At 43.1% G+C, this 286,578-nt stretch overlaps 7 protein-coding genes and 1 pseudogene across 24 annotated transcripts in view; 2 read left to right on the forward strand and 6 right to left on the reverse strand.

Annotated features, from left to right (window-relative positions):
- Positions 1-9,615: 9,615 nt before the first annotated feature.
- On the reverse strand, positions 9,616-41,342 carry Dcaf12 (DDB1 and CUL4 associated factor 12). 3 transcript variants are annotated; one of them, XM_090330127.1, is made up of 9 exons: positions 41,152-41,342; positions 38,472-38,726; positions 28,183-28,389; positions 26,748-26,808; positions 22,128-22,321; positions 21,178-21,243; positions 17,425-17,587; positions 13,246-13,424; positions 9,616-11,687 (listed from the first exon to the last, which is right to left on the reverse strand). In XM_090330127.1, exons 1-9 carry the CDS (start codon positions 41,254-41,256, stop codon positions 11,529-11,531), a joined length of 1,389 nt encoding a protein of 462 aa, XP_090186253.1. In that variant the 5' UTR covers positions 41,257-41,342; the 3' UTR covers positions 9,616-11,528. The 3 variants fall into 3 exon arrangements, with proteins under 3 accessions (XP_090186253.1, XP_090186254.1, XP_090186255.1); XM_090330128.1 differs by lacking the exon at positions 41,152-41,342 and adding an exon at positions 39,714-40,297; XM_090330129.1 differs by lacking the exon at positions 41,152-41,342 and adding an exon at positions 39,011-39,108.
- On the forward strand, positions 40,453-116,213 carry Ubap1 (ubiquitin associated protein 1). Of its 6 annotated transcripts, XM_090330123.1 has the most exons (10): positions 40,453-40,547; positions 44,340-44,402; positions 55,024-55,106; positions 66,391-66,553; positions 87,370-87,412; positions 95,959-96,083; positions 104,420-105,343; positions 113,623-113,805; positions 114,423-114,524; positions 115,101-116,213. In XM_090330123.1, the coding sequence occupies exons 5-10, from the start codon at positions 87,379-87,381 to the stop codon at positions 115,239-115,241; spliced, it is 1,509 nt and encodes a 502-aa protein (XP_090186249.1). In that variant the 5' UTR covers positions 40,453-40,547; positions 44,340-44,402; positions 55,024-55,106; positions 66,391-66,553; positions 87,370-87,378; the 3' UTR covers positions 115,242-116,213. The 6 variants fall into 6 exon arrangements, with proteins under 6 accessions (XP_090186249.1, XP_090186248.1, XP_090186247.1 ...); XM_090330122.1 differs by lacking the exons at positions 40,453-40,547; positions 44,340-44,402 and adding an exon at positions 52,613-52,790; XM_090330121.1 differs by lacking the exons at positions 40,453-40,547; positions 44,340-44,402; positions 55,024-55,106; positions 66,391-66,553 and adding an exon at positions 75,588-75,760 and having other exon boundaries at positions 87,372-87,412.
- On the reverse strand, positions 57,650-61,661 carry LOC150065552 (fas apoptotic inhibitory molecule 1 pseudogene; annotated as a pseudogene).
- Positions 116,214-116,628: 415 nt separating the features above from the next.
- On the reverse strand, positions 116,629-175,648 carry Kif24 (kinesin family member 24). The gene is made up of 13 exons (XM_090330120.1): positions 175,518-175,648; positions 157,037-157,665; positions 152,826-153,009; positions 146,643-146,740; positions 142,313-142,528; positions 138,130-138,217; positions 128,617-128,738; positions 127,685-127,790; positions 124,990-125,061; positions 123,997-124,106; positions 119,728-121,926; positions 119,078-119,171; positions 116,629-118,686 (listed from the first exon to the last, which is right to left on the reverse strand). The coding sequence occupies exons 2-13, from the start codon at positions 157,645-157,647 to the stop codon at positions 118,546-118,548; spliced, it is 4,041 nt and encodes a 1,346-aa protein (XP_090186246.1). The 5' UTR covers positions 157,648-157,665; positions 175,518-175,648; the 3' UTR covers positions 116,629-118,545.
- A 318-nt stretch (positions 175,649-175,966) lies between these two features.
- Positions 175,967-191,691, forward strand: Nudt2 (nudix hydrolase 2). 3 transcript variants are annotated; one of them, XM_090329122.1, is made up of 3 exons: positions 175,967-176,020; positions 188,346-188,479; positions 191,052-191,691. In XM_090329122.1, the coding sequence occupies exons 2-3, from the start codon at positions 188,353-188,355 to the stop codon at positions 191,366-191,368; spliced, it is 444 nt and encodes a 147-aa protein (XP_090185248.1). In that variant the 5' UTR covers positions 175,967-176,020; positions 188,346-188,352; the 3' UTR covers positions 191,369-191,691. The 3 variants fall into 3 exon arrangements, with proteins under 3 accessions (XP_090185248.1, XP_090185250.1, XP_090185249.1); XM_090329124.1 differs by lacking the exon at positions 175,967-176,020 and adding an exon at positions 181,706-181,725; XM_090329123.1 differs by lacking the exon at positions 175,967-176,020 and adding an exon at positions 187,840-187,918.
- Positions 191,692-203,918: 12,227 nt separating this feature from the next.
- On the reverse strand, positions 203,919-211,330 carry Myorg (myogenesis regulating glycosidase). 2 transcript variants are annotated; one of them, XM_090330132.1, is made up of 3 exons: positions 211,210-211,330; positions 207,222-207,281; positions 203,919-206,501 (listed from the first exon to the last, which is right to left on the reverse strand). In XM_090330132.1, the coding sequence occupies exon 3, from the start codon at positions 206,430-206,432 to the stop codon at positions 204,282-204,284; it is 2,151 nt and encodes a 716-aa protein (XP_090186258.1). In that variant the 5' UTR covers positions 206,433-206,501; positions 207,222-207,281; positions 211,210-211,330; the 3' UTR covers positions 203,919-204,281. The 2 variants fall into 2 exon arrangements, with proteins under 2 accessions (XP_090186258.1, XP_090186257.1); XM_090330131.1 differs by lacking the exon at positions 207,222-207,281.
- A 3,460-nt stretch (positions 211,331-214,790) lies between these two features.
- Spmip6 (sperm microtubule inner protein 6) lies at positions 214,791-233,386 on the reverse strand. Of its 3 annotated transcripts, none has more exons than XM_090330133.1 (7): positions 232,943-233,259; positions 221,984-222,128; positions 217,931-218,046; positions 216,705-216,780; positions 216,317-216,539; positions 215,317-215,403; positions 214,791-214,934 (listed from the first exon to the last, which is right to left on the reverse strand). In XM_090330133.1, the coding sequence occupies exons 1-7, from the start codon at positions 233,075-233,077 to the stop codon at positions 214,829-214,831; spliced, it is 888 nt and encodes a 295-aa protein (XP_090186259.1). In that variant the 5' UTR covers positions 233,078-233,259; the 3' UTR covers positions 214,791-214,828. The 3 variants fall into 3 exon arrangements, with proteins under 3 accessions (XP_090186259.1, XP_090186260.1, XP_090186261.1); XM_090330134.1 differs by lacking the exon at positions 232,943-233,259 and adding an exon at positions 223,073-223,115; XM_090330135.1 differs by lacking the exon at positions 214,791-214,934 and having other exon boundaries at positions 216,322-216,539; positions 232,943-233,386.
- Positions 233,387-234,735: 1,349 nt separating this feature from the next.
- Positions 234,736-286,578, reverse strand: part of Fam219a (family with sequence similarity 219 member A) — a 58,541-nt gene continuing 6,698 nt past the window's right edge. For 2 of the 6 annotated variants that reach the window (XM_090330141.1, XM_090330139.1), the window contains exons 2-6: positions 240,765-240,813; positions 237,643-237,745; positions 237,351-237,431; positions 236,701-236,755; positions 234,736-236,247 (exon numbers count right to left, since the gene is read on the reverse strand). In XM_090330141.1, coding sequence (XP_090186267.1) covers positions 236,089-236,247; positions 236,701-236,755; positions 237,351-237,431; positions 237,643-237,745; positions 240,765-240,813 — 447 coding nt within the window. In that variant the 3' untranslated portion in view covers positions 234,736-236,088. Of the gene's footprint in view, positions 236,248-236,700; positions 236,756-237,350; positions 237,432-237,642; positions 237,746-240,713; positions 240,814-286,578 lie in introns of all 6 variants that reach the window. The other 4 variants (XM_090330138.1, XM_090330136.1, XM_090330140.1 and 1 more) reach the window with 3 other exon arrangements.

Here is a 286,578-nt window from a genome sequence, read left to right on the forward strand (position 1 = left end):
ATGCCTGTTTCTGGGGGCCTTACTCTAATTGTCCCAGATAAGAATTCCAGCGTTTCCAGTGTTTTCTGAGAAGCTACCTGTGAGCAACTCAGCTTTCAACTTCTCCCTCAAGTTGCTCAGGTCTCCTGAGCCCAGTATGTCTCTGGGCCACCTGGCTAGCTGGTCAGCCACTTAGGTTCAGACAAGGTAGATTTCAACCAGAAGGAATAACGTGGTTGGGGTAAAGTCCTGGCTGGAGGCTTGAGCACTTATCTCTAAGTAGTCCTCTTGTTCCTGGCTGCTCCAAACACACTGTTGTTTGGGATGAATAAAGTACCTGGGACTGTGAAATCTCAATAGATGACTCGGGAACCTGAAGAGGTCTTGGGAGCCCAAGAATGCCTTGCAGTTTTGTTTTGTGTGTAAAGCACCTTCACAACTCTTACCAACAAAGTTCGGAGTGAGCTCAGAGAGATTACCGGATGCAGTCATACCAGTGGCTCAGGAGACTGACACTTGCAGAATTGATTGTGGTTCAAAGCCAGCCAGGGCAGAACAAGTTGCAAGATTCTGATTTCCAATTAACCATAAAAATGCTAGGCTGGAGGTGTGGCTGAAGTAGTAAAGCACCTGCTGTGAGTAATCAATCCAAGCAAGAATGAGGTACAGGGCCGGGAGTTTGGCCTAGTGGTTAAAGTGCTTGCCTAGCATGCATGAAGACCCGGGTTCAATTCCTCGGTACCACATACATAGAAAAAAGCCGGAAGTGGTGTTGAGGCTCAGTGGTAGAGCTCTAGTCTTGAGAAAGTCCAAGGACAGTGCTCAGGCCCTGAGCTCAAGCCCAGGACTGGCAAAAAAAAAAAAAAAAAAAATGAGGTACAGCTGGGCATAGTGGCTCACGCCTATTCTGGAGGCTGAGATCTGAGGATCACCGTTCAAAGCCAGTCCCGGGCACTAAAGAACCTGAGACTCATCTCCAATTAACCACTAGAAAAAGGGAAGTAGGGATGTGGCTCAAGGGGTAGGGCAGTAACCTTGAGCTGAAGAGCTCAGGGACAGCGCCCCGGCCCAAAGTTCAAGCCCCATGACAAAAAAGAAGAAGAAAAAGAAGGAGAGGAGGAGGAGGAGGAGGAAGAAGAGGATGGAGAAGAAGGGAGGAGGAGGAGGAGGGGGAGGAGGAGCAGGAGGATGAGGAGAACACTACAGTTTGGTCCAATTTCCCCCTTTAAAAAAAAATGTTTTTCAGGATTGGAAAACAGATCAATGGTAGTATGCTTGCTTAGCAAAGAAAGCCCCTGGGTTCAATTCTTCACAAAACAAACAAAAACATGTTTTGAGCCAGGCATTAGTGACTCATTCCTGTAAACCTAGCTACACAGAAGGCTGACTTCCAGAGGACTGAGCTTCTAAGCTAACTAAGCAGAAAAATTCACTTGTTCATCTCCAAAGCAGCCAGCAAAAAATGCGGGGCTGGAAGTGTGGCTCAAATGGTAGAGTATCAGCTGAGCAAGCCCTGAGTTCAAACTCTAGTACTTTAAAACAACAGTAAAACAGGCTTTGGTTTCCTCATACTCATTGGAAGTTTGTTGATACCTGGAGTTTGGAAACTAAACTCTGGCTCCCCCTAATGGGCATGCCTGGATGTTATTGGTCTCACTAGGAGTTGGTTCACTATCTGGGATTGATGAGACCATGGAAAAGTTGGAACTTCAACTACACCTCGAATTATTTTGACAGAAGTTGATTGACAGCAATTTGTTTTCTCAGTTGAGAGGATTGAGTGATGTGGCTATCTAAAGAATTGGCCTCTTAGCCTGGTGGGGTGAGGTGGCTCAGGCCTGTAATCCTAACTACTCAGGAGGCTGAGATCTGAGGATCAAGGTTCAAAGCCAGCCAGGGCTCAAAAGGACCTGAGACTTTTTTTTTATATATTTTTTTTATTGTAATTAATAGAAGGGTTACATGATATTTGCCAGATAGAAAGTGCATTAATTCACATACATTGATACCCTTTCACATGTCATGGTCCCTATTTTCCTCCCCCCACCCCCACTCCAGGACCTGAGACTCTTATCTCCAATTAACTTCTAGAAAATGGGAAGTGGGGCTCAAGGGTAGGGCAAGTAGCCTTGAACTGAAGAGCTTAGGGGAAATGCCCAGGCCCAGGGATAGAGCAATAGCCTTGAGCTAAAGAGCTCAGGGACAGTGCCTAGGCCCAGAGTTCAAGTCCTATGGCCAAACAGAAAAAAAAAAAAAAGAATTTGGCTTCTTGGGGCCAGGAGTTTGGCCGAGTGGTAGAGTGTCTGCCTAGCATGCACTAAGACCCAGGTTTGATTCCTCAGTAACACATACATAGGAAATGCTGGCAAGTGCTGTTGTGGCTCAAGTGGTAGAGCTTTAGCCTGGAAAAAGCCCAAAGACAGTGCTTAGGCCCTGAGTTCAAGCCCCTGCATTGGAAAAAGAAAAGTCCTGTGCGGTGGCTCAAGCCTGTCATCCTAGCTACTCAGGACGCTGAGATCTGAGGATGACCGTTTAAAGCCATCGCAGGCAATAAAGACACTGAGACTCTTATCTCCAATTAACCACTAGAAAACCGGAAGTGGGGCTGTGGTTCAAGGGGTAGGGTGGTAGCCTTGAGTTGAAAAGCTCGGGGACAGTGCCAATGTGCAGAGTCCATGCCCTATGACCAACAACAACAAAAAAGAATTGCTCTACTGGCCAAAAGAGCAGTTGATATTTACTACTACTACTACTATTATACTTGTAGTGCTAGGAATTGAACCCAGGCCACCGTGCATGCTTGGCAAATACATCTGAGCTACCACCTTATTATTTTGTACTGGTCCTGGGGCTTCAACTCAGGTCTTAGTCCTGGGTGCTATCCCAGATAATTTTTTTTTTCATTTCTTTTCTCCTTTCTCTCTCAAGTCTAGCAACCTGTCACTTGAGCTACAATTCTGCTTATGGATTTTTTTGGTAGTTAATGGACTTTACTGTCTGGGCTGCCTTCAAATCACCTCCTCAGCCTCCTAAGTAGCTAGAAATTACAAGCATGGAGACACTAGCACCCAGATATTATCAATTTCTTTCCCTCTTTCTTTTTTGTCGGTTGTGGGGCTTCAACTCTGGGCCTGGGCACTGTCCCTGAGCTCTTCGGCTCAAGGCTATCACCCTACCCCTTGAGCCACAGCAACACTTCCAGTTTTCTAGTGGTAGCCTTGAGCTGAAGAGCTCAGGGCAGATCCCAGGCCCAGAGTTAAAGCCTCATGACTGAAAAAAAAATAACTAGTTTTGTAAAATGATGGTTAATTGGAGCTGTCTCATGAATGTTCTTTCTCTGGGGATGCTTTGAACTGCAATCTTCAGATCCAAGCCTCCTGAGTAACTAGAATTACAGGCATCAGCCAACAATGCCTGGTCCACTTCCAATCTATTTAATCGTTTGTCCTTTTCCTCATCAAAGCAATTTTACTTTTGTATGGAATAGTGTATAACTATACAACCCAGAGTCTAACAGACCCCTAAAATCTTTCTTTCTTTTTTTTGCCAGTCCTGGGCTTGAGCTCAGGGCCTGAGCACTGTCCTTGGACTTTCTCAAGGCTAGAGCTCTACCACTTGAGCCTCAGCACCACTTCCGGCTTTTTTCTATATGTGGTACCGAGGAATCGAACCTGGGTCTTCATGCATGCTAGGCAAGCACTTTAACCACTAGGCCAAACTCCCGGCCCCAGACCCCTAAAATCTTATTGGAGAATAATTTTAATTTTATTTTTTTGCGCATCATCGGGCTTGCACTCTGCATGCACATTTGTGTATGCTAGGCAAGCACTCTGTCACTAGGCTAAACTCCCAGCTCCACAACTGGCAGTTTTTAAAAGTGGTTTTGCAGATTGAATCTAGGAGTGAAGATAAATGCTGAAGGGAATGAGGTTGATGGGGCACCTTGTATACATGTATGAAAAAGTCAAAAGGGGCGGGGGGATTGGGAGAAAAACATGGGAAGGGGTATCAATGGTGAGGAAGTAATGTACCCACTACTTGATGAATGCAACTGTAACCCCTTTATACATCACCCTGACAATAAAGTTAAAAAAAGAAACCTCCCTTGTGGGCTGGGAATATGGCTTAGTGGGAGAGTGCTTGCCTAGCATGCATGAAGCCCTAGGTTCCATTCCTCAGTATCACATAAACATAAAAAACCAGAAGTGGTGCTGTGGCTTAAATGGGAGAGTGCTAGCCTTGAACAAAAGAAGCTCAGAGTGTGCCCAGGCCCTGAGTTCAAGCTCCAAATTGGCAAAAAGAAAAAAAGAAACCTTCCTGTACAGCTAATGTATGCTAATAAAAATGTTAATTAAAATTTTGTGAATTTTAAGGATGTAAGAGTGTTTAGTCAAAATTCCTCGTTGTGTAAGATGAAGAAAAACATCAGTATCCAGAAAGGGGAAAATTGTTCAAAACCACATGGGCATGGTCAGCAGCAAAGCTGAAACTGCACTCAACAGTTGGCACATGGGGGTGGCATGTATTTTTTTCAAAGAACAGCTTCATCATGTATAAACACTACCCCATACTTCAAAAAAAAGTGAAACCTTTATACAGAGTGATTGTAGCAATAATTTTATTTTCTTTTTTTGCCAGTCCTGGGGACTGAACTCAGGGCCTGAGCACTGTCCTTAGGTTTTCTCAAGGCTAGAGCTCTACCTGAGCCACAACACTATTTATAGCTTTTTTCTATGTATGTGGTACTAAGGATCGAGCCCTGGTCTTCATGCATGCTAGGCAAGCACTTTAACCACTAGGCCAAACTCCTGGTCCTCCCCGCCTTGTATAACTAGAGGGGCAGAAAGGCTATAAAGATGAGGGCTGTTTCTCAGATAAATAACACACCACAGGACCAAAACCTCTACACTTCATTCTAGGATAGCTCAGGGATCTTCTCTGCCATTGAAATGCCTTCTCCGTGGTATATTAAATCAGCCATTCAGTACTGTACCAAGATGCCAGAGATAAGCAATGTATAGTTGAAGACTGGTATCTTTATCCTTATTTTGATTATGGTTTCAAAGGGTTCAGTCTATGAACCCCAGCTCTATTGCTTTGAGACCTGTGGCAAGGCAGTACATAGTGTCAAGCAGCCCATGGCAGCCGGAGGCAGTAGCTCATGCCTATAATCCAAGCTACTCAGGAGGCTGAGATCTGAGGATCAAGGTTCAAAGCTAGCCCAAGTACAAAAGGACTTGAGACTCGTATCTCCAATTAATCTCTAGAAAAGGGAAGTGGGGCTTGGCTCAAGGGTAGGGTGGTAGTCTTAAGCTGAAGTGCTCAGGGACTGCACTCAGGCAGAGTTCAAACCCCATGGCAAAGCCAAGTTGTTCACCTCATGGCAGCAAGAAAGAGGAAGTAGGGGCCAAGAGAGTAGCCTAGTGGTAGAGTACTCACCTAGCATGCACGAAGCCCCTGATTTGATTCCTTGGTACCACATACTCAGAAAAAGCCAGAAGTGGTGCTGTGGCTCAAGTGGCAGGATGTTAGCCTTGAGCAAAATATGTCCAAGGAGCTGGGGCACTGTGACTCATGCCTGTAATCATAGCTACTCAGGAGGTTGAGATCTGAAGATCACGGTTCAAAGCCAGCCCAAGCACTAAAGACCATGGGCCCCTTATCTCCAATTAACCACTAGAAAACCAGAAGTGGTGCTGTGGCTCAAGGGGTGGGTAACCTTGAGCTTAAGAGCTCAAGGACAATGCCCAGGCCCAGAGTTCAAGTCCCACAACTGACACACACACAAAAAAAGCCCATCATTATTTTTGGTCACCTGTCCAGGCTGCCATTTAGCTAAGAAAAAAAAGTTACAGGGGGACAAAAACATGAGAAGGGATATCAGTGTGTGAGAAGTAATGCATTTACTATCTAGCGAATGTAACTGTAACCCCTCTATACCTTAGCACGACAATAAAAATTAAAAAAAAATTTAAAAAAAGAGTTACAATTGAGAGAAGATAGTGGTTGATCATTTGCTTTCTTCCAGTCCATAGCACTAGAAATGTTAATTACAGCTCTGAGTAGATAGCAAGAAGTAGGGTAAACATGTGACTCTACATTCAGCTAATAAGTATTATTATCCTTTAAAAAATTCTTCCTTTGGCAATTACACAGTAACAAAGGGAGTGTTCTTATGTTGAACTTGCAAGGAAGGCTCACACCTTTGTCTTTGAAAACTGAATCATAAAAGAACTCAAAGCTATTTCTCCCCTTAGTGTGGGGCACGTCACATCAGGGAAATGGAAACCTATGCTGTAAAAGGAGGCCTAACTCGTGGCCCACTGCTCATTCTCTGGTCTTGGGACTGCACCTGGCTGAGATGATGCCTGCTGCCTGGTTGAAAGGTGTGGCTGTGGTTTGTGAAAGTAAGGCCACCTCTGGGATGGAACCCTTGCGCCCTCTTGGACAGCACATGCACCCTACTTCAATGAGAGTACTTCCCCGGCCCTGCCCACCTTTGTCCTGATAGGCTCCAGCATATTAGCTGAATGTACTTCCTCCAATAAACGAGTTCCTGCCTTGATGGCCTCCCTGACTCTTCTGATTGTCCTCCGGTGAAAGAGGGCTGGGTGCGGGTGGTCAGTCGGCCCTCTCCTTTCTCGGCTCCTCCTGGTCAGGGTGTGTTCTATCCCTCCTGTAGGTCGGGAGAGACCAAGGACTAAAAACCCCAACACGTAGCACCTTCCCCCTTACATGTGAGCCAGTCTTCAAGACCTCAGAGCCTAATCTTGAGTTCAGCTCATGCCTTCATTTCTGGTAGCAGAAATTTCTGGTTCCTCTTTTTTTGTTATTTTGTTCACTGTAGAGCTTGAACTCTGGGTCTCGGTGCGATTCCTCAGCTCTTCAGCTCACACTCTACCACTTTGAGCCATAGTACCAATTCGTGTTTTCTGGTACTTAACTGGAGATAAGAGTCTCAGAGACTTTCCTGCCCAGGCTAGTTTTGACCCATGATCCTCAGATCTCAGCATCCTGAGTAGCTAGGATTACAGGAGTGAGGACCAGCAACCAGCTGCAATGTTCCTATTTTTATTTCTCACATGTTTCTCTGCATGAACTTCTGGAGCATCTAAGAGGCAAAGAAGCAAGCTAAGAAATCCAAGCTTTTTTTTTCTTTTTGAGACAGCCTTGTTGTATGGCCTAGGCTAGCCTCCTGAGTAGCACTGGGATTGTTAGGTGTACACCATCACGACCATCAGAAATCTGAGATTTCTGGCATCTTTACCTGTGATTCCTCAATCAAAAGACTATGTATCTGCAATCTCAAAAACTTCCCAGGATCCTATTAGCATGCAGTGAAATATAAATTTGAAGCATATAACATTGGGTGATCCCTAGTTTCTACTTCTATCAGGGTTTTCTTCTCAACAGCCACCTGAAGAGGATAAATACCCTAGGTTATAGGCTGACGCCTTAACTGAGGGCCTTGATGTCTGACATCCTTGTTAAATTTTGGTTATTGTCCAGATGGTATGTGAATCAGAGATCTAGACTGCTCCATCTTTTCCCATTATGAGCAGCTGGGACTAGATCCATAACTTTAAACTGGTGGGGAGGGCTGGAATGGTAGATGCATACTTAGTGTAAGTAATATCCTGAGTACACTATCCAATATCAGGAGAAAAAAATAGTGACAGGGCACAATGACCAGTGTTTATAGCTCCAGATAGTCTGGTGGATAAAGAGGGAGGACTGCTTAATGAGCCCAGGAGTTTGAAGCCAGTCTAGGCAATATAACAAATCCCCATTTAAAAAAAAAAAAAAAAAAGGCTGGGAGGGGAAGAGGGAGTGTTAGGGGACTAGGAGCATAAATGAGGCTTGTAGAACTAGGAATTCACTTTAATTCCAAAGTGAATTGGTGCTTTTTGCAAAAGGACCCAAAGGACGATGGGAGGAGCTGGCAGGTCATTTGGAATGACATATGCAGCATATGGCCTGACTGTGAACAAGGAAATTCTTTCATAGCCCAAGGAAAAGGGACTACTTGCTGGCAAGAAGGGGATACCATAAACTCCACAAAGCCCTTCTGTGATACATACATTGCTGGAAAGTCTGACTGGAAAATAGAAGCAATGCCAAGATTCCACAGAGGCCAGAGGTCCAGGCCAAGTCTGCCTCACATCTCTTGTCACCATTCTTGGAGCATGTTTCAAAAAACAGGAGCCCTGTGGTTAACATATTCTATTATTATTATTTTTTGGTGGGTCATGGGGCTTGAACTCAGCCTGGGCACTGTCCCTGAGCTCTTCAGCTCAAGGCTACCGACCTACTCTTGAGCCAAGCCCCACTTCCCGTTTTCTAGAGGTTAATTAGAGAGAAGAGTCTCAGGTGCCCAGCTGGCTTTGAACCTGGATCCTCAGATCTCAGCCTTCTGAGGAGTTAGGATTACAGGCGGTAGCCAACAGGCCTGGCTCTATTCTTTAAATACCTCAAATACAGGAACGTTGTGCAAATACTGTTCAGGACTTACCATTCTAAACTCCTTTCAGAAAAGGTTAGCTGCAGTCCCAGTTCAAATTTAACTTTCTCTAGAAAGCCCTTTGAAATTGCTTCAAAGTAGGACTGGTTATGTAGCTTAGTGGTATAGTGCTTGCCTACTGTACACAAATCCCAGGGTTTGATTTCTCGGTACCACATAGACAAAAAAAAAAAAAAAGCCAGAAGTGGTGCTGTGGCTCAAGTAGTAGAGCATTAGCCTTGAGAAAGCCCAAGGACAGTACCCAGGTTCTGAGTTCAAGCCCCAGGACTGGCAAAAAAAAAAAAAAAAGTTTCAACTTTTCCCCTTCCCCTGTCTCATAACCTTTGAGCAAAGAGTTCATCATGAATCATGTTCTGAGCCAGTCTAAGGCAGGTTTGAAGGTTGTAACCAATTTGGTCTGGAAATGCAGTGGAGAAACAAGTACTTCCTTGCCAGGCTCAGTGTCTCAACATCTAAAGATGCTATGATTAGGAGTCTGCCCTTCTTTCAGCTATAGCTTCAATCCGACATCACTCTTTGTAGCCACCCTGCCCTCAAGTTTGGCCTATTGGCAGAGGGCTTGCCTAGCATGCATGAAGACCTGGGTCCAATTCCCCCGTACTACATACATAGAAAAAGCCAGAAGTGGTGCTGTGGCTCAAGTGGTAGAACTCTAGCCTTGAAAAAGCCCAAGGACAGTGCTCAGACTCTGAGGTCAAGCCCCAACACTGGCAAAAAAAAAAAAAAAAAAAAAAAAAAAAAAAAAAAATGGCAGCTGCTTCCTAGGGCAAAGCACAGCCATTTTGGGTCATTCTTGGAGGAGTAGCCACTGAAGTAGGCAGAGCTTACCATTAACCTTGATTTATGTCAGAGGAACTGGTTGTCTGGCAAAAATGCATAGTCAGAACAAAGAAAGGCACCTTCTCTCTTCATCTCCAGCCAATGGATTTTTTTTTTCTTCCAGGCACTACACTTCCCTGGGATGTAGTCATTTTCTACTGGATCATGAGCCATGGTTAGGGAGCAGGGGAGCAAGCAGGTCTTATTTGTATCTCTGCTTCTAACCTTGTGCAACCCATCATGGAGTGTCATTTCCCTGAAGCCTCATGACTGACTACACACATTCACTTAAGCCATTCTGCACTGGAATAATATTTATTTATTTTTTTTCCTTGGCAAAAAATCGCTACATTTTTAAAAACAGAAAATCTCAAACAATCAAACGCATTACCCATCATAGAAGAGGGTCTGGCAACAGTACAAAACATCCTACTTAAAGATTTTTTTGTTTGTTTGTTTTAAATATACAAGTCAGTTTAAAACGATAGAAGTTCTGTGAGAACTAAGAAATCTACAGGCTGTAGTTTAATAATAGAAAAAAATTAAGACAAAAAGATTTATAGCAATCAGCATTTTGCTTAATTCCCTGTTTATAGCACCTATTTTTCTAGGTTAGAAGATGAGAATTCCAGAACCTGTGGTATTTGCTGTGTGCCATTAAGTTAGGACAGGCTGCTTTCGCTCCCCAGCAGGTACCACCCCACCCACTCAGAAGAGGTATGTATAACTGAGAGAGCAACTAAGATCTGGGGTGCAGGAATGACTGCATTTCCCCAGGACAGGATACTGACAGAAGCATTGTATGTACCTAGAGGAAGACTGTGGAAAGAGCTGTTATCTTCAACATGATGCATAAAAAGCAGGGAACAACAGTCAGTGTCCCGCAAGTTTAAAAACCTCAGACTAAACAGACGGCTCAAGGGAGGAACAGGCAAATCACTAATCTGTTACATGCACAACAATGCTACAGGCCACCCCATCACCATCTCAGGCTGGGCCAACAAAGCAGGAGAGGTGGCTTCAACCCTAAGTCCCACTGCATTGAGAAAACAAATACTCCACACATGAAGCATTCACTATACACAGTTAAATCCCCTGCTCACCCCCACCCTCCTGGACTGAACCCAATTCAGCAAACAACAGCAAAACCCATGGGGAGATCAAGAGAATGGTAAAGGAAAAGTCTTTCCTCCAAGCTAAGGGACTGTGCTTGGGAACCTTAGCAGACTTGAGGCCCTCCCAGCCTCAGGATTTAACAATGTCAAACCAGGTCTTGCTTGAGGGGAGAGAAATATTAGGAAGAGGATTCTCCTTACCAAATCCTATAAAGTTTCTGCAGCCGACAGAGCTGCCTGCACCTATGTTATAGAGGAGTATGGCCAACTGGCTAGGCAGATGGGAGCTTGGGAAGTGGAAGGAACACACCCACTAAATTCTCACATGGGGAACACCCTGAAGGGATGACAGGAGGGCTGGACTGGAGTCCTGGCATAGAAGGCCCCAGGTAGGTAGCCGGTGAGCTAACTCCAAGGTTACCAGTGATTTGTTTCTCTTTCTGATTTTACTTTCTACAATCATGTTGTTTAAACTAAAAAACAAAACAAAACAAAAAAACCCCGAGATACAGGCCAAACCCAAAGCTGGACTCTGTGAATAAGTTGTTTCTTTTATAAATATTTTAATTACAAGTAATCCTCACTCCAAGTAATTTCAGTGACACACAGTACCAACAGGTACACAGGTTCACACGCAGACATGCGCATACTCACATGGCTCCCAAACTTTCACAGAAAGTCTGACAGATACCACATAATTATAAAGAAGTCCTACCTCTCAAGAATGAAGTAAGGATGAGAATGACTATGTTATTTCAGCCTCAAGAAGCCAAGGGAGTATGTGTCACTTAAAGAAAAAAATACAAATAGGGATTTGCAACAATGTTTGGTGAGAAGCCAGAAAGAAAAAAATAGAAAGAAAATTCCGATCACTTAAAGGAAGAAAAAAGCAATACAGCAACAACAACAACAACAAAAACACCCTTTGGATATCTTTACAGAGCTTCTTCCTATGAAGTGCCTAGACCACAGGTAAACTGGTGTTCCCACTAAAATAGGAGAGCTTCCACAATTGGAACAAAAATCGAAAGAACCAAAGAAACAGAGGGTGGAAGTTAGTGTAACTCTGCATTTTGGGAGAAAGTTAGCTGTCATTAACTCCACAGTCCAGCATAGTTCCCATGGAGCCCTGAAGGGAGGGGACCTCCTGCCACAAAGAGCTTCGTTCCAGACGAGTCGTAGCAGTGGGTGTAAACAGCATTGGGGAAGAAATCAATATCTGAGAAGTAATTCCTCCAGGTTTCATCATGATTCTATGGAAAGAAGAAGAGAATGTTAGTACCTCTAGGCCATGGGACAGAAAAGAAGGAAGAAGGGACAAGAAAGCTTTCTGGTCTTTGTAAGAACCCTATAAAAAGTTGGATGAAGGAAGACATGATAGTAAGAGGCACTGTACTCAACCTGACTTATGGAATTGTAACCTCTGTATTTAAATTAAAAAAAAAATAAAAAAAGATTGGGGGCTGGGAGTTTGGCCTAGTAGGAGATTGCTTGTTTAGCATGCACCCGGGTTCAATTTCTTGGTACCACATACATAGAAAAAAGCTGCAAGTGGTACTGTGGCTCAGTGGTAGAGATCTAGACTTGAGAAAGCCCAAGGATAGTGCTCAGGCCCTGAGTTCAAGCCCCAGGATTGGGGACAAAAAAAAAAATATTAGTCCTAATAGGAATTGGGCTCTCCCTCTTTCTCTTTGTGATGGCTCCGGGGCTTGAACTTAGGGTCTGGGTGCTGTCCCTGACCTTCATTTTTCTCAAAGCTAGTGCTCCACCACTTGAGCTACAGCATCACTTCCAGTTTTTGGCTGATAGTTGTCAATAGGGGTCTCATAGACTTTCCTGCCCTGGCTGGCTTCAAACCGTGATCCTTGGATCTCAGCTTATTGGCAGTACAGGAAGAGGCGCAGCCTCTTCTTATCTGAACATGAAGAGAAATGGAGCAGACTCAAGAATTATTACACAAAGCATAGGTCTTCCAAGACAATTGGGAACAAACTCCAAAATTACTCACTGGCAGCTATGGCATAAGGTTCCTTATCCTTCCTGCTCTATCATCACTTGGGGGATTTCTAAATCAACCAGTGTGCTTTACTAGGCTTGTAATATGGAACATTCATGGGAACAAGATTTCTCTGCTCCAGGGCCAGGAGTTGGGCCTAGTGGTTAAAGTGCTTGCCTAGCATGCATGAAGACCCGGGTTCAATTCCTCGGTACCACATACATAGATAAAAGCCAGAAGTGGTGCTGAGGCTCAAGTGGTAGAGCTCTAGCCTTGAGAAAGTCCAAGGACAGTGTTCAGGCCCTAAGCTCAAGCCCAGGACTGGGAAAAAAAAAAAAAAAAAAAAAAAAAAAAAAAAGATTTCTCTGCTCCAGACAGTGCCTCTTCCTACTGAAAAAGTGTGGGCAAGTAGGTGGTGTGTCAGCAAAAGTAAGGGAGACCGGGTAGAACAAAGACAATTTTTTTTTTTTTTTTTTTGGTGGGTCATGGGGCTTAAACTCAGCCTGGGCGCTATCCCTGAGCTCTTCTTCAGCTCAAGGCTACCACCCTACCCCTGGGCCTGGGCGTTGTCCCTGAGCTCTTCTACTCAAGGCTACCACCCTACCCTTGAGCCCAAGACCCACTTCCCATTTTCTAGAAGTTAATTGGAGATAAGATTTCTCAGATCTTTTTGTGCCGGGGCTGGCTTTGAACCTGGATCCTCAGATCTCAGCCTCCTGAGCAGGTAGGATTACAGGGTTGAGCCACCACGGCCCACTGAGGGAAGATAATTTTTGTTACTGTCCAGTAACCATCTCAGGGGGATGCTTACTCACCAGCCAACCTTTGCCAGTGGTTAGTTTCAGATTTTCCCCTGCTAGTCTGGGCTTGGATCCATAACACGTTGAGACCCTCTCTTCCAGAAATCTCTGAGCTCGGATATCATAGAAAAGCAGGGAGCCCTGCCCTGTGCCCACAGTGATGATGTGCTCATAGAAGCTCACTGACCGGATCCCTAAGAAACAAAGTAAGAGCAATGAAGACAAAGAATAAAGGCTTGGAAGTCTGTTAGCCTGAGTTTCTCCAACACTTAGCTTGCACTGGACCTCCAAAAATCACACCATGAACTGGGCACTAGTGGCTTACACCTGTAATTCTAGCTACTCAGGAGCTGAGATCTGAGGACTGTGATTGAAGCCAGCCCTCACAGGAAAGTCTGTGAGACTTTTATCTCCCATTAATTGCAGAAAAAGCTGATAGTGGCATTGTGGCTTCAAAGTGGCAAAGTGCTATACTTGAGCAAAAGGAGCCCAGGGACAGTACCCAGGCCCAGAGGTCAAGCCCCAGAACGGACAGAACAAACAAAGAAATCCATCATGTTATTCCATGGTTATGCACACAGAAACTCTGCTAGGCTAGATCTCATGACACCCAACATGATTGTGGTCAAAGAACCAAAGTGGGCCTGGAACTTGCTTGTCTCCCCAGTCACTCTGGAATCACTTTTCTTGGTTCCAACCTTTTCATGGTTTTGTCCCTTAAGATTATCTGCACTGATGAGCGAGGTGACTCAAGCCTGTAATCCTAGCTACTCAGGAGACTGAGATCTGAGGATCAAGGTTCAAAGCCAGCCCAGGCACTAAAGTCCTAAAGTCCATGAGACTCTACAATCACTAGAAAACCAGAAGCGGCACTGTAGGGCAGGGCAGTAGCCTTGAGCTGAAGCACTTAGAGGTAACACCCAAGCCCAGAGTTCAAGCCCTACAACTGACAGGGGAAAAAAAAAAAGGAAAGAAAGAAAGGAAAAGATTACCTGCATATTACTAGCTTGGCACTGCAAAAAGGTTTGGTTTTTTTTTGTGCCATTCCAGGTACTTGGGTACTGTCCCTTAGCATTTTTTTTTTTTGGTCAGTCCTGGGCTTTAGCACTGTCCTTAGACTTTCTCAAGGCTAGAGCTCTACCACTTGAACCTTAGCACCACTTCCAGCTTTTTTTTATGCATATGGTACCAAGGAATCGAACCCAGGTCTTCGTGCATGCTAGGCAAGCACTCTACCACTAGGCCAAACTCCCAGCCCCATCCCTTTGCATTTTTGTGTTTTAGCACTTGAAACATACTTCCAGCTTTTTGGTTCCTCCCACCCTGCTCTGAATTGCTATCATTAGATCTCAGCCTTTGGAGTAGCTAGGAATTCAGGTGTAAATGACTGGTACCTAGCCACAAATCTTCATCTGGTACTAAGTGGGTTATGAGAGTAGTAAAAAGCAGAGAACTAAAAGCACCTCAAATCATACTTTCTCCCAGTTATAGTATGAAATTTAAGGCTAGTCAACTACTGCCTATGGGCCACAGAAAAAACATATTCGCTGAAGATGTGGATCAAATAAATCCCTGCGATATTAAAATGTCTCTTGGCACATAAGAAGAGCCACAAAATATATATATATATATATATATATATATATATATATTTTTTTTTTTTTTTTTTTACCAGTCCTGGGCTTGAGCTCAGGGCCTGAGCACTGTCCTTGGACTTTCTCAAGGCTAGAGCTCTACCACTTGAGCCTCAGCACCACTTCCGGCTTTTTTCTATGTATGTGGTACCAGAGGAATCGAACCCGGGTCTTCATGCATGCTAGGCAAGCACTTTAACCGCTAGGCCAAACTCCCGGCCCCACAAAATATTTATAAAACCAGTATGTTATTAGGTATGAAAACCATCCCATTATTGGTACCCAAAATCTCTCAAAACGTTTTCTTGCACTCATTATTTCACCCAAGCCTATTTATTCCTTCTTCCACTTTCACTATACCCATACTTCTGAGTTCAAAACGTGAGCATCTTAACCATATCAAAAACAAATAGTCCAGGCCAAGAGTTTGGCCTAGTGATAGAGTGCTTGCCTAGCATGCACCAAGTCCTGGGTTCTATTCCTTGGTACTAACATATACAAAAAAAAAAAAAAGGCCGGAAGTGGTGCTGTGGCTCAAGTAGTAGAGCTCTACCCTTAAGAAAGCCCAAGAGTGTGTCAGGCCCTGAGTTCAAGTCCTAGAACTCGGGAAAAAAAAAAGTCCAAAACAAAAGCTATTTTTGCAATATCTACACAGGAGTAAACATTACTTAAAAGAAAAGACTAAACTATAACCCATACAGTGTCTCTTAACATTGTAAGGATAACTAAGCCTTCCCCCCATCCCCCAAGAAAACCAAAATGAGGGAAAGAAGAAAATATTGTGAAACTGGAAGCCTGAGTTCTGGTCCCTGTAAGTTTCCCCATCAAGCAGTGTGATTCTGGGCAAGTTACTTCACTCCTGTGTCTTAGCCCTGCTTAGACAAAAGGATCAATACTACCTCTTCTTCTCTGTATACCACAGGACTCTTGGTAGGACATAATGAGCTTTGTGAAAGGGGGATTCTGAAACCTAAGTAAATACAAGTCTCTTTTTCCCTTACAATAGAGCTCTCAGAGAATGCTGTAAGAGTAGAGGCTGGGGACTAGAGCACAGATTTATGGTCAAGCACTTCCTAAGTGCAATGTCTACTCCATAGCCCACAGCACAGCTAAAACAAAAACAAAACAAAACAAAACAAAAAAACACTGGAGAATAAACTTAAAAATCAGTATTTTCCTCAGCTTTAGTCAGTATAACTGTTACATAATACAAACATCTTCCCTTTATAAATTCTTCCTTACCCCATCATGCCAATTCCTTTTAGTTTAAACAGAATTTTAATTCAGAAAGAGACCCAGTAAAAAGTTGCCATAGAGGCTGGGAATGTGGCTTAGTGGTACAGTACTTGCCTAGCATACATCAAGCCCTGGGTTTGATTCCTCAGTACCATACAAACAGAAAAAGCCAGAAGTAGCACTGGGGCTCAAGTGGTAGAGGGTTAGCCACAGAGAGGCTCAGGGATAGAGCCTTGCCTTGAGTTTGAGCCCAAGGATTGGGGGGGACGGGGGGAAGTTACCAGTCAAGAGTTTGGCCTAGTGGTAGAGTGCTTGCCTAGCATGCACAAAGACCTGGGTTCAATTCCTTGGTACCACATACAAAGAAAAAGCCAGAAGTGGTGCTGAGGCTCAAGTGGTAGAGCGCTAGCCTTGAGAAAGCCCAAGGACAGTGCTCATGCCCTGAGTACAAGCCCCAGGACTATCAAATAAAAAAAAAAAAGTTACCACAGAATAGAACATATAGCTCTATGAAAGAACATGGAAGCTACTAATATCTTCACTGGTGGTTTCTAACAAGATTTCTATGGCCATAAATTAGTGTTTCCATATTTAGATATCTTCTAAACATACATACATACAATATATATATATGTATATATATATGTTTTATATGTTTTGGGGGTTTTTTTGGTTGTGGGGCTCCAACTCTGGGCCTGGGCACTGTCCCTGAGCTCTTCAGCTCAATGCTGAAGCCCTACCCTTGAGCCACAGTGACACTTTGGTTTTCTGGTGATTAATTGGAGGTAAGAGTCTCACAGACTAGCCAGGGGGCTAGCTTTCAACTATGATCCTCAGATCTCAGCCTCCTAAGTAGCTAGGATTACAGGTGTGAGCCACCTCGCCCAGCTAATGCTTCCACATTCTACAGATCACTGTACTTGTTTGGATAACAATATAGAAACTGAACATCAAAATTCTTTTACTTGCTGAGTGTGGTGGCTTATGCCTAGAAACTTAATTACTTAGGAGGCTGAGATCTGAGGGTATGTGGCTCACACCTATAATCGTAGCTATTCAGGAGGTTGAGATCTGAGGATCTCGGTTCAAAGCCAGTCCAGGCACTAAAGACTGTGAGACTCTTATCTCCAATTAACCACTAGAAAACTGGAAGTGGTGCTGTGGCTCAAAGGATAGGATGATAGCCTTGAGCTGAAGAGCACAGAGACAGGGCCCAGGCCCAGAGTCCAAGCCCTATAACCCACAAAAAGATAAATAAATAAATAAACCACTCTTACAATGTAACTGTGAACTGGAAGGGCACAGGGGGACTTTGGGGACTTACCACTGCCTCGCTCCCTGGAACAGACAGACTTGACACTGTATGACGGCTGCCGGGGATCCAAGAAGGAGACGTGAGCTTGAGAGCCCACTGCATACACTGACCATTCACTACCATAGGCCAGACACACATTCTCACGGCAATATGGAAGTTTGGTGGATAGGAGCTGAAAACAATGAGGGGAAACGTAGCTGTGACATCAAACCAGTAATCCTACACAAAGGAGGCGAAAGTGGGAAGATCCTAAACTTCAGGGCAGTCTGTCTACAAAGTAAGATCCTGTCCTGAGAACCCACACAAAAAAAGGGAGAGAGAGGACCAAGAGTTTGGTGTAGTGGTGGCAGCTTGCCTGGCATGCATGAAGACCCAGGCTTTATTCCTTCTTACAACATACATAGAAAAAGCTGGAAGTGGTGCTATAGCTCAGAGGTAGAGCTCTAGTCTTGAGAAAGCCCGAGGACAGTGCTCAGGCAAAAAAAAAAAAAAAAAGAAAGAAAGGAGAAAAGGAGAGGTGACTCCCCCTACCTTTGTAGGGTTTCCTTATACATAAGTACTTTAAAGTCAGAGACCAAGACTAACTCAGAAAAAAAATTTCCTTCTGGGTACTGGGGGCTCTTGCCTGTAATCCTATCTATTTGGGAGGTTGAGACCTGGAGGTAGTGTGTGAAGCCAGCCCAGGCAGGAAAGTCCTCAAGACTCATTCGTTGTCTACCAGCTAAAAGCCTAACTGAAGGCATGGCTCAAGTGGTAGCATCAGCCAAAGACAGAGTGAGAACAAAAAGTTGTAAGTTCAAGTCCTCAGTGTTGTCATTAAAAACAAAACCTCAAGCTGGGCATAGTGGCTCACACCTGTAATACTTGCTACTCTGGAGGCTGAGATCTGAGGATCAAGGTTCAAAGCCAGCCCGGGCACAGAAGGACTTGAGACTCTTATCTCCAATTAACCTCTAGAAAATGAGAAAATGGGAAGTATGGCTTGACTCAAGGGTAGCGTGGTAGCCTTGACTTGAAGAGTTCAGGGACAGTGCCCAGGCCAAGTTCAAGTCCAGTGACCCACCCCCCCCCCGCCAACCCCCCAAAATAAACAACCCCTGGCATTGAGGTCCTTGAGACTCTTATCTCCAGTTAACTACTACAGAATTGGAAATGTTGAAGTGGCTCAAGGGATAGGGGAATAGCTTTGAGCTGAAGAGCCCAGGGATAGCGCCCAGGTCCACAGTGCAAGCCCTATGATTGACCCCCTCCCCCGCAAAAAAGAAACACCTCCCTAATTAGGAAAAAAGATAAATTTGAAATCAAATACTCAGAATGGCAGGAAAGGCTTAGAATTATAACCTGTTTCCAGGTATAACTACAGCAAGAAAGCCTACCCCTTGAGCCACAGGGCCACTTCCGGTTTTCTGGTGATTAATTCGAGATAAGATTCTCCCGGAAATTTTTAGTGCCCTGGCTTTGAACTGTGATCCTCAGATCTCAGCTTCCTGAGTAGCAAGGATTACAGGTGTGAGCCACCTCACACAGCTTTTTTTTTTTTGGTCAGTCCATGACTTGAACTCAGGGCCTGAACACTGCCTTTGGACTTTCTCAAGGCTAGAGTTCTACCATTTGAGCCACAGCACCATTTTGGGCTTTTTCTATGTATGTGGTACTAAGGAATCGAACCTGAGTCTTCGTGCATGCTACACAAGCACTCTACCACTAGGCCAAACTTCCAGCCCTGTATGCTACCTTTATAATAATGATAAAAATATAAGATGGGCACAGTGGCTCACAAGGTAGCCATGAGTGAAGAAGTGGAATGAGCACAAGGCAGTAATCTGACTACTTCACAGGTGTTTTATCTTAATTTGACTATATGTTGCCAGTAGCTCCAAACCTTTAGATTTTTCTGCTCATACAATATTGTAAATAATCAATAATCATCCATGCACAATGCTGACCCACACTATAGACTGCAGGAAATGCAAAGGAGCCTCTCAGTAAGCTCCTGGAAGAAATGCACTCACCCCATCCTATCCTCAGATACTTTTTTTTGGCCAGTCCTGGGCCTTGAGCTCTAGGTCTGAGTACTGTCCCTAAGCTCTTTTTGCTCAGGTCTATCATTCTACTACTTCAGCTAGAGTCACTTTTGTCCTTTTGTGATTAATTGGAGAAAAAGAGTCCCATGAGGGGGGAAAAAAAGTGTCTCATGGACTTTCCTGCCAGTACTTAGAACTGCAATCCTCAATTTCAGCTCCCGAGGCGCTGAGCCCCTGGTGCCTGCCTCAAAACCTTTTTTTTTTCCCCTGCCAGTCTTAGAGCTTGAATTTAGGGCCTGGACACTATCCTTGGGCTTTCTCAAGGCTAATACTCTACACAACTTGAGCCACAGCACCACTTCTAGCCTTTTTGGTGTATGTGGTACCAAGGAATTGAATCCAGGGCTTTGTGCCTCTAGGTAAGCACTCTACCACACTCCTCCAGTCTTCAAATTTTTCTTTTCGCTATATATGTGGTACCGAGGAATCGAACCCCGGGTCTTCATGCATGCTAGGCAAGCACTCTACCACCAGGCCAAACTCCAGGCCCTTCAAATTTTTTTAAAAGACTCTCCCTTCAAGAAAAGTGGGCCAATAAAAGAAATGCAAATCAAAACAACCTTGAGATACCATCTTACCCTAGTTAGATTAGCCAACATTGTGAATTATAACAACTAATGCTGGCTGAAGAAAAGGAACCCCTATTGCACTGCTGGTGGGAATGTAATGTAGTACAACCACTATGGAAAGCTTCAAAAAACTAAACATAGACCTTCCCAGCAACTCTGCCATACCACTCCTTGGCATCTACCTTGAACATCACTAGCCAGGTTACAGTAAGGACACCTGCACATCCATGTTCACTGCTGCCCTATTCACAATAAACAAGTTATGGCAACAACCCAGATGTCCTACAATGGATGAGTGGATCCAAAAACTGTGGTACCTACATGCAATGGTATTTTACATAGCCATTAAAAAGAATAAAATAATGTCACTTGCAAGGAAATGGATAGAACTACAACAAATTCATGTTAAGTGAGATAAATCAAGATCAGAGAAACAAACAGCACACGTTCTACCTGACCTGATATGTGGAAATTAATTAGATCTAAAAGGCACAGGGATATAACAAAATACACAGAATTCTACATATCGCATAGAGTAGTACCAAAAGAGAACAGACTTAGGAGAGAATCACAGAGGTACAATATCCAATTACCTCCTCATATGCATATAAAAATACATATTAAAATGAACTCCAAAGATAGGGACATTTTTTTGTTTTGTTTTGTTTTTGCTTTTCTTGACTCTGTATCTTTACCTTATATGCAGTATATTCATTTCTACATATGAGGGAATGTTGGAGCACAGAATCAGAGAAAAAAAGGGTGAAAAAGAACAGTTATTAGAGCTTATTGGCGGCACCAGACATTGATGAAAGTGAATTACACAATTCATGGATGGAGATGGGGGAGGGAATGGAATGGGGAAACCAATGACACTATGCAAAAGGAAATGTACTTATTTCCAGATATATGTAAAGGTAATCCCTCTGCATATCACCTCTAAAACAATAAAATAAATTGGGGAAAAAAATAGCAAACCAGACTCAGAATTTCATGTATTGTACAATAGCATGTCCAAACCTTTGGAAAACAGGTGTTATAGCCAATAATAATCATATACAACTATATAGAGAATGATTGGGTAAAATATAAAATTATGTTCATCAAACCTTAGACAATGTATTTTCAGCTTTCCAGAGATGAAAGTAGCCATCCAGAGATACTGCTCCTAGTTCCTACAAGGGCAATGAAAAACAGGTTATAGTTCAATCTATACCATAATAAGGAGAAGACCCTGAAGTACAGGGTCCTCGTGGCTCCTCCCATCCCATGAAATTCCAATTGAAAGTGCCAGTAATCATCAGCCTATCACCTTACTCTATGGACTGAAGCTGGACAATCTATTACTCTAGCAATAATACAGGTATTTGTGGTTCAAAAAGTCCCTTGTCTGCCACCTTGTACTGTTGGAATAGAGCACAAAAGTGAAGCTCAGTTTTAAGTAAGTGGAAAGATATGTGGGATGGGAGCAAAGTGTCACCTCATTCAGACTTTGCAGAAGCTTTTCTCTTTTTCTAGCTCTGAGGTCTACATTCCACATTCTAAAGACTTTGGAACCAGAGTTGATATAATAATTAAGACCTGGTAGCAAAATGAAAGGGGAAGGAATTAGTAATGAACCAGAAGAAATGTAATAGGAGGAAAAAAAAAAGAAGGGAGCTGAATGATGGGTAGTTTATGCCTATAATCCTAGCTACACAGGAGCCTGAGACCTGAGGATCTGGTTTGAAGCCAGTCTGGGCAGGAAAAGTGTGTGAGACTTTCATCTCTAATAACTACAAAAAAAAAACAAAAACAAAAAAACCCAAACAAACAAACCACCTAGAAATAGAGTGATGTCTCAATGTCGTAGAGTGCTAGTTATGAGCAAAAAAAGAAATGCTCAGGGATAGTGACCAGGCCTTGAGGATTTTTTGATTTTTTGCAAAACAATAAGGTTCTCTGAAACAAGCAAAGCAGCAAGTACTCCATCCAAGGGCAAATGAGACGTGATTGCATTTCCCAAGCCATAAGTCAAAAAAACAAGTTTCTAGGGATCACCTGGTGAGTTCATACATACCTTGTTCTTGCTGTTAAAGGCCAGAGCTCGAACTTTGCAGTTGTCAGGATTTGTGTTCTCCTTAGGGATATCCTTTAAGACCTTGTGAGTAATATGGGCATATACAGGGACCCGTGACACATTGTGCCTTGCATCACTTTTAGTCAATACATCATCTGTCACTTCCCAGAGTCCCATAGAACCATCACGTGAACCTGTGTAGCAGACATCACAAATGTCAAACTTTCATAGGACAATCTCACAGAACCAGAGTATGCTTCTCTTACATCTAGCATCAATTTCATATGCACTGGAGCTTAGTCAGGTAACCTACCCCTAATGCAGAGCAGAAAATATTTTAATGGCTATGCTAAGATGACAATTTGATTAAGGTCTAAAACAGTGTTCAAGTTTACACGGTTAAAGAAAAATTTGAGACGGGCGTAGTGGCTCATGCCTGCAATCCTAGCTATTCAGAAGACTGAGATCTGAGGATCACGGTCCAAAGCCAGTCCAGGCACTAAAGTTCCTGAGATTCTTATCTCCAATTAACCAGTAGAAAATCAGAAGTGGTGCTGGGGCTCTAGGGTTAGGGCAGTAGCCTTGATATAAAGAGCTCAGGGACAGCACCCAGGCCCAGAGTTCAAGTCCCATGACCAACAAAAAAAAAGTGGGTCAGGAGTTTGGCCTAATGTTAGAGTATTTTGCCTAACATGCACGAAGGTCTGGATTTGATTCCTTGGTATCACAAACACAAAAAAAGTCAGAAGTGCTGTGGCTCAAGTGGTAGATTCCTAGACTTGAGAAAGCTCAAGAATAGTGCCCTAAGTTCAAGCCCCAGGACTGGCAAAAATAAATAAATAATAAAAATAAAAACTTTTCTTCACCAATGTCAGTGGTTCATGCCCGTAATTGTAACTAATCAGGAGGCTGAGATCTGAGAATCATGGTTCAAAGCCAGTCTGGAGAGGAAAGTCCATGAAACTCTAATCTCCAATTAACCACCACAAAACTGGAAATAATGTTGTGTATCAATTGGTAGAGCCCTAACCTTGAATACAAAGATCAAGGCAGTGTTCAGGTCCTGAGTTCAAGCCCCAGGACTGGTAGACTGGCAAACAAAAGTGATTTAAATTCCTCAGATCTAGACGAGTCTCCAAAACCCTACTATCCACTGGAAGTCAGGTATTAATATATGCTAAGTGACCTAAGCATTTAGCTTGGGGGCTGGGAATGTGGCTTAGTGGTAGAGTGCTTGTCTAGCATGCATAAATCTTGGGGTTCAATTCTTCAGTACCACATAAACAGAAAAAGCGGGAAGTGGCACTGTGGCTCAAGTGGCAGAGTGCTAGCCTTGAGCTGAAGAGCTTAGGGATAGTGCACAGGTCCTGAGTTCAAGGCCCAAGACTTACAAAAAACAAAACAAAAATCTTTTCTTCCTTTTTTTTGTTACCTTTTCCACTTTCCCTTGAGTAGCGTTTTGGAGACTAAGATGAATTATGGCTGGAAACAGTTACATTATGAAAAAATGGTAAATTGGGCATAGTGGCACAGGCCTGTAATCCCAGTTACTCAAGGAGGCTGAGGCAAAATGTCAGCCTAGCAACTTGGTGAGACCCTGTCTCAAAATAAAATGGAAAATGCACTAGAGGCTGAGCTCAATTGGCAGAAAAATTCATTGGATTCCAGCTCTAAAGTAATCAGCAAAAAAGCAGGGCTGGTGGGGCTTGGAGCCCACAAGGCCTAGTATCAGAATGCTTGCCTAGCACTCATGAAGCCCTGGGTTTGATTCCTTAATACCACATGCACAGAAAAAGCCAGAAGTGGTGCTGTGGCTCCAATGATAGCATACTAGCCTTGAGCACAGAAACTCAGGGACAGTGCCCAGGCACTAAGTTCAAGCCCCAAGACTGGCAAAAAAAAAAAAAAAAAAGGTGTGTGTGTGTGTGTGTGTGTATGTATATGTATGTATGTATGTATTGTACATATATACATATATATACATATACATATATATATACACATATACATACATATATATATATATATATATATGCATGCCCTGAATCAAGGATCCACTAGTAGAGTGCTAATTTAGTAAGCATTAGGCTCTAAGAGTTCATATTCTCATGTTGCCAAAATAAAAAGGGGGAAAAATTCCTACATCAAATACGTATTTCTTATACACCTGGGGAAATTATTTGAAGTACTAATTTGGCAGCCACATGAAGAATGGACTGGAAAAGGTAAGACTAGAAACAGAATACATTACAGGATATTAGGCAGATTACTTTGATAAGTGTTTGAGACGGCAGAAAAGCAAGTGATACATAATCCAAGATGACTTTTAGTTTCCTGACTATGTAGCTGAGTAGAAGATGGGAGTGTTAAACCATATGCTAGTGGCTCAGGTGATAGAGCACTATAATCCTAGCTACTCAGGAAGCTAAGATCTGAGGATTCTGGTTTGAAGTCAGCCCAAGCAGGAAGTCTATAAGATTTTTTTTTTGTGTGTATGTTGGTTGGAGGCTTGAATTCTGGGCCTGGGCGCTGTCCCTAAACTTTTCAGCTCAAAGCTACCACCCTACCCCTTGAGCCACAGCAGCATCACTTCTGGTTTTCTAGTGGTTAAAGAGTCTCACTGACTTTTAGTGCCTGGGCTGCCTTTGAACAGTGATCCTTAGATCTCAGCCTAGTGAGTAGTTAAGATTATAGGCATGAGCCACCATGCCCAGCTAAATTCTTTTCTTTTCTTTTTTGGCCAGCCCTGGGCTTAAGCTCAGGGCCTGAGCACTGTCCTTGCGCTTTCCTCAAGGCTAGAACATTAAGACTTTTTTTTGTTGTTGTTGTTGTTCAGTCATGGGTCTTGAACTCTGGGCCTGGGAGCTGTCCTTGAGCTCTTCAGCTCAAGGCTACTGCCCTATCCTTGGAGCCCCAGCGACACTTTCAGTTTTCTAGTGGTTAATTGGAGTTAAGAGTCTCAGAGACTTTAGTGCTTGGGCTGGCTTTGAGTGAGTAGCTAGGATTACAGGTGTGAGCTATAGCATAAGACTCATCTCTAATTAATCACCAAAAAGTTGGAAATGAGCTGTGGATCAAGTAGTAAAACACTAGGCCTGGGTGAAAAAGACAGTTGAGGGCAAGTATTTGCTAATACAGCTCAATGGCAAAGAGGGATAAATTTTGAAAGGGAGATGATGAATTTGAGTCTTCTGATTCTGAGGGAGAACACTCAAGGGTTGATGCCAACATCAGTACTGCCTAACAAGTACAACCATATAACCAGGAATCACTTTTTTTTTTTTTTGGCCAGTCCTGGGCTTGAGCTCAGGGCCTGAGCACTGTCCTTGGACTTTCTCAAGGCTAGAGCTCTACCACTTGAGCCTCAGCACCTCTTCCGGCTTTTTTGTATGTATGTGGTACCAAGGAATCGAAGGGTCTTTGTGCATGCTAGGCAAGCACTTTAACCACTAGGCCAAACTCCCAGCCCACTTTTTTTTTTTTTGGTGGCTCATGAGGCTTGAACTCTGAGCCTAGGTGCTACCCTTTTGTGTCTGGGCTGGCTGTGAACTGAGATCCTCAGATCTCAGCCTCCTGAGTGAGCCACCCCATCTAGCCCAGGCATCACTTTAACAATGGGAATACATTCTGAGAAATTTGTTGAGCTGGGTATAGCTCAATGGTAGAATATTTGCCTAGCACAAGGAAAGTGCTGGATCTGACCCCCAACATCATAAAACAAACACAAGAAAGAGGACTGGGTTGTTAGGCAACTTCATTTTGTAAAAATTTCACAGAATGTATTTGCACAAATTAAAATGACTAATTAACGACAGGCAATATTACCTATGGTCTGAACACCATATATGTGGTGCATCCTTGACAGATTTGTTACATACACAGAAAAAAGCTGGAAGTGGTGCTATGGCTCAAGTGGTAGTAATAACCTTGAGGAAAAAGCCAGTGCTCAGGCCCAGAGTCCATGCCCCAGGACTAGCAAAAAAAAAAAAAAGGAAGTTATCTAGTTAAGTCAGAGAAAGAAACAAGATCTTTTGGCCTCTAGCCAATGCTTCTTTTTTTTTCTTTTTTTCACCAGTCCTGGGCTTAAACTCAGGGCCTGAGCACTGTCCTTGGATTTTTCTCAAGGCTAGAGCTCTACCACTTGAGCCTCAGCACCCCTTCTGGCTTTTTCTAAGTATGTGGTACCAAGGAATTGACCCAGGTCTTCGTGCATGCTAGGCAAGCACACTACCAGTAGGCCAAACTCCCAGCCCCTACCCAATGTTTCTTGTTTACTGAACTAACTGCTTTTATACTACTATGGATTTTCAACTGCTAGCCCTCTTCTATTATTTTATTGTCAGGCGATATATAGAGGGGTTAGCCAAAACACCCTCAAAAAAAGGTAATTTTGCTGGGCACAGTGGCTCTCGCCTATAATCCTAGCTACTCAGGAGGCTGAGATCTAAGGATCAAGGCTCAAAGCTCAAAGCCAGCCCAGGCACTAAAGTCCTATGAGACTATTATCTCCAATTAACCAGTAAAAAACTGGAAGTGGGGCTGTGGTTCGAGAGATAGGGCAATAGAGTTCAGGCCCCATGACTCACCAAAAAAAAAAAAAAAAAAAAAAGGTAATTTTACCAGACACTGCCATAGTATCGTTGATCCATGCGATGGAAAAGATCCAATCCTTGTGTCCATCCTGAGAGCAGAGAAAAAATAGTAACAGGGAGAGGGAAAAAGAAAACAACAAAAAAAGATCAGTAAAATAAGAACCACATTCAATTCTTCTTAAAAAAAAAAAAAAAAACAAAAACACAAGTTTGATTAAAAAAAATACCATTGTGAAAATTACAACTGTGAGAGTGTGGAGGCTATACAGCTCAGGTGCTGGATTCATGGGCTCCACGTGCTGACCTGAGCTCCCAGTAAGACCTGCCAGTGCTCCAGCATCATGCTGATGTTTGTTTCGAACATCAACGTGTCCTGCTCGACTATACTGAAGGAGGTCCTCTATGAGCTTACTTAGCAGGGGACATAGGCCACAGGTAAGCGGGTCTCTATCTCATCATAGTGCAGATGGTCTCCAACATGCTCATGGCTTTCAGTATCTCAAGAGAACCCCTATACCCTCTGAAGCCTACCCAGCATGGGCCTGGTCAAGAAATATATAATTACTAAGACATGAACTGGGCCAGTGAGGCTGAGATGGCTCTGCATTCACCTGACAGCTGCAGTACCCTGACTCATCTATATAGTCTTCCTTGGAGCCAGGTCTCCTGAAGGGTTATATGCTCATCTAAACCCTACCTCCAGGTCAGGAGGAATGAGTGGTTTAGAAACAACACACAATTATTATTATTATTTTTAAACAACAGTGAGCAGGGCACAGTGGCAAATCCTCATCAATCAGGGGCAAAGGCAGGATGATTACAACTCCAAGGCAGGGCTGGTATATTTAGTGAGACCCTGTCTAAAAATCCAAGCCAGAGCTGGCGCCGTGGTTCACTCCTATAATCCTAGCTAATCAGGAGGCTAAGATCTGAGAATCAAGGTTCACAGCCAACCTGGGCACCAATTAACCTCTAGAAAACGGGAAGTGGATCAGACGGGGTCACTCTCTCTCTCTCACATCTTAGAGGCGGCCCTGACCGGTCAGTATGATTCTTGATGCTAGGTGTGGAATAAAACTCTGTTTAACTTAACTTCCAACTTCAAAAAAAAAAAAAAAAAACACAAGAAAACGGGAAGTGGTGCTGTGATTCAAGGGGTAGGACGGCAGCCTTGAGATGAAGAGCTCAGGGACAGTGCCCAGGCCCAGAGTTCAAGCCCCATGGCCCACAAAAAAAAAAAAAAAAAAAGAAAGACAAGAAAAAAGAAAAAGAATATTTATGTTCACACCCTAGTACTGCCAAAAACAAAAAATAAAAAACATGTTTATGGGGTTTATTCCCTACTCTGCTATCTATAACCTCTTTACCCCCATACTTACAGATAATAGAAATCTTTTTTTCCAGAAGGAAAAGAGGTTCGTGCCAGGCAATGTTTAAAAACTATAACCAATGGGAAAACTTACATCACCCACACACACAGGATCTAGTGTGGGCAGTCGATAGATGGCAAGACTGTTAGGGTTGTCTCCTCCAGTGGCTAGCAATGTCCTTGAGGGATTCAGCTCGATTGCATGGATACCACAGCCCTGCTGGGTCATACCTCCAGGTTCCCGGTCTTTCAGAATGGGGATCTTGGTGATCTGGCTTGTCTGAACATCTACTACAAACAGCTACAAGAGAAAGAGGATGCACAAAATAAATAGTTTCTATTTCATGTGGCTGACGGGACCCAAACATTCATTGTCAATTAGTTACCAAACATACATGCCAAATGAAACATGAAAAAAACTATAACATGTTAGACAGAATAACATACAATCATGATGTGAACAGATAGTAAGTAGTAAACTCTGCCCAGATTAGATGCGGTGGTATATGCTTATAAATTTCAGCACTCAGAAAGCTAAGGCAGAAAGAAAAAGAATTTAAAGTCACCCTGGGTTTACAAAGCGAGACCCTGTCTCACAAATCAAAAGAAAAACAAGCTGGGTGCAGTGGCTCACACCTGTAATTCTAGCTACTCAGGAGGCTAAGATCTGAGGATCATGGTTCAAAGCCAACCTGGACACTGAAGTCCCTGAGACGCATCTCCAATTAACACTAGAAAACCAAAAGTGGTGCTATAGCTTGAGGGGTAGGGCAAGTAGCCTTGAGCTGAAGAGTCAGGGACAGCACCTAGGCCCAGAGTCCAAGCTCCACAACCAACAAAAAAAAAAAAAAAAAAAAAAAAAGAAAGGAAAAAAGAAAAGAAAAACAAACCTACCCAGGACCACAGAAGGCTTCAAAGAGATCTTGCATTAGTCTATGAACTAAAGAGCCAGATTAAAACAAAGCTTTTTGTCAGCCCTGAGCATCTAATCCTCCTTATATAAAAGAAACCTTGTATATAAAACGTTAAGTCTCAACTGGGAGTTTAGCCTAGTAGAGGGCTTGCTTAGCACGCACAAAGACCCAAGTGTGATTCCTTGGTATCACATACATAGAAAAAAGCCAGAAATGGTGCTGTGGCTCAAATGGTAGAGCTCTAGCCTTGAGAAAGCCCAAGGACAGTGCCCAGGCCCTGAGTTCAAGACCCAAGACTGGCAAAAAACAAACAAAAAAACAAAACAAAAAAAAAGCCATAAGTCTTAGAACATCTCATAGTCCCTATTAAACATAAATCTTAATTATACTAGAACTTCTAGAATGACTCCAGACCTATCTATCACACACACTGTTCTGCCTTTGCTCATATTGCTGTCTTTGCTTGACATGCTTTCAATCTCTTCATCAATCTTTGTTTATTCTTCAAGATACAAGCCATGTTTTATGAGACCTTTTATGGAAAAGCTCAGTCGTAGAGAAGTAACATCATCCCTAATGGTCTACTACTAAACTCTGTATGATTTTTTGTTTTGTTTTGTTTTTTGGGTTGTTTTTTTTTTGCCAGTCCTGGGCCTTGGAACTCAGGGCCTGGGCACTGTCCTTGGGTTCCCTCAAGGCTAGACTGCCTGCAGTCTTGCTACTCAAGAGGCTGAGGCAGAATTGTTTACACCCAGGAGTTCAAACCCAGTCTTAGCAACATATAAATCCTCACTTCCAAGAAAATAAAAATGTTAGCAACCATCATAGTAAAGCAATGTATATAAGTACTTGCGCTGCTTTGCCCAGGATGTCTACAAAAGGAGAAACTTTAGAAACTTAAGTTTCTCCTTGAAGACTCAACTTTAAAATATAAAAAGGTGCACAGGTGGCATGCTTGCAATCCGATTCAGAAGGCTGAAATCAGAGGATCAAGGTTTGAGGCCAGACTGGGCAGAAAGTTCAATAGACTCCACCTCTAAAGTAACCAGCAAAAAGTGGGAGAGGTGGAAGCATGATTCATGTGTTAGAGACCCAATAAGTAAGCAAGCTAGAAGCTATAAGTTCAAACTTTGGAACTGTCAAATAATATTTATAATCAACATTATATATAAATTATATATACAGGAAAAGTTCAAACCCCAGAACCGACCAAAAAAAAAAAAAAATACACATACACACACACACACACACACACACACACACACACAGAAGTAACCAAAACAAGAGTGCTAGAGACTGAGGGGGAAAAGAAAGACGCAGGGGGAGAAAACACTCTCAAATCTGTAATGGCAACTCTGGCAACTACTTAAGGACAGCAGATTACTTGTCTAACTAGAACTACTGCAAATGCACCCCAAAGACATTTTACTTATGTACTAAAGCTTGAACTCAGGGCTTTGCTTCTCCCTTACCATTTTTGCACAAAGCTGGCATTCAACCACTAGGCTTTTTATTAACTAACTAGAAGTAAAGATTTCTTAAGTTAGTCTGCCTAGGCTGGCTTTGAATCATAATACTTAGATCTAAGCCTCCTCAGTAGCTAGGATTACATATAGTGGCACTTTGCCACTCAAGCATTTTAAATTGAATATGTCCATCTTATCTTCCTTCCTAAGTTGTCCATTCACTAAAGCTAGCACTATCTGCCTACTCACCTAAGCCTAGGTTTTATCCTACACAATGCTGTGATTTGAACTCAGAGCCCTATGCTTGTTAGGTAACAGCTAAGCCACACCTCTAGCTCTCCATTTTTCATCATCTAATCAATTGACTAGTCCTAATAAGTTACCTACATAATTACAGATAGAATCTTTGTTTCCACATTCTTAGTCTTATCATCCATCCCTTAGATAACTGCTATTGATCTTGGTATTTTCTGGCATATCCATCAACAAAACTATTCTATTACAACATAGTTGAAACTCCCTGTTAGCTCCAGTTAGAAAATACTCAGAGCTGGGCACTGGTAGTTCACGCCAGTATCCTAGCTACTCAGGAGGCTAAGATATAAAGATCATGGTTCAAAACCAGCCCTGGCACTAAAGTCAGCTGAGACTCTTATCTCCAATTAACCACCAGAAAACCAGAAGTGGAGCTGTGTCTCAAGTGGTAGAAAACTAGCTTTGAGCTGAAGAGCTCAGGAACAGCATCCAGCCCCAAAGTTCAAGCCCCACAACAGAGGGAAGGAGGGAGGGAGGGAGGGAAGGGAAGGAGGGAGGAAGAAAATACTCAGTAGAAGCTGGGCATCTGTGACTCATACTTATAACCCTAACTATTCAGGAAGCTGAGATCTAAAGATTGTGGTTCAAAACCAGCCTGGACAGAAATGTCCTTGTGAGATTCTTAACTCCAATTAACAACTCAAAAACTAGAAGTGGCACCTTGGCTCCAGGTGGCAAAGTAATAGTTTGAGCACAAACAGGCTCTGGGACAATACTCAGGCCATGAGTTCAAGCTCCACAATCAATAAAACAACAAACCCACAAAAAGGCACGTGGCTCACACCTATAACCCTAGCTACTCAGGAGGCTAAGATCTGAGAATCACAGTTAAAAAGCCAGCCCAGACACTAAAGTCCATGAGATTCTTCAATTAATCATTAGAAAAGGGGAAGTGGTGCTGTGGCTGAAGGGGTAAGGGTGGTAGCCTTGAGCTGAAGAGCTCAAGGCCAGCACCTAGGCCCAGAACTCAAGCACTATGACCCACAAAAAAACCACAAAAAACAATTGAAGGGCACAGGTGGCTCATGCCTGTAATCCTAGCTACTACTTAGGAGGCTGAGATCTGAGGATCAAGGTTTAAAGCCAGCCTGGGCACAAAAGGTCCTGAGACTCTTATCTCCAATTAACCTCTAGAAAATGGGAAGTGGGGTTTGGCTCAAGGATAGGGTGGTAGCCTTGAGCTGAAGAGCTCAGCAACAGTGCCCAGGCCCAGGGGTAGGGTGGTAGCTTTGAGCTGAAGAGCTCAGGGTCAGCACTCAGGCTGAGTACAAGCCCTATGACCCACAAAAAAAAAAAAAAAAAAGAAAAAGAAAAAGAAAAATTGATACTAGGAGATGGAAAAACTGGAGAATTTGATCTATAGAAAGTTCAAAAAAAAACAGGGGGCTGGGAATATAGCTTAGTGGTAGAGTGTCTGCCTAGCATGCATGAAGCCCTGGGTTCAATTCCATAGTACCACATAGCATAAACTGCTGTGGCTGAAAAAAGGAGCTCAGAGACAGTGCCCAGGCCCTGAGGTTCAAGCCCCAGAACTGGCAAAAAAAACAAAGAGAGAAAGAAGGGGTGGGGAGGAAGGAAGGAAAAAAAAGCTTAGAAAACCAAGGTCTCACCCGAAACCTCACATCTTTGCAGAGAAATGACAAAGATAGCCACGCACAGTGGCTCACACCTGTAATCATAGCTACTCAGGAGGCTGAGGTCAGAGGATCCCAGTTCAAAGCCAGTCCAGGCATAAAAGACCTTGAGGCTCTTATCTCCAATTAATCACCAGAAAACCTAAAGTGGAGCTGTGGGGTAGGTAGGAGGGGTAGGTAGGACGGTAGCCTTGAGCCAAAGAGCTCAGGGACAGCACCCAGGGCAGAGGCCCCATGATCTCCAGCCAAAAAAAAAAAGAAACGACAAGGATATACTTCTTCAAGGAAAGTGACAGAGATAAGGATGACCTGACAAGACAAAGAATTATTCTCCATGCTCTGGGACAATGGGCCAAGGCCTCATGCTATTCCACATTAACCTACTGGGATCCCTGCCAGGAACTGGCAATAAGGCAAGGTGAGCCTGAGACTCTTGACTTCCTGCATCTCACATTGCAGGGCAGAGGAGGAAAAGCAGGCAAAGGTTGGTACTCAAAAAGATGTAAGACTAGTGGGCACCTCTCTACATGAATATATAATTATGTAGATATATGTAAATGGTGCACTCAAAGATTGCTGGGTATCGTGGCTCACACCCCTGGTCCTACACTTAGCAAGCAGAGGCAGGATTTCAAGTTTAAAGCCAGCTTGGGCAACATAAAACTTGCCTTGAACAAACGTAACTTTGAAAAAGGACATGAAGCCAGGCACTGGTAGCTCACGCTTCTAATCCTAGCTACTCAGGAGGCAGAGATCTGAGGATCATAGTTCAAAGCCAGCTGGGAACAGAAATTCCATGAAACTCTTATCTCTAACGAACTATTCAAGCCAGAAGTGACACAAATGGTAGAGCACTGATTTTGTGCAAAAGCAGCCCAGGACCAGCAAAAAAAAAAAAAAAAGATAGGAATCTGGGCACTGGTGGCTCATGCCTATAATCCTTGCTACTTAGGAGGCTTGAGATCTGAGGCTCTTGCTTTGAGTCCAGTGGAAGCAGGAAGTCTACAGGACTTTTTTTTTTTTTTTGTCTGTTGGTAATTGGGCTTGAATTCTGGGCCTGGGCACTGTCCCTGAGTTCTTCAACTCATGGCTTTTTCTGTGTAAGTGGTACCAAGGAATAGAACCCAGGGCTTCCTGCATGTTAGGCAAGCACTCTACCACTAGGCCAAACTCCTAGCCTAGTCCAGGGGATTAACTCCACTTAACTATCAGAAAACTAGAACTAGAACTGTGGCTCAAAGCGCTAGCCTTAAACAACAGAGACAACCCAGGCTCTGAGTTCAAGCCCCATGACCAACAAATTTATTTATTTATTTAAAAAGAGGGCAGATAGGGAATAGAATCCAGAGCTTCATGCATACTAGATGAGAACTCTACCACTAGGCTAGGCTCCTGGGCCTTAATTAGTTTTTTTTTTTTTTTTTTCCAGTCCTGGGCTTGAGCTCAGGGCCTGAGCACTGTCCTTGGACTTTCTCAAGGCTAGAGGCTCTACCATTTGAACCTCAGCACCACTTCTGGCTTTTTTCTATGTATGTGGTACCGAGGAATCGAACCCGGGTCTTCATGCATGCTAGGCAAGCACTTTAACCACTAGGCCAAACTCCCGGCCCCTTAATTAGTTTTTTTTTTTTTTTTTTTTTTGCCAGTCCTGGGCTTGAGCTCAGGGCCTGAGCACTGTCCTTGGACTTTCTCAAGGCTAGAGCTCTACCACTTGAGCCTCAGCACCACTTCCAGCTTTTTCTATATATGTGGTACCAAGGAATCGAACCCTGGTCTTCATGCATGCTAGGCAAGCACTTTAACCACTAGGCCCTTTAATTAGTTTTTATTTGTTTGTTTTGTCAGTCATAAATCTTGAACTCTGGGCCTTGGCCTGACTCTGAACTCTTCTTCAGTTCAAGGCTACAGCCCTATGCCTAGGCCTGGGAGTTGTCCCTGGCTTTTTCAGCTCAACGCTACTGCCCTACCCTTTGAGCCATAGCCCCACTTCCAGGTTTCTAGTGATTATTGGAGATAAAGAGTCTAACGTTCTTAAGTACCCAGGCTGGCATTGGGCTGGCTCTGAATTTTGATCCTCAGTCTCCTGAGTAGACAGGATTACAGGCATGAGTCACTGTGCCCAGCTGTTTTTGTTTGTTTGTTTTGTTTTTATAAGGTAGGTTCCTATAGTCTTTGGCTGGTGTATACTCATGAGGGAAATTAATACACATATAGCTAAATGTCACAATGTAGGGCTCTGTGTGTATGTGCGTACAGACTCAAGTGACAGAAAACTTAAAAACACAGCACTCTCCTTGAAATCTACTGAAAATTAAGGACCACTGCCACAATCCTGCCCAGAAAATGTTTGTACAGCACAAATTCTACAATTTTAGAAAAGGTTCAAGGGATTCAAGCCAAGATTACCTTCTCCTAAATAGTAATATAACAATCTCAATAATCTCTAGTATATGAATGATTCCTAAAATCAGTCTTTACTATCTCCCAACTGATAGAAAATACAAAACGGAATTCATTTTTCTCTTTCAATCTGTTCCTTAATATTTACTTTATCAACTTTCCTGTCACCCAGATATCATTATCAATTTTGACAATACTACTCCAACAGACTAAATCTGAGCATGTCATCACCTACAGATTCTCTCTCCTCCTCATTCTCTCCCTGTCACTGCACTGGTGTAGTCTCTCATTCAGTGCCTCTTAGGATATTCTATGGCACCAGCCTCTTCTGACTGCTTGCCATGGATCATTACTCCAACCCTATCCCTCCCTACTGATCCTGAGTTATTGTTTTCCAACCATCCAGAGTATAGTAGCTACTATACATTCAAGAAGGGCTTTTACAACCTGATCCATTCCAAGTATCTTTTAGACACCCATAGCTTGATATAATCTCAGTAGCTCTAGAAATAGTCACACCCTTTCATTAGATCACTAGTGTTACTATTTTACAGAAACCAAAAACAAAGGCATAAATAGAAAATTATTTGCCAAATGTCACAAACCTCGGAGGAAAGCACTGTTCCTGGTTCCCTGCTTTGGTGGGAAGCAAGACAAAGAAAAAAAAATACTATCAAAAAATAAAAACAGGACTGGGAACGTGGCCTAGTGGTTCCATTCACCAGAGCCCTGGGTTCCATTCACCAGAGCCACCTACACAGAAAAAGCTGGAAATGGCACTGTAGCTCAAGTGGCAGAGTGCCAGCCTTGAGCAAAAAGTGTTCTAAGCACCCAGGCCCTGAGTTCAAGCCCCAGGACTAGTGAAAAAACAAAACTAACTAAATAAATAAAAACATGAACCAGGACTATAGCCTATTGGTAGAGTGCTTGCCTCGAATGCATGAAGTCCTGGGTTTGATTCCTTGGTACCACGGAAGTGGTGCTGTGGTGCAAGTGATAGAGCACTAGTCTTGAGAACACTGAAGGACAGTGCCCAGGCCCTGAGTTCAAGCCCCAGAACTGGAAGAGAAAGAGAGAGACAGAGACAGAGATGGAGAGGGAGAGGGAATGCGCGCGCGAGCGCGCGACAGAAACGTACACACACAGACAGACCACCTCTGCCTCTAAACACTTCAAATCAAAAAAATATTGAAAGAGGAAGAGAGTAAATTATCAATGAATTCACCTTCAAAACAGTGATAACTGCAGGGCCTGATGGCTCATGTCTGTAATCCTAGCTACTTAGGAGTCTGAGATCTGAGTACCCTCATTCAAAGCCAGCCCAGCCATGAAGTCCCTCTCACCTCTAATTAAACACTAGAAAAACAGAAGTGGCACTTGGCTCAAGGGACAGGGTGATAGTCTTGTGCTGAAAAGCTCAAGGACAGCTCCCAGGCCCAGAGTTCAAGCTCCACGACCAACAACAACCACCACCACCACCACAAAAAATGCTAAAGTTATTTATTTATATTTTTTGCCAGTCCTGGGTTTGAACTCAGGTCCTGAGCACTGTCCTTGGACTTTCTCAAGGCTAGAGCTCTACCACTTGAGCCTCAACACCAGCTTTTTTCTATGTATGTGGTATCAAGGAATTGAACCCAGGTCTTCATGAATGCTAGGCAAGCACTCAACCACTAGGCCAAACTCCCAGCCCCTATTTAATTATTGTCAGTCATGGGGCTTCAACTCTGGGCCAGGGTGCTGTCCCTGAGCTCTTCAGCTTAAGGATAGCACTCTACCACCTGATCTGGTTTTCTGGTAGTTAATTAGAGATAATCTCAAGGACTTTCTGTATCCAGGCTGGCTTTGAACCATGAGTAGCCTCCTGAGTAGCTTAGTATTACAAGTGTGAGCCACTAGTGCCTGGTGATAAATTTTTTTTAATGAGTAAATTCAGGTTACAATTCAGCAATATTTGCTGGGCAAAAACTATTGTGCATGTATGGAGAGTGAAATAAATGAAAACTTCCAGTTTTTTTCTACTCTCTTAAATCATGAATGTTCATGATGAGAGTAAGAAAAAGAGTTTTATGAAGTCATGCTCTTAGTTTTTTTTGAAAGGCTCTTATATTAAGACAAGCAACCTCAGCAAAAGAAGAAGTGAAAATTTGGTCAAGCCTACCATTTTATTTCCTACCTTGAAACTGTTTAAATTTATATACTCAAATTTATTTTTTGTTCTGAGACAACAAGATCTAGATAGCCATGCTGGCCTCAGTTTTATGATTCTCTTGTCTCTTGAGTGCTAGAATGACAGATAAGTATCAGCACTCCTGGCTCTGATTTTACTGATGTAATATTTCTTTCAATTGATTTCAGATGTGTTTTACTTCGGGGTCAAATTACTCAGCCTTATATGACATTAGCTTTTCACTTGCCACTTCTGTGACCGACTACTGGTGTCTGTCTGCTCCAATCACATCCATTATTTCACATATTTTATCTTTGCATATACTGTGAGAGCTTATGGACAAATCATTCCCTTCATTACATATGTAACTTGTTCTCTTGAAAACTACTTCTAACTTGCATGTCATACATACTTTTCGCTTCTGAACCCTTTTCACAAGGCTACTTTACGAAGAGCAAATGTAAACACCTGAAATATGCCACTATTTCCTGCCTTCCCTATGAGAAACAAAAGTTCATGTCCTATAGATCTTTAGAATCCATTAACGAGAAAAAGAATATTTTTAGCCAAGTGCTAAATACTTTTTCTTTGAGGTCTCTTTAAAAGCAGCATTAAAGAAAAAATAATAACTGAGGCCAGAGCTTGAGTATGGTTCAAGTAATAGAACACCTGCCTACCAAGTGCAAGGCCCAGAGTTCAAACCCCTAGTAGCATGTGCACACACATACACACACCCCAAGAGAAAAATCCCTCAAGTAGCAACAGCATAAACAAAGAATTAGGGGCCTAAAGAAATATACTCCTAGGGGCCGGGAGTTTGGCCTAGTGGTTAAAGTGCTTGCCTAGCATGCATGGAGACCCGGGTTCGATTCCTCGGAACCACATACATAGAAAAAAGCCGGAAGTGGTGCTGAGGCTCAAGTGGTAGAGCTCTAGCCTTGAGAAAGAGTCCAAGGACAGTGCTCAGGCCCTGAGCTCAAGCCCAGGACTGGCAAAAAAAAAAAAAAAAAAAAAAAAGAAATATACTCCTAGGCCAGGCATGGTGGCTCACACCTGTAATCCTAGCTACTCTGGAGGCTGAGATCTGGATTGTGGTTTAAAGCTAGCCTGGGCACTAAAGTCCATGACACTCTTTATGTCCAATTAACCACCAGAAAACTGGAGTGGCACTGTGGCTCAAGGGGTAGAGTGGTAGGTAGCCTTGAGCTGAAGAGCTCAGGGACAAAGCCCAGGCTTCAAGTCCCACAACTGACGAGAGAGAGAGAGAGAGAGAGAGAGAGAGAGAGAGAGAGAGAGAGAGAGAGAGAGAGAGAGAGAGATTGAGAGAGAGAGAGAGATTGAGAGAGAGAGAGAGATTGAGAGAGAGAAATATACTTTTTATCAGAAGGAATGGAAAGGATGATAAGGCAATCAATGAAAGGTTTTAGAGCATGTAGAGCCATTACATCCAAGACCAAAGAGCTCTCTACATTCCAAACACTTACCGTATTGCATTTTGTGCCACACACCACTTGCCTGTGATTCAACCATTGAGAAGCAAATACTTTATTAAGGGTCCCAAGATGAAACTCTCTCTCCTTCAGTAGGCTGGGAAGCTGCTGTGCCGCATAACCATGCAACACTCGAGAATAGTTGGTTTCATTCTGTAGCCTGACTTCCCGGTTCTTCAAGTAGTAGACTAAGGATCTCTTCACTGGGGGGAGTCTTTTCCTCTTGTGAAGAGAGTGATCCCAGCCAAACTGTGGAAACAAACATTAGAAATCAGGGCTTTGGCTATCTTTCTTCGGAACAAGAGATTCTACTGTACTACACAGAAGTAACCAAGAACTCATCTGGTAGGATTTACATGCAGCAGAAATAGAATGTAATCCAGAAAGTCCAATTTAACTTTTTCTACATTGAAATAATTTTGCTCATAGTTAAACCTACATACGGAAAGATTTATTAGAGTGAAGGACACAGACACCCTATACCTATCATTGACAGGGAAGGGAATGAGAGGCCCAGTGATTCCCATACGCACCTGGGCTACATCTCTACCCAGCCTCCTTCTGTTCAGCCTGTCCGTCCGGAAGAGCATAGAGGGTATAGGCCAAGCCAGACTGAGGTCCTAGGTCTCTTACAAGGATACCATCAATAGCTGCCCCTCAAGTCATCATGCAGTTGTAGAATTAGAAAAACACCCATGGGGATAGAGTAGCGATGGTACTCCAGTGCTATTCCAAGAAGACCTTCCTCTCCAAAGGATATAAAGAATAACATCCTGTTATCGTTTTAATGGTCCAGGTCCACCTCTGCCTTGTCCAAGGAATATGAATGTCAGCCTCCAATCTCCTCTGGCTCATGGCTTGGGTACCCAGAGGTAGGTAGATCTGTTCCCTGCTGAGCGCAGCTCCTTTTTTTTTTTTTTTCCTCCTAGGAGTCACTTCTGAGAGGTTGTTTTCACTCCAGATTCTCCTCGACTTTAATTCCCCTTCCTCCACAGTAAAGACTGGTTTGTCCTCTACTCCACCGGCCTCTCGAGGGAGAGCCCCATGTCTGAGTTCCTCTTTGGCTCCTCCGGCCTATCTGAACTCCAGTGAACTCAAGAAGGATCGGCCCGGGCTCTGCAAGCCCTGGTTTTGTCGCACCACTTAAACACAGCCCTAGCACCCACGTCGCGGGGGGCCTTAACCCCAGGCAGGTTCCCCGCCTCATCTCCCGGACCTCGGCCTCCAACCCCTCACCTGCGGACCCTGAGCGTCGCTCCCAGCTCCTGGCGAGGCAGGCGCTTTCCGTTTCCTGCTAACTGCTTTCCGGGCCATAGTGGGCAGCGCCGCCGCGACCCCGCAGCCACATGGGGCGGGAGATGTAAGGGGGAGCCGGACGGCGGGTCATGCACCGGGCCCCGGGGCCGCGCGCTTTAGGGCGCCCGGCCCGGAAAAGAATCCGGATCCGGAGGTTTCGGTAAAAAGAACCAAAGGCAGATGGAAGGGAAGGAAGGAGGGAGGGAGGATCGGGGTCGGGGAAGGGAAGGGGAGAGGGAAAGGGGAAGGTAGGAAGCTGGAGGTTTCCGACCGAGATGTCGGTCTGGGAAGACGGCGAGCGGCAAGAACCAAAACACCCCCTCCCCCTCGCCCGCGCTCCGACGCCTCTGCGCAGCCGCATTTCGCAGCGCGTCGCCACGGGAGACCCCGCCTAGGCGAGAGGGGCGGGATTTACGGCGGGGAGGTGAAATGGAGTCTGTTTGCCTCGCGGCCGACCGTCTGCTTCAAACCGCCCGTTGGCGGCCGGCCGCTGAGGGCTGCCGGCGGACGCCGAGCTTCCATCCAAGGAATCTGGCTGGCGACCGTTGACCTTCGACCCCTGACCCCAGCTTGTCCATCCGCCGATACCCGGAAGTGAAAACCAGCTGCGCCGCTGGGCGAAGGCGTCCCCGCCAGCGCCCTTCTTCCTCCCCCCCCCCCCCACTTAACACGGGTTTCTCCTCCTCTAGCTCTCCCTGGTGCCACCGCCGTGGATTGGCCTGGCTCCGGGACCCGGACACTCTGGGAAGGCAGGACCGCCGTCCCCGCCTCAAGGTGAAATCTAGCTCCGAAGCCCGGCGGCCCGGCCAGACCTCCCCTTCGCATCCCGGGCCCTGAGCCGCCCTCTCCCCATCCCCAGTGGTCTCCTAGATCCCACCTCCTCCTCACTCGACCCCCGCACTCTCCTTTGAACTACCAGACACCTTCCCTTTCCCACCTCACTTAGGTCGCTCTCTTTTACATTCCCATGTCGTGCTGTTCTTCCTGGGTAGTTGTTGTTGTGTGTGTGTGTGTGTGTGTGGCTTTGTAAGTTAAGCTTCAGGCTGTAAATTGTCACTGCCCGCCTTTTTTGTTTGTTTGTTCTAATTCTGGGTCCTGTCTCTCACTGAGGAAGAATGGCATTCTAAACCATAGGAAAGGGACTGGCCATCTTTGGCTCGTCAGTCCTTCTTGGACTGGCATTGGTCACTAAACAACGGAGGTTTTCAGGATGGCCCCCCGCCTCCGTTTTGTGAAGGTCCAGAAAGAATATGAGTGCCAGCCTCCAATTTCCTGCGGCAGAGAATTCATGGAAGAAGCAGGATGCGCTTGCTTGAGACCAAGGCCTCAGCTGAGTTACCAGTTACCTGCTGGTCCCTTCAAGCTTCAGGCCTCATACCTCCATGGAGCTGTGTTGGCCCATCGGAAGTTCTGCCCACAAGAAGATTTGGTTTTTTTTTCCAAGCTGAACCAAACACCAGATTGAAACAAGGTCCGCCACCATCCCAAGTCATCACTGCCACTAACCCCTAATACTATCTTGGGAAAGGCATCCCTTCCTTTCTTGTTCAGGCCTATCCTTTCAGAGACATACATACGGTGAGGAGTGGGTCGGTTTCCTTCTTCAATTCTGTTCTGGTTCTGTCTTGCCTCACAATGCTCTGAATATCCCAGCAGTCCATTGGACAAGAGTCTGGAATTCTTTGAGAATCTCAAGGTTCCTCTAAGCCCCTGCCAGAGGATCACACTGGATATGTGATTCTTAAAGTTTTTACACTTCATCTTGACATGCCAGGAGCCATCCCCAAATCTACCTGCACCATAGCTCACTGTCTCTGTGGAAATAAAAGAGTGAAATTTGTCAGTTTCAAAATTCACAATTACCGTTAGCGTGGGGTAGTGATAGAGTGCTTGCCTACAATGCAGGAAGACCTGAGTATGATTCCTCTTTACTACATACACAGAGCCGGAATTGGTAGAGTGCTAGCCTTGAGAAAGCCCTAAGACAGTGTCCAGGCCCTGAATTCAAGCCCTAGGACTGGCAAAAAAAAAAAAGGTTCAGGGGCCGGGAGTTTGGCCTAGTGGTTAAAGTGCTTGCCTAGCATGCACGAAGACCCGGGTTCGAGTCCTCGGTACCACATACATAGAAAAAAGCCAGAAGTGGTGCTGAGGCTCAAGTGGTAGAGCGCTAGCCTTGAGAAAGTCCAAAGGACAGTGCTCAGGCCCTGAGCTCAAGGCCAGGACTGACAAAAAAAAAAAAAGGTTCGTAGTTACTCAAAATTGACTGTACACACAAATTGACATAATTATAATCGGTGGCTCACACCTGTAATCCTAGCTACTCAGGAGGCAGAGATCTGAGGACCAAGGTTTGAAGCCAGCTCCAGCAGAAAGGCTGTGAGATTCATCCCCAGTAAACCACTTAGAAAAAGCTGGAAGTAGTTGATGCTGGAATGATAGAACACTAGCCTTGAGCACAAAGGCTCGGGGACAGTGCCCAGTACCTGAAGAAAAAAGCCCCCCCCCCTCCTTAGGTGAGGTATCAAATTCGGGGCCTTATCTTTCTTTCTCTTCCTGATCTGATTATATGGCCTAGGGTAGCCTTGAACTTTCAATCCTCCTGCCTCAGCATCTTAAGTAACTGGGACTATAGCCACCAGGCCCAGTTTACCATGTACATGTCTGTGTGTGTGCGTGTGTGTGCTCACGTACGCATGCACATGCTCCTCTGCACCTTACACTCAGTTTTCTTGGCTTTCTTGCTAACAGCTGGCTCTCTACCACTTGAAACTCTAGTCTGTAGACTTTTCTGACTGTGGTTGGCTTTGAACCACTATCCTCCAAGTCTCAACCTCCTGAGTAGCTAGAATTATAGGCATGAGCCACTTTGGTGCTGCTATTAGGGCTTGAAGTCAAAGCCTTGTGCTCTTACTTGGCTTTTTCACTCAAGGATGGTACTGTACCACTTGACTCAGAGCTTGACTTTTCCACAATTTTTTTTGTCGGTCCTGAGACTTGAACTCAGGGCCTGGACACTGTCCTTAGACACTTTGCTCAAGGTTAGCACTCTGCCACTTGAGCCACAACATCACTTCCGACTTTTTCCTGTGTACATGGTACTGAGGAATCAGACCCAGGGCTTTGTGCGTGTGAGGCAAGCACTCTACCACTAGGCAACACTCCTGGCGCAATTGTTTATAAGAGACTGATAATATTAAGCATAAAACACTTGATTATATAGACAGTATGTTTGGGGTTTTCTTGTTTGTTTGCTTGCTTTTTTAAATTATTTTTATTTTTTGTAGGTCATAGGGCTTAAACTTGGCCTGGGCACTGTCCCTGAGCTCTTCAGCTCAAGGTTACTGCCCTAGCCTGGACCTGGCCGTTATACCTGAGCTCTTCAGCTCAAGGCTACCGACCTACCCTGGAGCCTAGCTCTACATCCCATTTTCTAGAGGTTAATTGGAGATAAGAGTCTCTGGGTCTTTAGTGCCTGGCTGGCTTTGAACCTTGATCCTCAGATCTCAGCCTCCTGAGTAGCTAGGATTACAGATATGAGCCACCGTGCCCACCTTAGTTTATTTGTTTTTTTTTTAAAGACCAGTAATAAGTTCTTTTTGAGAATAGAAGTCTCAACTTTGTGAGTGGGTATACAACTGGTATAACTAATTGGAAAAATCTGTGGTAGTAATATTTTCAATGTTTGGGATTGAATCTAGGGCCTCACACATGCTAGGCAAGTACTCTACCACTGAACTAAATCCTTATCCCTAAATGTTTACCCTTTGATATATCAGTTATACTTCTGGGTTTCAAACTCAACAAATGCATTGAGTCTACCAAAAAGCATGAGAAGAAAGGTCACAGCAGCTCTATTCATAATGAAATACAGATGCTGGGTCTAAGTAACACCATTTTGTCATCTTAATAGAAGATAGGGGACTTTCTGAGCACTCTAAAGGTGACAGGACATTCTTTGGATTGCAGATTAGCCCTGACTTGTAGCTCCAGGAAAGTCTTTCCCCTAGATAATTGGGGTCCTGATGAAATAAGGAGACTGGATCTAACTGGCACCATTGTGGCTATGTGGTGGATGATGGGAATTGGGCCTAACTGGCACTGTCTTGTCTTCATAGTAGAGGCAGGGAAGTTCCATCTCCAGGTGATAGGCCAGTCTGATTCCTAGAGGTAGGGATAGAGACTTGGATGTTAAGTTACTGGGTCTGTCAGTCCTATGCCTCAAACCCAAGAATCAAGTGTCCTGTGGCCCTGACCCCTGACCCCTGACCCTAATGCTATTTAGACCCAGACCAGCTCAAATGCCTTTACACCAAGCCTCCTGTCCCGTGTCCTCTGTCTCCTGGCTCTTCTCAGGTCACCACGGTACCCATTTCTGCTTTCCTTTGGAGTTGATCTGGCTTGTTGGTATTTTCCTGCTCTTTATTTGCTTTATTCCTGTCATGGCTTAGTTTTTTATCTGTATTTAAGGGGCAACTGGCCTTTGAAATAAGAGTCTACCTGAAGCCACCAGCTCTCCAATAAAGATCTCAAATTTAACCTCTCAAAATGTGGTTTCTGTTTTCTCAGGACCAAATTCCACTGAACACTGATTGCCCCTGACTTCCCCTGGGTAGTTTGTTTTGCCTGTATGTAAGTAACACTTTTATTAGATTTAAGTATCCTCATCTAGTTTGCCCTGCCTATGTATAACATTTTTGTTAGGTTTAATTTTTCACACCAGTTATGTTATTTTTGCCTTTAAAGCTTTGTAAAAAAGACATTCTGGCGAGGCACAGTGGCTCACGCCTGCATCCTAGCTACTCAGGAGGCTGAGATCTGAGGATTGACTGTTCATAGCCACCCTGGACACTAAAAAGTCCGTAAGACTCATCTCCAATTAATCACCAAAGAACCAGAAGTGGCGCTGTGGCTTAAGGGTAGGGTGGTAGCCTTCAGTTGAAGAGCTCAGCTCAGGCACAGTACCCAGACCCAGAATTCAAGTTCCACACCTGACCAAAAAAAAAAAAAAGACATTCTGGGGCCAGAAGTTTGGCCTAGTGACAGAGTGCTTGCCTAGCATGCACAAAGACCGGGTTTAATTTCCTAGATACCACATACATAGAAAAAGCCATATGTGGAACATATGGTAGAGCTCTCACCTTGAGAAAGCCCAGGGACAGTGCTCAGGCCCTGAGTTCAAGCCCCAGGACTGGTAAAAAAAAAAAATCTGAGCTGGGTGCCAGTGGCTCACGCTTGCAATCCTAGCTACTCAGGAGGCTAGGATCTGAGAATCATGATTCAAAGCCTGCCTGGGCACAAAAGTTCCTGAGACTCATATCTCCAATTAACCACAGAAATCTGGAAGTGGCGCTGTGGCTCAAGGAGTAGAGTGCAAGCCTTGATTTGATGATTGAACTCAGGGACAACACCCAGGCCCAGAGCAACAAAATAAAAAGATATTCTAGGCTGTGGGGTTTTGAGAAAGGAATCCATCTACAGTTGCCAATTTTATATAATAAAGACTCCCAATTTGACCTCTCAAAATGTGGTATAAGGTTTAGATATAGTATATATCTATATATAGATATAGTATTTAAAAAAAAAATCTTAGACCCTCAAGCCCTCCTGATCAAGCTTAACAAATTCTAAGTTTGCAAGTGTGTTACCAATATGTCTAGTGTTGATTATCTTACCAATTTTATTTATGTGTGTAGGAGACACTGGTAGAATGTGTAAGTATGGACAACTTTTAATCATTTAGGAATTGATTGTAAAGTTTGTAGGGTTTTTTCTTTTGTAATTCCAGTGGTCTTTAGCAATGAGTAAGTATGTGGGTTTGAACCCAGGGCCTCTCAGATGGTAGGCAGGCACTCAAATTCTGGTCTATAACCTATATCCTATAGATAGATAGACAGACAGATAGATAGATAGATAGATAGATAGATAGATAGATAGATAGATAGATAGAAATTTTGTTACATGTACAGGCCAGCCTCGAAGTCACAAATTCTTCTATCTCAGCTTCCTAACTAGGATCATAGCTGTCACCCAACCAAGTGACACTCTTAACTTTCAATTCAAAGTATTTTTTTTTTGTGGGTCATGGGGCTTGGACTCAGCCTGGGCGCTGTCCCTGAGCTCTTCAGCTCAAGGCTACCACCGTACCCTTGAGCCAAGTCCCACTTCTCTGTTTTCTGGAGGTTAATTGGAGATAAGAGTCTCAGGTTGTTTTGAACCTTGATCATCAGATTTCAGCCTCTTGAGTAGCTAAGATTATAGGCATGACTCAACACGCTTGGCTCAATGTACTCTTTATTGTCTTCAATAAGAGCCCTAAGCTGTGTAGACAAGCAGAGCATAGAGACATTTTTTGCTACTGGATCACTAAAGGATCATTCTTGCTTCTACCTTTTGCTTACTGTACCCTTCTATTAAAGAAACCAGATCATATAACTTGATGTTGATTTAGAGCATACAAAGCTTCTTTGAGATGTTTTTGTGCATATTTCTGATATTATGAATCAACTTCCAGAAGAATTTTATAATAGGGACTCAGAAACTGCTTTAGCAACAGCATCGACTCTTGAGTCTACAGATGTCTGAATGGTAATGAAAACAGGTGAAAGCTTGGCATCACTGCCTTCATTTTGCATATTTTAACTTTTCTGACTTAAACTTTGGGTCAGACTCAGTTCAATTCTGTATCATTAAAGTGGTATTTGTCTAAAAATCATAATCCTTCAAAGTTAAAGACCCTGAGATAAGAGTAATATATTTCCTAGATTTGCAGGGCCATCCAAATCAATAGATTATCAAAATCAACTTTTACAACAGCCTATTCCAGACCACCAGAACATCACAGCACTCAGTCATTGTCCCAAACCAAAAAGTACATAATCATTGCACCAATTTTACTCCTCGCCCTATTCTTTTTTTTTTTTTTGCCAGTCCTGGACATGAGCTCAGGGCCTTAGCACTGTCCTTGGACTTTCTCAAGGCTAGCGCTCTACCACTTGAGCCTCAGCAGCATATCTGGCTTTTTTCTATGTATGTGGTATGGAGAAATCCAACCTTAGTCTTCATGCATGCTAGGCAAACACTCTACCACTAGGCCAAACTCCCAGCCCATCCTCATCCTATTCTTTAAGTTATTGTCTTCCCAACTTATCTCAAGTGCCAGGAATGGTGAACCTTGCAGACATTCATCTCTCCTGGTGCCAGCCAGATCCAATAGAATCAGATCTGAGATATTTCTCAACTACAGCATAGTCTAACCAAAACTGCGTGACGATGAATGCTTCCTATACACTTTTTTTTGTGTGGGTCAGTAAGCTTGAACTTGGCCTGGGCTCTGTCCCTAAGCTCTTCAGCCCAAGGCTATGGCCCTACCCTTGAGCCAAACCCCACTTCTTTACTAGAAGTTAATTGGAGATAAGTGTCTCAGGTGGGGGAGAAGGAGGGAAATGGGAACCATGGCATTAGAAAGGGTATCAATGTATGTGAAGTAATGCACCTTCTATCTGGTGACTATAACCCTTTCATTAATTACAATAAAAATATATGAAAAAAAAAGAGTCTCAAGTCCTTTTGTGCCTGGGCTGGCTTTGAACCTTGATCCACAGGTCGCAGTCTCCTGCGTAGCTAGGATTACAGCATGAGCCACTGTGCCTGACTTATTTTGATTTTGATACTGGTCCTTGGATTTAAATCTGGGGCCTGTGTGCTGTCCCTTAGAGTTCTCACTCAAGGTTGGTGCTTGATCATTTGAGCCATACTTCCAAGTCTGGCCCTTTTGGATGGCTAAGTCTCATGGGCTTTCCTGCCTGTTCTGTTCCTGCATCTGTCCTTACAGACGCAAGCCCTTGGCACCTGGCTTTGTGAGTTTTAGCAAAAATAAAAGGACTCATGGTTCTATTTCCTGCTTCTCAAGAGGCTGAGATCTGTGGATCGCGGTTCAAAGCCAGCTGAGACACTGAAGTCCATAGAGACTGATTTCAAATTAACCACCAGAAAACAAGAAGTGGTGCTGTAGCTCAAGTGGTAGGGTGGCATCTTTGAGCTGAAGAGCTCAGGGACAGCACCCAGACCCAGAGTTCAAGCCCCATGATTCACCAAAAAAAAAAAAAAAAGTAAAGGACACTCTGAAAGTGCATTGCTATAAGAGTTGGCTGTAGTTATCTGATATATTGAATTTATTTGTATTTGGATATTTGAAATTTGATAGGGAAGGGGGGAAAACCAAGACGGGTGGGGGGTGGGGGGGGAGGGAAATGGGTACCAAGACATGTGAAAGGGTATCAATGTATGTGAATTAATGCACCTTCTATCTGGCAAATATCATGTAACCATGTAATCCTTTTACTAATTACAATAAAAAAATTAAAAAAAAAAAGAGTTGGCTGTAAAATAAGCCTTGGTCAGTAACTAGCCTAGCCACTTACCCTAACTGACCAGAAAAAAATTTAAAAAATACATAAAAATAAAGCTATGTGATGGTAGTTCATGCTTGTAATTCTAGCTACTTAGGTGGCTGAGATCTGAGGACTGCAGTTCAAAGGCAGCCTGGACAGAAAAGTCCATGAGACTTTCCAATTAATCTCCAATTAATTATCAGAAAACCAGAAGTAGCAATGTGGACCAAAATGGTAGAACAAGGGCAGGGACCGAGGCCTAGTGGTGGAGTGCTTGGGTAGCATTCACGAAGACCCAGGTTCAATTCTTCAGTATCACATACACAGAAAAAGCCAGAAGGGGTGCTGTGGTTCAAGTGGTAGAGTGCTAGCCTTGAGAAATGCCCAAAGAAAAGAAAAGAAAAAATGTAGGACACTAGTGTTACCTTTGCCAAGAACCATGAAGATGTCCAGGTACAGGGAATAAAGGAAGAAGTTTATTACCCAGGAAAGAGACAGGCAGACCCCCTTCACACAGGTCCACATGAGAAGTGCCAGCTATTGTCTGGAGAGACCTATATAACTTGTAGGGCTTAGGGGGTGGAGAGGAGGTGGAGACTCTGGGGTGGATGTGAGAACTAGGGGCTTTATTGTGGCAGACTAGAATTTAGGGCTGCTGCCCAAATGGTAGATAAAGGGTGTCTGCAGCTGCCCAGGGCCTGAAGGTCAGCTGCCCCAGAGAAATGTTGTTTCAAGGTAAAAGGATGGGAGCTAGCTATTTACTGTCCTAATCAAAGGGCTTGGTGTTGCTTGTGTCAGGCACACTAAACTATAGGAGAGGAACCCCCTGAGCCATTACCATCAACTAGCCTTGAGCAAAAGAACTCAGGGAAGCCAAGTGTGGTGGCTCATGCCTGTAATCCTAGCTACTCAGGAGGTTGAGATCTGAGGATCAAAGTTCAAAGCCAGCCAGGGCACAAAAGGATCTGAGACTCATCTCCAATTAACCTCTAGAAAATGGGAAGTGAGGCTTGGCTCCAGGGCAGGGTAGTAGCCTGAAGCTGAAGAGCTCAGGGACAACTCCCAGGCCCAAGGGTAGGGCAGTAGCCTTGAGCCAAAGAGCTCAGGGACAGCACCCAGGCTGAGTTCAATCCCCATGACCCATAAAAAAAAAAAAAAAAAAAAAGAGTTCAGGGAGGCTGGGAGTTTGGCCTTGAGGTAAAGGAAGACATGGGTTCCATTCCTCCATACCACACACATAGAAAAAGCCAGAAGTGGTACTGTGGCTTAGGTAGTAGAGATCTAGCCTTGAGAAAATCAAAGGATAGTGCTTAGGTCCTGAGTTCAAGCCCCAGTGCTGCCAAAAAAAAAAAACTAAGGGACAGTGCCATGCCCTGAGTTCAAGCCCCATGCCTGGAAAAGAAAAAGAAAAATGAAAGAATCAAAACATATTTTATGACAAATCTGAGCATAACCAGAAGCATTCCTGTCTTCCATTTCAAACATGACCTGGAGTGAAGTATGCTAAAAAATATACCCACTGTATTCTTCCTTTAAACGGAGCACGATCAGGAACACTTCCATCCCTTTGGTACTTTCCTATAAGAATATGCACAGATTTACCTAATAAAATCCCCATGCTTCCTTTGTTTAAGAAGGTGTTCATGCCAGGCGAGGTGGCTCACGCCTATGGTCAAGTACTCAGGAGGCTGAGATTTGAGGATCAAGGTTCAAAGCCAGCCTGGGCACAAAAGGACCTGAGACTCCTATCTCCAATTAACCTCTAGAAAATGGGAACTAGGGCGTGGCTCTTGAGCTGAAGTGCTCAGGGACAATGCTCAGGCCCAGGGGTAGGGTGGTAGCCTTGAGCTAAAGAGCTCAAGGATAGCACTCAAGCCCAGTTCAAACCCCATGACCCCCCCACACACAAAAATAAAAAGGTGTTTATTGCGTTGGAAATAACTTCTGTCTTTTTATCTGCTCCAGGTAATAAATCTCCAATCTTTTATTTTTATTTTCTTAACCTCTGTTAGTTGTGTAAGGTAAATTTTTTCAGTTGTGGGGCTTGAACTCAGAGCCTTGGCATTGTCCCTGAGCTTTTTCTGCTCAAGGCTTGTGTTCTATCACTTTGTGTTCTATCACTATCTACAGTTCTGCTTCTTGTTTTTGGTTGGTTAATTGGGATGAGTCTCACAGACTTTCCTCCCTGGGCTGGCTTTGAACCAGGATCCTCAGATCTCAGCCTCCTGAGTAGCTAGGATTATAGTCATGAGCCATCAGCCATCAGCCTGAGGATGAATTTTTACATCTTCCAAATCAGCCATCAGAAAACTTGTACAAAGAGAAGAAAAGGAGGAGGGGGGGGAGAAAGAGGAGGAGAAAAAGAGAAGGAAGAGCAGTGACTGTTTTTCTTCTCCCTTGTCAGTAGCTGATTTATTACTCAACCCCATAGTTAGATAACACAAGAGGCCAGGGCCCTTTACAAACTATTACAGCAACAGAAAAGAATGCCACCCTTTTGCCTAATTTGCTGTGAATGAATACATGCTCTCAGTGAACCTCTGGTTCAGTAATCTGTATATCTTTAAATTTATTTCTGAGCCGGTTGCAGTGACTCATGTCTGCCTGTAATCCTAGCTACTCAGGAGGTTGAGATCTGAGGATAGCGATAGCAGTTCAAAGCCAGCTTGGGCAGTAAAGAACATGAGACTTAACTCCAGTTAATCACCAGAAAATTGGAAGTGGTGCTGTGGCTCAAAGGGTAGGGTGGTAGCCTTGAGCTGAAGAACTCAGAAACAACGTCCAGGCCAGAGTTCAAGTCCCACAACATATATATATATACCTGTCCAGGCTTCATTCTATGTCTCCCAAAATCATTGCATGATCCTGTCCAACTGACTTCTAAGAATCTACTGGGGCCGGGAGTTTGGCCTAGTGGTAGAGTACTTGCCTAGCATGCACGAAGACCCGGGTTCGATTCCTCTGTACCACATACATAGGAAAAAGCTGGAAGTGGTGCTGAGGCTCAAGTGGTAGAGCTCTAGCCTTGAGAAAGTCCAAGGTCAGTGCTCAGGCCCTGAGCTCAAGCCCAGAACTGACAAAAAAAAAAAAAAAAAAAAAGCTAGGGTCAAGGAATTATTCATGCATTTAAAATAGAAAAGAATGATTAAAAGAGAAAATTGATTAAAATAATATTCAGGACATCGTGTAATCTTTAATGTTTCTTAAAACACTGTCATAGCATTATAGTGCTCGAAAATGAAACTGTGAGTAAGGCAACTTGTAGAAGCTATAGGCAAGACTATAGCCAAATCATTATTCAGTTGAATCGTCTTTTTTTTTTTTTTTTTTTTTTTTTGCCAGTCCTGGGCTTGGGCTCAGGGCCTGAGCACTGTCCCTGGATTTTCTCAATGCTAGAGCTCTACCACTTGAGCCACAGCACCACTTCTGGCTTTTTGCTGTGTATGTGGTACTGAGGAATCAAACCCAGGTCTTCGTGCATGCTAGGCAAGCACTCTACCACTAGACCAAAGTCCCAGCCCCCCCCCCTTTTTTTTGACAGTTATGAGGCTTGAACTCTAAGTCTGGGCATTGTTCCTGAGCTTTTCAGCTCAAGGCTAGTGCTCTACCACTTGGGCCACAGCGCCATATCCAGTTTTCTGAGTTTAATTTGGCCCAGGTTCTTTTATGGCCAAGTATTTTACTAGTTTTTGTTTGTTTGTTTGTTTTAATAATTTATCCCTGTCCTTGGTCTGGGTGGAATCATACTTTGGACACCAGATCCCTAACACCTATCAATATGAGTGGCAAGTACAACTAATAATCAAAAGTATCCCTCATCCTTCACAATTACTTAATGGCTGGTTCAGAGTTAAGCAATAATTATTATCCCAGGAGTCCCAGTGAATTCTTTTTTTTTTTTTTTGCCAGTCCTGGGCTTTGAGCTCAGGGCCTGAGCACTGTCCTTGGACTTTCTCAAGGCTAGAGCTCTACCACTTGAGCCTCAGCACCACTTCCAGCTTTTTGTATGTATGTGGTACCAAGGAATTGAACCCGGGTCTTCGTGCATGCAAGGCAAGCACTTTAACCACTAGGCCAAACTCCCAGCCCCGTTTCTTTCTTTCTTTTTTTTTTTTTTTTTTGCCAGTCCTGGGCCTGAGCTCAGGGCCTGAGCACTGTCCTTGGACTTTCTCAAGGCTAGAGCTCTACCACTTGCGCCTCAGCACCACTTCCGGCTTTTTTTTTTTTTATGTATGTGGTACCAAGGAATCGAACCCGGGTCTTCGTGCATGCTAGGCAAGCACTTTAACCACTAGGCCAAACTCCCGGCCCCAGTGAATTCTTGACATCATTCACTGTGCTCTAGGATATTTCTCCAACTATTAAAGAGAATTTACCTGAAGTAATGGGAGAATTGCATCTTATGATAATTGTTTTTCTACAGAGTTGCTGCTTTGAAGCCGGTCTGGTGGTTCATTCCTGTAATCCTAGCTACTCAGAAGACTGAGATCTGAGGCTTGTGGTTCAAGGCCAGCCTGGGCACTAAAAATCTAGGAGACTCTGATCTCCATTTAACCACAAGAAAACTGGAAATGGTGCCGTGTCTCAAGGGGTAGGGCGGTAGCCTTGAACAGAAGAGCTCAGTCAGGTACAGTGTCCAGGACCAGAGTCCAAGCCTCAGCACCCCCCCCCCCAAAAAAAAAAAGATCCTGCTTTGGCCATTTGGCCAGGTGGCTTGTCTGTTTTTTAAGTTACATCCTTTTCTATTGCACTTTAAGACATTCTGTTAAAAGCTTGAGTTTTTGTTACATTTTGTTAAACCGCATTCTTTTGTAGATGGTGAAACAGAGCTCAGCCAAGGTGAGCAGGAGGTGGGGCCTGTTGGGTTAGGAATAAAAAGGGAGCAGCCTGTCTATTCTTTGGGCTTATTGCCAGGTTTTGGGGTGATAGCCAAAAATTCTTTATTATGAGTTGTCCCAAGCTATTTTTTTTTTTTTTTTTGCCAGTCTTAGGGACTGAGCTCAGGGACTGAGCACTGTCCTTGGGCTTTCCTCAAGGCTAGAGCTCTACCACTTAAGCCCCAGCACCACCTCCGGCTTTTCTATGTATGTGGTAGAGGAATCAAATCAGGGTCTTCATGCATGCTAGGCAAGCACTCTACCACAAGGCTAAAATTCCGGCCCCATCCCAAGTTATTTCTAACAGTAATCAGCAAGCATTTATAAGAGAAAATTTTCTAGCCTAACCAAGGCATCTTTATTCAAGTCTCTTTGATGTGTTAGCCAAGTGAAAGAAAATGAGGAGGGGAATCATGGGATGATGTCACAGGCAAAAGATGATTCTGGAAACTAAAAGAGGGAAATGGGTGATTCGAATACTTCTGGAAAGTCAGGCTGTAGCATGCTACCCAAGAAAGACAGGCTTAGAGAGAGAGAGAGTTGAAGAATCTTTCATACCATTGTGTATTTTTGTTTCCTTCCCTCTGTTTCTCATTTCCTCCCTCCTTCCTTCCTGACTCTGGCTGTATAAGGATGAAAATACACTGCAGATATAATTTTTCCAAAGACTTGGAAGACCATCGATTTTGATGTGCCCTGCTTTGTGTAGATAGCCCTGTGCTGATCTGCTTGGCATTTCTTTCTTGAGCATTCCCTGTTCCCCAACCTCTACCATTTGGCCTTAGGATCATTTTTGTCAAGAGAATCAGAATGGGAGGTGGAACTCTATAAACAGAAGTTCTCTCTACTAATTGTTTTCCTGATACCTTGGAGACTAACAATCATCAGGGGACAATTTGACATTGGCCACTAACCAATATGTATTTGTGGGTGGCAACTTACTAAGGTTGAAGGATGAAAGTGTTTTCCTCCCCCATGGAGATGTTTGTAGTTTATCTCCCCTTAGCAGACCTCACTTAAATTCAAGGCTGAGTCATTATGGTGAGCATGGGAATATTTTTCCTGTGCTTAAATATGTCATTATAGCAGAGTTCTGGCAAAGATGGCATGTTAATTTAGTTAAATGTACTTTCTAGGTTAGCAATGTGGCTTAGTGGTAGAGTGCTTGCCTAGCAAGCACTAAGCTCTGGATTCAATTCTTTAGTACTACATAAACAGAAAAAAGCAAAAAGCCAAAAATGATGCTGTGGTTCAAGTGGTAGAGTGCTAACCTTGAGAAAAAAAAATGCTCAGGGACAGTGGCCAAGCCCTGGATTCAAATTCCAGGACAGGCATTTTAAAATAAAAAAGTCGACAAAGGGCCGGGAGTTTGGCCTAGTGGTTAAAGTGCTTGCCTAGCATGCATGAAGACCCGGGTTCGATTCCTCGGTACCACATACATAGAAAAAAGCCAGAAGTGGTGCTGAGGCTCAAGTGGTAGAGCTCTAGCCTTGAGAAAGTCCAAGGACAGTGCTCAGGCCCTGAGCTCAAGCCCAGGACTGGAAAAAAAAAAAAAAAGTCGACAAAGAGACAGAGACAGAAAGACCAAACAGCTAAAGGCTATCAAGAAGAGAATGAAGGGGCCGGGAGTTTGGCCTAGTGGTTAAAGTGCTTGCCTAGCATGCATGAAGACCCGGGTTTGATTCCTCAGTACCACATACATAGAAAAAAGCCAGAAGTGGTGCTGAGGCTCAAGTGGTAGAGCTCTAGCCTTGAGAAAGTCCAAGGACAGTGCTCAGGCCCTGAGCTTAAGCCCAGGACTGGCAATAAATAAATAAATAAATAAAATAAAACATATATTAAAAAAAATAAACATCACTAACTTAAAAAAAAAAGAAGAGAATGAAGGTTATTTGAAAGGATACCCGGTTTTTCATGTAAATTGCTGTTTATTCCAACCAGCTATTTCTTTCGTTAATCCACATTTCCCCTCTCCATCTCCAGATACTCAGAGAGCTCTCCTTCCTTAAGTCACATGCAGTGTGGAAACCTGGCTGATTGTGGAAGCAGAAAATCTAATAGAAAAGGTATTATTCCTTTCTTTGGCCACCCCTCCTTGACAGTAGAAGGAGAAAGCAGTGGTAGAAGGGTTGGAGAAATTGACCCTTTTGATTCATTATATAGGTGAGGAAACTAATGAGGCTTCCTTCCTTCCCTTCTTCCTTCCTTTATTTATTTATTTTTTTTGCCAGTCCTGAGGCTTGAACTAGAGCCTGGGTACTGTCCCTGGGCTTCTTTTGCTCAAGGCTAGCACACTATTACTGTGACATGAGTCACAGCACCACTTCTGGCTTGTTCTGTTTGTGTGATACTGAGGAATTGAACCCAGGGCTTCATGCATGCTAGGCAAGCACTCTACCACTAAGCCACATTCCCAGCCAAGAGGCTGGCTACCTTTCACCCCAAAATGAGAAGGCAAGGTGATTGCCTTGTAGCCTTAGTGGCGAAAACCAAGTAAAGCTCCAGACAAGCATACTACAGGCAGAGTTAATAGGATACTTTTAGATTTAGATCAGCTCAAACTCAAAAGTCAGTGATACTGGGTGACACTTCACTGAAGAAACCTGTTTCCTTCACTGAAAATTGGGGACAATAATTTGCTTACTTTGTGGTACTATTAAGACAACCAAATGCAAAGATGAGTATAAAAGACAAAGCTCGGGGCTGGGAGTTTGGCCTAGTGGTAGAGTGCTTGCTTAGCATGCACGAAGACCCGGGTTCAATTCCTTGGTACCACATACATAGAAAAAAGCCAGAAGTGGTGCTGAGGCTCAGATGGTAGAGCTCTAGCCTTGAGAAAGTCCAAGGACAGTGCTCAGGCCCTGAGTTCAAGCCTAGGATTGGCACCAAAAAAAAAAAAAAAAAGACAAAGCTCACAGTGCACAGTGGCTCACGCCTATAATCCTAGCTAGCTATTCAGGAGGCTGAGATCTGAGGATCAAGGTTCAAAGCCAGCCTGGGCATAAAAGGACCTAAGACTCTTATCTCCAATTAACCTCTAGAAAATGGGAAGTGGGGCTTGGCTCAAGGCTAGGGCAGTAGCATTGAGCTGAAGAGGTCAAGGACAGCGCCCAGGCCGAGTTCAAGCCCCATGATCTACAAAAAAAACAAAAAAAAACAAAAAAAACCCAATGCTTGCCAGGCATGCTGGTGTGTGCCTGTAGTCCGAGCTACTCAGGCGGCTGAGGCAGGAGGATTCCCTGGGTGTAGTAATTCCAGATCACTCTGGGCCACATAGTGAGATTGCTTCAAGAAAAAAAAAAAGTTTGGAGCACAGTTAATTTTTAAAACTATTACCATTTTGGTGCTTGCTCTGCATGCTTTCTTAGCCAGCATACCACCATTTGAGCCACACCCCGAGCCCAGCTTTTTGCTAGTTATTTTTTTGTTGTTAGTTTTTTTTCCCCGGTACTGGGACTTGAATTCAGGGCCTGAGCAGTGTCCTTGGGCTTTCTCAAGGCTAGAGCTCTACCCTTGGGCAACAACACCACTTCTGGCTTTTTTTTCCTATGTATGTGGTGTCGAGGAATGGAACCCGGGTCTTTGTGCATGCTAGGCAAGCACTCTACCACTAGGCAAACTCCACCTTGGACATTTTTTGCCCAAGGCTAATGCTCTGCCACTTGAGCCACAGCACCACTCTGCCTTTTTCTGTGTATGTGGTACCAAGGAATTGAAAATAGAGCTTTGTGCATGCTAGGCAAGCACTGTATCACTATCTCCCAGGCCCTTTTGTTGGTTATTTTTAGAGACAGAATCTCAAGGACTTTTCTGCCCAAGCTGGCTTTGAACCTTGAATGTCTATAGCTCAACTTCCTGAGTAGCAAGGATTACAGGCCTGAGCCACCAGCCACAGTTCACTTTTGTTTTTGTTTTAGTAATAAGTTATTGAGGCCAGGAGTGTGGCCTGTGGTTGAATGCTTATCTTGAGAAAGCTCAAGGACAATGCTTTGGCCCTGAGTTCAAGCCCCAGGACTGGCAAAAAAAAAAAAAAGAAAAGAAAAAGAAAGAAAAAAGAAACACATTATTGATATGTGTAGCCCATGCTGGCATTGATTCTTCTGCTTCTCCACTTAAGAGTGCTGGGATGTAGGCACATTAATATATGCCACACCAATCTATTTCTCCCTCTCTTGCTCCTTCCCTCCCAACCTTCCCCTCACTCTTTTTGTCTGTGTTGTCCAAACTAGCCTCATACTCTTTTTTGAACTCTGGGCCTGGGCTAGAAAATGGGAAGTAGGGCTATAACTCTAGCAGTAGGGCAGTAACCTTGAGCTGAAGAGCTCAGGGACAGGGTGTGAGTGTGCGCGTGCTTCTTCAGAGTAAAAAATATATATATATATATGTATATATATATATATATATTTTTTTTTTTTTTGTCGGTCATGGGACTTGAACTCTGGGCCTGGGCATTGTCCCTGAGCTCTTCAGCTCTAGGCTACCACCCTACCCCTTCAGCCACAGTACCACTTCCAAGTGGTTAATTGGAGATAAGAGTCTCACAGACTTTTTAGTGCCCTGGCTGGCTTTGAACCGTGATCCTCAGATCCAGCCTTCAGAGTAGTTAGGATTACAGGCGTGAGCCACCACACCTGACCAGACTAAAATTTATGAAGAGAAACCATGCAGGAGTCTCTGTGATTTCTCTGTTGTCCACCACAAGGGTGTGGATAATGCCTACTCTCTCTTTCCGTCTGTTCACTGCCTTTATTTAACAGTCTTATTTCCCAAGGCTGAAGTGTATTTCTGTCCCATCATCCATAAACTCCTGCTCTTACCATTGCACCAAACATCCTTAGTGTCTTTCTCCAGAACAACTCTGAAGTCCTGACCATCCAAGCACATCACCCACATGTTGGTGGTCTTTGATCTACTATCTACTTCTTGAGGCTCTTCCCACTAATTTCTAGAGTATATGCATAAGCAAAGCCAAAGACAGTGTCAGTGTTTATGGTGGCTTTAGTCTTTGTAGTTTGGATGTTGAATGTTTCTTTGCCCACCAACTTAAACATCTTTTTTTTTTTGTCAGTCCCGGGGTTTTAACTCTGGGCCTAGGTGCTGTCCCTGAGCTCTTCAGCTTAAAGCTACCGCCCCACCACTGGAGCTACAACCTCATTGCCTGGTTTCTAGTGATTAATTGGAGATAAGAGTCTTAGGGTCCTTAGTGCCCGGGCTGGCTTTGAACTTCAATGCTCAGATCTCAGCTAGGATTACAGACATGAGCCACCATGCCTGGCGACATCCATTCTCCCTTTTTCCTTCCTGTCAACATACAATACTCATACAATACTCATTTTCACATGGTTTTGTGTTTGAATGCAGTCTTGTAGATTCCATCACGTAAAGCCACATCCTAGACAGCTACAAGATCTGTCATTTTTTTTCCATGCTATATAGAGAGCGTTTCCTGATCAGTTTTAGCTTATAACATCTGGAGTGTCATGTCAAGCAAAGCACCAAGTGCATGCTCACAAGTTTGGCCACAGCCAGGTCATTCTGACCTGGTCTTCGCTGAAAGTTCCCTCACCCCAGGTGGAGCATTCCATCCTGGGCCTGGTTCAGCGTGCCTGACCTTGGCCCTCCAAGGGACTATGGCCTGTTTGTATGTTAGTTTGTTCATTTTATTTCCTGCTTCCTCGTTAAGACCCATATAAGCCTGATCCCCAAATGCACCCCCTAACTCAACCTCCATTCCTAAGGGAAGATTGCTGTGCCTCAATAAATAGTTGTCTCCTGTTGAGATGGAGAATCTGGCCTGTTTCTTCCTAAGCTATCTTGCTAACAGTAGACATTTGGAAAAAGCTGGATGGGAGAATGGTTACCTGTTAGGGTCCAGTTCCCCAATATTAGGGTCCGTGATCAAAGGAACGAGTCTGACACAAAATCGGAAATTATAGAGTTTTATTCCGCGCCTAGCATCGAGAATCATACTGACCGGTCAGGGCCGTCTCTAAGATGTGAGTGAGAGAGCCTAATCTTACAGGCTACTTTTATAGACTGCCAGCTATGTGGTTGGGCTGGCCATACACAGGTGGCCAATGGAATTCAACATACCTGAGTGATGACTGGGCAACCACTGACACCTTTGCTGTTTGAATGGGTCTCGGTGGGCTTCTGGCGCACTGCTCTGATGACAAAGGAAAGGGAGGGATTTTCCTGGCAGGCTAAGGGGGGTAGGGTGGGGAGGAATTCTGGTAACCCCACCTGGTTTAACTGCTCTTGTAATCTGAGCTGTTATCAGGGATTTTCATGAAGATGGGAAATGCCTATAGGGGATGGATTTTGGAGGAAGTCAAGAAAGGGGTCCCTTCATTACCCACACATACATGCATGTATGTATTTACTGTTGCAGTCCTGGAGCTTGAACTGAGGGCCTGGGCACTGTTTTTGGACACGTTTTTGCTCGAGGCTACCACTATGCCACCTGTGTCACAGCGCCACTTCTGGCTTCTTTTTTGTGGATGTGGTGACTGAGGAATCAAACACAGGTCTTCGTACATGCTAGGCAAGCACTCTACCACTAGGCTGAACTCCCAGCCCCTCCCCCCCTTTTTTTTTTGGTCATGGGACTTGAATTCTGGGCTTGGGCATTGTCCCTGAGCTCTTCAGCTCAAGGCTATCGCCTTATCCCTTGAGCCATACCTCCACTTCTGGTTTTCGGGTGGTTAATTGGAGATAAGAGTCTGACAGACTTCTAGTGCCTGGTCTGACTTTGAACCACAGTCCTCAGATCTCAGCCTCCTGAGTAGCTAGGATTACAGGTGTGATCCACCACGCCCACCTTCTTTCTTCTTTATTAAGACAAGGTTGTAAATTGCTTTGAATTTATAATCATCCTGTCTCTGCCTCCCAAAGGCTGGCATTTTAGGCCTTTACTATCACACCCAGCTCAAAGTACAGTTTTTATTGAATGCATTGCTTCCATGCCATCATAAAGTTGAAAAATCATAAGCCAAACAATCCAAAGTCAGAGAACATCTATACTAGTCCTTGACCCTGCTTCTTGACAAAGGAATCTCAGCACTTAGGAGGAAGAGGTAAGAAAATCTCAAGTTCATATTAGAATACATATTAAGACCTTTCTCAAAAAAACAACAAAAAAGAAAAACCACCCTGAATTGGACCAATCATTTATTTATATATAATGTATTTTGATGTTGAGGACTAAACTCAAGACCTTGTGCAGCATGGTAAGCATGCGAGCATGTTTCTCAACCACTGAACTAAGTTCCCAGACCCCTCTTCTCTCCTTCCTTCCTTTTCTCCCTCTTTCTCTCCCTCCCTTCCTTCCTTTCTTCTCACTACTGAGTTTGAACTCCAGTCTAGACAAGTACTCTACTACTTAAGCCACAGCCACAGCCTCAGACCTCATTTCTTTTTTTGCGACTCCTGGGACTTGTACTCAGGACCTGAGCACTGTCCTTGGGCTTTACCACTTGAGCGACAGATCCTCTTCTGGCTTTTTCTGTGTATGTGATACTGAGGAATTGTACCCAGGTCCTTGTGCATGCTAGGCAAGCACTCTACCACTATGCCATGCACTCGGCCCATTTATCTTAAAAATTTGAAGGGTATAAGAAAAAAAAATATAGGCAGGTACAGTGGCTCATGCCTGTAATCCTACTCAGGAGGCTGAGATCTGAGGATTGCAGTTCAAAGCCAGTCTGGGCAGTCTTATTTGGAATTAACCACGAGAAAAAGGAAAATGGGGCTGTAGCCTTGAGCTGAAGAGCTCAGGGACAACGCCCAGGTCCAGAGTTCAAGTCCTACGACCTACAAAAGAAAAAGAAAAGAAAAACATTACCTATTAACTATAAAAGGAGATTTTTCTGCTTTCTTTTTCTTTTCCTGTCAGCTGTGAGGCTTGAATTCTGGCCTCTCACTGACCCTGAGCTTTTTTTACTCAAAATTAGTGCTCTACCACATTGAACCACAGAACCACTTCTGGTTTTCTGTGGAAAATTGGTGATGTCTCATTAACCACTGGAGGCTCTTTAGGCTCTTTGCTGCAACCTTTAAAGCTTAGACATCTGATCCTTGACCTTTGACTTCTGACCCACAACCTTTGTGCTTTGACCCTTGGCCTCTGACCTTTGACATCCAACCCACAACCTTTTGACCCTTGACCTCAGACCTCTAATCCTTGACCCATAACCTTTGAACTTTTACCTCTGACATTTGTCCATTGACCTTTCACATCTTGCCTTTGAACTTTGATCCTTGACTGTTGACATCGGATATTTGACTTATAACATCTGACCTTGGACCTTCAAATCTTGACCCTTGACCCTCATCTTCTGACCTTTTGTCCTTGATCTTTGACCCCCCTAATCTTTGACCTCTGACCCTTGAACTTTGACAGTTCATTGTCCAGTGTCCTTTGTCCTGATAGTTAACAACATGGTTTGTATGGTGGTTGAGGGTTGGGGCAAGTTTGAGCCCTGTGGCCGGTCTTGCCATATTTGAAGCAGGGGCCTGTAGTCTCTTTAGGCCCTTGCTGGGAGTCTAGTGGACCAGGCAGGTTTATGGATTGCCTGGGCTAGCATATGAAATACCTTAAATGCTACCTCTAAAACCACCATTTCGGGATGAAGTGTCCCTTATCCAAACTTTTAAGTTCTGCCTTAATATTTGGCAAACATGGGAGAAAAAGTAACTCATTAGTAACCATTGGCCATCCTGTGTCTCGGGATCCAGATTAGACAAGCCTGTGTTAGGCATTGAAGGAAGGCAGATGGACTTTCTGAATTACTTGAGTTAATTTGTCATAATTTTGTGAATGGCTTTTTAGAGACTGGAGACAATGTGTCTACTTTCCTTCCATAGGTGCCAGGCTCTTTCTCCCTGATTAAGCAGCCAAGGCCACCTAGTCAGTTGAGGACCCAGAGAAAACAAGTAAAGGAGGTGAAATCTTTTTTTTTTTGCCAATCCTGGGCTTCAGCTCAGGTTCTGAGCACTGTCCTTGGATTTTCTGAAGGCTAGAGCTCTACCACTTGAGCCACAGCACCACTTCCAGCTTTTTTTTTTTTTTTTTTCCTATGTATGTGGTACCAAGGAATCGAACCGGGTCTTCATGCATGCTAGGCAAGCACTCTACCACTAGGCCAAACTCCCGGCCTAGGAGGTGAAATCTTATAGCTCTGTTCTCTCTTTCCCAAGAGGTGGGAACATGCTCATCTTGTGTGGTGGATGTCAAAACTCCAGGCTTGTTGACTGTGTTAGTTTTTCATCATGGTGACCAATACCTTAGGGAAGTAGTTTGAAGTTTGGAAGGATTTATTTTGGTCCATGGTTTCTGAAGTTAGAGACCGAGAAACAATGGAACCATTTACCTACAGACTGTAAGTTTTGAAATCAGGAATTGAAACCCTAGTGGATGGTACTCTCCACATTAAGGACAGATTTTCTCACCTTAATTATCTTTGGAAACAGCCTAACAGATACATCCAGAGAAGTGCTACAAATCTTCTAGGCATCTCTTAATGTAATCACATTGACAATCAAGGTTGACCATCACACTCTTAGGAGGGCAACAGAAAGGCACAGTACCTATGTGCAGCTGATCATATACAATAATATTTATAGAAATGAACTCCAGGAGGGGCCTGGAGTTTGGCCTAGTGGTAGAGTACTTGCCTAGCATGCACCAAGACCTGGGTTCAATTCCTCAGTACCACATACATAGAAAAAAGCTGAAAGTGGTGCTGTGGCTCAAGTGGTAGTGCTCTAGCCTTGAGCAAGAAGTCCAAGGACAGTGCTCAGGCCCTGAATTTAAGCCCCACAACTGGCAAAAAAAGAGAAAGAAATGAAAACAAAAGTTCCTTTTTTGTTTTGTTTTCTTTCCGTTTTGTTCTGTATGTTCATTTTTATATCTTTGGGAGTGTTAGGAGAGGCAAAGAAATGGAGGGAGAAAGGATAAACAAATGCAGCAGCTCACTAGACACTATGTTGAAAATCAACTATACAGTTTGTGGAGGGAAAAACTGGAAGAGAGTGAGAGAAGGGGTGGCATTGTCCAAAAAGAAATATACTCATTCCCTGACTTATATTACTGTACCCATCTGTACATCATCTTTATAGTAACAATAAAAAATATAAAATGAGGGGCCGGGAGTTTGGCCTAGTGGTTGAGTGCTTGCCTAGCATGCACGAAGACCCGGATTAGATTCCTCGGTACCACATACATAGAAAAAAAAAAGCCAGAAGTGGTGCTGAGGCTCAAGTGGTAGAGCTCTAGCCTTGAGAAAGTCCAAGGACAGTGCTCAGGCCCTGAGCTTAAGCCCAGGACTGGCCAAAAAAAAAATATATATATATATATATATATATATATATATATTATGATTGCCTATCACCCTAGGCTTTGAACCTCAGGACCACCTTCTTTGGAGAGTTAGGCTTTCTGTCTCAGCTTCTAGGAATCCGAGGCCTTTGGACTTGGACTGAGCCACACTACTGACATCCCACGGTCTCTAGTCTATAAATGGCCTATGGTGGAACTTCTTAACTGCCGTAAATGTGTGAACTGATTTCCTTTTCTCTTTTTTTTTCTTTCTTTCTTTTTTTTTTTTTTGTGGATCTTGGGGCTTGATCATCAGCCTGGGCGCTGTCCCTGAGCTCTTCAGCTCAAGGCTAACACCCTACTCTTGAGCCAAGCCCCACTTCCGTTTTCTGGAGGTTAATTGAAGAATCTCAGGTCCTTTTGTGCCGGGGCTGGCTTTGAACCTTGATCCTCAGATCTCAGCCTCCTGAGTAGCTAGGATTGTAGGCATGAGTCAACACCTGGCTGAACTGATTTCTTTAGTAAATCCTTCCTTCTCTCTCTCTCTCTCTCTCTCTCTCTCTCTCTCTCTCTCTCTCTCCTCTAATCTATCTTTGTAATTCTGTCTCTCTAGAGAACAATAATAAGATTATAAGCTCTATGACTTAAAACAATTCTTACATATTCTCTTTTCGTTGGTTTCAAGAATTGATATATAGGCTGAGATCTGAGGATTGCATTCAAAGCTAGCCCAGGCACTAAAGAACCTGAGACTTTTATCTCCAATTAACCACCAGAAAACTGGAAGTGGTGCTGTGACTCAAGGGGTAGGGTGATAGACTTGAGTTGAAGAGCTCAGGGCTAGCACTCAGGCCCAGAGTCCAAGCCCCACAACCAACCAAAAAAAATTGATTTATGGCCTTGTACTTGTTAGTCAGACACTCTATTACTTGAGCTATGCTCCAGCCTTATAGTCTTTTAAGATTTTAGAGTTACTTTTTTGTGTTGATGCCTTCATTCTTTTTTTTTTTTTTTTTTGCCAGTCCTGGGCTTGAGCTCAGGGCCTGAGCACTGTCCTTGCACTTTCTCAAGGTCAGAGAGCTCTACCACTTGAGCCTCAGCACCACTTCTGGCTTTTTTCTATGTATGTGGTACTGAGGAATCGAACCCTCATCTTCCTGCATGCTAGGCAAGCGCTGTGCCACTAGGTCAAACTCCCAGCCCTGATGCCTTCATTCTTTTGGAATGTGAAATTGTGTTTACTTAGTATATTTGCATCTTTACATCGTCATATGGAACTTCAGCAGTTCTTAGAGATCTGAGTCCTTCAGTGAAACTGTGAGCTTCAGGGGAAGAATTCAAGGTTTCAACCTGACTTTCAAGATTTCGGTGATTCATCTAGATTTTTCTTTTCTTTTTTTTTCCCCAGAGGAAAAAAATGATGCTATGTCAAGGATGCCAGTTGCTTTATTTACTGTCTTTGAACTGTTAAAACTAAGCCAAATTCCGCTTTCATTTTTGTCCTGGTTTCTTCAAATATATCTCCCTCTGCTCTCCTATGGTTATCCTTTTATCCACTTATGGATTCTGAATCTTCCTGTTCTGTATTCATGCATTTGTTTAGACTACTTACTTGGTGACTTGTCATTCTGTCTGTCCTTTGTGATTTTTTTTTTTTTGTGAGGGGGCAGGGTGGCAGTCCTGAGGCTTGAACTCAAGGCTATCACTCTACCCCTTGAGACACAGCTCCATTTTTGGCATTTTGGTAGTTTATTGGATAATAAGCAGCTCACTTTCCTTCCCAAACTGACTTCATACCACGACCCTCAGATTTTAGCCTCTATAGTAGCTAGGATTACAAGCAAAGGCCACCTATATGCCTGGCTCTATTCTAGTCTTGGGGCTTGAACTTAGGGCCTGGGCCCTGTCCCTGAACTTCTTTTGCTCAAGGCTAGTACTCTACCTCTTGAGCTACAGCACCACTTCCAATTTTTCTGTGTATGTGGTAGAGGAATCGAACCCAGGGCTTCATGCATGCTAGGCAGGCACTCTGTTACTAAGCCATATTCCCAGCCCTCTTTTTTCTTTGTCTTTCTTTTTTTTGACAGTCCTGGGCCTTGAACTCAGGGCACTGTTCTTGAGCTTTCTCAAGGCTAGAGGGCTAGAGCTCTACCACTTGGGCCACAGCATCACTTCTGGCTTTTTTTTTTTTTTTTTTTTTTGCCATTCCTGGGCTTGAGCTCAGGGCCTGAGCACTGTCCTTGGACTTTCTCAATGCTAGAACTCTACCACTTGAGCCTCAGCACCACTTCCGGCTTTTTCTATATATGTGGTACCAAGGAATCGAACCCGGGTCTTCGTGCATGCTAGGCAAGCACTTTAACCACTAGGCCAAACTCCTGGCCCCACTTCTGGCTTTTTTCTGTGTATGTGGCACTGAGGAATTTAACCTGGGTCTTCGTGCATGCTAGGCAAGCACTCTACCACTAGGCCAAACTCCTCGCCCCTTTTTTTCTTTCTTTTTTCTTTTGTTTTTGGCCAATCCTGGGGCTTGAACACTTCCGGCTTTTTTTGTGTATGTGGTACTAAGGAATCGAACTCAGGGCTTTGTTCATGCTAGGCAAGCACTCTACCACTAGGATAATCAACCAGCCACCCATCCCTACTTTACATTCTTAAGGATAGCTAAACTATTTGGAGGATAGGAAACAGGGAAAGTTGGATTAGGGCTGAGAAATGTAAGCTACCAGATATGTGCAGACTGCCTGAAGCGAGCAGTGCAATTTACTTAATCCTGGCTATAAATCTTCCACTGTGGGTCCAATCCCTAGATCTAATGGCATTCTCATTAACTTCTGCCTCTCTGTTAGACCCCATTAAAACACAATTCCTAAACCCCCTCTTCTCACAGCATCCACACCATAGGAAGGTCCATGCTCTTTGATGGCAATAAACAGTCCTTACCTGCAGAAGATGGATTCTGGTCTGTTTCCTTCCTTTCTCCTTCATTTTCCTAACACTGGTGGCTCATTCTTATAATTCTAATTACTCAGGAAGCTGAGATCAGAGGATTGCAGTTTGAAGCAAGGCTGAGCAGCAACGTCTGTGAGATTCCAATAAGTCACTCAGGAAAAGCCAGAAGAAGTAGTGCTGTAGCTGAAGTGACAGAATATTAGCCTTGAACAAAAGCTCAGGAACCAGGACCAGGAAAAAAAAAAGGTATGTTTTTGATCATTCGTTGCTACCATTCTGGGTTATCATACAATCACATCTTGTTGAACTATAATAACTTCTAAGCATTCTTTCTTCCTTTACTTTTATTTCTCTCTCTCTCTTTTTTTTTTTTTTTTTGCCAGTCCTGGGCTTGAGCTCAGGGCCTGAGCACTGTCCTTGGACTTTCTCAAGGCTAGAGCTCTACCACTTGAGCCTCAGCACCACTTCTGGCTTTTTTCTATGTATGTGGTACTGAGGAATTGAACCCGGGTCTTCATGCATGCTAGGCAAACACTCTACCACTAGGCCAAACTCCCGGCCCCTATTTCTCTCTTTTGGTAATGCTAGTATTTGAACTCTTGCTTTGTCCCTCTTTAATTTATATTCAGTACACTGACTGTTGTCAGACTTACAAAGTTAGATCAGGAATAGGACAAGATGGCAAATAAGAAGTATCTACAATTTTCCCTTTTTGAATGAGAAGACTCTGGTGACACAAAAGAGACAATTTTGAAGGAGAGTAAGACAACCAGAAACTATGAAAGAGATGGTGAGGAGGCAGAACATGGCGCCATCTCCTCCATTTGGGGAAGGAGACGATGGAGACTCTAGTATAGGATAAAACAGAGTTTTGCCCAGACTACTGATTCTAGCTCTGGGTAAAGGCCACACAATTAACAAGACTTAATCCTAATACTGAGATTTGTGAGGCAGGGACTAATCTGGTGTGGGAAACTAGCCTTGGTGAATGGCTTTCTGCCATTCTCCTTACCTGAGAACATGATTGTGAGTCACCATTTTGAGTGAGAGCCTATTGTCTGAATTAAGTTACTCTAGAAGTCTAGGGATAAGAAGCAATCACAGCTCAATGACTCACTGGATAGTTTGGAATTTGGATGTATAAGTTAGTCATAAGAGATGAGTGAGGAGAGGGAAGTACCCAACAGGACCTCACAGGGAAGCTTATTTGGTGAGAAGCTACACTATTAGCTTTGGTACCAGACATAAGGGCTTAAGAAGCCTAGCAGACTCTTGAGTCACATGGTGAATATTGCATTCACCCATTCAACTGTGAAAGAGTGCTGCTGCAATTTTAAATTCCCAGAAATAGGGCCTGGAGCCTGGCCTACTTGTACAGTGCCTGCCTAGCATGAACGAAGCTCTAGGTTTGATTCCTCAGTACTACATACAGAGAAAAAGCCAGAAGTGGTACTGTGGCTCAAGTGGCAGAGTGCTAGCCTTGAAGAAAAAGCCTAAGGACAGTGTTCAGGCCCTGAGTTCAAGTCCCAGGACTGGCAAAGAAAAGTTGAAAAAATCCCATGCCATTTATTAAAATGTTTTAGGCTGAGAATGTGGCATGGTGGTAAAGCGCTTACCTAGTATGCATGAAGCCCTGGGTTAGATTCCTCAGTACCACATAAACAGAAAAAAAAAAAAAAACCACCATAGAAGTAGCACTATGGCTTAAGTATAGCATAAGCCTTGAGCACAGACAAGCTGAGACGGAACCCAGACCCTGAGTTCAAGTCCTAGGACTAGGGGGAAAAAAAAGCCAAGTGTGGTAGCTATGCCTGTAATGCTAGCTACTCAGGAGGCTGAGATCTGAGGATCAAGGTTCAAAGCCATCCTAGACACAAAAGGACCTAGACTTTCATCTCCAATTAACCTCTAGAAAGCAGGAAGTGGGGTTTGGCTCAAGGGTAGTGTGGTAATCTTGAGCTAAAGAGCTCAGCGACAGCGCCCAGGCTGTGACCCTCAAAAAAAAAAAAAATCTACAGCAATGGCATCTTTAAAGGAAGGTGAGGGGACCAGGAGTTTAGCCTAGGGGTAGAGTGCTTGCCTGGCATGGGAGAAGACTGGTATTCAAATTCTTGGTACCACATGCATAGAAAAGGATGGAAGTGGTGCTGTAGATCAAGTGGTAAAGTGCTCGCCTTGAGAAAGCCAAAGGACAGTGCTCAGGCCCTGAGTTTAAGCCCAGGACTGGCGAAAGAAAGAAAGGAAAGAAGGAAGAAAGAAAGAAGTAAACTAAGTTGCCAAAGGCATACCTTGTAATAAAGGAACCTTGAGACTTCCTGTTAAGTAATGCAGCAGAGGCACCCTTAGAGGTAACTGGGTCTCTGAAGGTGTGGTGTCAAAACACAGGGAAACCACCAGTGTTTAGACATGGGACAGGTATGGGGAGACACTCCCGAGCTGAGGAAGGTGTGGTCAGAATGTGGAATAACTGATTGATCTTTTTACTAGAAGTTGGGGCTAGACAGTTTGGGAGCAGACAATGGATACAGCTTAGCCATGGACAACTATGGCTCATGTCCAGTGCCAACCTTCATCCTGAGTCACTACTAACTGCATGTTATTATTATTATTATTATTATTACTATTATTTTGCCAGTCTTGGGGCTTGAACTCTGGGCCTGAGCACTGTCCTTGAACATATTTTGCTCAAGGCTAGCACTCTGCCACTTGAGCCACAGTGCCACTTCTGGCTTTTTCTGTCTATATGGTACCAAGGAATCAAACCCAGGGCTTCATGCACACTAGGTGAGCATTCTACAATTAGGCTACGCTCCCAGCTCCTGCATGGTATTATTTTAAAGCAAAATGCTGATCCTGGGGGAGGAAAATCAAGTTATCTGTTTAAGGCCAACAGACAAGAATACACCTAGCTACACTTGACTTAATGCACAGGCCTAGCTGGGCAAGTGTCCTATGCACTAAGGGCAGAGATGGGAGATCAAAGTGTTTGGGGTTAGTGACCACACTTGCACACTTATTCCAAATAACTCTGGTCTCTTGATATTAAGGGGGGTTGGAATGCAAGGAGAGAAAATGGAGAAGCAAAACTTTATTTTACCAAGGGGTTACCAGGATCCAATATACAGCATTTAACCTTCAGCATGGATTGACCTTATTTAAATCCCAGCCAACTTAATTACCATCTACTACATATTTGAGCTTTGTGAGGTTCGTACTTTTTGATCAGGCTTCTATGGGTCTTATCGAGGAAGCAGGAAATAAAATGAACAAACTAACATAAAAACAGGCCATAGTCCCTTGGAGGGCCAAGGTCAGGCACCCTGAACCAGGTCCAGGTTTAAACATGGTGGTTACAGAATTTACCAGGAGCTTGAATTTCCACATCCCCACTCTCTCTAGGAATTGAGGCATGCCTATTTCCTGAGGACTGAGTAGAGCTCCACCTCCAAGAGATTTTAGAAATTTTGCCATGCCCAGATGGTCCCCGTAATCCCAGTTTTACCATGATGCCAAGATGGTGCCTGCTCCCAGTTCTTCACTATCCGCCATGTGGCTAATGCTAGAGAGAACTGAAGATTGAGGCAACAAGAAGCAGAATTTCCATCACAAGAACAGAAAATTTTTCCTTTGCCCTTTATTAGGCAAAAAACTAGTACCTGTCCTACCATGGTGGGACTGGGGGTAGGTGCAGTTCTGGCTGGGAATGGAAAACTATGGCCAGCCTGGCCTGTGGAAGTCCCAGGATGAAGGCTGTCAAACTGAAATGGGCAAATATGCCTATACCAGGACCTAAGCCCAATGGCCTTATGGTCCTCTTAGAGCTCAGAACCTGGCGCCAAGATTTTATTTTGTGTGATACAGTGGCCTTCCTGGTTCTGTATCTGAGCCCTAGGCTTAGGGTTCAGTCATCTCTCTGGAGAAGCAAATCGGAGCTGCTGTTGTAGATGCTGAGTGGAGCACTTGGACATGGGAGATTTATCTTTGTGGTTTTGTACATGGGCTTAGGCTTGGCACAAGGTCTCAGTAGAGTTGGGTGATAGCCAGCTCACCAAGGAATCTTTGATCCAAGTTTGCCACCAGTGTAAGCAAACCATTGCAGAAGACCAGGGAGAGGCAGGCCAGGAGAGTAAAGGAGTTTATTAGGGGGGGGGACCATATTGCCCAAGAGAGGGAGAAAGGACAGACAGGATGGTAACAATGCTGCCGGGTAGATAGGAGATAGAGAGGTGGGAAGCCAGACAGAAGGGAAGCCCAGAAGGGTAGAAGAAGCAGGGGCATCCACCTGTGCCTTGGCAGGGTGGAGTTACAAGCATCCCTGGGGGAAATACAGTGAGAATGGCTGAGGACTAGATGTGGGTGAATAAAACTGTTACTTATCATAACTGTTGGTCCTTGTATTGTAAATTGCTTAAGCAATATGTTAAAGACAGAGTTCAGGCAGTGAAAATGTTATTATTACATCCACAAATGTCTGGATCATATGAACTACTAGCTCAGAGTGACTGATTTCCCCATCCTTATTGATCCAAGACTGGGCAATATACAAGAAGAGGAGTTGGAAATGTGGAATCTGGTCACCACCAGGTGGCTTTGCCTTAGAAAAAGAGTTAATTGGGGCCAGGAGTGTGGCCTAGTGATAGAGTGCTTGCTTAACATGCGCAAAGCCCTGGGTTTGATTCCTTGATACCACATACACAGAAAAAGCTGGAAATGGTGCTGTGGCTCAAGTGGTAGATCACTACCCTTGAGAAAGCTCAAGAACAGTGCCCAGGCCCTGAGTTCAAGCCCCAGGGCTGGCAAAGAAAGAAAGAAAGAAAGAAGGAAAGAAAGAAAGAAAGAAAGAAAGAAAGAGAGAAAGGAAGAAAGAAAAAGAGAAAGGAAGGAAAAAGAAAGAAAGAAAGCGAGCTAATTGAGAGACCCCCAGACACATACTCATGAGAAAAAAAGAACCTATAAGCCAGGGGTTAAAACTGCAAGACCCTGAAGAACTGAAGGCTGTCTGAGATGATTCAAGGAAAGAAAACATTCTATGGTATTTAGCCTTCTAGTTGTACTAAGATAACTAAGATCAGGACGCCCTGAGGAAAATATGTTTATGTTACACAAATAGCACAAGGCTAACCACCATTTTGCTTCTGTATCTGCTTGCTTGCTTGCCTTAGCAACACCACTCACCAGGTGACGCCATTGCCTTCCAATTAGAACTAGCCATGGTATGGTACCACTGTGGGCAAGCCCATCAAGGGTTATGATGTCTAATGTTTATGATGAAGAACAAATGGACTTAAAGGTCACTAAATAATCACCAGTTAAATTATGACACAATGGTCTTGTATGGTGGGCTTTTGTAATTCTTGCTTCTAAAACCCTACCCCACCCTAAGCACCAGTGTTTCTCCGTATCAAGATGGTGATTCACTCTCTTGGTAGTGGGAAGCGGATGCCATGTGGCTTAATGAAGTTCCTAGCTTTTCTTAACTGAGGGTCTTGGTCTCATTTGAACTTTGGATATAATAATCCTCACTTGAATTCAATAGAAACTTTTAAAAATAGGTTGCAGTTTTACCAAATATCTTACCCATTTTAATAACCCTAACCCTGTCATTTCCCATCTGAGCTGCAGATGGCACCATAGGACTTGGGGCATCATGGGAGAACCTCACTCTGACCTGTGTGGACAATTTGCCAAAGTTTCCTCCTGAAATTCCCTTGCCTGCCTTCTCATTGAAGCATTGAAGGACATTCTACATGGGTCATTTAGCACAAAGAGGAGCACAACGATGGCACATACCTACAAGTGGAATGATGCGGTTACAACATGTTGTTTTGATGAGTTCTCCTGTAATGGCTTCCCCATTTTGTACAACTGTAATGCACACAAACCACAAACACAACTGTCTGAATTGAGAATGTTCAAATGAAACGAACATAAACCTCATTAACAAAGTACCTAGGTAGCTTTTGTGAGGGTCCTGGTCCCATCCCCAACCCTAATTGCTAGTATAATTTATGTGTCCTGAGATCTGGATATGGCAAGCCATTGTACAGATTCAGTCTCCCTCGAACGCCATGCACCCAGCAATTCCACAGGAGAGCAGGACTCCACAATCAAGTTGCCCCATGCTCTGTTGTGGGTCCTACAGTGGATTGTTGCAGCCTGCTGGTATGCCCTGAAGATTATGAGTTCAAGGTCACACAATGGTCTCTTAAAAAAAAAAAGACATGTTCAACTTATTAGACATTAAAGAAATGCAATGCAAATCAAATCCACAAGATACCACTTCAGAAACAAAACAAACATGCAAAAACTATCAAGTCTTGGTGAGCAAGCAGAGATACATGGACATTGTCAATGGGAATGCAAAGTAAAATTGCAGAAAATAGTTTGGCCCTCATGCAAAAAAAAGCTTGGTGCCAGTGGCTCACACAATTGTAATCTTAGCTATTCTTGACTATATATGCTAATTTTCATGTTCCTTCTCTTGTGACAACTCTCTCATGGCTTTCAGCTTATTCAAAGTAAAAATCATTTTTTTGCGGGGGGGGGGGGGTCGGTTGTGGAGCTTGAACTCTGGGCCTGGGCGCTGTCCCTGATCTGTTTGGCTCAAGGCCACTCCCCTACCCCGTGAGCCACAGTGCTGCTTCCTAAAAATCCGTAAAACAAAATAGTTCTGAAAAAAAAAAAATCCAGAGAAGCTGGGCACAATGGCTCATGTCCATAATCCTAGCTACTCAGGAGGCTGAGATCTGAGGATTGAGGTTCAAAGCCAGCCTGGGCAATAAGACCAAGAGACTCTTACCTTTAATTAACCCCTAGAAAAGCGGAAGTGGCACTAGGTGGTAGCTTTGAGCTGAAGAGCTCAGGGACGGTGCCGAGGCCCAGAGTCCAAGCCCCAAGACCAACAATAACACCAAAAAAATCCAGAGAGAGCTGGGAGTTTGGCCTAGTGATAGAGTGCTTGCCTAGCATGCATGAAGACCCAGGTTCGATTCCTCGGTACCACATACATAGAAAAAAATCCAGAAGTGGTACTGTGGCTCAAGTGGTATTGCTCTAGCCTTGAGAAAGCCCAAGGACAGTGCTCAGGCTTTGAGCCCAAGCCCAGGACTGGCCAAAAAAAAAAAAAAAATCCAGAGAAAATATAGGGCTAGAGAAGTAGATATGGTAGCGTACATATCCTTTACCACCAGTTGTAATTTTTTTCCTAATTCCTCTAGTAAATTTAGGATTATTTATTTTGGGTAGTACTGGAGCTTGATCTTCAGATCTCAGCTGGTTGACTATGCAAGATTTCTGACCTAAGTCTCTAGAGCTTCATTTAGGAAGTTTACCAAACACTAGATGTGTGAGGAAGATGTGCAGTTCAGTGGTAGAGCTTGTCTAGCAAGCCTGAGTTTCTGAATTTGATCTCCAGTACCTGTTACATCATGACCACGTTCTAGCTTTTTGTACAGTTAAAGATTCATGTGTCCAGCTGGGTGAGGGTGGCTCATGTCTGTAATCCTAGCTACTCAGGAGGCTGAGATTTGAGGATGGAGGTTTAAAGCCAGCCCCAGCACTAAAGTTGGTGAGACTCTTACCTCCAATTAACCACTGGAAAACCAGAAGTAGTGCTGTGGCTCCAGGGATAGGGTGGTAGCCTTGAGCTTAAGAGCTCAGGGAGAGTGCCTAGAATCAGAGTTCAAACCCCATGACCCCCAAAACAACAAGAACAACAAAAACCAGCCAGGGCACTATTAAGTCTGTGAGACTCTTATCTCCAATTAACCACCAAAAAACAAAAATCAGGAAGTGGTGCTGTGGCTCAAGTGGTAGAGTGCTAGCCTTGAACAAAGCCCTACCATCCACTTTAAAAAAATGCATTCAATTTCCCCACTGCCAGTCTTAGGGCTTGAACTCAGGGCCTGGGCGCTATCCTTGAGCTTTCTCCAGGCTAGCCCTTTTCTGTGCTAGCACTTTTATTTATCTGTGTATATGGTACTGAGCAATTGAACCTGGGTCCTTGTGCATGCTAGGCAAGCACTCTATTACTAGGCTACACTCCCAGCCCCCTGAGTATAATTTTTTTTTGGGGTGGGGGTCATGGGGCTTGAATTCAGTCTGGGCACTATCCTTGAGCTCTTCAGCTCAAGGCTACCACCCTACCATTGAGCCAAATCCCACTTTATGTTTTTTTTGGGGTTAAAGAGTCTCAAGTCCTTTTGTGCCTGGGCTGGCTTTGAACCTTGATCCTCAGATCTCAGTCTGCTGAGTAGGAGGGATTATAGGGGTGAGCCACAAGGCCTGGCTTGAGTATGAATTTTTTAAGAACAAATGTTCATTTAATTTAGTTATGAATCTTCCATGTACTTAATTCCAGCAGACATTTCAATTAACAGATAGATCTTAGAAATGGATTACCTGGTTTCAACATATTAAATGTCAAAACTATAGAGACATTTAGAAGAGTTCTTCCAACCTCTGCATTTATATGGGAGAGACCTAGAAAGGATACCACTTTTATGAGTTTGCTGACCTGGGAACAGAAGTTAGACATCCTGATTTCCGAACATGATGGCACTGTCTCTGTTTCTTGTCCCTTCACAGTTAAAAGTGTTGAGTGTCTCTGCTTTGGCTGAATTCTTAATGTTGACCAACCATCCTCTTAGGGTTTTACAGGGTTCCACCCCCTCCTTTTTTTTTTTCTTTTTTGCCTGTCATTGGTGCGCTTGAACTCTGAGCTCTTCAGCTCAAGGCGAATGCTCTACCACTTGAACTACAGCCCCCAAAGTCTCATGGACTTTAGTGCCTGGGCTCGCTTTGAACCACGATCTTCAAGTGTGAGCCATGGGCGCCCGGCTAGAGTTCCCATTTTATTTACTTATTTTTATTTATTTTTTGTGTCAGTCGTAGGACTTGAACTGGATCAGGGCGTTGTCCCTGAGCTCTTCAGCTCAAGGCTACCGCCCTATCATTTGAGCCATAGCTCCACTTTTGGTTTTCTGGTGGTTAATTGGAGATAAGAGTCTCACAGACTTTAGTGCCTGGTCTGGCTTTGAACCACAACCCTCAGATCTCAGCCTCCAGAGTAGTTAGGATTACAGGTGGGAGCCAGGGCCCCCCGGCTGGGTTCCCGTTTTAATGGCAATGTTGTAGCTGCTCAGCTGTCGGAGAGGAATTAGTTACATCACCATCAGCTCCTCCCATTGGTTCCGACGGGTGGGGCGCAGCGTCTTGACGTCAGACGCCCAAGGGGGCGGGGCGGAGAAGAGAAGGAGGAGGGAAGTAGGACCTCAACATGGCGGCCGTAGTACTGGCGGTGGCTACGGTGACGGCCTGGCCCGGGGCTGGTGGAATTGGAAAAGTGGGCGTTCGCTCTCCCTAGGGGCTTCTGGAGCTCAGCGAGGACAGAGCCTCGGAGGCCGTCCGGCGCCAGTATCTTTCAGCTTTGGAGACGGCAGCGGCGCTTCGGTGAGGGGGCCTCTCTGGGGCGGGAGGGGGAAGAGGGGCGGAGTTGGGGAAGGGGCCGGTACCTGGTTGCCCACGGGAAGGCAGTAGGGGTGGGAGGAAAAGGGCTCGAGGCCCCCCGGGATGGAAGGAAGCCGGGAGGTGGGGGGGAGAAAGGGGCCTGAGCGACTTGGGGAGCATTGTGGGAAAAGGGTCAGCACGACGGGACGGAGTTCAAGGGGCGGAGGGCACTGGGGAGGAGGGATGGGGGGGAAAGATGAGTTCGACTTAAGAGAAGTACGAGCGCTGTCAGACGCCCGGCGCCGGGGGCACCTATCCCGTGGGAGTCCGGAGACGTCGGTGGAACTAGAGGGTGTCAGAGGAGGTCCGCCGCCCAGGGCTCTGTCATGAAGCTCAGCGCTGGGAATGAGGGTGAGCTTGAGTTCTCCAGGAGGCAGTGAGGTGAGGGAGAAAGGCTGGGGAATAGACCCGGGTCGGGTGAGTTCTGTTTGGGGCTCTCTTTGGGCTCTGTCAAAGACTTTCTCTCGGTCTGGATGTATTTCCTTTTTTTTTTTTTTTGGTTTGCTTCCTGGGTGGAGGCTTGTCTGGACTGCCCACCTGAGCCTCAGAAACAGCCCCAAATCTTTCTTGAGAAGTCACTTACTGATCATTTATTTTGTTTTGTCAGTGATCTCTGACCAGTGTGTTGTTGGCACATTATTTCCAGACTACATAAACACAGATTTTTATGTTAAACTAGAATATAAAAATTTGAGACATTTGAGACACTTTTGGTTCCCCCAGGAGGGGGTGTTGCAAAACCAGATTTGGTAATTTGCTGATTAAATATATTATGTTCTGATCTCACAGACTGGTAGTATTTTTATCTTTTTATTCATTTCTTAGTGTTTGAGAATTTGGATACATACGATGGGCGCTTCTTGTTGAATATTGTCAGATTTGGTGGTGGGAAAAATAAGGCATTTATTTTTTATTTATTTATTTTTTGCCAGTCCTGGGTTGAGCTCAGGGTCTGAGCACTGTCCTTGGACTTTCTCAAAGCTAGAGCTCTACCACTTGAGCCTCAGCACCACTTCCGGCTTTTTTCTATGTATGTGGTACCAAGGAATCGAACCTGGGTCTTCATGCATGCTAGGCAAGCACTTTAACCATTAGGCCAGACTCCCGGCCATGGCATTTAGTTTTTAGTGATAGTGCTTTCTAGTTAACAACCCAGTTTTTGATTAGTATGGTAGCATATAGTATTTATATACTGTTATAGCAAAGAATATGAAATATACAAAACTTAAGAGATGCACATTGTGCGTATTAACTGGGAGTTTTTTTGTTCATTGTCCATCCTGCTAATTTTAATTTCCTTTTGTTCATTTAGAAAATGCCTACTGTGTGTTCCATTGAGTTATTATAATTATGGAAATAGGGAAATTAATGTCTCTCTATCGTCACACAGCAGATAACTTTTAACTTTTCAATGTAAAAAGTGTTAAGTTTGAAATGAAGGCAGAGGAAGAAAAAGTATGTGAATATACAAAACTTAAGTGGTGGTGTGGCTCAAAGTAGTATAGAGCTAGCCTTGAGCAAAAAAAGTTTAGGGACAGTGCCCAGGCTCTGAGTTCAAGCCCGAGGATTCGCATGCACGCTACACACATACACACACACACACCCACCCCACAATCCCAGAAACACCCCCTCCCTTTTCCCTTTCATCTTTTTTTTTTTTCTTTTGCCAGTCCTGGGCTTGAGCTCAGGGCCTGAGCACTGTCCTTGGACTTTCTCAAGGCTAGAGCTCTACCACTTGAGCCTCAGCACCACTCCGGCTTTTTTTTTTGTATGTATGTGATACCGAGGAATCAAACCCGGGCCTTTATGCATGCTAGGCAAGCACTCTACCACTAGGCCAAACTCCCGGCCCCTCTTTTTTTCTTTTTTTTGGTAGGTCATGGGGCTTGAACTCAGGACCAGGGTTTTTTTTTTTACTCAAGGCTAGGGCTCTATGAGCCACAGTTTCACTTTTGGTTTTCTAGTGGTTAATTGTAAGTCTCACAGATTTTCCTGCCTGGACTGGTTTTGAACAATGATCCTCAGATTTCAGCCTTCTGAGTAGTTAGGATTACAGGCATGAGAGACCACTGCCCTGAACCTTTATTCTTTTAGTATTTAAGATTTCCTACCTTATCATGGCATATTTTATGTATGTATCTGATTTTTCAATTTTATTTTGAAGAAGACTGACAATCTTAGAGTAGATTTGTACACAGATGTCATCATTGGTTGCTATTGCACAGATCTTTGGTTGGCGAATGTCTCTTTATCATGTGTGTCTTTTATCCTCTCCTCCCCCCACTCCCCATTGTGTAATTTTGTGCTTGAACTCTGGGCCTGGGCTCTATTCTTGAGCTCTCTTGCTCAAGACTATTGCTCTGCCACTTTGAGCCACAGAGCTACTTCTGGTTTTCTGGTCGTTAATTGGAGATGTGTCTTTCAGACTTTCCTGCCTGGGGTTGGCTTTGAGCTGGGATCCTCAGATCTCAGCTTCCTGAGTAGCTAGGATTACAGGCATGAGCCACCAACACATGGCTCCAATCCTATTGCATATGCTGTTTAAAACGAGGAACACTGGGGTTTAATTTTGTGACTGAATTTTAAAAATACTTTCATAGCATTATAATCAAAACTCCTGTTTTGACTTCTGTTATATTGTTAAATACGTTGCGATTATTCAATTGTAGGTCATTTAATCATAATCTTCCCCACCGAAAGGCAGAAACATAAACATTACTGTTCATTCATCATTAAAGTCAAATGGTTATAGCTTTTTTTTAGTTCTTTTCAACAAATAATTGTATATAACATTGAATAAGCTTTTTGTCACACCCTAGCCTCTAACTTATAATCTTCGTGCCTTATTTTCCTGAGTGCTGTGTTAAACTATCTTTGTCTTAGAATAAAAAATACCATTAGGGAGTTGGTGGTGTGGGTCAGTTGGTTGAGTACCATCCAATGAGCAAAAGCATCAAGTATCAAGTTCAGTATCCAACCTGAAAAAGAAAAGATACCTTCAGGTGAAAAGAAGCTTAGAACACTTCTGGGTTTTATTTCTTATACAGTATATAAATTTCTGCTCTATACTGCAAAAATAAGTAAAAATACTTGATTTTTGTCAATTGTGGGGCTTGAACTCTGGGCCTGAGTGCTGTCCCAGAGCTCTTAAGCTCAAGGCTACTACTGCTCTGCCACTTTGAGCCACAGCACCACTTCCAGTTTTCTGCTCCTAATTGGAGATAAGAGTCTCATAGACTTTAGGGCCCAAGCTGACTCTGAACCTCGATCCTTAGATCTCAACCTCCTGAGTAGCTAGAATTATGGGTGTGAGCCACCAGCACCTGGCCAGCCTTTAAAAAATTTTATGTTAGGGCTGGGGGTATAGCTCATAGTACAGCACTTGGTAGCATACAGTGGGCCCTGGGTTGAATTGCTAGCTCCTGAAAAAGGTGAATGGAACAGATTTATTAAAAGTATTAACACTGGTTGTACTAGAAAGTCAGGAATATTAACCACTACCTTTTGTGTGTGTGCGCGTGTGCGTGTGTCATGGGGCTTGAGTTCTGGGCTGGGGGATGTCTGAGCTCTTCAGCTCAAGGCTAGTCCTCTACCACGTGAGTCACAGCACCACTTCTGGTTTTCTGGTGGTTAATTGGAGATAAGAGACTCACAGGACTTTAATGTGGTGCCCCGTCTGGCTGCGAACCGTGATCCTCAGATCTCAGCCTCCTGAGTAGTAGGATTACAGGTGTGAGCCACACATGCCCGGCAATTGTTCCGATTTCTATGAAGTATAAGTTACTGCTTTCTAAATAATGACATTTGAGCTGGGCGAGGTGGCTCATATGTGTAACCCTGGCTACTCAGGAGGCTGAGATCTGAGGATCTAGGTTTAAAGCTAACCCGACCAATTAACTTCTAGAAAACGGGAAGTGGGGCTTGGCTCAAGGGTAGAGTGGTAGTCTTGAGCTGAAAACCTCAGGGACAGCGCCCAGGCCGAGTTCAAGCCCGATGACCCACCAAAAAAAAAAAAAAAAAAAGACATTTGAAACAGCTTGTTTTCAACAAAGTAAGAATGAAACTAGGATGAAAATTACTTATTGAAAAAAAATTGGAGTGGGGGGTGTTGGTCTTGGGGCTTGAACTCTGGGCTTGGGTGCTGTCCCTGAGCTCTTCAGCTCCAGGCTACTGCCATACCCCTTCATTTACAGCACCACTTCTGGTTTTCTGATGGTTAATTGGAGATGAGTCTCATGGACTTTAGTGTCCAGGCTGGTTTTGAACCATGATCCTCAGATCTCAGCCTCCTGAGTAACTAGGATTATAGGCATGAGACACCGTGCTCAGCTTGTCAGTTCTTATTCTTACCAAGCATTTCCAGTGTTTGAGTCATTGGATCCTGGTAAATGTAAATCATGTGGTTACTGAGTCAAGAGCCAGCAATGTCTATTTGCTTGCTCTACTTCCTCCCCAACACTTGATATTATGAGCCTTCCCTCCCACCAAATTTGGCAAATTTAAAATGGTATTTGGTATTTTCTTTAGTATTTCCTGAAGCTGAGCATATTTTCCTCTGTTTATTGACAGTGTGTACTTTGGTGAAAATGTGTGTTCATTTTTTGTTTAGCTTTATTTGAATTGTCTAAATTAGAATACATTTATAGCATGAGGAGGGTTTCATGGTGATATTTTCATATTTCCCTTTGAAAAAATTCACCTAAGAATTGTTTGTAGAATTTTGACATCAGTTTGTATTTTATAGATTGAAACTAGCTTCTTTCAGCTTATGATTTTTGTTTTAATCTCTTTATGTGCTTTGGTTTGATAAGCTCCTATTTATAATCTTTCGTTTTTAGTTTTTAATAACTTGAGATTTTTATATATTATGTTTTAGAAGTTTTTTGCTTCTAGGCATAATTTTTCATGTTCCACCTTCCTCCCTTTTCCTCTTCCTCTCCTCCCTCCTTTCTTTTAAACACCCCTCCATCCAGGGGATAGGTGATGGGTAGTGGCTATGGTCGTGTGTGTGTGTGTGTGTGTGTGTGTGTATGTGTGTGTGTGTGTGTGTGTGTGTGCGCGCGCGTGCGCGCGCGTGTATGTGTGTATGTGTTAGGGATTGAACCCAGGGCTTTTAGCATACTTAGTAAACACTCTGCCATTGATCTATATCATCCATCTGTATGCTCTTCTAACATTGAGCAGTATTTTTATTTATAATGTGGTATTCCCAAATCTGCTATTTTTTTAGTTATAAAATGGGAGTGTTTTTGTGTAGTACTAGGGCTTGGATTCAGGGCCTCCTGCTCTTTCTTGGCAGTTTTTGCTCAAAGTTGGCATTCTGTCACTTGAGCCATACCACTTCTGGCTTTTTGCTGGATAATTAAGATAAGCATCTCACTTATTTATCTACTTTCTTTGGCTGTGAACATTGGGCCTCAAATCACAGCCTCCTAAGCATCTAGGTTTACAGGCATGAGCCACTAGCACCTGGTTTAACATCCTAAATTGTTGTTATTATTATGTTATTATTGTTGTTGTTGTTGTTGGTTGTGAGGCAGGAACTCTGGGCCTGGGCTCTGTCCCTGAGCTCATCAGCTCAAGACTAGTGCTCTACTACTTGAAGCCACAGCACCACTTAGTTTTCTGGTGGTTAATTGGAGATAAGAGTCTCATGTCTTTGGGTGCTGTCCCTGAGCTCTTCAGCTTTAGGCTACTACCCTACCCTTGAGCCAAGCCCCACTTCCCATTTTCTAGAGGTTAATTCGAGATAAGAGTCTCAGGTTCTTTTGTGCCAGGGCTGGTTTTGAACCTTGATCCTCAGATCTCAGTCTCTAGAGTATCTAGGATTATAGGAGTGAGCCACCAGTGCCCCTCTTTAGTTATAATTTTTAACTGTTGACAATTCCTCCCAACTTCTTTCCTGTGCTGGGATTTGAACTCAAGGCCTCATGCTTGCTAGGCAAGTATTCTACCATTTGAGCTGCTCCCCTCAAGGTCATGTATCATTTCTTTATGGTGTAAACATTCAAAATCCCTTCTATTATTTTTTTTTCTGACCAGTCCTGGGATTTGAGCTCAGTACTTGGGCTCTGTCTCTGAACTTCTTTTACTCAAGGCTAGTAGTACTCTACAACTTGAGCCCCAGTGCCAAATCCAGCTTTTTCAGTTTTTGTGGTACTAAGGAATCAAACCCAGGGTTTCATGCATACTAGGCAAGTGCTCTATCACTAAGCCACATTTCCAGCCTTCCTTTTAGTTTATTGAATATAATATACTTGTGTTTCTTTTTTCTTTTGATGATGATAATGATGACGATGATGACGATTACGATTACTGATACTGGGGCTTGAATTCATGGCCTGGGTACTGACTTAGCTTTTTACTCTGGTTAGCATTCTACCATTTGAGCCATAATTCCATTTTTCTTATGTGTAAAGACTTGGAGCTTTACCTTTGATGGTGCATGCCTCCCCCCGCTTTATGATCATTTCTCCTTGTATTGGTTTCTGTGCATTTGTGGAAACGAAATGAATACTTCCAGTTGTCTTTTTTTTGGTAGGTGCTAGAGTTTAAATTTAGGGGTTTGTTAGACAGGCACGCTATCTACTATTAAGCCATGCTTTTAGGTGTACCTCTTTAGTCTTTAGAGATTCATTTTGCTAGGTTAGTAACTTTCACAGTTATCTGAGCTTGGGTTCTAGATTGCTTAGTTATTAGTATCTGTGGGTAGGTAGTGTTAGCTGTTGGAATCTGGTTGAGCCCAATGTCATCTGTACTTTGAGGTTGGGTGGAGTGTCTGGCAGGATTCTAAGTGAGGTAGGTCTACTTGATTGGGCTTCATACTCAGGCAGGACGACTGACTGACTGCTTTCTGTGATTAGGAGAATGAAGGCTGGCTCTACAATCTTGTGGGCTACATATTGTGTCTTGTGTGTGAGTGGAGTCAGTGGCTGCAGTTTCTGCCTGGGTGGGCTGCTGGCAATCTTCACATTGGGTGATTTTTTTTTTTTTTTTGCTAGCTACCTGTTCTGGTGGGTTTGAACTGTGTGAATGGGTGGGGTTATTGATTATATTCTGTGATCTGATATGATGACATGTCATCAAGTTGTAAATTTTGGAGGATTTTTTATTTTCCAATTAGTGATGCTCAAATGGTAAAGTCTATCTAAATACCCAAATCCAAAGAAGTCAGAAATCTGAAACACAGATGATCCTGAGAATTTCCAGGACTATCCAACCTATACTGTAATCCCTCTCGCTTTTTGTTTTTTGCCAGTCCTGGGCTTGAGCTGAGGGCCTTGGCACTGTCCTTTGACTTTCTCAAGGCTAGACCTCTACCATTTGAGTCTCAGCACTATTTCCGTTTGTTTTTTTTTTTCTATGTATGTGGTACCGAGGAATAGAACCCGGTCTTCATTCATGCTAGGCAGGCCGAACTCCTGGCCTCTGTGATCCATTTGTTGAAACTAAGCAATATTGCTATCTTAGTACTAAAACTCTAGACTTGGATTTTCTCCCCCCCCTCCTCTTTCTTTTGTGGGTCATGGGGCTTGAACTCTTTGCCTGAGTGCTGTCCCTGAGCTCTTCAACTCAAGGTTACCACCCTACCCTTCAGCCAAGCCCCACTTCCTATTTTTTGTTTTTGTTTTTCTTTTTTTTTTTTCTAGAGGTTAATTGGAGATAAGAGTCTCGGGTCCTTTGGTGCTCAGACTGGCTTTGAACCTTGATCCTTATATCTCAGCCTCCTGAGTAGCTAGGATAACAGGCATGAGCCACTGTACCTGGTATCCTTCTTTTTTTTTTTTTTGCCAGTCCTGGGCTTGAGCTCAGGGCCTGAGCACTGTCCTTGGACTTTCTCAAGGCTAGAGCTCTACCACTTGAGCTTCAGCACCACTTCCGGCTTTTTTCTATAATGTGGTACCAAGGAATGGAACCCGGGTCTTCGTGCATGCTAGGCAAGCACTTTAACCACTAGGCCAAATTCCCGGCCCTTCCTTCTTTTTTTTAATTAAAAGATTTTATTAACACTCATTTTTTAATATCATATTTCAGATGTCAGGTTTAACAAACAAATATTCAAACATGGAATCTCTATATGCAATTACTGGCACATAAATTTAAAACCAAGCCGGGCGTGTTGGCTCATGCCTGTAATCCTCTCAAGAGGCTGAGCTCTGAGGATCAAGGTTCAAAGCCAGCCCAAGCACAAAAGGACTTGAGACTCTTATCTCCAATTAACCTCTAGAAAACAGGAAGTGGGACTTGGCTCAAGGGTAGGGTGGTAGCCTTGAGCTGAAGAGCTTGGGGACATCACCCAGGCCGAGTTCAAGCCACATGACTCCCCCCTACCAACACAAAATAAGAATAAAATTAAAATTAAGCTGAGAGTTTGTATGTCATAGATACATATCGATCTATATAATATATATTATGTCTATAGAGTATATATCCCATCATAGATTTTTTTTGTCTGTGTAGTTATATTTATATCAACAAGTTCATGTCAATGACCTTGAGTATCTGAGTATTGAGTCATCTCTCTTGTACTGTTTGGATCTACATATATTTTATCTTTTCTGGTGGCTATATAAAATTCGATTGTATATATGTACCACATTTTTTGTACCCATTCATCTGTAGTAGGGCATTAGGGTTGTTTCAATTGCTTGGCTATTGTGAATAGTGCAGCGATGGACATGGCTGTGTAGGTGTCCTTATTATGTCCTGGTTATGAGGTACAGGGTAGATGCCCTGGAGTGGTATGGCTGGATTGTAGGGAAGGTCTACTTTTAATTTTTTGAGGAACCTCCAAACTGCCTTCCAAAGTGGTTGTACTTGTTTATATTCCTACCAGTAGAGCAATAAGGTTCCTCTTTTTCCACATCCCTGCTAGCATTTGTCTTTGTCTGAGATCAGAATATTGGCTATTCTGATTGGGGTAAGGTGGTATATTAGGGTTGTTTTTATTTACATTTCTTTTATGAACATGGATGATGAGCATTTTCTCATGTTTCTTTGTCATTTTAACCTTTTCTTTTGATAGGTCCCTCTGTAGTTCCCTTTCCCATTTAGTTGGGGTTGGCGGGGTCGTTTCTTGAGTTCCCTGTAGATATTGGATGTTAAGCATTTGTCTGATGTATTATTAGTAAATATCTTTTCCCAGTTGGCTGGCTGTCTTTCTATTTTAGTAACTGTGTCTTTGTGTAGAAACTTCATTTTTCGGTAGTCCCATTTCTTGAGTCTCTGTCTATGAGTTCCAGTGTTTGTCCGACTCTCCTGTAGCAGTTTCAGAGTTTCAGGTCCTAAGACCATTCTTAAAACTATTTCAGGAGGTTTCATTACTCTGTTTTCTTACATGCAAATAAACTGCTTTACCCTTATTCATCTTCCTTCACTTCTTGGTTTAGCACCTCTCCCCGCCCCCTCCCCCCCCATTGGTGCCTGTCTCCTGCCAGTCTGTTTTATTTTCCTGTCATTTAAAATCAATTTTAGTGTACATTAATTGCACCAAAGGTTTCACTATGGTATTTCAGGCTTGCATATATTACATTTTTCTCAGAATAACCCTCTGTTGTTTTCTCTGCAACAACTTTTTTTTTTTTTTTGCCAGTCCTGGGCTTGAGCTCAGGGCCTGAGCACTGTCCTTGGATTTTCTCAAGGCTAGAGCTCTGTCACTTGAGCCTGAGCACCACTTCCAGCTTTTTTCTATGTATGTGGTACCGAGGAGTTGAAGCCGGGTCTTCGTGCATGCTAGGCAAGCACTCTACCACTAGGCCAAACTCCTGGCCCTGCAACAACTTTTGTTGAGGTTCGTTAAGCAATTTTGTGTATGTGTGTGTATGTATGCGCAGCCAGTCCTAGGGCTTAGACTCAGGGCCTGAGCACTGTCCTTGGGCTTTTCTCAAGGCTAGCACTCTACCACTTGAGCCACAGTACTTCTGGCTTTTTCTTTTTTTTGTGGGTCATAGGCGCTATCCCTGAGCTCTTCAGCTCAAGGCTGCAGTCCTACCCTAGAGCCAAGCCCCACTTCCCTTTTCTAGAGGTTAATTGGAAGTAAGAATCTCAGGTCCTTTTTGTGCCTGTGGTGGCTTTGAACCTGGATCCTCAGATCTCAGCCTGCTGAGTAGCTAGGATTACAGGTGTGAGCCACTGTGCCTGGCCACTTCTGGCTTTTTCTGTGTATCTGATACCTGGGTCTTTGTGCATGTTAGGCAAGCACTCTACCAGTAGGCCATGCTCTCAGCCCCCCATTATGCTATTTTTGTGCATCATTGCATTGTATTTCAAAATTATTTACCCTCTTTCTTTTTCCCTCTTGCTTTCCCCTCCTCCTCCTGTATACTCACATAGTAAGAGTCATGTTCTTTGTATGTATACAAATGTATATATATAAAATGTGTTTATAGGTAAATACGTTTATATTAATATTAATGTCTATGAATATGCGTGTTATTTAGGTATAAGTTCTACATATGGGCAAAAACATATTTAGCTTTTTTGGGGGGGGAGGTCGTGGGGCTTGAACTCTGAGCCTGGGCTCTGTCTCAAGGTGTGGCCACTGCCCTTGAGCTCTTTTGCTCTAGGCTAGATCTCTACCATTTGAGCCAGAGCCCCATTTCTCATTTAAGACCTTTTTTTTTTCCCCCCCAATTCTGGTGTTTGAGCTCAGGGCCTGGGCACTGTCCTTGGGCTTTCTCAAAGCTAGGATTCTACTGCTTGAACCACAGTGCCACTTCTAGCTTTTTCTGTGTATATGGTACTGAGGAACTGAACCCAGGTTTTCATGCATGCTAGCCAGCACTCTGCCACTAGGCTACACTCCTGGTCCATGATTTAATACATTTGTAAAAAATAAATTAAAAACCAAAACAACCAACCTTATTTTCAACCAGGCACTGGTGGCTCATACCTACAATTCTGCCTTCTTAGAGGGCTAAGATAAAAGGATTGTGCTTTAAAGCCATCTGGGGTTCAAAGCCAGCCTGAGCAGAAAAGTCCATGTGACTTTTTTTTTTTTTTTTCTGGTTGTAGGACTTGAACTTTGGGCCTCAGTGTTGTCCCTGAGGATTTCTACTTTAGGCTACCACCCTACCCCTTAAGCCACAGTACCACTTACAGCTTTCTGTTCGTTAGTTGGAGTCTCCTGGTCTTTAGTGCCTGGGCTAGTTTTGAACTGCAATCCTTAGATCTCAGCCTCCTGAGTAGCTAGGATTACAGATGTGAACCATGGTGCACAGCCCATGTGACTTTTTATGTAATTAACCCTCTTTTGTCTCTCCAAAAAGTGAAACAAAAGAAACATCAACTCAGAAGTAGAGGTTTGGCTCACATGGAGAACCAGCCTTGAGCCTGAGAGAAAGCACTGGTCCTGAGTCCAAGCCACAGTACCAGCAACCAGAAAAAGCCATCTCATTTCTTTCTCCCTCTGTTTTCTTTTTAAAGACTTTGGAAACAGAAAGGAAGGACAGTATTGAAACTTTAGTCTTCAGTTTTATTTTGTGTCATCTCTATTTTCTTATTTGTTTTTAGTCCTTCATGGTATGTGCTTAAGAAATATTTCCTTGTTTTTCAGGTTCTAAATGGCTTCTAAGAAGTTGGGTGCAGATTTTCATGGTAAGTGGACTACTGAATATCATAGCTTATAAGTTATGATTTTATCAGAGTTTGAAATCACTTACCATAGTTTTAAGTGTCCTGCTTTGTCCTTTTTATATGAATAGCTTCAAGTAAAACTGTACAACATGTAGCATATACATTGAGAACATTTGATATGTTTAAAGTTTTTTTGTTTTTTTGTTTTTGAATAGGTCATGGGGCTTCAACTTTGGGCCTGGGCGCTGTGAGCTCTTCAGCTCAAGGCTATCGCCCTACCCTCTTGTGCCATACCCCACTTCTCCTTTTCTAGTGATTAATTGGAGATAAGAGTCTCATAGACTTCAGTGCTCAAGCTGGCTTTGAACCTTGGTTCTCAGATCTCAGCCTCCTGAGTACCTCCTGAGTAGCTAGGATTACAGGCGTCAGCCATCACGCTCAGTTTTTTGTTTTTTGTTTTTTTGGTGGTGGGACTTAAACTCTGTGCCTGGGCATAGCCCCTGAGTTCTTCAGCTCAATACTACCACCCTGCCCCTTGAGCCACAGCACCACTTCCAGTTTTTTAGTGATTAATTGGAGAAGAGTCTCAGGGACTTTAGTGCCCAGGCTTGCTTTGAACTTCAGTCCTCAGATCTCAGCCTCCTGAGTAGCTAGGATTATAAGTGTGAGCCACCACACCTGGCTGATTTTTTTTTTTTTAAAGAGCCTGAGATCTTAAAAAGAAAAAAAAATTGAGCCAGGTGTGGTAGCTCACACCTGCAATCCTAACTACTCAGGAGGCTTAGATTTGAGGATCAAGGTTCAAAGCCAGCCCTGGCACAAAGGACCTGAGGCTCTTCTCTCCAATTAATCACTAAAAAACTGGAAGTGGTGCTGTGGCTCAAGGGTAGGATGGTAACCTTGAGCTGAAGAGCTCAGGGACAATACCCAGATCCAGGGGTTGGGAAGTAGCCTTGAGCTGAAGAGCTCAGGGACAGCGCCCAGACCAAGTTCAAGCCCCATGAATGGCCACGGGGAAAAAAAATAGAAAAAAAAATGAATCATGTCACTGAAAGAATGATTTACTGGACTGTCCAGCTTGTGTGAGTGTTTTTCTGAACTACAAAGGATACTTTATGGTATCATCCAGCTGAGTTAGAGTGGTACAATACTCATTATGGCTTTTTCATATATATATATATATATATATTTTAATAACTTTTGAAGTTTTGAATTGCCATTACATGTATACACCTACATGTGTATAACTTACATACACTTTGTTAAATCTTTTTGGAGTTAAGTCTTTCTGACTAGAATTGGTATTCTACAGGTCAGGCAGTATATGTTTCAGGTAAGCTATCTCCTGTTTGAGGATCATAGAGTTGTTTCACAGAATCAAGTGATGGTTGAAATGAGAACATCTTAAGTTGTCTCTAGGGCTGTTTTGTCCTTTTTTTCTTTCCTTTCTCTCTCTCTCTCTTTCTCTTTTCTTGTAGTGCTGGGAGTTAAACTCAGGCCTCATGTATGGTGAGAAAATATTTTACCATTGATCTTCATCTCTGAGCCTGCTCTGAGCCCATTCATTTTTCAAGGGAAAAAGAGAACTCTACCAAGATAGAGGAAAGGCCTAGGGAGAAAACAGCAGAACTAAAAGTCATACGTATCCTATTTCAAAAGATACACTTTCTAATTTTGGAAACTTTCTTTTCTTTCCCTTTCAATTCCCACTGCCCTTTTCCCTGGAAACTTTTTTTTTTTTTTGCCACTGTTAGAGCTTGAACTCAGGGTCTGGACACTTTTTGTTTTTTACAGTGATCCCTAACCCATTGCAGTAACGGGAGTTATGTTCTAGGGGTCCCAAAAAGATGAAAATCCTCAAAGGAGCAGCATTAAATAGTGGATTCACTTATTGCTACTTGCTGGATTTTCACCTATCACCTTCTCTGGAATATAGCTCCTGTGATAGGTGAGGGATCACTATTTATGGTTTTCTTTTCTTTTCTTTTTGTTTTTTTTTTGGGCCAGTCCTGGAGTTTGACTCAGGGCCTGGGCATTGTCCCTGGCCACTGTGCCTGTGGCTAGTGCTCTGCCACTTGAGCTACATCGCCACTTCCAGCTTTTTCTGTGTATGTGGTACGGAGGAATCGAACCTTAGTCTTTGTGCATGTTAGGCAGGCACTCTACCACTAAGCCCTGGTTTTTTTTTTTTTTTTTTTTTGTGGGTTATGAACTTGGCCTGGGAGCTGTCCCTGAGCTCTTCAGCTTAAGGCCACTGCCCTACCCTTGAGCTGTGCCCTACCCTTGAGCTAAATTGGAGATGAGTCTCAGGTCCTTTCGTGCCCAGGCTGGCTTTTGAATCTTGATCCTCAGATCTCAGCCTGCTGAATAGCTAGGATTACAGGGATGAGTCACCTCACGAACCTTGTTTTCTTTTCTTTCTTTCTTTCTGTCTGTCTGTCTGTCTGTCTGTCTGTCTGTCTGTCTTCCTCCTCCTCCTCCTCCTCCTCCTCCTCCTCCTCCTTCTTCTCTTCTTCTTTTTAATGTGCAATACAGTGAAAGCCTGATATAGTGAAGGCTGCTATAAGTGAGGGACAATTGTAATTGGAGATAAGGGCTTTTCTGTCCTGAGTCTTTGTTTTGTTTTGTTTTATTAATATTAGAAGCTGATAATGATCAATGATCAGTCATTCATGTATTTATTTTGCCAGTCCTGAATTGAGCTCAGGGATATTGTACTTGAGCTTTCTCAAGGCTAGCATTCTACCACTTGAGCTACAGCACACTTCCTGCTTTTTTTGTGTATGTGGTACCAGGGAATCAAACCTTTTATGTATGCTAGGCAAGCACTCTACCTCCAGACCACACTCCTGACTGCATTAAGTGTTTTTGAGCCAAGACCAAGATCCTCAGATCTCAGCCTTTTTAGTAGCTAGGATTACAGGCATGAGTCACTGGTGCCCCGGTTTAGTTTCTTCTCTTTTTTTAAAAACAATTCAAGGGAGGTTTGTTTTTTTTTTTTTGTCACCGGGCTTTAACTCTGAGTGCTGTTCCTGAGCTCTTTAGCTCAAGCCTGGTGCTCTACCACTTGAGCCACAGTGCCACTTTGTTTTTCTGGTGGTTTAATATGAGATAAGAGTCTCATGGACTTGTGTCTGGGCTGGCTTTAAACTGCAGTGCTCAGATCTCATCCACCTGAGCAGCTAGGATTGCAGGCATGAGACACTAGTCCCATTGGGAGTTTAATTTTAATATGTCCATTTATGCATGCAATCAATTTATCATCAGTTCCCCACTCACTTTGTCCCTCCTCCTTTTCTTCCTCCTCTCCATTTCTCAGACTAATCTTGGCAAGTTTTATTGTTTTATTTTCTCACACATACGTAATGTACTTTGGCTATATTTACCTTCCTTAATTCACTGTCTTCCTCCCAATAGTACTTGTACTCCAGACAGTATGTTTCAGTGTCCTGACCATTTTTATTAAAGTACACGTTAATTATTCAGGTGCCACTGACCCCCCCCTCGCTCTCTCTCTGTCGCTCTCTCTCTCTCTCTCTCTCACACACACACACACACACACACACACACACTAATCTTGTATATGTTTATGTAAATATTTATCTTTTAAACCTAGCATCCACATTTGAGAGAAAACATCTGATCTTTGTCCTAAACCCAGCTTATTTCATTTGATATTATTGTCTCCAGATCCATACATTACCCTGAAACAACATAGTTTTATTTTTCTTCATGGCTGAATTGTGTATATATACATATAACAATTGTCTTTTTTTATGAAAAAAAAGAATTAAATGACAAGTTTAACAAACAAGTGTTCAAGGAGGGACTCTCTATTTGCAATCACTGGGACTTAGTATTTAGAACTTAATCAAAATTAGGCTAAGGGTTTGTATGTCATAGAAACATATTAATTTAAGAAATAAAACATGTCTATAGAGTCATAGGTTTTTATGTCTATATAGTTATGTTTATATTTCCCTTACCATGTCCATAGCTTTGGGCATGCAGTTATTGAGTCCTCGCTCTTGTACTCTTTGGATTTAATAGCCACATATTAGGGATACCATGTGCCTTTTGTTCCTTAGGTCTTGACTTGTCTCACTCAACATGATTCGCTCTAGGTTCATCCATTTCCCTGCGAATGCCATTATTTTATCTTGTTTGTTGGCTATGTAGAATTCCATTGTGTATATATACCACATTTTCTGTATCCATTCATCTGCAGTAGGGCATCTGCATTGTTTCCATCGCCTGGCTACTGTGAATAGTGCAGAGATGAACATAGCTGAGCAGGTGTCCTTGTAATATCTTGGGTTATGATGTTCAGGATAGATGCCTAGGAGTGGTATGGCGGGATCGTAGGGAAGGTCTATTTTCAGTTCTTTAAGAAACCTCCACACTGCTTTCCAGAGTGGCAGAACTAACAATTGTCTTTTTAAAAAGTTTTAGCAGGGCTGGGAGTTTGGCCTAGTGGTAGAGTGCTTGCCTCCCATGCACAAAGACGCAGGTTTGATTCCTCAGTACCACATACATAGAAAAAATAAAAATAAAAAGCCAGAAGTGGTGCAGAGGGTCAAGTGGTAGAGCTTTAGCCTTGAGAAAACCCAAGGACAGAGCTCAGGCCCTGAGCCCAAGCCTAGGACTGGCAGAAAAAAAAAAAAAAAGCTTTAGCAAGGTTTTGTTTTAGTATAAAACAAGCTAAAATAGGGAGAAATACAAGAAAAAAAGAGGGCCGGGAGTTTGGCCTAATGGTAGAGTGCTTGCCTACCATGCACGAAGACCGGGTTCAATTCCTCGGTACCCCACATACATAGCAAAAAGCTGGAAGTGGTGCTGAGGCTCAAGTGGTAGAGCTCTAGCCTTGAGAAAGTCCAAGGACAGGGTTCATGCCCTGAGCTCAAGCCCAGGACTGGCAAAAAGAAAAAAAGAAACATACTGTTTTCCTCATTCAGGAAATGAGAGTTATGACTCAAAATAACAGTTCTTACCTCTAGTTTTTATACTTTATTTGTGTGTGTTTGTATGTGTGAATATGCTCACATTTGCATGTGTATGCTGGTACTGAGCTCAGAGCCTTGGGCTTTCTCTTGGCTTTTTTTGGTGAAGGCAGTACTCTGCCATATGAGCCACACCTCCACTTTCAGATTTCTGGTGATCAGTTGGAGATTAACCACCGTGGCTGGCTTTTAAACTACAATTCTCAGATTTCAGTTTTGTGAGTAGCTAGGATCACATGTGTGAGCCACAAGTGCCCAGTTAGTTGTGTTTTTTTTTTTGTTTTTTTTTTTTGTTTTTTTTTTGTGGGTCACGGAGCTTGAACTTGGCCTGTGTGCTGTCCCTGAGCTTTTCACCTCAAGGGTACCACCCTACCCTTGAGCCAAGCCCCACTACCCATTTTCTAGAGGTTAATTGGAGATGAGTCTCAAGTCCTTTTGTGTCCGGGCTGGCTTTGAATCTAGGTCCTCAGATCTCATCCTCTTGAGTAGCTAGGATTACAGGTGTGAGCCACCGTTCCCAGTTAGTTTTTATGCTTTCTGAGATGGTCATATGATCTAGCAACTCTTAATCATTAGACACTTATATAACACGTTTCCCTATCCATTCATTACTTTCCATAGCTCAGCTGTTGGGCATGGTGCTCCAGTGAACATGGGCGTACAAGTTCCTCTATTATATGTGCTAATTTATGTGTGTTGAACCTGGAATGAAACCAACTTAATCATGGTCATGGTTTTGGATCTTTTTTTTTTTTTTTTTCCTGGCCTTGAGCTCAGGGCACTATCATTGGTCTTTCTCAAGGCTAGCGCTCTACCACTTGAGTCACAGTACCACTTCTGGCATTTTCTATGTCTGGAATCAAACCCAGGGCTTTGTGCATGTTAGGCCAGCACTCTACCACTAGGCCAAACTCCTGGCCTAAGTGTTCAAAATAATTGGTTTATGAACTTCTTGGCTTCACTTGTATTTGTTGTGGTATCCCCCCCTTTTATTTATTTGGACCATTTCCCTTCCCTTTTTTTCTCTTTTTTTGGTCATTCATGGGACTTGAACTTTGAGCCTGGGCATTGTCTCTGATCTTTCCAGCTCAAGGCTACTGGCCCTACCTCTTGAGCTACAGTGCTACTTCTGGCTTTTTCTGTGTGTGTGGTACAGATGAATCAAATCTAGGGTTTCATCTATGCTAGGCAAGCAGTCTACCACCAGGCTACATTCCCAGCCTTTTTTTTTTTTTTTTTTTGGCAGTTGTGGGGGCTTGAATTCAGGACCTGGGCACTGTCCCTGAGATTTTTTTGAATAATGCTCTACCACTTTGAGCCACCGGTCCACTTCCAGTGTTCAGGTGGCTAATTGGACTCCCCTCCCCTCTTTCTTCCATTGTGGGTCTTGAACTCTGGGCCTGGATGCTGACCCTGAACTCTTTAGCTCAAGGACTGAGCCACAGTGCCACTTCCAGTTTTCTAGTGGTTAATTGGAGATAAGAGTTTCACGTTCTTTAGTTCCTGGGCTGGCGATCCTCAGATCTTAGCCTCCTGAGTAGCTAGGATTACTGGCCTGAGCCGCTGTGCCCAGCTTTCCTTCCTTATTTCTTAAAAGACCATTTAAATAAGTTATTTATTTATTTATTTATTTATGTATTTATTTATTTATTTTTGCCAGTCCTGGGCTTGAGTCCAGGGCCTGAGCACTGTTCTTGTTTTTTTTTTCTCAAGACTAGAGCTCTACCACTTGAATCACAGCACCACTTCTGGCTTTTTTCTATGTTAGGCAAGCACTCTACCACTAGGCCAAACTCCTGGCCCCTTAATAAGTTATTTTTATACATATATACAATACTTACTTTCATATGTATTCACCCTCTCCATTCACCCTGCACTATTCTACTGTTATCTATCCCCCAACAGAATCTATTTTACTCTTATTAGTATATACAAATTGTATCAAGCGATTTCATCACTATTTTTTGCACACAAATACTTTTTTTTTTTTGGCCAGTCCTGGGCCTTGAACTCAGGGCCTGAGCACTGTCCTTGGGCTTTCTGAAGGCTAGAGCACTATCACTTGAGCCACAGCCACCACTTCCAGTTCTTTCTATGTAGGTGTTACCGAGGAATTGAACCTGGGTCCTCATGCATGCAAAGCAAGCACTCTACCACTAGGCCAAACTCCACAAATACATATTTTAATTAGACTAATTACTGCTTTTGCTCTCTTCCCATTTCCCCAACTTTGTTGTTCTATAGCTTTGTTGTACAGTCTTACACTTAGATATGGTGTGTTTGGTATTATTCATCTTCAGTCATTCTCTTTCCTTTGTCCCCTGCCTCTCATCTCCCCAAACAGTTCCAAGTTACAGTCTAGTTCTATATTTGTGTATGCATGTATGCATGTGTATGTATGTGCCATATATACATAGATATATGTATGTAGGTTTAACGTCTAAATTTAACAAGTGAGTAAAGTATGCAGGATTTGGCCTTTTGAGCTTGCCTTATCTTCTTCAACATGATCTCCAGTTCTCTATACTTTCTTGCAAATAATAAACTTTCATTTTTTTTTACATCTGAGTAATTAGTATTCAGTGGTACACATGTACCACATCTTTACCAATTCATCTGTGTTGGGTACCTTAGCCAATTCCACCCTTTGGCAATTGTGAACTAAGTTGCAGAAAATGGGTATGCAGATGTCTTTCTTGTATATGATTTGGACTTCTTCAGATATATGCTGTGTGAGATCATAAAGTAGATGCATTTTTAGATTATTGGGGAACCTCCATATTGATTTCTATTGTGGTTACACTAATTTATATTCTTACCAGCAGTATAAGAGGGTTCCTATTCTCCTGAATTCTCAGCAGAGTTTGTTGTATGTAGGACAGCATTTGGAAAATTGCCAAATATATTAATAATTAGGAATAATACCCAAGAAAAGTGATTAGATTGACCATAGTTGTAGGACTTTATTTGCTAGCTGTGTAGAAATTAGATTTACTTTTTTTTTTTTTTTTTTTTTTTGTGGGGAGGACCAGTTCTCAGGCTTGAAGTCAGGACCTGGGCACTGTTCCTGAGCTTTCTCAAGTTTAGTGCTCTACTACTTGAGCCACAGCACCAGTTCCAGTTTCTGTTTATGTGGTACAAGGAATGGAACCTGGAGCTTCATGCATGCTAAGCAAACACTCTACCTCTAGGCCACACTCCTGTCCTAGAAGTTAGATTCTTTTTTTCCCTAGTGCTGGGGTTTGACCTATTTATCTCTCCTTTCTGAACAGAGTCTTCCATGATTTGCTGCAGTAAGCCAGACGATGGCTACTAGGAGATGAGGGCAGAGGGGTCATGGGGGAAAAGCCTGCTGTAAGAATGTTGGCTTTTACACATAAGTATAATAGAAAACCAACTTTAATAAGGTTAAGTAGATTGAAGTAGGATTTTATTCTTTATGTTTAGGAAAAGGTAAGCACTGAAGTCTTAGAATATAGCTTAACTAATATGTATCCATTAAACATAATATTATAAAAAGATAATAAAGTTCTTTGCTGATATTTTCTACTTTATCTTTGATTATAGGAACTTTCAGTTACCTTGATGATGTCCCATTTAAGATAGGAGACAAATTCAAAACACCAGCTAAAGTTGGTCTACCTATTGGCTTCTCCTTGCCTGATTGTTTGCAGGTTATCAGAGAAGTGCAGGTAAGTGGCGATTTTTAGTTAAAGTTTAGTGCATTTAGAAATTAAAAAAATAAGAATTTGATGTACAATGCAATCAAAAAAGCTCTTTTTATGTCTTTGATTTGTATTTTTCTTCTTTTTGCCAGTTCTGGAGCTTGAACTCAGGACCTGGGCACTGCCCTTGAACTTTCTCAAAGCTAGCACTGTACCACTCTACTTGAACCACAGGACTATCCAGCCTTTTCTGTGTATGAGGTGGAAGTTCTGAGAAATCGAACCCAGGGTTTCATGCATGCTAGGCAAGCATTCTACTACTAGACCACATTCCCAGCCCGAGATTTTTTTTCTTTTTTCTTTCTTTTTTTTTTTTTGACTTAAGGTTAATACTCTATTACTTGAACCACTATTAGCTTTTTGGAGATAAGGGTCTCACAGACTTTTCCTGCCCAGGCTGGCTTTGAACCTTGGTTCTCGGATCTCAGCCTTCTGAGTAGCTAGGATTACAGGTGTGAGCCACCTAACATATTTTAATAAAAAAAAATAATTTTATTGAGGTATAATTCACATACCATGAAACTTACCTCTTAAAGCTATACAATGGTTATATTCAGAGAGTTGTGTAAACATTATTGCTGTATAATCTAAGAACATTTTTCCCCCCAGTCCTAGGGCTCGAACTCAGGGCCTGAGCACTTTCCTTGGGCTTTCTTTCAAGCGTAGCACTCTACCACTTGAGCCACAGCACCAGTTCTGGCTTTTTCTGTGTATCTAGTACGGAGGAATTGAACCTAGGTGTTCATGTATGCTAGGTAAGCACTCTACCACTAGGCCAAACTCCCAGTCCTCATGGTTTGTTTGTTTGTTTGTTTTTTTTGTGGGTCATGGGGCATTGTCCCTGAGCTCTTCAGCTCAAGGCTACCTACTGCCCCACCTTTGGGCCTGGACATTGTCCCCAAGTTCTTCAGCTCAAGGCTGCCACCTGACCCCTTGAGTCATAGTGCCACTTCCTGTTTTTTAGTGGTTAATTGGAGATAAAGAGTCTTAAGGTCTTTAGTGACTGGACTGGCTTTGAATCTCGAATTTCAGATCTTAGCCTCCTGAGTATCTAGGATTATAGGGGTGAGCCACCGTCCGAAGCTCTCATGTATTTTTTTTTTTTTAATACTGAATTGGTATTCTTGTATTTGGAAACTTAATTGGATTAGAAAAAACTGATCACCTTATAAACTTTTTCCTTGTTTTGTTTGCCTGATTTTTTTTTTCTTTGTTTTTTTTTCCAGTCTTGGGCTTGGGCTCAGGGCCTGAGCACTGTCCTTGGGTTTTCTCAAAGCTAGAGCTCTACCACTTGAGTCACAGCACTGAGTCAAGCACAGTATGCTTGAGCCAAAGCATATAGGCTTTTTCCTATGTATGTGGCACCAAGGAATTGAACCCGGGTCTTCGTATATGCTAGGCAAGCACTCTACCACTAGGCAAAATTCCTGGCACCTGATTTTTTTTTTAATTGGTAAATACATGTCCATTAAAATGCCTATCTATGTATATAGTACTATTAGCTATGTGATTGAAAGTATCCCTAGGGCTGGAGAATGTAGCTTCATGGTAGAACACGTGTTTTGCATGCATAAGGTTCTCAGTTTAATATCTAGTACTACACACACACACCCTTTAAAATAGTAAGAATACACATAAGCACATACAGAAATTTAAAACATTTGAAAACAATTAGAAAATAAAGTGCTGACTTTTGTTGGATGTTATAGTGCAGGCAGGAACATAGACACAACTACTTGGCAGGCTAAGGTTAGGAGCTGAGACCAACTCAGCAAACAAGCGATCCCCCAAAACAAAGCTGTCTCTTTTATCATATTGCTTCATGGATATATTCAGAAAACTTATTTTGAATTCCAAATGGTTGTCACTCCAGGTTTTATGGTTGTTTTTTACTTGATTAATATGTGTAGCACTGGTATTATAGATGCCTAAAGCACCCACTCATGACAAAATGACCAAAGTTCTAACCTCCATTCTTGTCTAGGTCAGGTGGAAGTAATTACACAAATCAACATTAAACTTTGTTTGCCTGGAAAATTTGGCTGTGGAATTGAGGTTGATCCCTTCTAGTCAGAAAATAGACCTAGTGTCCTACACAGTTTGATTTGTCTATAACTTGTTCACATTTGTCTTTGCATAATAATACAGGCTCAGTTTTTTTTTTAAATTAAAATTCCATCATGGTTCACTAGTAAGATAAATGTAGCTAGCCCTTGTGTCTAGAGTCCAGAAAGCTTCTGTTGGATATAGTGATGATGGTAATAATAGTGTTTATAATAGATTCTGCTATTACTTATATAGATTAGTAGTTATATAATAGCTTTGTAATCTTACAAAGCTACTTTTTCTTGCAAGTCCTAGGCCTTGGACTCAACCCAGGTACTGTCCTTGAGCTTTAGTCAAGGCTTTGTCACTTTATCACTTGAGCTACAGCAGCATTTCTGGCTTTTTCTGTATATGGTACCTAGGAATCAAACCCAGGACTTCATACATGCTATTTGGCAAGTGCTTTTACCATTAGGCCAAATTCCTGGAAAGATTTCTTAACTCTTCAAGGTATCATTTTCTCTTCTGTGAAATGGAAATAATTAGATTTAAGACGTAATAGGGGGGCCTGAAGTTTGGCCTAGTGGTAGAGTGCTTGCTTAGCATTCACGAAGACCTGGGTTCGATTCCTTGGTACCACATACATAGAAAAAGCCAAAAGTGGTGCTGTGGCTCAAGTGGTAGAGATCTATTCTTGAGAAAACCCAAGGACAGTGCTCAGGTCCTGAGCCCAAGCCCAGGACTAGCAAAAAAAAAAAAAAAAAAGACATAATCAGGGTTAAATAAAGTATTTAGCCCTCTGTTTTAATGTTTTGTGCTTCTTTAATAAAGGAGGCTTGGTGCTTTGTATAGAAAAGGTTTACTTGCTTATAATTTTGAAGGCTGAAAGTTCAAGATTGGGTGGCTCCATCTCTTTAGCCACTGTTGGCCTCTGGCTTATATCATAGCATACTGGAAAAGTGGAAAAGGAATGGGTACATACAGAAGGAGCATCTGTGCAAGAAAGGAGAGATCATAGGATTCACCAGGAAATGAGTGATTCTGAGTAGGTGCCAGAGGCTTTTTTGTTTTTTTTTTTTAATTTTTGCTTGAACTCAGAGCCTGAACACTGTTCTTGAGCTTTCTTAAGGGTAGCATTCTACCACTTGAGCCACAGCACCACTTCCAGCTTTTTCCGTGTATGTGGTACTAAGGAATCAAACCCAGGGCTTCAGGCATGCTAGGCAAGCACTCTACCACTAGGCGAAATTAGAAACTCTTTTTTTTTTTTTTTTTTTTTTTTTTTTTTTGCCAGTCCTGGGCTTGAGCTCAGGGCCTGAGCACTGTCCTTGGACTCTTTCTCAAGGCTAGAGCTCTACCACTTGAGCCTCAGCACCACTTCCGGCTTTTTTCTATGTATGTGGTACTGAGGAATCGAACCCGGGTCTTCATGCATGCTAGGCAAGCACTTTAACCACTAGGCCAAACTCCCGGCCCCTAAATTAGAAACTCTTAAGAAAGGCATTAATCCCTCTTTAAAGTCTAATTACTTCCCATTAGGTCATCTTTCCCTCTCTTTCTCTCCCCCCCTCCCCTCTCTCTCTCTCTCCTCCCCCCCCATCTCCTCTTCCCTCCCTCCCTCTCTCCATCTTCTCCCTCTTCCTCTCCCCCCCACCCCCTTTTCAATTGTGGGCACTGTCCCTGAGCTTTTTCCACTAAAGGCCACTCTTGCCACTTTGAGCCACAGTGCCACCTCCCTTTTTTTGGTGGTTACTTGGAGATCAGAGTCTCACAGACTTTTCCTGCCTGGGCAGGCTTTGAACTGTGATCCTCAGATCTCAGCCTCCTGAGTTACTAGGGTTACAGGCCTGAGCCAGGCCTGGCTTTTCCCTCTCTTTTAGTTTAACATTTTATTTGAATATAAATGATCATAATCAAGCATTACATATAACTAAAATATTATTGGAAAGTCTAGTGCTGCTAATTAACCCTGGTCCTTAAGTTGGGCGATAGGCTTCATGTAAGACGAGAGTAGAAAATTAGTAGGAAAGTTTATTAGGGAAGAAATACACTTTCAATAGACTGAAAGTGGGTCATTGTCTCTGGGTGAGAGTGGTCAGGCCTTATCTCTTCATGATTCCACTGTCTTGACAGGGCAGCACTGGGGATGAAGCCCCCAGCACATGGGTCTCTAGAGCCTAACTACATCAAGATCATAGCAATCCTCCTATCCTTCATGTTCCCGACCTCGTGTGTCACACTATAAATACAAACATTGTAATACCACAACAGTAGAACTGATTACCTTAACTGATGCATGTCATATATACAGATATGATGAATTATGGGATGATTCATGTTTCTGGCAGAACTGAGCTAGAGAGGCATAACATTAACCAAAAAGGTATACAATTTAAAACTTAGGTTTTCCCGTTATTTCCATTTATTTATTTATCTATTTATGTGTCTGAACTTAGGGCTTGGGTTCTATCCTTGAACATTTTTGCCCAAGGTATATTCTGCTTGAGCCATTTCCAGCTTTTTGGAAGTTAGTTGGAGTAAGAGTCTCAGGCATTTTCCTTCCTGAGCTGCCCTTCAACCTTGATCCTCAGATCGCAGTCTCACAGATGTAAGCCCCTGGCCCATTTATTACTTACTATTTTACTCTTTGTTATTGTTGTGGGGCTTGAACTCTGGGCCTTGGCGCTGTCCCTGAGCTCTTCAGCGAGTGCTAGTGCTCTACCACTTTGAGCCACAGTCCACATCCAGTTTTCTAGTGGTTAATTGGAGATAAGAGTCTTACAGTCTTTTGTGCTCAGGCTGACTTTGAATCATGATGCTCAGATCTCTACCTCCAGAGTAGCTAGGATTCAGGTATGAGCTACTGGTGTCCAGCAGCTTCAGTTTATTTATTTATTTTTTAGGAAACTGGTTGTAAAGTTGGGTGGCCTCCAGTTAGAAGCTCTAGAATTGTACCGAGTTCTCCCTCTCCTTTCTCCTTTTTTTGTGTTTTTCCTGGAGCTTGAACTCAAGGCTTGAGTGCTGTTCCTTGCATTTTATGCTCAAGGTTAGCTACAGATCCAATTCTGGATTTTTGCTGGTAAATTTGGAGATAAGACTTTGCTACTACCTAGGTTGTCTTCAAATCATGATCCTCAGATCTCAGCCTCCTGAGTAGCTGGGATTACACTGGCTTGAACCACTTGAGCCACCGGCTCAACAGAACTTAATGTTCTATTAAGAATAGAGAGGGAAGGGGCTAGCAGTTTGGCCTAGTGGTAGAGTGCTTGCTTAGCATTCACTAAGATTTGGGTTCGATTCCTCGGTACCACATACATAGAAAAAAGCTGGAAGTGGTGCTATGGCTCAAATGCTAGAACTCTAGCTTTGAGAAAGCCTAAGGACAGTGGTTAGTCCCTGAGCTCAAGCCCTTGGACTGGTTTTTTGTTTGTTTTTTTTTTAAAAAAGTAGGGCCAGGAGTTTTGGCCAGTGGTAGAGTGCTTGCTTAGCATGCGAGCAGACCTGGGTTTGAGTCCTTTGTGCCATATACATAGAAAAAGCCAGCCAGGGTCAGGCGTGGTAGCTCACAACTGTAATCCTAACTACTTAAGAGGCTGAGATCTGAGGATCACGGTTCAAAGCCAGCCTGAGTTGAAAAGCTCAGGGACAGTGCCAGGCCCAGAGTTCAAGCCCCATGACCCACAACCCCCCCAAAAAAAAATTCAAGAGAGGAAGCACAGTGATCTTTCTGGGCATGTGTAGCAACTGACTTAGGACTTCACATTGCTTATAAGCAGTGAATTGTTTGAAACTGAAAGGCTTGTCTGTGTTCAGAGTTTTTACTAGGTATCTTCCACTCTGAAATGCTTTAGCATATTTGACTTATTTCCTCATTTCCTCTGTTATTCCTCTTCTCTGACTTTAAAGTGTCCCCAACTTTCAGCATGCACGCAGGCCCTCCCTCCTCCCCTCACACACTCCCTCTCTTCTCTGATCTTGGTACTGCAGCTTGAGCTCAGGATTTCATATTCTCACTTGGCTTTTTGGCTCATGGGTAGCACTGTACCACTTGAGCTACACTTACCAAGTTTCTGTTGGTTTGTTGACAATAAGTCTTACAGTCTTGTCTGCTCAGGCTGTCTTCAAACCATACTTCTCAGATCGCAGCCTTCTGAGGCATAAAACATTCGTGCCTAGCCCATCAGAGCTTTTGTTTTTCTGGTGCTTAGAGTGAACAAAAACAAAGATACTCTTTTTGGTCCTACATGAATTTTGCTTTATATGAAAGGGGTAGGGTGTGTGTGTGTGTGTGTGTGTGTGTGTGTGTGTGTGTGTGTGTGTGTTTATAAGTTCAACTGTACTTACTACTTGTCCTTTAGTTCCTAATTGTTTTTTTCTTCTGCCAGTCATGGGGTTTGAACTCAGGACCTGGGCACTATCCTTGAGCACTTCTGCACAAGGCTAGTGCTCTGCCACTTGAGCCACAGCACCACTTCTTTTTTTGTGTATGGTACTGAGGAATAGAACCCGAGTTTTTGTGCATGCTAGTCAAGCACTCCACCAGTAGGCCACATCCCCAGCCCCTACTTGTCCTTTAATATATGTTTGCTCTGTAAAGTCTTAATCTATGTTTAGATTTTTTTTTAGTGGCAGTATTGGCAGTGGAACCCATGGCTTTGTATATGCTCTGTCATTGAGCTACATTCCTAGTCCCATTTCTCTTCTATTGTTTTCCTCTCCCCTTCTCTTTACCCTTTATATCCTTCTCCCTGTCTTAAACTTCCCCTCACCCTCTTCTCTCCTAGTCTGGATTTGAACCTAGGCAGACTGGCTTTTAACTTGCTATATATATTTTTTTTTTTTTTTGCCAGTCCTGGGCTTGAGCTCAGGGCCTGAGCACTGTCCTTGGACTTTCTCAAGGCTAGAGCTCTGCCACTTGAGCCTCAGCACCACTTCTGGCTTTTTTCTATGTATGTGGTACCAAGGAATCGAACCCGGGTCTTTGTGCATGCTAGGCAAGCCCTTTAACCACTTGTCCAAACTCCCGGCCCTTAACTTGCTATATTCTTGCCTCAGCTTCCTAGACTGCATAATCATGCTTGGCTTCTAGATTTCTTTTTTTTCCTTCTTTTTTTCTTTTGTTCTTTCCTCTCTCTTTCTGTCCTTCCTTCCTCCCCTCCCTGAATTCTTCAGCTCAAAGCTATCACTCTACCACTTGAGCTACAACACCACTTCTGGTTTTGTGTTGGTTAATTGGAGGTAAGAATCTCACAGACTTTCTTGTCAGGGCTGGCTTTAAACCACGATCCTCAGATCTCAGCCTCTTGAGCAGCTAGGATTACAGGTGTGAGCCACTGGCTCCTGGCTTTCTAGATTTCTTAATAAGAAACTTCCCTGAATTTTGAGTATAACCTACTCATTATAATCTCCTAATTATGTGTATAGAATCTAGTGAGACTGCCTATGTTCAAATCCAGGCTCTAGCATTATGACTTTCTGGATAGCCTTTGTAGTAGGGGTAATAATAGTTACTATACAGGATTGAGAAAATCTAGAGTTAATTCATAGAAAGTCATCTTGGGCTGGGGTATAGCTATGTGAGAGCTTGCTTACCATATCTGAAGTCCTGGGTTTCACCCCAATACTGTACACACACACACACACACACACACACACACACACACACACACACCACAAACAAACCATGCTAACAGTCATGCATGGTACCTGCATGGTATTTCTTTTAAGTGTTCGAGGCTGTTATCCTTGAGCATCGGAACTAATTAGGACATGGTATTAGATAATAGAGGCCTAAGGAGGGTTTAGCTGGATTGTTGTCTTAGTGGTTTGTAATGTTGTGGAGAATGCTAGAGATTACAGATTAAAGCTACATGTGATTACATGTGTTGTCCATCAGATGACTGGTAGAGACGAATGGTATAAGATTTTGGAAAGGCTTTATGAAATATGTAGATAAAGCTCCCTGTCTGAACCATGAATAATTCTAGGGAGGAAAATGGCCAAGGGAAGAGAAACAGAGGAAGTGGCAGGGTTCCCATGGCCTTCTCGGGAGGACGAGTAAGTTTCTACAAGTCATCGAGGAGCATAGTTTGGTTCAGCTGTAGAGGCCACTGGAAGCCTCGTTCTTCTTGAGGATCATCCCACATGCCTTAAATGCTGCTGGCCTGCCACTCTTGTGTAGGGGTGAGGAAGGAGTGAATTGGGTGGGCAAAGGGCAGCCACCTCAGTTCACACCTTTCTCTGCTGTATCTTTGCAGTATGACTTCTCCTTGGAAAAGAAAACCATTGAGTGGGCTGAAGATATTAAGAAAATCCAAGAAGCCCAGCATGAAGCAGAGCGTAAGGCGGAGGAAGCAGAAGCTAAAGTGAATTCTAAGAGTGGCCCAGAGGGCGATAGCAAAATGAGCTTCCCCAAGACTCACAGTGCAGCCACAAAGCCACCTCCTATTAACCCCATCCTTGCCAGCTTGCAGCACAACAGCATCCTCACTCCAACTCGAGTCAGCAGTAGTGCCACAAAACAGAAAGTTCTCAGCCCACCCCACACAAAGGCAGATTTCAATCCTGCTGACTTCGAGTGTGAAGAGGACCCATTTGAAAATCTGGAGTTAAAAACTATTGATGAGAAGGAAGAGCTGAGAAACATTCTGGTAGGAACCACTGGACCTATTATGGCCCAGTTATTGGACAATAACTTGCCTAGAGGAGGCTCTGGGTCTGTGTTACAGGATGAGGAGGTGTTGGCATCCTTGGAGCGGGCAACCTTAGATTTCAAGCCTCTTCATAAACCCAATGGCTTTATAACCTTACCACAGTTGGGCAACTGTGAAAAGATATCGCTGTCTTCCAAAGTGTCCCTGCCCCCTATCCCTGCAGTAAGCAATATCAAATCTCTGTCCTTCCCCAAACTTGACTCTGATGACAGCAGTCAGACGACAGTCAAACTGGCCAGCACTTTCCATAGCACATCCTGCCTCCGCAGTGGCACATCCCGGAATGCCCTAAAGCCTTCTACCCAAAGCAGTGCCAGTGAGCTCAATGGGGACCATACTCTTGGGCTTTCAGCTTTGAACTTGGACAGTGGCACGGAAGTGCCAACCCTGCCATCCTCCCAGATGCCTTCCCTGTCTGTCTTGTCCATGTACACAGAAGAATCATCACCTCCAAATACTGGTTCCACAGTAAGTCTTTGAAATTACTCCCCTAAGTTACAGTACCAAAGATTTCTTTTTCCTGGGGACCAGGATTAATAGTTTTAAACAGTGCCTAGTTAGACTGATGATTGTACTTACTTACTGTGTGCTAGGTATTGAACCCAACACCTTGCATATGCTAGGCAAGCCCTCTACCACCAAACTACACATACCTTCAACCTCGGTTACGTCATCCCTGAATCTTTTTTGTTGTTGGTGTTGATCATGGGGTTTGAACTCTGGCCCTTGGTACTGTCCCTTAGCTCTTCAGCTCAAGGCTAGTACTCTACTACTTTGAGCCACAGCACCACTTCCTGTTTTCTGGTGGTTACTTGGAGAAAAGAGTCTCATGGACTTTCCTACCCGAGTTTGCTTTGAACTGCAATCCTCAGGTCTCAGTCTTCTGAGCTAGGGTTACAAGCATGGAGCCCTGTTTGGCTTTTTGATCATTGGAGATAAGAGTATCATGGACCTGCTCAGGCTAGTGTTGAAATGCAATTCTCAGATCTCAACCTCCTGAGTAGCTAGGATTATAGGTATGAGCCACTATGGCCTGGCCCTGTTTTTTTTTTTTTTTTAGTCAGTCGTGGGGCTTGAATTCTAGGCCTAGGTCCCTGAGTTCTTCAGCTCAGGGCTAACACTATCACTTAAGCTACAGCGCCACTTCTGGTTTCTGGTGATTAACTGGAGATAAGAGTCTTCATGGACTTTTGTGCCCACGTTGGCTTTGAACCGTGATCTTCAGGTCTCAGCTTCCTGAGTAATTTAAGGTTATAGGGGTGAGCCACAGGTGTCCTGCTGGCCTGGCTTTTTAAATTTTTTGTTTGGTAACAAAGTCTATGTAGAAAACCTGGTGTCCTGACTACCTTCCAAGTTTGAGCCACCTTGCTGGCTATATTTAATTTTCCTTCTTTCTTTCCTTCCCTTCCTTCCCTCCCTCCCTCCCTCCGTCCGTCTGTCTGTCTTTTTTATGGGTCATGGAGCTTGAACTCGGCCTGGACGCTGTCCCTGAGCTCTTCAGCTCAAGGCTACCACCCTACCCTTAAGGCAAGCTCCACTTCCCATTTTCTAGAGGTTAACTGTAGATAAGAGTTTCAGGTGCCCAGACTGGCTTTGAATCTTGATCCTCAGATCTCAGCGTCCTGAGTAGTTAGGATTACAAGCGTGAGCCACCGCGCCAGGCTTGTCCTTTCCTTTCTTTTTAACCTACATAGTGTTCCTCGTAACTTCTTCCTTACCTTCATGTTGCTGTGCATTGAGTATAGTTTCTTTCTTTCTTTTTTTTATTTGGGGGGTGATTTTGGGGGGTTGGTCTTGGATCTTAAACACTGGGCCTGGGTGCTGTCCTTGAGCTTTTCAGCTCAAGGCAGCACTCTACCACTTGAGCCACAGAGCTACTTCTAGTTTTCTGGTAGTTAACTGGAAATAAGAATGTCTCATGGACTTTGTGTCTGGGAAGGCTTTGAACCCTGATCCTCAAATCTCAGCCTCCTGAGTAGGTAGGATTACAGACGTGAGCCATCTCACCTGGCTTCTTCCTCTATAGTTTTGCTAACATTTCTTCAGACTGGGTGGTTCCTTTGTGACTGGTAGATAATTTGTATTTGAAGTTGAAGGATGAAGTAGAAACCTGTCATTTAAAGATCTGCACATTTCAGCCAGGTGAATTGTCTCAAGTTTGTAATCCTAGATACTTGGGAGGTAGAGATTGGGGGACTCATAATTCAAGGCAACCCAGGTACAACTATTTATAAGACTCCATCTCAACCAATCGCTGAGTGCAGTGGTCACATATGTTATGTCAGCTAGGGGGAAGCACAGTGTGTTATACCTGTCATCCCCAGTGACACTGAGGTGTGTGTGTGTGTGTGGTCACAGCCCAGACCAATCCAGGCAAAAATTGAGACTCTGAAACAACTAAGCAAAAAGGGCCTGGACGTGTGGTAGTAGAGTGCCTGCTTAGCACTGTGTTCAATCCCTAGTAACACAAAAAGTTAATTTTTTTTTTTTTGCCAGTCCTGGGCGTGGGGTCAGGGCTTGAGCACTGTCCTTGGACTTTCTCAAGGCTAGCACCCTACCACTTGAGCCTCAGCACCACTTCCGGCTTTTTGCTATGTATGTGGTATTGAGGAATCAAACCTGGGTCTTCATACATGCTAGGCAAGCACTCTACCACTAGGCCAAACTCCCAGCCCCAAGTTAGTATTTTTTACACTCTAGTCATACAATTACTTTTTAGTCCTGTCACCACACACATTTGTACAGTCTTGTTTCAAGGAAGGGATGAAGGACGGTTGTCTGTGAGGACTCAAATTTCATGTAGAAAGATAGGTTGATAGAAAACTTTCTTGAAGAAAATCTAATTTTGGCACACAGAAACCTTGCGGATACATTGAGGTTCCTGTATTTGTCATAGATTAGGTATTGATGTGGTTATTTCAGCAGCACAGAACAAACATTAATGCCTTCTAGAATGTAAACATAAAAGCCCAAGAAACCTTAATAACATCACCTCATAGATTTGGGTTTTTTATGACGACACATATCAAGGGACTGTTTAGAGCCAGATAGGAGCTTAATTGAATTGGTACTATGTTGTTCAGAGACTATAACAAGGCTGCTATTAGCCAGTTGACAGATGAAACTTTGGTGTCCTTTATAAGTACAGGGTCCCTACAGTAGTATCCTTGGTAAATGACTGTGAGTGCTTCCATTGTTGGAGAGCTCCCTGCTTCTTGTAAACTTCTTGGACCTCTTTCCAGATAAAGTTGATAGAGTGCAGAGTATCACTGCTATCTCAGAGTTGGTTTCATCCTACTTTCAGTTGGTCAGTTGTTAAGGTCAGTACTATACTCCTGATTTAGATAAAAACATCCTGGAAAGATCAGGATCTTCAATGAATACTTCTCACCCCCATTTGAAGTTAGATTAACCAGTTAGACACCAAAACCAATGAACAACTCTTTCTAAATGAAATACTTGTGATTAAAAAAAAAATTATTGGCAAATGAGCCCGAGGTCTTATACATGCTAGGCTAATGCTATGCTACACCAGCATTGCTTCTACCTCTTTTGTTTGCATTTTGAGACAAATCTTCACCTCTTAACTGCCCTAGACTGGCCTTGAATTCATGATTCTCCTACCTCCTAAGTAGCTGGGATTACACTGTCATGAAATTGTTTTTAGAAGAATCCCCCCTCTCCCCCTTTCTTTCTTAACTTGGTCAGTACTGGGTTGGAACCCAGGGCCTGAACCTCACTTAGCTTGCTTGCTTGCCACCAGCTTAGCCCTTTTTGGTTATTTTAGAGATAGGACTCTTGGACTTTCCTGTCTGGGCTGGCCTCAAACTTCAGTCTTTTGGATCTCAGCCTCCTGAATAGCTAGGATTACAAGCATGAGCCACTGACACCTGGCTTTCATTGAGCTCTTTGCAATGAGGTGGTGGACATAAAAGGAAAAAGTGAGTATGGTCTATGTTGCTCAGGCTGGCTTTGAACTAACTGCTGGGCTTAACTGATCAACCTGCTCAAACTCCCAAGAAGCTGGCACTGTAGGTGTCTAAACTCTTATTTATTTATTTTTTACTTATTGCTTTTGACAGTTAACATTCCTCTATACACTTTCCACATTTTAAGATTTCAAATTTTACTGTTTCTGCCTTTCCTTTTTCTTCATAGACACTAAAGGTAAATACAAGTTTTAGTTCTTATTTTAATGGCTTTCGGAGACACTAAACATGTCTTAATTTGCTGTACCAAATGAAATTCTCCTTTTGAAAACATTATTAAGGCTTTCACTTATTTGATTGCCCTGTTGATAAGGTCAAGTGCTAAGCCCAAAGCCAAGCTCTAAGGAATAAAAAATGTACAGGGCATGGTAACTGTCCTTTATGCATTTACATAAATACTATGTTCAAAATGTGACTAGAATGCTTCAGTAAGGTAATAATGCAGGTGGGACATGTAATCAGTGTTCAAATGTACACATAGATTAGTGGGGTAGAGTTAAAGTGTCTGGGAAGACTTGCAGAGGACTGTCTTGATAGAATGAGGTAGTGCCTGAAGGCTACAAAGGTGTACAAAGACTGTAACCTCTTAGTAGTGCTCAAGCTCTTTAGAAACTTTGAAACTCCAGTATATCCTCCTAAAAACTCTGCTTTCCCTCAAGCACTAATATTGGGAAAGACGCCTTCATAGTTCTTTTCTACTCTGTTTTGTTCATTATAAGTCTACACTTTAACTACTGGATATAAAAAAATCCATTTTATGCTGAAGTCAGTTCTTGCCCTTGAACTCAGGGCACTGTCCTTGAGCTTTTTTAAGGCTAATGCTCTACCACTTCAGCCATAGCACTACCTTACTCTTTCTGTGTATGTGATACCAAGGAATCAAACCCAGGGCCTTCTGCAGACTAGCACTGTACTTCTAGGCCACACCCCCAGTCCATTTTTCTGTTACAAAAATAAATCATGACAAAGACCACTCTGAGTTCAGTAATGTGTTAAAAAACAGTTGTGTCTGGGACCTGGCATCTTCCTGCCTCAATCACCAGAGTGCTGGAGATTTACCCCTAAATGCATCTATAAATGAATATTTAGATTATCTCTGATATTTACTGAAGGTGATGCTGGGATCTATATAATCTATGAATACTCACATATACATATATTTGTAAAGATTCATACTAAGATGTACATGTATGTGTCAGAAGTCTCTGGTGGTACTGATGTTTGAGCACAGGGCCTCAAGTAAGTATACTACCACTTAAGTAATATCCCTAGATATTTTCGTCATTTTGCTTTCGTCATTCTGGGGCTAGGGCCTCATTTACATGTCCATATAGCTAGGTACAGGTCAGCACTGCATGCCTCACTATTGATTAAGGTGAGGTTTGCACTATTGTCTAGCCTTACCTTGAACCACAGGCTTTCTGATCTCTATTTTCTATGTAGTTGGGATCACAAGAATTTAGCGCTCAGTGTCTGAGGTGTTGTGTGTGTATCTGTGTGCACGCATGCGTGCGTCCATGTATAGCTGGTATTAACTGCGGCACTTTGGCCAGTTTTTCTTTTTTTGGTGGGTCATGGGGCTTGAACTCTGGGCTGGGTACGCTCCCTGCGCTCTTCAGCTCAAGGCTACTGCCCTACCTCTGGGCCTAGGTGTTGTTCCAGAGCTCTTCAGCTCAAGACTACCGCTCTACCCTTGTACCAAGCCCCACTTCCCATTTTCTAGAGGTTAATTGGAGATAAGATTCTGTGGTTCTTTTATGCCCAGGCTGGCTTTGAACCTTGATCCTCAGATCTCAGCCTTCTGAGTAGCTAGGATTACAGGCGTGAGCCACCGCCTGGCCTGCCAGTTATTTTTGAGATGGACTCTTTTGGACTTTTTTGTCTAGGCTGATCTCAAACCATTAGTCTCCTGAGCAGCTACAATTAGGGGCATGAGCCTCTGACACCCAGCCTGAGGTGAATGCTTACTATTACTAGCATACATTAGTTATAAAAGTAGGTTGAATGTGCCTTTTCTGTATATATAAACAATTTATCTACCACTTTCTTCCCCTGTATCACCTCTTCCTTAGCCTACTCCGCCTTCTTAATAGGTTTATTTCCATATATGTAAATAAACTTACTTACCTTGTTCATCTCCTTTCACTTTGACTTTGCCACTTCCCCACCAGAGCCTGTTGTACTTGACTTTCATTCCTGGGTTGGTTTTTTTGGGGGGGGGCAGTCTTGGGGCTTGAACTGAGCACTTGGGCACTGTCTCTGTGCTTCTTTGCTCAAGGCTCTACTACTTGAGCCATGGCGCCACTTCTAGCCTTTTCTGTGTTTGTGGTATGAAGGAATCAAGCTCAGGGCTTCATGCGTTGCTAGGCAAGCACTCTGCCACCACATTCCCAGTCCCCAATCCTCTTTTGATCAACAGTTTTGTTTTTTTTTTTCCTAGTCCTGGGGCTTGAACTCAGGGCCTGAGCACTATTCTTGGGTTTTCTCAAGGCTAGAGCTCTACTACTTGAGCCACAGCATCACATCCGGCTGTGTGTGTGATTTTTTTTTTTATATTAAAGCATTTATTTTTTATTTATTTATTTATTTTTGCCAGTCCCGGGCTTGAGCTCAGGGCCTGAGCACTGCCCTTGGACTTTCTCAAGGCTAGAGCTCTACCACTTGAGCCTCAGCACCACTTCCGGCTTTTTTCTATATATGTGGTACCAAGGAATCGAACCCGGGTCTTCATGCATGCTAGGCAAGCACTTTAACCACTAGGCCAAACTCCCGGCCCCTATTAAAGCATTTATTAACATTGATTTTTACATCATATTTCAAAAACTGCCCCAATCAGCAGTTTTTATTGAGGTTCCCTATGTAACTTTGTACACAGTTGTGTCATAGTTTGAAATTACTTAACCTTTTATCTTCCTTTTTCCCCTCTCTCCTTCTTCTCGTCCTCCTACATTGTCTCATAGTTAGAATCATGTTCTGGATGTGTGTATAAATTTAAAGATGAATATTTGTATACATACTAGTTTTCATTTTATCAATAGGATTCTAGAAGTACACACACACACACACACACACACACACACCCCCAAGAACATTTTCAGGTTCTAGAAGTATAAATACACACACACACACCCCAAGAACATTTTCAGTTCTATACATGGTCAGGTTTTTCTAGACAGCACCAGATAACATTTCTAACCAGAGTGCCCAGCTTCATATGAAATTTTTTACAAGTACTCACATTCCAGTCACATTCCACCTGACATTCATATATTCAAACAGCTTATGAGAAAAGCAGTTTCATTCTATCTGGCTGGCTAGGCTCATCATATGAGAGCTGGCACTTGAGGGCTTGAGCTCAGGCTGAGCCAGTCTCTAGAGAGGGAGCTAAGAATTTTAGAGCTTGAAGAGTGGCTAGATTGGTTTAAATAGTGGCTATGCTCTGTCATAACTTCTGTAACCAGCTAGCAGCCCCATATCTTGTAAGTAGGATGATTAAACAGAAGCTTAATGGGTCTGAAATCCTGCACTCTTCCTGGCTTTCCCAGCATAGTTTGAGGAGAGCAACAGGTTCTAGAAATTGAATTTTGAAGCTGGGTGCCAGTGGCTCATGCCTGTAATCATAGCTACTCAGGAGGCTGACATCTGAGGATCACAATTGGAAGCCAGCCAGGGCAGGAAAGTACAAGAGACACATCTCCAATAAACAACTTAGAAAAAGCTAGAAGTGGCGCTGTGACACAGGTGGTAGAGTACTAGACTTAAGCCAAGAAAGGCTCATGGACAGAGCCAGGGTGAGTTCAAGTCCCATGACTGGCAAAATAATAATAATAATAGTAGTCGTAGTAGTAGTAATAGTAATAGTAGTATTGATTCTGAATGTGCTTTACGACAGAGGGCTTCCTGGTGCCTCCCTCCCTTACTGTCCCAATAAAGAAAAATTTGAAACATTTTGTTTCTTGACAGTTGAGCCCAATTGTAGAATACCTTGTGACCTTGTTCACATAGTGAATGGGACCTTTAGTCCCAAACTGAGCTGCCTTTGTGTCTTGGGTTTGATTCATTATGCATGGTGGTAGAAGGAGCGAAACATAGGTCTCTGTATATCAGTCAGATGAGGGTAAGGTCCAGTGGCATGGAGCAGATTGCTTGTAGCCAGTGCAGTAGACTGTGACAGGGTCCTGGAGTTCAGCAGAGTGTGGGGGCTCGAGGGGTGGGGGTTATTCAAAACCCCTGAGGCCCTGAGCTGGCCATGTAGGAAATAGCACTCACAGCCTCTGCCTGGACCTGTGAGATATAGGAGACACTTCGGGGACAAAGTTAGCTCCAGAGGGAGTGTTAAGTGAATGATCTCTGTACTCTGATACAGCGATCTAGGAAAGGGATAATGGGATCTGGAGAGAAACTGACACAGCCAGTTAAGGTTCTAGTCCTGTGGGGTGGGATGGGGGTGGGGTAGTAAGGGTTTATGTGGCTGATGTGTGCGTCCTTCTGCAAGCAGGTGGGGGGCGGGGGGAGTTGAGGTAGTTCCAGCTGCAGGTATCTCCCCAGTTTTCCGCTCCTCTGATTGGTACCCCATCTCCCTTCATGCCTGTTTAGAATGTTTGACCAGCAACCCAGCCTTTTCTTATTGCAATTGTAGACTGCTTGCATGTGTACTCACTAAGTGTCAGAAATGGGAAGCTCCAGGATTCATCTCCCTCCATGATGTGTTTCTGGGGCCTAGGTCTTGTGTTGATTCTTTCCTTTCTCTACTACTAGGTCAACCCTCCAAATTTCTCAGTGTCACAAGTGCCCAACATGCCCAGCTGTCCCCAGGCCTATTCTGAGTTGCAGAGGCTGTCCCCCAGTGAGCGGCAGTGTGTGGAGACAGTGGTCAGCATGGGCTACTCATACGACGGTGTGCTGAGAGCCATGAGGAAGAAAGGGCAGAACATTGAGCAGGTGAGCAGCTGGTCTACAGGGGAAGATTAGTGCACCAGACAAGAGTGCTGACCTCTGAGGCTGGGATAGTAATCTGCCCTCAACATAAAGCCCTTTGTTGATGGTTGCTATGGGAGTGAGATCTCATTCATTCATTCAACTTATTTCTTTATGGTTGCTGAGGGAAAGCCTTGGGACTATAGAGTTGTTGGAATGTCTTCCAGGTACCCCTTGTCTGCCACTCCAGAGAGGGCAAAATTTTAAGCACTGATACTTTTATCTTGTTATGGTTGCCCAGCAAATTCTGAATAGGGTACTGTAGTGTCTCATACTTTCTGACTCAGGCTGTTTAGAGGACTGCTCTGCCCCATCTGTGGAGCTGACATTCTGATAAATGTGAGTCTGCTGGAGCAGAACCTTCTTTGGGAAGTGGCTATTCATGTTTAGAAGGGTGTGTCTGTATGTTCACAAGTAGTTACTGAGCTCATGCTGTGCTGGACACAGTTCAAGGCACAAAGTCAAGGCCTGTCCAGGATCTGATGACTTGGGTGGGGTGGAGAGCAAAACACTAGCTACTTTGATACTTTCAGGAAGCATACAGGGAGTAGGTACTTAAACCTCTTGTTTTCTTTTTTAAGATTCTCGACTATCTCTTTGCACACGGACAGCTTTGTGAGAAGGGCTTTGACCCGCTTTTAGTGGAAGAGGCTCTGGAAATGCACCAGTGTTCAGAAGAAAAGGTAGGAACCTTCACGCTTCCACAGGCAGTCACCTTGTTTACACAGAATATGTTGAGGCCTCTTAGCTGGGATGAGAAACAATTGAATTAAAGGCTGCTAATAAAATCCCAGTGAAAGAAAGGGGAAATTATTGGATTCCCATCGCTAGGTCTTTGTTCACTCCATTCCTTGGAGAGCAGCAGTTTTTGGTTTAGTATTTTTTTGCCTTGGTAGGATTGTGGATGAGAATAATGGGACTAGGTGAGTGAACTAGGCCTGGGCAGGGCTCCTGGCTTCCTCCACCCGCTAGTACCCATTTATACCTTTTTCATGTGGCTGGACTATTTATGTGTGTATATTTATTTTTGGTTGCTAGTTCTGGGGCACTCAGGGCTTGGGTGTTATCCTGAGCTTTTACTGCTAACAGTCTTCCACCTAAACCACAGCTCACATTTCCAGCTTATCCCCTCCCCCTAAGCTGGCTTCAACCGCAATCCTCAGATCTCAACCTCCTGTCTAAGCTAGGAATGCAAGTATGAGCCATTGGTGTCTGGCTTGAACCCTTTTCTTTAATTTATATTTTTTTCTGTCTCTTAGATGATGGAGTTTCTTCAATTAATGAGCAAATTTAAGGAAATGGGCTTTGAACTTAAAGACATTAAGGAAGTGTTGCTATTACATAACAATGACCAGGACAATGCTTTGGAAGACCTCATGGCCCGTGCCGGAGCCAGCTGAGACCAAGCCCTGCCTCGGCCCTGCCACGGAACCACCATCCCTCAGGAGGCCCTGCAGAGCCCATCTGTGGGAAGGAAAGGGGGCTCACTTCCAGATTTTCTTTTGGGAGTCAGGGCAGATATAGAGATGGTGCTTGCCAGTCTCTAAGCCTAGACCTTGATCTGGGGAGTAATTGGGAGAGATCTGGGCATGTAAGCCCCAGACCTGTTCTGGCTCCTTCCATATTAAATGCGTTTGTATTTTGAAAAGTGTCCTTCCCACCTTGGCCTTGCAGAAAGAATACTTGGGTCTTTCTGGGGTCTCTGTGTCCTCAGCCAAAACCTGGCCTGGTTGCCAGGAGGAGTGGGGAGAAGGAGGGAGGACCAGATTTAGTGCTGCTCTGGGACTAGATGCTTCCCGCTCTTACCTGCACGGGTAGGCTGAACTCTTAATTCAAGTTGAATGCAAGTGAAAGGTTCTTCCAGGGTTTCATCTTTTCCCCTTCTAAGTTACTTAGTGTTACACTGGTTCTGCAATGTCTCTGAGATGCAAAGAATGCACTTGGGGCCAATCTGCCTCTTCTGTTAGGCAGTCCCCATGCTTCCTAAGCCAACGTGTTTCTTTCACCTTCATTTGGACGACAGTTCTTTGCTGCCCAGGGCTCTAGAGCCCCAGTTCTAGGAAACTTGTCTAAATCATCACTGGCCCCTTCCCAGGATATTGAACAGGTGAGAAAATAGGCCTCAACATAGTAGCCCAGCACTAACCCCCTGTTCTCTTTGAACAGCCTCCTTCAGCCCTGCTTTAGGATGACACAACGAGTAACACCTAGGTATAGAAATTTGTCTCTTTGGTTTGTTTTGTATTATGTTGTACATCATTAAAGATCTAAAAGATCTAAATACAAAGGATATAAAATCTTGATGAATCTAAAATAATTTGCTAACTATTTTGATTCTTCAGAGAGAACTACTAATAAAAGAATAAAAGGTATGTCCTGTGTGATAACTTCTTTATTGCAAAGAACTCTTAGGGTGGGCAGATGGTGAAGTGATTTTTTCTTTTTCTTTTTTGGTTGGTCTCGGGTCTTGAACTCTGGGCCTGGGTGCTATCCCTGAAGTCTTCAACTCAAAGCGATTTTGTAGGTTAGAATCTTTTTTGTATGTCAATACTTTTCTTCCTCCTCCTGAATGTCTGAATGACCTAAGAACTGGCCCTCCAGTCTTTTTTTGGCCAGTTCTGGGGCTTGAACTCAGAGCTTGGGCACTGTCCTTGGACACTTATTGCTCAAGGCTAGCGCCCTGCCACTGAGCCACTTCCAGATTTTTGTGTATTTTCTGTGCATATGGTACTAGGAATTGAACTCAGGACTTCATACATGTCAGGTAAGCACTCTACCACAAGGCCATGCTCCCGCTCCCACCCAACCCCCCTCCCCATTTTTTTGTTTGTTTGCAAAGTAGGCACAAACAAGGATCTATTTAAAGCTGACCTAGTTCAGTTTCTGAGCCGAGACCTAAGGCTTCCTGCCGGATTGTACAGGTGGGAGCAAGCTAGGTCTTTCTTCAGGTGTTCAAACTTTAGGAGGTGAGCAAGTTCCCTTTCCTGTGAGGTTAAAACTAAAGTGCTTTCCTATACAAGCGGTGCCACTGTGACAGAATTCCTCCCTAAGGTTTTTTGTCTTTACCCTTAATACTGTCCTACCATCCCTTTTTGGCATTTGGCTGGGAGTGGATCTTTTTTTTTCCAGTGACTCTGGAGGAAGGCTTGAGAGAGCCTTAAACTGGATGCAGGATGCCCTCTGGTGGTTATAATTCATATTACCTGAGAATGCTACAGTAGACCTTACCTTGGCTTGCTTTATTATCCTATATCCTGTCTATGTATCATCTAATCTATGTATGGTTGTTTTGCAGCTTGAACTAGATGAGACCTTACATTCTCATTTGACTTTGTTGTTGGAACTTAAGCCACAATTGCAGTTCTGGCCTTTTGCTGGTTAATTACAGATATGAGTCTCTCAGATTTGTCTATCTGGGCTTACTTTGAACCTTAATCTTAATCCTCAGATGTCAGGATTAAAAGCCTGAGCCACTGGCTCCAGGTTTTTGTTTTTGGACAAGGTCTTACTGTGTTGCACAATCAGGCTTCAAACTCATAGTCCTCCTATTGGCCTCCTCAGTGCTGGAATCACAGGCAAGTGCCACCACACCTAGCTTCTGTTGGCCTTTTAATTAGGCACTTTTAAAACTTTAACATTTTTTTCTCCAACAAAAATTAGTTTACATTACAATGGGTTTTCTGGGTCAAGGCTATGACCCATGAATCTCAGTTTGACTTAAGGTAACTTCCAAAAATGAGCTTAATTCTGCCAAAAACATAATGAAGCAAGCAAAGCTCAGATGAAGACACACATGTATGGATGTGGATATTGTATCCATGTCCTCAGACTATTGACTATAACATTTGATACCAAGATCCTGAATATGACGCCTAGAGAGTGGCTGTGCAGGGTTTCCCAGAGGACACAAGCCCACATGATGTACTTGCCTGTGATTCTTCAGTTGTTGAGTCATTCAGTTAGGGGTGGGGAGGGTGAGGAATCAGGAGCCAGGAACTCTCCCAGAAGCACAAGGTGCTGGGCGGCAGCATTGTTCCTAGGCCTATCACCTCAGCAAATGTAGATATGGGAAAAGAAAAGCAGTGATGTGGGCACCCTCTATTGTCCCAAAACTGGATTGCAGGAAGGGCCAGTACTGGAAGCATAAAATTTGCTTCAGTCTTGTTAAAGACATGTTAAAGTTTATTCATTTAAATTTTCCAAAGTGTAATCTTATCTCCACAGGCTTGGTAGTGGTGTACCTGCTTATCCTACCGCTGTACTTCTGGCAACTATTTTTTAGTTTGGGGCCAAAGTTTTAGTCTTTGAAGACAGAAAGGCATAGAGTTGAGCTGATAAAGCCCCTGGGCTCAGCATATTGTCTTCCCTGGTTTGTGACCTCTGACCTCCACATTACTAACTCACTCTCTTTGATCCTCAAACTTGGGATTAGAGATGTGTTCCCACAGATTTATGACGAATGAATGCAAATGTTTTTTTGAACCCCAAAGTAAAGAAACGGGCATCAAAGGACTTTAACCTGGCCCTTCCTTTCTTACAGATATTCTGAGCTTGGAACTGAGGGAGGAGCTAGTCCCATATCTGGATAAGGCTAGTCCAGGTAGGATTACAGAGTGGGTATGTGCAGAGAGAACCTGGCAGGGTCCTCCCGCCGCTGAACAGTCACTCCTATACTGCTTCTGCCATCTGCTATAAGGTCTTGTTCTAAGACACCGCTGTTCTCTCAGGGGCTGCAGCTGGCTTGTGGCAGGTGAGGTACAGCTGCAGCTGGCTTCTCAAACTCTGAATACACTTGGATTTCAAAGCCATGATTTCATCCAGCTGGGTTACAAAATCTTCAAAATCCTGAGAAAGGAAACAGGACAAAGGGAGTGTTTGCTTTTGTTGGCCTCGGCCATATCTAGTCCTACCTCTTGTAGGAAAATTTTAGAAACCAGGCTCTTTCAGGCAGAAGTCATTTGAAAAAGTTCCTACAGCAGTAGAGGGACCCACGTCCCTGCACTTTCTAGGTAGAGGAGCATATTAAGATAGAAATGCCCCCTGGTCTGCATGTTGTAGCCAGCGGGCTAGCCACTGCTAGACAGTGCAGAAGGGCTAAGGAAAAGACTGTAACTCTTTCCCAGAATGGGCTCAGGCTGTCTCAGATGTTAGTGTGACAGCAGAAGGAACAGATACCACAGTAAACATGGACAGACCAATTCTCAACATCCTTGATTGTCTAGCCAACAGTACTTACATTAGAAACTAGCTGGTTCATTAGGGTCTCCTCCTTGAATCCCAACTCAGCCATTTCATTCATTTGCTCTTGGTGTGCACGGATGACCACCTGCCTGGGGACACAGAGAAGAGACTGTGAACTTACCCCCTGCTGCTCACCCTCTCAGGCAGCTTTCTGAAATGGAGCTTCATGTACAGGCTAGGAACTGACCAACCAAGGCTTTGACCAGGGCCGTTTCACTGTCTCCCTCCCTGCTTCTTTTCTCAGGATCAGTCAAGGGTTTAGATAGCACCAAGAAGATACAGCAAAACAGATGGGGCATTTCAAGCTTTCCTTTCCAGATACTGGGGGATAGGGTGGGTGCTGCTTCTCTGTTCGCTGTGGCTTTCCTCAGAAAGACTCAAGGCTGTGATCACTGGAGCTGACATACTTAGTACAATGTCTGCTCTCATTTCTACTTTCTATAAAGGGCCAGGACAAAAGCAGGCAGACTGAGCTAGAAGGGGAAATTTATCTCCTGTCAGACTGTAGTGATATACAATGGAGCCACAGGACTGCCCACTCAAAGGCAAGATATTTTCTGTGCATCTCTGTGTGTGGGGGGGGAGGGAGAGAGAGGGAGTGGGAGTAGGGGGACAAAGGGGTCTTAGGGAGAACGTCCTACTTACTGTGCTTGCTTCAGGGTGTGCTGACCAAGTAACACTGCAGTCTTGGCAGAGGAGTAGGGTACCAGAGGAGAGTCTAGAGATGCTAAGCACCTTGAGTCTGGCCTGCGTTTGAGCCATGTGCTGTCTTCATTGTAGCAAGGCAACCTGATGGGGTTTGTGGTTAAGCCAAGCTCCTGCCAACTGAGCTCTGAAGGAAGCTTTATCTTCTGTACCCATGGCTGGCCAGTGATACCACTACTTCCTGTATGTGGGCTGAGTTTTGGTCCAGAATGGGATACCCCAGTATGGATGTTGGAGAAGGGCTTTCCTGGGAGACCCCAGGAACCCAACTCTGTCTCCTCAGCATCAGCATCATACTGCTCACTACCCACATGTTCTTGGGAGCAGAGTGCAGGCTCTTTGCTCTGGCAGACCTCATCCAGCTCAGCATCCCTGTTGGGCAACTTGTCCTGTGGGTGCTGATGGATGGGTGATGGGGACAGAGCTGGAAGATCACCACCAGGCTTGTTGTCGGGTGGAGATGAGGACAGCCACAAGCACTCTGTTGCTGAAGACACTGATGAGGCTGCCTCTTGATCACTGGAGGATATCACGTGGCCCACAGCTGCTCCTCCTATGAGTTCTGCCCCATCCTGGGTCAGCTGCTCCAAGGGAGAAGGGCTCTTATCAGCTGGGGTCTCCAGGAGGGACACTGTGAGAGGAGCCATTAATCCAGAAGCATATTCAGAGGAGGTGCCTAACAGTTCTCTAGAGTCTTCTCCTTGGAAAGGCTGAGGTGGGCTGTCTTCCCCGACTTTTCTCTGTGGTGTGGGGATTGTGTCTGTTTGGTCTGGGGATCCAGGAACTGCAATATGAGATAGCGAAGAAAAATCGTCTTCTAGAGATGGTGAACTATCCTCAGCTTGCCCAGGAACCTCACTTCTGAAAGTGTCCTGTCCAAAGTCAAAGACAGGGGCCCCACCTTGTTTCTGGCTATAGATAAAGTCTACTTGTGAGCAGGAAGGCTTTTCTGCCAGGTTATCTCTGGGAGAAGGCCCTGAAGAGGACGAGTCCTCCTCTCTCCTCCAGTCTAAGTACATCTCACTTGGGCTGTGGCTGTGATTGAATGCTGCTCTTTTGTGACTTCTTATGAGGTCCCTGGAACACACCCAGCTCTCAGTTAGACCCTTTTCATCACCCTCCACCCTGGAGCTAAAAAGCAGACACTGCTGCCTTTCTGCCGCCTGTTCCTCAGGATCCTGCTCTTTATTCTGATGCAGGAAGAATGAGCTTTCACTTTTGGATGTGTTCTTTTGCTTTGTGGTCCTCTGACTCGAAACATGTGAAAAAGAATCTTCACTGAAGTCACTGTCATCAAGGTCCTCAGCTTGGGCTCCACTGTGGCTGTCAGAGTGGGAAACAGGAGGCGTCTCACTCAGGAGCTGACCATCTGAGGGCCTATGTTGGCATAAAAACCTTTCCAGTGGCTGGTATTTTAACTTTTCCTGGAGAAGAGGTGGTTGCTGAAACTGTTGGTGATAAAAACGCAAATGTTCCTCCCTTTCCTTTTGATGTGGAGGGATATTTGTCCAAGCTTCAGAGTTAAGGCTGGCAGGCATGCCTGCCTTGCCATCTTGACTCTCCTCTGCTAAATGGTGGTTGCTGTTAGAGCAGAAGTCAACTCGTGACATGAGCTGCTTCTGTACTGGCTGCACAGTCTGTACCTTCTTATACTTGGCAGGTAGCTTGGCTGGTAGCTTGCCATGCACCAGACCTTCTCCTGGGCCCCTGCCTGCCCACCCAAGGGCAGTCTTATGGCCAGATACAGATACAGTTTTCTCAGAGAACAATGGTGCTGTCTCTTCCACTCCTTTTTTGACAAAATGTCCAGACAGTGTTGTTCCTTTGGCAGGGCTCTTCACGACCCACTCTTGGGGAGGGCTCCCTCTAGAACTACCCCTTTTACCAACACCTTTAGGTACAGAGGTGAAAGGGATGTTGGGAGGGTGGCTGACCAGTGGGTGTGCTTTTCCTCTAGCAGAGCCTGGTGCCACTGTTAGTGCCTGCTGAAGCCCCAGCTTAACCTTTTTTGGAGAACATTTGTCCCCTGGCAGGACCACAGGGGAGCTCTGAATTCGTTTTGGAGACGAGTTTTCAGATGACCGATTTCTACTGGTACCTGACACACAACACTTAATGCCTTTCTTTAGTTCTTTGACCCTGGAAATGACCATGCAATGTTAAACATGCATTCTGTATGTCTATAATTTGTTTCTATAGCCTTCAAGAAAAACAAAAACTAAGAAAAATGACAAGTGTTGGCACTTATTAATTTAAATAAATCTAGAAAAGAGTAAGAGGGAGAAGGGCCATTCTATTGCTCTACAGTTTTTCTTCTGAGAATGTGAGTGGGCCTCCAGGTGTGCATGATCAGAAGAGTTTGGGGAATCGCCCTCGCTCCATGTGACGGACACGCCAGAACTATCCTATGCTCTTGCAGGGTTCATGCCATAGTTCCTGAAGGTGGTCTAGCCCAGGAGTTCACGTCTCTCACGTACCCACCATGCTACAAAGAATCCTCTTTTCTGGGAAGATGAGTTACCCCAAACATACTGGGCATTTCAAGAAACAAAATCTCCATAAATATATAGGATTGTGCTACTTTCATTAAGAGAAACATGACTTATCTAACATCTATTCCCAAGGCTTCTCAACCTGTGTGTGTGTGTGTGTGATGGGGCTTGAACTCAGCCTGGTTGCTGTCCCTGAGCTCTTCAGCTCAAGACTAATGCCCTACTTCCTGTTTTCTAGAGGTTAATTGGAGATAAGAGTCTCAGGTCCTTTTTGTGCCTAGGCTGGCTTTGAATCTTGATCCTCAGATAGTGTGTGTGTGTGTGTGTGTGTGTGTGTGTGTGTGTGTGTGTGTGTGTGTGTGTGTGTGTGTGTGTGTGTGTGTGTGTGTGTGTGTGTGTGTGTGTGTGTGTGTGTGTGTGTGTGTGTGTGTGTGTGTGTGTGTGTGTGTGTGTGTGTGTGTGTGTGTGTGTGTGTGTGTGATGGGACTTGAACTCAGCCTGGTTGCTGTCCCTGAGCTCTTCAGCTCAAGGCTAATGCCCTACTTCCTGTTTTCTAGAGGTTAATTGGAGATAAGAGTCTCAGGTCCTTTTTGTGCCTAGGCTGGCTTTGAATCTTGATCCTCAGATCTCAGTTTCCTGAGTAGGATTACAGGTGTGAGACACCTGCCCCTTGCCAGCTACCATTAACATTTTGTATGTATGTTATAGTGGCCTCTGCCCTCAGATGTCAGTACTGTTTTTTTCCAAGTTATGACAATCAAAAATATCTTTGGGCTAAAGGTGTGGTTCAAGTGGTAGAGTGCTTAGTTCAAAGCCTAGTATCGAAAAAAATATATATTCCCCACTGTAAGAGACACATGTGGCCTTAAGGGTAGAGATGGCAAGGATGTCATCCTTCTAACATGTCCACATTGATACCTTCTGCACCTATATAACTCCAAGTATAATATATATTCTGGGGCCAGGAGTTTGGCCTAGTGGTAGAGTGCTTGTCTAGCATGCATGAATACCCAGGTTCGATTTCTCGGTACCACATACATAGAAAAAAGTCGGAAGTGGTGCTGTGGCTCAAGTGGTACAGCTCTAGCCTTGAGAAAGTCCAAGGACAGTGCTCAGGCCATGAGATCAAAAAAAAAAATATATATATATATATATATATACACACACACAGACACTCACGCGCGCGTCCACTACTCTTGGGACTTGAACTTAGGGCCTAGGCACTGCGCTTGAGCTTTTTTGCTTGTGACTGGCACTCTACCAATTAAGCCACAACTCCACTTCAAGCTTCTTGGTAGTTAATTGAAGATAAGAATCTCGCAGAATTACCTGCCTGGGCTGACTTCAAACTATAATCCTCAGATCTCAATCTCCTGAGCAACTAAGTGTGACTACCAGCACTTGGCTAATATATATTCTATTCTGTCCTTACAATTAAGGAAGAAAAGCTCATTGAGCCTACCATACTAGATTAATATCTCATGGTCACTGAAATGACACTGATAAGACTATTCTCTTGAACAAGAGGATGTGCCAACTTTCTCTTGTCACATTTACAAAAACAGAACCTAATAGGTTACATTCTTCTAACAGTTGCTCCAGGAAGAGAGTTGTGGAGCTCAATGTCATATCCTTATTTGTGTATGAGACACATGCATAAATACATGTGTCACACAAATACACAAACACACACTTGCCTTTTGGGGATCCAACTTACCGATCAGCATAACGCAAAGTATTCAGAGTGTGTTCAGTGGCCATATGGCTTGGTGAAATGTTGGCAATCATGCAAGTTTTGGCATTGCCAATGAAAGAGTCTTTTAGGACCTGTTGAAATCAAAAGGCGTGTCAATAAGGAACAAAGATATACTATTTATTACGTGTAGAATGTTAGGTCCATAGCACCCCTCTGTTCACACAAAGGCATCTCACAAAACAGGAACTATAAATGGCCAGTAAACATAGAAAAGGGTACTCACACCACCATTAATCAATGAAGTACAAACCACAAGAAAACTTTTTTTTTTTTAAATAATCATTTTATTTATTTATTTATTTTTGGCCAGTCCTGGGCTTGAGCTCAGGGCCTGAGCCCTGTCCTTGGACTTTCTCAAGGCTAGAGCTCTACCACTTGAGCCTAAGAACCACTTCCGGCTTTTTTCTATGTATGTGGTACCAAGGAATTGAACCCGGGTCTTCATGCATGCTAGGCAAGCACTTTAACCACTAGGCCAAACTCCAGGCCCCCCCCCCTTTTTTTTAATTCAGAGTTAAAGAGATTGATGACACTTTCCTATGCTTCTATATACACCATCCTTCCAGAGAGAATTCAGTGCCTCCTTTCTCTTCCCCCACTAACCCCATGCTTTCTGGTATGGATGCTCTCTAAATGAACAAAGGGATGTAGGAACAATGAAAGAACCAGAATAAACTCAAGGTTCACATTTAACTTTTTTTCTTTTTTGGTCTATTGTGGGGCTTGAACTCTGGGCCTGGGCACTGTTGCTGAGCTCTTCAGCTCAAGGCTCTACCACTTTGAGCCATAGCACCACTTCTGGTTTTCTGGTGGTTAAATAGAGATAAGAGTCTCACGGACTTTCATGCCCAGGCTGGTTTTGAACTGAGATCCTAAGATCTTAGCCTGCTGAGTAGCTAGGATTATAGGTGCGAGTTACTGGCACCTGGCTGGCTCATGTTTGTTTAACTTTACCTGGGTTAATTTGCTCTGCCTGAATGGAGTGTGGGTGTGCTCCTGGTCCAGTGCTCGGATACATTCCTTCAGCTGCAAGTAGGGGATAAGCAAGCACATCAAATACATGAAAAGTGTGTAACAGGTCAGATACTATACCCATAGGAATTTTGCTTTACGCCACACTCAGGCAATGGTCACAAAAAGAAGTCAAGATGCCCTGGTGTTTATGGTTCAGCAAGTAACACCATATAAGACTTGGGCTGCTTCCCTAAGGGCCTCCCTGTTTAGAGTGAAACTAATCCTGTGGTTGTGGCATTGGCCTTGGGTGGGGGACTACCTTGAGGCCCTGGAGTCCAAGCTCCTGTAGAGATGTCCTAACCTATTAGCTCCTCACAGTCTTCCTAACTACTGATATACACAAATGTGAGAATAACTATAGTCACTTCCTTTCTTCCTCACTTACATACATACCTATGCTGATTTGAACTTGCACTGTCTAAAGTTAGAAGAGGAACTGCACCGAGAAACCAGCTCACTTTCCATCCTCAGAGTTAAGGAGCAGACAACAACAAAGGAATTACATTTGCTCCTGAGCATGGCCCCTCAGTGAGAAGGGCTCAGTGGACATCATTAGAAACGTGGATGTATGGACTGTCCAGGGCAATATGCCCATAAAAAATAGGGACAGGGATGGGGAAGTCAGAGTGAAGGAGGAGAAACCCTCTACTTCAGAATCATGCATCTAGGCTAAAACATAGTAGCTGAGAAAGAAGGGGGAGAAGATGAAGAAAACCATCCCTTGGAAGCAGCAGGGCAGGGAGGTGGACCAGGAATGAGCCTTGACAGTCTGCTGGGCCACAGAGTCCTATCACTACTTCACCTCTACTCTAGCCAAAAAGCCGGAATACTTTCTTTTTCTTTTTCTAATTAAGTAGGAGAGGGCAAGGTCTTGCTATGTAGCCTAGGCTTCCCCTAAACTGGACTACATGTGGCAATAGCTTCAGTTAGTAAAATTCAATCTGATATCCCCCAAAGAGTAGAATAAGGAGACTCACCAGCCCTTGAAGTATACCTGCTCCTCACATAATCAAATCCAAGGATGGCCACCAGTCTCTTGGGTCCGTTTACCTCTGCTATATTAACATGAAACTTCACTAATGGATGGACTTGGTCAGTGTTTTTCTTTTACTAGGGATTGAATTTGGGGCCTTGAGCATGCTAGGAAATTGCTCTGGCAATTCAGTATCTCTTTTGTTGTATTTTGCTTTTGAGATAGTCTCATTAAATTTTTCTTGGACTGGCCCTGAATTTAAGATCCTTCTACCTCCACCTTCTGAGTAGCTGGGATCACAGGTGCATGGCATCTTGCCAGGCTAGCTTTTTCAACTTTTGATGAGCACTGGAGCTAGCTGACAGGTACATAAGAGATCACTAAGCAATCTGTTCTGCTTTTATATGCCTGAAAAATGAATACAATTTTTTTTTTTGCCAGTCCTGGCTTTGAACTCAAGGCCTAGGCACTGTCTTTGGGCTTTCTCAAGGCTAGAGTTCTATCACTTGAGCCACAGCACCACTTCCAGCTTAGTCTATGTATGTGGTACTCAGGAATTGAACCCGGGTCTTTGTGCATGCGAGGTAAAGTAGTCTACCAAACTCTCAGCCCATGATAACAATTTTTAAAAGATCTTTCTTTCTCAAGGCATTAGCATGTATTAGTTGTACAAAGGAGGTTTCATTGTGACATTTTCATATATGCACACAATATATGATGATCAAACTAAGCCAATTTCCCCCCCCATGTCCTCTTCCCTCCTTTTTTTTTTTCTTTTTCTTTTTTTGAACTCTGGGCTTGGGCACTGTCCCTGAGCTCTTCAGCTCAAGGCTACTGTCCTACCCCTTGAGACACAGCGTCATTTCCAGTTTTCTGGTGGTTAATTGGAGATAAGAGTCTCATGGACTTTAGTGCTGGGGCTGGCTCTGAACCACGATCCTCAGATCTCAACCTCCTGAGTAGCTAGGATTACAGGCATGAGTCACTGTGCCCTCCCTCCTTTCTTTCTTTTTCTTTTCCTCTTTCTTTCTTTCTTTCTTTCTTTCTTTCTTTCTTTCTTTCTTTCCTTCCTTCCTTCTTTCTTTCATCATGGGGCTTGAACTCTGGGCCTCGGTACCGTCCCTGAGCTCTTCAGCTCAAAGGTACTACCCTAACCCCTTGAGCTATAGCCCCACTTCTGTTTTTCTAATGGTTAACTGGAGATCAGTCTCACAGTCTTTAGTGCCTGGGCTGGCTTTGAACTAAGATCCTCAGATCTCAGCCTCCTGAGTAGTTAGGATTATAGGCATGAGCCACTGTGCCCAGCTCCTTTTTTCATTTATGTTTGAGATAGGGTCTTACTGCTGGCCCAGCCCAGTCTGGTCTTCTCAATCTTCTTTCCTTAATTAATACAATTAAAATATTTGAAATAAGGAAAAAGCTTACTAAATTAACCACTTGACAACTGCAGAAATTTCCGGTTATTATGCAGGAATGACCAGAAAAAGAGAAGGCAGAGAGAAAAAGGAAGAGCTGCTTAGCATTGCTGAGAATCTAACTGGGCAGCCTCTCTCCAGCCCCATAGTCAGTTGACTGCCTGCCAGCTGTTCTGCTGATTCCATTCTTATGGTTGGATGTAAAGGGCAAAAGTACTCAAGGTTTTTTAAATTTGGAGCAACTTACAGCCAGAAGACTCTGGTTTATTTCTGCACCTTCCATCTTGGTCTGTTTATCCGAGTCCCTGGCATCTGCTGCTCTTTCACTGCCCGCCAAATCAATAAAAGAGATCCTAGAGAAAAGACACAGCAAGAATGACTTCTATGGGTCTTTGGTTTATTTTTACATTTTGAGACCACCGGGGGGGGGGGGCGGGCGGGGGGGAATCAACATTGGCTCTATCTCAGGAAAAAAAAGCTATTGCTGTCAGCTTTCCAAAAAAACATCACAAAGTTTTGACCTGTCAGCTGTTGCTGGCAATGATCACTTCGAGACTTTAGCTGGTTCTAACCATTGTGAGGAATGATGACGGGTGGAAATTAGCAAGGCATTCTTCCCATAATGCCAAATGACCATAATGCAAATCACTTAGATGACCACTTAGATAATTAAGGAGAAAGTTTTGTGGGCTGCTTTCCAGAAAAAAAAAGGGGGGGGAGGGGAAAAAAGAAAAGAAAAACTCATTACTCAGAGGTGAGATAGGCTCATCCATCAGCATGGCAGCATTTGCTAAGATAGCACCACAGAAGCAATGAATGTATCCAATTGTCTTATGGCTTCTTTCAAGAAGAATGGATTAATCTCTCCTCCCCATTTATGGACTGCAAGCTCTCTGAGATGCATTCTCTGCTGTTTCTCTGCTGATACCGTGGTTTCACATTAGAAGCAATCAATGTCCCTTTTAATAACTTAGGGTTGACCAACAATGGGTCATTACTTCATGGTTAATCAACTGACGGCACTTTAGTACAATGATTTATTTCAGGCCTAACAACTCTACTCTTATATCCCTGAAAAGGTGGCTCCACGGTAGTAGGGTGTCCTGTTGTTGAGAACACATATTTCAATGTCACATTAAGGAAGCAGACAATGCAATTCTTTGCCTATCTCCAGCTCACCTGCCAAAGGTCCTCTTGGCTGAATCTTTGATCTGAATTTGGATGATAGCATGGGAGCGGGAGGAGTCGGCATTAACTCCAGTGGCCCCAGTGCTGCGCTCCTTGCTGCCTTTTAAGATCACCTAAAAATAAAATCCATAGGATGACTTCCCCTAGGAGTAAGCAAAGCCCTCGGCCTCCAAAAAGTTGGCTAAGTAAGCAGTAGAGACCAGACATATAATTTTTGTCAGTACACTGCAGTTTTGTTCTGTCCAGATGGAAAGCTGCCCAGACACTAAATCATACAGAGTAAGTACCCAATGGCAACAAAAACAATGAGGAATACTAATCTTGTGGGAGAACATTCAATAGCTCAAGAGCTAATTTACTTCTTGATCCCATAGACTCTTTTTAATATCCTTGATGGATTTAGTCTTACTACAGTCCCCAGGGCAAAACTTGGCTCCAAAGCAAGGTCTCATAGTACTCATCCATCTTAGTAACTGAAGCAGAAGACAGAAATGTGCATCAGGAACGACTGATCAGATCTATGTGTTCTACCAGGGTACAGGCATGAAGATGGCCAGGCCCACTATGTTGGAACAAGGAAGCAGTGAGTTATTTCGATTGTCATGAGTCCTTTACTTCCCTTGAGATCCATCTTCCCTCAACCCTGCCTGGGAGGAAGGACTAACTGGGATCCTTCTGACCACATGGAATGGAGGGAGATGAGCCATCAGGGCTGGCGTCTTGCTACTGAACACATAGCCATACATCAACATTTTTGCCCTGATTTTTTTTTTTTTAAATAGAGTCTTGCTGGCCTTGATTTTAGCCCTTCAAGGTAGGGATTACAGGCCTGTGCCATCCATGTCAGACTTGTGTAATTTTAGACTGGGAGGAGAGGTAACTAATAATAATTTTAACAAATAAAACAACCCCCCCCCAAAAAAAAACCTTTAAATGCTATTTGGCAGAGTTCTTCCTTTAGCCTAATTTGGGTTAGGTATGATTATTATTATTTTCTTGCCAGTCCTGGGGCTTGAACTCAGGTCCTGAGCACAGTCCTTGGGCTTTCTCAAGGCTAGAGCTCTACCACATGAGCCATAGCACCATTTCTGTCCATTTCTATGTATGTTGGTACCAAGGAATGGAAAGGGTCTTTGTGCAGCTAGGCAGCACTCTACCACTAGGCCAAAACTCCTGGCTCTAATTATTATTTTAAAAAACCAAACAACTCAGTTTACCATTGAAGAACAAACCCAAAAACTGATTGGCTCATAGACAAATAGCTTCTGTGTAACAGAGCCAAATTCTATATTCAGTTTGTCTCTCTCCAAGTTCATATGAGATTCTACCACAATAAACAAAAAGGGGGTCGTCTATGATAAGTCCATTTACTTTGCAATTAATTAAGGGTACAGAAGTTTTATCTCACCTTTTCTCAATCTCTCAGAATTTTAATTTAATTTATTCAGTTCAGCCAGTTTCCAAATTAAGAGCCCAAAAGCTGGGCTGGGGTTCAAGGGGTAGAGTACCTGCCTAGCAAGGGCAAAACTAGAAGTTCAAATCAGAGAGAGAGGCAGTAAGGAGGAAGAGAGAGAACTGACTAAAAGTTGACAGAGACAAATTTCAACAACAGGCCTCAAACTATCTCAGGGGAAGGTACTTTAAATTTGTGTGTATGGGCCGGGAGTTTGGCCTAGTGGTAGAGTATTTGCCTAGCATGCATGAAGACCTGGGTTCGATTCCTCAGTACCACATAGATAGAAAAAGCTGGAAGTGGTACTGTGGCTCAAGTGGCAGAGTGCTAGCCTTGAAAAAAAGCCCAAGGACAGTGCTCAGGCCTTGAGTTCAAGTCCCACGACTAGAAAAAAGTGTGTTTGTCTATATATGTCTCAGTACTGGAACTTGAACTCAGGGTCTCACTATGGCTTATTTAGTTCAAAATTGGAATTCTACCACTTGGGTACACTTCCATCTCTGGCTTTTTGTTGTTTTATTGGAAATAAAGTTTCTGCCTGTGTAGCTTTAAATCACAATCCTCAGAGATCAGACACTGGAGTAGCTAAGATTATAGGGGTGAGCCACTGGTGCCTAGTTATTTTTTTTAAGCTAATTTAAAAACAAGTTATTTCATGGTCTAAGTAGTAGTTAATTGGACCTGAGACTCATCTCATCTCCAATTATCCTCTAGAAAATGGGAAATGGGGCTTGGCTCAAGGGTAGGGTGGAAGCCTTGAGCTGAAGAGCTCAGGGCCAACGCCCAGGCCCAGGGATAGGGCGGTAGCCTTGAGCTGAAGAGCTCAGGGCCAACGCCCAGGCCAAGTTCAAGCCCCATGACCCACCAAAAAACAAAACAAAAAAAACCTCTAGTCTTCCATAGGGGGAAAAAAAAAGGTTAAGTCTTTGAGTACTGATAATAAAACTATTTCTTCCAGATCAGGTGTTATGTATACTTCTTTCCTTTTGCTAAGGGTGTCAGTTCTTCCCTCTTTCTTTCTCATTCTTTCCCTCCCATCGCTGCCCTTGCACTGCTTAGTTCCACTGCATCCATGTCTAACCGCAGCTGATGGGCCCCATTGCTGCACTGTCACCGCTTTCCACTGACTGTGCCCTCCACCCACCTTCCTTTAGGTGTGCTTGTGTATACTCCATAGTTGAGCCATCTAATAATGGTAAGACAGATTAAAGTTCTTTGTTTCCTTATCAGTTTTCTCCCCCTCCCCCTGTCCTGGAGCTTCAACTCAGGGCCTGGGCACTGACTATCCTTGGACACTTTGCTCAAGGCTAGTACTCTGCTATTGAGCCACAGCACCACTTTTGGCTTTTTTTTTTTCTGTGTATGTAGTTCAAACCCAAGGCTTCATGCATGCTAGGTAAGCCCTCTACCACCAGGCCACACTCCTGGCTCCTCTCTGGAGTTCTTTACATCCTGTTTATTATTTTGTGTACCTATGAAGAGGTGCTTGGGTCTTACTCTCTAGCTTTTCTCCTAAGACTGTCTTCTTTTGGTTTCACTGAATAAACATTTTTTTTATAAAGATATAAAATAACTAGCACCTTTGAGCAAACTTAGAAACTTGTTTTCATAACTATAAAATAAACTTTCATGGAAAAATACAGTTTAATAGATCAACATAGCATGTGTTTCTCAGTCCAAGTCAAAATAGAAAAGAGGGAAGGGCCAAGCCTGTACAGGCCTGTTCCCTGCCTGTACACCTAGCTACTACTCATGAAGCTAAGGTCTTGAAGACTGTGATTCAAAGTCAGCCTAAAAGACTTCAGCTCCAAAATAATCAGTAAAAAGCTAGGATGGAGGCAAACCTGAGCCTAAGTTCAAGGCCCAGAAACACCGAAAGAAAAGGAATAGAGGAACTGGAGGATGAAGAGAGAGACAGAGGAAAAGGGGGAGAGGGAGATAATGAGTATTTGTGAGAATTATGAGTGTAGGAACTGAACAAAAATAATACAAATACCTCCCACCACCTCCTCCTCAAATTCCTTCCCTAATTAAAGTCTAGAGGACATCTAAAACATGTTTTAGATGTTTTAATGAAATGGGAATCTGCTGCAAAAGGAAGGAGAGACAACTGCTGGATTCTATGGTGCTGAGAGACATTCAGGGACTTCCAAATAATATGTGTCAAATTAGCTAGTAGTAACATGCTAACTAAGCATTTATGTACATTAGCTCATTTCCTTTTATCATCCAACTCAATCATCTGCTATCATTCATGCCTCAGAAAGTTTTTAAAAACCTGCACAATTATACATAGCACTGTCCTCCAGTGTTCCATCTGGTCATAAGACCTTAACCACTTAAGGGCCATAAGCATTTCATGGTACGTGTGTGCACATGCATGTGCAAAGCCTAGTGTGCTAGGGCTTGAACTCAGAGCACTGTGCTCTTGCTCATTTTTTTTTTTTGCTCTAGACTGATGCTCTACCACTTGAGCCATACTCTTGTTTCCAGCTTTTTCTTTCAATTAGACGTATGAATTTTACATATTCTTCTGCCTGGGCTGACTCAGTGGAAATCCTCTGGTTTCAGCTTCCTGAATACCTAGGATTATAGGCATGAGCTCTGGGCACTTAGCTTTTGATACATTTTTCTTTTGGGGGGGGGAGCATTGGGATCTTAACTCAGGGCCTTGTACTTGCTTGGCAAGTATTCTATTTGAGTCACACCCCAGCCCAAAGGAGCCCTGGGGCTTGAACTCAAGAGACTGGGCACTGTCCTTGAGCTTTCCACTTGAGCCACAGCACCACTTCCAGTTTTTTCTGTTTTATAGTTTTGTTTTGGGTAGCTCTTTTTATATGAGCCTTTGGTATCAATTAGACAAAAAATTTTAAGAAAGTTTTAAAAAAATCAGAAGTCTTAGAAAGGATACTTATGATTATGCAAAACAGCTATAGGGATAACTTAAACATCTCTAAAACTGAAAAAAAAATGCTCACTAGTTACATGACAGAAAAGAAAATACAAATCTCTTCCTTCTACATCTGGGGAAATGATGAGTCAATAACTCTGGTAAAGGCAGAGATTTCCTGGGTGGTAATTCCTGTACTGGTAAGATCATGCAGTCAGATAAGTGCAAAAGGAGAATTTCCTGGAGGACAATCTGAGTGAAAAATGAAGCTGCCAGGTGTACAGGCAGGCAACAAGTGGCCAGGCCTGGGGGAGCTGTGAGAGTAACACCTGAAGATGACACCTGAGCAGATACATGGTGATACCTATGTGGGTTAAACAGTGACACCTGAGAGTGACAGTGTGCCATCTGAGTTAGCAAGTGTTCTAAAATGTTTCTGAGAGTAACCGTGTCAGATATCTATAATTTATATAGATTGTCCACATGGATCTCAGCTATCTTTCTGCCTGTACAACACCACAAGGATTGCAAACTCAGAGAACATCAATGATAATAAATAAAACCTTATATTGATGAATACATTTCTCTGTGCATTTCTTAGGAATAGTAAAGTTTCCAGGAGGGGAAGGCTACTCAATGTGGACTGTCCATTAAGCAGAGCTGTGGAACTAGGGATGTGGCTCAGTTGCAGAACATTTGTCTAGCATGTGCAAGGCCCTGGGTTTGGCACCTAGGATTTAAAGGCATAGTGTGGTCCAAGGAAATGGGATTTTCTGGCAGTGTTTGTACTTTTCTCATTTAATAGGTCTCTAGACAATGGAATCATGAGGATCAGACTCCCCTGACACTCATGGCCACATGCAGAAATGTTGCTATAAGCTTAGTAATACGAAAAGCCTCAGGGAAGACCACTATATCCACACACCAGTCATTCCATGCCTGATTTTGTCCTTAGCTTACCTCCTAAAACGGCCACATTCACATACTGTTCTCTGAGTTTAGATCTCGAATATGAAGTTTCAGCCCTCAGTGGTAAGTAAAACTTATCTATTTGTCCCAGGAAAAGAATATTCAAAAAACTGCATATAAATAGTGGGCCACCTTGCCGTTTCACATCCTAGGACTTACATCTTTTTTTTTTTGCCAGTCCTGGACTTGAGCTCAGGGCCTGAGCACTGTCCTTGGGTTTTCTCAAGGCTTGAGCCACAGCACTACTTTTGGCTTTTTCTGTATGTGGTACTGAAGAATCAAACCCAGGTCTTTGTGCATGCTAGGTAAGAACTCTTACCACCAGGCCAAACTCCTGGCCCTCTTTTTTTTTTTTTTGGTGGGTCATGGGGCTTGAACTTGGCCTGGGCGCTGTCTCTGAGCTCTTCAGCTCAAGGCTACCACCCTACCCTTGAGCCAAGCCCCACTTCCCGTTTTCTAGAGGTTAACTGGAGATAAAAGTCTCAGGTTCTTTTGTGCCTGGGCTGGCTTTGAACCTTGATTCTCAGATCTCAGCCTCCTGAGTAGCTAGGATTACAGGTGTGAGCCACCGCACCTGGCTTAACTATCAGTTTTGAAAAGGTACTGATAACATTTTGAAAAAAGACTGCTACTTGCAGTTAGGCAAAAGCCCTCCAAATATCCAATTTTAGGTGAATAATAAAAGAAGATATTGCCAGAAACATACAAACTCAATGAATATCTTCTTAATTTCTTGAGAAGAAAAATTCATCTAGTGAGAGACTATAAGAAGTACAACACAGGGGCGGGAGTTTGGCCTAGTGGTTAAAGTGCTTGCCTAGCATGCACGAAGACCCGGGTTCGATTCCTTGGTACCACATATATAGAAAAAGCCAGAAGTGGTGCTGAGGCTCAAGTGCTAGAGCTCTGGCCTTGAGAAAGTCCAAGGACAGTGCTCAGGCCCTGAGCTCAAGCCCAGGACTGACAAAACAAACAAAAAACCAAAAAAACAAAAGAAGTACAACACAGGGAAACGGGTATGAAGCCCAGCTGGACTGTCAGTCATTAGCTATACTGGTTTTCAGATGTCATGTTAATTTGTTTTCCATCTGGAAGGTGAAGTTTACAATCTTTGCCTATTTCATGATGATTCAATGACATGGTATTTACAAAAATCTCTAGCTAAGTGTTTGGCAGGTAAGTGTCAGTGAACCTTTACAATTACTATTAGAGTAAATTGAGAAGGCAGGCAAGAAAAACAGAGTAGACTCAGCTAGAGAAGCTTTAACTTTGTTGTTCTTTGCAGGCATTTCTACTTTGCCCAACACCACTGTCATTGCTAGTCCCTTGAGCTTGGTCAGAGGCTCAGACACATTTATCTTGAAGGCTGTGCTTGAAACAGGTGTGTTAGGTTTTTGGCTGGTCCTAGCCTATTCTCTATTACTTGAGTTTCCCTTTCTGGATATACTAGAATGACCATAATGGCTGCACATAAGAATCACCTGGGGAGCTTCTAAAAGACAGCTCACCTTCATATGTGGGATGTAAAATGACACAGATGCTTTGGAAAACAGTGTGGCAGTTCTTCCAAATATATGGCCCAACAATTCTACTTCTAGGCATATACCCAAGAAAACTGAAAATATATCTCCACATAAACCTTTATACTTGATATTCACAGCAACATTATTCATAGTGACCAAAAATGGAAACAACTCAAATGGCTACCAGAGAAGTGAATGTGATATATCCATACAATGAGACATAATTCAGCCATAAAACAGAACTTCCATACAAGGAAATACTGATGCCTACTACAGCATGAACCTTGAAAACTGCTAAGCAAAAGGATCAAGAGACAAAAGAACACATACTTGGCCTGGAGTTTGGCCTAGTAGTAGAGTGCTTGCCTAGCATGCACGAAGACCTGGGTTCGATTCCTCGGTACCACATACATAGAAAAAAGCCAGAAATGGTACTGAGGCTCAAGTGGTAGAGCGCTAGCCTTGAGAAAGCCCAAGGACAGTGCTCAGGCCCTGAGCTCAAGCCCACGATTGGCAAAAAAAAAAAAAAAAAAAAAAAAGACAGAAAGAAATAAAATAATTAAAAAAAAAAAAGAACACATACTTGTTCTGCCTATGATATACCAAAATAGCCAAATTTATTTAGAAAAAAAATCAGTGGCTGCCTGACATTTTGCAAGAGAAACAGAGTGACTATAAATGAGTACAGGAATTCCTATAGTGGTGATAAAAAAACAACAACAAAAAACTTTTTAGATTAACAGCACTGGTTCTTCAATTTTTTTTTTTTTTTTGCCAGTCCGAGGGCTTGAACTCAGGGCCTGAGCATTGTCCTTGGGTTTTCTCAAGGCTAGAGCTCTACCACTTAAGCCACAGCACCACTTTGGCCTTTTCTGTGTATGTGGTACTGAGGAATTGAACTCAGGACTTCATGCATGCTAGGCAAGCACTCTACTACTAGGCCAAACTCCCAGCCCTAATTGTACAATTTAATGAATATAGTTTTAAAAATGATGGAATCTTATACTTTAAAAAGCTGTACATGCAAGCTAGGCATAGTGGCTCATACCTGCAATCCTAGCTACTCAGGAGACTGAGATCTAAGGATCGTGGTTCAAAACCAGCTTGGGCACTAAAGACCATGAGACTTATCTCCAATTAACCACTAGAAAATGGGAAGTGGTGCTGAAATGCTCAAGAACAATGCCTAGGCCCAGAGTCTAAGCTCCAGGACCAACCAAAAAAAGCTGTATATGCTGGGTATTGTAGTACATGTGTATACTCTTAGCAGTTGGAAGGCTGAAGCAGTGATTGCTCGAGGCCAATTTAAGCTGTAATACCTTGCCTCAAAATTAAAAAAAAATTGAAAAAGTGACTATTGTGGTATGTGAAGTATATCTCAATAAGAAAATTGTATTTCCAAAGCCACTTATGTATTTTACAAAGGTGAGTTTTGCCGGATGCCGGTGGCTTATGCCTGTAATCCTAGCTACTCAGGAGTCTGAGATCTGAAGTTTTCTGGTATATGAACTATATTTCAATTTTAAAATAATTATAATGCTCATACTTAGGGCTGCCATTGAACTTTGTTTTGTTTTGTTAGGTCATGAGGCTTGGATTCTGGGCCTGGGCGTTGTCCCTGAGCTCTTCAGCTCAAGGCTACCACCTTACCCCTTCTGCTTTTCTAGTGGTTAACTGGAGATAAGAATCTCACAGTCTTTAATGCCAGGGCAGGCTTTGAACTGCGACCTCAGATCTCAGCTTCCTGAGTAGCTAGGATTATAGGCATGAGCCACTGCGCCCGGCTTCATTGAGCTTCTTGTTTGTAAAAAAATTGATTAAAAAAAATGCCAGTACTGGGAATGGAACTCAAGGCCTAGCTGTCCCTTACGTTTTTCTATAATAAATGCATGCATGGACGCACGCGCGCGCACACACGCGCACGCACACACACACACACACACACACACACACACACACACACAAATAAAACCAAACATGGACAGTAGATATTTCAGGAGAAGAATACATGTACAGTAGAGAGACAGTATGTAAGAAAGCACTTTATTTTCTACCTTTTTATATATTTCAGTAGCATTTGGATCTTACAATGAGAAAAATATTACATTTATTGTCATAAATGATATGTTCTAATAACAGATAATTTTTAAATTCCTTTGGAAACATATACAAAATTACTAATAAAATCAGTTTCCTGGGAGCATAGCCTAATGGTAGAATGCTCACCTAGCATGCACAAAGCCCTGGGTTCAATTCCTTGGTACCACATACGCAGAAAAAGCCAGAAATGGTGCTGTGACTCAAATGGCAGAGCACTAGCCTTGAGCAAAAAGTGTCTAAGGACAGAGCCTAAGCCCTGAGTTCAAGCCCCAGGACTGGCAAAAAAAAAAAAGAAGAAAAAAGAAAAAAGAAAGAAAGAAAAGAAAAACATAATATCAGCCTTTAAAAAATGGGCTATGTTTTAGCTTCTCTTTCATGCCTTATCTGCACTCTACCCACCCTGTGGAGAAATAAGCTCTGTTCTCAAGAGAAGACTGGTGTTTCCCAAATGTGAAGTGGTCTGCTTGTTACACGCTTATCACCCTTTGGCTATCGTACTAGCTAGGCAACAAAATGAATTCTGAACTTAGGCTCCCTAGGGGTGGAATGAAGAGGGAAGAAGTAATTACCTCTAAGAGGAATGCCACACTGTTCACCTGGAGCTCCCGAAGTCCCACTATCTGTACCACATGCTTGCTATCTTCTCTGGCGAAGAGCCTGCAGATGCAAAAATATGGTTGGTGGAATAATACTATAGTAACAAACCTAGTGCTTGCCTTCCCAGATACCATTCCACCAGACTGACATCTGGATGGAATGAATACTCTTCCCCTCTCCAATCCTACCCTCCTGACCTCATCCTTAGACTTCAGTGTTGATCTTCGGTTTTTGTAAACAAAATTACAACAGCCCATTAACTCAAGCTATGCCAATTAGTGAATGACATACTCCTGGCTACTGTGATTGGTTCAGAAGCATCTCTGCTCTTCAACCAAAATCAGTCCTGGTTTCTGGTTGTTTCTTTCTGTAAAGAGAAAGTATATGGTCCTGGGAGCAGTTGCAGCCATTTTGTATCTACAAAGAGAAGCTAATAGCTTCAGGAAGCTAATACCTTACAAGTAGAGAGATATAAAGAAATCGAGTGTCTTTAACATCTCTGAGCTGCTGGGGTAAACTAATCCTGAAGCTTGACTTCCCTCTAGGCTTTCCAGTTATTTGAGCCAATGATTTCCTTAATTGTAAGTGCCACTGTTACTGGGGTTATCTTTCATTTGCAATTGAAGGAGTCTACATGTATCTTTTTTTTTTTTTTTTTTGCGCCAGTCCTGGGCTTGAGCTCAGGGCTTGAGAACTGTCTTGGACTTTCTCAAGGCTATAGCTCTACCACTTGAGCCTCAGCACCATTTCTGGCTTTTTTCTATGTATGTGGTACCGAGGAATTGAACCTGGGTCTTCGTGCATGCTAGGCAAGCACTTTAACCACTAGGCCAAACTCCCGGCCCCTACATATATCATATATCATCTTATTTCTTTTCTCTGCTTCTTCTCCCCCCCCCCCCACACCCCGCTCTCTGTCGTATCTTTCCAGGCTACTCTCAAATTTGTGATTCTCCTATCTTAGAGACTCCATAGTGCTCCATGGTGAACCACCATGTCAAACTCTGATACATCTTGTAAAGGTACAAGGAAAAACTCATGCTAAACAAGAACATGAGGCCCTGAGTTTAAGCCCCAGTACTGGTATCCCAAAAAGAATCAGACTCAGCAAATACACTTTGTTGAAGTCCCATTATTATAGAGAGTATCTTATTAAAATTATAAGAGCAAACATAGGAAAGGGTACCATCAGTAAACAGAATATTTAGAAGGTAGAAAACAAAGAAAATCCCATTAGGTAATTAATTAATCACATACGTTTGAAAAAAACAACAACAACAACAACAAAGCCACCCCCACAGCCTAAGACACTTGCAGAATGTCAGTCTTTGTCATGATTCTGAGAAAAGCTTCAAACTCAGAAGTTAGTGATTACTCATCCCTCTGTCTACAATTTTTTTTTTTTTTGCTCTGAACTCATCTGCTTATTGAACTCTTGAACCATTCCTCATGGCAGTAGATGGAGAAGGAAGCCATAGGCTTCACATCTTCTCTGTCTACAATTTAAAAATGCAAATATATAGGTCAACAATTTGAGTAATTCACTAAGAACTTCATCCACAAACAGCTGAATGTCTGCCTCTTCACCAAAGGTGGGGGGAGAAAGAGAGAAAGGGAGAGAGGAAGAGAGGGAGAAAGGGAGGGAGGGAGGGAGGGAGAAAGGGAGAGAGGGAGGGAGGGAGGGAGGGGGAGGGGGAGAGGGGGAGGGGGAGAGAGAGAGAGAGAGAGAGAGAGAGAGAGAGAGAGAGAGAGAGAGAGAGAGAGAGAGGGTTTTCATGCCAACTGTTCTTTAAAGGAAGTGGGCATTAAGACCAGAAAGGGCTTTAAAAAATTTTTTTTTATTTCGTTTTGAGACACAGTCTTGAGATGTAGTCAAGATCCTTCTGTCTCAGCTTTCTGAGTGCTGAGGTTATAAGCATTAACACTACGCAAGGATTTTTAACATAAAATCTCCCTTTCTGCTGGGTGCAGTGGCTCACACCTGTAATCCTAGACACTCAGGAGGCTGAGATCTGAAGATCACAGTTCAAAGCCAGCCCAGGCACTAAAGTCCTAAAGTCCATGAGACTTTTTTTTTTTTTTTTTTTTTTTTTTTTTTTTGTGGGTCATGGGGCTTGAACTTGGCCTGGGCACCTTCCCTGAGATCTACAGTTCAAGGCTACTTCCCTACCTGTGGGCCTGGGCGTTGTCCCTGAGCTCTTCAGCTCAAGGCTGCTCCCCTACCCTTGAACCATGCCCCACTTCCCCGTTTTTCTAGAGGTTAATTGGAGATAAGAGTCTCAGGTGCCCAGTTGGCTTTGAACCTTGATCATCAGATCTCAGCCTCCTATGTAGCTAGGATTACAGATGTGAGCCACGATGCCCAGCTTTGTGAGACTTTTTTTTAAATTTTTTATTGTCAAGGTAATGTATAGGGGAGTTACAGTTACATTCGTCAAAGAGTAGGTGCATTACTTCTCACACATTGATACCCCTTCTCATCTTTTTCATGAGACTCATCTCCAATTGACCACCAGAAAACTGGAATTAGCGCTGTGGCTTAAGGGGTAGGGAAGTAGCCTTGAGCTGAAGAGCTCAGGAACAGCACCCTGAACCCACCAAAAAAAAAAAAAAAGAAATCTCCCTTTTCACAACCAGTCCACAGGATAATACCCTAAGCCCACTTGCTAACTTCTTCCATTATGCTGTACAATATCTTAGTGCCCCTCTATGATGGTGCTGCCATAACACAGTCTCCCTGCTGAACTGGAACGGTTTGCTTACCCCATTCCATTGTTTGCATGGAGCACATAGAACTTGAACATCATATTGACAGCTCTATAGGGGTTTGAACACCCTGCAGGTGGAGAAAGGAGGCTTTCCTAGCGTTTGGTCATGCTTGCTTACTTCCTCAGGTCTGGTTCAATGTGTTAGAATAATCTGGTCCATCTCCTTTTTTTTTTTTACCTTCCCTGCTTCCTCTCCCCTTCCTATGCTCCAGTTAGTTGATTCACTCACAACTTTTTGATGTAATGTTTCAAACTAATTAAAACTTTACACCAAAAATGTATAAAGCTGGGTGCTGGTGGCTCACACCTGTAAACCTACTCAGGAGGTTGAGATCTGAGGATTGCAAAGCCAGCCCAGGAAGTAAGTCTGTGGCTCTTAACCACCAAAAAGCTTGAATGGAGTTGATGCTCAAGTGGTAGAGCACTAGTCTTAAGAAAAATAATCTAGGGACAGTGTCCAGGTCTTGAGTTCAAGTCCCAGGATGAGCACACAAACATACCAACACACACACACACACACAAAAACCCACATATAATAGGGATTAAAAGGAAGTGTTGCTGAATGCATTTCTGAATTACTGTATTATGTTGTATGTACAATATTTTAAGCCTAATAACAATTATAAATCCAATGTGAAGAAAAATGATTTCCTTAAAAAAATTTTAGAAAACTATCATGTTTATTCTAATATTATTGAAACATTTTCTAGTTCTTCTAGTATGCCCAATCAAAAGAATAAGAAGGGGGGGCCGGGAGTTTGGCCTAGTGATAGAGTGCTTGCCTAGCATGCACGAAGACCTGGGTTCTATTCCTCGGTGCCTAGCATGCACGAAGACCCGGGTTCGATTCCTCGGTACCCCACATACATAGCAAAAAGCCAGAAGTGGTGCTGAGGCTCAAGTGGTAGAGTGCTAGCCTTGAGAAATTCCAAGGACAGTTCTCAAGCCCTGAGCTCAAGCCCAGGACTGGCAAAAAAAAAAAAAAAAAAGAATAAGAAGGGGGCCAGGAACATAGCCTAGTGGTAGAGTGCTCGCCTAGCATGCACAAAAGCCCTTGGTTTGATTCCTTGGTACCACATACACAGAAAAAGCTGGAAGTGGTGCTGTGGCTCATGTGGCAGAGCACTAGCCTTGAGCAAAAAGTGTCCAAGGACAGTACCTAGACCCTGAGGTCAAGGCCCAGGACTGGCAAAAAAAAAATAAATAAAATTAAAAAATTAAAAAATATATAAATATATATACATATATATGAGGCTAATTTACTTTTTTCTCTAATTGCCTACATGCACAAAAGAGTACTAATGCAACAGAGCCCATGTCATTGAAGTGATTTTGTGGAGTTCTGGAACAGTGAACAGATTTACAACTTCCCACTCATCTCTACTACCTTTTTCTTCTATTTAGGAGGTCATAAAGCTGTCCACAATAAATTTCATAGAAGCTGATCCATATGAAGAGGTGTCTTCTTGGCTGAGACACTTCTAGTTGTCTGAATATATCTTTGGCAGCCAGAGCATACAGTCCTGGGTTCTGGTGAGTCCCTATCATGGTGTAGGTCTTTCCAGCACCTGTTTGTCCATATGCAAAGCAAGTGGCATTGCCTCTGAAAAAAGGATAACATGAATCACATTGCATATTTAAAGTGCTAATTTACTTACTGATTTTGGGGGGTGGGGAGCGGTACTAGAGTTTGAACTTAATCTTACACTTACCCAGGAAATGCTCTACCACTGAACCATTTCTTCAGGCTTTTTTTTCCTATTATTATTATTATTATTATTATTAGTCAGTCATGGGGCTTAGACTCTGGGCCTGGGCATTGTCCCTGAGCTCTTCAGCTCAAGGCTAATACTACTTTGAGCCACAGTGCCACTTTGCCATCATTATTTTTGAGATAGGTCTCAATTTTCTGCCTGAGCTCAAACCTGGACCTTGATTCTATTTTTCACTTTTCACTGTGGCTGGGATGATGGGTGTATACCAAAATGCCAACTTGTTCCACTGAGAAGGAATCTCATGAACTTTCTTCCTGGACTGGCCTGGAGCCAGCACAAAACAAAGAGTTTCCGTCTAGCAAATGAGTCTAGCTTTGAGTTCAAACTCCAGTATTCCTCCTCCCCCAGCAAAGGACAACTTGTTCAACAAGAAATTATAGTACATATATAATATGATAAATAGGATGGTAGTGACTACTCACCTGAAAAAGCAAGTTTAAATGAAAGTAAAATCAGGGCCGGGAGTTTGGCCTAGTGGTTAAAGTGCTTGCCTAGCATGCATGAAGACCCAGGTTCGATTCCTTGGTACCACATACATAGAAAAAAAAGCCGGAAGTGGTGCTGAGGCTCAAGTGGTAGAGCTCTAGCCTTGAGAAAGTCCAAAGACATTGCTCAGGCCCTGAGCTCAAGCCCAGAACTGGCAAAAAAAAAAAAAAAAAGAAAGTAAAATCAATGTAAGCAAAGCAGTAGAGGAAGGACTTACAAGAATAAGGCACTGGGCCAGGCCTTGAAAAGAGAAGCTAAGAAAGCACAGAGCTTCAAACAGAGGCCATACCAGCATAATAAACTTGGCAAAGCAGGCATGCCAAGTCTTGAGTGAAACAGCTTAGTTTTTAGCCAGGCGCCTGTAATTCTAGCTACTCATGAGGCTGAGATCTGAGGATTGAGGATGGAAGTCAGCTGGAGCGAGTCTAATCTCCAATTAACCACAAAAAGAGCTGGAAGTGGAACTGTAGCTCAAGTGGTAGAGCACTAGTGTTGAGCAAAAAAAGCTGAGGGGCAGAGCCCAGGCCTGAGTTCAAGTCTCAGGACCAGCATCACATACCCTCGATAGTACCTAATTACATACATGGCCTGAGGAAAGAAGTCATTTTATTTCTGTCTGGGCCTAGGTTTTCTCTTGTCATTCTTATTTTTTTTTGAGGCGCAGGGGTGGGGGGAGATGGTGGGTTAAGGTGGGAAAGACAGACTCCCTGTATAGCCCAGGCTAGCTTCACACTCATGATTCTCCACCTCTGGCTGCTGGGATTTATAAATGTTTGTTACTACACCTGGTTTGGATTTTCATTTATATCGGTAAAGAGGAAGTTACTTCCTTTCCTATGATTCTAAGTGAAAATCATTATTCTTGTCAGTATGTGTATACACACCCTATAGGAATGTGATGAACTTCATATAGAACTGGTATAGAAGGAGCAGGAGACTAAAGTGTCAATCACTGTTTAAGAGAAGAGGATAAATGAAGTTGGGAGTTCAAGCCCTACTACCATAACAAAAAAACAAAAAATGAAAACAAAAACAAGAAAGTATTTATACAAATATATTCAAACACCCCCAAATTGGAAACCATCCAAATGTGTCAATAGGATAGTGGGTAAACAAATTGTAGTATATTCATGGGAGGTAATTTTTTTCCTTTAGCTATAAAAATTATAGATATAGATATGTAAAAGTATATACTAATATAAAATTATGTCAAACAAAGGAAACTAGGCAGCTGGGTGCGGTGGCTCATGCCTGTAATCCTAACTACTCAGAAGGCTGAGATCTGAGGATCACGGTTCAAAGCCAGCCTGGGCACTAAAGTCCGTGAGGACTCTCATCTCCAATTAATCACCAATTAAACTGGAAATGGCACTATGGCTCTTGAGCTGAAGAGCTCATGGACAAAACCCAGGCCCAGGGTTCAAGTCCCAGGACTGACCAAAAAGAGAGAGAGAGAGAGAGAGAGAGAGAGAGAGAGAGAGAGAGAGAGAGAGAGAGAGAGAGAGAGAGAGAGAGAGAGAAACCAGGCATGAATGAGTATGTTGGAGCAATTCTGTTTCTACATTTTAGAAAAAGCAAAACTTATTGACTCTAACAAGTCAGTGGTTTCATAAAACCTTGAGTAGAAGAGAGACTTAACTAAAAGGGAACATGAGATTTTCTGGGATGATGGATTTATTGTATGCCTTATTCAAGTGTAAGTCTCTTGTATATATACACATGACTCTCAAAATTAATCAAACCCAAATATTATAAATGTCTTCCTGTATAGAAATCATTCCTCTACTTTTTTTTTTTTTGCCAGTCTTGGGCTTGGGCTCAGGGCCTGAGCACTGTCCTTGGATTTTCTCAAGGCTAGGGCTCTACCACTTGTGCCACAGCACGACTTCTGGCTTTTTGCTACGTACGTGGTACCGAGGAATCGAACCCGGGTCTTCGTGCATGCTACGCAAGCACTCTACCACTAGGCCAAACTCCCAGCCTCATTCCTCTACCTTTAAAAAAATTTACCAAAAAAAAGGGTTAAGGCTGGAATGTAGCTCAATGGTAGGAGAACTTAGGATCTTAGTATGTATAGTAGTAGTTTAGGCCCTAGGTTCAATATCTAGCAACCCTGAGGAACTTAATGTTGGAAGAAAGGAAGGAAGGAAGGAAGGAAGGAAGGAAGGAAGGAAGGAAGGAAGGAAGGAAGGAAGGCAGGCAGGCAGGCAAGAAGGAAGGAAGGGGAAAAGTTGAAAATCTTTGGAATTAGCAACTCTAGCAGGCTGTTTCTCATTTTCTTCTAGTACATGCTACATTTTAAATGTACGAATGGCTTCTATTACTTTTCCTGTCCCATTTAATGTTTATTAAGTATGAACAATTATTTCTAAAAAGAATATATCTATGAAAAATTAATAAGTGCTGGGCACCGGTGTCTCATGCCTATAATCCTAGCTACGCAAGAGGCTGAGATCTAAGGATTGAGGTTTGAAGCCAGCCCAGACAGGAAGGTCTACCAGATTTTTTTTTTTGGCAGTCCTGGGGCATGAACTCAGGCCCTGAGCTCTGTCCTTGGGCTTTTTCCTCAAGCACTCTGCCACTTGAGCCACAGCACTATTTCTGGCTTTTTCTATGTATGTGAGGAATCAAACCCGGGTCTTCCTGCATGCTAGGCAAGCACTCTACCACTAGGCCAAACTCCCAGTCTGGCCTACAAGATTCTTATATCCACTAAACTCAGAAAAATGTGGAAATGGTGCTGTGGCTCAAGTGGTAGAGAACTAGCCTTGAGCACAGAGAGGCTCAGGGACAGAGCCCAGATGGCCTTGAGTTCAAGCCCCAGAACTAGGGGGAAAAAAAGTGAGATTTACTTATGTATCCTAATGAAAATATTGTAGCCATAATACAGAATTTCTATTACCAGACTTCAGGCTAATATAGCTAGTTAACTCTTAAATTTTGAAAACTTTGATAAAATTTTGACAGGTAATACTTTGCAAATATATAAAGTATCATCAGTGTCAAAGAAAATTGTGTGTGTGTGTGAGTGAGCGCAGGCTCAAAGCTAGTGGTCTACCACTTGAACCACAGCTCAACTTCTGGATTTTTGCTGGTTAAATAGAAATAAGAGTCTCAGACTTTCAGATGAGATCGGGCGCATTCAGGATGGTATGGCCATAGACGAGTCTCAGACTTTCAATACTAACTTAGAACCATGATCCTCAGATGTCAGTCACTTAAATAACACGGGCTACAGGGTGTGAGTCACTGTTGCAATGGCTGCTATAAACATATGAATGTTTGTCAATATCTATAAATTGAGACTCTGCATCTTTTCAGGGTATAACTTAAATCCTTTAGATAGAAACACAAATTCATATTTAACCCAGAAGACAGAAAAAAGGATAATAACATTTATAAAGGAATATAATTCTTAGAAAACAAAAAGCAAGAGAAGTAAATAATTTTTCTCACCCACTAAAAATATGCTGAATGAGCGGGTACGTGGTTTTCATGTACACATCCCGATTGGTGCAAGCCTCACCAAAGACTTCATCAAAATAAAAAACATGCTGAAAAATAAATTTGATTTTTATACAAATTCCTTTTAGATTTTCTTCACCATTCTTCTAGTTAACACAGATGAAATCTTAATCACATTTCTAAATAACAGTAACTATGATAATTCAGACAAGTCAGTAACTATTAAAAGACAGGACCTTACTTGAGGTCTCTACACCCATATTATTAAAATGCATACAATTTTTGCTCTTTTTTTGTGAGTGTGCTGGTCTTAGGGCTTAAATCCTGGATCTGGGTGCTGCCCCTGGGCTTTTTTTGCTTATGGCCAGCTAGTATTCTACCACTTAAGCAATGGCAAGCTATAACTTATGGAATGGAAATCTTCCCTTAGAATTCCCTCATATTTTCAAACATATTAGCCTTACCTAGTCTACAAGCGTAGCCTTTATAGAACTCAATTCTCTTCCAGACCTGGGGAGGATTGGCTTGCCGTGTGCATGTGTGTCTGGAGTTTGAACTCAAGGGGTCATGCCTGCTAGGCAAAAACTGAATCATGCCTCCAACTCTCTTTGATTTCATTTGTTTTTCCTATTCAGGGACTAAACTTTTGCCTGGGCACCACTGGGTGGGACAGTGATCCTAAGTATCTAGAGTTACAGCATGCATACCACATCCAGCTTTCTATTAGGAGAAGACAGTGTTAACTCTTTACCAGAGATAGTCTCAGACAAAGTCATCCTCCTCTTTTTCTCCATTAGTTAGGATAACAAGTATAAGTCACCATGCCTAGCTAGGGTCGACAATGCTGTACTCATCAATTTACTTCCCTTAAAAAAGAGCAGAAATTGTCAGGCATTGGTGGCTCACACCTGTAATAATCTTAGCTATTTAGGAGGCTACATCTGAGGATCAAGGTTTGAAGCTAGCAGAGAAGTTAGACTCTTATCTCTAATTAACCACCAAAACATTGATTGTCCAGCTGGTAGAATGTATATTTCACTAGGCACCGGAAGGGGCCCAACGACCAGCATATAAATGAACCAGATAAAATTTAAAGAGAAAATATGTGTTGAATTCAATGGAAAAAACATACTCCTTTTGATTGGGAAAGATATTAGGAAAAAGAATCTACTGAGACTCATCATGGGGGAAGAAGAGGAATTTGAGAAGTGAAAAAGTGAGGGAGGGAGGGACTGAGAGAGAAAGCATGGGTGAAGTATAAACACAGAGTCAAAGCAGGAGAAATGAATTGCTTAATGTTTGAGGAAGGGCAGGAATTTAATGTGGTTTCAAATACAGGATTTGGTTAATTGATCAGTGAGACACAGGTTACAATCATGAGCAAGGACTATGTCGTAGAGGTCTTGGGACACCAGCCTTAAGAGAGGTGACAGAATGCTTATGTTTAATTCATAAACAGTGGAGACAGTAAAAATTTTGCAGAGGAGAAAATGAATCTGAGCCACTTCACTAGAAGATTAATCTGACCTCACAATGAGGGAACAGGGACACTAGTAATTTAATGGTTAGGTAAAAGCAAAGTCTCAATTAGGTGAAGACAATTGAAATACGCAGATGAAAAATATGGCAACTGACTAGATGTGAGGAAAAAGGTTCCAAGATGACTTCTAAATAAAAAAATCATCGTTATCTGAAAAGAGACAGATAGGCAACCCATTACATTTGAGTCTAGGAAGCATTAATTCAACAGCTATAATTATTTACATAAGTTAGAGGCTTATCATATTGGCAACCCAAGTATATCCTAAAAATTTCAAGCCTGATAGGGCTAGAGGCATGACTTTAGCATAATAACAGTCCACACACAAGGAGTAAGTGATAAGGTCCTATCTTCTATCATGTTTGGGTTCTAACTATCTAGTTAATAGACAGATCTATACAATGAGACTTCAGCCAATTTATTATGGATTTATCTACCCCAGGTTCAAGCCTGCTTTGTGTACCATTACATACATTAGGATGGAAATTTGTTAGGTTATCTGAGAAGAAATTGGGACCATTATCAGGTAGAGATAGTCTCTGAAAGTAAGGTGGTGAGAGAGCAATAAATCTGTGCAGAATAAGAAAAAGATGTGAACTTTGGTAGTATAAAAAATACGATTACATTACTTAAAATGTAATGACTATTAAAGCTGAGCTACAAATACACGAAGATTCATTATATTTATGATTAAACTTTAAGAGGTTGATAAGGATTTAAATATAATAGAAAATCTGGCTTTAATGATTATTTATATATAACTATGTGGTCTCAACACCATAAGAGAAAACAATTTGTTTATTAAATTTGTCTTTTTATAAAATGAGATTATATTGAATAATACATTTTCATTGTTAAATATGAAATCAAAAGGAGGCAAAGAGAAGAGGGAAGAAGGGAGGAAGGAAGGAGGAGTAGAAGGAGGAAGAGATAAGTAGACACAGGGTAAAACACAAATATGCACTGAGTGGTCTAGTATGCCAGCCCCCCCACCAAAAAGAAAGTTATATACTCGCCACTTCACAAGAAAATTTTAAAAATGGAAACTAATGTAGGAATATATATATTCTGTTTCATTTCACTGAGAATAAGGCAATTTTTTTCTTATAAATGTTCATGAATAAGTTTAGCTTTTAATTAGGCATCCAATAAAGCACTTTATTAACAGAACTAATATCTTTCTTTTCAATAGGATTTAGATGCTGGCTTTCTTTTTGGATATATCATATTGAACATATTTTATCACTGAAGTTGGAGTAATACCTAGCTTAGCCTTGATATGATTGATCAAAGTTTCAGTTTCTCATTTTGTTTTTCAAGTAAAAGTTTTACTGTATAAAGATTCATATTATGCAAAATAATTAATTATAAAATTTCCTTCCCTTACTGAATTTTATTTTTTTATTTTAAGTTTTTATCAGGTTGCAAAAGTACTGACATATGTTTATATAGTATCTGTGATAAGATACACTTAAAATGGATAACACTGATTGCCTTCAAGAATGAAATTGGAGACAGACAGATGGCTCAGGCCTGTAATCCTAGCTACTCAGGAGGCTGAGATCTGAGGATCAAGGTTCAAAGCCAGCCCAGGCACAAAAGGACCTAAGACTCTTATCTCCAATTAACCTCTAGAAAACGGGAAGTGGGGCTTGGCTCAAGAGTAGGGTGGTAGCCTTGTGCTGAAGAGCTCTGGGACAGGCCCAGGCTGAGTCCAAACCCCAGGACTCACCAAAACAAACAAACAAACAAACAAACAAAAAACCCTAACAACAACAAAAAAACAAAGTGGAAAGTGAGCTGGGTTTGATTGTTCATAACTATATCCCAGCTGTGTGGGAAGCAGAGTTCAGAAGGGTTGAATATGGAGGCCGTCCCTAGCAAAACAATTGATGAGGCCTCCATCTTTACCAAAGTTTGGCATGGCAGTTTTTACCTGTTATCTAGCACACAAGAATCATAAAATAGGAATGAAGCAGGAAGCAAGATTCGAATTCAAAAGTAATAGAGATACAATGATAGAGTTGCACTTGCTAAACCCAAGGGCAGGCACTGAATTCAACCTCTAGTACTCCTAATGCAATCAAGCAAGCAACAACAAACAAATATACTTCTCAAGTGATAAACACGAATTCATTTTTATCCATTGAACTTAAAAACCACAGACCTTTTTGTTAAGGCAGAAGAGAGAGGAAGAGGAGAAGGAAGAGAGGGAAGAAGGAAGGGAAGAAGGAAGGGAGGAAGGAAGGGAAGAAGAAAGATGAAGAAATAAAGAAAGGAGGGAGGGAAGGAAAGAGGGAGAAATTGAATAGACTCAGGTACTGCTCAGTGATAAAGTGTTTTCTTAGCTTGTAGGGCTCTGGATTCTCTTTTTAGTATTATGGTGAAGAGATTGATAAAAACAAAGTTTTGGTTTCTTTGTTTTTCACTTACTAATATAATTAACAATTATCATATTTACAAAGTAACAAGATTTGGAAAGGCTCCTACCCTTTCAAAAAACCCCATTGTTTTAAGGCTGGGATGTAGTTCAGTGGTAAAGTTTAACAAGTGCAACATCCTGGGTTACACCCCAGTACCAAAAAAGAAAAAGAAAAAAAATACAGTAAAAACAAAACAAAATAAAAATTATTGACTTAAACCTTAAATATGTTTAAAAATAAAACCCAAAGCATCTAGAATCAATATTTAGCAGCAAGTTTTCTCTGAACCTCTCTTTTCTTCTTTCTCTTTAGGGAAGGGGGGAAAAAAGAGAAAAAAAATCCTAACATTTTTATATTATAGCATTGACAAGTAAGGACTTTGACCTATGAAAGCAAAGGTCCAAAGTTCAAACAGCAGAGACAATGCCATGAAAACTATGGGTATTCAATAAGTATTGATCAATGTAATGACAAAGAAGTAAGGTTATTGTGTTTGGAGATAATGGAAAAATACAAAAGATAAGATGATGCCTCCTTGAGGGAATTACTGTGACTGAAGCATCATTAAGAAAGTCTTGGGTAGATGGTGATTGGATAGAGCTATTACTATAGCTATAAGTCGCCATGGAACTAGATAGCACTACGACTAATTGGTCATTTAGACCATCTTCAAAATAAATACCTCCCACTGAAACCTAATAGACTGTTCATTGATCAACAATCAATGAGGCTGTTAAAGTGATTGGGTTGGTTGTATAGTGGTCTAGTAATTTATTGCCTGTACGAAGACATGGTGGATTACTCTGAATGTCTCTGTAAAATCCAATTTTGGTAAACCAAAGGGAGGGAAAAAACAATACAAGTTTGACAGACGGGAAAAGTTTTAACACTATGACTGCAGTGATAGGAATTTATTCCAGTAAAGAGCTCAGTTGACTAAACTGAACTGCTAGCTTGCTAGCTACTCACTACTTTTTCTTTATCTATCACTGGGTTCTGAGGCCAAAGAATGAGAGAACGGGTGATGGAAGGACTGAGGGGGAGAATGACAGAGGGAAAGATAAAGAGGGTGAGGAGAGAAAATATATGAATGAATGAAATAATGGCAATATATGATAGAAACATTTTAAGAAGGCAGATTCAGAGCAACAGAAACTGTATTCCAAAGACTTAACATCTGCTGGATTATCTATCTTCTATTTTAAGTAATTCACAACTGTTTTACAACTCTTTATAGCAGATCTCTCCATTGTGGAGGCTGCTGCTTCCCATGAGATTAAGGAGTTGTTGCAAGAGCACCTGCTTGCTTGGAATAAGTTCTTTTCAATATCAGACTCTTCATAATCATTTTAGCAGGAGTGAACATTTCTTAGGTCTGAGCCAGTAGTTTTTTCCTTAAACCCTTTTAGAAATGTTAGATGTCAAAATATATCTCTAAATTTACTCATTGGAATCTTACCCCATATAAAGTGGCCTAATCAGAGCCCAATTTCCATCACTTACATTTAGGATCAATACAGTCAAGCCTAGCTTGAATATGAAACTTGAGACCACTATGAGTCTGATCTTGAGACTAGCTGGCATAGTAGTCATGCCGATAATCTCAGCACTCAAGAGGCTAATGCAGAAAAGTAAGTTTAAAGCCAGTCTGGGCTACAAAGCCACATCTTAAAGGATGAAAAGGAATCACAATCAGCAGAGTAAGTTAACAATTTGAGATATGGGCAAAAATGAAGACCAACTATGTACCATAACCAGGTTTGGCAACTGATTCTGTCTACAATCACGCACTTGTTTGATTCTTTTATCCTCCCACCCACCCCTTTTGCTGAATATGTATAATTATATTCATATAAAGCATGTTAAGTGAATGTATTATGTGTGTTATAGAGAATAATTAGACCCTACTATACTACATTTTTTTTTCTTTTACCAGTCCTGGGGCTTGAACTCAGCACTCTACCACTAGGCTAAACTTCTGGCCCTGCACTATGACCTTTTCTTTCTTTTCTTTCTTTCTTTCTTTCTTTCTTTCTTTCTTTCTTTCTTTCTTTCTTTCTTTCTTTCCTTTTTACAAAGGCATAAGATATTAATGTAAATACTTAAAACTCAAAGTATATTTTATAATATGTATACTAACACTCAAACAAAAAGCAGAAAATTGACATACTTGAGAATACTAGTTCTAAACAAAAAAGGAAAACATCATACCTGAAGAATATATTGTGTGAGGTCAACTGCTTCTTTCTTTTCATGCACAAGTAGTGTTTCTTTGTCTTCTACAGTAATAATATTAATTTCTCCACGACGAACCTCCTTTAAACTCAGAGGGCGTTTTCGAACACAAACTCTGATTTTCTCCATCTCAGTCCAAGAATTCTCTGTGGTGTTCTGTCTGATACATGTTTGTAAATAGACTTTAATTTTCAATAATAGAATAAAGGTTTTTTTAAGCAGTCAAATATCAGAACATTGTGTTCTATGCAGAATATAATTTTTAAATTGCAATGAGAAAGTTGTTTTATTAGCAATCCAAATATACTTACATCTCTACATATAAGCCCAGCACTTGCTCTGAAAGATAAAACAAGCAAACAAAAACAAAACCTTAAGAGTTACTTTAGATCTAAGAGTGGTTTTCTAGTGATATATACTTTTACTATTCCCAGAATTTAGTCTGATTCTTAAAGTCTAATGCAGTAAGTTCTAAGGCCTTTACAAAACCCAAACCTGCATCTCTTACTCTATTTCAATCCAATTATTCTTTAATGTTTGTCATTTTTTTATCACTAATTGCTTTTATCCTATTGTAGCTTACTGTTAAACACCTTGAATTAGGTAAGAAGTTTCAATGTACTTTCCTCTAGTTCTTTTTATTTTTTCCCATCGGTTCTGGGCCTTAAACTCAGGGCCTGAGCACTGTCCTTGGACTTTCTCAAGCCTATAGCTCTATCACATGAGTCATAGCACCATTTCCAGCTTTTTCTATGTACATAGTACCAAGGAATGGAACCTGGGTCTTCGTGCATGCTAGGCAGGCACTCTACCATTAGGCCAAAGTCCTGGCAGAATGTAGGGGTTTTGTTTTGTCCTTCATGGGGCTTGAACTCTGGGCCTAGGCTACCACCCTACCCTGAGCCACAGCTCCACTTCCCATTTTCTAGTGATTAACTGGAGATAAGAATCTCACCGTCTTTAGTAACCTTTAGTAATGGGGCTGGCTTTGAATCTCGATCCTCAGATCTCAGCCTCCTAAGTAGCTAGGATTGTTGGTGTGAGCCACAGCGCAGCACCGGCTGAAAGTGTTTTTATCAGAATACTTTTGGTTCATGTACGTTAGCATAACCAATTATTCCCTCCTTTATACATTAGAATTTTTTGATATCCTCCAAAAAGCTTGTTATAACAGATTTTACATATACACTATACACAGTTTCATATAAATTCTGATTTTCTGAGACCTCTAGCTAACTAGAAAATGATTGGGGGGACTGGGATCTTAATGAAAAATGAAAAGCAAATACAATTTCTAATATAATACATGAAACGTGATTTTTTTTCACTTTTTTTTTTTTTTTTTTTGTCAGTCCTGGGCTTGGGCTCAGGGCTTGAGCACTGTCCTTGGACTTTCTCAAGGCAAGCACCCTACCACTTGAGCCTTAGCACCACTCCCAGCTTTTTGCTGTGTATATGGAGTACCGAGGAATTGAACCGGGTCTTCGTGCATGCTAGGCAAGCACTCAACCACTAGGTCAAACTCCCAGCCCATGAAACATGATTTTTAAGATCCCTTATAAATCATGTTTTGTTTCTTAACCAAAATAAAGGACACATTTTAAAATATGGGAAAATACTGTTAATTACTAAAACGGGACAGCATGTAGGGGTTATTGTTCTACGCTCTCTTCTTTTATATATTTTTAATTTTTCATAAAAGAAAAATAACATTTTAGTTCATTATCTTTGGATGAAAATGCCTAATTACTTAGTATTTGTAACTTATTCACATGAAGCTAATCAAAGAGGCCAGAAAATGTTTAGTCAACTGAAGTTGTAGAGTGCCCACCAGGAAAGCACAAGCCCCCTTAGTTCAAAATTCAAAGCCCAGCAACCTTCCTCCTGCCCACCACTGGTTTAGCCAGGCATGGTGGCTCACACTTGTAATCCTAGCTACTCAGGAGGCTAAGATCTGAGGATCAAAATTCAGGCACTGTAAGTCCATGAAACTTTTATCTCCAATTAACCACTAAAAAACCAAAAGTGGAGCTGTGGCTCAAGGGGTAGGATGGTAGCCTTGAGCTGAAGAGCTCAAGGACAGCGCCCAGGTCCAGAGACCAAGTCTCACAACCAACCCCTCTATCCCCTCCCCCCCAAAAAAGAAAGAAAGATGGGCTGAGAGTTTGCCCTAATGGTAGAGTGCTTGCCTAGCATGCATGAAGACCTGGGTTCAATTCCTTGGTACCACATACATAGAAAAAGCTGGAAGTGGTGAAGTGGCTCAAGTGGCAGAATGCTAATCTTGAGGAAAGCCCAAGGACAGTGCTCAGGTCCCGAGTTCAAGCCCCACAACTAGCCCCCCTCCCCCCAAAAAAGAAAGAAAAAAAACGAAAGAAAGAAAAGAAACTGATGTTCCCCTAAAAGACATGAGTTTCAAAACAACAACAACAACAACAACAACAAAAAACCCAAAACTTTAGTTTTCTCACTTTGTAGCCCAGGCTAGCCTGAAAACCATGATCCTCCTGCTTAGGGGTTAGAGCGGCATAAATCTATGCCAGTTTATACCTGTCATTCTACTCATCTTGCTTCTAATATCTAGGAGCCTTCAGGTATTCTAATTATCTTTATATCTACTGCCAGACCTACTCAATACTTGTCAAATAAATGTTATTGCAATATTTAACCTAAAATATGCAATCTAGCCATGAAGATATTAAATAATATTAAATGGTGTTTTTATTTATAAATGATTCTATGGGGCTGGGAGTTTGGCCTAGTGGTAAAGTGCTTGCCTAGCATGCACAAAGAACCGGGTTCAATTCCTTGATATCACATACATAGAAAAAAGCCAGAAGTGGTGCTGAGGCTCAACTGGTAGAGCTCTAGCCTTGAGAAAATCCAAGGACAATGCTCAGGCCCTGAGCTCAAGCCCAAGACTGGCAAGAAAGAAAGAAAGAAAGAAAGAAAGAAAGAAAGAAAGAAAGAAAGAAAGAAAGAAAGAAAGAAAGAAAGAAAGAAAGAAAGAAAGAAAGAAAGAAAGAAAGAAAGAGGCGGGGAGTTTGGCCTAGTGGTTGAGTGCTTGCCTAGCATGCACCAAGACCTGGGTTCGATTCCTCGGTACCACATACATAGAAAAAAAAAAAAGCCAGAAGTGGTGCTGAGGCTCAAGTGGTAGAGCTCTAGCCTTGAGAAAGTCCAAGGACAGTGCTCAGGCCCTGAGCTCAAGCCCAGGACTGGCAAAAAAAAAAAAAAAAAAGAAAGAAAGAAAGTGTAATATTATGGTAAGTTTTCATGAATCTGATAACCTTAAGAAAATCCTGTGCTTAGCTGGACACTGGGGGCTCACGCCTGTAATCCTAGCTACTCAGGAGGCTGAGATCTGAGGGTCACAATTCAAAGTCAGCCTTGAGGGGCCGGGAGTTTGGCCTCGTGGTAGAGTGCTTGCCTAGCATGCACGAAGACCCGGGTTCAATTCCTCGGTACCACATACATAGAAAAAAAGCCAGAAGTGGTGCTGTGGCTCAAGTGGTAGAGCCCTAGCCTTGAGAAAATCCAGGGACAGTGCTCAGGCCCTGAGCCCAAGCCCAGGACTGGCAAAAAATAAAAAAATATAAAAAAATAAAAAAACCAAAGTCAGCCTTGACCAGAAAGTCTGAGAGACTCATATGCAGTTAACCACTATAAAACTAGTACAGCAGTGATTCAAAGTAGTAGAGTGCTAGCCTTGAGCAAAAGAGCTCAGATACAGTGCCAGGCCCCAAGTTCAAACCTACCACTGACCAAAAATGAGAAAAGAAGATCCTGGGCTTTATTATTATTTTTTTTGTCTACTGTAGAAGATTATGTACAACTTTCATAAATATTCTAGCTATAGCATATTATACTATAATAAATAACAGAAAATATAGATACGCTATAAGAATACCAGCAGAATGATTCTGCCCAGTAGCAGCTGTGTGATGTACAGGAACAATATAATCTTTTTCCCGTAAGGAAAAGTTCTAATTCTTTACTAATTTATCCTCATCCAGGTATTTTTGTTGACAGCTGTTAAAGCTGTTTCTAACACTTCAAGATTATAGCCATGTACTGTAAATAAGTAATTGCTTAAAAATATGCTTGCCCCTGCCCAAGGCTACTTTCCGTCAAAAAGAAAAAAGAACAATGACAACAAAAAAGAATCAAAAGGTATTAAAAATTACCTGATATAAGAATGAGGAATTCCATAGTTATACCCTGAACCATGAGAGACTTTTTGAATAATGGGAAAGTCACAATTTCCTAGTACTGGAGAGAAGTGACTTGAAAAGACTGAAGTGTTAGTTTCTGTCTGCACATAAGAATCAGCAGCCATGGCATTGAGAGTTCTCGTTTCTGAAAGGTACTGGGAGTCATGTGGTAGCATGTGTTCTGGCACTTTCAGGTAAGTAGACTTCTGCTCATTTGCAGAGAAATCTGATAAATTGTTCATTGTATTGCTAGCAGTTCTGTCTTTATTGTCATCAGGAGAATCAAAATGCAACTGTCTTCGAGGGCCAGGCCTCAGTTCCTGAGGTTTGGAACACAGGCTGCTTGTCTGAAGAGGTGGCTCGGGACTACTGTCAGCTTTATCTTCCTCCTGCATGATCTTAATGATTTTGATAAGTTGGAAGAGACGTTTGCGGTCATTCATGTTATGGACTCCCAATTTGGAGTAGTCCTTCATTGTAATTTTGGCTAATTCATCTATTTTCTGAAGACCAAGGGCAGTAAAATGAGGATAATACTGTCCGAGTTCAGCTTCACATAGACATTCATATAACCAGGATGCCATTTTAAGTTTTTAAAAATTCTGAAGAGAGAAAAAAAAAGCCCATTTAAAAAGCGCATTTAAAATAGAGCATGTACAATATATAATTATTCCTTTAAAGAACTAAAACATGAAACAAACATGCAGAAAACATACAGAAAAGTTTTCAATGTGTTTCTTTGCAAAGATGTTTTATACAGCAGATGAAGAACTTGTATTTGTTCATTTACTTCTTATTAAGAAGCGATTCCTTAATTATATAGACAGGTACATGAACACACATAACATAAGGCACTTACTTATTTCTTGAGAGTTCCTTCTAACCTTGCAATGTCTACTTAACCAATGCTATAAACTACTGAAGCTTTGTTCTTAACCACTGATTGTAGCAGGACTAATTTTAGATGTCCAACTTAATGTCAAGGCATGTAGCACAACTGTTTCCCATGATTAATGAACAAAGGTTAAGAACTGTATCAGAATAGAAAGAAGAATAAAATAGCAGACCACAAAGGATTAGAAACTAATACCACTTGGAGGAAATCACATTTGTAGCTGCTAAATACTGGCAAAATTTAATTAAACAGAATTAAAAACATCAATTCAGAATGAACTAAGTCAGTATTCCATTTCATTCTAAAAGTTAGTCATCCGTATCTACTTTACAGAATCTGAATCAAATAAGTTACCTAGGAAATTAATACTATAGTCAAAGTTATAATTTGTTGTATGCTAAAGTACTTGACAACTTAATTCAAGATATTTAATTAAATGCCAACAGATGAAGCACTAATAGCACATAATATTGGTCTATTATTGAAGTCAGGACTCCGAGTAATTCTCTATTATCACTGTTGGTAAAGTTCAAGTTCATAAGAATGTTTTGGCTTTGTAAAGCCGGATGCAGTGGCTCACGCCTGTAATCCTAGCTATTCAGGAGACTGAGATATCAGGATCAAGGTTCAAAGCCAGCCAGGGCACAAAAGGACCAGAGACTCTTATCTCCAACTAACCTCTAGAAAATGGGAAGTGGAGCTTGGCCCAAAGGTAGGATGGTAGCCTTGAGCTGAAGACCTCAGGGACAGCGCCCAGGCTGAGTTCTAGCCCCATGACCCCCCTTTCCCCCAAATGGCTTTGTAGTTAAACGTTTTCAAATTTAATTACCTAATGATTAAGAGTTGAAGGCAGGATAATAAAAATAATCAAGAAAGCATAGTATACATAAGTTATACAATAGATTTGAACACAGATCCTTGTGTTTGCTAAGCAGGTAATCAACATTTGAGACATGCCCCCAGACTTTTTTGCCCCCTCCCCTTTTTTTGCCAGTCTTGGGCTTAAGCTCAGGGCCTGAGCACTGTCCTTGGATTTTTCTCAAGGCTAGAGAGAACTCTACCACTTGAGCCTCAGCACCACTTCTGGATTTTTCTAAGTATGTGGTACCAAGGAATCGAACCCGGGTCTTCGTGCATGCTAGGCAAGCACTCTACCACTAGGCCAAACTCCTGGCCCCATCTTTTTTTTTTTTTTTGCTAGTCTTGAGGCTTGAACTCGGGGCCTTCCACACTGTCCTTGAGCTTTCTCAAGGCTAGCACTTTACCTCTTGAGCCACAATTCCACTTCCAGCTTTTTGTATGTATATGTGGTACCAAGGAATTGAACCCAGGTCTTAGTGCATGGTAGGTGAGCACTTTACCACCAGCTACGCTCCCCACCCCTTGCCTTTATTTTCTGAGAAAGGTTTGGTGTTTATGCCAGGATTAGCCTGGGCCATGATTCTTCTACTTTTGCCTCTCACATAGCTCTCAGTATGTCGGATTTCTATTTTTTTTTTTTTTTTTTTTTTTACCAGTCCTGGGCTTAAGCTCAGGGCCTGAGCACTGTCCTTGGACTTTCTCAAGGCTAGAGCTCTACCACTTGAGCCTCAGCACCACTTCCGGCTTTTTTCTATGTATGTGGTGCCAAGGAATCGAACCCGGGTCTTCATGCATGCTAGGCAAGCACTTTAACCACTAGGCCAAACTCCAATTGAAATGGGATATCGTTCTTCGCCTGGGCTGGCCTCTTTCTCTCCCATAGCTAGGATTAAAGGCATGAACCACCACATCAGATGTGGCCTCCAATGCCTTTAAATGTTTACCACTTTAAAAATAATTGTCATCAGATGTGGGAAGCTCTCACTTAATAATTCAAGCTACTAAGGAAGCTGAGAGCTGAGGATTGCAGTGTGAAACCAGACTGAGCAGAAAAGTCTGAAAGATTCTTGTCTCTAATTAAACACCAAAAAACCAGAAGTGGAGCTGTGACTCAAATGGTAGATTGCCAGTCTTGAACAAGAAAGCTAAGGAACAGGGCCCAGGCCCTGATTTCAAGCCCCAGTATCAGTACACATACAACACACACACATAAACAATAATAATAATAATAATAATAAATTAAATAGTAGTACCTTTGCTTCAAATGTCCCCCATTTCTTCTACCTACTAAAATGAGGTATGCCATCCTTTCAAAATAGCTTAATACTTTTCCCAAAATATGAAGTTTTCTTTCATTTCTCAAATTCTTTTTTTTGTTGTTGTAGGTTGTGGGACTTGAACTCTGGGCCTGGGTGTTGTCCCTGCTCTTCAGCTCAAGGCTACTGGCCTACCCCTTGAGCCACAGTGCCACTTCGGGTTTTTTGGTGGTTGATTGGAGATAAGAGTCTCTCTGTTTAGTGCCTGGGCTGGCTCTGAATCGAGATCCTCAGATCTCAGCCTCCTGAGCAGCTAGGATTATAGATGTGAGCCACTGCACCTGGCATAAATTATTTTTATTGCTTGGTTGTGGGGCTTGGACTCAGGGCCTGGACACTGCCTCTGAGCTCTTTTGCTCAAGGCCAGCACTCTATCACTTTGAGTCAGAGTACCATTTCTCATTTTCTGGTTGTTAATTGGAGATATGAGTCTCACAGACTTTTGTAACCGGGCTGGCTTTGAATCATGATCCTAAGATCTCAGCCTCCTGAGTAGCTAGGATTACAGGCATGAGCCATCAAAACCCAGCTCTCAAATTTGTATTTTACCTCTTGGTACCTTAAGTAGTAACAAAGCCAGGTCACCAATCCCTTTCCTATTGTTTCTTCTATCTAGAATACATCTCATTCAGAATAAACACTATATTTTTCTACTATGAAAGAAATGCAATTAGCAGAGAATAAGTGGTATTTTCCTGTGCTTCAATAATAATCATAGCAACTGGTATTTGTTGAAAAAAATAATACATACCAGGTACTGTTCTAGGTACTGTATTTGTTAACCTCTATACAATCCTAAGAAGGTGGTAAGTGTGTGGCATTTGGCAAGCTACTTAACATTGCTGTAGCTCATTTTTCTCATGTGCAAAATAAGAATGTAATAGGGTCACTATAATTCTTAGGGTTAGTAGTCAATGAGAAAATACTTTCAAAACTCTTACGAAACAGTTATAAAATCAGCATGCTGTCTCGTAAATATCTAGTGTTTTATAAATGTTGGTAATTATTACTACTGCTGTTGCTATGTCTGTATTTCTGCTATCTTTTACAATCTAGCACAGAATCTAGAAGAGAATAAGCCTTCAATGTTTTGGTTTGTTTTAAGCTATTCCTAAGCAGCTGCATTCCCTATTTGGCTCAGCATAACCAAAGAAACAAGCTGCAAGTGCTATGTATGCAGTCTTCTCATTTTCCATAGGCTTACAAAGTCCTGGGTTTCACACACATTCCCTTGGTGACATACCAAACATTGCCAATTCAGCTTGACAATTACGGCCCCAACTTCAGCCCTTAATCAGAAGCTACAAAATTTAATGATCATTTTGCAACGCTTGGAGATCACACAATACCAAAGAAAGAAGTTTTTAATATTCAGATTAGAGCAGCCCCTAACCTGTTCCTAACATAACCTGGCAGCCACACCACATTTGTAGGTTCTACAATTCACCTGTTTTTCTATTTTAAAATTTAATATTTTAGCCGGGTATGGTGGCTCATGCCTATAATCCTAGCTACTCAGGAGGCTGAGATCTGAGGATAGCAGTTCAAAGCCAGCCTGGGCACTAAAGTCTCCAATTAACCACCAGAAAACTGAAAGTGGCACTGTTGCTCAAGGGGTAAGGCAGTAGCCTTGAGCTGAAGGGCTCAGGGACAATACCCAGGCCCAGAGTTCAAGTCCCACAACCGACAAAAATAATATTTTTTTTGTATCATTTTCCTTTTCACAAAAGCTTAGCGCCTTCTCCTGAAGTAAGTATTAGAATAACTCTAGGAACTTAAAAAAAAGAAAAAGATACTTGAGTCACATCCCAGAGCCATGGAAAAACAATAAAGCAAAACAAATACCAACTTTTGGACGACATAGACATAAGAACTTTGTTGTTCATGATTTTTTTCGTATATTTTTTATTGTAATTATAGACAGGTTACATTATATTCACCAGATAGATACATTCATACCCTTTCTCATATCTTGGTCCCCATCATGATTTTTTTTTTTTGCCAGTCCTGGGCCTTGAACTCAGGGCCCGAGCACTGTCCTTGGGCTTTCTCAAGGCTAGAGCTCTACCACTTGAGCCACAGCACCATTTCCAGCTTTTCCTATGTACGTGGGATGAAGTCATAGAACTTTGGTCTTCGTGCATGCACCCCATCATTAGGCCAAACTCCCAGCCCCTGTTACAGGTTCATGATTTTACTTCAGTGATTTATATAAAAATTACAATGGATGGGCAGAAGATATGTGTATCAGCAATGAACTACATGCTTAGCAAGTAAAATGTCCTTGATTTATTTGATCACCAGCAGCATAATTAAAAAAAAAAAAGATCAGAAGCACTGTTGAGGGAATGACTTAAGTACAAGGCCCTGAGTTCAAACCCCAATAAAGAGAAAAAAAGAGAATATATAAAATTGAACTTTTGAAAGATGAATCAAGTAATTTCCTTTTTAATTTGCCAGTCCTAGGGACTGAACTCAGGGACTGAGCACTGTCCTTGAGCTTTCTTCAAGGTTAGTGCTCTACCACTTGAGCCACAGTACCAGTTCTGGCTTTTCAATATATGTGGTACTGAGGAATTGAACTCAGGTCTTCATGCATGCTAGGCAAGCACTCTAGCACTAGGCCAAACTCCTGGCCCCAAGTAATTTCCATTTTATTTCTTGTGCCTTACTTACACAATGGAGTTAAGAATTTACAACCCAACACTTTTGTCACATTGTGAGTCTAAGGCTATAAATGGCGATACTTCACATAAGGGTAGAATGATATAATATGTACTAAAAACAAAAGACTGATTAAATGGAACATACAACAATATATAATTATAACCAAAGCATCAATGACTTGTTTTTTTTTGGTTGGTTATGGGGTTTGAATTCTGGGGCTGGGCGCTGTCCCTGAGCTCTTCAGCTCAAGGCTACTGCCCCACTCCTGGACCTGGGCGTTGTCTCTGAGGTCTTCAGCTCAAGGCTATTGACCTAACCCTTGAGCCACAGTGCCACTTCCAGTGGTTTGCTACTTCCAGTTCCCAGTGTTAATTGGAGATAAGAGTCTCATGGACTTTAGTGCCCAGGCTGGCTTTGAACTGTCATCCTCAGATCTCAGCCTCATGAATAGCTAGAATTACAAGTGTGAGCCACTGCACCCTGCTCAATGACTTTTCTTTACAAAACTAGAAGAAGAAAAAAAAACACCTAAAATTCATGTGAAGCCACAAAAAAAAATCCACAAATAGCTAAAAACATCTTGATCAAAAAGAACAAAATAGACAGCATTATATTAACCTAACTTCAAAATATACTAATTATGCTATTGAAATCAAATAGCAAAGAATTAGCATAAAAGAGTCATAGGGGCTGACAGAACTGAATAGAACAGAACAGAAAGCTTAGAAGTAAACCTGTGCAGCACCAGGCACTGGTGGCTCATGCCTGTAATCCTAGCTACTCAGGAGGCTAAAGATCTGAGGATCACGGTCCAACCACGGCACTAAAGCCTGTGAGGCTCTTCTCTCCAGGAAATCCCCATAAAACTTGAAGTGGCTCAAGTGGTAGAGTGCTAGTCTTGAGCTGAAGAGCTCAAGGATAGTGCCTAGAACCAGAGTTCAAGCCCCATGCCCAAAAGAAAAAAAAAAGTAAGCCTATGCATTTACAGTCAAATAAATGATCTTCCATAAAGGTGCGAAGAATGTGTCCTGGAAAACTGCAGTCTTCAATGAATGATGCTGGAAAATTGGGTGTTCGTACTCAGAAGAATAAACTACATCATTTATAAAGCAAATCAAAATAAATTAATGAAGCTGGAATCAGTGGCTCACACCACCAAAAAGTCAGAAGGGAGTTGTGGCTCAAGTAATAGTGATCCTTGAGCAAAAAAGCTTAGGGACAGTCCTCAGGCACAGAGTTCAAGCCCCAGGACAGGCACACACACACACAAAGTTGGACACAGTGATACAGGCTTTAGCTACTCAGGAGGCTAAGGCAAGGGAGGGATTATTTGAGCCTAGGATTGCCAGGCCAGTTTAAGCAACATGGTCAAATCCTGTGTCCAAAGAATAACTAACAAGTATACAGGGAAAAAAATATTCAACATTACTAATCCTTCGAGAACTATAACCCCAAATCTAACAGAACTAGCATCTGATCTCAGTTAAAGTAAATATTATATAAAAGGTAAGTACTAGTAAGAATGGGGGAAAAATGAAATCTGATACATTATTGATGGGAATGTAAATTAGTAAACCATTATAGAAAACTGCATGAAAATTCTTCAAAATATTAAAAATATGCCAGACACTAGCGGTGTAGAACATTCATACTTAGTTACTCCAAAAACAGATTTTCTTTTTTCCTGAGGAATCAAACCCAGATCTTCATGCATGCTAGGCAAGCCTTCTATCACTAAACCACATTCCCAGTCCAGGAAACTGAGATTTGAGAAACCACAGTCTGAACTCCAGTCAGACAAATCCAAGAGACACTTATCTTCAATTGATTAGAAAAAGCTAGCTTTGGAGAAGTGACTCAAGTGGCAGACTGGTAGCATGAATGAAAAAGCCAAGTGAGAATGTGAGGCCCTCAGTTCAAGCCCCTATATTAGCACATACACACACACAATACTACAAACAGGGCCCAGGACTGTGGCCTAGTGGAAGAGTGCTTGCCTAGTATACACCAAGACCCAGGTTCAGTTCTTTGGTACCACATATACAGAAAAATCCAGAAGTGTTGCTGTGGCTCAAGTGGTAGAGCGCTAGCCTTGAGAAAGTCCAAGGACAGTGCTCAGGTCCTCAGTTCAAGCCCCAGGACTGGCAGGGGAAAAAAAAATCAGAATCATATGATTCAGCAAACCTACCACTGGAAATATATATCCAACAAATACAAAATCAGTATCCTGAAGAGATGATGAATGGTTAAGAAAAATGTTCAAGTCACAACAGAATTCCTTCGATCTTAAAATCTTAATTCCTTCAATCTTTAAAAAAAAAAAAAAAAGAAGGAAACTGGGAATGTGGCCTAGTTGTCATGCTTGCCTAGCATGAAGCCCTGGATTTGATTTCTCAATACCACATAAATGAAAAAGCTGAAAATGGAGCTAAGCCCTTAGTTCAAGCTCCAGGCTGGTAAAAAAAAAAGGAAATCTATCATCTTTTATAAATTACATATATTTGATTTTAATAAATTAGGTAATAACACTTCCTACCTACCAGACACAGTAACAGAATACTGAATAAGGCAATATAGAATATTTTGCAGTTTTCAAAGTAGTTTTACATATCTTATTCCATCAACACAGCATCTTCTAAGAGAAGGAAAAGAAAGAGAAACGAAAGTGCTTAAGGCTATACAACTAAAAGAGAGAGTTATACAATTCTAAGTCAATCTTTTTTCTTTTTTTTTTATTGGTCAGTCATGGGGCCTAAATTCTGGGCTTGGGCACTGTCCCTAAGCTCTTCAGCTTAAGGCTAGCACTTGAGCCACAGTGTCACTTCCTACAATTCTAAGTCAAATGGGTAGTTACATAGCTGAGGCAGAGATGTAGAGTCTAAAGTTACAGGGACAAAAACATGAGAAGAGGTATCAATGTGTGAGAAGTAATGCATCTACTACCTGACCAATGTAACTGTATCCCCTCTATACATTATCCAGACAATAAAAAAAATAAAAAGAAGTTAGAAGATGGAAATAGGAGAATCATGAGTTAGAGGACAGCACAAGCAAAGTTGGCAAGATATTATCTTCAAAACAAATAGCACGCAGAGTGTGGTGGATCACGCCTCTAATGCTAGCTTTTCAGGAGGCTGAGGATTATGGTTCAAAGGCACTCAAAAGTCCTTGAGACTCTGATCTTTAATTAATCACTGGAAAACTGGAAGTGGTTCTGTGGCTCAAGGGTTAAATCAATAGCCTTGAGCTTAAGAGCTCAGGGACAATGCCCAGGCCAAGGAGTAGGTCGGTAGGCTTGAGCTGAAGAGTCAGGGACAGTGCCCAGGCCCAGAGTTCAAGTCACTCAACCGACCAAAAAAAAAAAAAAGCACTCAAGTAGTACATCACCTTTTCAGTACAATCAGAAAGAATAAATGCCTAAATACAAGTTCTATAATTTTTTGACAATCACAAAGGTTAGAGAAAATAGCCCAAGTTCTAAGGCATTCAGTTATTTTTAGTTTAAATTCATATAACATCCCAAATAGTTAAATTATCATAAAGAAAACAGAGTAGGAGCTTGGAGTATGGCCTAGTAGTAGAGTGCTTACCTAGCAGGCACAAATCCCTGGGTTTGATTCCTCCATATCACATACACAGAAAAAGCTGGAAGTGGTGCTGTGGCTCAAGTGGTAGAATGGTAACCTTGAGCAAAAAAAAGAAGCTCAGAGATAGTGCCCAGACCACCGAGTTCAAGCCATAGGACTGGCAAGAAAGAAAGATGGAAGGGAGGAGGAAGGAAGGAAAGAAGGAAGGAAGGAAGGAAGAAAGGAAGGAAGGATGGATGGAAGGAAGGAAAAGAGAAAGGAAGGGAGAGAGGGAAAGAAAACACATAAAAGGAACAATAAAGATTTCTAAGATATCATTAATTTTAACATTTTATTGATGTAGCTCATATACTATAAAACTCACCCATCTAAAGCATACAACTCCATAATTTTTAGTATATTCACCGAGTTGGGAAACCATCAAACACCATAATCTAATTTAGAACATTTTCATCACTTCAGAAAAAAAATCTACCAACCTGGTGCCCACCAGGTGGCTCACGCCTATAATCCTAGCTACTCAGTAGGCTGAGATCTGAGGATCAAGGTTCGAAGCCAGCTCGGGAACAAAAGGACCTGAGACTCTTATCTCCAATTACACTCTAGAAAACAGGAAGTGGGGCTTAGCTTAAGGTAGGGTGAGCAGCCTTGAGCTGAAGAGCTAAGGGGCAATGCCCAGGCTCAGGGGTAGGGTGGTAGCCTTGAGCTGAAGAGCTCAAAGACAGCCCCCAGGCTGAGTTCAAGCCCCAGGACCCACCAAAAAACAAAACAAAACAAAAACCCCTCTATTGTTATCAAAAACAAAATTAACCTAAGTAATGGAGGCTTATGCCTCTAATCCTAGTTCAGGAGGTTGAGATCTGAGGACTGTGGTTCAAAGACAACCCAATTTGAAAGGAGTTCAAACTTCAGTACAAAGAATAATAATGACAATGTATATGCAGTATACATTTTTAGATTCCCCAGAGAATAAAAAGCACAAAAGAGTATTAGTTACATAAAGTAGAAGGGTTGGTTTTGTTTTGTTTTTCAGTCCTGGGGCTTGAACTTGGGGCTGGGCACTGTCCTTGAGCTTTCTCAGGGCTAGAGCTCTACCACTTGAGCCACAGCACCACTTCCAGCTTTTTTTGTGTATGTGGTACCAAGGAATTGAACCCAGGGCTTCAAGTGCTACCGCTGGGCCACTCTCCTAGGCTACTTTCCCGGCCCCAAAGGGGTTTTTTTGGTGTGTGTTGTTGTCTTGTTTTATTTAAAAGTAAAGTGTAAAGTTTAAACCTGTTTCTGCTTCCCAATTGCCTGGCATAATGGTATAAATGACTTTTAAGGGACTACTCCAAAGTCATTGGAAACCATCAGAAACTGGCACAATAAGTTGGTTGGCATAGTACACTCCTGAAATCCCCATACTCTGAGACAAGAGCATGGTGAGTCTGAAGACAGCCTTTGTTACATAGTGAAACCCTGACACAAACAATCCTCCCAAAACTAAACAACAACAAAAACCCTGATACTATATAAATCTAATATTCTCGATCAATTTTCATTAAAATGTTTCTGTGCCCTACATTAGGCATTTGATTTCAAAGGAGCACAAGAAATTCAGTAGTATCAGAGGTAGATTAGAAGTTGGAAATTCAATACACTTTCTCTTTACATGGTATTAGTTATTTCAAACTTCAGGGATTATCTTATCTATAGACTACTGATTTCAACTGAAGACAAATGACCAGACAACTGTTTAAAACAACAGCTGCGAAGGAATTAGAATATATGGTACTTAATGGAATTCTTAAGGTGCAGTTTGGAGGATATCAATCTTTGTTATACTCATTTTTTAAAGTAGTTTGAAAGATTGCTTCTGTTTGGAACTGAAAATAATAGTTTCAAATTCATTTGTGGTTAAGTAGCTAATACTTAGCGAATGCAATTACTACAATTCCCTTCAAGAGGCTCATAATAGGTTTATTATGAAAAACTTGGACACAAGCACCTAAAAATAAACACAACGAAATTGTTGAACCCAGTTGTCTTAAAACAGTGCAAGTATTACTACTCTCTAAATGTACAAGTCTAATTTTGAAAGAATTCCTAGGAACAGGTGGTAACCAATGTTAGGTTTAACTCTAGTTAAAAACTTGGTCTAATCTAACCTCAGGAAGTTGTCACTTGCAGATTAGTGCCACTATACAGTAATAAAACACTTTCAACAAATTATATCTCATGTGTCTAATTGGAAAAATAACTATTATACATTTTTATAAATTACCAAGTTGATATAAATTCTTTTAGTTAGGGTTGTACTGCTTTGGAAATCGGTTGCCACCAAGACTTATTTCCAAAAGAGAAAATACTGAGAAAACAGTGAACAATTTACAAAATAATAATTCTAACCATTGTAATCACATATATGTATATACATATATTTTTTGTTGTTGTTCTTACTGAGGTTGGAACTCAAGAGACTTGAGCTTCCTTAGCTTGTTTGCTTGGCTGATACTGTACCACTTGAGCTATGTTTCCAGACCTGCTTTTTCCTGGTTATTCTGGAGATGGAGTCTTGAAAACTTCTGTCTGAGCTAGCTTTAAACCTTAGTCCTCTGGATCTCAGCCTTCTGAGTAGCAAGGACTATAAGTGTGAGGCACTGTTGCCTGCCATAAATTATTAATATATATTTAATAGTGCTACCCAATTAATCTTCCAATCTATTCAATTATTTTATGAAGATAGTAACTATAATCTTTTATTTTTCCATGGCTTGAGCTCATGGTTTGAGCACTGACCTTGGGTTTTCTCAAGGCTAGAGCTCTACCACTTGAGCCACAGCACCACCTCCAGCTTTTTTTCTATGTATGTGGTTCAGAGGAAATGAACCTCGGCCCTCATGCATGCTAGGCAAGCACTCTACCACTAGGCCAAACTCCTATAATCTTCATAAACTGAGGCATAAGTGTATTTGAAATTACCTGTTTTAAAAAGTGAATCAGGATCCTTTTATCGACTACCTAATTCTATGCCACTAACTTTAGCTAACAAATCACAACATAAATAAGTAGATAACTTAAAAGGCTGTAATAGACACAGGATTACTCCTTACTGTTGGTGAAATGTCAACTAGTCTTTATGGCCTGGATACTGTATTTCTGGAAACCAAATGAAACAAGTATAACTCACAGTAAAATAGACAATCTCACAGATATGTCTTGCAGCAAAAGCATACACAGGTTTTCAATTAAAATGTCATCATGAAGTTGGGAAATGGTAGCTCATCCTTGTGACCAGTTCAGGGCCAGTATGAGCAGACAAGTCAATGAAATAATTATCTCCAATTAACCACCAAAAAGCCAGAAGTAGAGTTGTGGCTCACGTGATACAGTACTAGCCTTAATCACAAAAGCTCAGGGACAGGGTCTAGGCCTTTAGTTCAAGCCTCAGGACACACGCACGCGCACGCGCACACACACACACATACACACACACACACATACACACACACACACACACACACACATCATCATCATGATTTAGTATCTGAACAATTTGTCAATAACAGAATCCATCATCTCTTGAAAGAAATCTGCTCTTGTACTTTCTTTTTTTTGGGAGTGTACAGGTAATTTGTTACCTAAAATTACTCTGATATTAAAAAGAAAGTGATTAGATACCCCTCTATGTTTAAACCATACACTTAGGATATCTCAATTGTTAGTTACACTATGGAACAATTATCTAAGAATGTTTGTATCCCTCAGTAGAATGTAGTTTCCTTGTGGTCAAGGAATGTATCTTATTAATCTTATCCTCAGTATCTAAAACAGCATTTGAAAATAATAAGAATTCAATCATTGTTTAATATCTAACACTGTTTAAAACTCTATAAAAGCATTTGATATGATTCAATCACAGGTGGTAGAAACTTTAGTATCAGAGTAAAGAGATCACTTAAGAGAATTTTGGCATTCTGGCTCGTCTTAACCCACTGCTCCTGGCAACGAAATGAAACAAGGCTGCATTATACAAAAATAAATTGCTATGGACACAGCTATGGTCACAGCTGCAACAAAAACTTTTATCCAGTCATTCAAGAAACATTTTTGAGTTGTTTTTGTTTTGGCCTTACAAATCTAGGCCCTGTTCTGATCATTGGGTATAACTGTGTCATTATTTTTTTTATCCTAACAACAGGAAATAATAAATTGGATTATTCCTAATGTTAATAAGTACAATAAAAAATAAAAACAGTCTGAGGAGTCTACTTTACATTGTATGATCAGAGAATGTCTCCTTCAGAAAGGGGGAATTGAGATGAAATCTGAAATACTATGAAATGAAGATTAGGTGAAATGAAGATTAGGAGAAAGAAAGACATTTTGAGGGAGTGCATCAGCCTTAGGGCAAAAATGAGAAAACCTTGACCAAGCAATCAACCAGCTTAGTTTGGATAGCATATTAAGTCAAAGGGAGAGTGGTATAACAGGAAGACAGAAAGGTTGGAGGCCAGATTAGGTAGTGTTTACTGGGACATGTAAAGGAGACTAATTTTTTTTATTAAAGAATTTATTAACATTGATTTTTTTACATCATATTTCAAATGACGTGTTTAACAAACAAGTATTCAAGAAGGGAATCTCTATATACAATCACTGGCACTTAGATTTTAGAACACAATTAAAATTAGGCTGAAGGTTTCTATGTCATAGATACATATTAATCTATAATAAAACTTTATGTCTATAGAGTCATAAAAGGTGACTAAATTTTAAGTGAAGTGGGAAATCATTGGAAATTTTTTTTTCTTTTTTACCAGTCCTAGGGCTTGAACTAAGGGCCATGGCACTGTTCTTAAGCTTTCCCAAGGCTAACTCTCTACCACTTGAATCACAGCACCACTTCTGGCCTTTTCTGTGTATATGGTACCTATGAATTGAACCCAGGGCTTTGTGCTTGCTAGGCAGGCACTCTACCACTCCACCACACTCCTGGCCCTATTGGAAGATTTTTAGCAACAAGAACCACATCTTTAAAGATCACTCTGTTGTTTCTTTGTGGGATGGCTGGGCTGCAGGGATTAGGTAAAAAAATGAAAAGGAGATCATTTAGGAAGCAGTAAACAGACAAAAAAATGATTAGCAAAAGATGATTGCTTTCATTAAGTTTAATTGACGTTATGTAAATTGAGTGCTAAATTAAGTGTATGATACATAAATAATCTATAACATTGGTATCTATTGTTTATTCATATATATGGAAAAATCTTTAACAGGACATACATATCAAATCCATCTAGACACTGACTCAGAAAGCATACAATGGAGCCAAGCTCAGGGGCAATGCCCAGGTCCAGGGGTAGAGTGGTAGCCTTAAGCTGAAGAGCTCGGGGACAGCACCCAGGCCCACAGTTCAAGCCCCATGACCCACCAAAAACAAAAACAAACAAACAAAAACAATGGTCACAACAAAATGTAAAGGTAAAACTGTTACTTGGCTCAGGATGCAGCTTTGTGGTAAAGCATTGCGTTTTGTGAGCAAGACCTGGGTTGATCCCCAAAACCACAACACCATATAGACAGATAGATAGATACATGATAGATTTTTTTTAAACCCTCTTACTCATTTTTTTTTTTTTTGCCAGTCCTGGGCTTTACCTCAAGGCCTAAGCACTGTCCTTGGACTTTCTCAAGGTTAGAGCTCTACCACTTGAGCCTCAGCACCACTTCTGGCTTTTTGCTATGTATGTGGGGTACCGAGGAATCTAACCCGGGTCTTCGTGCATGCTAGGCAAGCACTCTACCACTAGGCCAAACTCCCGGCCCTCATTTTTTTTTTTTTTTTAAAGAAATGAGGTGTCACTATGTTCCCCAGGCTGGGATGGATTCCTGGGGGTCAGGTGATCTTCCTGTGTCAGCCTCCTTAATGGCTGGAACTATAACTGTGTACTACTGCCCTTAATTCTTATCTATCAAAACTAGTTTATAGACATAGTTGCACACACCTGTAATCTCAGTTACATAGTAGATAGATGAAGGATCTTGTAAACTGGCCAGCTCCAGTAAAGTTAGCAAAACTTTTATCAATAACAAATTACAGGCCGGGCATGGTGGCTCACGCCTGTAATCCTAGCTACTCAGGAGGCTGAGAAATGAGGATCAAGATTCAAAGCCAGTCCAGGCACAAAAGGACCTGAGACTCTTATCTCCAATTAACCTCTAGAAAACAGGAAGTGGGGCTTGGCTCAAGGGTAGGGGGTAGCCTTGAGCTCAAGAGCTCAAAAACAGCGTCCAGGCTGAGTTCAAGCTCCATGACCCACAAAAACAAACAAAATACAAGGGCTAGAGGTGTGGCTCAAGGAGTAAAACACTAGCAAAGCAAACAAGCCAAAGAAATTTCAAACCCCATACCAACCAATCAACCAACAAGATAAAACTTGAGAGGTAGGTGACACTGTCTAAAAAGAAATGCACTATTTACCTGACATATAACTGTAACCCCTCTGTGCAACACCTTTATAATAACATTAAAAATTAAATTTAGCTGGGCATAGTGGCTCACGCCTGTAATCCTAGCTACTCAGGAGGATGAGATCTGAGGATGGAGGTTTAAAGCCAGCCGGGGCACTAAAGAACATGAGACTCTTATCTCAAATTAACTACTAGAAAATGGGAAGTGGGGCTGTAGCTCAAGGGGTAGGGAATTAGCCTTGAGCTGAAGAACTAAGGGGCAGCGCCCAGGCACAGAGTACAAGCCCTATGACCCACCAAAAAAAAAATTAAATTTAAAAAAGCTCTTCAGCTCAAGGACACCACCCTACCCCTTGAGCCATTCCGGTGTTCTAGTGGTTAACTGAAAATAAAAGTCTAATGGTCTTGAGGCTGGGAATTTGGCCTAGTGGTAGAGTACTTGCCTAGCATGCACAAAGACCTGGATTCCATTCCTTAGTACCATGTACATAGAAAAAGCTGGAAGCCTTGAGAAAGCCCAAGGACAGTGTTCAGGCCCTGAGCTCAAAGCCTGTAACTGGCAAAAAAAAAAAAAGTCTCACTGTCTTTAGTTCCTGGGCTGGCTTTGAACCGTGATCCTCAGATCTCAGCCTTCTAAGTAGCTAGGACTACAGATGTGAGCCACGGTGCTGGGCTAGCCACAGGAATTCTACTTGGACTCTTTTTCCAAATGAAAAACCTGAGGTCTAAGAGGTAAATAACCTGCAAGATAACTAGAGATCTGGTCTCTCTGCATGAGCATTTGGGGACATTACTCATCCAAAGCACAACAGCTGCTATACCTGACTTTTTCAATCTTTTAAGATAAAGTCACCAATGAGCTGTCAATTGACACAAGAACAAACCAACTGTACTGGGACTGTGAATACACTCCCATGAGTTAATAATGAGACAGTCTTGGTAAAACAATTTTATTCTGCACACCAGATAAATGGATAGACTGCTACATGCACTAATGTAGAGATCACAACATTTTACTATAGAATTTAAGGTAAAAAAAAATATTTTAAACCATTAAAATGTGACAATAGGGCCTGGAGTGTGGCCTAGTAGTAGAATGTTCACCTAGCATGTACCAAGCCTTGGGTTCAATTCCTTGGTACCACATACACACACACACCCAGCCCCAGGACCACTCCTCCACCCTCCCCCAAAAATGTGACAACTGTGGATGACCAAGAAACAAAAAGGAGAGGAACTCTTTTAGCATATAGCAACAAAACACTTTAGGAATTGACTAAAATACTTTGTCTTTTTTTGGGGGGGGGGCAGTCCTGGGGACTGAACTCAGGGCCTGAGCACTGTCCTTGGGCTTTCCTCAAGGCTAGAGCTCTACCACTTGAGTCACAGCACCACTTCCGGCTTTCCTATGTATGTGGTACCAAGGAATCAAACCCAGGTCTCTGTGCATGCAAGGCGCGCACTCTTAGCACTACCGTAGGCCAAACTCCCAGCTCCAAAACATTTGTCTTTATGAAAGCTAAAGAACACGGGAGTTTGGTCTAGTGGTAGAGTTGCTTACCTAGCATGTACGAAGACCTGGGCTCGGCTCCTTGGTACCACATACATAGAAAAAAAGCTAGAGCTAGAAGTAGTGTTATGGCTCAAGTGGTAGAGCTCTAGGGCTTGAGAAAGCTCAAGAATAATGCTTTGGCCCTGAGTTCAAGTACCAGGACTGGCAAAAAAAAAAAAAAAAAAAAAAAAAAGCCAAAGAACAGCACCCCGGCCCTGAGTTCAAACCCCAGTCCTGACACAAAAACAAAAAAGGAAAAACGAAACTTTTTAAAGAGTCTACTGACAAGAATTAGCAGGCCAAGATTAAAAGTTACAATGCAGGGAGTTGTAGCAATCGATTCAAGTTTCAACTTTCACGAAGAATGGAAATGTCGACCTTAAATTTTCTGGTCCTTGTGCATTTAAGATTAAGGTGCCATCTCCCTCAAACTAAGAGGGGGAAAAACTCCTATCTGATTGGAAGATATAACGGTGCAGAGCTTAAGGGAGAATCCAATCTATTTGTGAGGAATTAAATTCAACTCAGCGAAATATCTGAAAAAAAAAATCCATGTGAAAAAAGTCTGTTTTATCTCAAAATTATACGGGACGATGGGATTTACAAGACATATAACTAACCAAAGGCGAATGGAACCTCTGGGTCCAAGGACGTTTCAACGGCAAGAGAGAGGGGCTTTGGGGACTCGGAAAAGACTGCCGGGGAGAGATGGCGTTCAAGACAGTTGCTGAAGGCCGGGTGCCGGGTGGCTCACGCCTGGAAGCCCAGCTACGCATGGAGGCTGAGATCTGAGGACCACGGTTCGAAGCCAGTCCGAGCAGGGAAAGTCCCTGAGACTCTTGCCTCGAATGCGGCCAGGCTCCGGGACAGAACCCAGCCTTGAGTTCAAGACGCAGGACAGGAGGGGAGGGAGGGAGAAAGGGAGGGAGAGAGGCAGGAGCCAGAGAGTTCTGCTGAAGAGAACGCGGGGATGCGGGGACGGAAAGTCGGGAGGGGGCATGTGGACGTTTGGACGAGGAAGAGGCCCTCACACACGCCGGTCTTCCCCGCGCGCTCCGCGGACCACCGGCGCACCCCTCTCCCGCGGAGCAGACGTTCGATTCCCCCGGCCCTCGCTCACCGTGGGGGCTTCCGAACTCCCCCTCCGTCAGCTCTCTCTCTCTCTCTCTCTTTCTCTCTCTCTGAGGAAAGGACGCCGTCTGGAGACAGCCCCAAGGCTGGCGACCGGAGCCTTCGGTCAACCCGCCAATCTCCTACGTCGGCCAGGCCGCATCCCCATGGCAACGCCGCCACGCGCCAATTCGAACACCCGCGCTGTAGCCCGCGCGGCCCGCAGGCCCGCACGGCCCACCAATAGGCATGCAGGGAACCTGTGGTCATTCACCCGCCTTCTCCTCGAGAAGACCAATCAGAGATCCAAAAAATACAGCGGGCCGTTCAACCAATAGCTCCGCTAGAGCGGAGATCTCGCGACGTTCTCTGAGAGCGCACGCCATCTGGAGGCGGATCCAGAATCCTTCTACCTAATCTTATTGGTCGTCCGAGTGCACAGGAGCTTTCCTGATTGGTCGGCATTCTATCTGTCTCCGTTCAAGGTCCAGCTCCTGCCTCCCTCCGCTCCGGGTGAGTAGAGCGTAGCCTTTGCGCCGAGCTGGGTTTGTGTTTTGTTTTGTTTTGCTAGTCGTGGGGCTTGAACTCAAGGCCTGAGCACTGTCCTTGGGCTTTTCTCAAGGCTAGCACTCTGCCACTTGAGCCACTTCACTGCTTCCAGCTTTTTCTATGTATGTGGTACCGAGGAATCGAACTCCGGTCTTCGTGCATGCTAGGCAAGCACTCAACCACTAGGCCAAACTCCAGGCCCCTTGGGTTTGGTTTTCTGTGACAAACCGGTGCTGGCGTGTCTGGAGTCATTGTTAAGCTCCCCTCGCTGCAGGGTCACAGGTGGGAACGCCGTGCCCTGCATTGACATCTGTAGAGGAGAAGGTCCAGTGGTCTTCTGAGCCAGGCTCGCCGTAGCCTGGACGCCATACCTTCTCCCTAGACCTCTTTGACTTCATTGGAACCCATTAAACCCCGCCTGCTTTTCAAGAGATATTTTCTAATTGCTTTATTTATTGAGTGAATAATATCGTGGCTATTAGCAGCATAATTAAGGTCACACACGAGAAGCCCACTGTAAAGAGAAAAGAAAGGTGAAATCGTGTAAAATAGCATAGAATCAAATGCCAAATGCAAAAGGTTACCTGGACCGGCTCCTGGGGTTATGCTACTCAGGAACTTGAGATCTGAAGCTCGAGGTTCGAACCCAGAAAAGGCCATGAGAGTCCTATCTTCAATTAACTACTGAAGAAGACCGGAAGTGAGCCGTGGCTCAAATGGAGTGCTGGCTTTGAACAAAAAAACCTCAGGGACATCATTTAGGTCCCAGATCAAGCCTCAGGACACACACACACACACACACACACACACACACACACACACACACACACACACACAGAGAGAGAGAGAGATATAATCATGATGTTTGGGGTCAGACATTGAAAAATGAGTAAAAGTTTTCCCCTATAATCAAGAAACAAACAATGCCAGGCCCCAGTGGCTCACTTCTGTAATCCTAGCTATTCAGGATGGAGATATGAGGCTGGTGGTTCCAAGTCAACTGGGCAGGAAAGCCTGTGAGACTCTTATCTCCACTTAACCACCAAAAAGCTGGAAGTGGAGCAATGGCTCAAGTGATAGAGTATCAGCCTTGAGGGGAAAAAAGCTAAGAGACAGTGCCCAGGCTCTGAGTTCAAGCCCCCATACTGGCATGTGCGCAAGTGTGCACACACAGGAAAAAAAATTATTTCTGAGTATCTATATTGTGATGAATTAATTTTGTTGGTCTTTATACATGAGGAAATGTGTAGTGTGAGCAGTGTTGACGTCTTTGCAGAAAAAATGAAGTCATTTCTTGACTCAATTATCAATAATAGGAATATGCCATTAAAACAGAAACCTTCAGGTCAAAATAGCTTGTTTGTGTTAGATCTGTCTGGGAGAAATGGCCCCTTCCCTTGGCTCTCTCCCCATGCACCATAGAAGTCCTGGCCCAGCACCTGTAACCCAGGTAACCGGCATGCCTGGGGGCAGTGGGAGGTACCCCAGTCTCTGAGATATTTCCTCATCCTCTGCTTTCACTGTGCCCACACTCCCTCTCCCTATATTATATCTCTCCTCCTGCCATAATCCCTCTTGGTCTTCTTGACTTCATCTTGTGAGGCTACAGATTTGTTCTCTCTTTCAATAAACCCTTTTCCCTTGAACTGCATGGACTTTCCTTTCTGTAACCCTTACTTTGGTGCCATGACTCAGGAGGAGAGAGGGTCAGAAGTTGTTGGGTCCCCTCCATTTCTCCCAGGGTCAATCCTGCATTACCCCCCCCCCCAAATCAAGGGAGGAAACTGTCACTGTCTATCTCAACTCCCCACAAGGCTCTCCTCCTAGTTTTACATCCCCCCCCCCAGTCTGCCACATTCAGACCAGATCCCTCCCCTCTCCACCCTCTGTGCTCTTGGACCTCAGGACTCTACCCCTACCTCCTTAGTAACTCCCCCTCCCCCCACATCCTCGCCAGACTTCCTTACATCCTCTTCATGTTTCTTGTTACAATAGTGTCTCATCAGTCTCTCCCAATCCAGGATACCCCCTTGGGATGTCTTTTATGCTCTCTAGATGTTCTTTTACACAAAGACTCCATGAAGCCAAAATGGCTCATCTTTTATTGCAATTGAGGCTGGCCAAAGTCTAGGCTAGACAATCGGTCTCAATCACCCCAAAATAGGACTTTTGATTATAATATTCTCAGGAATTTAGACAGTTTCTGCTGACACGATGGTAAATAACTAGAGGTTCTATATGTTCAGGCTTTCTTTGCTCTCTGTGCTTGCCCTTCTCTATGCCAGTACTGCCCAACTTTCCCTATCCTCCTGGCACAATGGCAGCTTATCCCAGCCAAATCACCTGAGAACCTGGAGCCACTTTCTGAACCTGAAGTGCCTGACCTCCTATTGAACATTGAAGAGTGCTCCTCCTCCACAAGCTGAACCTTCTGTGCCTTCTCCTTCCCCTTCATCTCCTTTTTATTCACCTCCCAAAGCTCATAACTGATCCTGTACTGGTGGCTCAGTGCCTCCATCAGCCCCCCTTATTTCCTTTGCAGGAGGTGGCAAGGGCAGAGAAAGTGTTTTGAGTGCATGTGCCCTTTTCAATAACTGATCTCTCCCTGATTGAGAAGTGACTGGAATCACACTCCCAAGACCCTAATAATTATGCCAGAGTTTAAATACTTTCTTCAGACCTATGACCTTATTTGGCATGACTTATATGCAATCCTGTCCTTTACCTTACCTCTGAGGAAAGTAAAGAGTTTGGGTTGCAGCCCAGGCTGATTAATCCCAGTAGAGGCGATGGCTGTGTCCAGGGAAGAGCCCCATGGGGATTACCAAAATAATGCTCCCAGAAGGGTTAACAGAAATAGCCTGGTGGCTGGCCTCCAGAAGGCAGCCCACTGTGTAGTCACCTGATAAACTAAAGGAGGTTACCCAAAGACCTACTGAAAACCCAGCCAAATTTCTCAGTCACCTCATGGTGGCACTCCAGCATTATACTAAGCTAGCTACAGAGTCAAAGGTCTTTAATACCTATTTTATCTCCCCGTTAGCTCCCAATATTTTTAAAAAGTGGAAAAAGGCTGAGGATGTCCCTCAAACCACCCAAGGAGATCTGGTGAGAATGGCCTTTAAGATTTACAACAACCGAGAAGAACAACAACAAAAAAGCTGATAAGGCTGTCATAATAGAGGAAATTGCCAGTTCCTGGCTTTTGCTCTCTAGGCTCCTCAAAGAAGAGGCGCCCAACACATGCCACTCAGACCATGCTTTAAGTTTGGTAAGGAACATCAGTGGGCCAGAGTTTTCCTTCTCACTGTAGTTAGTTCAATAGACAGCGACAGTGGTTTCTTCTGTCAAGAACAACAAAGGCACCTGCTCCTGCCCCTTCTATACTAATGATGCCTCCAAAGTACACCTGCTCTTGTTTCCTATCTACTAAGCCCCTGCCTTGTAAGACTTTTTTCAGATTTCAAACAAAGACAAGGAACTGTCACTGCTGCCTTGTGGACTGGACAACATCTCTGACTTCTATCCCTAATGCTGATGCCCCTTGTCTGCAGGAAGTAACCAAAAAGTTTATAACTATCAAAAGGCTGGAGTGTTAGGTCTACCTGGAAGAAATGGCCCCTTCCCTTAGCTCTTTCCCCATGCACCCTATAAGTCCTGGCCCAGCACCTGTAACCCAGGTAACTAGCATACCTGGGGGCAGTGGGAGGTCCCCCAGACTCTAAGGTATTTCCCCATCCTCGGAGGTGACCTCTGCTTCCTCTGTGCCCATACTCCATCCCCCTACGTAATCTCTCTCCTCTTGCTCTGCCTGACTATCTTGTGAGGCTGGAGGCTTGCTCCCTCTTTCTTTCAGTAAACCCTTTTTCTTTCAACTGCATTGAAATTTCCTTTTAGCAATCCTTGCAGTTTGCACTATGAAAATAAAATAATAAGCCAGAAGCTTTCAGGTGACCTTGTATGGTATAAGAATTAAAGTGGTTCAAATATGTTCAGTACCTCTGATAGGATAGACCCCATATATGCATAATTTATTTTAAACTCTACAACCATAAAAGTAGGTGTCATCTACATTTTAAAAATAAGTATGTTCCTCCAAGTAACTAATTAAATTCAATGGCATAGTCTTTCTCACTGCAAAGCCAGGCATACTATGCTATTTCTAATTAAAATGTTTGGAATACCAGATTGCAAGAGGATGTTGAACAGGTAGACTTACTCAAATTGGAGGAAGGTAAGTTGCAGAAGTACCTGTGGTGGGCAGAAATTTCTCTTTTTTTTTTTTTTTGCCAGTTGTGGGCTTGAACTCAGTGCCTGAGCACTGTCCTTGGTCTTTCTCAAGTTCTACAACTGGAGCCACAGCACCACTTATGGCAAGCACTCTACCACTAGGCCAAACTCCTGGCACTCTCTACTTTTCTTTATCTGGAGGTAGGCTCTCCATATGTAGCACAGGCTGACTTTGAATGCTGACTTTCGCTTGAAATATCCCTCAATTCACAATTCACCCCTTCTTTCCTTTTTTTTTTTTTGGTTGGTCATGGGGCTTGAACTCTGGGATTGGGTGCTGTCCCTGAGCTCTTTAGCTCAAGGCTAGTGCTCTACCTCTTGAGCCACAGCACCACCACTTCTTTCCTTTTTTTTTGGCCAGTCCCAGGGCTTGAACTCAGGGCCTGAGCACTGTCCTTGGGCCTTCTCAAGGCCTAATGTTCTACCACTTTAGCCACAGCACCACTTCCAGCATTTCCTATGTATGTGGTAGCAAGGAATCGAACCCAGGTCTTCATGCATGCTAGGTAAGCACTTTACCACTAAGCCAAACTCCCAGCCCATCCTTTCCTTTCTTATAGGATCTGTCTTCATCTAACTCCATATCATTTGTTATGTGGACCATTGAAATAGGCTTGTAACTGTTCTCACTGTTTCCAGTCTTTTCTTCTAATTTGTTCTCCACCTTGCTTGCTGCCAAAATGTCTTTATAAAATGTCATTCTGACCAAATTATAGCCCTGCTGAAACCAAAGGCCCCATTGCCTACAGAATATAAAGTAAGCTTTGTACCAATGAAATATCATCTTTGTTTGAAGGGTCTTTGTATAAAGTCCTCCCTCTGCTCAGAGTGCCTCTTGCTACCACCTCTGTTCTGCCCGGTAAAAACTCCTCACCATCCTTCTAAATACTTACCGGGGTACATCTTTGACTTAAAGATCTTTCTTTGCTATCTTTCCATCTTACAGATACCCCTGTGATTCACAAAGCACACTCGTTTGTCTGTTTGATGCCTTCCACTTTTACTAGGCTATGAATCTAGAAATAGGAGCTTTATATTATCATTCACCTTCATATCTACCCTTCAGTTGTGTCATGCTGCATGTCACACAGGACGTACTGAACAGACAGGAATAAAGGAATCCCTTTAAGCTCTAATGTTAGCATTCCCTAAATTTGCTTCCCAGACTTGAACAGCAGATGGCACTAATAGTCCACTTACCAAGTCTTTCCTTTAAAAAAAAATTGTTCCAACCTTGCCTGACTTTGGCCTCATCTTAGAAGCCATTATAGGTGAAATCTGTTTCCTCCCTCCACCAAATAGCAAAGATTGCAAAATGACTCAGCAAGCTTTGTTTGTGTGAGAACAAGGCAATGGCAATTGTCCAAGAAAAGGTACAGGTGAGTGAATATTGTCTTTGCTTCTCTTTAGATAGCTAGGGGCTTTCCCCCCACCCTTTGTCCCTTTTCTCTGCTGTTATTGTTACAAGATTACTTATGGGTGGATACCTCATTCCTGTCTATACTAGAAGGAAAGATGAAAACTGGAAAATTGGAAAGGAGGCATTTATGATTGTGAAGTTGGGAAAAACTGAGGTAATTGTGCAGAGTTGCTTGTGGACCGACCAAGCTGGCCTTTCTCCTCATAATGGAATGACCTGAACACATTTTCTGGACACCCAGGTCCTAAGTTAGATGCTTGTGTGCTTGCCCAAAACTAGCATCAAGGATGTTCCCAATTCTCATGCTTCCAAGTCCCCAGGCTACTGGCATTGGCTTTGAACATGTGATTTAGTTTCCCATTCCCCAGAAAAGAGCAGTGGAGTCATGGAAACCATTGTCAGATAGGTACTTTTAAGAACATTAGGCTGTACTTCCAGAATCATCTTTGGATAACAGGATCTTCCCATCTAAAAAAAGTATTTGGTACTGAGAATTCCAGCTAGACGTCTTAAACAACCTCCAGATGAATATAGATTAAAGACTAGGAAGTTTCAAACTGGAAGTGGTTTTATAAATCATTTGTATGTCTTCCCTCAGGGTCATTTGTCTCTTAAATCCTGTTCTTTAAGATGAGTAGAATTTTGAATGGGAAAGGAAAAAAGAATACAAACTTTGGAGTTAGATTTATTTGGATTCAGATCCATGTACAGTTCAGCTATGCCCTTAGGCAAGTATTTTAACGTTCCTAATCTCTCAGTTTCTTTATAAACTGAATATAATGAATGATTGCTTAAGGGATTATCTTTTTCTCATGTTTGTTTGTTTTGAGATATAGTCCAAGGGCTGGGAATGTGGCTTGGTGGTAGAGTGCTTGCTTACCATACATGAAACCCTAGGTTCCAGTCCTCAATACCACATAAACAGAAAAAAAGAGATATAGTCCAGGCTGTCCTGAAACTCCAGATCTCAGCCTCCTAAGTGCTAAGTTATGACAATGTACCACCAAGTCCGGCCATAAAGGATTGCCTTGACCATTAAAAACAGTAGTCCTGGGCCAGGAGTTTGGCCTAGTGGTAGAGTCCTTGCCTAGCATGCTCGAAGACCCAGGTTCAATTCCTTGGTACCACATATATAGAAAAAAAGCCGGAAGTGGTGCTGAGGCTCAAGTGGTAGAGCGCTAGCCTTGAGAAAGTTCAAGGACAGTGCTTAGGCCCTGAGCTAAAGTCCAGGACTGGCAAAAACAAAAACAAATCAACAACATGGGCCGGGAGTTTGGCCTAGTGGTTAAAGTGCTTGCCTAGCATGCACAAAGACCCAGGTTCGATTCCTTGGTACCACATAAATACAAAAAAGCTGGAAGTGGTGCTGAGGCTCAAGTGGTAGAGCTCTAGCCTTGAGAAAGTCCAAGAACAGTGCTCAGGCCCTGAGTTCAAGCCCAGGACTGGCAAAACAACAACAAAAAAAAAAAAAAAAAAAAAAAACAGTAGTCCTGCCAGGAACTGGTGGCTCACTCCTATAGTTCTAGCTACTCAGGAGGCTGAGATCTGAGAATTGTGGTTCTAAGCCAGCATAGACAGGAAACTATTTCCAATTAACTACCAAAAAGCAGCAAGTGGAGTTGTGGCTCAAGTAGTAGAGCACTAGCCTTGAGCAAAAATACTCAGAGACAGTGCCTAGGCCTTGAGTTCAAGCTCCAGGAGGGATACAATAAATAAAACAATAATCCTAGCCCTGGAGCTAGTAACTCAGACCCATGATCCTAGCCTCTCAGGAAGCAGAGATCTGAGGATCTCAATTTATTAATAACATTATAGCATGGTGCATTACCTAAAGGGATTTGGACTATGAGGAGTGTAAGGAGAAAGATTTGAGAAATTCCTTTTGTATATAAAAATGTATTTGTGGACTGGGGTGTGGCTCAGTGGTAGAACATATTCCTATTATCTCTGGCACAATAAATAAATAAATGATAAATAAATATTTGTGAGGGCTTTGGAATTGAACTGTGCTTTCAGTAGAACTCTGATTAATTTGATAAACATACTGCAGCACATCAGCATAACCTCCTAGCTGTGAGAGAATTCTATCTATAGAGAAAGCCAAGAGCACTTTTCTTTAGCTTCTGGAACCTTCTGATGACATTGAGGGTTGTTTTGTTCAGGTTTTTTCTAACCACCTCAGGCACTCTGCCACTTTTCTGAAGTGTGAATTGCCTGCTGTCAGCCTGGAGTTCTCACCTCAGCAATCCTGGCTGCAGGCATATTTGCATATTGGATGCTGTGTTCTTTAACCCCCTGAGGTTTGAATCCACTTTGGAGCCTGTGTGTGAAAGCTGGCTACATGTAATTCCCTGGACAGTTTCCGCTCCCTGATCTCCAGAAAAACCGAAAACCCCCAACAAGGCTTCATTGACTTTTATGCAAATGGCACTCTTCAGGAAAACACTGGGCTGTTTCCCAGAGCCCCAGAACATACTCAAACATTTGTTTGAGTAGGAGGTGGGGAGAGAGTTCTGTTGAGTCAATGAACATCTGTTGAGAGCTGCTATGCTGGGTCCCAAAGAAACAAAACTCATAGTCTGCTTTTCTTTCTTTCTTTTTTTTTCCTGCCAGAGGTACCAACAGATTTACCTCACTACACTATGCATCTTAATGGTGGCTTTGTATTGTGTCACTTTGGCTAAGTTGGAACTATGTTTCCTAATATTCTCTTATATAGGGTCCAAGTTAGTAATGACCACAGAAAATTTTATGCAAGATTTGGGAAGTTGAAATGATATGGCAGCCAATATACTATGGGCAGATCTGGGCACGTGGCACAGTGCTAGGTCATATACTTTAAGACTAGTCCCCTGGCTCTCCTTGCCAATAAAAGATGGCAGGTCCAGGTCTATAGCTCTTCAGTTCTGATGGAATCTTGCCCTTCTAGATCAGGGGTGCATTTAGCTCTGGCAGAGTGCTCAAGCTTCTCCTCTATCACCTATGTCAGTGAGCCTGGAGATGGAAGTCCTCTGGTTTTCCTTTTCCTTCTTGAATTCCAGTTGTCCTTATAGCTCCCAGTTTGCTGAGAGGTTCCAGTTTGTCCCATTGTCTTCCACTCCATGTCCAGCTTTTTCTCTCAGCTGTTAGTTTTATATACATATAGAGACTTCAGGCCCAAGAGCAGATGTAGAGGCAACAGATGTGAGTTACATGGATTTCTCTACATTTTTGTTAGCCATAACCTTCTGCTTCTCTGATTGAATCTTAATAGTAGAAGTTTATGGAGTGATTAGAAGCTAGAAGACTTAATGGATTGAGTTACTTTAAAGAAGTAGGAAGTTGCATGTATAAGGGCAATGAGGAGTTCTGCCTCCTAGAAGTATTGAACTTATCATGGATTCAAGCATAGAGATCCTAGTTCTTCTCATCCAATTAATATAAACTTGATTAGTCTGGTTCTCAGAGGGGGTAATCTTTCTTTTCTTCTTTCTTTCTTTCCTTCTTTCTTTCGTTCTTTCTTCATTTAGTCAATAGTGGACTTAAACTCTGGGCCTGTGCGCTATCCCTGAGTTCTTCAGCTCAAGGCTATCACTTTGAGCCACAGTGCCACTTCTAGTTTTCTGGTGGTTAATTGGAGATAAGTCTCATGGACTTGCATACCTAGGCTGGCTTTGAACTATGATCCTCAGATCTCAGTGTTCTGAGTAGCTAGGATTATAGGCGTGAGCCACCAGTGCCCAGCTGGGGGTCACCTTTTTATACTACCATCCACCAAAATATATTCTTGCAAGGCTGTTTGGTGCCTTGTTCTAAGGGGCAGAGTGGGGGTGCGGGGTGTTTAGGCACAGGACCAACTCTAGGGATTCCACATGTCTGATCTAGACACTTGCTCCAGTATGAAATAAAAATAGTGGTGGATGACAAAGAATATATATTCATATGACATGGCTATGCCAGGGGAAGAGGCAAGTCAACACTTTAGCCCACCTTCCAACTATAAATATAAGCTTTATGTTTAAGTAGGGGAAGAATTAGGGCAGAGGAAAGAGAAATGCATAGTATTAAACAGTCCTAGGCAAAGTGTGGCCTGGTTGATCATTATGTCAGTTCTAGTTCTGTGGGAGAAGTTACCTTTGTAGTAGCTGCCTTGAGGGAGCAGTCTGGTTCCCATGAGAGAATCATTCCTGCTCTGGGCACACCTCATCATCATAGATAATTGTCCTCATTTGGGGTGTTGGGGTGTGGTAGGTTTGTCCTGGGAAATTCTGCTGATCCTTTTCCTTAGAGGTAGTTTCATTCTCTTGTCATAAAGATGTCATTGATCAATGCTGCCCTTGCTGGTAGCCAAGGTGATTGCAGAAGAGACTCAATAAAATATATAGATACAAAATGGAGCTGGAAATATCAAGCTTTTCTCCTGTTTTTAGTTTAATATGTGTACCCAAGTAAGGAGTCAGTGCTTTGTAGGAAAAGCTAGCCTTGAGCAAAAAAAGCAAAGTGAGAGCCCAAGGCCCTGAATTCAAGTACTGGCAAGAAAGAAAGAAAGAGCCAGGTACTGGCTGAGATTTGAGAATCATGAGAAAAGTCCTTGTGAGACTCTTGTCTCCAATTAATCACTCAAGAAATGGAAGAGGGGGGCCAGGAGTTTGGACTAGTGGTAGAGTTTGCCTAGCATGCATGAAGGCTGGGTTCGATTCCTCAATACCATATACATAGAAAAACGCCGAAAGTGGTGCTGAGGCTTAGGGCTCAGGTGCAGCTCAAACCCAGGACTGGCCAAAAAAAAAAAAAAAAAAAAATGAAAGTGGTGCTGTGGCTCAAAGTGGTAGGGAACTAGCCTTGAGTAAAGCTCAAAATTAGCGCCCAGGCCCTGAGTTTAAGCACGATACCAACATTAAAAAAAAAAAAAAAAAAAAAAAGGAAAAGAAAATTGAACTAAACAATTGTTGGGAAAATGGAGAAAGAACTGGCCTCACTCAATCTTAAACAGGTGAAGACTGTTTATTGCAATGCAACAAGGGGCAACAATCTTCCCATAGGAATGGAGGTTGTACAAAGAGGTGAGATTGGGGTCTGGTTTTTATGGGGCTTGATGAGGAAACAGGTTTTGGAAAAGCAGGCTATGGTATAGACAAAATGAGCGTCAGTTATTTGGCTAGGCCTAGAACGGAATGATCTTCCTGGGGTGAGAGGAATTTTAGGCCAGGCTAAAACCTGAATGACACCTATTTGGGTCATTCTTTGGGAACCTGGTGTTTTTCTTGACCTGGGGAAATGAGGCAGAGTTCAGCCCTTCAACTACTGCAACAAAACTTCCATTATTTATGTATGCTCCTTGATTATATAATGAATTTTCACTTGTACAAATATTCTTTGGTTGTTATTTGTTTGTTTTGGGTTATGGGGCTTGAACTCTGGACCTGAGTGCTATTCCTGAGGTTTTTAGCTCTACCACTTTGAGCCATAGTGACAGTCCTGGTTTTGGGGGGGTTATTGGAGGTAAGAATCTCATGAACTTTCCTGCCAGGATGGCTTTGAACCATAATCCCCAGATCTCAGCCTCCAAAGTAGCTAGGATTGCAGGAATGAGCCACCAGTGCCTGGCAGTTCAGGTATTCTTTTCTCTCTTGTTTTACCTTTTTTGTTGTTGTTGACCTTTTGAGTGGGGAAAAAAAATCTTTATTATATGGCTGATTATAAAATCAATGAATGTTCTTAGTAAAATTCCAAATAATACAGAAATATATGAGTAGAAAATGAAAGTCTTCCCACAGTCTCTTTGTCTAGAAACTACTATTAATGAGTTAGTTTATCCTTCAAAATTTTTTTTCTATTCATCTAGAAGTCTATTGAATGCTTACTATGTGCCTGGCACTGTTCTAGAACTTTTTAAGGAATTTATATCATATAATCCTCACAGCAACCCTTTCAGATAGAACTGTTGTCTCACAGATAAGAAAACTGACGAACAGAGTTCACAGCTAATACATGCCAAAGCAGAACCTGACATAGACATAGGCTGGTTTTCTTCTGTGACGGTGAGAAAGAGACTTCCTAATTCTTGTGCTTTTTGTACTTTAAATCTGGACCAGGTGAATGAATGTATACCATATGCAAAAGCATGGATTAAACAAAACTCAAAAACATTTTGTTACACCAAATTGTTACAGGTAATTTTTTTTAATGATCAGAAATCATATTGTTGGTGTCTTTGTTTCAGGGGTTTAGGATACAGACTAAGGGACATGGGACTTTAGCTTTGAAGATAATACATATAGTGGCTATTTCGTTTCTAGCATTAATCCTGTTTCAGTGGGTTGACTTCTGTGGCTCTGCAAATGTGTAACAAATACACACAAGTCGTGAGTTTTACAGGGAGACCCAGTGGCTTGGGGTAGAGGGCACACTGACTATTGTAGTTGCCAGAGTCCTGTAGTTAGACACAAAGGTCTATTGTCCATTGGCCCTTGGCATGCTGCATCTTTTTGTGAGTTATAAGATCATTGTTAGCAAGTCTGTACTGCTCTCCAATCCTGGAGTGCTATCCTACTGTTTTGTGTAAGTTCCAGTGTCCCACAACTTCTTTTACATTCTTAGATAGACCATGGCCTTGAGAGCTTGTGGCTTGATCATCTTCCGAAGATGCCATACTCCCAAGGTGGATAACAGTACAATTGAATTTCTACTGCTGCAGGCATCATATGGCATTCATCACTGGACTCCTCCCAAGGGTAAGAGACCAAAGAAGAAATGACAAGTGTTGCTCACAAATCCACCCTGCCAGGCCCTCCTACAAGGCTTGTTTCCCAATGACTGTGCAACAGGAAGGGGTGGGGTAGGCTGGAGCTCTTGATTCTTCCTATGTACAAGGTCTCCAGACCTGAGCAGAGCTGGAAATATAATTCTGTGACTGAATCCCAGGACAGAAAGAAGTAGCACCTGGTGTTTTTGTGAGTATCATTCACTAGAGTTCTAGCCCCTGTGGTAAATGACTGGAGAGGAGTAAAAAGCCACTGGGCTGGGAATTGAGGTTGTTGAAGGTGAGTCATGATTGGGCTATGTTCCCACTTCTCTGGATTTTATATTTTTTCATGTGTCAGAGAAGAGAGTGATTTTTTTTTTAATTCTGAGTTTTCTTTCAATCTTCCTTTTGATTTAATTTGATGATGTTCCTTTGAATCCTGATTCAGTATGCTCTTCACTGTGTGTGTGGAGTATACCTGAACATAGCTATGTTTTATGTTAGAAGAATGGAGAAGGTAGGTTCCTGTGTCTATGGACTCATACTCTGGCAGGAGTAGAGGAGGAAAAGATCAAAGAGACTTTGGATTTTCAGCTTGAGCAGCCACCCATATCCTGAGTCCATCACTCAAAACCAAGAGTAGAGTCAGTCAGGTCTTCAGAAAGTAAAACAATGAAGACTAATAACCTAGAGCCTTAGCCCAGGCCAAAATCTGTTTGTAAGAACCTTCCTTCTTGAGTAAGAGTAAGAAGTATTCCCTCAAATGATCTTGAAAAAGAAGCCAAGCTGTGTAGGGAGAAGTAGAAGAAAAGAAGCCATTGTTGGCTGAAGTTTTGGGATGGTCCCAGTGAGCAGGAACACTCTGTGACTGTGGCCCAAAGTCCCAGAAATGAGGAGCAAAGCAAACAGCCCCCAAACAAAAGGGAGTTTGATGGGGAGGAATGGGAAAAGATCAAAGATTGGATGAAAACAAGGAAATGGTAACAGGAAATAAATTTTACACATTTGAGTTGAACTGAGGAGAAATAAGGTGAAAAAGAGATAGAAGTGTCAGAAATGCTATGAATAGAAATATTCACACTTATCTCCTGATCACCTAAGTCACACTGCATGTCAAAGGACCTCTCTTAATCATTTCTTGCTTGGGTTTGGGGAGACATTGAGATGTTATCATGATGGGCAGACAACTGATTTGGTGCTCCTGGGAGAAGAGTTCCCAGAGACTCCCACATGCCTGAAAGAAGGTAGAACCTTCTAAATCAGGGTCACCTGTTGGCACCAGCATCCCCCAGCCACATTCCTCAGTGCTTTACCTATTTGTCTTCGTGTACACTATAGGAGATGCTATACAGGGAAAAGTCCTCAGAAGCCATAAACTGGAATGGGTCAAGTGCTAAGTTTCTGGATATTTTCTGTTCAACAGCAACTAACATAAGGCACTGCTCTGTAGATCCCTGGAAAAGTGAACTGCTCAGGCTGTATCTGCATCTCCAAACCCAGAGGAGAACAACTAAAGAGTTCCTGATTCCCAACAGCTCCTGAGACAGGAGACACCAGCATCTTGAGCACAGAGAGGTTACCAGAACCTTCCCCAGTGGTTCAATGCCCTTTTGGGCAAGTAAGGAATTTGTGGGAAAGGCCTAGGGGCCACTCCATTCTGCAGAGCTTCAAGTTCTCCTATAACAGGTTTTTGGCAGCTTGGATTTGGATCTCGCCAGTAAATTTTCTTAGAACTGGCTCTCAGCTTGTCCTTACTCTAAGTTCCCATCAGGACTTTCCCCAGGAAACTGAAATCTGGCCTTCTTCAGTTAGAAGGATGAAAACAATTTGCAAAAAAGCCTGATGGCTACTTGGAAACAGTCTTGTCGGCCCTGAGTCCTCCCCAGACTGTATGCGAAGTACTCCCTGTTCAGCTAGTCACCCCTCCTCCCTCTGCCAAGAAGTGTCCATCCATCCTTGGAAAAATTGCCTTAAGGTCTCCAGGGGGGAAACATTCTCTGAGAACATGAGAGAAAGAAAGCTCCAAAGAATAAGGAAGCAGAGTTCTGAGAAGGGCCATCTAACCATCAAAAAAGCAGTATTCTAAACATAACTTACACATGGAGTGGGAAAAGGGGATTGTTGAGTTCCCAAACAGCTAGATCTTTCTTGCCTTGCACCTCTACCCTGGCACATTAGGAGTTTATCAATCTCCAGACTTCCTTTACCCAGGAACTCCTAAAGAAATCACCAAGACTCTTATCTTTAAATCATCTGACCTGGCTGGGCACCGGTGGCTCACGCCTGTAATCCTAGCTACTCAGGATCTGAGGATCATGGTTCAAAGCCAGCCTGGTCACTAAAGTATGTGAGACTCATTTCCAATTAACCACTAGAAAACCAGAAATGGCTCTGTGGCTGGAGGAGTAGGGCAGTAGCCTTGAGATGGAAGAGCTCAGGGACAGCACCCAGGCCCAGAATTCAAGCCTCACGACCAACAAAAAAAAAAAAAAAAAATCATCTGACCTGGAAAAGTCCAATACTGTCAAAGAGTTCATCTTTTCTTCTTTTCTCCTAACCAGGCCATGTGGACCCAGGAGAGAATGACTTGGAAACAGCCCTGAGGGAGACTCAAGAAGAAGCAGGCATAGAAGCAGGCCAGCTGACCATCATTGAAGGGTTCAGAAAGGAGCTCAATTATGTGGTCAGGAAGGAACCTAAAACAGTCATTTACTGGCTGGCAGAAGTGAAAGACTACAACGTGGAGATCCACCTCTCCCAAGAGCACCAAGCGTACCGCTGGCTGGGGCTGGATGAGGCCTGCCAGTTGGCTCATTTCGAGGACATGAAGAAAGCACTCCAAGAAGGACACCAATTTCTCTGCTCCACAGTGGCCTAAGCTGACTGGAACAGTCATTAGCTTCCATGGCATCCTCAAGGGCCTTCTGAGGTGAACCCATCTGCTAAGCCTAGGGAAAGATTTTCTCGTCTTAGGTTTGTTACAGCCAAGAGCATATAGGTTAGTAAACTTATGTCAGTACTCAGATGAGAGGAAACAAAAAGTTTAGCCGAATGAAAAAGCAAAGGGGGAGTAAAAATGGAAGAAGGTTCCTCTTTATACATCATCTTTATAGTAACAATGAAGAATACAAATTTTAAAAAATTGAAAAAGATCAGGCCTAGTGTGTCCTTATACTTAATGAATAAATCTCAAATGGCTTACCTATCCTTTTTTTTTGTTTTTTGGGTTTTTTTTGGCCAGTCCTGGGCTTGAACTCAGGGCCTGAGCACTGTCCTTGGGCTTTCTCAAGGCTAGAGCTCTACCACCTGAACCACAGCACCACTTCTGTCTTTTTTCTATGTTTGTGGTACCAAGGAATCAAACCTGGGTTTTTATGCATGTTAGGCAAGCACTCTACCAGTAGGCCAAACTCCCAGCTTATCTATCCTTATAACCTGTTTGTTTCTTCCTTGGACTCTTGCCATTGATGGGGAGAAAAAAAGCTAAAATTGAGTCAGAGCTCTGAATGTAACCGGAGAAAATCCTGCATTCAGAAAAGCTCAGGTGTAGGGAGTCAGGCTAGAAGAGATCCAGCATTACTAGGGTGATTCTCTTGCCTCTGGAACCCAGGCCTTCCCTTCCGCCTAACTAGTATCCCTAAGACAGTGACATGTAGTCAGGATTTCCAAGTGACTTTGTTCCACTCCCAGATACAGCTCTTCTGCAGCTCATACACATTGGTTACATGCTCAATAAATATTTTCTTAAATAGAGACCCAAGGACACCTGGGTTCCCTGTGTCACAACAAAGAGGGGCTGGGGACAGGCAATCGTGGACCAGTAGGTCATGAACTCTGACCTTTCTGTCAGGCCTGCCTCTCAAGAATGGTGAGTTTGGGGCTGGTAATGTGACTTAGTGGTAGACTGCTTGCCTAGCATGCATGAAGCCCTGAGTTCAATTCTTCAGTACTACATATACAGAAAAAGCCAAAAGTAGTGCTATGGCTCAAGTGGGAGAGTGCTAGCCTTGAGCAAAAGAAGCTCGGGGACAGTACCCAAGCCCTGAGTTCAAGCCCCAGGACTGTCAAAGCCGGGGATGGGGCGGGGGAGTGTGGTAAGTTTTGTCAGTATGAATAAGACAAGCCCAGACTCATGTCACTGCATTGTCCATGTCTGCAGCCAACTGTCATCAGCACTATTTCTTCCCACCCCAGTTCTCTAACCCCTGTCTATTCCCTTTCTCTACAACTCCACTGTAAGACCCAGAGGTGCAAGAGTTGGGTCTCAGCCCTCTTTTCCCTTGCTACTAGGGCTCAAGGAATGCAGAGGCAGGTGTTAGATCTTATAGACCTTCTAGAGCTGTTAGCAGCTGGATTCATGTGGATTTTATTAGAGGGCTGTTGCCCAGTGAAGTGCAGAAGATTGGAAAAGAAGGGGCATTGGCAAAGGTCAACCTGGATTACCAGAGTCAAGAACAGTCACCCCCCAAAGAAAGGAGAGGGAAGTTGCCCAGGTCTTAAACAGGCTTCCAGATGTTTCCAGTCTCTGGTTCTTCGTGCAGACAGGGTAGAAGCACTAGTGGACAGGATCTTGGAGCACAGCCAGGCATCTAAATGGTTTTGTTCTTCACCCCTCTGAGCAGCACTCTCCAAAGGAGGCCTGCTGCAGGAAGTTTTTGGAGCTTAATGTTCTCTTCCAGGCCAGCAGGGACCACATCCCACTGATTTAATAAATGCCTGATGGGCAGTGGTGCCAAACCACAGACAGGCTGCCTTCTAACAAGGGCTGGCTGGTCCTGTGCTCTCAGAACAGGAGACTGTGGAATCTCAAAACCCTTAAAACCTCATACATCAAAGTTGGAAGGGACCTGAGAAAAAAAATGACCTGGTTCTGTTGCTCCTTTTTATTGCTGGGGAGATTGAGGCTTTAAGAAGAGGAGGCTTTGAGGAGGAGGTACCCAGGGGGAAACACTACTTTAGCATATCTTCCATAACCTTGGAGTCATTTCTCTGGGCCTTCCGTAGTGTCCTATTAAAACAAGACAGGTACTTCAGTGAGAGGGGCTTCCCTATAAAATTGCATTCTTCAAGGGGATAATTGACAGCTGGTGGTGGAAACTAGGGCATGTTATGACAGGTGGGGGGTTACAGCGGGGAGCTGGGAGAGGGGAATTGAAATTGGGATGTGGCAGGTGAGTAGGCTTTGCCATTATCAGTATTTTCCTACAGATCAACAGAGTGTGTTCAACCTTAACTCAGAGACCCCCAAAACATTACAAAGCTCACTTCTTTTGTCCCCAGCAGACCCCATATCAATTATCAGAGCAGCACATTACTGATGCTGAATTTGGGGATGAGCCAGTCACTAGCGAGATCTAGCCTAAGAAGTAGTTCCAAGTTGAAGGGTCTCTTCCAGAGAATGGAGTTTGGCAGGACTTGCCTGAACTAGGAGACTCCTGTCCCAGCCCCTCTGAGGAGAACGTCTCTGGAATCACCCAGGTTTGCCACCCTTCAGCTCTTAGAGCCCTCAAGTTGTAGAGTCCAGTTCTTCCTATGGGTAGGATTTCATTGAGTTTCATGACCAAGAGATGCAAAGAGAGAGCTGTCTTGGGCATCCATCCATTTCCTAAGAATCTACTCAGTGAACAGTCTTAGTAAATGGGGTGCTGGAAGAGGGCTTTCTCTGTCCTGAGGTTTATTCTATAGAGAAGACAATAGGGCCTCTCATTTCTTTGTAGGGATTAGAGAGAGGTGACTCGTGCTTTGGACAGCCTCAATAGAGGTTAGCTTGGTGAAAGAGTCTAGACAGGGCCTCAGTTCACAGAGAAGCAATCTCTGGTCTAAGATACCTTCCCTCCCACCCCCAGGGCTTGAACTCAGGCCTTGCATTTACTTGGCTTCTTTGCTTGGCTGGTGCTTTACCACTTGGGCCATGCTTCCAGGCCAACTTTTTGATGGCTATTTTGGAGTCAGCCTAAGATGGCTTTGTTGTATCCCAGACACTCAGGTGGGATTTGAACTTGCTACAATAAAGTCACCAGCATTCAGTGAATCGAGCTAGTAGTCATTTTAATAGCTGTGCAGCAACTGCTCCCCACCTTCTGCTTGGTAGAGAGCAGCCTCTAGCTTCAGTGGGGCAGAGTTTTTGAAGGTAAACACCACACACAGGTGGTTGTCACCACATGTAGGTGGTCGTCACCATATGACATCACCCTAAGTAAAAAACCACAAGGACAAAACCACACACAGGTGGTAGAGCAGTTTAATTATTTTTACAAAAAAAAAAAAAAAGGAATATGGCAGCTAAGCTTAACAGGCTAGTACAGCTTCAAATCAGTCCTCTATCTCAGCCTCCTGAGTAGCTAGGATTACACACTTTTGAAGGCTATCATTCTCAGGCAGGTGTGCAGAGGCAAAAGCACAGGATGAGAGAGGGAATGTGATCAAGAGTTCTAGAGTTATGCCTAGTTCTGTCATTTTCCTCTGTAGTCTTGGTAGGTTCTTGACCTCTCTAGGTCTCACTTTCCTCATCATTGTACCAGAGAATCTTTATAGTTTTGTCTAGTTCTGACCGTCTACAAGGTGGGATTTTAATCCTACTTTCTCAGATTACTGTATGAAGATCAAATTGCAATCTGATCTCTCTAATTGAACTTTCAGTGCAGCCAGTGCCTCTAATTGTTTCTTGATGAGGAGACAGGGATAATGTTATCTTTCCTATGAATTTTCCGAATTTTCTATAATGATAATATATCGCCTTGGTACAAACTGCCTCTTATTTATTTTTATTTGCCATTCCTGGGCTTGAGCTCAGGGCCTGAGCACTGTCCTTGGACTTTCTCAAGGCTAGAGCTCTACCACTTGAACCTCAGCACCACTTCCAGCTTTTTTCTATATATGTGGTACTGAGGAACCGAACCTGAGTCTTTGTGCATGCTAGGCAAGCACTCTACCACTAGGCCAAACTTGCAGCCAAAATGTTTTTATTTTTATTTACTATATCTGTGAGTTAAAGACTTGATTTTGAAAAACTTTCTTTGTCTTATTCTTATAGAGGGGAAAAACTGGCTTAGCCATTTGCAGGAATATTCAACCAGCAAAGTTCTTTGTGAGCAGATATAATTGGGGAAGAGAGATTGGAATTCAGAATCTTCTGCTTGTTAGGCAAGTGCTCTACCACTGGAGCTATGCTTCCAGCCCTTCTTGCTTTAGTCATTTTTTCAGGTAAGAGTCTCGTGCTTTTTGCCTGTCTACCTTGGACCAAAATCCAGTCTACCTTGGACGAAGATCCTTCTACTCTTGTAGAGCTGCAATCATAGGCATGCAATATCATGCAGGAGTGTTCTGGCCTCAAATTGGTATCCTATCTATGCCTCCCAAATAGCTAGGATTATAGAGAGTCTCTGCAACCAACCTGTAGATGTAGGGGGTTTTTGTTGTTGTTGTTGTTGTTTTTGTTTGTTTGTTGCCAGTCCCAGACCTTGAACTCAGGGCCTGAGTACTGTCCTTAGGCTTTTTCAAGACTAGAGCTCTACCACTTAAGCCACTTCCAGCCTTTTTTCTATGTATATAGCACCAAAGAATTGAACCCGGGTCTTTGTGCATGCTAGGCAAGCACACTACCACTAGGCCAAACTCCTGACCCCTGTTTGTTTTTAAACAGGACTCACACTTGAAAAGACTGAGAAATAGGAAAGGGGGAACCAAAAAGAATGTCAGGTCTATTTCAAATTATGAAAGTTATTCAAGCCACTGTTATTCCTTCCCCTAGTTAGATCAAGTCCCATGCAGAAATAAAGCGTGGGATATGTTGATGATAATGGTGAAATAATCATGGGTGACAAAGCCACCTAATAAGCCCTACAGCTAGAACTAGAATTCTACTTTTCTGTTTATTCTGGAAGGCTTTTTAAAATTAAGAACACACACACACACACACACACACACACACACTAAAACTCACCCCTTTTTTTCTTTCTTTTTTGGTCATGGCATTTGAACTCGGGGCCGGGGACCTGTCCCTGAGTCCTTTTGCTCAAGGCTAGCACTCTACCATTTTGAGCCAGAGCACCACTTCCAGTTTTCTGATGGTTCATTGGAGATCAGAATCTCATGGACTCTAATGCCCAAGCTGGCTTCAAACTTTGATCCTCCTCCAGCTGTTAGGAATACAGTTTGTTGAAAATAATTCACAGGGCCAGGAGTTTGGCCTAGTGGTAGAGTGCTTGCCTAGAGTGCACAAAGACCCGGGTTCAATTCCTCGTACCACATACATAGAAAAAAGCCAGAAGTGGTGTTGAGGCTCAACTGGTAGAGCTCTAGCCTTGAGAAAGTCCAAGGACAGTGCTCAGGCCCTGAACTCAATCCCAGGACTGGCAAAAAAAAAAAGAAAGAAAATAATTCACATTCCATATAAAATATGTTTTAAATCGAAATATACAACTCAAGGTTTTTAATACATTTGCAGTAGTGCAATCACAATTAATCTTAAAATATTTTAATAATACCCCAAATAAAAACATATTCATTAGCAATTACTCTCTCACAACCATAGATCTACTTTTATATCTATAAACTGCCAATTTGGACATTTCATATAATGGGATCATTTACCAGTCTTTTGTGCCTGGCTTCTTTCCTTTAGCCTAATATTTCCAAGGTTGTCCATGTTGCAGCATGTATCTGAACATTATATCCTATCATAGGAAAATATCATATTTGTTTACCCAGTTCCAGTTGTTCTCATTACTTGAATAAGCATTATGTACAAGTTTTCATTTCCTTGGTTATATACTTAAGAGTAGGATTACAGTGTCAACTAGTGACTGTATGTTTGGCCCTTTGAGGGTACTGTCAGATTGTTTATAATGAGGCTGTATATTTAAATTCTCAGAAGAGATATAAGAAGGCTCAACTATGACATCCTCATCAACTTCTTATTTTTATTATAACCATCTTATGAGTATGAAGTGATATCTCATTGATTTTGATTTGTATTATCCTGATGAATAATGATTTTAAACATCTTTTCATATGTTTACTTGCTAACTTGTTTAACTTCCTTGGAGAAAGTTTGTTCAGATCCTTTTACTATTATTTTTTTTTGTTAGTCGTGGGGCTTGAACTCAGGGTCTAGGTTCTGTCTCTGAGCTTTAGCCTCTCAAGGCTAGGACTCTACCACTTCAGTCCCAGTTCCACTTCAGGCATTTTGAGTGGTTAATTAGAAATAAGAATCTCACAGACTTTCCTGCCCACTCTAGCTTTGAACTGTGATTATCAGATCTCAGTCAGGATTACAGGTGTGAGCCACCTGTACCGAATGGCTAATTCTCTTTATTTTATTTTATGCCAATCCTGGAGCTGGGTGCTATCTCTGATCCTCTTTGTACTCAAGGCTAGCTACCATTTGAGCCATAGCTCCTTTTCCAACCTTTTCTGAGTAGTTTCTTTTTTTTTTTTGCCAGTCCTGGGCTTGAGCTCAGGGCCTGAGGACTGTCCTTGGACTTTCTCAAGGCTAGAGCTCTACCACTTGAGCCTCAGCACCACTTCCGGCTTTTTTCTATGTATGTGGTACTGAGGAATCGAACCCGGGTCTTCATGCATGCTAGGCAAGCACTTTAACCACTAGGCCAAACTCCCGGCCCCTCTGAGTAGTTTCTTAAAGATAAAACTCTTATGGACTTTTTTTTATCCAGGCTGGTTTCGAACTGTGATCCTCAGATCTCAGTCTCCTGAGTAGCTACTAATACAGGCATAAGCCACTGGCACCTGGCTCTAATTCCCTTCTTTTGAGAGGCTAATGGTACTGAAAGATAAGTCCCTGGCTCTTTACCAAGTGCTACACATACACTCACACACATACACCCAAAGACTAATAGTATGTCATTGTGTGTATGTAGGTATATCTTTATCCATTTATCTGTCAATGCACACTTATGTAGATTTGATATCTTAGCTATTATGAATAATGCTCCAATGAATACAGAAGTACAATTATCTCTTTGACATACTGATTTCATTTCCTTTGAATATACACCTATAAGTCAGGTTGCTGGATCACTTAGTAGTTCTGTTTTTAATGTTTTAAAATATAAATTTATTTTTTACTATTAAAGTGTTATACAGGGGGCTACCATTTCACAATTGAGGATATTTTTAATTTTTTTGGAAACCATACTATTGTTCATAACATCTCCATTATATATAGAGAGAGCTATATCTTCTAAGTACTGCTGTAATGCTTTTCATACATTTCAATGTATTTTTTATTTTAATTCACCTCAAAGTATTTTCTAATTCCTCTTGTGATTGTTTTACATTGATTATGCAGGAGCATATTGTTTAAATTCCACATATTTATTAATTTATTCAACTCCCTTTTACTATCTATTTCTAATTTCATTGTCCTGTGACCAGGGAATATGTTCAAATCCTTTTGAATATATTGAGAATGAAAATGAGAATATTTATGGAATAACAAATTGTCTATCCTGAAGAATACCAATGGGCTCATGGGAAGAATGTGAATGTTGCTAATGTGTATGGAATAGATCTCTGCTAGCTTTAGCTGATTTGTTTTATCTAGTTCCTTGTTGATCTTATATCTCATTGTCCTGTGTATTATTAAAAGTGAATATTATGAACTGGTCACTGGTGGCTCACACTCATACTCCTAGCTACTAGTTAGGAAGCTGAGATCTGGAGGATCATGGTTCAAAGACAGCCTGGACAGAAAAAAAATCTAAGATTCCATCTAACAAGCAAAAAGCTTGGGCTTAATTGGTACAGCACCAGTCATGAGTGAACAAACTTATTAAACACCAGACCCTGAGTTCAAACATTGGGACTAGAAAACAAAGCAGCAAAACGGAAAACAAGGCTAATATTGTTAAACGGGGTGTAGTGGCACATGCCTATAACCCAGCTACTCTGGAGGTGGATACTGGGAGGATGGAAGCTCAAGACCAACCCCAGCCTGGATAGTGAGTCCCCAGTTTCAACAAATAAGCTGAGCATAATAAAGCACTGTAATCCCAGGTATGTGAAAGGTTGCATGTGGGAGAATTGCAATGTGAAGCTTGCCACAGATATAAACTTGAGACATTTTCTTTAAAAAATACAGCAGAAAAGGGATAGAGGTATGCCTCAAGTAATATAATATCTACCTAGCAGTTACTTTCATGTAGACCTAAAGTCTCCCTGTGCTGGAACAGAGGGCTTGAAGTCCTAGCCTGGTTTCTTTGCTATACCTGGAAGATATGGAGCCCAAGCAAAAATAATCAAAGGTCAGGATTAGGGCTCAGCTTGTGGTCCACAGTGACTATACCTGGGAATCACAGTGGTGTAGTGTGCAGTTGAACCATAGTACAACGAAGAGTCAAATTATGGGCACTGGAGCAGGTAGAGAAAGCAAGTAGCAAGTGGAACAGACTAGGTCTGTGGGCCTGAACAGACTGGACTTAACGAGGGATTGGCCCACAAGACTCAAAGGTTTAGAAAGTGACTGATACCTTGAATTATCTCAGTCACAAAGTATAGTCTGGCTGGGCCTGAACACCTGCAGGGTGTTGCCAGATGATGGTGAAGGCAACTGGGCAAATACTCCTGAAGGCAGTGGTGGCAGATGATTCACCTCTTTGTTTCTGGTTGTTGGAAACAGAAATATGAGGCTGACAATCCTCCCCCTCCCCCCCATACACACACACACCTTCTTTCCCCAGTCATCTAGCTTTTCTAGAAGAGGAATGAAGAATGATGCCAGTTTCCTGCTGCTGCCCCCTTGAGGCTGAGCTATAGATATGCAGCCAGACAGGCTCTGCCTCCTGCCTCTGCTTTTCACCCGGCATCCTGTTGGGGATTGTGTAATAGATTTCTCAACTGGGCAAAGAGGCCCAGGGAAGAATGGTCAGCAGATACAGAGCACAAGGTCATGACCTCTTCCTCTTCTGTAGACTGGGAGCTCCCAGGAACAGGGCCCCCACCATCTTTTCCAGTATCTCCTCTAACTCCACATGGAGCCAAACCAGAGCTTTCCACTTATGACCAAATACCTCCTCTTGGGCTTCTGGGAGGATCATTGAACATGAAAAAGTAAATGATTAGCTTTAGGATTAAAAAGCCAGATTGTTCTTTGGAAGCTGGGGTGTGTACTGAAGAGAGCCAGGGACTCCATAGAAACTCACTGAGCCAAACAATGGCAGGAAAGAAAACCACCAATTACCACTATGTTTTGGGTTGGTGTTTTTTGTTTTTTTCCCCATGTCTAAGTCTGAGCAGACCACTTTTGGCAGGGATGGTTGTACCAGAACAGAAGGCAGTGTTTCTTCAGTGCTTTTCGAAGCATGCTTCTGTGTCCATGAAACAAGCAGAGCTATTAGAAAGATCAGATCTTAGAAGCCCTGAACACAAGAGAGTGGATTCTTCCCACCACCCCCAAGGGACATGATTCAATTTCAGAAAGATTTCCTTGGCTGCTGTGATTAGATTAAAGGGGACAGACTGGAAAGGGGTCACTGAAATAGTTCAGGCTAGAATTGATATGATCTGATGTAGGGTAGTATTGCCAGAGGTCTAACTCTGGAGTTCCTAACTAATCAAATCTAGCCACTCGCTCCAAAACACAAGCAGAAACATGCTGAAAAGCAGGAAAGGAACTTTACTCTACATGACTACTATGATGTCAAGGTGACCAGCATCCCCAGAGACACTGAAATGAGTTCCCAGATGATATAAGCAAGGGACAACAGTGAAGGACAGAGTTAATCAGTTTGGGGCAAATTGTGATCTGGTGTGTGGTCAGGGAGGGCCTTGTCCACCACAAGACAACTGCTGTTACCTTTTTCTGCTCTTATCATGTTTATCCAGTGGCCCTGTTGTGCCTAGAGTGCAAAGTGAACATGAAACAGATGCAAAATGGAGGTAGAGATGCTAAGGTTTTTTTTTTTTAACCCTGTTTTTAGTTAGTCATTGGGCATCTGCAGGCCCAAGTGAAGACTCGGTGCTTTTTAGTATAGTCAGCTTCTAAGTTCTTGTTGTGGTACAAGACAGAAGATGGAAAGACCAACACTGGCCTTGGACTCAGGGAACTAAGAAGGGCCAGAATTCATGGTAAGAATTAGCAAAAAGAGGCTTGGTCTGGAGCCTAAGGAAGAAATCTCTGCTTAGGCCTGAAAAACTACGGGAAAAATTCACATTGATCTCAGAGAGAAGGCTAGGCTAGAGCTCAACCCATTTCTGTGGAGTTAAATAGGAAATCAAGGCAGACTTTGAGAAATAGAGTGACAGAGCCAGTCACAGGTGGTTCACACTGGTATTCCTAGGTACTCAGACTGAGATAGGAGTATTGGAATTTGAAGCCAGTCTTGGCAGAAAAGTCTGTGAAACTCTCTCCAATGAACCACCACCACCACCACCACCAACAACAACAAAGGCTACAGGCATGGCTCAGGTGGTAACATTCGAGTGAATAAGCTCAAGATCAAGAGGCTCTGAGTTTGCCATGGCTACTCAGGACACTGAACCATGTCTGCAGATCATGGTTCGAAGCCAGCCCAGAAACAAAAGTCTGTGAGACTTTTATTTCCAATTAACCACTAGAGAATAGAAAGTGGCACTGTGGCTCAAGTGGTAGAGCTCTAGTGTTGAGTTGAAGAGCTCAGGGACAGCGCCCAGTCCGAGTTCAAGCCCCACAACCGACAAAAGAAAAAAAAAGTGAAACTGAGTTTGAGTCATAATACCAGTACAAAAAGGAGCGGTTGTGGGGGGAGGGAAGGAGAGAGGGAGGATCACAGATTAAGATCTTGGTCACAGGTTTACTACAGTGACCACTCAGTCTTTCCCCGTTATCGCTACAGAATGGAGTACCCTACTGCTATAGATTATCTTCCCACCAATAGCTCATGTGCTGGAGAGGCCAATGAAGAATTATGGCTATGACAAGTCTGCTCAAAACTCCTTGGAGGAGGGTCAGGCTCCTCAGATCCAGATGTTCACAGAGAGACAAACTTTGAATGCATAGATGTGCTGGCAGAAAACAAGTCAGAGCTAGAAAGGGCTGGGAGAACCCCGTTTTAAAGCAAGAAAACAATGAAACAGACTGGCCATAGGTCAAATGATAGTATTTGCCTAGCTAGGTTCTGAGTTCAGTCCCAGTACTGTCCTACCAAAAAGCCCCACAAAAAAAGCAAACAAACAAGAAATAGTATTATAATAGCTACCTTTTATTGAGCACCTACTTTGTGCCAGGCACTTTGCATACATGTGTGCTTATAATTCTCACAATAACCTTGGAGGTAGGCATAATTATCACTTTTACTTATGAAGAAATTGAGGCTCATTGAGATTAAGCAGCTTATTCAAGGTCACACAGCTGGATGAACAATGATAGAATTGCCAGTGGAGGGCTGCGGATGTAACTCAGTGGCTGTAACTCAGTGCTGGCCTAGTATGCTTGTAGCTCTGGGTTCAATTCCTAACACTGGGGAGAAAAAAAGAATTGGCAGTGGAAATGGGAATCTGAAGCCACCTTCCCTCTACCCGTGCTTCCATCAGGAATTTTCCACATTGAAAAAATAAAGAGGGTAGAGAAGTGAAAAAAGATTCCCTAACTCTGAGAATGAGAGTTGGAGGTGATCTTCTTAAGAAAGGAAAATGGCTGAGATGAAAGATTGCCCATTGTATGTATTGGCAAGTGCTCCTGTGTGCTCACTTGCCAAAGCACACACACACCGCTGGCAGAATAAGAACAATGCTCACTTTTAGGCCACACCCAGCATGTGTGCAGAGTGAAACAGATAAGAAACCTTGAAAGAGCTGTTTATTTCCTACCACAGTCCCAGGGAAACCACCCGGGAAGGAGCTTGCGCAACGAAGCCTCAAACCCCTCTGCCCCCTGGCTCCAGGCTTATCTGGCTTCAAGGATGTTGTGTTCTTGTGTTCATTCCACAGATTCAGGAACCTAGGATATCTCTCTCTCTCTCTCTCTCTCTCTCTCTCTCTCTCTCTCTCTCTCTCTCTGACACAGGTGCAGGTGTATGCACACATACCCAAATATAAGCTCTTGAGTTAAGGCACCACATCTTGCCTGCATGGCCCTACAAAGCTGCCTTACAGGCATATCAGGTCCAGGGCTGAGCCCAGATAGGTTAATGCAGTGTTAGGAGTCGCTTTCCACACAACAGAGGGCAACAGTGATCACTCCAGATGGAGCCCAGGCCACTTCTCTGGGAAAGGAGCTCCTGCCTCCTGGTCACTTTTACCCCATCTCGCCGGCTGGAGCGGACGGACCAGATCAACCACAGTTCAGACAAGTTCGGAGAACTCACAGCCTGGCTTCTAACACCAGGATGTATTCTAAATGTGGCAGCGACTATTTTAATCCTTTTAAAAAGGATCATGTTCCCACCTCAGAAAGGTTAGAGATGGCCACAATGACCAGAGGAGGGGTGTGTGTGTGTGTGTGTGTGTGTGTGTGTGTGTAGATTCTCTATATGCTTTAAAAACCAGACTGTGTGAAACAGAATTACAAACAAACAAACAAACCAGACCGGTCTCCTCTGAAAAAGGCTATCTGGCTTCCAGTCACGCGGGGAAGAGGTTTCCGCAGACTGGAGTGAGTGTGGAGGGAAAGGAGCCGGTTAGGAGGCTGCTTCCCAGTCCTCTCTCCAAGCCCCCACCCATGGCTGTGGACTACAACCTGGGTAGCACTTCGTGGGTAGCACAGAGGTGGGGCTTCCTGGTTCAGGTGTGGTGGAGGGTCTGCATGAAGGAAGGATTTAGCTAGGGGCCGTGGGGTTCCCAGGTTCTAGACTGGGTCAGGAGGCCCACGTGAAGTAGGCGACTTCATCCAGGTCTACAGGGTAATCGGTGAGCAGCACGGGCGTCTTGTCGAAGAGCTCCCCCTTGTAGCTGCGCCACTTGCCGGCGGGCAGGTAGACGTCGCGCTCCTGCTTGCCCGGCTCCAGCACGGGCGCCACCAGCAGCGTGTCCCCGATGAGGAACTGGGAGTCGATGCGGTGCGCCGTCTCGTCGCCCGGCGCGATCCACCACAGGGGGCGCACGATGGGGTCGCCGGTATCGGTGACCTCGCCGGCCAGCTCGAGCAAGAGCGGGGCCACCAGCGAGGCCCTCAGGGCGGCGAACTTGTGCGCGATGGCCACGACCTCCGCATCGTACTGCCAGGGCGGGATGGAGAACTGCATGGCGGGCATGAAGGCGGCCACCTCCAACCAGCGCACGTAGAGCTCGCGATCGGGCCACTCGCGGGCGCCCACGGTGCGCTCGGGCACCGCGTTGCCACCCACCATATCGGGCAGGATGAACGGGTAGCCCAGCATGCTGACGGTGAGCACGGCGGGGATGAGCGAGCGCAGCCCCAGGTCGTAGCCCCACAGCGAGTCGCGGTCCACTAGGCGGAAGAAGCAGGAGATGTTCTGTGACTGGTACCCGACGCGGACCTCGGCCAGCGAGAAGAAGGGCAGCGCCATCTCCGTGTATCGCCGGCTCCACACACTGGGATCCGGCAGCGGCTTGTAGGTGCTGAAATCCCGGGGCAGGTAACTGACTTCCCCGGCGTCGAACTTGAAGGACGCCACGGTGTAGCGGGAGCGCAGCCTCCGCAGGTGGCCCTGGAACCACTCGCGGGCCTCGGGGCGCGTGAAGTCCAGCACGGCGCCGATGCCGTTCCACCAGCGCACGAGCGCGGGCAGCCGGCCCGTGGGCTCGCGCACGAACAGCTCACGCTCCACGCCCTCGCCGAAGCGCGACGAGTTGTAGTTGACGAACGGGTGCACCCAGAGCGTGACCTGGAAGCCGGCCTCGCGCAGGCGGCCGAACATGGCGCTGGCGTTGGGGAACTTGGCCTGGTCGAAGTCGAAGTCGCCGTAGGCGGGCGTGTACATGTCGTCGATCTCCAGGTGGCTGCTGTTGAAGCGGTGCTGGCGGATCTGCTGGGCGAAGTGCAGCACCTTGTCCTGATCCACGTCGCGCCCGTACAGCGCCCACGTGGACCAGATCGGATCGCGGAAGGCCTCCGGCGCCGGCACCCTGGACGGCTTGTTAAAGTAGCGCCGTACCATGTACTTGTGGATGGAGGTGACGTCGGAGCCCACGCACACGCGGTAGCTGAGCTCGGGCGCCGCGGGGCGGCCGGCCGCCGGCTTGTAGGGCGTGTCGTGGTACCTGGCTTGCAAGCGCAGGGAGCGCTCCGTGCCGTTCCAGCCCAAGTGGAAGGGCACCGAGTCGTTGACTTTGATGGCCGCCGCGCGCGACGAGAGCCAGTAGCGCTCCAGGATGCCCCCGAAGGCCGCATCCGAAGAATACACGTCGCTCGTGACGAACGGCAGGGGCTCCTGCTGACCGTCCAGGCGGATGGGCCAGTACTGGGTCCTCATCTCCGCGCCGCCGTACCAGTGGGCGGTCGTGTCGCCGAGGAACATGGCGTGCTCCACCGCACGTCCGGCCGCCGCTTCTTCCCAGCGCACGCGGTAGCACATGACCGTGTCTTTGGGCCGCACAGTCTGGATGAAAAAGTGCAGCGGGCGTCCATCGGCCGTGCGGGTGCACCCGAGGATGGCGCCGTCGCGGCTGCAGGAGTCCAGGTCCAGAGCGCCGGATCGGAAGGCCAGGCGGAACACCTGCTCGCCCTTCTGATTGCGGATGGAGAAGCCGCCCCGGTTGAGGTCCAGCAGCTCGGTGCGCAGCCGCTCTGCTTTGCGTAGGGAGGCACTGTAGTAGCACCAGGCCACCACCGCAGCCAGCACCAGCAGCAGCCCCAGGACCGCAGAGCCCAGCATAGGTCTCAGCTCTTTGGTTGGCTTGGGTTTGGCAGGGGAGAAGTTGTCAGGCAGGAAGGTGTACATGGCTGCTGTGGCTGCTGCAGTGGCTTTGGGACTCTGGTGGCCTCCGCGGCCACCACTACGATGGCGGAGAAAGGTGTGGTGGTGCTTCTGAAGGCTCTGGGGCATCAGTCCCCAGCTCTAAGGAAGGCGTAGGCAGTGGTACCACTGGACCAAGCCCATTTGACCTGCTGGTGTCTAAAAAGGGAGGAGAGAGGAAGAAGTGAGCGTTCTGGTCCCATAGCGGCATGATACAGGTGTATGCTGAAGCCAAGGGCTTGACAAATGACAAAGGTGTAGCTTTTACAAGGACAACCTGTGTCATGCTCAGCCTTTCTCCTGGGCCCTAATACCTGCCCAAATGAGTCAGGGCTCAATGAGAATTATAGAATCGAGGGATGATATATTTCTCCCTTTCCCTAGTGGCGAGAAATAAACCTAGAGAAATGTAGGAAGCGGGGCTGGGAGTTTGGCCTAGTGGTAAGAGTGCTTGCCTAGCATGCATGAAGACCCGGGTTCGATTCCTCAGCACCCCACATACATGGAAGAAGTGGCGCTGTGGCTCAAGTGGTAGAGTGCTAGCCTTGAGAAAGCCCAAGGACAGTGCTCAGGCCCTGAGCTCAAATCACAGAACTGGCAAAAAAGAAAAAAAAGGGTAGGAAGCCATCATGGATCATAGGATAACTCAGGCTTCCTTGAAGGGCAAGCAGGGACAGCTGGGCTGAAGAAGGAGGCAACTTACTGTAATGATGGCTAAAAGGAAACTGCCAGGCAGTTCACATAAGAGTTAAATATTTGAGGGAATCAAGCCACCAGCCTGCACCAGATGTAGGTGTGCAGAGAATTTATGGTGGACCTCAGAGGATAAGGAAGTGACTTCAGAGCTGGGGCAGCACTATCTCCAGGTGCACCAGTTACCTGGGTTACAGGTGCTGGGAGGGCTTCTAGGAGGGCCAAGTGCAGTCGTGTACAGTTTACCTCAAGAGAAAACAAAGAGAAAAGGCAATCTTGAGAAAATGAAGAGAACAGGCAACCTAACCCTAAGGCAGACTAAGTGTTGAATTCTACCACCAAGCTACATCCCCAACCTTTCCCCTTCTCACCCTCCCCCCTCCCTTTTTTTGAGACTGGGTCTCTCTATAACAGTTTCACAGACACCTGGCTTCGGGACAAGAAAGACAGCCTATTGCTTTGTTAAAAGTCTCTAGGAGGCTGGGTATGATAATGAACAGGTACAGTCCCAATACTCTGAAGATGGAGGCAAGAGGAAGGGTAATTCAAAGTTAGCTTGAGTTATACATTAAATTCAAGGCCACCTGGAGCTACATAGAATCTGATTCTTAAGTCAGAAGCTAGTGATCACCTGGGATTAAAGACACCTCCAGGCTGGGAGTGTGGCTTAGTGGTGGAGGGGTTGTCTAGCATGCATGAAGCCCTGGGTTAGATTCCTCAGTACCACATACACAGAAAAAGCCGGAAGTGGCTCTGTGGCTCAAGTGATAGTGTGCTAGCCTTAAGCACAGAAAGGCTCAAGGATAGTGCCCAGGCCCCAAATTCAAGTCCCAGGAATGGAAAAAATAAATACGTAGGTAAATAAACAAAGAAACCCAATCATAGGGACTGATTTAGAGAGAGGTAGGGCTAGGTTTCGACATGGCATGAGGGCTGGGACCAGGAATTTGACATGGAAGCCTGCCTTCTCAGATCTGCCCCTTTGTCCTCAAACACTCCTGGTTTTCAACCATTAATCATCAAGTCATTTTCCCTGCCTACATTTCTTCTCTGCCCCCAACACATCTGTGGGTCACCTACTTCCTAGCTCTTAATCACTCACCTACTATCTTGATGCCCCCACCCTAAGTTGAGCACAGCATTTCTCCCTTGTACAATTACAACATTCCTTCAATAGGCCTGCCTGCCCCCCACTTCTTTCCCTCTACTGCCTTTTGCTCATAGAAATCAGTTGATCTTTCTCAAGCACTATTAAACCCATTTATGTTATATGGTACTGAGGAGTTGAACCTAAGTCTTCATGCATCTTAGACATGTGCTCTACCACTAAGTCACATTCCCAGTCCCCAGCTGCCTTTTTTGGCGGGGAAGGAATAGTAGTATTGAGGTGTGAACTCAGGGCCTTGTTCTATGTTTGGCAGGTACTCTACCACACCCCCAAATCATTTTTGCTTTATTTTTCAGATAGGCTCTCAATTTTTTTTTTTTTGGCCAGTCCTGGGGCTTGAACTCAGGGCCTGGGCACTGTCTTTGGACACTTTCTGCTCAAGATTAGTGCTCTGCCATTTGAGCCACAACACTACTTCTGGCTTTTTCTGTATATATGGTACAGAGGAATCAAACCCAGGGTTTTGTGCATGCTAGATGAGCACTCTACCACTAGGCCAAACTCCTGGCCTGCCTTTTTGGGTTTTTTTTGTGCCAGTCCTAGAGATTGAACTCAGAGTCTTGGTGCTGTCACTGAGCTTTTGAGCTTTTTTTACTCAAGGTTATCACTAACCACTTAAGCCACAACTCCATTTCTATCTTTTTTGGTGGTTAACTGGAGATAAGAGTCTCTTGGACTTTGCTGTCCAGGCTGACTTCAAACCCTGACACTCAGATCTCAGCCTCCAGAAGAGCTAGGATTATAAGCATGAGCCAGCGACACATGGCCTCAGCTACTTTTCTGATTCTGTTTTCAACCAGGCCTATGCAGTGACTACCAAGCACTCCCTTTTTAATCTAAATCCTTCAAGCTCCTTGCTTACGGAGATTACACCTACCCAGGCTGGTGGCCTCTTCCATCTACCAGCTCTCCTGAGATGCCCACCATTCCACAGATATGCTAAAGATCCAGAGATGCCTGCAGAGAAACTCAGACTTCAGGGTAGGTGTATGTCTCAATTTGCTGCTGGAGTCCAAAGACTCTTCTAGTCCCAGCCCCGGGGCAGAGTCCAACAAAGAAACAGCACCTTCCAGGTGCACACACAGGCAGACATATTGCTAGCCAGCCGGCTGATGCATTACTACAGGTGGGAGGAAAGAAAGAGAAACTGGCAAACAGTAATTAGCCTCTTCCCAGATGCCAGTGTCTGTCTCTATCCACTTCCAAGGAGATGCTGGAGAACAATTTAGATCCTTCGACCTCCTCCAACTCCCCCATGCAGAATCTATCAAGAATGCCACATGCAGATCAGAACTGTGATCTTAAGAGACAACATACAGCAGCTCCTTTTTCCCCTTCCTAAAGTTGTTTTCTCATTCCTCCCTCACCTCCCTAAGCTTTTAGCTTTTCCTTTTCTCTGTCCTTCAGTCTGGAAGGACTACTATAGGTAGAAAAAAATCCTTTAGAAAATGTAGGCAGTGAGCCAGGAGTTTGGCCTGGTGGTAGAGTGCTTATCTAGCATGCATGAAGCCCTGGGTTCGATTCTTCAGTATCACATACAAAATCCAGAAGTGGCGCTGTGACTTAAGTGGTAGAGCTCTAGCCTTGAGAAAGTCCAAGGCCAAGGATAGTGCTCAGGTCCTGAGCTCAAGCCCAGGATTGGCAAAAAAAAAAGAAAGAAAAGAAAAGAAAGGAGAAGAAAATGTAGGCAGTGACCTATAGCTGCTGTATTCAAAGCCAAGTGGAACCCAAAGACCGTCACCTTAGGGCCCCAGGACAGGTTTGCTTTCCATTTATATTCACTGAAGACAGCCAAGGCTCCATTCTGGCCACTAAGGAAATAAGAGGAGTTCAAATATAAATAGGACAGACTTCCTAATCCTCAGCATTGTCATATGTCAGCCTTATTTTGTGACCCTTGTATTCAGAGGCCGTCTTGCAGACCTCAAAAGTCCTTTCAACAAATATGTCCTATTTATTAACTTTTAGGATTCTAACATTCTTTAATAAAAGAAGCCCATGGACTGGTCACCCATTCTCCTGGGCTATGGCTCTAGTTTTCCAAATGCTATCACAACATCCAATATGGAGTGGCAGAGTTGTTCTATAGTGTCCATTTTTACACCTGACCCAAACAGAAAAAAAAAGAGGAGGTGGGGAGGATACTTGGCTGAAGTCATCTAGGTAACAAATTTGTTTGGATCCAAAATCCTCCTTCTAGTCTCCACAGAATGTGTTGGGAGAAGGGAGACAATATTGTAACCTGGCTGCCTGAATGCAAAGATGGAAGGGTGGGACAGGCTTCCAGATGGGCGTGCTAGTGAGACTTGTCTTTTCTTGGCTGCCAGATTCCAGCACACTAAGAGCTGACAGTGCCAACTGAAAGGGGCAATTTTAATGACATCTGGTACCAGAGCTGTAGGGAGGAACTTATGGTTTAGGCGTTAACAGTTAAGAGACCCCTGTAATCTGCAGCTTCTACCACCACAGGCTAATGCTAGCAGGTGAGGTTTGTGAAACAGGCCTTCTTGGGCTCTCCCTGCAGCCGCATTTTCCCGCTTGACACTCAACCTCAGTCTTGGCTACCAGCCCCTCGTCTCCTTTGAGAGAAAGCCCAGCCCGGCTGTACTGAGAGAGGAGGCCATTCCAAGCAGGGTGAAGCAGACTCGTTTGTGGAACACAGGAGGGGGGTGGAAATGTCAACAGCAATTCGATCCGGCCCATCTCCTTCCCCTGCCCAGGGGACAGAATCAGCAAGGATCGGGTGACTTGAACACTGAGCCCTGAGCCCATACCCTGGAATACTTCCCTACCCACCCTCGGAGCTGCGCCCGACAGCTCTACAGTTCAAAGGGACAGGTGAAGGTCAAGGGACTTGTGGACCTCTGGGGAGCCTCGGGTTCCGAGGAGGCGCTCCGAGGTGTCCAGGGTCACTCCACTCACTCGGTAGGAGCGAAAGTGCAGGGAATCGCATTCCTACTGCAGCTCACTCATCTGTCCCCCGGTCCTCCTGCTAGGCTCACTCACCGAAGTGATGGCGGGGCAAAAGTGGGAATAAAGAGGTCTTCGGGCAGCACCCCTCCACAAGAGTCGGAGTTGAGCAGCCACCGCAAGGCTCCCGGCGCCGGCTGGCTCAGTATTGCTGAGCCCCTCCTCAGGCCCCGCCCCGGTGACTTGGCCACGCCCCCGACGCTCCAATCACCTCTGCCCTGGGACACAAGCTCCGCCCCTCGGCGGCCGCCCCCGCCCAAGCATCACGTGGACATGAGGCTCCACCCCTTTGCACTCTGTCCCCGCCCTGCTCCTCTGCTCCGCCTTTAAAGTTATTGGTTTGCCTCCAGCCAAGTTTCTGCCTTTCCACGAGAGGGCGGGCCCTAGCCCACAGCCTGATGGGAAATGTAGTTCTGGAGGAAGAAGCAACTGCAGAAATACTGAGCGTTTTTCACCTTGAGGCTAGGTCTGGGATGTGTATGCTCCAACTTAGGAGGCAGGTCTGGCCTTTGGATTTCCTTTCCCTTCATGTTTGGGCAAGTGGAGGCTATGTTGGTATAAAGTCACGAGATGTATTTTCTCATGTAGAAAAATAGTCACAGTTTTTTCTGGGAAGGTCTCTATTCCAACTGCAGGGTAGTTTCAGTTAAAATCTTGGAGCTGGGCGCAGTGGCTCACGCCTGTAATCCTAGCTACTCAGAAGGCTGAGATTCAAAGCGAGCCCAGGCACAAAAGGACCAGAGACTCTTATCTAGAAAATAGGAAGTGGGGGCTGGATCTTTGGAAGAGCTGAAGAGCTCAGGGACAATGCCTAGGCCTCATGACCCCTACCCCCCGCCCCCACAAAGTCCCCATGGAGGAAGCTTGTCCATTTAAATGGTCAGTGATCTAAGCTGTTAGTTCTCACTAAACCAGACCAGAAGTGTCTGAGGTTAAGGATTCAGAAGGCTGGATTGTGTTCAGCATTTTATAACGTCCGCTCCTCTGTAATTTATTTAGGCTCCAGCCCAGCCTCCTAGTGACACCCAGCACATAAGATTACATGCTTATAATCTTAGCACTCAGGCAACTGAGTTTGAAACCAGCTTTAGCTGCATAGAAAGACTATGAGAAGAGAAAAGAGAAGAGAATGATTTTTGTGTTGGAGAGGTGGGTGTGTGCCTCCATACCACTTCCAGTGGAGTGAAGGGTTGTGTAAAACTAAAGTTTCATGTCTTTAATAGAGAAGGGAGCATAGCGAAGATCCTAGAGATTCCTGAACAACTTGCCCTTTGCTCTCTTGAACAGAGAAACGGGGTTGTTTCACAATTGGCTTTTCTTTTTCTTTTTTTTTCTTTCTTTTTTTTTTTTTTTGGTCAGTCATGGGGCTTGAACTCTGGGTCTGTGTGCTGTCTCTGAGCATTTCATCTCAAGGCTACTGCCCTGCCCTTGAGCAGGTTTTTTTTTTTTTTTTTTTTTTTTTGCCAGTCCTGGGCTTGAGCTCAGGGTCTGAACACTGTCCTTGGATTGGATTTTATTTTGCTCAAGGCTACCACTTGAGCCTCAGAGCCACTTCCGGCTTTTTTTCTATGTATGTGATACTGAGGAATCAAACCCAGGTCTTCGTGCATGCTAGGCAAGCACTCTACCACTAGGCCAAACTCCCAGCCCCATCACTTCCGGTTTTCTAATGGTTAATTGAAGATAAGCGTCTCACAGACTTTAGTGCCCATGCTGGCTTTGAACCTTAATCCTCAGATCTTAGTCTCCTGAATAGGTAGGATTTCAGGCATGAGCCACCATGCTTGGCTTAAGAAATGTAATTTTTTTTTTTTTTTTTTTGCCAGTGCTGGGGCTTGGACTCTGTGTCTGAGCACTGTCCTTGGGCATTCCTCAAAGCTAGTGCTTTACCACTTGAACCACAGCACTACTTCTGGCTTTTATGTGGTATGGAGGAATCGAACCTTTGTCTTCATGAATGCTAGGCAAGCACTCTACAACTAGGCACGCTCTTGGCCCCCACAATTTGAATTTATTGATCATGAAACTTTCCAAAATTATGTTCTGGACCCTTAAGAATTGGGTGTTGAGCTGGGTATGGTGGCTCACGCCTGTAATCCTAGCTACTCAGGAGGCTGAGCTCTGAGGATTGCGGTTCAAAGCCAGTCCAGGCACTAAAAAGTCAGTGAGACCCTTATCTCCAATTAATCACCAGAAAACCAGAAGTGGTGCTGTGGCTCAAGGGGTAGGGTGGTAGCCTTAAGCCGAAGAGCTCAGGGACAATGTCCAGGCCCAGAGTTCAAACCCCACGACTGACCCCCCCAAAAAGAAAACAAACCAGAAAGAAATGGGTGTTGGGGGGGCAGCAAAGGAAATTTGAACAGAGAGAAACTTTGAGAGGCTGTAGAGAGGGTGTGGAAACATTCTGTAGGTATTGAGGTTTGGGGTCATATTGGGTGAAGTATCAGCTGGAAGGTCTTCTTAGGATGGGATGTAGATAGATCCATCCACCTCCTAATGGGCAGGCAGACCTACTGGTTTAGGCTCTAGAGTAGAAAGATATAGAATCACTGAGAGCAGAAAAAGAGCCTGTTAAGCAGTCATAGAAAAACCCACTCCCCTCCCATAGAGGTTCTGTGTCCCTCACTTGTATGTAAGGCCACTAGACACCATATCACCATGGCCTTGAGTTGTTGGCACATGCAGGCACCTGGGTATCACATCATGAGCCATTGTCCCTGGAAGACTCATACATGAACAATGGACCTACAGTTGTGTGCTGGAATGGGCATCTCGTTACAAGAAGTTTGGCCTAGTGGTAGAGTGCTTGCCTAGCATGCATGAAGCCCTGAGTTTGATTCTTGGTACCACATACATAGAAAAAGCCAGAAGTGGTACAGTGGCTCAAGTGGCAGAGTGCTAGCCTTGAGCAAAATAAAGTCCAAGGACAGTGATTAGGCACTGAGTTCAAGCCCCAGGGCTGGCAAAACAAAACAAAAAACAAAACAAACAAAAAACACATTAAGAGCACAGCAGGTGTGTGGACCCTCTGATTTGTTCTAGGGACCGACAGCCCACAGGTTGTCCAGTGATTTTGAGAGTCAGGTAGCCCTCTCCTAGAGCCACCTTATTAACCCTTGCACAGTGTGCCTGAGTCAGTGTCCTCCCTTCTAGTTTAACTGGAGCTCCGCTAATCTTTACAATAAATCATTGTCATTTTTGTATCTCCCTTGGGTCCATGGACTCATTCTTGAGATTGTAGAGCTAAAGGACTTGATCCAAGTGTTGCAGTCTTTTTGTATCATTACTGTTGTGCATCAAAAGGGCCTAATTATGGCTGGGAGTTTGGCTTAGTGCTAGAGTGCTTGCCTAGCATGCACAAAGACCGAGCTTCAATTCATACATAGAAAAAAGCCAAAAGTGGTGCTAAGGCTGAAGTGGTAGAGCGCTAGCCTTGAGAAAGTCCAAGGACAGTGCTCAGGCCCTGAGCTCAAGCCCAGGACTGGCAAAAACAAAACAAAACAAAACAAAGCAAAACATAATTACTCAAATTACTGAGATGATGGGAGTGAGAGCGTAAATCAGAAACAGGTCCCTCATTTCTAGATCTTACTGGGTAAGGACATAGGGAGGCAAACTTTAGAGTGAATAATTTATTGCCTGAACAGCCCAGGCTTTACCAATAATAGTAGTGAGGACAGTTCTCGGACACAAACTCGGGGTGAACAACAAAGTTGTTTCTCTGGGGCCCACCAGTCTTCTTGAAGTGACTTGTGTCCCATCTGCAAGGGAGAGACAGTCAACCATTCTAGACATTCATATGTTAAAATGAACATCTGACTCCAATTCTCAATACTAACCTTATCCCAACATATTGACACTGATGTCCTAACCTCATTGCTGGATATTTCTGATGCTCAGTACATATCCTCTACCTTTTTATACCAAACCCTCAAGTCCAGCATACTTTACTAAGTTCCCTATCAAGTCTAACCCCTTCCTTCCACCCAGAAGTTATTTTCCCATAGCCCTAGCTCCCCCTGGTGGCTTCTTCCTGTTGGTGCATCTCAGTGGACTCATCCCCTCTCCAGACCCCTTCCCCACCCCCATGGTCCAAAAGGAACAGTGTGTATTTGCAAGTGCAAGTGTGTGTATCAGACTTACCTAAGGTTTGGAAATGGGTAATATGATGGCAGAGGAGTTGTAAGAATACATTGCATTCCGGGTCGGTGCCCACAGGGCGATACACTCCTGGGGATGAAAGTGACGGGTAGCTAGGGGTCAGGCCTATTGATCCCCTCCCATCCCTCCCCTCCTGAGGAGTGGCCATGTTTCAGGCACAAGTCCTACTGCTCCAAGAACCTTAAGAATTCAAGACCCTATTTCAGCACTGTCTCAGGGTAGATCCCTCCTCACAAGGCTGGAGTTTGCTGCCCAGGGCAGGGGGTTGGAACTTACTGGATTCTGGGCCTGGGGGGGGGGGGGGGCGGGGATTGGCCTCCCTTCTGGGGAGAATTGAGGACCCAGGAGTACTTCAGATCTTTGCAAAGGAACAGCAATTTCTCCAGCATGCAGAAGGGAGCCTTCAAGAGACTCAGGCCCATTCTTACACCCCCCCCCCCCCCACACACACACCATTTCGAGGGATGGGATTAGGGATAAGGATCAGGACCTGCTCTGTACAGCATTCAGAACTGCCTCACACTGGTATTCCCTGGCTGCTCAAGGCTGCCACCATCAGAGAAGGCCAAGGCCACCATGACAAACTGCTCACGATTTCCTGGTCCCCTGATGACACTATTTCACACACGATGACCGCAGTCGAGGACTAGAGGACTTATTATTTTTTTTTTTTCTGGAGATACATGGCATGACAGCCTCGTACCAGTTTCCAGAGCTAGAAGAACGGATGTGCGTATGGGAGCTCAACTCAAGCCCTCTGGCAGAGCCTCCAGAGTACAAACCGCCTTCGAGTGGCCTTTGAGCTCAGTCTGCAAAGGACGAAGGGGAAGACTTGGAGAACCCTTGTTACCTTGGCCCTGGGGCAAAAGGAGAGCGTGGGCCCAGCTGGGCCAGGCGGCCCAGCCGGGCCCTGCGGCCTGGGCCTGCTCGGGGAAGGAGCCTGACCCAGGCGGCCGGGCCCTGCGAGCCGGGCCCTGCGAACCTGACAGTGGGCTCCTCCATGCACATAGGACTCAAGCGGCGTTCCGGGGCGCAGTATGTGTCCAGCCCGCGCAGGCAGTAGTGGCGGCCAGTACAAGGACTGTCGAATCCTTGGAAGGGCAGGCGGCTGGACAGCGGGTCCCCGCACCCACAGCGAGGCGCGATCTGGGGTAGCGGCTGGGTCCGGGACAGCGAGTTCAACATGTTCATCACCACCTCGCGCTCTGTGCCCGCGAGGGAAACCCGAGACACCCCCCAGACAAGAGTCACGATGAGAGGCAGGGACGGCGACACCTTCTCCAGGACTTGGCACCCCCCCCCCCGCCCGGCGACCTCGCCCCCCTCCCCCTCCCCCTCCCTCCGCCCTCACAGCCCCCCCCAGGCTTTACCGTAGGCATTGAGGCGCTCTGGCTTGGGCGGGTACTCCAAGGGCATGCCTCGAGCGACTGGGTTCATCCTAGAGTCCTGCAAGGACCACAGACGCCAGCCTCAAGCTCCCACCCGGAGCAGTGTTTGCTCCGTTTCGGGGGGGGGGGGGGCGGTCCCTTCGGAACACCCTGTTCTCGCCTCTCAACAGCTCCCCAGCTCTACCCAGATGAGTGTGTGTGGGGTTGTCGTCCCCAGGGCAACGTGCTTACTGCGCCTGCCGGAGGAGGCTGGGCTGGGGAAGGGTTTGTAGGTCCAGGCGGCTGGCCTGGGCCTGGGCCGGCTGTGTCCTGGCATTTGCCTGGGTTAGACAGAGTGTTTAAGCGGGAGTTTACCATCGCACCTGCTCATCAGGATCACCTGTAGGAACTTGTGACAAATTCTAATTCTTTGGGGGTTGGGGAGGAGGCAGGAGGGGTCCTGGGGCAGGACTCCAGGCCAGGCGCACCGTTCCTGAGCTAACGCTGGGCTACTGGACTCACCAGCCTCACTGCTGACTTTTTTTTTGGTAAAGTTCCTGAGATAAGAATCTCAGGAACTTCCTTGCAGGGCCACCCCCCCCCCCTTCCACTGCTGGTTTAGAACCAGGATCCTCATATCTCAGTCTCCTGAACAGCTAGGATGACAAGGGTAAGCCACCAGTGCCCAGCACAATTCTTGAGGAAGTCCTGGTTCACAAAGCCTACTGCCAGGTACTCCTGCACCTCACTCTCTCACCTTCCCTGCAACAGGCCCAGGACTTCTTTCTCTCCCCCAGGAATAGTCTCCTCTTCTATTTCTATTCTACTGCTACTAAGTAGCCTGGTGCTCCTGTTGTTTTCTCTGTTCACATCACAAAGGAAGAGAAGGCGGGCAGATAGAGTCAGCTAATCATTGTCTCTGTGACAGCCCCAAATGTCACAGTGGTCAGATCAGAGGAGGAGGGGGTCACTCAGCAGACTTCAAGAAGGTACAAGTATACCAGAAGTGCACATTACTCACCCACAGAGCCAGGGCCAGAGATTAGGACTCAGGGATTTATCATAGCCCCACTCCTGGGCAACCTTTTCAGCTAACAAGCGTTTACCAATCCTGTTTCCCAGATGGGGAAGGATCCTGGAGCGCTTGTTAGCAGGAAAGGAATGTGGGCTGAATGGTTACATAACTGCCACTGTGCAGTTATGGTCATCATGGTGGGCATGGTAGCTACCTTAGAGAGTCGAGGAAGGTAAGAAGAATACTTGTTCCAGCAGGGGCTGTCGTAAGGTCCAATCTTCCATGAGTTGTACCGGTCACCACCCAGGTACCTTGGGCAGTATTTGTCCTCTGCATTGTAGGAGTGGACATGTCAGAGTTATTTCTTATTTCACCCAGGAACTAGGACCCCTTAAATGTTTCCTGATCCCCAGCACAAAGCCAGTTAGTCTTCAGGCCAGTTAGTCCCCAAGTCTACCAGCCTTCCCTCTTTCTCTCTTTCTTTCCTCCTTTCTTTCTTCTTTCTTTCTTTCTTTCTTTCTTTCTTTCTTTCTTTCTTTCTTTCTTTCTCTTTCCCTTTCACCCCCCTCTCTCCAGTCCTGATAAACTCAGGGCCTGGATGCTGTCCCTGAGCTGCTTTTCTCTCAAGGCTAGCTCTCTACCACTTGAGTCACAGCACCACTTTTGGCATTTTCTGTTTATGTAGTACTGAGAAATCAAACCTAGGGATTCATGCATTCTAGGCAAGCACTCTACCACTAAGCCACATTCCTTCCTAGTGCTCTTTCTTTCTTTCTTTCTTTCTTTCTTTCTTTCTTTCTTTCTTTCTTTCTTTGTCTTTCTCTCTTTCTCTCCATTCCTTTATCTCCTTCCCTCCCTCCCTCCCTCCCTCCCTTCCTTCCTTCCCTCCTTCCTTCCTTCCTTAAGATGGATCTTGATGTGAAGCTCAAGTTAGACTTGAACTTTCTGTTCTGCCACATCCTCTTTGGTGCCAGGATTGTAGCCCACCATACTTGGTTTCTAACAGTTGTAGTCCAGATCCCATCTTCACTGAGGTAATCAATTTTTTTTTTTTTTGCCAGTCCTGGGCTTGAGCTCAGGGCCTGAGCACTGTCCTTGGACTTTCTCAAGGTTAGAGCTCTACCACTTGAGCGTTAGCACCACTTCCAGCTTTTTTCTATGTATGTGATACCGAGGAATTGAACCTGGGTCTTCGTGCATGCCAGGCAAACACTCTACCACTAGGCCAAACTCCCAGCCCCAGGTAATCAATTTTTATCCTCAATCTATACTCTGAATCAATCAACTTGAAAATGGGGTCTCCTGTGGGTTTTTCTGTCTCCATCTTCTACATTCAGGCTCCAAGGTTTGCCTATTCTGCCTTCTTAAAACTGTTTCAATCCATTCCTTCTCCCAGCCCTCCATGATCTGCCTAATCTTTGCAGTATCTTAACCAGGAGACACTATAATGTTATGGTTAACAGCACAAACTCTGCAGATAGATTGCCTGGTTTCAAATTTCAGTTCTACCAACTATTAGCTGGCTGTGACTGACCTTGACTGAGTTGTCTCAGTTTACCCAACTGTAAAATTAGAGTGATAACTCTCCAGTTTGTTGTGGAGCAGGTAGCACTCATCCATTATAGGTTTGTTGTGAGGCTTAAATAATCTATTGTTTTAAAAAATTAGAATACTTTTCACAAGTAAAAAAGGTCATCTTGCCTTTGAAATTCTACAATCCACTGCACAATGGAAACTGGTGCTTTTTCACAAATGTAAAGCTGATTAGAACATTATGCTAGGCCAGGTGCAGTGGCTCATGCCTGTAATCCTAGCTACTCAGGAGGCTGAGATCTGGGGATCACGGTTCAAAGCCAGCCTGGGCACTAAAGACCATGTAACTCTTATCTCCAATTAATCACTAGAAAAAAAATGGGAAGTGCGACTATGGCTCAGTGGTAGGGTGGTAGCCTTGGGCTGAAGAGCTCAGGAATAGCACCCAGACCCAGAGTTCAAGCCCTGTGACACCCCACCCCCCAAACACAAAAGAATATGCTAGTTAACATTCTTTAACACCATCCTTGCCACAGACTCTGCTATGAGGGGATCTGTAATAGGAGAAACAGGGCAAAAAAAGCCCAGGAAGACAAATGGGTTTGGGGAGGTGGCAGAACGTTGGGGTTTACGATTCTGAGTTGGGTTGATTTGGTATATTGTGTTTGAGAGTTTTGTCACATCTAGGTAAAGATGACCTAATCAGATGGATAGAGGATTCAGGCAAAACATAAAGATAATGGGAATTAAAGCCATGGATGGGTTAGGTAAAATAGACCTGGGGACAGAGCAAGGAGGAAAGAGGGCTCTGAATGGTATTCCGATAAACTTTATGTGTCTATATAGTGAACATATAAGAGTCTTAGAAAGAGTGAGGCCTCAGAGAAGCTGAGGAAGGAAGTAGTTTTTAGTGGTACAGAGTAGTCTGAGGAGTGAAATGCATAAAGTTTCAGATGGCAAAGACTAAAAGGTCTCATGGATATGGTAATCAGAACCACACAGATGTAATTCAGTATTCCATGTAGGAGGTACAGACTCCCAGCTTATGTTGGGAATTATCACTTCATTCAACAAAGACTTCAGAAGTCCCTTGATGGAGGGGCCCAGTTGTAAATAAGAGAAGAGTGTGGTTTTGTTTTTGCTTTTTTTTTGGGGGGGGGCACCTGATTGAGGGCCTTGCGACTTGCTAGGCAAGTGCTCTTCCACTGAGCTAAAGTCCCAACAACTATTTTTTTTTGGGGGGGTGGTGGTAGTTGGTTTGAATTTAGGACCTAGAGCTAGCTGGTTAGGTAAGCTAGGGAAGTACTCTACCACTAACCATACCCAAGACTGTTCTTTTTTTTTCTTTCTTTCTTTTTTTGCCAGTCCTGGGGCTTGAACTCAGGGCCTAAGCACTGTCCTTGGACACTTTTTGCTCAAGGCTAGAGCTCTGCCACTTGAACTACAGCATCACTTCCGGCTTTTTCTATTGAACCTAGGCCTTCGTGCATGCTAGGCAAGCACTCTTACCACTAGGCCAAACTTCCAGCCCCCAAGACTGCTTTTCTGTTTTTGTTTTGTTTTGCCCACGTGCACACACTCGTGTGTGTATGTGTGTGTGTGTCTGTCTTGTGTGTGTTGTGAAGCTTGAACTAAGGACCTGGGCACTGCCCCTGACCTTTTGTGCTCAAGGCTTGCACTCTACCACTGGAGCCACAACTCTACTTCCAGCTTTTTGGGGTAGTTAATTGGACATAAGTGTGTGGGGCTTTCCTGCCCTGGTGAGCAATGAACATTGATTATCAGATTCCAGCTTCCTGGGTAGCTAGGATGGCCTGGCAAGACTGTTGTTTTAAAATGGACAGGAAGACAGATTGTAAACATTTTTTTTTGCCAGTCCTGGGACTTGAACTCAGGGCCTGAGTACTGTCCTTGGGCTTTCTAAAGGCTATCACTCTGCCTTAGAGCCACAGCACCACCTCCAGCTTTTTCTGTGTATGTGGTACTGAGGAATTGAACTCAGGGCTTCATGCATGCTAGGCAAGCACTCTACCACTAGGCCACGCTCCCAGCCCAGGTTGTGAACATTTTACCAAAGGAGAAAGATAACTTTTCGTAAGGTGTATGAAGGGATGAGGAAGTCAAGATGAATATAGACAACATTTCTGGGAATCTTGGCTATGAAGGAGATGAGAGGTTGTAGGCAGGAAAAAGTTAGAAAATGTTTCGGAATAAGGGAAGGAAATATTCTGTAGCAGAAAAATGGAGACTGCTAACTGAACATGGCTGCCAAGAAGTGGTAGGAGGTGGTACGTGGAACAAAGCTGGAGGATTAGGGGAGGTTAATTCTCTCCGTCTTTAACAGGGATGAAATCCAGGGTATTTCCAGGGTTGGGCTATTGTTTTGAGACAGAATCTGGCTATGTTGCCAAGCCGATCGGTACTCCTAGGCTCAAGTGATCCTCCTACCCCAACCTCCCAAGTAGCTGGGACCAAAGGTTCATGCTATGTCTGGCTATTTTCCTAATTCTATCTTCAGACTGGGAGATCACAAAAGTCTGAGCCTAGGTTGTGTGCTGGAGGGTAAAGGTCAAGACAGATTGAAGTAGAGATGGATTAGGAAACAGGCCCATTTTATCACATGGATAGAGGTAAGGTTGACTGAGATCAAGATGGTTGTCAGGATCCAAGTGGGTTCAAGTTAGATGTCATTGTTGGGGTCACTGCTGGAGTCAGAAGGTAACGGAGGCCCTACCTTCATCTTGAGAGAACCAGTACCTCTCAGGCAAGTATGGATGACTTGGTATAGAATTCTTATAGGTATAGTCTTGTGTAGCACTTCTGTCCACCTTCTGCAAAGCATCAGGATCCATATGGCGCTGCATGGCATGAGTTAGACCCTGTGCAAGAGAAGAGAGAATTGGCTAGCTATGTAGAGACCCCAGCTTTGGGGCCTTGCTTAACCTAGATCCAGTCCTGCTCAACATCAGCCTGGGTGGATTTTTGATCTCTCTCTCAGTGGTAGAGGGTGGATTTTCATGTCAGTCGTTGCTCTTCTGCGTGGTCCTCTTGCTTGGATCACACTCTGCCCCCCTAATCCCCATTTTCATTTTCAAGCCAGGATTTGGAGTCAAGCTCTTGTTCTAATCATAGTGTTTTATGATACCCTCATTTTCGACATTTCCTGACTGGGATAGAGCTCTTAAAGGTCAAGTTGAGTGTTTCTCTTTTCTCCTTCCCCCTTTCCTCCCTCCCTCCCCCTCCCTCGCTCCTTCCTTCCCTTCCTCCTTCCTTCCTTCCTTCCTTCCTTCCTTCCTTCCTTCCTTCCTTCCTTCCTTCCTGTTTTTGTTGTTATTATAAGGGTGATGTACAGAGTGGTTACAGTTACATAAGTCAGGTAGAGTACATTTCTTTTGGACAATGTCATCCCTTCCCTTGCTTTCTTCTAGTTTTCCCCTCTCATCCCCACTTATAAGTTGTATAGTTCATTTTCAACATAGTGTCTAGTGAGCGCCACTGTTGTACTTGTTTACCATTTCCCCTCTATTTCTGTGCCTGCCTTATCCTTCCAAAGACAGATAAAAGAACAAATAAGATAAAAAAGAAAACAAAAACAACAAAAACACTTCATTTCCATTTCCTGGAGTTTATTTCAACAAATATTTTATATGATCAGAGGCACATTGACATTGTGCCTGTGTGTTTCTCCCTTAAGTGTATCTTCTTTGCTCCCACTGTGCATGGATGCCTACAGTTCTGTATAACTGATCACATCCCATTTTTAGATCTAGCTTTGGCATATGAGAGAAAGCATGCACTGTTTGTCTCTCTGAGCTTGGCTTACCTCACTTGACATGATTTGTTCTACGTCCATCCGGTTCCTTGCAAATGACATAATATTATTCTTTCTAATTCTCTTCTTTTCTCTTGTAGACTATATTCGGTGCCTTCTGCAAGACCCGGTTTCCTCCAACAGGGCCAGTGGGTCCTTGGCACAACTGGAGCCTCAGGGAAGGCTGGATATCCTGGCTGCTAGCTGACTTCTGCAAGCTTTTTAGGGAGGATAGACTCTGGAGCTGAAAGATGGAGCTGATGGGGACCTACTTTAAGGTTCCATTCTCTGTCTTGAACTTGACCCTGATTCTGCTATGGCTCTGATCATGCAACAATATTACTTTTGACCCTGACCTTCACTTTGCTCTGGTCCTCCTCTAATCTTGACCTTTCCCCCACCCCCATCCCCGTTCCTGATTCAGATCCTGGGTCCTTTTGAAGTTCACCTTATCTCATCACTGTTTGTTCAGTTAGATATGTGGAATCCCAGATCAGATGAGGGCAGAATGCCATGCAAGATATATGTTCACAGGTCTTTACAGGCAGTGGGTTTGAAAAGGCTGCTAGATCACTACCACTGCTCTTTTATGATCTTAAGAACAGAGGCTTCTTGTAACCAGAGCTAAGATCAGACCTGGCCCTTAGGGGTACAAATACCCTGAAACTCCCTCATCTCAAAGGCTTCTGGGCTAAATTGATGCTCTGTGGACAAATATGGCACAATTACACTCCAACATAGGTGGGGAACAGAGAATGGGCAATGAGGAGCCAAGGGTCCCATGACTTAGTGGCTCTTGGAGCTACACACACACACATACACACACACACACACACACACACGTACCCTCTTATGTACATGCACATCTGTATCCATATATACACACTAAAATATACCACCCACACACTAAATAAATACAGAACAGTCACGTAGAATTCATAGACTATTCATTTTTTTGTTGTTGGAGCCTTTCCTCAGATGTCTGCAATCCTTCTTCTGTTCATGAGTAGACTAGCTTAACTAAGGCTTTCAACTGTGAGTGGGTTGTGTTAGCTGTGGAATGATCTGGTTGGATGATGATGATGATGATGATGATGATGATGAAAAATACTAATGTAGATATCTGTGTTTCATTTCTCTTGGTGTGATCAAATTCTTCAGAAAAGACTCCTTTATTCTTTGGTCTGAGGGTGGTAACCTAGCGGCCCCTGTTCTAGGAACCTGTTTGGAACAGGAATGTTGGGGGAGGGAGCATGTTATAATTTAGCATATGGAGGTTCACTGGTTTTGGGATCTTGAACTCAGAGCCTAAGCTCTACCCTTGAGCTCTTTTGCTCAAGGCTAGCACTCTATCACTTTGAACCATAGCTCTACTTCTGATTTTGAGTTGTTAATTGGAGATAAGAATGTCATGGGGATTTTCTACCCAGGCTGCCTTTGAACTGTGATCCTCAGATCTGAGCTTTTTGAGTAGCCAGGATAACAGGCCCAGTTTACAGGATAACAGCGGCTAGTTTACCTGTCCTTATTGTGGTGCTTTACCCTCAGCTCTTTTTTTTTTTTTTTTTGCCAGTTTTGGCGCTAGAACTCAGGTTCTGGGCACTGTCCTTGGACACTTTTTGCTCAAGGCTAGCACTCTGCCACTTGAGCCTCAGCATCACTCCTGGCATTTCCTGTGTATATGGTATGGAGGAGTTGAACCCAGGGCTTTATGCAATCTAGGCAAGCACTCTACCACTAGGCCACACTCCCTGCCCTTACTCTCAATTTTTATCCCCAGTTCTGAGATCTTTGCCAACAAATAAGCCTGCGACTTTAGCAGGAACAGAGGCAGGCAGTTAACCTCTGGCAAAGACTAGAAGACGGGATTCATAGGTTTAACTGCTTCTTAAATGGCTTTTAAATAATCCTTACTTTAACCTTAGTTCTGACCCATCTTCAGATTCAGAGAAACCTATGCTTATTCATTCCTGAGCTTTTTGGAAATTCTGCAGTTTTGAGTTGAATTATGTCTCCAGGCTCCTATTGCTGGCTCAAGATTCAGCTTTCTCAGATCTGGTAAATCTGTACTACTTAGCATACTTTCCAGCTTCCAAAGCTTCCTTGCCATCATCCTTTCTTTTTCAACATCCTTGTGGTTTATTACTTAAATATCTATTACTCTTGTTTTAGAGAGGTTTCAGGAGAGTCAAATGCATATGTGTTCGATTAGAATTAGAGTTCTTGATGTATTCTACATACGAATAAGTTACATGTTGCAAATATCTGTTTGTATCTTCTTTCTTTAATTTTCTTAATGGTGTCTTTGATGAACAGAGATTCTTATTTTATTTTTTGTTGGTCATGCAGCTTGAAATCTGGGCCTGGGCTTTGTCCCTGAGCTCTTCAGCTTTAGGCTACCATCCTATCCTTTGAGCCACAGTGTAACTGCTGGTTTTCTAATGGAGATGAATCTTTCATTCTTTAGTGTCCAGACTGGCTTTGAACGGAGATTCTCAGATCTCAGCTAGGATTACCGGTGTGAGCCACCAGCACCCAGCTTTCTTTTCTTTTTTTTTTGCTAGTCTTGGGCCTTGAACTCAGAGCCTGTGTACCGTCCTTGAGCTTTCTCAAGGCTAGAGCTCTAAACTTGAGTCATAGTACCATTTCTGGCTTTTTTCTATGTATGTGGTACTGAGGAATCGAACCCAGGTCTTTGTGAATGCTAGGCAAGCATTCTACCACTAGGCCAAACTCCCAGCCAGCTTTATTTTCTTTTAATTAATTTTTGTCGGTTGTGGAGTTTTCACTCAGAACCTAGGCCTTAAGGATATTATTATTTTTTTCTCATGGCTTCCACTCTGCCACTTCAAGCCACAGTACCACTTCTGGTTTTCCGGTGGTTAATTGGAGAATCTTACAGATTTTCCTGCCTACACTAGCTTCCAACCACTATCCTCGGATCTCAGCCTCCTCAGTAGCTATTATTACAGGCATGAGCCTGCAAATATATATAAATATATATGTATATATATATTTGCTGCTGGAATAAATGTGTTGGGGCTGGGAGTGTAGCCTAGTGGTAGAGTGCTTTCCTAGCATGCATGATGACCTGGGTTTGATTCCTTGGTATCACATACACAGAAAAAGCCAAAGAGGTGCCATGGCTCAGGTGATAGAGCTCTAGCCTTGAGAAAGCTCAAGGACAGTGCCCAGGACTTGAGTTCAAGTCCCAGGACTGACAAAAGAAATAATAAACAAACAAATAAATGTATTGTGATCTGTTTCTGAGACAGAGCCTCACTATCTCAAGCTGGCTTCAAATTCGGATCCACCTATGTCAGCCTCCCAAGTGCTGGGATTTTTGCATGGTTGAAATTTTTTTATTCTAATAATTTATACTCTCTATATACACAGTTATGTCATCTATAAACAATTATATGTACTTTTACATTTTCTTTGTGTTTTTTTATTTTTTATTTTCTTCATGTTCTGGCTAAGACTTTCAGTATAATGCTGAATAGAGGTATCATGGGTGAATAGTCTTGCTTTGATCCCAATTTTATGAGAGAATTCTATTTTATATAATAAAAGTGATGCTGTTTTATGTACATTGGACATATATTGGGAGATATAATCTCAGGACTTTATGCTTTCACTCTAACACTTGGGCCAGCCCCACAGCCTTTGGGGCTCTATATATTCTCTCTCTCACTTTTTTTTTTTTTTTTGCCAGTCCTGGGGCTTGAACTCAGGGCCTGGGCTCTGTCCTTGGACACCTTTTTTGCTGAAGGCTAGCACTGTACTATTTGAGCCACAGCACCACTTCTGGCTTTTTTCTGTGTGTGTGGTACTGAGGAATTGAATCCAGGGCTTCATGCATGCTAGGCAAACACTCTGTGTGTATCTGTTAAGCACAGCTAGGCTATGGTGTCATTTAAATCGATGGTGTCTTTGCTTAACTTTTGTTGAGTTGACCTGTCATTTGGTGAGAGTGGCATATTGAAGTCTTCCACTATGATTGTGTTTGAATCTATTTTGTTCTGTAATTCTAAGAGAGTTTGCTTGACGAATTTGGGTGCTCCCGTGTTGAGGGAGTAAATGTTTATATCTGTAATATTGTGGGTATGGATTGTACCCTTTACTAATATGTAGTCTATCTTTATGTACTGATTTTACTGAGAAGTTAATTTTGTCAGAGATTAAGATTGCAACTCCTGGGGCTGGGAGTTTGGCCTAGTGGTTAAAGTGCTTGCCTAGCATGCATGAAGACCCGGGTTCGATTCCTCGGTACCACATACATAGAAAAAAGCCGGAAGTGGTGCTGAGGCTCAAGTGGTAGAGCTCTAGCCTTGAGAAAGTCCAAGGACAGTGCTCAGGCCCTGAGCTCAAGCCCAGGACTGGCAAAAAAAAAAAAAAAAAAAAAAAAAAGATTGCAACTCCTACTTTTTTTGCCCAGTGTGTTGGAATGGAAAATTCTTTTCCATCCTTTCACTTGGAGTTTGTTTCTGTCTTTGGCAGTGAGGTGGGTCTCTTGGAGGCAACATATGGATGGGTGGTGTTTCTTAATCCAGTCTGCTGCTCTATGTCTTTTGATTGGATTGTTCAGCCCGTTCACATTTAGGGAAATTATGGAAAGGTGGTCAGTGTCCTTTGTCATTATTTTATTTTAATTCCGAGTTTCTTTCTCTCTCTCTTTTCCCCTTTTGTGCTTAGTGATTTATAGGTAATTGCTTCTTGATGGGGGTTCTTGCTGTTCTGCAATTTGTTCTTGATTATTTAATATTTTTTGTAACGCTGGTTTAGTGTGTACATATTCATATAGCTTCTCTTTGGAATGAAATATTCTTGTTTCACCCTGAAATGTAAATGCTAGTTTTGCTGGATAAATCAGTTTGGGTTGGCAGTTGTTGGTCCTCAGGGTATGAATGCTGTTTTTCCAAGCTTTCCTTGCATTTAGGGTTTGCGTGGAGAGGTCTGCAGTTATTCTAATTTTTCCCTATTGTAGTATAGCTCTTTCTTTGTTTTTGCAGCATTTAAGATCAGCTTCTTGGTATTTGGATCTAGTGTTTTTACTATGATGTGTCTAGACAAGTTCCTTCTAGGATCTTGCCTGTTTGGAATTCTGAAATCTTCAATAATGTGAGTATTTTCCTTTTTAAGGTTGGGGAAGTTCTCTGCTATGATTTTGGTGAATAAGGGTTGCATTCCTTTACCAACGTACTCTGTCCCTTCATCGATCCCTATTATACGAAGATTAGATTTCTTGGCTGCATCTGTCAGGTCCTGGAGTTCTCTTTGGTGAATTCTGACGGATTTCTCCAGGCTGATGATTCTCTGTTCCAGCTCTTGTGTTTTGTCTTCTGTTCCTGATGTTCTACTCTCCATCTCTGTCAATCTGTTGCTTAATGCATCCATTTTTGCTTGAATTGTGGACACTGAGCTGATCATGTCTGCTGAGAGGGTATTAATCTTTTCTTCCACTTCTCTTTTGAATTCGAGGAGCTCCTTGGCAATTTCCTGCTTTTGTTTTTGGATTTCTGCTTTAATCTCTTTAGTCATGTCCACAATCATCTCCTTGAATGGAGTCATGTTTCGTGTCTCTTCAGGTGTTATTTCTTGGGATGCTGACATCTCTCTCATCCCTTCACTCTTGTTTCCTTTTGGGCTTTGTGTGGGACTTTGATTATTTATATATGTCATAATTCGTCGTCGTGCTTTCTGAGGCATGGAGGACTGTTGTAGGTTCGCTCTGTGGTGGATAGGTGGCGGTCTTCACTTGGTTTGGGACTGGTGGTTCTGGGAATTCTGTGTATACATGTGGTTCTCAGCCAAATTAGTTCCGCCACTGACTAGGTCAGAGTTTGCAGCTTTTACAGGTGTTCAGCTTGTTCCCAGCGGCTGTATGCTGCTGCACAGCTAGCTCTCAGCCCAACCAGTGGCCCCACAGTGGGCCGTAGGATGGAGTTGCGCACTTTGGTCTTAGTTAGCCTGGTGGATGGCTATTTTGCCTGCCCTGTTCCCAGGGGCGGGGCCTAGCGAGAGGCCTGGGGTTTGGGAGTTTCTGGGAGCTCTCAGCTAAATCAGCCCGACAACATTCACCCTATGTCTGCATACTTTAAAGAATAATTATGTAGGTATAATTTACATAGCACAAAATTCACAGTTTACATATACAACTCAAAAATTCTTAGTAAATTTATTGAGTTGTTCAACTGTAACCACAATCCAATTTGGAATATTTCTCTCACCCAACCAGAAGATCTGTTTTGCACACTTTGAAATGATTTTTCTCTTGAAGCGGGTTAAGGTGATGACATTTTTTTCTTCCTTTCTCCCCTCCTCCCTTCATGTCTCCCACCCTTTCACTCTTTTGTACCAGTACTAGGGCTTGAAATCTGCTTGGCTGTTGTCCCTTGGCCTTTTCACTCAAGGCTGGTGATTTACTACTTGAGCCACAGCTTCACCTGTGGGCTTTTGGTGGTTAATGGGAGATAAGTACCATAGACTTTCCTGCCCAGGCTAGTTTCGAACTGTGATCCTCAGATCTCAGCCCCCTGAGTAGCTAGGATTGCAAAGGTGAGCTACAGGTAACCAGCTGATTTTTCTAGTATTAAGTCTACCTTGCATTTATGGAACAGGCACAATTTAGGCATTGTTATGTAATGCTGCATTCAGTTTGCTAATGTTTTATTTAGAATTTTGACTTTTGTGTTTATGCATAATTTTATATTCTTATACTGTCCTCAACTAGTTTTGCATCAAAGTACATATTATGTATATGTATCAATGTACCCTGTATCTCTCCATTTATTATGTTAACAAACATTTAAGGAAATGAAACCAAATGTTATGATTTTGTTAACTTGTGAAATTCTACGAGGTCAACACAAATTTACAATTGTCAATTGAAAATTGTCAACTGAATAAATGTGGACTTCATCTGAAAAAATATTTTATCTGCTAGTTAGCAACATGCTCAACTTTTTGTTACTGTTTGGATCAGAGAAGCAGAACCACTATGCATGAAATAGCATAGGGAATTATTTTAAGGATTAAACTTAACATAATTATGAGAACTGGCTAAGACCTCTAAAGGCTATTGGGTTTGCATCTGTTATTAAGACTAAATACAGTGGGGAAGTGGAATTGACCAAAAAGTCAGGGCTGAGAGCGTGGCCTAGTGGTAAATGGCTTGCTTAGTATTCAGGAAACCCTGGATTTAATTTTTCGATACCAAATACATAGAAAAAGCTGGAAGGGGTGCGGTGGCTCAGGCAGTAGAGCACTAGCCTTCAGAAAGCCCAAGGACAGTGCCCACACTCTGAGTTCAAGCCTCAGACCTGGCCAAAAAAAAAAAAGAAAAAGAAAAGAAGAAATGGGCAAGAGCAAGACCAAACTGAAGCCCACGAAGCCCAGAACCTGTTCAGTTCATTCTGGTTTCCCACCTAGATGATAGGGTTGGTGGTACCCTTTTGCCATGAAGCTGCACACACACCTGGTCCTGGACCCAAAAAAGTCAAAGGAGGAGGGTGATCCAGCAGGAGCTGAGGTTGTAGAAGATGCTGCCCTATGCTGGTAAGGTGAACTACTACACCAGTGCCATTGTGCACAAGCCAACCACAGTGACCACTGCCACACATCAACTTTCCTCTTCTCCCTTTCTTCCTCCTTCCCTCCCAGTGTCCTCCCTTCTTTTCTTCCTTTTTTTCTCTTTCTTTTTTCCCTTTGATGTAATCCAAATTGGCTTAAACCCAGGAAATTCTTCCTTTTGTGTTGTTGTTGTTGGTTGAGGGGCTTGAACTCTGGGCCTGGGCACTGTCCCTGATCTTTTCAGTTCAAGGCTATTGGCTTACCATTTGAGTCACAGACCACTTCCAGGACCCTTCTTCCTTATCCTCGCATGTTCTGAAATTACAGGTGTGCAACACCATGCCTGCCTGGCCATATATCAGCTTTCAAAGGATAAAAATGAAAGTGGCTGCCTTATCATTTGTGTCTTTTGGAGCTCATGCAAATTTCTCTTGTAGAGCTACTTGGGGAAGCAACGTCTGGGATTTGTAGTTGCAGCTAGTTAGCAGTACGAAACTATTTTGTACCCTCTTTAGAATAATGTAAGTTTCTTGGAACACCTTAACTCAGTCCTTTTCCAACTTATATAATAATTTCGCCTAATATTTTCTTTCTTTAAATATTACAGATTAAACCCACTATTTTTTCCAAAGATGTTTGCTTAAATTTTGCTGAAATGTTTGCCTGTTATCTTTTTATTACCTCACTATTTGTTCTCACATCTTACTTTCTTTCTGTGATTATTTTCCTTCCCTCAACATTGATCTTTTAGAAGTTCTATTATTATATATTATGGACCTGATGATAGTAAACATTTTTGGTTTTATTCTGTGCTGTCAATTAAATCCAGGTCTTCATGATCACCAGGCAAGTCTGTATCAATGGGTTACACCTCCCGTCAGCTCACAGTTTTGTTTAGCTGAAAATAGCTTTACCTTTCTTTTTTGGGGGTGGTGGTGGGGGTTATATCTGAGACAGGGTCCTATTATTATTATTATTATTATTATTATTATTTTGCCAGGTCCTGGGGCTTGAACTCAGGGCTTGGGCATTGTCCCTGAGCTTCTTTTGCTCAATGTGTGGCACAAAGGAATTGAACCCAGGGTTTCCTGCATGCTAGGCAAGCAGTCTACCACTAGGCCACACTCTCAGCCCCCTTTCCTTCATTCTTATTCTCCCTGCCATCTGACTTTCACTCCTTTCCATACATTGGCCAGGTTAGCATCTGTGTGGATAGCATCAGTCAGTGACCTTTAGTTTTGTTTTCACTGGTTTGTCCTTGACTTCTCTTCTTAGCCTTCTGGTTATAATTCTGTTCCTTATATGGTTCTTTATTTAGTCTTTGAATATTGATATTCTCGAAATTTTTTTTTTTTTGCCAGTCCTGGGCTTGAGCTCAGGGCCTAAGCACTGTCCTTGGATTTTCTCAAAGCTAGAGCTCTACTGCTTGAGCCTCAGCACCATTTCTGGCTTTTTTTTTCTATGTATGTGGTACCGAGAAATCAAACCTTCGTGTATGCTAGGCAAACACTCTACCACTAGGCCAAACTTCTTCCGGCCCCAATAATCTCCAAATTTCTGTCCTTGGCTATTTTCTTACTTTTCTTTGGCAAACCCATCCATGACCCCTAAAGATTCAGCTATCACTGAATCTTTTGGGAGGTGGGTACTAGGGCTTGAACTTGGCCATGAATTCTTCAAAATTTGTGGCCTAACCCTTTTTTTTTTTTTTTTAGTGTGGGTGCCTATACATGAAGGTGCCTATTCAACAAAGTTTTGTGGGACAGTACACAAAGACAAATTCTTATAGGCAGAATCACAAGTATTCCAAGAATTCCCTACCCCTTTGGTGAAAGATGAAGACCCACTTGGAGGATTGTCTTCAAGCACAGATATACATAGGCGACTGTGATACACATGTGTAAAGTCATGCCTATAGGACATTTTCTAGCTTATTCCACTGACAGCTTCACTTTCAATTCTTTCACCCTGTACATGAAGGACTAATTCTTTCTTATCCTTCCAGTCTCAGCATGACATCATCTTGAGAGAAAGAGGGCTTTCATAATCTATGCTATCTCTCCTTTTCTAGCTCCATTGCCTTGTTGATTTCTTATTTGTTACGTCTTCTTCTACCTCCCACTGTATTGGGGTTTTAGGAGGGCAGGATCCTACATTAGTTTACATACTTTTGTAAATCCCGTGCTTAGGCACAGGAGAGGGAAACCGAGATAGACCCAGAGCTATGAATAATTACACACATTGATAACCACATCCCTTTCAGACACACAATCATACAGTCTGTCCTGCCCATCCCCACCTACCACTTACCGGAGTCACAAACTTGTTGGCCTCCCAGGCCCACAGAGGTGGGTCCTTATAGACCTCCTTGATGGAGGTCGGAGCCCTGTAAGAGTCACTGTAGGTGCTGATGGGGGTCTTGGTCTTACGAGAGAAGAGGAACATGGTGGGGTCCTGGGGATGCTGTGGTGGGCTCTACATATCAAGGGCTCCTGCTGGACATCAGTGACCACCTCTTCCCCTAGGCAGCCCACACCCACAGCCTGGAAGGTGCCCCAGTTGCTGTGACCCCCTTTGGTGGAGGACCTTTTAGCTGCCCTCCTCCACAGCTTTCTTGCTCCCACCCACTCAGCTTCCCCGCCAGAGTGAGGTTGCCCATTATGATATCACTTGGCTCAGCCTCATCCCTGTGAAGGTGAAGAGGTTTAATTCCCTGCCTCCTCCTGGCCCTTTCCTTCCTCAAGCCCATCTACGGAGCCAAGTTTCCAAGCACTCTATGGGCCTCTAATGACCTTCTCAGCCAGATTTCTCATTTCGTTGGAGAGAAACAGAAGTTCTGAGGGTATGTGACTCATTTAAGGTCACACAGCAGGTCAGTGGCATCCCAGAAGCCCACAGGTGAAGGCAGAGTGCCATGCTCATCTGGAGGGTCAGTCCTCTCCCCGTCCCAGCCCATCTGTCCTTGTCCCTCACCCCAGGGAGGGAGCTGAGTCTGGCTTGTTTGATGCCTTTAATATCATTATTTGTGTTACACAATACACAACCAAGGATGATGGTCAATACTGCAATGGAAATGTTAAAAAAAATATTATACACGGCTCATGTCTTCCACACTCCTTCCTGGAAATAAATTAGCACGGAGAAACCTGGCTGGGTGGCAGCCAGAGCCAAGGATTGGGGTAGAGGGTGTTAAGGCAGTATCTACAGGGGACAGGGGAGCAGGGGGCAAGCTAAGGCCATGGTTCTTCCCCTCCAACTCCCAAACAAGGAAGGAGAGAACCACACACTCTCCCTAGATGCAGAGTTGCTGGCTGCCAGCTTCCTACCTTTCCCCTCCATATCTACCTAACTATATATAGACTGCCTCAACCAGAAGCTCCTGCCTGCCAAGGAACTCGTTTGTTCTGTAGGCAGGGGCTTTTTCCTGGTTCCTTAGGGCCATAGAAATTGAACAATGGGTTAGGTCATGTAAGTCAGCAGCAAAGGCAGGAGTCTAAAAGAGAGGAAGTACCCATGTTCTAGAAGGGTGAGTCAAGGAGTCCAGGGTAGAGATGGTGGTGGTAGTGAGAGTCCTGGCTCTGGGGACCAGATGATGGGGAGGGGGTGGGAAGGGGGCCAGTTTGGATCTAGTGGGCCCTGCAGATACCTTCTCTGCCTAGTTCCCTTTGGTATTTTCTCATCTAACAAGAGGAGGAAAGGGTGGTTGGAGGTGTTGGGGAGTTGGCAGCTCCTGGGTGTGGCACAGGTACTCCCCTTCCTCCTCTCACCACCCCCATTCAGCTCCATCTCCCAGGACTGGTATCCAGACAGCAGCATGTGAGTGGCATCCATGACAGTGGATGCACCATCATGTGTGGGAGTCGGCATGGAGGAGTGGGGCAGTGTTCACCTTGGCCCTGTGAAGGAGGGTTAAGGAGCATAGTCCTGAGCCATCTGGAGCGGCCTGCTTTCCCTTTCTTCACCTGGGGGCAGTTCTACCTGTCTCAGCCCAGGGTGGGGGTTCTTTTCACTGCCTCCCAATTGATTCGCATCTTTAGCTTTGCTAAGAAGCATTAGACCAGCAGAAGCACCAGTAGGCATACTTCAATCCATAGATTCCCAGATGCGCACACACACACACACACACACACACACACACACACCACTGTCCAAACAGATCCACAGGTACTTTTAGAACCTCCCTCTTCCCTCACAGAAACAGAAAAATCTTGTAAAGAAATTCCTTTCAGGTCTTCAAGGACCTTAAGAGAATTATTTCAGCTATTGTTTTTTTTTAATAATTGAGAGGTAAAGCTCAGAGAAAGCTCATGGCTTGCTAGAGATCACAAAGACAGTGCTAGAGCTAGAGCGCAGGTTTCTGACCCACACTCTAGACCCTTCCACTGTTGAGCAGCTTCTCATTGCAAATAGACACAGAGCCACTTTCTGTCTATGGATACTAGATATGCCTCAGGAAAAGACACTTGAAGAGACAGGTCCAGCACAGAGATGTGGACGCATAAACATACACTCTGTTTGTGCTTCTCTCCCTCCTCTCTTCACACACACACACACACACACACACACACACACACACACACACACACACACTGCCCAGCACTTCATGCAGTCACTCCACCCACAATGTTTTTCTAAGAGTGCTCCTTGAGGAGTCTTTCTGGGAACTAGCCTTCCAGCTGGGCTGGGGTGAGCTGGAAATGGGGGTCTTGAAGGCCAGACCTAACATTCTGCTTCTAGCTGGAACCAATGAACAGAAGCATCCAGGGCGAAGATCAGGGAGGCAGAGAGATAGATGCACTGGATATGGGCCAGTAAGAGCAGGCCATAACATCTCCAACTTTGGCCCTTCTCTCAGGGCCACATTACCTTTCTCCATACTCAGACAACAAGAAAGAGGGTGAATGTGACCAAAAGGAAGAAGACTGCACTCTGATGGGTGGCGCAGCTTTGCCGGGCTGAGATGTGGGAGAGTACGCCAGGTGCATGGGCTGGTAGGGGATGTGTGGAGGGGCTGTGAGGGCTGGCACCTCCCCCCACTGACGTTCTCCACTCAAATTCATTTCCTGGTTAAGCTGTAGCTGGGGGATTCATGGCTTCAATGGGGTGGGGTCAACCCTCTGGCCCTGTGATCCCCCTCACCTCCCTGTGTCTAGTCCCTGGCCTGGACTTCAATTTTGCAGAGGTTGGCTGGGTGCTGGGTGAGGTCCCACAAATGACTGAACAAACACCCCTTGCCCCTCTTCGGCCCCCAGGGTGGAAAGAGACTCGGTTTTGGTTTCTCCTGCTCCATGAACACACAGAGGTACACGTCCTACCATAGGAGGAAGCAATGACTGTTACGAGGTTGGTGGCTGCATGGGGTGCAGGCTGGGGGCAGGTGGAGGAGGTGAGGAGGACACCGCATCCAACCTGGCCCAAGTTGGCCCTGCTCCATGCAGCCATGGTGGCCCCACCTGCTACTGAATGTGGCAGGCGGTAGAGGAGGTGGCCTGGCAGCACATGCAGGTGGGGTTCACGGACTTGGGGGGGATGAGATCTAGGTCCTCATCATCAGGGATCTCGTCTAACCGGTAGCCATCCTTCAGCAGTTGGATGTTCAAATCTTGGTTGATCTGCTGTAGACAAAGGGGAGGGAGGTCAGGCTCAAGTTGGTGGAAAGGCCTCAGTCCTGGCTGGGATCCCACTTCACCCTCTGTCAGACCCATCTCATCCTGGGTCTCTGGGGAACCCTAGGCCAGACACTCCTCTAGACTCCACCCTCAAGTGAGGTCTGAGCCTCATTTTCACCAGGTCTTGAGGTCTTACCTTGTTATAGACCTCTTATTTCTATTTAGGTTTTGCCCAATTTCAGATCTACTCCACTAAGAGTCCTGCTCCAATAACCCCCGGTTCTTAGCAATCCAGGTTAGTATTTCTTCCAGAAGCTTCCCCACCCTATACTCTGCTGACCTAACGTGAAGCTCCACGCTGCATGGGCTCCAGCTGGTTTTATCTTCCCCTACCCTGACCATCCTTGTGCCATGATGGAGGTGACCAGCTGAGTGGGGTGGAAAGGGGAGGGACCTCACCTCAGCAGAGGAGTAGCCAGAGGAAGAGTATCTGGACATGTCAAAGTCATCATCGCTGGCCGTAAAGAAAAAAAGGACAGAGAGGAAGTGATTTGGAGAAATTAAAAGGGTATTGGCACTTCTACATTAGTCAATACCATATCTTGTCCCTAAACAAAAAAGAACTAAATACTATGACCTGTGCTTGCTGTGCAAATGAAAATTTTCAGAGACAGATTCCCCAGCTTTGTTCTTCCAAAGGAATCCTTAAATCCCTTCCAAATAGAGCTGCTACTCCCTTCACCTGCCTCCCCTCTCTTTTTTCACTGCTTCCCTTGATCCAGGGTGAAATCACACTGGCTGATTGGGTTTTCTCAAAGTTTAAGTCTCTAGCTGTTTCCCCATGAGTAGGGCTCTTCCTTAGCGAAGGTGGGGCATTAAACACTGCATCGGGCTGCCCAGAGACAACATGCACTGAAACACAACCATTGAGACTGTTGCCCCAGGTCAGCAGAAGATTGTGTTGGCACTTTTCCTTTGTCTATCCAAAAATGTATTCCTTGGGTGATTCATCCTTTGATAGTCCCCTAGCTAAGAAACACCTTTCTCTGGCAATAGAACAAGTATATCCTGCACAGCCCATTTGTGCTCAAAAAGGATCCTGTACTTACCTGTCTGTATCAAGAGCTACCAGTGGCTTCTCATCTGGACTCTGGTCAAGTGAGGAGTAGCCTTTATTGGGGACGACCAGCCTGGGTAAAGAAATTTTCCAGTTAGAATGCTAATTGGAGCTTATAAATCTGGCAGGAGGCTGGCTTGGGCCTGACCCACCCCTTTCCTCCCTCTTTCCCTCCCCTCCACATCCTGCATTTCAATTGAGAAGAGAGGGTAGCCAGGGAGGCTCAGACCAGCAGAGACTGGTGCTAGCTGGCAGGGTTCCAGTCGGGTAGCGAGGGCCTCTACCTCGTCCGGGCCATGACGTTGTTCTTCTTGGGTTGCTGGTTGACAGGGCTGCCCATGCTGCCGTTCTTCAGGGAGCCCTTCCGTGCCAGGTCCCGCTGCTTTTCTGCAGGGGAACATGGGAAGGAAGCTGTGTCCTGCCCCAGGCCACCCTGTCTTACTGTTTGGGGGAGCCTGGGCTGGGCCTTCAATGTGGAGTCTTTTGCTGCTCTAAGGCCCAAGGTAGATATTCTGACTCACCTTCTGCTCAGTAGAGATAATACCTGGCCCCATATGACATGAGGCAGAAGTTAGGGGCAAAAAGGAAGAGATTGAGCTGGACACCAGTGACTCCTAGCTACTCAGGAGGCTGAGATCTGAGGATCGAGGTTCAAAGCCAGCCTGGGCACAAAAAGTCCTTGAGACTCTTATCTCCAATTAACCACCAGAAAACTGGAAGCAGCACTGTGGCTCAAGTGGTAGAGTGCTAGCTTTGAGCTGAAGAGCTCAGGGACAGCACCCAGGCCCAGAGTTCAAGCCCCATGACTGACCAAAAAAAAAAAAAAGAAGGGAGGGATTGACACCTGACGTAGGAGTTGTAAATCCAGGTAAGGCAGTGTGTGCAGAATGTCAAGGACAGGCTAGGGAGGAAGTAATGGAGCAGTCAGGTAGGGTTTCTTGAAAGTGACACTATAAACTAGCAAGAGGATATCATAAATAGAAATGGCAGCGTGTACTAAAATGCATTTTTGGGGTGGTAATGGAGTTGGCAGGTGCTCTACCAGGCCTCTTTGCTTATTTTTCAAAAAGGGTGTTGAGTTTTTGCCCAGGTCAGCCTGGATCATGATCTTCCTACCTTCCTTGAGTAGGTGGGATTACAGCTATGAACCACTATCCTTAGCTCAAAAATAAACCTAAAATTAACCATAAATGTGAATCCAGATGGTTGAAAGGGTAATGAGGGAAAAAGGTGAAGTTGGAAAAGAAGACATTTATTTGGTCATTTATTCACTAAATAAACATCAGTGTCAAGTATTGTGCTAAGGGGATGGAGATTTCTTCTGATTACAAATTCATAGCATGAAAGCCTTGAATAGCAGGCTATGGTGTTTGAAATCAATGCAGAAGGCATAAAAGGAGTCACTGACAGTGACTGAAAGTAGGAAGACAGGGGGAAGGAGGCTGGGGAACCATTGGGCTGTACTTCCTGAATAATATCCCTAACTCTTGTCAACCTCTGTTCTCTACCAGACTCATGGGACTGTCACTCAGGTGACCCACTGCTTGGTGTATGACAGCTATTATGGCCAGTTGCTTCCTGGGTCCTAGAGGGGGTCCATCTCCTCTTTCCTATTGTATGAAAGGATAAGGATGAACACGAAGATGAGAAAGATGTTTACAGCTACTGTGACTCACTTCAAAATGTTCCCTGACCTCTATGTCTTAGTTTCTCTCATCTATTCTCCTGGCCATCTTTCTTTGCTCATTTGACTGCTTTGGCTTTTTCCAGTCTTTCCAGAAGGTAGAAGATGCCATGACTACTCCAAGCCTCTAGGGGGTGCAATCTACTTTAAAGTTTCTGGTGGTCCAGCTTGCCATAGGACAACTGGAATAAGGTCAGAATCTTCATGAGCATGAGTAATACAAGGGATTGGGAGTGGGGGTGGGGAATGTTACTTGAAAAATGTGTTAAAATTGTTTGAAATAGTGAAAAATGCAAATACCAATCTACAAAAAACTAAACTACATGATACTACACATTTAAAAGAATGAAGTAATTATATACTGACAATGAAAGACGCTCTAAAACATAATGTGTAGAGAAGGGAGAAAGTTTCATAAAATGTGTACTTATGATGCCACTTGTGTTAAAATACAAAATAAAACTACATAAACTACAGAAGCTTGAAATGATCTTCTTTGAGGAAGAGAATGTAATGTGGAATAGATACTTATATTAGTTGCTATACTTCTATTGTCATACAGTAATACACAAACAAAACTGGCTACCACTTGAGTCTGATGTCCTAGGAAAAATGAATAATACCACTGAGAGAACTGCTCTCCTGTACAGAAAATGACTCTAGGGATTCCCTCAATGTGGTATCAAAGAAGGAAAACAAGGTTTTTGTTTTTTTTAAAAAAAAGAAAGTTGACTAAAAAAGCAGGCCTCTGTGGAAAGGAGTCATGATGGCTGCAGAGGAAGAAGGTTTTGGAAAAGATGAGAAGGAGATTTAAGCACAGAAGAAGGGCGTGCTATTTGTCAGATAGCTGAGATGAGAAGAGAAAGATGGCCAGGATGGTCATGATGATTTGTATTTGATTGTTAGTGCTTCTCTGTGCATACCACATTATAAATTCCTCCTCATAAAATGAAATATTTACTGAAAGTCTGTTATCTACAGAAGCCTGGCTCAGTGAAACTGTGGTCCCTAGAGGAAGAAGGGCAGTGATCAGTGGAGGGTAATGGAAGAAATATAGCAGCAGAAGCTTGGGCAGCTGTGAGAGCCAGGTAACTTCAAAGGAACAAGATATACAGTAAATGGGGATCTAGTGAGCATAAAATAAGTCTGCAAGGAACAAGTAATGAGGTATCTGGGAAGACAGGAAGACACGAGGGTTGACTGAGAAAACAAGGACAGCCTCTCCAAATAAGAACAGGATCTGGTTAGACGGGGGAAGGGACTCATCTTCTAGACTTTGGCACTCCCACTACTTTCCACCCTGCAGACACAGCAATTGACCTCACCTCTCTAAGGCAGTTTCCTCTCAGCCCGATCCAGGAACTGATCAGGAAGTGTCTGACTTCTAAGTTCTTTCCCTGGGGTTCCATGCTTTTTACCTCTGCGGCTATCCCCTAGAAAATCTGAAGCCTTTATAGTCCCCGTGATATCTCCTACACTTTGATAATTCTGAAGACAACTATAACTGCCTTCTTTGCCTTGCAGGAGATAAGGTACATGACAGCGTCAATGACATGAGTCTTGGGCTCACCTTTACTGAGCATTAAATGATTTGTGGGGCCTCTCTGTAGACCCAGCCCAGAGCACATTGTCCATTCCCCCACCTCTCCATCACCCCCCGGACACACTCACCCAGCTTCACTTGGAGCGGGGATGGTTTGTAATTCATGGCTACTGACTCACCCTCCCGGGCGTCACAGTCTCTGTCTGAGATGGAGGCGGCGGCTGGGTCCTATGGGGAGAAAGTGGAAAGACAGGGAGTTGTTAGCACAGTGACCACAGGGGCTGAAGCAAGCCTTCCCAACTGTTTTCTGGGTTTCTGAAAGCATTTTCTCCTGGTAGCAATCAGAGATTCAGGGAAGGAAGGCTCACTCGCTATGAGACAAAGATGGTAACCCAGGCAGAAGGTCCAAGAATCTTGGTTCCATCTACACCCAGCTGGATGTGTCTTTAAAATTCTGTGTGATCCAGGTTCCTCTAGCTCCACAATTTCCTTAAACCCACAGGACTTCCTCTCTAAACACTCATACTAGTTTAGTTGACCTGCTTCTCTGGTCTTTCCGTACACTTGTTAGGAAAGGTCTCTTCAGGATCTGTAAGTACAATGTGGGCTAAGATCAGAGACAAGCCTTCTCCCTCTTTTCCCAGAGTGCTAGGTAAGTCCCTTTGTGATATTCAGAGATTAAATTGTCCAAGTCAGGCCAGACTTCAAGGCTTTAGGCTTTGGATTAAAAAAAAAAGTCCTAGGTGGGTGACAGTGGTTCATGCCTCTACTCCTAGTTGCTCAGGAGACTGTGATTTGAGATTGTGGTTCAAAGCCAGCCAAGGCAGAAAAGTCCATGAGACTCTTCTCTCCAATTAACCACCAAAAAGCTAGAAGTGGAGCTATGGCCCAAGTAATACAGTACTAGCCTTGAGTAAAAAGGCTCATGGACAGACCCAGGCTCCGAGTTCAAGCTCTAGGACACACACACACACACACACACACACACACACACACACACACGCACACACACTTCTAAATGAGGACTTCTCCACTTTCCAGATAGGTTCCCAAGAACCGAACGGGTTGACTAAGTATGGTAGGTGAAAAATAACTAATGACAAATGAGCAGATGGCTAGTTAGTTTGATATCACCTAGAGTATAGCTTACTGCTTTAGATGACAGGAAGGACAGGAAGCATACATTCCATGGGTTGTGCAGGATGTGCAATCTTTTCACCCTCACTTGTCATCTCACTAGCACCTTGACCCCTGAATTGTCCAGAGTCTTCTCTAGCCTTTCCATCCCTACAAAATACTCTCTCTGATCAATATCCAGGATCCTAGCCATCCTGCTTCAGGTAGAAGGAGCTGCAGTTATCTAAATCTCCCTGAGAAGTTGGTACCCAACCCTCAGTATGGACACTTCCATCTTAGACGTTTTTACATTTTTCTGTCTACTACAGAGTAGACAGCCCAAGGTATGAAGATTTTAAAGAGAATCTAAGATTTCTGCCTATTCTGCCTTTGGGGATGTAGAAAGTAGAATGCTCTAGGACTGTTCTCACTGTGTCAGGCCCAGAGATTTGTGAACTAGCAAGGCAATATATAACTAGCAAGGATATATATGAATGTATGAGCTAGCAAGGATATATAACCATAATAATGGCTCTTTTTCCTTTCAAATGAGGCTTGTCACCAAGGGAAAGGATCAGTTCTAGTGGTTTGCAAGCCATCAAGTGCAGAACCTACGTCTTCATTTCTGCTTGGATACCTACCTCTTGGCCATAGTTGAGGGGAAAGGGACAGGAAGATTTGTTCAGGAAGGTAGGATGCTATAGTATCTGTATCTCAGGTAACTTCTTAGGCCTTCCTAATTCTTCGTCCTTCTGGTTCAGTAGCTTCCTTGAGAGACTTCTTATAGATAGTATCTGTCTCCCACTGCCTGGGAGAAGCAGAACTTCAGGGGTCCTTGCATGCCTATTTCTTGCCAATGGCCTCTAGCTACCCATAGTGGGGAGTTGGACATCTGACAGCCGGGCTCCAGCACTCATTTTAGGCCAGAGCAGGGTGAATCCCATATGTGCTTGTGAGATTCTTCTAGGTGAGTTTTGATACACTTCCAAGTTCCTCAAATTTCATTTTTCCTATAGTATTTGTCACATGCTGTACCATACCACATCAATTTGGAAATGGCTTCCTTTCTTGGTTTTAGGAAACTATGCTCCCTTGGCTTATCCTTGCTTCTCTCACCATCATTTGTGTTTCCTTTCATGCCTTTTATTGGTAGGATCCTACTCCCAGGCCTCCCCTCTCTCTTCTTGAGGAAGCTTAATCCTTCCTACAGTTTGGGTTGATTTTTTTTTGTATGCTTGTCCTGGTGCTTGAACTCTGGGCCTAAGCAATGTCACTGAGCTTTGTGCTCAAGGCACATACTACCACTTAAGCCACAGCTCCACTTCCAGCTTTTTCTTTTTCTTTTCTTTTCTTTCTTTTTTGTTAATTGGATATGACTCTAATGGCATTTCCTGCCTAGGCTTTTGAACCACAATGCTCAGATCTCAGCCTCCTGAGTAGCTAGGATTACAGACAGGAGCCACTGGCTCCCAGCCTGAGACTAATACCCTTAGGTATTTGGGGATAAGTTTTTCTTCTGAGTTTAGTTGATTTTCTCCTCTGAGGTAAGAGTTAATGGTAGCAATAGTGGAAGAATACACGAAAACTGAGTCTAGGATAAGAACTGGGAAGCTGTTGAGAAACGGTGGTCACAGTGACCTGCATGTGGTTTCAAAGGCCTACTGAGCAGTACCTGTTGGAATGTGATCCTAAATGAAACTTGACAAATTCCCCTGGGGTCATGAGCCAGGTTACAAAGTCTTAGGGTGAGAGGTCCCTTGCAGAGCTCTCCATTCTGCATCTTTTCCCTACTACCTGAGGTAGAAGGCTAGTTAAGTAGCAGGCCTACAGACTCAACCCTTTACAGTGGACCTTATGTGTGTTCTCTGAGAAATAAAGCCACTGTGCTATGACCATCATATGGAACTAAAATCAGGGGGATTAAATGTGAAATATTCATGAATAAAGTATCAGACAGGACTCCAAGCAGAGAGAAGTGCCTGGCTGCAAGAAATTAGGGAGAATTTAAAATTCCTCCTGAGGATATCTGATAGGCTTTAGCTAGATCCGGGAACTAGAGTGGGGATTAACAAGATTGTTAATAAACACTTAGCAGAGACAGACATTGAATGCATCTCTAATAACAGATGAGCAGGATGGAACCAGAACCTCAGACTAAAAGAGCAGGGAAGTGAGGATGTACGGGGAGACAGATAACGGGGGCAAAAAGGTTAGTGGAAAGTTAAAGGAGTTCATTCATTAAAGGAAGGAATGAGTACTGAGGTGTTGAGGAGAAGGAGTTCATTCATTAAAGGAAGGAGTGAGTACTGAGGTGTTGAGGAGGAGTTCATTCACTAAAGGAAGGAGTACTGAGGTGTTGAGGAGTTCATTCATTAAAGGAAGGAGTGAATACTGAGGTGCTGAGGAGAAGGATGCCTACTGAGTGGCCAGAATGGTAGGAGTTCATACTGTGTGGATCCTACCTACAATCCTTTTCTTTCATAGGCCATAGTCAGGAGAATGAAAGATGCTCTCCATGGTGCTGAAGAATCCTGCCTGTGACAGTGGCCTGAGCCTGGTTGATTCAGGGTAGAGGTTTGATTCAATTTTAACTTCCCACGGGAGAAGGTAACTTTTGCCCTTACCTGTAGGCATTCACAGGAAAATGAAAATTGATATGGATTTAGAATGAGTTCTGAAGAAGAAAAGTGTACATAGCAACATTAATCTTTCTTCATAGAATGTAAGTTTTCCATAGTTTTAGAAGTTGAGGAAGTAAATTCTGAGTTGGAGAATGCTAAATAGCTACTTTTGAAATAGAGTCATGTCAGCCTCTCTGGGTGAAGTCATGAAGCAGGGTAGTCAGAAAGCAAGGAGCAGTGACAGGAAGGATAGGGCTGATAAGAAAATGGGAAATGAGGAATGATTTGGGGCCCAGGACAGGTGGGTGTGACAAGATAGGACTCTACGAACTATCTCTCTTATACTTTGTCCAATAGCTCAGAAACTACTTGGAGCTGTGACTTTCCTGTTCAGGGCTATGGTACTCTTTGAAAACAATTCTTTTAGCAATGGGTAGGAATCATATCTAAGAGGGAGATCCAGAAGTCAGGCATATGAAGTGGTTCAAATCTGAAATCCCAGCACTTAAGAGGCTGAGGCAGGAGGATCACAGGTTTGAGGTTAGCCTAGGTTACATAGAATGTTTAAGGCAAGCTTAGACTATATTAGGAGACTGTTCAAAACAACAAAAACTTCCACAGGAAACCTATCAAATACACTTCAACTTCATTAGGTGTCATAGTTAAGAAAAAAAAAAACTTACCTCTAGGAAAATCCAATAGTAATATAAGCTCTATTCAGACAATGCCTACTTCTCTGCAAGTGGTTACACATCTAGTCTCTAGGGCATTCCCAAATATATCTGACCCTACACATCAACATGAGAACTATTTGGTCAATAACAGCCCTTGTCTTATTCTATATGACCTAAAAAACACACCTCAGTACACTGGCTTTTTCCTGAGTCCCATTATTGGTTAGATTCTTAGTGGTTCCACTTGTAGGAAACAGCAGACTTCTCACAGGGAAGGTTTTCTGGGACAGATCTGTAAATCATAAGGGAGAAAATTTCTCCAAATGTTAAAGGCTCTTATGAAGAGGGGACAAGAACAGAAAAGCTGGAGACAGTTTATGAGTTTGGGAGTAAGACAAAGGATCCTGGATAGCTCTGGGAGGCTCCTAACATCAGTTTCAATCTCTCCAATGTTCTAGATTTTTCTGTAGTAGAAGACTAAATTCAAGTAAAGTGGCTATATCAACTCTCTAATCTTTCCAACTCTTTTTGTTGTTGCTGTTGGTCCTGAGACTTGACTCTACCTGGGCATTGTCCCTGGGCTCTTCAGCTCAAGATTACCCCTTGAGCTACAGTGCCACTTTGGGTTTTCTGGTGAATAATTGGAGATAAGAGTTTCATGGAGTGCCTGATCTGGTTTTGAACCTCGATTGTCAGATCTCAGTAGCTAGGATTACAGATGTGAGCCACTGTGCTATGCCAGGCCCAATCTTTCCAACCCTTGACTACATGTTAGTAGTAGAAACAGAGGAAAGCTTTTTTCTTTTTTTGGTGAGTTATGGGGCTTAAACTCATGGCATGGGTGCTGTTCTTGAGCTTTTTGCTCAAGGCTAGTGCTCTACCACTTTGAGTCACAGTGACGCGTCCATTTGTTTTCTTTCTTTCTTTCTTTTTTGGTATTAGTTGGACCTTCCTGGCTGGGTTGGCTTTGAACTGTGATCCTCAGATCTCAGTCTCCTGAGCAGCTAGGATTACAGGTGTGAGCCCCTAGCACCCAGCTTAGCACTCTTTCTTTATACATGCCACAAATACACTTTTGAAGAATATTTTGTGGTAGAATATTTGGAGCAATTACTTGAGGTAAAGTGAGAAGGATTCTTATACTGGAAGTCAAATTGATTTTGTGAGTAGCTGAGGAGAGAGGGGGGGGAGGGAAGGAAGGAGGGAGGGAGGGAGGGACAGAAAGAGAGAGAGAGAGACAGAGAGAGAGAGAGAGAGAGAGAGAGAGAGAGAGAGAGAGAGAGAGAGAGAGAGAGAGAGAGAGAAAGGGAGAGTATGTGTGTGTGTTGGTACTGGGGCTTGAACTCAGGGCCTTGCACTCTTGCTTGCATTGCTTTTTTTTTTTGCCAGTTGTGGGGCTTGAACTCAGGGCCTAAGCCTTGGACTTTTCTCAAGGCTAGACTACTACCATTTGAGCCATAGCACCACTTCCAGCTTTTTCTATGTATGTGGTACCAAGGAATCGAACCCCAGTCTTCATGCATGCTAGGCAAGCACTCTACCAGTAGGCCAAACTCCTGGCCCTTGCTTGGCTTTTCTGATCAAAGCTGGATTCTCTATCACAAGCTATATCTCCTGGCTTTATTCTTTTTCTTCCTCCTCTTCCTTCTTCTCCTCCTCCTCCTCCTTTTTCTTTCAGTTGGGTTTTGGGGCTTGAACCAAGCCTGTGTGCTGTCCTTCAGCTTTTTTTGCTCAAGTTTAGGACTCTACAGTTTAAGTCACAGCTCTACCTCTGTTTTTTTAGGTGGTTAATAAGAGTCTTACAAACTTTCATCCCCAGGCTGGCTTTGAATCTCAAGCCTCAGATCTCATCCTTTTGAATAGCGTGAGCCACTAGTGCCCAGTTTTAGCTTTTTACTTTTAATTGGAGATAAGACTCTCTCAGATTTGTTTGCTCAGGCTGGCTTTGAATTACAATCCTTAGATCTTAACTTCCTAAGTAGTTATGATTATGTACATTAAGCCACCAGATGAGGATATTTTTTCTTTAAATGCTTCTAGAATAGAATCCGTTGCCAAATAACAATACCACCAGGTTGTAGCATAATTATTGTTTTAATTAGCTTATATTAGTTATACTGGGGAGCTTTCATTGCTATGTTTTATATGGTGACATTTCCAAACATGTTTATAATATGTTCCAATCTCACCTCTCTATTACTTTTCTTAGTAACTTTATGGTATGGTTCATTAAAACCAAAATGGATGAGGATGCTAATGATGAGAGACCAGTAACTGCAGCCACGACAAGTTTAATACATTTTCTCTATTATAAAGTAATTTATGCTGCATTTTTTTTGTCAGGGCTTGAACTTAGGGCTTGGGCACTGTCCTTGGACATTTTTTGCTCCAGGCTAGCACTCAGCCACTTGAGTCACAGCGCCATTTTCAACTTTTTCTTAGTATGTGGTACTGAGGAACCCAGGGCTTCATGCATGCTAGCTAGCCAAGTACTCTTACCACTTGGTTACACTCCTGGGCCTCATGCTAAGTTTTAAAAATCACCTTTAATTTCATCATCATCTTGAAATGACCTCTGTTAATAGTGTATTTAGTCTTTTGTGCACACTACAGTTAGCAAAATTCTTGGTTTTCTCTTCTCTGAGAGTGGGTTCAGTTTTCATCTTCATGGTCAAAGATGGCCCTTCAGAGTTCTACACTTCTGTATATATATTTGGGCCAGGCAGTGTCAACCAGTCTCTCCCAGAATTGGGAAGTGTGGCTAACAGGAGTTGCAAAGTTTAGACTGGTACTTTGACCAGCAGAGAAAAGTTGTGAGCAAGAAGAAAAGAATAAAGCTGATATCTCGAAGAGAAACAGTGTTTCCTAGTAGTATTCTAGTTCTTGAGTCTACCCTACCCTTCAAAGACTTGACTGCATGCTGCCTTTTGACTCTTGGGACTTTGGGGTATTGGTCTACAGTAGAGCAATGCCTAACATGCATGAGGCATGGGTTAAATTACAGAATCTCACAAAGAAGATGAAGAAGGAAGTGAGAGACAGAAATTGTAGTATCCTTTATTTTCCTTTCTTGCTTAAACTATATTGTAACCAGAAAGCACTAACAAAGATATACAGAACATTTAAAGAAAAAATACAGTATTCTATTCTGTGTTAAAAATTACTATCAGGATATAATCACTTTTCCATATTCTTAAATAGTTTAATGGCTGTATAATATTCATAGAGGGGATATATAATAATTTGGTATCCTCCAGTTGGCATTCAAGTAATTGCAATTTTTCACTATTATAAATGATACACATTGAAATACACTTTGAATCATTCCACATATGAAGTAGAGTTAATAAGTCAAAAGGCAAATTTTTTTTTTTTGCCAGTCCTGGGGGTTGAACTCAGGGCCTGAGCACTGAGCACGTGAGCTTTCTCAAGCTATCACTTTACCACTTGAGCCACAGCATCACTTCTGACTTTTTCTGTGTATAGTGGTACCGAGGAATTGAATCCAGGTCTTTGTGCATGCTAGGCAAACACTCTACCACTAGGCCAAACTTGTAGACAAAAAGCAGGAATGTTTTTAATATTGTTGTTGTTATTGGTTGTAGGGCTTGAGCTCTGGGTCTGGGCACTGTTCTTGAGCTCTTCAGCTCAAGGCTAGCACTCTACCACTTGAGTCACAGTGCTACTTCCAGTTTTCTGGTGGTTAACTGGCGATAATGGTTTCATGGACTTTAGTGCCCATGCTGGCTTTGAACATCAATCCTCAGACTCAGCCTCCTGAGTAGCTAGGATTACAGCTGTGAGCCACCAGTGCCCAGCTAAGAATCTTTTTTTTTTTTAAGGTCATGGGGCTTGAGAACTGAGAACTCAGCCTGGGCACTGACCCTGAGCTCTTCAGCTCAAGGCTACCAACTTACTCCTGGGCCTGGGCATTGTTCCTGAGCTCTTCAGCTCAAGGCTATGGCTCTATCCTTGAGCCACGCCACTTTCCATTTTCTAGAGGTTGCAGGTCCTTTTGTGCCAGGGCTGGCTTTGAACCTTGATCCTCAGATTGCAGTCTCCTGAGTAGCTACAGGATTACAGGTGTGAGCCACTGTGCCTGGCCCGGCTAAGATTTTTAATATGCCTTGTGAATTGTCTCCCCAAAGAAACTTACAATGCCCTCAGTAATAACTGAGAATACAGCTGGGTTTTAATATTTTACTTTTCATTCTGTGTCAGTGAATCTCAGGCCATCAGTCTTATCCATCATGAGCTCTCTGCTCCAGTTCTCACTTACCTGGTTCTCCCTGGGGAACCTTCTTTCAAAGAACAGAATTTCCCCTGGGCATCACCTGCTAGACAAAATACTTCTGACTTAAGGCCACCAAAGAAGAAGAAAAGGAGGACAAGCTTGGTCATACTGAAGCTTGAGAAGGAATCTAAGTGGAGCACCAGTACTGTCTGGCAGCTGGCCACTATGCTTTAGCCAGGTCTTACTTGTGCCAGCATATCAGCCATAGAAACGATGACCAAAATTGCAGAGCGGGAAGCAAACCTCACAGTATGTGTCCCCTTGCTTTCAGACTTGGCTGGAAGTACTAGGCAAAGTGTCTATGGAATTATCTAGAGTGGCAGCTCCTACTCCCCACCCCCCCTTTTTTTTGGTGGGTCATGGGGCTTGAATTCTGGGCCTGAGCGCTATCCCTGAGCTCTTCAGCTCAAGGTTACCATCCTACCCTTGAGCCACAGTCCCACTTCCCTTTTTCTAGTGGTCAACTGGAGATAAGAGTCTCACATTCTTTAGTTCCCTGGATGGCTTTGAACCTTGATTCTCAGATCTCAGCCTCCTGAGTAGCTAGGATTACAGGTGTGAGCCACCATGTTCAGCTTGGCAACTCCTACTCTTGTATCTATTATTTAGTTTTCAGAATTAGCTATTCAAAAACAGGGAGAGGAAAAAAAAATGACACTAAGTATGACGCTATTAATGACATCCTTTTTTTTTTTTTTTTGGCCAGTGCTGGGGCTTGAACTCAGAGCCTGAGTACTGTCCTTGGGTTTTCTCATGGCTAGTGTTCTACCACTTGAACCACAGCACCACTTTTGGTCTTTTCTGTGTATGTGGTACTGAGGAATTGAACCCAGGGCTTCATGCATGCTAGACAGGCACTCTACCACTAGGCCATGCTCCTGGCCTGTGACATTCATTTTTTAACTTTTATTTATTTTTTTCTTGGCACTACTAGGGTTTGAATTTGTACTTGTTAGGCAAATGTTTTACTACTTGCATCATTTCCCCATGCGTACTAGTTTTTTTTTAAAATAAGTTTTTATTGTGATTAATAGAAGGGTTACATTATATTCACCAGATAGAAGGTGCATAACTTCACAAACACTGATACCCTTTCTCATGACCTAGTCCCCATTTCTCTCCCACCCTCCCCCCGCTTATCTTGATTCCCCCCTTCCCTATCCAATTTCAAATAACCAATTAAGCACATATAAAATATATCAGATAACAAGGTGAAACATTGTCAAGCGTACTAGTTTTAGGGTTTATGCTTGCTCAGCTTGCATTCTATCACTTGAATTATACCTTCAGCCTAGCTAGTTACTTTGGAAAAGTAGTCTTTGAGGACATTTCTTCCCTAGGCTGGCTTCAAATCACAATCCCCCAGATCTCAGCATCCTGAGTAGCAAGGATTACAGGCATCAGCCACTAAGACCCAATTTACTTATTTATTTTCAGGTGGGTCTCACATTTTTGCCTAAGATGCTCTGGACCAAAATCTACCTATATATACACCTTCTACACAACTGGATGATAGCTATACACTATCATACCAGGCTTACTGGTTGAAACAAAATGGGGTTTTCCTAACTTTTTCCTTAGCTGGTCTTAACCCAAATCCTCTTGATCTCCATTTCTGAGTAACTGGAATAACTGGCATGGTTCCCTATTTCTGATCCCTGGATTAGTTTGTTTGTTTGTTTGTTTCTTTCTTTCTTTCTTTTGTCATTCATGGGCCTTGAACTCTGGGCCTGGGAGCTAACCCTGAGCTCTTCAGCTTGAGGCTATCACTCTACCACTTGAGCCACAGCATCACTTCTGGTTTTTTGGTGGTTAATTGGAGATAAGAGTTTCACAGACTTTCCTGCCTGGGCTGGCTTTGGACCATGATCCTCACATCTCAGCCTCCTGAGTAGCTAGGATTACAGGCGTAAGCCACCTGCATCCAGCCCTGGTTTAGTTTCTTAGTCTTTCTATTAAGCCAGGCTGGCCTGGAACTATGTAGCTCAGCCTTCTTTCAAACTGATATCCTCTTGCTTTAACCTCCAAGATATTGAAATTATAAGAATGGATTACCAAGCTAAAAGCATGTAAGCATGGAATGTTTTTTTTTTTTTTTTTTGCCAGTCTTGGGGGCTTGAATTCAGGGTCTGAGCATTGTCCTTGAGCTTTCTCAAGGCTAGCACTGTTCCACTTGAGCCACAGCACCACTTCCATCTTTTTCTATGTATGTGTTACTGAGGAATTGAATCCAGAGTGTTGTGCATGCTAGGCAAGCACTCTACCACCAAGCCAAATTCCCAGCCCGAACTAGTGGGTTTTAAAGATACTTTAGAATACTATTTATCTTCATGCTTGTCCCAGATTGATGCTCTGCAATTTATTCCTGTTTTCATCCACCCTGGAGACCTGTAATCAGAACCTTTGTTTGGAAGATAGCACAAATACTTCAACTCAGGAACACCTACTGTAACAGCTGTGGCTTGGGGAAAGTCAGCACATAAGGCCCAGGAGAAACACTTCTTGATATAGGAATTAAAGGCAAGAAGCTAAGAAACCTGGGTTCCTTCTGAGAAGCCTGGCTTGGCCGACCCTAAGCCTCAACCCTTCCTTTAATCTTATGCCCTAAGCAAGATGTTGAGGAAGATCCTATCTTTAGAATGCATCCTTATGAAAAATCAGTCACAGGTCTTACCTTAGTCTTGTGATGTATAAGATCTGTGAGTTCTATATCATTATCACCTGCCCTATTTCAACTTCTTTAGAGAAAGACCATTTTTTTGGGGGGGGGAGTATATGAATCAACTTATTTATTGAGAGAGATAGTAATCTCACATTGAAGTTGAAAATTGAGGAAAACCATTTCTTTTAATGGAGAGAGGAATGAAGGTAAAAACTTCTTTAAGGGCCGGGAGTTTGGCCTAGTGGTAGAGTGCTTGCCTAGCATGCATGAAGACCGGGGTTCGATTCCTCGGTACCACATACATAGAAAAAAGCCGGAAGTGGTGCTGAGGCTCAAGTGGTAGAGCTCTAGCCTTGAGAAAGTTCAAGGCCAGTGCTCAGGTCCTGAGCTCAAGCCCAGGACTGGCAAAAAAACAAACAACAACAACAAAAAACCCCAAAAGTTCTTTAAAAATAAACCATCAGTATAAACATAACTATATAAACATAAAAATATATGATGGGATATACTCTATAGACATGATATTATATAGATTGATATGTATCTGTGACATACAAACCCTCAGCTTAATTTTAATTATGTTCTAAAATCTATGTGCCAGTGATTGTATATAGAGAATCCCTTCTTGAATACTTGTTTGTTAAACATGATATTTGAAACATGATGTAAAAATCAGTGTGAATAAAATCTTTAAAAAAAAATCAATGGTGCTGTGTCTTAAGGGATAGGGTGGTAGCCTTGAGCTGAAGAACTCAGGGACAATGCCCAGGCCCAGAGTTTAAGTCCCACAACCAACAAAAAAAAAAAAAAAAAAAAGAAGAAAAGAAAAAAGAATAAACCATCATCAAAAAGAAAAGAAAAGAAAAGAAAGAAACACTACCAATGGTTAAACAGAGAAGTTTGTTTTGTGTAGTTTACAATGGAAAAAATTATTAGCAGGATCTAGGCAGGAGAAGATAGTATGAGGGTGGGTAGAAAAGTAATTTCTTCTTTCAAAGAAACCTCAGTGGCTGGGAGTTTGGCTTAGTGGTAGAGTGCTTTCCTAGCATACACCAAGACCTGGGTTTGATTCCTTGGTACCACATACATAGGAAAAGCTGGAAGTGGCACTGCGGCTCAAGTGATAGAGTTCTAGCCTTGGGAAAGCCCAAGGACAGTGCTCAGGCCCTAAGGTCAAGCCCCAGAACTGGCAAAAAAAAAAAGAAAGAAAGAAAAAGAAAAAGAAAAAAGAAAAAAAAAGAACCCATTATTGGCTTTAGCCAATAGATTTCTGGAGACAAGTCTTTTGTAGAAGAGGGGATGTGATTCAAGAGAGCCAGAGGACTCTACAATTTAGGGATGGGTTTAGGTAGGATACCCCTTAGGGCCCAGAAAGCAGAAGAAGGAATCAGTCATTCACGTCTATAGAGCTTTAAGGAGCAAAGCTCAGAGGATCTTTTAATTTTTTTCCAAGATGTGGATTCTTCCTCTCTAAGAGCTCTGACTGGTCCAAACGGAGTTGTTCAGAACAATTTTCTGTGGTTCTGGATTTCAGCAAATCTTTTAGTTAATGCTGCTTGAACATTTTGTATACATGCAGCCATGGTGCTATAGGCTTAATCTATTTATATTATCTAGTTTAATCCTCCCTTGAACCAAAGTAAGGCAAAAACCATTCTCATTTTATAATTGATGAACCAGATAACAACAAGTAATATGTTCAAAGACACATGTTGAGGGTGATTTGAATCTAATTTACTCATCCTACCTTTGTCCCTTGTCAGAGACATTGAATGAAATCCTGAGAGTAATATCACACCAGAATTTACACAGCTACACAGTGGTGAGACTGTTGTTGTGCAAAGCAGTCACTTGGAAGGCTGGTACCTATCCATGTCTTTAATACTCACACATGCTTAAAACCCTTTTTTGGAAAATGGCATGGATGCTTTCTGATCATCAACATTCTGCTCAATGAGTTTATCATAGGAAGGAAATCCTGGAGCCACTGAAACAGTAACTCATGATGTAGAGAGAGAGACTGGCAGGAAGCAGAAAGAAAGAAATAGCATTAAGAACAAAATGCTGACCCCAGGAAAGCAAAACAGAGGGGTTTCAGCCACCACATCCAGTTCTGGTACCACATTTTAGGGGTGTCTATATTCTAGGCATGGAGCTGAGTGCAGGGCATATAAGGATTATTCTTGCTCATGAACAGTTCACAGATGAATGAGGCAAAATTAGTAAGCAGATAATTTTAACGAAATGCTACATGTTATGATTGAAGTTTGAATAATGTTGTCAAGGCACAGAATAGATGTACCTATTCCCACCATAGGAAATTAGGGAAGACTTCTACAAAGAAAGCTCAAGAATAAAGAATGAGTAGGAAGTAGAGTGAGGCAGACGGAGAAAGAGTGGGGAGAAAGATGTACATGATTACAAAGTAGGATTAGCTCAATTTTGCAAGAATATTTAGAGGTGATGAACTAGAATGAGAAAGGCTTACAATTACGAAGGGGTTTATAAATCATGCTTGAGGCTTAACTGGAATAGTAAGGAGTCACTGAAGAATTTTGCACCTAGTATCAGGTTTATATCAGCTGATCTGTAAGGGAGTAGTGTCCAGAGAATTGGTAGGGATGATTAAACTGGAGACTGGGAGATCAGAGAAACAGCATTCCAAGAGGTGATGAAGAGCTTGAAAAAGATAGCAGTGTGGGGTTGGAAAAGAAGAGAAACATGGTTTGGGAATGTGGCTTAGTGGCTTAGTGGCAGAGTGGTGTTTGTCTAGCGTGCATGAAGCCCTGGGTTCAATTCCTCAGTATCATGAACAGAAAAAGCCAGAAGTGACACTGTGGCTCAAGTTGTAGAGTGCTATCCTTGAGCACAGAGAGGCTCAAGAACAGAGCCCAGGCCCTGAGAAGAAGGTTTTTTTTTTTTTTTTTCCCTTAAATCGAGGTCAAGCTGCTGGAACTTAGTAGTTGACTGCAACTGGGTTTGAGGAAAAAAAATCTAGGTACAGATGAACCAGCCTCCTTCCTTATTAGGTGTCTTGTGATGCCACAAGCAAGATTAAAATGGAAGAAGAAAGGTTTTAAAGACTGTGTGTGTGTGTGTGTGTGTGTGTGTGTGTGTGTGTGCAGGAGTATGTATATATCTAAAAAATATAAGGGCTGAAGGAAAATCTACTAGAATACCAGCATTGAAGGGGTGAAAAAGCCTGATAGCTATAGTGAAAAGGGCAGAGGATTAGGGAGAGACATATTGAAGATGTATGGGAATAACATCGTTTTGAGAAAGATAGTATAAGATAAGGAGGAACGGGAACTAGAATTCTGAGGGGGCTCTAGTTATTTGACAAGAAAAACTGGCAGAGTGAGGCTAATGGGAAAGGACCAGCTGTCTGAAGGTATCAAAAAAGAGATCCCAAGACACATTATTTGTTCTTCGATTTGCTGATGTTTCAGCAAAAACTTTATTTTTATTTTTAACAATTCTAGGTCTGCCTGAGATGTCCCATAGAGGGAAGCTCTCCTGTAGAGGAGTCCAGTCATAGTGCAGAGATCCTGGTAGTTTCTTCAGAGGCTGCTGCTTTTTAGGAAGTATTGCTGATGGCAAGGAAAGCTGAGCAGACTCTGACACCCAGCAGTAACAGCAAGTAGTGTCGTAGCTATGTGTCCTAAGTTCTAAATGCTCCAGAAGCCCCTGACTTAGCTTGGGGCCACTCTCCCCAAACTGGGGCAAAAAGAAGCAAGTATCTTATGTTTCTACTATTTGGGCCAGGAGGCCAGCATTAGCTTACCAGGAATAACCTGGGAATACAGGACCGAGGGAAACATCCCTGTCCCACCAACTGTGAACAACCAGAAGGAAGCTTAGACTTGGAACTTGTACTATGTTGTGTGGTGATCATGATTTTTTATGTTTAAAACCTTCAATAATACCTTTCTGTAAAAATAAAAATAAAGGGCTGGGATGTAGCTCAGTGGCAAAGTGCTTGCCTAGGAAGTGCAACGTCCTGGGTTCAATCCCCAGTGCCAAAAAAAAAAAATACAGTTAAAAAAAAAACCCAACAAAAATAAAAATAAAAAAACCACTTGACATTATTAATTTGTCTTTGAGCACAGTATTGTAGTCATTGAGCAGCCATAATGCCAGAGAAGTTTTTAAAAATGTGCATTTATACCAGGTGCTCATGGCTCATGTCTGTAATCCTAGCTACTCAGGAAGCTGAGATCTGAGGATCATGGTCCAAAGCCAGCCGGGGCATGAAAGTCCATGAAACTCTTATCTCCAATTAACCACAAGAAAACCTTAGAAGTGGGACTGTAGCTCAATTGGTAGAGTGGTAGCTTTGCACTGAAGAGCTCAGGGACAAGCCCAGGCCCAGAATTCAAGCCCCATGACCCCCCCAAAAAAGTGCATTTACCTTATAAAACATATATATGCTAATGAAAAGAAACACCTGAAATTAAGTAGATCTTTGTTTTTCCATCTCTTCATTCAAACATTGTGAGTGGACAGGACACAGTGATGCAAAAAAAGGCAGGCTTGTACTGGGGACAGAGGACTGATAACTTCAGTGAGACTGAACTGACTTCTCTCAAATCCTTGACCTTGGGGACCTAATGAAATTAAAAAAACAAAAATCATGTTTTGGACATAAACAGCTTGAGTTTGGGTGGTTACAAAAAGATCTTGTTGATGCTATCATTGTTGAATGAGTAAATGATGCTATTCAATACATTTAAAATAACCCAATAAGTTGATTTTTTTTTTTGCTATGATGGGAAGGATTGTTTTGGAGAGTAAAATCTTGGTTACAATTAAAAAGGATACTCCGCTGGGCGTGGTAGCTTACTAGCTACTCAGGAGGCTAAGATCTGAGGATCAAGGTTTAAAGCTAGCTCAGACACAAAAGGACCCGAGACTCTTATCTCCAATTAACCTCTAGAAAACAGGAAGTAGGGCGGTAGTCTTGAGCTGAAGAGCTCAGGGACAGCCTAGTTCAAGCCCCATGACCCATTAAAAAAAAAAAAAAAGGATACTCCAAAAATAACTATGATCCCTGGTAGGGAAACAATACTTTTTCTCTTTGCCTGCTCTAGTCAGAGAGTGAGTTTCAAGGAAGTACACCTGACCTTCATGAAAGTACAGAATAGCCATTTTCAGGAATATTTTAGCTTTTAAAAGGATAATTTCATAGGCAGTAGGAACCTGCCTTTTCATGTTATAACTTCCATATTCCCCTTCCTCCTTCTATCTTACACTCCAGTGAAACCCTCTGCAGTGTTAGATTATTGATTATTTTAAATCTATCTGTTTAGAAGAATACTTTTCAGCACCTTATTAAATTTAGATGCAGCCAAGACAAGTTCTCTCGTTATAGACAATGGTCTATGTTAGATTTTCCTGAATATTAGTCTACAGTAGACCCTGGGCTGCTGTGGATTTTGAGAGAATTTTGCACCCCCACTCCCTCTGGCCCAGCTCCAGCCAGCTGCAAATTGTCTGGATCGAGCTGTTTCGACACACTGATGTTATCAGCCTTATGGTGCCTGGAGCACACAGATAGGAACAGGCAATGGCGCCATCTCAGCGGACATAGTAATGTAATTTAGTTTCTGAAATCCAAGTATAAAATCTTGAAAACTGATTTTTTAAAAATTTACCTCAGGAAGTGTGTGTGTGTGTGTGTGTGTGTGTGTGTGTGTGTGTGTGTGTGTGTGTGTAATTCCTAGCAGAACCATCTAAATAGGGAAATGGCTTTTGTCATGTATTAATAAATAGTTGAAAACATAGAGAAATATAGAGAGGATTTGTAGTAAAAATAACTGTCCAGTCTTTCTTGCCTCCTTCTCTCTCCCTCTGAGCTGTGCTGCTAGATGAGAACAAGTGAGGGTCACTCCCTTGAGATTCCGAAGCTAGGGCTATGAGTGTTTCTTCTTGATGTTCCTTAAGTCTCCTATCTTGTGCTACCCTTCCCTGGACCTAATGCATTTTGCATCACTGATCTTTGTTCCAAATGGCACTGAAAAGTCTTTCAACCTCATACTCCCCTTCTTCTGAGATCTATTTATCTTTCAAGTCTCAGCTGACACCTTTACTTCTTTCTTCCTTTTTCCCTCCCTACCTTACTCCTTCCCTCCCTTTTCTTTTTTGAGCTGGTACTGTGGCTTGAAATCAAGGCCTTACACATTTGCTCAGGTCCTCCCCACTCCCCATTCATGGCTGGCACTCTTTTATTTGAACCATGCCGCCAGTTTCCTTCCTTTTCTTTCTTTCCTTCCTTTCTTCCTTCCTTCCTTCTTTCCTTCCTTCCTTCCTTTCTGCCAGTCCTGGGCTTGGGCTCAGGGTCTGAGCACTGTTCTTGGGCTTTCTCAAGGCTAGAGCTCTACCACTTGAACTACAGAACCACTTCTGGCTTTTTTCTATGTATGTGGTACCGAGGAATCGAACCTGGGTCTTCGTGCATGCTAGGCAAGCACTCTACCACTAGGCCAAACTCCCAACCAGTTTCTGCTTTTTGCTGGTTAATTGGAGACAAGAGTCTAGATTTGTGACTGGCTCTGAACCTTAATCCTTAGAGCTCAGTCTCCTTAAGTAGCTAAGTCATGAGCTACTAGTGGCCAGTTCATGTCACCTTTTTTTTTTAATATTTATTTTCATGATCATGTTTATTTATTTATTCATTTTTTGCTAGTCCCAAGTTTGCTTGGACTTTCTCAAGGCTAGAGCTCTAACACTTGAGCCTCAGCATCAATTCAGGCTTTTTTTCTATATATGTGGTACCAAGGAATCGAACCCGGGTCTTCGTGCATGCTAGGCAAGCACTCTACCACTAGGCCAAACTCCCGGCCTCATGTCACCTCTTTAAGGAAGTTTCCCACGGATGCTGGGCAAGGTTAGAGCTCTTTATAATATATTCATATCCCATATATTTTTAATACACATATCAAATATTTCTTAGATAATTATTTGTATAATTACTTGTTTAATGTTAACTAAGTTAGGAACTATGTCTTTTTCCATGATTTCTCTCCAGTGTCTAGCATAGAGAATTAAGGACTATAATGTGGTGGCAGATAAATAATACCTTCTATATGCTTGAAGGCAGAGGAAAGGTTTTTTTTGTAAGAGAGTCAGCAAAAGGCTGGTGGTGGCCTACCAGGCTATACGATGGTGTCTCAGAAGATGTTGCATTGTGTGTCCTTTAAGGAAGTTTCTTCTGTGTAGGCCTCTGGCCAGGGACTGAAAGGACTTCCAAGACATTATTTTGGGGAACAAAGCACAAGTTCCCCCAATACTCATCCACTTACCTATCTGAAGGGCCAAAGCAGCAACTCAATTCAAGGTCATCTTCTCATAGGGACAACCACCAGGTGAATTGACAGACTTTTTTGTTACTTAAGGGCAAGGATCAGCCTATTTGCTCACAGATATTTACTTCCACAATCAAATGATTAAAGCTTCATTCTTGCTGCAGTGTTTTAGACAAGCAGAAAACCAGCTTGGACTGTGGAGAGAGATAGGGATGAGGCTGCTCTGATTCTTTGTCTGTTAAAAGCACTTTCTGACAACTTGAGGCTTGCATCCATGTTTATCAGGCAGTGAAGTCACCCAACACAGAGAAGCTGTTAGAAGCTCAAATATTAAGGGCAGGGAAATTATGAAGGAAAATGCAGGAAACTTCCCAGGGCAGTAAACATATCCCCTGGCTGGAGAGCAATGCCTGTGGATTACAATTTGCCTATGAACTATACTGACAGTCCAGACAGGTCTTTTCATTCTCTGAGAGCCTATCTGTTTTTATTTGGGCCTTAAGATCCCAGAGCCTTTAGGGCAGGAAGGAAGTGAGTTGTCTCAGGTCAATGCCAGATGGCATCCCTGGGATTAGAATTCATGGGTACATCTTTCCAGCCAGCTGCTGTCCCCTGAGTCCTGCACTGTTTCTTCTTCTGAGTGTTTAAGATTATATTCAATTTAGTAAGGTTTGTGATCACATAATTATGGCTTCTGAATAAAACAATGAATATAGAGCATCTGCTGTGAAGAAGAGAAACACAGGGACACCTTTGCCCCTAAGAACAGACTGAGAGCAAGCTCCGCCTGAATAAAAACCAATACAAACAGACCTCTTGGGATCTACCAATTCCTCATCTGTTCTTGTTTTTTTCTCCAGGCATCCTAGTGCCTGGTTTAATTCCACCATAAGGGTCTCCTCTGGAAGCTGCTGTTTTTAGGAGCAAAAGAGAGGCTAGGCTGAGGAACAACCCCAGTCTGGATCCTCATAGCATCTTTCTATCCATAAATTAGTTACTGCACTGTCAGTGATCCCTCCAGGAGCACTACCTGGCAACATCTGTTCAGGTGGAGTGGGGATAGAGCTAAGTCACCCCAATCTAAACTCTGCCAGGTCTATGCATTGCTCAGTGAACACACCAAATGTTCTGTTCTTTGTCCTTCCCTGTCTCACTGTGGTTAGATGGTGCTAGGACACAGTACACAGTACCTAAAACTATATTGGGGGATTTTTTTTTGTGGGTCCGGGGGCTTGAACTTGGCCTGGGCACTGTCCCTAAGCTCTTCAGCTCAAGGCTACTGCCCTACCCTTGAGCCAAGCCCCATTTCCCACTTTTCAGAGGTTAATTGGATATAAGAGTCTCAGGTCCTTTTGTGCCCTGGCTGGCTATGAACCTTGATCCTTAGATCTCAGCCTCCTGGGTAGGTAGGATTACAGGCATGAGCCACGGTTCCCTGCATCAGTGTTTTGATTTTTTTTTTGGCCAGTCCTGGGCTTGAGCTCAGTGCCTAAGCACTGTCCTTGGATTTTCTCAAGGCTAGAGCTCTACCACTTGAGCCACAGCATCATTTTCAGCTTTTTTTTTTTCTATGTATGTGGTACCAAGGAATCAAGCCCAGGTTTTCATGCATGCTAGTCAAGCCCTCTACCACTAGACCATTCCCAGCCCTGCATCAGTTTTTTTTTTAATGACAAAATTCTTTGAAGTATTATGATGTGATGATATTTGGGCATGACAATTCCTTCAAAAATGACCCAGGAACCTAGGAGAATTGAAGAAAACAGATTTCAAAAAGAAGATGTGAGGCAAGGGGGAATAAAGTACATTCAAAGTACATTATGTATGAAAAATAGCATAATGAAATCTACTTTTAAAAAGGGAAGAGGAGGAGAGCAAAAAATTAATACAGATTGGATGAATTTGATCAAAGTATGTTATATGTATTTGTATGCATTTGTGTAAATATCATAGTGAACCCCCCTTTTTTGGGGGGGTAGAATGGGCTTGTACAAGGACAAAACAGGACTGAGTAGAAGGAATGGGTTCCTTAGTATTTTTACTCAGCATCAATTCAGACAGATTTACCTTCTTTCCTCCCTCATCAGCACAGGAAATCTCAGAGAGCAGGCCTGGTAACCTCATTTGGTGGTGCTAATTCATTTAGCCATGGAATAGACCTGGAGGTAGAAGAAGAGTTTCGACCAGGAAATCCAATCCCCAGAAAAAGGTTATGACTCTTCTGTAAGACTCCTCATTGTTTCTCAATATGATTTGAGAGGAAGCCCCTCTACAGTGTTAATATAACACTCCTCTGTGAGCTTTGGGGACCTTGTGCATGGCTAGTGAGGGTGGTAGTCTGTTGTGAGCTCCCACCACGTCAGGATCTTTTCTGTTTCTACTTGCTTCACATACCCCCTCCTATCTCACATCAATATCCTTCCCCTAACATCTTTAAATTAAGTATACTCCTACTGCCAGGGTGAAGATACAGTGGTCAGCATGGAAGGCTCCCACTGCAGCCACTGTGTTCCATGTCCTCTCCCTCATGCCTTGATTTAAGAGGGGAGCATAGGGATGTCAGAGACAATGGCTCTTTAACTCTCTGTGTTCCACTGGGCTCTCCCTGCCCTATAACCCAAGGTATTTGGGTGTCATCCCTGGCCAGAGACAACTCAGGAGATGATACACAAGCTGTCAAGTTTACTTCATCTTCACAGTGATGGTAACCCATTAGATGTGTGTTGGGAGAGGTAGCAAAGGGGCTAGAGGTAATAGAAGGAACCAATGGACCCACAAAGCTAATCTTGGAAAGAGAAGAGGTCGGGACCTAGTCAGCTAGAGACATATGCAGGGAGACTTCAAAATTCAGTAAGCATAGCTAGTCAACGGTAGCTCATGCCTACAATCCTAGCTACTCAGGAGGCTGAGATCTCGGGATTGTGGTTCAAAGTCATCCCAGGCAGGAAAGTCTGTGAGACTCTTATCTCCAATTAACTACCAGAAAACCAGAATTGGTGCTGTGGCTCAAAGTGGTAGAGCACTAGTCTTGCGCTGAAGAGCTTAGGGACAGTGCCCAGACCCAGAGTTTAAGCCCCACAAGGGACAAACAAAATCAAAAACAAAAACAACAAAAAACCCCAAAACAACAAAAACCCCAACAACAACAAAAACCAGTAAGGATAAGGACATGGGCAACAGGGCCTTTCACAGATGGCAGGGCACACAGGGCTCCTCTAGGAGCTCTCCAGGGTTCTGAACTGCTTCCCCTGAAGATCTGGAGGATGTAACAAGAGGCCTGCCTACCAGTTAGACTCACTCCTGCCCATCCCTGACACCATTGCTCTACATACCTTCTCCTCTCTCCTCACCACCCCCTCTCTCCTTCTCTCCTCCACCTCTCTTATTGCAACCTAGGCTTCATGCCAGCAGCTTGGCTCTCTGGCCAGATTTTCAACAAGGGGTTAGGTCCAGGATTTTTCTTCCAGGGCTAGAAGTTTGGCCTAGTGGTAGAGTGCTTGTCTAGCATTCACGAAGACCTGGGTTCGATTCCTCAGTACCACATACACAGAAAAAGCCAGAAATGGTGTGGCCCAAGTGGTACAGTGCTAGCCTTAAGAAAGCCCAAGGAGAGCAGTCAGGCCCTGAGTTCAAGCCCCAGGACTGGCAAAAAAATCTTCCAATACTGGAAGCTCATGAAAAAAACAGGCCTAGATCAGGGACAAGTGAGCCATAGGGGAGGGAGATAGTTCTTCATGTGGTGCATCCTCGCGCAGCTCAGCACCTGCTCCCTTTCCTTCAGTGGCCACTATACACATTTGATCAGAAGCACACGCACACGCACATGCGCACACACACACACACACCCCACCACCATCATCACCAGAGTCTATATCTTGTCACTGTGCTGCTGCAGGAAAGGTACAGCCTTTTATCTGCACCAAGTAAAGTATATCTTCATTGTTCATCATAGATATTACAGAAATTTTACAAAAAGCACCAATACCTAAATTAAAAAATAATTTCTTTTAATAAATTCAAGAGGAATTTCTAAATGTGCTATTAAAAGTCCAGATATATAAACACAACTATATAGACATAAAATTTATGACTCTATAGACATGTTTTATTACATGGATTAATATGTATCTATGACATACAAACCCTCAACCTAATTTTAATTATGTTCTAAAATATGAGCCAGTGATTGTATATAGAGATTCTTTTCTTGAAGACTTGTTTTTAAACACATCATTTGAAATATGATATAAAAGTCAAGTTAATAAATTCTTTAAATCAAAAAAAGTCTAGATAAGCAGAAAGAAGAAGAAAAACATCACCTTTAATCCCACCATATAGAGCTATTCAGTAGTAACCTCCTGGTACACAGCTTGGGCTCTTTTATATGTATGCATAAATACGCACTTGTGAATGTGTGTAATAGGCAGTATAGCACAGTGGTTAACATAACCGATTTTGAAATAAGTCATATCTCTGCCATTTATTTACCTGTGAGATTTGTTTGCAATGGGAAAGAGGTAGCTACTATAGACTGAATCCAAAGCCTTGCATATATTAAACAGTGCTATACCATTGTTTTACATTCCTAGACCTGCCTATGTTATCTTGGCCAAGTTTCTAGCCTTTTCTGACTTTTTATTATTCATCTTTAACATGAGGAGTACCTGCCTCAGAGGATTCTTGGGAGGATTAAATGAGAATTTAATACAAAGTTATTGTTAGTCTCTGTAGTCAAAAACAAATACTCATGACAGCTGTATGTTTTATTATACATATATATGTATACACACAGAATGATCATCTTGTAATACTATTTAATGTTTTCTTAAAATATATTATTATTCATCTCAGATAAAGATGGAGAGAGGATGAATAAGTTCAGGTTTCCATAGTTGCCATCTGCAGTAGGGATAACTTGAAACTTGGGTAAATGATTGACTTCCTACCTAAGGAACAAAAGAAGCAGTTCTTAATTCAAGGCTCAGCTTTTGGCCTGAGTTCTGCTGCCACAATTCAGATATGGCAGGGTCTTCTTTTAGGTCAAGGTTGTCTCTTTTGCTTGAGCTCTGGGTCCCAGCCCTTTGGGATATTCTGACCATCATTTTCTGCCTCTCTGAGTAGGAATGTCCATTTCCTTCAAGCTCCTTATGCAAGTCTATATCCCTCATATGAGCATGTCTGCTTCCTCACTCTGAACTCTGGCTATGTGAGTCCTGTATCTACTCCTTCCATCTCTTCTTACTTGCTTTACTAACTGCCTCTTAAAGGTCAACACCAGCTGGGTGCAGTAGTTCACACCTGTAATCCTAGCTACTCAGGAGGCTGAGATCTGAGGATCTCAGTTCAAAGCTGGCCCAAGGACTAAAGACCGTGAGACTCTTATCTCCAATTAACCACTAGAAAACTGGAAGTGGTGCTGTGGCTCAAGGGTAGGGTGGTAGCCTTGAGCTGAAGAGCTCAAGGACAAATCCCAGGCCTCACAACCAAAAATGAATAAATAAATAACTAAAGGTCAACACCAAGCTCTTAGTTATAATACAATGGCCTTTTCACAGGTAATCTTATATTACCTTCCAGTATCATTAAAAAGCACTGACTAGATCTTTCCATAAATTCTATTTTCCCTTCTTGTTTTTTTGTTATTATTATTATTATTATTATTATTATTATTATTATTATTACTGGGTGGTGGAGCTTGAACTCAGCCTGAGCGCTGTCCCTGAGCTCTTCAGCTCAAAGCTACTGCCCTACTCTTGAGCCAAGCCCCACTTCCCATTTTCTAGAGGTTAATTGAAGATGAGAGTCCCAGGTCCTTTTGTGCCAGGGCTGGCTTTGAATCATGATCCTTAGATCTCAGCCTCCAGAGTAGCTAGGATTACACGCTGGAGCCACCACTCCTGGTGGCTCCTGTTACTACTTTTTTTGAGACACAATCTTAGCTGGATAGCCCAGGCTGGCCTCCAAGTCATGATCCTCCCGTCGAAGCCTCTCGAATGCTGGTATTAGAAGCATCACTATGCCTGGCTTGCCTTGAGCTTTATGGAAAGTTCTATTCCTCTTTGTTTCAATTCCTCTCTTGCTCCTTATATATTCTAGATACAGCGCTCTCGCTCTCTCGCTCTCTCTCTCTCTCTCTCTCTCTCTCTCTCTCTCTCTCTCTCTCTCTCTCTCTCTCTCTCTCTCTCCCGCTTTCTTTCCTTGTTGGTCATGGGGCTTGAACTCAGGGCTTGGGCTGTTCCTGAGCTTTGTCTGCTCAAGGCTACTACTCTACCACTTTGAGCCACAGCACCACTTCCAGTTTTCTGGTGGTTAATTGGAGATAAGAGTCTCACAGACTTTCCTGCCTAGGCTGGCTTTGAACCATAATCCTCAGATCTTAACCTCCTGCGTAGTTGGAATTACAGGTATGAGTTACTAATGCCTGGCTCAGATGTTCTTTCTATTGTGCTCATTGAGCTGGTTCCCCACCCCCTCTCTTCCCACTGTCCTCTCTTTCCCGGTATCTCATAAATACTTATTCTCTCAAGTAATATCAGTTTAGGTTTTACTTCCAGACCTCTGTCTTTTGGCTCTGACTGTTCTTGTTAGCTCCAGACCCTGCCACTTCCACTGAAGTCATGCTCCTCCCCAGGCTACTTCTTCCTCTTATCTATCCTTATCCCAACAATGGTAAATCACTTTCCTAGTCAAATACAATTTTAAAATGACGATGAGATAATTTTTAAAACTTACTTTGGAATAATTTTATATTTATTTACAGAGAAAGTCTGAAGAGTCCTTGTATACCTTTCATCCAGCTTCCCCAAAAGGTTGCTTCTTATATAACCATGAAACATTTGTCAAATCTAAGAAATGGTACATACTATAAGATAAACTATAGATTGTATGTAAATTTCCCTAGTTTTTCTACTAGCATCTTTTTTAGATGTAGGATCCACACTGCATTTATCTAATTACAAGTTTCTGTAGTTTCTCAGACTTTTCTTGGGTTGCATGACCTTGACTTTTTTTTAACCAGTCCTGAGGCCTGAACTCAGGGCCTGAGCACTGTCGGCCTTGAGCTTTTTCCTCAAGGCTAGCATTCCACCACTTCAGCCACAGCATCACTTCTGGCTTTTTTCATATATTTTTATTATAATTAATAGAAGGGTTACATTACAATCGCCAGATAGAAGGTACATTACTTCACATACATTGACACCCTTTCTCATGTCTTGGTGACTTCTGGCTTTTCTATGTATGCGGTACCAACGAATTGAACCCAGGTCTTGGTGCATGCTAGGCAAGCACTCTACCACTAGGCCAAATCCCGACCATGACCTTGGCTTTTGAAGAATACTGGTCAGATTTTTCTAGGATATCTCTCTAATTTGCTTCATATTTTCTCATAATTATATTGGGGGTATGGATTTTGAAGAACATCATATAGGTATATGCCTTTCTCACCACAGCTTATAAGGGAGTATGCATCTAATTATTGGTGGTATTAACTTTAATCAGTTAGGATGGAGTGTGCCAGGTCTCTTTAATAGAGAGTTACTAATTTTTCTTTTGTCATATTCTATTCATCAGAAGAAAGTTACTTGGTTCACCTCATACACTGTGGGGAAAGAGGATTATGTTCCACTTCCTAAAGGGAAGTGATATGAAAGAATTGTGAATATATGTTAAAAACCTCCCCAGTACCTGAAGTCATGGCTTAGTGGTAAGAGTGGATGTCTTGTAACAAAAAGGCCCTGATTTCAAACCTCAGCACTATCAAAAAGAAAGACAAAAACTATAGTAGTAGGTCAGATGTAATCCTAGTTACTCAGGAGGCTGAGATCTGAGGATGGAGATTCCAAGCCATCCTGGCCACTAAAGAATGTGAGACTCGTCAATTAACCACTAGAAAACCAGAAGCGGGGCTGTGGCTCAGGGGTAGGGTGATAGCATTGAGCTGAAGAGCTCAGGGACAGCACCCAGGCTCAGAGTTCAAGCCCCATGACCCACCAAAACAAAACAAAATAAAAAAAAAACCCACAAAAAACCCTACAATAATAATTAATATATATTTTGGGGAGTGATTCTAAATATCTTGCTTCTCCCTAAAAGTTTCATCTGCTAATTTTAACAATCATGAACATCTCTGAGAGAAGCCATTATCACTGCAATGTTTTAATGGTAATTTTTTATTTCCCTTACTTTTTTCTTCTTTTTTTGTCAGTCCCTGGGCTTGAACTCAGGGCTTGAGCACTGTCCTTGGGCTTTCGTAAGGCCTAGTGCTCAACCACTTGAGCCACAGCATCACTTCAGGCTTTTTCTAGTATGTGGTACCAAGGAATCAAACCCAGGTCTTCATGCATGCTAGGCAAGCACTCTTACCATTAGGCCAAACTCCCGGCCCCTATTTCCCTCACTTTTTAAAACAAATGTAAAGTGCACGTGAGCATGCACGTGAGTGTGAGTGTGTGTGTGTGTGTGTGTGTGTGTGTGTGTTCAGGGACTGGGTATTGTCCCTAAGCTATTTTCACTTAAAGGTGACACACTACCATTTGAGCCACAGCTCCATTTTCAGCTTTTTGGTGATTCTCAGGTCTCAGCCTCCTGAGTGGCTAGGATTACTGACATGAGCTACTGGGACTGGCTACAAATGTGAATCTCAACAAATAAATAAGAATTTAAATAAAATATATAAAAATAGAATTCTTGTGAAGGGAATATTGTTCTTTTTCCATTTAACCATTTTTCTATTATCAATATAAATGAATATGTATTTATTTTATTTGAGGAACTGTAATCCAATACCATAACTACTAATTTTGTTGTTCAGATTGTTCCAACTTTGCACTGGGGGCTCTTTCAGGTTGTCTCCCTGTCTCCTTTTGACATTCTTCTAGGGTCATTTTGATCCACTTCTTCCTTGTTCAATCTCTCACAAACCAATTGTGAACATATGGTAGCACTTTCTTTAAAATATCTAACGTTCTTTTCCTTAATTCTTTTTCCCTGTGTATGTAGTACTAAGGAATCGAACCCATGTTTCATGTGTGCTTGCCAAGCACTCTACCACTAGGTCAAACTCGCGGTCCTCTCCTTAATTTTTTTTTTTTTTACATTCCCACAATAAATACTCTGCTTCAGATTCTTATCAACTTAACTTGAATCATTACAGTGATAGCTCACTCATATTCCCTCATTGTCTCCTATTCTTCTAGCTCACCTTCCACATTACTCTTAAAAATTTTCCCTGAGAATTAAACATTGTGGTAATTACAGTTCTTCTTTGTTCAAGACCCTTCAATGATTCCTACCACTTAAAAATTCACTGACTTGACACTGGATAGTTTTCTAAAGTTTTGGGGGGTTTTTTGTTTGTTTTTCTTTTGGCCAGTCCTGGGGCTTGAACTCAGGGCCTGGCCATTGTCTTGAAATTTCTACCAGTTGAACCACAAAATTACTTCTGGCTTTTGTTTTGTGTATGTTGTATCGAGGAATCAAACTCAGAGCTTCAGGTATGCTAGGCAAGCACTCTACCACTAGCCCACACTCCTAGTTTGCCAATCAGGCTGTTTCTCCAATTGCCCTATTGTATCAGTCTGACTATATTAAGCATTAAAATTTTTATTGGTTTCTTAACTTACAAAAGCAATTCATACTTAGTATGGAAAACAATACGAGACAGAAGTAGATGAAGTAAAAAAAATCTCTTTTCTACTCCTTCCTCAAGTTTTAAGAATCTCTCAGTATCCTATATCCTCACTAAGCTGTTATGCCATAATAAGTAGATTTAGAGGTATGCTTGTTGATATGAGGTTTTAAAACAAATCTGAAAAGGTTAAATTCAGAAAGTCATAAATCTTTATATTTGTATTATGGCTTATGCTTCCAAAAATTGTCCTTATTGCTATCTTATTTGGCTTCTGGCAATAGAAGAGATAGAAATGGTACCTATTATTTATCTCAACTTTGCAGAGAAAAAAAGTCCTTCAGTCTTGTAATAGTGAGCAGTTCCTCTGAAGTTTTCTAGCCAGAAGACTAGCACCCAAGTTTCCTGGCTTCTTTCCTACTTTACTACATAAAAATATCATTTGAAAACCACAACACAATAAGCACCAATACTTATGGGAGGGAGGCCAAAAGCTACAAAGAACAACCCAGAACATTCAAATATGAGTAATCATGGCTCTACCTTGGGGAATGAGAGAAGAAATTTGTTTCTTTGTTTTTCTTTTATAGCTAGAGTGAAAACTGCAGGATCCATCTCACTGGGGAGTTAAGAGGCAGAGATGTCATCTGCTTAATGTTGATGTTTTTTTTCTCTCTCTCCAAAAAGATGACTTCCCTCCTAAAAGCCACAGGGCTCTGTGGGACTTGAAAAGGAAGGGAGAAGATGTGGATATGTCAGGTTAAAGGTGAGGATGCCATCAAGGATAAGATGGGCCAGATAAGTGGCATTCAGGTATCTGTAGCACTCATCTTACAAACATTCATGTATGTACCTGGTTCTAAAAACATGGGAATTATGGGGCATGATCCATATCCATTAGATAGAGCATGAATTTTAAGAATTTACTTTCCAGCTGGGCACGGTGGCTCATGCCTATAATCCTAGCTACTTAGGAGGCTGAGATCAGAGGACTGCAGTGCAAAGCCAACCTGGGCACTACAAAGTCCATGAGACTCTTATCTCCAATCAATTTCCAGAAAACTGGAAGTGACACTGTGGGTCAAGGGTTAGGGTAGTAGCTTTGAGCTGAAGAGCTCAGGGACAGTGCCCAGGCCCAGAGTTCAAGCCTCAAGACTGACGCCCCCCTCAAAAAAAAAAAAAAAGAAAAGAAAGAAAAAAAGAATTTGTTTCCAAAAATGGAACTCAAAGGAGGAGGCCATACTGATTTGTCATGACAAATTTAAACACATGAAGGTGAATAAAGAAGAAAAACGAATCGTTGCCAGTTCCATTTCAAGCAAAAATGTAGCATATGTATGTGTATAATACAGTCAAATTATCCACATTCCACATGTACTTTATGATGGCAACTTATGTGTATCTAATCCCAAGGAACAAAATGTAATGTCTTTTCATGTTGAACCATATTACATCCCACCAAGGGCATTATACATGCTAGGTAAGTGCTATAACTCCAAGCTACTTTCCCAGACACTACCTCCTCCTTTTAAAAGATGTACACCACGGGATGAACACTCCACAATTTATTTAATCTGTCCCCACTGATGGAAGCCTACGTTATTTGCATTTTAATTTTTTACTCACTATTATAATATTGTAGCTATGGTAACCATTACAATCTTTAACTATTTTAATAAAGTTGTGTTATGTTTATATTTATTCACAACAATATAATGCCCACTAAATGAAGGTCTTCATATATTTATCTAGCTTTTTTGTTTAACAAATACCTAGAGGTGGAATTTCTAAAGAGATTAAATAGCATGTAGGCATTATGTTTTCAGCCACACTGTTAGTTGTCTTTACTGAGAGGTGTGACAGTCTCATTAATCAGGTAGGAGGAAGGTACTCTGGTGTTTTTTTGTTTTGTTTTGTTTTTTGCCAGTCCTGGCCTTGAGCTCAGGGCCTGCGCAATGTCTTTGGACTTCCTCAAGGCTAGAGCTCTACCATTTGAACCTCAGCACCACTTCTGGCTTTTTTCTATGTATGTGATGCCGAGGAATGAAACCCCGGTCTTCGTGCATGCTAGGCAAGCACTCTACCGGTAGGTCAAACTCCCAGCCCCAGGTACTCTGGTTTTGAAGTCACAAAGATAGGATTAGTTATAAGGCCAACTGGTAGTATGATCTTCGAAAAGTTACCTTTCCTAATGCTTGTTCTTTCCTGGATGTAATATCACCTAGACTGTAAAGTATCATATGAAATTAAATTGTGTATATAAAATGTTTTACAGGGCTGAGAATCTGTTTTAGTGGTACAGTGCTTGCCTAGCACACACTAAGCCCTGGGTTTGATTCCTCATTACCACATAAACAGAAAGACCAGAAGTGGTACTGTGGCTCAAGAGTGCTAGCCTTGAGGAAAGCCCAAGAACTGGCCAAAAAAAAGAAAAAGAAGCTCAGATATAATGCCCAGGTCCTGAGTTCCAGCCCCAGGACTGACAAAACAAAATGTCTTACAATTTATGTTTGGCATGTACAACAAGTGCTAGTGATTTTTGTTTATTTAATTTGCTTGCTCATTTACATTTTTCCATCTAAGTATCCATCAGTCCTACTTTCTCGGGGGTGCTAACTTGAGCTTTGTTAATCAACGGCAAAAGGTATTGCTGAACCTCTCAGGAAAACATAGAAGTCAATTGCCAGACTCTATCTTTAGTGATTAAGTCAAAACTAGACAAACACTTTTATTTCTTACTATCTTTATTAACATCTAAATCTGGTCATGCTTATTCTCCAGAACACTACAGATTAAGCTATTCAACAGCTGAGAGTTCTTTTTTTAAAAAACAACCTGGAGGTTACAATGGGCCCCGGAAAACAGACTGGAAAAGGGACCCTGAGACACATGCACCTCAAATACTAAAATGGTTGGACTCCATCCTTGTGTCCTATCTCCTGGCACCAAAGCAGGAGGGTATAGATCATATCTTCCTATGGCTTTACCATTTCATTTACAGTAGAAATGAACCAAGGCCCAATGGCAACTCTTTCAATTGCCAAAAGGGGGCAGTATAGTGTTATGGTTAAGAGAATAGGCGCTGATACTACACATCTAGACTTGAAATGGCTTTGCCATTTATTGGCTATGTGATCTTGGGTCTCATGTTCCTCTCTGTAGCTTAAGAGTATACTTCTTTTACAGAGTTGCAAGGATTAAATAAAATTTTGCATTTTTAGAGGCACATAACTAGTTTATAACTAACAGGATGGGCATGGAATAGTCTGAATGACATAGAGTTACTAAGTAGAAGTAACAGGAAGACTATTTTCATTCAAGCCCTTCATTCTTTCATTCCATACCTAGTGAATGTGACAGGCAATTTGCAAAGCACAGGAGATGTAATTGAAAGTAAAAATAGATACAGCTGAGATGTGTTAGGCACTTGCTTAACAAGAACAGACTCTGTGAGCAGCATAGACAGACAGACAGATAGACAAACAGGCAGGCAGGCAGGCAGGCAGGCAGGTAGGTAGAATAGATGTCCTTTTAGGGATGATTCATGCCAATAATCAGCTATATAGCAGGCAGAAAGGAGGAAGAATGTGGTTTAAGGTTGGTCCTGAGCAAAAAGTACAGATCAGACCTAAAAACATAAAGCAATAGGGGTCAGGGGAATGGCTCAAGTGATACAGTGCTTGTTAGACAAGTACTGGGCTGAGTTTAAATCTCTGAATTGCCAAAACAAACAATCAGATATGATATCTACCTTTATGAAAGTAACTTCAGAGAAATTCATGCTAACATATCAATTAAAAATACGTCTGTAAAATTGTGACTGTAAAAAATGCAGTAAGGAAGTCATTGGTCTAGAGTAGGGATTAAGAGAAGCCCTCTGTGGTGAAATGAACCGTGCTAAGAACCGAAGGTTGAAGCTGGGTGCCTATGGTGCACACCTGTAATCTTAGCTACTCAGGAGGCTTAGACAGCAGTTCAAAGCCAGCCTGGGCAAGAAAGTCAAATTAACCATCAAAAAACAGGAAGTAGAGCTGTGCTCAAAGTGATACCATGCTATCCTTGAGCAAAAAAAGCTCAGGGACAGGGATTGGGCCATGAGTTCAAGCCCCACCACAGACAAAAACAAAACCAAACAAACAAAAAGAACTGGAAGTCAAGTAGAAGTCAACCAAAGCAAGGCAGAAGGCACAGGAAAAGCATTCTGGGCAGCAATAGTTCTTATCTAAGGGCCCGAAGACAAAAGGGAATTGTATGAGAAATGAACAAAAAATCAAGATCTAATGAATGTAAAGGGAGGGTAATGTGGTATAAGATGAGCTGGAGGCAGCTCACATAAACATTTGACTCTTATAGTAAGACTTAGTGAGAAGTTTGTTGAAGTGCAAGGAGTTATACTGAGCATTTTTGTTACTTTGTAATACTTTCCTCTAATAACTCTTTTCACTGGATGAAAGGGATACAGTTTTGTAGAATTCCTGCTATAACTATCCAGGGGGAGTATAAAAGTAAACTGTAACAAGTTTCTTACTGAAACAAAAGGAGCCCTCCAGATTAAAGGAAGAGCCCAGACAAATAAGAATGTGGTGGGGGTATCCAAGATAGTGAAGCTTTCATTAGCAGTCCTATACAATTGGCCCTCATAATCTGTGGGTTTGTATCCAAGGATTCAATAAACATAAACTGTGTCTGTATCAAACATATACAGGCTAACTGTCCCCCTCTCAACAATACAGTACAGCAAATACTTACATTAGATTAAGTCTTATAAGCAATCCTGAGATTATTTAAAGGATACAGTGAACATGTGAATGTGAATGCATTATATGTAAGTAGTAAGCTTTGCTTTTTTTTGGGGGGGGGCCAGTCCTGGGGTTTCAATTCAGCCTGAGCACTGTCTTTGGGTTTTCCTCAAGGGTAGCACTCTACCACTTGAGTCCCAGCACTACTTCTTGCTTTTTCTGTGTATATAGTGCTGAGGAATCAAATCCTGGTCTTTGTGAATGGTAGGTGAGCACTCTACCATTAGGACAAACTCCTGGCCTTAGCTTTCCTTTTTTTTTTTTTTTTGAGGTGGTTTAGCTTTGTTGCAAAGGTTGATCTTGAACTTGTGGACTCAAGAAATCCTCCACTTTACCTTTCCAATTGCTGGAACTATAGGAACAGGCTAACATATTTGACTATCAAATAGTAATCCATTTTAGATGAGACAAGTGTGCAGACATGTTGGTTTTGGCAAGAACTCTAGGACCAATCCCTCACCGATACTGAGGAATGACTGAACTTGTGGCAATCCGCTATCACCATTAAGCACCTAATGTTTTCTGGCAGCTGTGTAGCCAGTTCCAGTGGCCTCCACTTCTCAGACTTTCTGCTAGAGGCTCTATTGCAGTCAACATTCTCTCCCTCCCTCCCTCTCTCTCTCTTTCTCCCCCCCCCCTCCGGCAGTGGGACTTGAACTCAGTGCATTGGACTTAGTAGGCAAGTACTTTACTACTTAAGCCACATTCCCAGCCTTTTTTTGCTTTAGCTATTTTTCAGATAGAATATTGAGCTTTTTTGCCCAGGGGTCTATCTTGAATCTGTCTCAGCTTCCTGATTAACTGAGGTTAAAGGTAGTAAAAGCCACTACTCTTGGCCCAGAGTTGGAAATAATGACCAAGGGACTAACAGCTTTTAGACTGGTTAGTGGAGATGCATGACTTGTGTGGTCAGAGTCCGGGTCAGGGGTAGATACAAGTTTCTAAGACACAGCTTCCAATTTCTGTGTTTTTCTTGGTTAACTGATTCAATGCCTGTGGTACGTGTTATATTGTCTGAGGCATGTGTACACACAGTGTGCAGTCTCTAAGAATTTCACCAGTGACAAGAAGAATCAGGAGTGAAAAGGTTAGGGCACCACAGGAATGGCCAAGTACCATAAGGTGGTAACTATTCCAACTCTCTAGGTTTTTTAAGTTGGCAGAAAAGGGAAAAGGACCCTAAGAATGTTCCAATTGCCCATCCCTTCCCTCCCCCAGTCTCTCCCAGCCTGCAGTTCAAGTAAACAGGAAACCAGATTTGGGTCCCTGCCAAGGCCCAGGCTGGGGGCAGGAAACTCAGGAAACAAGTGAGAAAGACCCTCCTCAGCATAGAAGGTTGCTCAGAAACCTCTTAGCCCCTGCTGAACTCTCTCCAGGAGAAGGAAAAGACAAGCTGCTTCACCTTCCTAGTAGGGTCAAGCAGGGCCCTAGCAGGATTCAGAGAGCAAACCTAAAATTTCATAGACAGAGGTACTGCTGTCCCAGTAAGAAGAGACTCCAAATTAGATCTTTTCTCTCAGAAAAGTCACTAGTGAAGCAAGATGGCACACTTCAGGCCAGAAGAAACAACTTAGATGGGAAAGGAAAGGACATGATAATGTAGGATAAGGGTGGGAAAAATACATCTAAAAGAAAGAGGGCCAGAGAACATATAATACTTAATGGGGTAAAGGCAGAGAATGAATAAGGGTTCTTTGCCATACAACTATGACGGAAACAGCCTATGAAACAATAGACCAAGGCCGTGACCATTAAAGACTATTAAAAGGCTGTTTAGTAAAAGGATGAAAAAGCATCCCTATAATGGATTTGTAACCAGGCTAACTACACCATGAATCAATTTGAACTTCACAAAAACTATGACAAACACATTATGTGCCTCCTCATGTGGATGAAGTTCCTATCACACCCCAGAAGACAGGCTGGGAAGTTCACAGTACATTCTTTACAAGTTACCTCTGCATCTGATCAAACTTTTGAGAGCTAACTGCTAATGTGTAGGAATATAGGAGACAAAAGAATAGAATAAAAAGCACCATAGGGATTCAATCAATGGAACTCAGAATGTGGGAACTGCGACAAAGGACTGGGTTTCTCTAAACAAATTGCAAGGAAAGAAAAAGTATTAGGAACAAATACAGATTAAAAAAAACAACAACAACAAAACAGGTCAATTAAATGCAATGTGCTCAGATTCCTGCAAATCAACTAATCAATAATTAATGTTAAGGAATATTGTTAGGTATGATAATGTGGTTATGATAGTTTAAAGAAACATCTATAATATTATACATGAAATAATTATTCAGAATAATCCAGTAGGTGGGGAATAAGTAAAACAAGATTAGCCTTGTGCTGATAACTGTCAAAATTGTTTAATAAGTACCTGCGGGCTCATTTTACCTTTTTCTCTAGTTTGTATATGTTTGAAAGTTTCCATGACAAAATGTTGAAAAAAAAAAACCTCGAAGCAAGTTGGCAGACTGGAACTGCCTCCTGCTCAAGCCCACTACATTGGGTGGGGGGTGGCAAGGAGTAAAAGCAAAACAGACCTTTTCAAACATTTCTTGAGCCTTGAGAATTGATCTTTGGAAACTGCCATAGCAGCAAGATACCCTCTTCTTTCTCTAGGAAGATCCAACTATGTCATGGAACTCTACCACAGGCATGGCAGGGAGCACAAAGCACTTCTCTCTGTAGCTTGGCCTCACCACAACCCTGTCATGGGGACTAAGGACTTTCTCATTTGGTAAGAAGAATAAACCATCTCCTCATCCTTTCCCACAAAAGTTCCCTTGGGAACCACTAATGGAAAAAAGGAAATCACCAACCCCCTCATCTCCATCAACCATAGACCAGAAATGACACAGTAATTTGCAGTCCACTTTCACATGCATGATCCTATTTACTTTACAAACAGCCTGAAAGAGGCTCAGAGGCTGGCCAAAGATCATAAAAAGTGGCAGCTAAGTTGTACCCAGTTGCCTTTTACCACATGGGACTGGCTCCCTTCCCCAAGGCCTGTATCCCTCTCTAGCTCATCATGATTTCCCTATCAAGGATTCTCAGACCAGTTCCTCTTGAGGAGCTTCTGGAAGATTGTTTCTTGGATGCATGCCAGTCCCCCAAGAATTTTCCTCTATACAGAAGTTGACAGAAACTGATAAATGGTTAAATTTTGGTTCCTGATTAGTTTTCTTTGGTGCTAATATTTTCTACCTTAAACACAACCCTCCAACTTGATCCTCCTTCCTGAAATTACATACTTATTTTCTCTTCCCCTAAACCACTAGCTATCACCATCCTTGCTGTGTCTTTCTATGAGACTATGATCATGTCTAAGACATGGCTGGATGCAGTAGGCCAGCAGGGAACAGAAAGGACTTTCTGGAAGCTAATAGCTTCAGGATGGTCTGGCTTTCAGCTCCAAAAGTGAGCACTGGTGGCTCATGCCTGTACTCCTAGCTGCTGTGGAGGCTGAGATCTGAGGATCACAGATCACAGTTCAAAGCCAGTCCAGGCACGAAAGTCTGTGAGACTTTTATTTTCAATGTGGCTCAAGTGGTAGAGCTCAGAGACAGCACCCAGGCCCAGAGTTCAAGCCCCACAACCAACAAAAAAAAAAAAGAAAAGAAAAAGAAAAAAACAAAAAGATCCAAAAGTAGTCCAGTAGAGGCTCCACTCACCAGATTCTGCAAGATACGTGACAGTTCAGCTACTGATAAGGTAAGACTGCCTTCAGGCAGAATGGCCTCCAACTTTGGTTTATGTGGAACCTGACATACTAAGAACAGGGTATCCAAGCTGGTATTCTTCCCTTCCTCCTCTAAGATCTCAGATATGTTCTACTTCTAGGAGACTGTGTGCAATGTTGGGAAAACTCAGATAAGAGCTCTTCATCAGCAGAGCTGGGTTTTGTTGGTTAAATATTAATAATCACAACTCTATTAATAGCTTTTCCAGATTTACAACAAAGCTGGCAGCACAATTTTCAGCTCTGCTACCAATAGGAGAATGGCTAGCTTGGCTCTCCTATGACTTTCATTTCTGAAAACTTATGTATTGCTGCAAAGGAAGAGGATAGAGAAAGGCTAATCTGGAAAGTAATTACAGCACCATCTCAGCTGAGAATCCCTACCCCATTTTGGAGCAAGAAACAAGTATTCGAGGTTCTTTTTATCCGTCTCAATATTACTTTCATAGGAGCCTTAGCTGAAACCTCATTCCCCTTCATCCTACCTTGTTCTTGTCTCTTCTATTATTACTTGTCACAATTCATTATTATAATTTTGTTTGTTTAATGTGTTTAATAGGTATTTCCTACTGGACTGCCAGCTCGTAAAGGCAGGGACCATGTTTCCTTTATTTTTTATATTATCCCTGTGTCTGCTATAGTGTCTTGCATATGCAGATAGTTAGAAGCTGTTTTTTGAATAATGAATGAATGTCCCATCGATGTACCTCCCTGAATTTCCCACAATTCTCCAATATGTATATTTCATCTCCTAACTACTTCTTCCTCTCATCTCTACTGTTTCTCCCTTTAGAACTGCCCTCAAACCTCCTCATCATTCTTACTCATCCTTAAAGAAGCCAGAAGTATTCTTCAGTTACATTTCATGAGGGAAAGTTTTTTCCTTCCCAGATTGTTAAAATCTAGGGGCAGAAATTATGTGGCAAGGGCATCAAAGAAGAGTTGGAAGACAAGTCTTTTAACACTAACACATCAAAGCAAACATTCTAAATAAGAATGTATTAAGTTATATGCTAAAGGATACAGAGACTTTGGGACTGATTAAGAGCTTACAAGCATAGTTGGGGCCAGGCACCAGTGGTTCATACCTGTAATACTCAGGAGGCTGGATCAGGGAATCATGTTTGTTTGTTTTTTGTCAGTCATGAGGCTTGAATGCAGGGCCTGGGTGCTATCCCTGAGCTTTTCTGCTCAAGCCTAGCATTCTACCACTTTAAGCCATAGCACCACTTTCAGTTTTCTAGTGATTAATTGGAGATAAGAATCTCAGGGCCTAGTGTCAGGTGCAAGATCTGAGAATCACAGTTCAAAGCCAGCCTGGGGCTCTGTGAGACTCTTATCTCCAATTAATTACTAGAAAAGGGGAAGAAGGACCTTTCCTGCCCAGGCTGGCTTCGAACCCTGATCCTCAGATCTCAGCTTCCTGAGTAGCTAGGATAGAGGCATGAACAACTGGCACTCAGTGAAGATCAAGATTTGAAGCCAGCCCAGACAGAAAGGTCTATGAAATTCCATCACTAATTAACTAGCAGAATGCTAGACTGGAGATGTGGAGATAGGTCCTGAGTTCAGCACCAAGGTGGGGGGAAAAGGATAGTCAGAAAAAGCTCCTTGGAAAAAGGGAGTTTAAGTGATCTTGAAAAATAGGTAAAAAGGAAAGTGTCAGAAAATAAAGGAGAAGAAATAAAGGACATGATTGGATCTTCAAGAAAGTCAGTCATAGTCGGGCACAGTGGCTCACGCCTATAATCCTAGCTACACAGGAGGCTGAAATGTGAGGATCTCAGTTCAAAGCCATCAGTTCAAAGCCAGCCCTGGCACTACAACATCTCCAATTAATCTCCAGAAAACTGGAAGTGGTGTTGTGGCTCAAGGGGTACGATGGTAGCCTTGAGCTAAAGAGCTCAGGGATAATGCCTATAGTTCAAGTTCCATGACTGATGAAAAAGGAAAAGTCAGGAACACCTTCGAAGAGCGAAAGTCTAATGTTAATGCCTGAAAGACTAGTGGAGAAGTTTAAGTTTGAAGCTGGATGTGAAGGAAATGTCATGGGCCTGGGATTATCTAGGTTCTAGTCTAGGCCAAGCCAATCTCCAGCTGGGTAGTGGCCAAGCCTAATTTGTTACCTTTTACTGATCTGCTTATAAATGATAAAAATAATAAACCATAGATATGCTTATAAATGATAAACTTCTTTATAAACTGGTTTATATCTTTTGAAAGTATCTTTTCATCTTCCTTAAAAAGTAATTTAAACAAAAGGCACATGGTATCCTTAATATGTGGCTATTAGATCCAAACAGTACAAGAGTGAGGACTCAATATTTGCATACCCAATGCTATGGACATGGTACTGGAAATATAAACACAACTACATAGACATAAAAACCTATGACTCTATAGACATAAGTTTTATTACATAGATAAATATGTATATATGACATACAAACCCTCAGCCTAATTTTGATTACGTTCTAAAAATTAAGTGCATGTGATTGTATATAGAGATTCCCTTCTTGAATACTTGTTTGTTAAACACATCATTTGAAATATGATGTAAAAAAATCAATGTTAATAAATTCTTTAATAAAAAAATTAATTTAAGACAACCATAGATTACACAAAGATAATGCGTTAGAGCCACAGGATGAGTATGTGGAGAGCTTGCATTTCATTAAAAGAAAAGAATGCCGGGAAAAGATGGCATGTTTATGATGGGCTTTAAAATGTAGATGAGATTGGCAAATGCTTATTATAGGAAATGAAGAAAATGTTGCCAGATGCTTAGTTCTAAAGTGGATTGTTTCAGAGCGTTTTTATATTGCCCAAATATAGAGCCAAATATTATTCCTACCCCTATTTTGGAAAGAGTTGGCATTTTACAAAGAGCAAAGTATGTTGCAGGTATCCTAGCCTCTGGCCCAGTTTAAGAGCTGCTATCCCAGGGAGCTGGGGGATAGAAGCACATTTACACACCCATATTACCCAAATATAGAGCCAAATATTATTCCTACCCCTATTTTGGAAAGAGTTGGCATTTTACAAAGAGCAAAGTATGTTGCAGGTATCCTAGCCTCTGGCCCAGTTTAAGAGCTGCTATCCCAGGGAGCTGGGGGATAGAAGCACATTTACACACCCAGTGACTGTGATTCCTCCTTGAAAAGTTATAGGTAACACAAAGTCTAATCTCCTTTCCTAATCCCAGTCCTTTAGGTATTTGAAAACCTTAAATTAAAATGCTTTTTCTGAGACTGTTTATTCATAGGCCAAATAGCTCTGTTCTTCCAATTCTTTAAACAAGATATGGTTTAACTCCTTTCAATATTTCAGCCATTCCTTCTTTTGAACAATGATATTAGCACAGAATGCAGGGTTTCAGATGGTGCTGATCCATGTAGCATAGAGCAAAGTAGAAAGATCACCTCTTAGAACCTGAACTCCATCTCCTATTTAATGTGGCCCAACAACACATTGGCTTTCCTGGTAGTTATCTTATTTAGTAGCTATACTTACTATCTTTTGGGGGGGGGGCAGTCCTGGGCTTGAATTCAGGGCCTGGGCACTGTCACTACACTTCTTTTGCTCAAGGCTAGCACTTGAGCCACAGTACCACTTCTGGCCTTTTCTGTTTATGTTGTACTAAGGAATCAATCCCAGGGCTTCATGCATACTAGGCAGGCACTCTACCACTAACCCACATTCCCAGCCCTGTACTCAATATTTTAAACTCTCTGTCCACTGAAGGACTAGCGTCTTTGATTCAGTCTATCCTAGGAATCACTCGGCCTCACCTAGATTCATATTTAAATTTTACCTTGATGAATTAATAATCTTCCATGATGATTTACATTACACATATATGATATAGTTCCTAGTAAGTATGAAGCCATCATCTCACTAGCCCCAGTGGACCCTTCCCTTTATTTGCAATCATCTCAGCTCAAGCTATAATTCCAAGTTCTAACCCTAATTTTTATTCTGCTAAGGCAAAGGGCTACCCTGTTTAAAAAAATGTCCTATGTCTAAATAAGAAGTACAACAGCTATTAAATATGATTGTAAAATCTCAATTGACATTAGAAGTACAAATATAAGTACAAAATTAATGTTATGCATAGTAGCATCCCTATAGTAATTTGTGCTGGCTAGATCACATGGACAGGTCCATGTCTAGTTTCAAGGAGGAGGAAAAACTTGGACGCTAAGACAACTAAGAATTTGGAAAACAGTCTCCAGGGACTGGTACAAAGAAATAACAGGATTTATTTAGCCTGAAAAAGAAAGACTTCAGAAGCTATACTGCCTAAGGTCCTTGCTTTTCCAATAGCTGTTGGATTAAGGGATGACTCTGACAACCTACTCCTTTTGTCCCCTTTGGTCAAAAATGTATAGCTTTATTTTTTTTAATTTATTTTAATGCTTTTTTTTGTTTGTTTGTTTTGCCAGTCCTGGGTTTGAGCTCAGGGCTTGAGCACTGTCCTTGGACTTTCTCAAGGATAGAGCTCTACTACTTGAGCCTCAGCACCACTTCTGGCTTTTTTTCTACATATATGGTACCAGGAATCGAACCCGGGTCTTTGTGCATGCAAGGTAAGCACTCTACCACTAGGCCAAACTCCTAGCCCATAGCTTTGTTTTAAGCATGGCTGGCTAGTCACGCATATGATATTCATGAGATCTTTACCTGCATCCATCTCATTCTCTGTCTTATTTGCTCAGCACAGTCAGGGTTATTTCTTCTCATTTGGCTCATCTATTTCCAAAACAATTATTAACTTACGTTATCCATTCTTCCAAAAACTCCTAATGCTCCATCAGGTAGGCACAGTGGCTTATACCTATTATCTCAGCTATTTAGGAGACTGAGATGGGGAAACTCATGTTTAGAGGCTGGCCTAAGCAAAAAGCTTGCAAGGCTGCATTTCAACAAATGAAAAGCTGGGTCTAGTATTTTACACCTATTGTTCCAGCTGCTGAAGAAACATAGGAAAATTGTAGGCCTAGGCATAAATGTGAGATCTTATTCAGAAAATAACTAAAGCAAAAAGGCTTAGGACATGTGTGGCTCAAGTGGTAGAATGTTTTCCTAACAAGTGCAATGCCTTGAATATAAACACCAGTACTACCAAAATAACAAAAACGAAAGCAAATCCAATGCTGAAGAACAAGTTAGAAAAGGTCCATTTTCACATCTTAAGGAACTGTATCACAAAGACTTCATCCCTCAGTGAAACAACTTTTCCTGGTTCTTCATCCAGATAACTGGGACAATTCAGTGTTACCAGCATGGCAAGCAGAACACTATGCTGTTCTGCTCAACACAGTGGTTAGAAAACCACCTAGACCAGAGCTCTGCCTCAGTATCCATCTTAACACAATATCCCAGGCATCTCCTATTGAACAACATGTACTGTCATAAGAAATGAGTCCTGATTATCATCCATGCTTTTCATTGCCTATAAAGAGGGATTGTCTAAAATGCTTATGCATAAATGCCTCTTGAGGAATTGTTAGCAGTGGGGACATTTAATGGTACTGTAGATGAAACACTAAGACATTCCCTAAATTGGGACTGTCTTTCATTTTGTATCCCAATGACATCTCTCTGTTGAGATCACAAAAGGATAGAATGTAGCCTATAGAGAAACAACAAATGCATAGGGTAGCCATTCCATGATTAAAAGTAAAGTTTAAATTATACAAGTTAAGGTATATAAATTATACCTCAATAAATTGTTAAAAATGGACATGAAGGAGATAATTCCCCATTACAAATATAAGGAGAAAAACAATTTGCTTAATATTTGCTTCTGTAGTTGACTGAAAACCACTAAGAATGTCCTACTGATGACACTAAGTTCAGGACTTGAACCGAATTAGCAATATTCCACTAGAAACACATTGGGGGAAAATGGAATGAGCTATCAAAAAAAAAAAAAGTTCAAGTAAACTGGAAAGAATATAAATCTGGAATGAGTCAGATCACAGACTAATTTCTAAGACAGAATTTTCTATTCCCCCACCCTCCATCATGGGATTTGAGCTCTGGGCCTGGGCCTTGTCACTGAGCTGTTCAGCTCAAGGCTACCGCCCTACCCCTGAGCCACAGAGCCACTTCTGGTTTTTTAGTGGTTAATTGGAGATTGGAGTCTCTCTGTCTTTAGTGTGGTGATCCTCAGATCTCAGCTTCCTCAGTAGCTAGGATTACAGGCATGAGCCACCATGCCAGTCTAAGGTAGAAGTAGAATTTTCTAATAGTACTGCATTAAACATACCAGTTTTATAAGATGTTAGTACATGTAACATGGGAGAAATGGTTTTATAGTTAACTACACTTGGGGAACATTTACTTAAACTCAGCAAAGAAAAAAAAAGGTTTCTTTACTTTAGCATTGTTCAGAGCCTTTAAATTGCTAGTGGATGACTGGGTACCAGTGGCTCACACCTATAATCCTAGGTACCCAGGAAGCTGAGAACTGAGGATCACATTTCAAAGCCAGCCCAGGAAGGAAAGTCTATAAGATTCTTAACCTCCAATTAATCATCAAAAAGCTGGAAGGAAAGCTGTGGCTCAAGTGGTAGAGCACTATATTGAGCAAAAAAGCCCAGTAATAGCTCCTAGGCCCTGAGTTCATGCTCCAGCACCAATACACAACACACACACACACACACACACACACACACACAGACATCAAGTAGGTAGTGTTTCCCAAGGAAATTTGCTTAGGTGATGTAGGTCTGTCTAAATTAAGGGCTTCATCAATTCCTTTATAAGAATACAATTTAAATGGAACTTAATCTTTACAGTACTATATAACCTTACTTAAGCTCACTATACAGTAATATATATATATATATATGGCTCTGGAGTCTGAATATACATAAAAAAATGTTTTATTGTCAGTCCTGGGGCTTGAACTCAGGACCTGAGCACTGTCCTTGGGCTTTCTCAAGGCTAGAGCTCTACCGCTTGAACCACAGCATTACTTCTGGCTTTTTTCTATGTATGTGGTACCAAGGCATTGAACCCGGGACTTTGGGCATGCTAGGCAAGCATTCTACCACTAGGCCAAACTCCCAGCCCCACATAACAAATTTTTTGAGGCAGGATCTTGCTATATAGCCCTAGATGGCTTGGAACTTGCTATGTAGTCAAGGCTCGCCTCAAGATTCCACTTCCTCAGCCTCCTTGATAACTGAGATTACGATACAAAATACCATGCCCAGCAATTCAGTAAGCCTTAACGTGCCCTTTCAGGTATTGTTCTAAATAGATGGATGATATGAAATCTGTTTATAGTAGTCAAGAATATGGTGGCCAGAATAAGCAAAAGCCAGGCAAAACAATGACAAGAGCTGCATTTGTTTCTACCTGGATGTGGCCTCTTCTACCTTATACTGAAGGCTAGAATGATCATAGAGAAAACATCTTCAGGGCCATTAATGTCCTTTTTTTCCTTTTTTTTTTTTTTTTTTGGTTGGTTGTGGAGCTTGAACTCTGGGCTTGGGTGTTGTCCCTAAGCTCTTCAACTCAAAGCTACTGCCCTACTCCTTGAGCCACAGCACCACTTCTGGTTTTCTGTGGGTTGGAGATAAGAGTCTCATAGACTTTAGTGCCTGGGCTGGCTTTGGACCTTGATCCTCAGATCTCAGCCTCCTAAGTAGCTAGGATTACAGGTGTGAGCCACCGCATCCAGCTTACTCCCTTGTACCTCACATGGGGAGACTTTAAGCCGTGGGCCCATTTACTGCTGTGTTCTCCATTCCTTCATCTGAAGAGCTCAGTTTGTCAAGGTAGGAACTAAATCTTCCCTGAATCCTTATAGTCCTCCTCCCTCCCCCTAACCTACATCCTCAAAATAAATAGGTTTTATAGTAGTTCTCAGTCTTTAGAGATTTGTTACTGTGGCAATTGGAAGCCAGACACCTGAGAGTGTAGGTACATTTGTGTGTCTGCATATCCATGGTGGACTGCAGGAGGGTGACAGGGAGGGCATTTATGAACACCTCACACAAAACCCCTCCCTGGGGGGTCATTTTCATTTGCCTTAAAGTATTTTTTTTGGCACTTTTTTTTGCCACTTCTGGGGCCTGAACACTGTCCATGGGCTTTTTCCTCAAGACTAACACTCTACCACTTGAGCCACAGCACCATTTCCAGCTTTTTCTATGAATGTGGTATTGAGGAATAGAACCCAGGTCTTTGTGCAAGCTAGGCAAGCACTTTACCACTACGCCAAACTCCTGGCCCCTTAAGGTCTTTTCTTCTTCTCCTTCCCCTTCCCTTCCTTCCTTCCTTCCTTCCTTCCTTCCTTCCTTCCTTCCTTCCTCCTCCTCCTCTTCCTCCTCCTCCTCTTCCTCCTCCCCTTCCTCCTCCTCCTCTTCCTCTTCCTCCTCCTCCTCCTCTCCTTCCTTCTTCTTCTTTAGTCACTGGGCTACCACCCTACCCTTGAGTCACAGTGCCACTTCTGGTGGTTAATTGGAGATAAGAGTCTCCCAGACTTTAGTGCCCGGGCTGGCTTTGATCTGCAATCCTCAGATCTCAGCCTCCTACATAGCTAGGAGCCATGGCACCCGGCTTGCCCTTTCTTGTATACACACATAGTCAGTCACAGGAACTTAAACTGACACTCAGATTTATCTGATTCTCAACCTGATATCTTAACAACAAATCAACATATATAATAAATAATAACAAATAATGTAACATAATATATAACAAATAACAACATATAACAAATAATAACAAATTCAACATCATGTGCTTGAAATGGCTCCTAAGAATGTAGCCTAAGGGACCATATGCAAGCCTGTGTCTCCCCTCTCCAATGCTAGACTCTCTGGATCTCCTCCTAGAGGACCTTCCTACTCCAGTACTTCTTTGCAGCCAGTTTATTCTGCTGGCTGCCCCATAGGGAGGCCTTTGAGTCATGTGCCAGTTTCCATATTCTAAAGTAGAGCCAGATTCAGAGCTGTTTCCAGCTTCCTTCCTTCCTTCTCTGTCCCAGAAAGCATAATTCTCACCAGAGTCCCCTCAGGAAACAATGACTTGGAACTTGCTGAGCAATACTTCTTGCTTGCTTCTAGATATGGACCTTAGTTTGATTTTCCATTTCTCATCATCTTGGCTCCCTGTACAAGT

Source organism: Megascapheus bottae, chromosome 3, assembly GCF_031878675.1.
Source record: "Megascapheus bottae isolate mThoBot1 chromosome 3, mThoBot2.hap1, whole genome shotgun sequence".
Lineage (NCBI taxonomy): Eukaryota > Metazoa > Chordata > Mammalia > Rodentia > Geomyidae > Megascapheus > Megascapheus bottae.

Bases quoted from the DNA above. Each gene is read 5' to 3' on its own strand.
- Myorg (XM_090330131.1), bottom strand. From the start codon at position 206,432: ATGCCCCAGAGCCTTCAGAAGCACCACCACACCTTTCTCCGCCATCGT.
- Nudt2 (XM_090329122.1), top strand. From the start codon at position 188,353: ATGGCCTTGAGAGCTTGTGGCTTGATCATCTTCCGAAGATGCCATACT. The intron at 188,480-191,051 runs GTAAGAGACCAA...TCTCCTAACCAG, and splicing joins TCACTGGACTCCTCCCAAGG to GCCATGTGGACCCAGGAGAG.
- Kif24 (XM_090330120.1), bottom strand. From the start codon at position 157,647: ATGGCATCCTGGTTATATGAATGTCTATGTGAAGCTGAACTCGGACAG. The intron at 125,062-127,684 runs GTAAGTTGCTCC...CCCTACTTGCAG, and splicing joins TAAACCAGAGTCTTCTGGCT to CTGAAGGAATGTATCCGAGC. The intron at 119,172-119,727 runs GTAAGTAGGACG...CTGTGTCCCCAG, and splicing joins CACACCCTGAAGCAAGCACA to GCAGGTGGTCATCCGTGCAC.
- Spmip6 (XM_090330133.1), bottom strand. From the start codon at position 233,077: ATGTTCCTCTTCTCTCGTAAGACCAAGACCCCCATCAGCACCTACAGT. The intron at 222,129-232,942 runs GTAAGTGGTAGG...TCTCTTGCACAG, and splicing joins CCAACAAGTTTGTGACTCCG to GGTCTAACTCATGCCATGCA. The intron at 214,935-215,316 runs GTAAGTCTGATA...TCTCCCTTGCAG, and splicing joins TACCCATTTCCAAACCTTAG to ATGGGACACAAGTCACTTCA.
- Ubap1 (XM_090330123.1), top strand. From the start codon at position 87,379: ATGGCTTCTAAGAAGTTGGGTGCAGATTTTCATG. The intron at 96,084-104,419 runs GTAAGTGGCGAT...GTATCTTTGCAG, and splicing joins AGGTTATCAGAGAAGTGCAG to TATGACTTCTCCTTGGAAAA. The intron at 113,806-114,422 runs GTGAGCAGCTGG...TTCTTTTTTAAG, and splicing joins AAGGGCAGAACATTGAGCAG to ATTCTCGACTATCTCTTTGC.
- Dcaf12 (XM_090330127.1), bottom strand. From the start codon at position 41,256: ATGGTGGCGGACCTTGTTTCAATCTGGTGTTTGGTTCAGCTTGGAAAA. The intron at 28,390-38,471 runs GTAAGTGTTTGG...TTTCTCTTGTAG, and splicing joins GTGGCACAAAATGCAATACG to CTGTTTGTAGTAGATGTTCA. The intron at 22,322-26,747 runs GTAAAATTACCT...TCTGCTACACAG, and splicing joins CGATACTATGGCAGTGTCTG to GTTCACGTGATGGTTCTATG.